This window comes from Notothenia rossii (genome assembly GCF_949606895.1).
Source record: "Notothenia rossii genome assembly, chromosome: 5".
In the NCBI taxonomy this organism is placed as follows: Eukaryota; Metazoa; Chordata; class Actinopteri; order Perciformes; family Nototheniidae; genus Notothenia; species Notothenia rossii.
In genome coordinates, this window is record NC_136903.1 from 17,469,080 (window position 1) to 17,757,437 (window position 288,358).

Sequence of the window (288,358 nt, forward strand, 5' to 3'; positions counted from 1 at the left end):
AATGCATTTATCGTGTGAGTTTGGAAATAAAAGTTTCATATTCTGAAAGCCAAGACTTTGTTTGTTTAAAATCAAACAAAACACCCGAACCACGAAAAAATTGTTTTTTACGCAAATCCACGTTTATTTTGAAATGAGCCGTTGCGACTTCCGACTGATTTCGATAGAGCGGGTCACAATTAGGAATCTCAGACCCTTGGAGATTTAAAAACCCTCAAAGTAAAGCTTTCTCTTTTTTCTCACACGTCCACCACACATTCTCGCGAATAGATTTTTTTCTGCTTGATGACAGCTTGCTACACCTTGCCAGCGCGTGTCAATACCATCCTATAGCCACCTCAGATCACGCCCCTGTATCAATTGACATCCACTTCCCTCTTAGTGTTACTCCCGCTAAGTTGTGGAGGTTCAGTTCCCACCTGCTGTCAGATGACAAGTTTAAGGACTTTGTTAACTCTCAGATTCGTTTATATATCGAAATTAATGACACTGCTGACGTAAGTTGTGGAACAGTGTGGGAGGCTCTCAAAGCCTATGTTCGTGGGCAGGTTATATCGTATGTTTCCAAACTAAGAAAGGATGAAAGGGTTCGGCTGTCGGCAATTTTGGAAGAACTTCTCCGAATTGATGAAACGTATTCCTTCTCCCCCTCACCAACCTTATATAAAGAACGCATATTATTACATTTGGAACATGACCTTTTAATGACGAGCGTAGTGGAGAGACAACTGAGGCAAACTAAGCAGCGCTTTTTTGAACAGGGGGACAAGGCTGGGAGGCTTCTGGCTCAACAGGCTCGGGCAGTTAACGCTTCCAGATTAATCCCCAAAGTAAAGTCGCCCGAAGGCAATTTAGTCTCTGACCCGATTGAAATAAACAAGTCTTTCTTTGAATTTTATAATAATTTGTACACTTCTGAATGCCCCACAATTGGCACAATAAACACAAATCCTCTTGACTCCTTAACTTTCCCCCAAATTGACGTAGTTAACGCAGGCGGAATGGGGGACCCCATTTCCACTTTAGAGATACAGGAAGCCATCAAATCTATGCAAAATGGGAAATCCCCTGGTCCGGACGGCTTCACAGTCGAATTCTACAAAGCATATTCGTCTCTTTTGGCACCAATTCTAGCAAGGATGTATAATGATTCCCTTAAAGAAGGCAGATTACCTCAAACCCTGTCCATGGCATCCATCTCTCTACTATTGAAGAAGGATAAAGATCCTACTCTCTGTGGCAGCTACAGACCAATTTCTCTCCTAAATGTTGATTGTAAAATACTGGCTAAGATTTTGTCCCTCCGCCTCCAACTCGTGATACCTTCTATAGTTCCGCTTGACCAAACAGGCTTTATGATAGGGAGACACTCTTTCTTCAACACCAGGAGGCTACTTAATGTTATTTTCTCGCCCCCGTCCAATGTCCCCGAAGTCATAGTTTCACTCGATGCGGAAAAAGCTTTTGATAGGGTGGAGTGGAGCTACTTGTTCTTCATTTTAGAAAAATTTGGCTTTGACTCAAAATTTATTTCTTGGATTAAGCTTTTATATGCCTCACCTTCTGCATCGGTAAACACAAATGGCATTCAATCGTCTGCTTTCCCTCTCCAACGTGGGACACGCCAGGGCTGCCCGCTTTCTCCCCTATTGTTTAATTTAGCCATCGAGCCTCTAGCTATATGGCTCAGAGGCCATAATGGGTTTGAGGGCATCACTCGTCATGGTATAGTTCACAAACTTTCCCTTTACGCGGATGACCTTCTCCTATACGTCTCCAATCCTGTGTCTTCTCTCCCTCCTATATTGTCAATCCTTGAGCAGTTTGGTCGTTTATCAGGCTACAAATTAAATCTCCAAAAGAGCGAACTATTTTTTGTAAACCAACTGGCGAAGACACTCCCCCCAACCGCTTTTCCCTTTAATATTGCATCAGATGGCTTCAGATACTTGGGGGTGTCCATCACCAGCTCCTTTAAAGATCTGTTTCCCAAAAATGTTCAACCACTCTTAGCTAAATGCAAATCGGATCTATCTAGGTGGTCTTCCCTTCCCTTATCCCTTGTTGGCCGTGTCAATCTTATTAAAATGGTAATTCTGCCAAAATTCTTATATCTCTTCCAGCATATCCCAATTTACATCAATAAATCTTTTTTCACCAGTCTTGACAGTCAACTAAATGCGTTCATTTGGGATGATAAACCCGCCCGTCTTAAAAAATCAATTCTTCAGCTCCCCAAGTCGGAGGGTGGCTTGGCACTCCCGAACTTCCGTCACTACTACTGGGCCTCTAATATTAACCGACTCCTTTACTGGATTGGCCCCAAGACTCCTAACTCCAGCCCACCATGGGTTCACATGGAGATCTCCTCCTCCTCTAGCTCCTTACACTCTGTGATTTGCTCCCAACTTCCCGTAATGACGCACAAAATCTCAGTCAACCCAATTGTTACCAGTACTATTAAGATTTGGCTTCAATTCAGAAGGCAACATGGCTTACACAGAGCCTCAATCCTAGCTCCAATACTAAATAATCACTCATTCTCCCCATCCTGCTCGGACCCCACCTTCCGTATGTGGGCTGGTAACGGGCTTGTCACAATCAGTAATCTTTACAAGGATGGGGTTTTCTCTGACTTTGCATCCTTGTCAGCCAAATATCACCTGCCAAATAGTCATCTTTTCCGCTTCTTCCAAATTAGACATTTTGCTCAAAAGCAATTTCCCCATTTTCCCAACCGCCCCCCTGAGTCAGGAATTGACCAGTTTCTCACCCTTGATTGTGACCAAAAAAGGCTGGTATCTACTATTTATGGAAAACTTGCCTCCTTTGACCAAGCCTCTACTACATCTGTAAAAGAGTCCTGGGAGGGTGAGTTGGGTGTAGACATATCTGACAGTAAGTGGAGGGACATTCTTCGTTTGGTGCAAACCTCATCTATCTGTGCTAGGCACGGTCTAATGCAGTGTAAGGTGCTCCACAGGGCTCACTTTACCAATGCTAAACTAGCCAAAATATTTCCTCTTAGAAGCGATGCCTGTAACAGATGCAAGCAATCTCCTGCCAATCACACGCATATGTTTTGGTCATGCCCCAGCCTGAATGCATTCTGGTCTAGTATTTTCAAAACCCTTGAACAGGCCCTTAACACACCCATACCCCTTAACCCTCTAACTGCCTTGTTCGGCATCCCCCCAACACAGAACATTCCCACCACGACCCAGCGGGTCATCGCCTTCACAACCCTGCTGGCCAGGCGTTCCATTCTTCTGAAGTGGAAGCACGTTTCCCCGCCCACACATGACAGGTGGATACAGGAACTATTACAGTGTATTAATCTCGAAAAGATACGATTTTCACTTCAAGGATCCCTGACACTCTTTCATAAGACCTGGACTCCCTTACTACTGCTAATCAATGACCTGACAATCAACCCTGATGCTGATGAGTTGTGAATGAACCCGGTGGGGGGGGGAAGAGACCTTCACTTCCCCCTTTCCTTATCTCCCTAATATCTCGACCATTGCTTTGTTTGTCTTCTCTGTTTCCTCATGTAACTTGCAGTACCATTATTTCCCTGGTATTTATTTTTACTGACTAAAAACATGAAGAAGCATCTGTATTTTTATGTAATTTTCAGTTATTGGTCTTCGTATTTCATGTCATTTTTATCCCCTTTTATTTATTTTTTATTATTTTTTTTATGTTGGTGTTTTGTAACTTTTTGATTGATGTCTTGTTTATAATGTGATCATAGCCCATAGGGGTGAGGGTGGGGGGGTAACTATTTAGTCTTCCTACAGACCATCTTCTCTACGTGTGTACCTAATGTATTGCAACTGTGATGTCTGTCAAAAAGCCAATAAAAAGATTTTGAAAAAAAAAAAAAAAAAAAAAAAAACACACTAACTGCTATAGTACACATACATGCACTGTAAAAACTGTTTCTTTGGGAACATACAAAACCAATTTTGCAACAATTTTGAAACAATTTTAAGAGTTTGGTAAACTTCAGAATCTTTTGAGTTGGTGAAACTTAGTTTTGTAGTTTGCCTCTACTCAAAAACATGTTACTTTGCTCAAATGTACAAAAACAATGAGGCAACAGTTTCTAAGCTATTTTAGGAGTTGGGTAAACTCACTAATGTGATTATTTTCTGTATGTGAAAAGATGAGTTGAGCCTACAATCAACAGTCAAGATATTAAGTATAACTAATGCAAATCTGTTAAGAACCAAATAAGACAAGAGTCAAGAATAAGTCAAATATAAACACAATTGAGTGAATGGATAACCCATGGGTCTGTACTGGATTCAGGGTTAGTATGAAAATATGGAGGTTTCCTAGTAAATCCAGTGATGAAGTTGTTATTTAAAAGGTTACACCATAATGAAGGAGCAATGTGACTTTTATTTGATAAAAGCAAATGCTAAAATATAGTGTCAAATACATTTTGCTTTCATTAGCCAGTCTAGATCATTGAGTGAATGTAATTAAGTGTGTGTTTTATTGCTTATGAGCAAACCTTTTCCACTGAAAACAAATGTCTAAAACACAGGAGTACTAATGACTTTACCTTAATCATGTTTAAAGCATCTGGTTAAGAGCTTATTGGATGCAGCTGAACAGAGCCATCCAGTCTAAACCAAATCAGCCAATAAGCCATGAGGCTGCAGGACTGCATATCTGATGTTATTACTGCGCAGCCAGTTGAGCGTAAACTTGGCTCTGCGATTCTTATTTGTATTTTCTTCTGCCTTATTGTAAACAGATGGCAGATAAAGACACAGCTACCCAGTAGTTTGCCACATTTTCACCCTACAGTACTTTTTATTTGACCGTTTTCCTCCATTAGTCGATCAGCAGTCCATCCTATGTGTATGTGTATGTGTGTGAGTATGTATGTGTGCATATATGTATATCAGTGTATGTATATGTATATATGTCAATCAACAGGTAAAGCAGATTCATTATAATAATAATAATAATGCAAAAAAAGCATAATTATTGCAGATTATAGATTATAAATAAATCATTTAGGGACAAGGGGTGAGATTAAATAAATTATGCTTCTTCTCACTCCTTTTCGAACACTAGATGTGGCACTGTTTATGTTGCTAATGCTGTTGTTGTTGTTGTAAATGTCATTTTTAGTTTTTATTTCTCTTACATGACTATGCACTGCAACATTTGTTTTGTTTTGTAATTATTTATTTTACTTGTTTGAAATAAATGTATCAATCAATCAATCAATCAATCAATCAATCCTCTTGCTTGGTTCAGCAGCATTCAGGGATGTTTTTACAAAAAACTGCAGGAATTGATAGTTTTCAGTATACAGTAAACACAGCATACCAGAATAACATCCATTTATTGTGTAAAGAAGAAAACATACACAACATCACCATAGAAATTAAAAGCAATGGACAATTGTGCGCTACACTGGGAAGAGCAGCAGCGATACAGTACATGTTGTCTGTGTTACTCAGTGTTGTTTTTCTAGACTGTTCTGTAAACAGACTCCAGTTATTGTGAAATAGGTACATCTTGAGCATGTGAAAACACTAAAGTACAGTATTATTCTGTATTCGTAGTTAATAAGAAACATGTATTCAGTAAACGTGTCCAATTCTTGAAAGCTGCTAACTAGTCCAGTTGTATGCAAGCTGCGTCTTAGAGCAGTATTGTCATAACATAAACCAGATGGGATTGTTTGGGCTGATTCTTTTTTTAAAGAATCACCTCTTTGGCACACGACTAACTCAGTCTGAAGAGGCATATATGGAGTTAAATGTCGTTAAATAACAGTATCATGACTGAAGAGAAGAGGAAACCATGGGAGAGTGTTAAATAAATCATTACACTCTGAATACAAAAATAACAGTGCTTTGAATATCACAAGGGGCTTTGCTCTGTCTGTAACCTATGCAGAGTGTGTCTGGATTGCAAGAGAATTACTTACAGCCTGTTGTGGTCCTTCCCCTGGCTGTTTGGGTTTGGATGTGTCCCAGACAAAAGCCCGTCCAAATAAGATCAATGTGTTCGTGCTCCTCTCCTCTCCCACAGTTCAGCTCAGCAGACTGAGAGCAGGAATGAAAAAAAACTGTTGGCACATTTGTGGCTTATGTTAAAGAGGAGAAACAATCTTATTTATGCAAAATCACACATTCTAGTTATCAAGGGGCATAATTCAGATGCAAATATACCAACATATTATCACTGGTGGACTGTATTTACTTTAATATATTACTCTACTGTATTTATTTGACACCTTTTAGTTTCTTTATAGATTCAGATTTCAGCAACCATTAGGACAACTTTAACTTATACTTATAGGATGGAATTTCCAGCAGTACATAAAGTATGCAACCATATAGAAAGTAATCAAATTAGCCTTAAACACATTAATTCATAATCAAGTAATATTTATGATTCTGAAATGGGCCAGTAAATGCGTATAAGTATATTTTGATGTCAATGCTTGTGTATTTTCACTTAAGTAAGACTTTGAATGCATGACTTTTACTTGGAACTTTCACTTCAGTAAAATAGTAGTATTCTTTCCACCACTGCATACTATGCCAGATTTAGAATAAGTAGATGTGTCCATTCAATGTAATGTGAAACTACAGCATGGATATGTGCATGAATAATATTATCAATCTAACATATCATATATATCAGGCCATTTTGATGGTGCCTGATACCTTTACAGCTCGGTTAAGATAGTGCGTCTAATTGTATCACAGCTAATTACAACGTGTCAAAAGCTGGGCAATAAGAAACGGGGATAATGATTCATTACAACAGAGGAAGATCATCAGGGCATCTAGCACCTAGTGGGTTTGCTCGGTGCTGTGGTTGTAAACATATAATAGCTTAATGGCAGGACAATTTGGAAGTAGCTGGAGGCAAAGCAGCCCAGGCAGCTGTTTCAGCTCCTAAGAGGGGGCGACACTACAGACCACAACACTGCATTAGCATAGAGCTCATCATCCATACACACACACTTATTTATGTAAGCAAACACCATGCTCAAAGTAGTAAAATGGTAAAAGTGCAGCTTTTAAAAAAAGAAACACTAAGCAGAAACAGTACAAAATGTCTATCTGTGTTTAATCCAGGGGGTCTAATTCATAAAAGATGAGTTTCAACAGAGAGGGCGATGTTTATCACACAAGAAAATACCAAAGCATCTCACATACCATCACATTGTTTCAATAGGTCTTTTGTCTCATGTTCTCATTGTGACCTATAACTGAACATAAAACACATGAAAGAGGAGGTAGTGCAGCAAAAAATGAATCCAAACGTTTGAATTGCTGAGCCCAGATATTACTGCGGTTTCTCATATTCAAACTGGTGACAAATAACAGTATTTATTTGCAGAACTACCAAGAACATTTCCAAACGGAGACTTTAGGAGCTACAGCGCCCTCTACCTGCAGCAGATATCCTTTAGGTCTGTGGTTCCTGAAAACATACCCAAGGTCCACAAGAAAAACCTTCACTCACATTCCCCTGCCCGCAGACTTAGAAGCTGTAATTTTGTGGTTTGGGCAAAGGGATTTACTTGGACATGATGACTGAGGTTTTATGACCCAGCTGATGTCAGTTTCTCAGAAGGAATCTGTATTGCATGTTGTCACCCTTTGAAACAATGGACATTAAAAAAAAACACACAATTTAGCACCACAAGAGTTTAACAAATCAAATCATGTCGGTGTTTTTGGTCCATTTTGGAAGGAAAGGTCGGTCTCAGTCGATCGGGATACAACTCCTAACTATAAAAGCAGTGTTCCTGCTGTCTGCCTGATACATGCTTTGTTACAGGCGCTGATGTTAAACAATAAAGCTGCTCTGGTGCCTCTCTGTTCTGAAGTGGAGAACCACTTGCATTTGCTCTCAGCACAAGCACGTATTGTGCTGAGAGCAGAAATTTTTTGGCACCTGTACAAACACACATACACTCCTCTTGCAAACACACACACACACACACACACACACACACACACACACACACACACACACACACACACACACACACACACACACACACACACACACACACACACACACACACACACACACACACACACACACACACACACACACACACACACACACACCTATTTTCAATATTGTGGCTCTGGAGAAGCTCATACAGAGAGAGCGCTGTTATTGGAAAGGACAGTTTGTGATGTGATCGTTTTCCTCCTACTATTTTAGATTTTTCCAAATCTTCTGTAACAAAGATTGATTCGAACATACCGTCATACTGCTGCCATCCCTCAATTATTTGATAAAAAAAGTAAGATTACCCCACTGTGGCTTGGTAAGGACACTGTGTGGTGTGTGTATTGCCTGTAGGCTATTGCAAAGCTTCAAATCAGCCTTCAGAAATGTTATTCCAACCCAAGATGCTCCAATACTGTTATGCTAAAACTCGAAGAAGAGACATCTTTCACACAATGGACACCTCTCGCGCTGCAACATGGCGGGAAAATCTTACAGAAAATCTTGACCAAACGCATTTACCGCCCTCAGCTCAGATAGATAAATGGCGAGTACATCCTCGCAATAACAAAGCGCAGAGGATGAAAGATAGCTGAGGTGTAGGGAGGCTAGCAGCTGCACTGCTTCACCTACTGCAGTAAGTTCAAATAAACACTCTTCCTTCTGGAGCTTTACTTCTATTTTTCGAGAGATTTTGAAGAATATGGTAACGCTTGACCCGTGAATGTGACAAATAGGAAGCAGACTCTGCATACAGCTGCGAACAATTACAAACAGTGGATGGAATGCTTCTCCGCTGCTGCTCTCAGGAATGTGCATCATTGCCCTTTGTCCTCCGAACAAATTGGGGGGAAAGACTATTCAAACCGGAATAATCTGTGAATTAGGAGTGTTTTACCACAGCGGCCATGCTTTACATTCTTTTGACTGATACCAATTTTGACACCTGTGAAAATGAGCAAACACGAATATACATTTTTACATTGTTAAATGTAGGTATGAGTGTAAAAATATGAATAGCGAAATTGTAGGCAACCTTAGGATAAGACTGACAAGTTGGTGCTGCTGAATATTCAAAGCTGAAACATAAAGCTGAAGTAGTTAAAGTACAAAACTAAAGCCCAAAGTACCAAACTCACTGTTAAACTGTCCCTATCTTTAAGCACTGGATAAACTATAATTTCAATAAAAATGGCTGAAGGGAGATTTAAAAAATGTTGATACAAATATAAGTCCTACATAAATTACTGTCAGTTCAAGTATATAAAATGTCGAATAGCAATATCAGTTAAAGTGTAAGCTGAATTTAAAGCACTGCAGCCAAGTAGAAGTTAATCGTTTATTAACAGAGACAGTTAGAGGAGCTGAGAGCCATTTCTTTATGCTTTTAAAAGATGACTTGAGACCTTAAAGGATTTGAAGTGTCAGTCAAAGTGTAAACATTGAAATGAGTTTAAATGTCAGTAGAAAAAGAAGGTTGATATGTCAATTGAATTGTCAGCGCTGTGTGTGCACTGTACGCTGGTGAAATGTCAGACTGTGTGTTATCCAAGGCAGGAAAATTGTCATGGCAAAAACATATGCATTGTATAGATAAGTAACCTTTTTCTACATTATGAGCACCTGCTGTATATAAAGTAAGAAGCATGGAGTTCATTATTTTGAAAATTCTTAAAGACAAATTTGGTTTACTCTAGTTTCAATTTGCACTGGATTCACATTCCCTTTTTGACATGTAACATAGGGGAGAAAAGCCCACACAAAAGTGTGAAAGCCCAGAAACAATATCAAAGGAAATGAGTGTTTCATTTATTGACAGATCTAAAAAGCCAAGATATCAAATCATCACGTTTCAGATCCTAAAAGAGATTCTTCTTCTAAAACACACTGCAGTTTGAGGGGATAATCTCTGTAGGTTTGCACAGCGCCTTAGCCGTTCAAATGAGGATAGATCCTTCTTTTAAAATCTCCATTCCAACCTGACAAGTTTAAACAAAGCAATTTCAGGCCCAACTGCACCTGCAGTATTGACGTGCCTCGTCAGGGGTGTCTAGCAGGAAGACAATAATTTGTCTAGTAACACGACTGAAATGAGCTCAGTCTGGACGCTGTTGGCTGGGAGCAGAGTGAAAGCCAGTAACAGGCTCCCTTTATAAAGGACATCTCACATTAGGGCCGTCATTTAGAGCGACCACACAAAATACACGTTAAATGCTTCAACCTGCTTTTATTTCTTCATAATTTACAGCTCTGGGATTAATGTGGTATGGATTTTAAGTACAATTACATACATTGATCATCAATGATATACATTTACTATTAGGATTGTTTCACACTGGGATCCGAGCTAAGTGTTTATTAAAGAATAAGGCTGACAATATTCTATATTCTTTGGTGATTATCGACAAATGAAAAAGGCTAAAATCAAGAATGCACAAGTTCCCTGCCTATATACAGTATAGCATTGAGCACAAAACTAATTTGTTTATTTTGTTAATTCCAAAGATATTCTTATTTTATATTATAGTAGTATTTCTTAACCAAAGTTAATTTGCTAGGGAAGATTTTCAGCTACATATTTGGTGTGCAAGTAAGTCATTTATCCCAGCAGGACAGTTTACCTGGCAACAATGTGGCTCATTGATATGTTGTTAACATGTTTTGAACCACAAATGAGATATATGGTACGGAGCATTAGGTTACATCAGTCTGTGGCTCCAAAGAAAATACTTGTATTAATTTGTCTTTTTCTTTCAACTCATACATCATTAGATGTGTCCTTTAAGGACATCAAAGAAAGACAAATGTTTATTTCAGGTCTGCTTGAAAATATCCATTATTATCACTAGTTTTTAAAGAGGATCACTTTTCACTCTGCACTTCCGTCAGTGGGCCTGAGGGCTGAGGTTGCTAGGCGATGGTGGTTATCTCCGTGGTGACGTGATCCCCCTTTGGGACTGAATCTCACTCATCACCTTCACACACAGATAGATGGACATGTGCATGCACAATGGCCACACACACACACACACACACACACACACACACACACACACACACACACACACACACACACACACACACACACACACACACACACACACACACACACACACACACACACACACACACACACACACACACACACACACACACACACACTGATATGCAGAGGTCTTTCTCTCGCCCTGCTCTTATCTCTGGGCGGCTGTTGTCACTAACTCAGAGCTGACTGAGAGGGGCTTCAATTCTCCGACCTGATGAGACTGAGACACCTCGGAAACCTCTCTGTAGTCAACGACAACAAACGGGAGACAATGAAGAGGCCGCTCAGCACCTCCTCTGTCAAACACTCAAACAAGCTCTGTTTATTCTCCAAGCGTAATTAACGTAGTAGCATTGTCAAATCCATTCACATCAAACTTTATTTATAAAGCATATTTTAAAAAATATATATCTAACACAAATTCACAAATCCAAAGAAAATATTAAGAATAATTTAGAGACCCCCATCCGTAGTAAAACACACCCAGTGACCCGTAACTTCATCATTAAAGCACTTAATACCAATAAAAGTAAATTGATGCAAGACTGAATAAAACAAAACTAAAAGAATAAAATAGGATTCAATAAAAAATAGTCCAATTTAGCTACTAAGACCCATACAATGTGATGTATACATTACCTTTAAAACCCTTGAGCACCTCACTTTGATGAGAAAATGAAATGCCTTTTTAAAATAAAATGTTCTGGTTCTGTGTCAATCTGTCTCAGGTTTCTAGTCTTACCAGTGAGGATTTCCAAGCACAAAACAAACCAAGCAGGAAGAAGTTAAGCTATGGTTCACTGCAAAAATGAATTTATACTGATACAAAAATGTCAGTTGCAACAAGACCGTCTGATTAATGAGATGCTGGTTTGAGATGGAACAGCCAGCCTGTCGTATTCTTGGCAAAGTTACAGCTATTCACCTTGTATTTGTTTACTGTTTATACCAGGGCAACCTCAAACTCTCTGTATTGCTACTTACTAGTCGGTTTCACTTACTGACGGACTTAAAGACTGTCTAACTGACACAGCAGTAAAAGTATTACAGGGTAGTACTTAGAGTACATGGAGCTAACAGCCAACAGCGCTCCTACCCTCTAATTTGAGTGGCACACACCATATATTCAAGTGTAGAACCAAATCTGACCTTTTGTATCAGGTTGCAGAGTATGCAAAGTCTTTATTGTCATCACACACACACACACACACACACACACACACACACACACACACACACACACACACACACACACACACACACACACACACATTGAACACTGTACCTCCAAGCGTATAAAGGAATAATGTTTTCCATTCCCCCCTCTGCCTCTGCTGCAGCTGTATCCATGGGAGCAGGAATCAGGTCAGAATAACATATCAACACGGGGAGAATCATATCAATTCCAGAGCGATGAGAACATTATTAAGTGTGACTTTATCGTGCATTCACAAAGAGATCTATCACATTACTATCAAATCAAAGAGCTGGGACTCAATCTGAAGCCATCAAATGATGACTATAAATAGACTTCAGTGCCAGAGTGTAGTGTAACTGTCGTCTATGTTCAGAGTTAAACCAGCCAATATTTATTTCTGTTTTAGTCTGTTTTCATTACACTCAATGTATTTCTCATATCCTATATCAGATATTTTTTTTTTTTCACAACAGCTCTAAATTAAAGGTCTATTTTGATCTCTGTGTTCGTAGCTGTATAGATCTATAAGCTTGTGTATTTGTGTATGTAAGTATCTTTGGTTGCTTCTGAGTGCTTTTTTAGTTGAGAAATGTGCATGAGCAGGCTTTAAAAAGAAATGTCCTGCAGGGACAATTTAGACTTTCAGTTTCAGCCATTTGGGTTAAAGAAAACACTCTACTCCCCTGAAAAATATGTTTTCAAGTTTGTTAATCTTTCCTTTGCACTTAAAAAGAAGCCTGTGCCTGCTGGAATCTGCTTGAATATTTAGCAGTATTAGGACAGACCACAGCACAAATCTGAAGCTCAGCAGTCTGTGATCTCTGCTTGTATGTTGATTACAGAGCGGCGGGGCACAGGGAGACGAGTGTGCTTACATTTCTCAAGGGGCATATTCCACTAATCCTGATTAATATCTTGGCACTTTTAAAGTGGTGCGCATCTAAACGCACAGTCGGTAAGTGTTGATTAAATCGGGTTATAGCTGAGTTTACTGATGCAGAAGTATCTCTATGATACCCTTCATCAGAGCTGATGAAAGCATCGACCATCTTGTGTCCTTGTACCAACCATTGTAAGAAAAGGACAATTATATTATCATGCCATAATGACTTGCCATATATATTTGACAGGCAGCACACATCAATGAATACCTTTCTGTATCTCACTTAGATTCTCCTGTTACATCGCTTATCTTTTTTGAATGGCCCACATGTTTAGGTTTGTGTGTGATGTATTTTAAGCTCCATGACTTACAATTGAAACAGAGACACTTTGCTTTGACTAATACCAACAGAGCACTGACAACAAGAAAGGCTGATTTAGATTTGGACAAAAAAAGAGATTAGCAAATTGGCCGGAAATCTAGATACCTGATTTTGCTGTTCTTTCACACGCAGGAGAACACACACACACCACTGAACCCATTGCCCTCACTTTGTACACCAGCTGCAAGGATCTGCTGAGAGATCTGCTAACCTTCAAGCCCAATTAATGACCAATCAACCTTACTATGTACACACACACACACACACACACACACGGATTTGTTTACATCTCAAATATTCTGGCATTAATACAGCATGTCAGTTATTTGTAAGCTTCATTTTGAATGCAAAGGTCTCACATCAGTCCAGTTTTTGTCTGTCTTTTCAAAGCCAAATAACCTTCAAGGTTCAAATTCAGTCTTGGGTCTGTCACTGAGTCTTTATCTGACCTTGGATCAGGAGCCACTCGCCAAAGGGAATCGGCTGACATGTACTCCCCCATGTATGGCAGCTTTGTGAGCACAGTGACGAGAGATGGATGCTTGTTCGCTGTGTCCCTTCTCTTTGTTGACCAAGTCCTCTATCATGTTTGGATCAACTTTGTTTGACCTCCCCATGCTCCACTTGACAGTCCCTATCCGCCACTTTGTTGTGTCAGTAAGGTGTAAAATGCAGCTGTCGGATACGATAAGAGGTATTCTTGTTAAGGACAACATTGGAGACAGACATCCAGTAAAACGAATTGGCATCATTCATTTTGGATACATGACTTTTCATAAATGTTTTTATTATCTCTCTCTTTGGAATATACTTATCCTATTCTACCCTTATTTAAAATCACAAATGTATCTTTTTATTTATACAAAATGGAAAATGGAATTTAAATTAAACTAGCTTTGCCATCCTATTTCAAATGTTATTTCAGTCTTCAATCCTTGGTGTTTTTCCTACAGGACTCCAACTTTTGCCTGGACGTGTGAGCAAAAGCAAACATTAGCACAGCATTTGGAAGCCTATAGCTTTTCCTTTGAAAGCCTCCTCTGAAAACATCTGCACGGGAACATCTGGGAATGGCAGGAAATTCAGCATCTCTCAGCGTGACGTGCAATGGATGTTTTTCAAGTACTTCAGAGGGATGAGCAGAGTATTGAGCCTTGCAACCTCTAAACCCCTGATATAATTTATGGAGTCCAGCAGCAAGTGGTTCTCATTACCCATGTCATGTCCCAAACAAAGGGCTTACTGCTGGGATGATATTTGTCTCCTGCAGTAATTACTGTTATGCTGTGTTCTCACAATATACATGTCCACAACATTGTTCCAGTTGTTGTTAATAATACACATGGTGTGAGATGACAGGAGGATTTTCTTTTCATTAACAGTCACTACATACTTGCATTATCCTCCCTTTAATTGAATCAAAACCCCTTTGTGTCGAATAAAACCACAGCACGTAAATGTATTTTAATAACAGGAACATTTATTTTTTTCTGTTTGAGGGGGCATTCCAGTTCTAGTATAAAAAAAAAGCCAGTTTTAATAGAGTTCATCTGGCAGTGCATGGGAAGCTGCAAATTATCCGCCAGGAATTATGGTATAAATTGTGTCTGAGACTGGAGCACTGAACAGACTGCACCTGGTCTGACACAGCTGTTTCACACACACTCCTGCAGCACAGATCCAGAGGCCGGACTTCGTGTCAAGGCCTTGTAAATGTCTCAAAGCCAAAATGTAGAAAGGAAAAACGGTCTATTTGGCCAGTTATTCAAAAACCAATGAGTTTAAAGTGTTTAATTTGGCATGAACAAGCTAGTGGGAGAAAATAATAGGAAAAAATCATTAATTCCCTCCATGGAGAAATAGAACATCTTAATTCACTCAGTTTCTTTTCAACCAATGTACACCTGATTACCTCTTGTAACAACCTTATGATTTATTTAAGGAGTCCTTGGTGCATTGTTAATCATAATCTCTATCTATATTTTATAAACTCGTTTTGATTTAACGGTTCCTTCCCATTTCAAAGTCTGCGTTTTCCCTCTATTGAAAATGTTTCTGCAAGTATAGCCATTGCAGGTAAGGGATAACCTGCTCAGTATGGCAGGTGTAATATAGTGTCAGAGGGCTGAGATCCATATTGAGCCTCCTGTTAGCGTCTAGTTGTGTGTCTTGAGCCAAGCAGGTGCTCAGTTGAGTTGCATCCAGTGATTTAGAGAAGCATGTCCAACCCATTATCCTCTCCTCATCCATGCCTGTCTCAGTGGATTCTCTCACCCTGCCAACAATTTACATTGTCCTTTGCAGCCAACAAGGACACAATGGAGTTTATATGAGACGGTATATGAGACAGTATATGATCTCAGTACCACCACTTCTGAAGATACAGTTTTAAACTGTAATCTAAATTAGTGACACACATGCACAGAAACCTTACTTTTTTTAATGAATTTTTGATCCTTTTCTGCAAAAATACAAGCTTTTTCAGTTGCTTCATGTATTTTCCTGGTAAAAAGTGTAAAACGCTACAACTGTATTCACAATGTATCAGTTAATGTCTTTGAAAGAGACAAATAGAATGTACACAGTATTTTGTATTCAATGTATGCTTATTTATTTAATATGTATTATAAGTAATATCAGAATCAGTTTTATTACCAAGTAGGTTTACACATTTGCTTCGGTATAAGTTTATATTGCAACATACAATAGTACTCTATATATTTATTATTGTTGCATTAAACTTGTAAGTACAATAATAGCGCTGATAAGGGAGTATGTGTGTTAAATGTATACACTGTTGTGTTTTTTTCTCAGTACAACAGTATAATCAGCACGGTCAATGCATTGCAGATGAAAAGAGAATGTGAGCACAGCAGAGAACATGATTCTCTTATAGTTTTGGACATCGGGAAAAAAATTATACTAAAATGATGAACTTATATGTTTTCTACAGCACATACTGTACACTGATGTTTTGGAAGTGTCGCAAAGATTCAAGAGACAATTATTTGATGGACTAAAGAAAAATTTGTTCCATACATATCTGTGTCGGTGTTAGTTTGACTATAGAAGTGTCCCTCGGGGTGAACAGCCCTCAAACCTCGGCTGGAATGTAAAACAGGTGCTGCACAATTGGTTCCTCAACAGCGGGGGCGAAAGAACAACAGCCGCCCCTGCAGGAACATGAGTGACAGAACATCACATTCTCCAGCCATCTGTGTCTCCAGATGATCCTCACTTACACAGTCAGATTTAAGGGATGACATACAGCATGCTTGAAATATATTATGCATTCTCATTCAAATCCAGAGTCCCTACATGTGAAAAGAAATCCAATTATGCCGGTCAAAATATTCCTTGATAGCATATTCTGAGCTTTCTCTGCAGGATTAGCTTTCATAGCACAAATTCATGTTTCTCATTGGACTGAAGATTTGCTGATAAAAACAAATGTAACAGTCTTAGCTCTTTCCTTAACACCTTGTGTGTTCCTCAAGTGGTGCTGTAACATCTGGCATGGATTACTACATTGAAATTCTGGCCGGGGATTCAAAGAGAAGAGTTTTTAATTGAATCCACTCCGAAGCATGTGAGACTGAAATGTCTTCTGGCGAGAAGCTTCGAATACACTCATGTTGCTTTGTCATGTGATATTTTTCACATATTGAATTCGTTTTTCCCCCTGTTTTGTGACTCGTGTTTCAAACTGAAATACTCTTTTCATAGAGCAGTAGAGTATAGAGAGTATAAGTATATCTTCTCTTTGCAGAACTGACTTGTCCAGACAAAGATAGTTACATTGTGTATTTACTGGAAAGGAATTCACCAATAAAAATGTATTTAATATTTCAACAATCCTTTTGTTTATCCATGAGAATGTACTGCTGCCTCCCTTCCATTGGACCATAGCACATACCAGCATAACACTAAACCTACTGCTGTGCAACAATACACACATTCACAGCCCACAGACAGCAAATTGCTTCTCTCATTCCCCACCACGCCCTGCCTTCGTTCTCAGCCACCTGCAAAACAAACTGTGCTGGAAATTTCACTACAAATTACCCTGTGTCTGCCAAATCCCCCCGGGAGCTGAGGAAATCAAAACCCTGGATCTCCCTGCCCCCATTCAAACAGACCTCAGTTTCACTCACACAGAAATCACACTGTATTTATGTTTATAACTCTAAAACACATCTTTTTATTTCAGAAATATAGAGAATATACTGTGGTATTTTAGTTGGTCTGAATTCTAAAGTTGTAATTCTTAAATACGATTTATTTTGGCATGAGTGCAAAATAACTTCTGGTAACCTTTCAGCAAAAAGCTGATTCCAACAAGCTTAACAAAAAATAAAAATTCTGCCAACCTTTCACCAAAAGCTGATTTATATAAAAGTGCCTGGTGGTGAAGAATAGAAACCATATGAAAGTTCACAGTTTACTTTTTGTCAACACCAATTGTAGGAGCAACCTATACTTCTGTGGGCTTCAGGTCAACATGACATTGTGAAACTAAGCCTCCATTCCCACTAAGATTGAAAACTGAGACCTGTTTCGCTTCAGGGGAAAATCAAAGGAAGGCACATACCTTAGCAGTGAATAATGATCAACAGCGTTCACATTGTAAGGGCCACAGCGCCTCCTGGTGACGGTAGTGCAGAATGACAACAGGCAGGAATGTCAGGGAGAGAGAGAGTGAGTCAGTGGCCGTTGCGCCAGAGAGATGAGTGTTGAAAGCTCCTTGGAAAAAGGATTAGGGCTGTTTATGTTGGCCAAGTGGCCCGCTGCCAGCTGCTCAAGTGTGCAAACTTCTTAAAGCTGCAGCGCTTCGGGTTGCTCGTGAATCTTTTCACTGTATTTACCCTCCACCCAGACCGTATGGAGAGTTGTGCTTTGTTCAGAGGGAAAGCCCCCTCCGCTTCAGCCACCACCTCCAAAAAAGCACGCTCTGCCCCAAGAAATGTGTTGGATTCAAAACCAGCTTTTCAGTGACACCAGAACACCCCCTTACAGTGTGCAAACTGTATACTTCAGGTAGAGTAACTCATTTTCAACTTAAATATACAAATAAAAGTCCCCCTCAGGTGATTCAAATGTCACTTGTATGTAATTGTAATGGACCATAAAGTGTTCTGCATCTGAATGAAATGTTCTGACTAATGTGTCAGCCAAACGCTTCCTCCCATTGACATGGTAAGAATCAGACACACCATATTAGGATTGTTGAAGGTAAGAGCTCCATTATATTTAGTAAATATGTCCTCTACAGGAGCAGACTTGATGTGGATTCCATCAAATAAAGAAAGGCAGGGAGTAGAAGTGTCCAGGTTGGAGGTAAAAGAGAAAAAGGGGGGCATGTGTCAACAGTAGGATAAGACTCAGCCTGGGAGCTGGCAGGATGCCAGCGCAGTGTGGCCTGGAGCTAGATCTGAGCAGGGTTCGTGAGCTGCAGTTATGAGAGGAGGGTCTCAGGTCGTAGAATAATAAAAGGCATAGAGCCTTCGCAGCAATAGAGCTCACTCAACTTTTGTTCCCGACTCGCAGAAAAACTCAAACGCTTGAGTCAAGTTTTCTAAATATTGTCTCTGGCTGGTCATATTACAGATCAGAGCTCTCTCATATTTTATTTGAAGAATATCAGCTTTTGCCATCACAAAGAACATTTTGAGTCCCACAGGTTGAAGAACTTTTTCTGTCAAAGCACTAAATCACAGTTTGGTTTCTAAGTAGGCCTCAGTGTACCTGACTCGAATGCTTAATGTGAAAAGGAGCTTTTGTTTTTGTTGGTAGACACATTTGAGAACATGATCTGATAAATACTAATATAGGTTGTATCCCCCCAATGTCAACACAAGTTTTTTTGGATGTGTCTAAGAATGATTTGGCTTTACATGTAGAGTACAAACAGTTTGCAGTGTTTGGGTGTATTATCTTCTAAACACAATATTCAGGGTTCAGACCCCATTATAGCGAGCATCCGCGGGGGCCAGACAGTTTCAAATGCTATGTTAGTGTTATCTGGGTTTGCAACTATTGAGCATTGTTTCTAAATATCTGTAACATTTAAGTTATTCCTCACATACTGCATTTGTATTCTTTGGATTTGACTGTATGTACAAAGACATTTTATATATATATATATTGATATGCAGTGCTACTATTGGCTAAGGATATTTTGTTCACAAGATCCATATCATGCGAGTGTTAACAGAACTTAGAATAGTCATTTTGAATGATGATAATCTACTACTGACATCACACAACCATAGTAAATGCAGTTTCATTTAGCAACTGCAAGTAGTAGGATTGTATGTGCGTGCTGCCATCTTTTGGTAACTGTGAGTACTGCAACTTCTCAAAACTAAATCTGTATTAAAGATATACTAAAATACAAACTATTCTACTACACTTAAGGCTTACTGTATTTGTTTTATTTAAGTGTTTAATTACATTGGGTGTCAGTAGTGAATAGTCTATCCTAGTATATTGCGTGTCTGTGAATAATCTCAATAAACACGTGTTATAAAATAAGGAAGAATAGAGAAGGAAAAACATCAGACAATAAACAAGACACATCAACGTGTGAGAGATTAAATTCACACTGTTAGGTTTGTATTCAGGTAGGTACATGCTGAATCTTAGTTTACAAATGTACTTTTTTAAAAACCAAATCCAGCTTTAAAAAGTGCTTTGGACATGGCACACCAATTCACCACCTGCTCACGGTGGACTTACCATACAAACCTAACTATGAAGGTTTAAGGCACTTTTTTATGTCACACTTCATTCAGGAAACATAAATGCAATTTTCTAAATGCAACACCTTGTAATGTAAAATATAAAGTATATTGTACCAAAATCTTACTGTAAACACATGTTACACTTTTGGCACTGAATTCAGACCCAGAGAGGCACGACATTCATGGCAATGAGTGGACAATAACACAGCCATTCAATCAAGGAAGGCACACCATAAATGCTCAAACCCATGTCAAATATAGTTTAACCTCATACACTTTTATCCCATTTTTCATATTATAAAGTATTGCAAATATATATATATTACTGTATTGGAACAGATGTCATGATTATGCTTGATACATGACAATGATATGATGACCCTTGATATGTTGATACTGGCAAACCGTAATGATAGGAAGGCGAGTTGTAGTGAAGCCCACACAGAAATACTTACAGCTGATGTGTTCCCTCAGAATACACACACAATACATTTAGTATCACTATTCAGCTTTGTTCATGTGAGGAGGTTCAAGACACAACAGTTACTTATCAGCCTCAAATGTTGTAAATCACCTGAGGTAACATAACCGAGAGTAATATTGTAAGAAATGTTACTACATCAACTCTTTAAAGAAAGAACCGTTAGTTTTCTAAAATATCACAAAGAATTTGAACTTTTTCATCCATTTCTCTTCAACACAGTCATTGGAGTATCTGCCTCAAGCATCGCAGATATAGTACAAAACAGAAAGACAATGTCACTGACACACGGGGTTGTTGCATGAAAATGTTGAGATGGCTTTATCTTGATTGACACCTTAAATATCATCAGTCTTAAAATGATTCCGGTGTGCTTTATCCTGGTTCTTGGAAGTGTTCGGCTCCTGTCCCTGAGGTGTTTGAATAGGGGATGGAAGAAAAAGCACCTCCACCATCTGTTGGTGAAGCTACTCCACTATCTTTTGTTTTGAAATAAATGACATAAAATAATGGCAGGACGATGCCGATCAGGAGCATGGCCACCAAAGCGTTCCACCACTGGATGCCCCAGTCTGCGCCGTGACTCTTCAGAGGCTGTCCTTTGAAACCAAACCGTTGTTGTTTTGAGTTATCTAAAAAAGTTTCATCTTGATCATTTGTGTTCTGAATCAGTTTCTCGATATCCTGGTCCACCTCCATCAGGAAGTCTGTGACCTCCTGCAGGTGTGGCTGGGCTCTGGATCGGTCCTGAGGCTTCACTGGTGTGGGGGATGAGTGTGGCATTTCTCCTTGAGGGTGACTTGTGTGCAACTCGGTTAAAAAGCTGTGTTTCTGAACAGGTATTTTGATGGTTTTCAGTGCAAATAAATCTTGTTCCTGCATGAGGTTGTTCACTCGCTTTATATCCGTCACCTGTTGACAGAAACACAGGATTTTGAAGGAATCAGGAATCTTACTTGTATTCACCAATCTAGATTGTTTTGGTGGTAGTTGCCGAGTGTTATATCATTGAGATATCGTCGTAGTATGCCTTCTCTCAAATATAATGCGACTAAATGGTACCAAAAAAAAGGTTTCGAAAAACTTAGATATGTCTTCTTCCGACAAATCATGACCTGGCGTGTAAGAGCTAGTTTCTTTTACACCAAAGTGCACTGACCAACTGTATAACCACGCCATATGGAACATACGTCTGCCGAACCATCTTACTTTACAGCTCAACCAAAGAGGGAATACATATTCCTACATGAAGCTGCTCACAACACGATCTGTGGATTATCTAGATCAGTGGTCGCCAACCAGTCGGTGGTGCGGGTAGATCGGACCGTTAAAAAAAAAAGTAACAAAAGAAAGAAAAATAAAATAAAAATAATAATGTTTGAAAAATACGTTTTTAGATATAAACCCATCATCCACCACCCCGTTAGCAGGTGCCACTTGATTGACGTATATTTGAGAAACCTCCATAATATAATACATTAACCGTGCTTTACGTGAACCTCAGGCAGGACTGTCATTTCCCGTGTTCAGTGAACGCAACAGAGTCAAGACACCAGACCAATCAGAGAGTTGCATGGAAATACACATGTGCTTGTGTCATTCAAGCTCGGCTCTGTGTGTGTGTGTGGCAATAGCGCATTTAGTGTGATAGAGAGAGGGAGAGAGAGTGGGAGAGAGGGAGAGATGGAGAGAGAGGGACCGGTGCTAAAGGGGACCGTGATGTTAGCATCTGGTTAGCTAGCTGCACTAACGGACATAAGGAGCTGTTTCCACAACAAGCTGGAGGAGAGTCCTCTCCTGTCAGACTGAGGGGCTCAGGTGAGCTAAAGGACTCTCTGAGTGTTTAGAACGCTTTTGTCACAAATTATTCAAAAGATTATTTCCGCGGCACACCTTCATATGATCATTATACAAACAATAAGAGAATAAATGAAAAACAGGTATGAAATACTATATGGCAGTAAAACAAGAATACAGTTTAAAAGGGGAGTGATTTATAAAATATCCATAAAGAAAAAGAATATCTGTTTACAGTTCTGTTTCATATGGGTGCTGAGAGAGGTATCCATAGATCTCTTCATGTTGCTCTCAAAGTGCACCAGATTGATGCTTTCAACTTCAATATTTAAAAAAATATCTTCCCGGGGGAGTATCCCCCCGGACCCCCCTAGAGGAGGTGAAGTCCGCCCCCCAATAGCACTTTACCCCTGCTTATATGCTGTGAGCTGATTATGGAGCCTTCATTGTAACAGTAATTCAGATGCAATTAGCCAATATAAAAGGCCTCAAATTGGAAGCATTGTCTGGGCCGTCTTTTTCACTCAATTCTGCAATAGGTAGATCTCGCCTTTCACCTAGGCCGAGGTCGGTGATCTTGGGCTTAAAAAGGTTGGTGACCACTGATCTAGATTAACCGGGTCGACAGAGACATTTCTGGTGAGTTTTTCAAAGTATTCATTTTGTGCGTCTTTGAGCACCAAAGCCGAGTGCTTTCTAATGTTATCATATTCAAAAGAAGGCAAAGATATATTCAATTGATATCTCTGAACTCAACCCAAAACAAACTAGATTGATAAATAGCAATAAAGTTAAAAGTAAACATTATTTTGAGATAAGGACCAGATTTGTTTTAAATAAAAATCATTGATTATTCATTATCTTTACCTTACAGCCATATTGCAGTGCAAGCTTGTTGAGGTTGTCCCCGTCCAGCACCTCCCGCTCCAGCAGCTGGATGTTCCTCAGACTGTCCGGCTCCTGCAGTGAAACTCGCGGGCTCATCTCCATGACGATGAGCTCCTCATCATCTGAGGAGGCAGTAGACTCATTGGGCCTCATGTTGAACATGTAGATCTGCCCATCTACACTGGCATGGACATCCACCGGGGCCTGGAAAGCCCGGGAAGCGCGATCCCCCCGCCGCATCGTGAAGCCTGTAAAGATGGCCCAACATTAAAGCAAGAGTACAATTAAAAACATATTACATTATAAATCCAAACCAAATAGAAATGACAGTTAAAGGTGGGGTAGGTAAGTTTGAGAAACCGGCTCGAGAAACACTTTTTGTTATATTCCATGGAATGTTCTTAACATCCCGATAGCAATGAATATCTGAAGTGCTTTGACAAAAAATCCATAAAAAAATGTCATCTGTGGAAGCCGTAGTACTGTAAAAAGCACGACCAATCATCTGAGCCGGCCCGGGTAAAATAACTGGAGGGCCTACCTGCCTGTCAGCCTTCCATCTGTGCACAAACTTATCTCGTGCCCTCATTGGTCATGTGCGCGTTCGTGTGTGTTGGAGGAGGGGCTCTGTAAGGAAGTGGCAGATTTTTTCCGGTTTTGTATTTTCAAAGTGTAGCGCACTCGAGCTGTTTTCTCCAAAATGACCTACCCCACCTTTAATTCATTCATACTAGATAGATAGCTTTGGCTCTGTTTGCTGAGCAGGGTTGTTTTTCTAAAAGAAAGCCTTAATTTCTTTATTTATTGTGTATTTTTGAAGAAACTTAAGTAGAATTAAGCATATCACCAATCAAGATGAATAAAGGAGTATTAAAACATAGTTTTAGTACAGTATAAAAACTAATAAGAATAATCTTAGACATTGGCAAACTATCATAGCCTCATATATTGGATGTGTAGTTAATGAATTCTAAAAGAGTCAAGCAACTTATAATGTGTTCAATACAAAACTACATTTATTTATATACAGTTAAATAAATGTTGTCAAATGTTGCTGGGGAGACTCCTATGGAAGCCCAGCACTGCATTGTAGGCCCTACAGGCTGTGCAGTCATGACTCTACTGAACACCATGACAAGAGAGACCATTATCAAACTCTGACCTAACCTACAGTACCTTTAATCTGCCTCTGAATCATTGACTCACACGAATTGAGAGCAGATGCTTTGCGACGTGGCCTGGCCTTGTATCTACATCTGACTTCTGTTCTAGATTAAACTACAGTGGCTTGTTTCAGCAGTGTCATCTGAATGCCATGGCCTGTTAGTCGTACAGCAGTTATCCCCGCTTATCTAGCTCCATGGGTCTTACACATACTTACCATCCGTTTAAGAAACCCTATATACTATTTTGTGACCCATTGTACCTTTAAGCTTTCCTAGAATCTAAACCTCACCTGAGCAGATATGTATCTGCATTGTATCAGTCAGTCAGTGGCAGGTCCAACTGAGTCATCCTGTCTCCTGATATAGATATCTTGTATTTAAATAATCGATTCATTTTAAAGTTGTGTTTGAGTTTAAAAGTGCCACCTTATTCTAAAGTATTTTATATCCATTTTCTATCTCATAATAGAGATGATGGTTGCTGTCAAATTTGTGTGCCTGCTTTGTTTTGCTCACTTTTCAGGGGAACACATGGAGCTATCAAATCTACACTTCTGATTGGATAGCGTTACACATAGCTAGATGACACCATTATGTGGCAGTATGAGTTTAACAACAGTTGGATTCATACTAATGCCACATATCTACATTGACTCTGGCTGCTTTTCACCATAAAAAGGCGCACCAGAGTTCACTTGCGGGCCGAAAGCTCCTTCCTCTCGGCGCCCTGGTTGAATTATAGCTTTCACACCTGCCTACACGACCACATAAAAAAGGCAAACGCACGATAGTTCCTTTAAACTAAAGAGTGACAGCACCCTAACACATATTCATTATGCTTGACATTTGAATGGACGGTGCACTTTGATTAACGTTGTTGTACACATTAAAGGTGGGGTAGGTACGTTTGAGAAACCGGCTCGAGATACACTTTAAGTTAACAAAGTTAGGCGATCATTTCTCAACCGACTTATAACACTCTAATGCCAAACTGAAGGACGTAATTTAATCTAAAAATCACTTTAAACCGTGTTACCGTTACTTCTGACTCCAATATGTGGAGTCCAGCATGTGTTCAGCTGAATTTCGGCACCATGGCACAGTAAGCGAACTGCCTAACTTCAGCTCCAGTTACAGTGAGCTAACGTTAGCTTATGTTCATGACAACACAGGAAGAAATACTGTTACTATTAAAGAAAAAAGTAAATATAGTGTCACAGACTTTTTAATCTCAGACTGAGCTTCCCCACATCTAGTTACCTTATCCAAATGGCAACAGTAGTGCAGGACAAAAAAGTAACAGTAGTGCAGGACAGCGCCTTGGCAGAGGAGTCCACCCCGGCTGGACAGACGAACATTACAGCACCAACTGATGGCGCTCGTGCTAGCTGCTGTTAGCCTGCTTCTTCTTCTACTCTTTCAAAGAAGGTGCTGCAAGAAAAGCTCTACCGCCACCCACTGCTCTGGAATGTCACAACAACAACAATTTCATCTTTAAAGAGATCCCTACACAAAGTTTAAGGATATTAATTTATGATGCTGATTATTTTTATATTTTTGTATTAATTGATTATTGAATTGTAGTGGGCTACACTTTGGACAGTACTGCTGCATAAACACAGGACATTTTACAGGCTACCTGTTCACATTTACACATTGAAGCAAAGCAAATTAAAGCTTAACAAAATATATATAACATTTCATACCAGGAGTGAGACCAATGTGCTGCAATGTGTGAGCTATGTACGATGCAGCCACAAAATGTGATATGTGTAAATATATATATTTAAACAAATCAAATTAAGACATGTATGATACCTGAAACCATTAAAAATAAATAATAGTTAAGACCAAAACTTTACCAATGAAAAAAAAGACATCTGATATAAGTCCAATAAAAGTAGTATGGACAACATCATTTCGACCTAGCTGCTGAGACAACAAATGTCTTGATAGTGCTATTTTCTTGAAATATTAGTATTTTCCTCTTGATAATCTATTGGTAGGTTTTAATTTTCCAAATATTAGATGAGCTTTACTGTCGAGTAACTTTAGATATTTAATTAATGTAATGGTTTTATTCTAAATAAAAGTAGATTAAAAGTTGAATAATACACTCATGGTTCAGTGTAATTGAACCATGTCATGTGTGTATTATATATTTTTTAAACATCATCATTATAGTCTCCACGACTTAAAACTGAGGTATATTATATAAATGGTATATTAGATTGACTTTTTCTTCTCTGTATCTGCTAATTAATAGTTGAGCAAATGTCCACTATGTCTGACATCTGTTGGTAGAAAGTCATCATTACACCTAAGCCATTAAAGTACAGGGGCTGTCAATTGACTTCCTCTCCCTTTACCCTATGTAAGTTACTATATACTACATAAGTGTTGGTGAGGAAAGCTACAGCACACTGCCTTGGGCTGAGAGGATGATCGAAAGTGAATATTGGTTCCTGGGTCCTCAGGGAAAGAATCACAAAGGTTTCAGAGGTCAGGGTAAGGGCAGCCTTCTTTGACCACTAGATGGGGCTATTGGTCTTTCATATTGCTGAAGATTTGTTAAAAGCTTCTCATCTTCTTATCAGATTAAACTAATACAGGGTGTGTTTTTTACATGGGGCAAAGCATTAGTTTTATTCCATTCCGTTATTGATATTGTGGATTACAGGTATGTAATATTCAGTTTGATAGTTTAACTGAACATTTTACATCTATTGTTAATCGCCTGATGAATACCACCATGAAAATACATCACACCCCTCTTCCATCAAACCATTTATGAGCAGTATGCAGGCGAGCTCAAAAGATTGCCTGAAATTGTTCCCAAAAGGTGAGTTGTGTAAGCCCCATAGCACAGACCCCATAAATAAATACAACATATTTAATCAGCCTAATTACACTACCAATCACCAGGACATATTTCTGAGTACACTTCAGTTTGACCAATACAATCTCTCCCCAAATTGCCTTTTTTTATTTTAATGAAAACGATTTTACACAGAATGTAAGGGATTATAATACAAGATAAAGGCAAAATAAGATCCTAAAAAAAATCTATCTTTACTGATTACCCTCTACAATGACCTACACCTCAATTTGTCTCGTGAAGACATACTTTACACTGTAAGTATAATTTACACTATCTATGAATATACATAATTGACAGTACACTTGCAAATAGATAGCTAGCAGGATATATCACAAATGCAGGTATTAAAACAACTGTTTAAAATGCCATCTCTATTATTCATAATGCTTTTAAGAATGTAGGTTTTATTCATGTATTTTTTGTATTAGTGTAAAATAATTGTCTATGCGGCGCCACTGCGTTCCATCTTTACGGTCTGGAGCAGAGCCCTAGAGAGATTCTCTCTATGACTCTGGTCTGGAGTCCCGCCTACAAGCAATCTGATTGGTCAATACCGAAGCGCGCGCATGTTCTGTTTGATTGAACGTAGTTTGGTCGTTAGCTATCGAAAGCCTAAAGTGCCACTATTCGCCCGTTTTTCGCGCGAAAAACGCGCGTTTTACGCGTGTTCTTGAAGCGTAAAAAACGCGCGTTTTTTAATATGGTAATGAGCCGAACCTTCTGTTTTGCATAGCCAGTACATTTAAAGTGTGTGCAACCAATCAGTGAAGAGTTAAGCCAGACTAAAGCAATCTGTTGATGAAAAGTTCCTGTAACCTACCCCATTGTGAGATTTAGATAGATTTAGATAGACAGATAAAAAGAATAAAGAATAATCACAATAATTAAATCTAAATTAAACATTTACAGTAAATAATATAAAGTATAAACATATCTACAGTCACAATTTCATTATTGTTATTCATACTTTCTGTTATGTAGTTTATTAATGTTCCCGTGCTTTCAGTTTCCATCCAGTAATATAATCACAAGACTATTTTGAAGGTGTGTTCAAAACAATCTATGTAATGTAACTTGCTGTACGTACTGCTACACCTACTATTGGGGAATCTGATGTATGTTGTAATTTTTGTGCCGGAGCCACTTCATCCAAAACAATACTCAGTTTAGAGAGATGACACCTGACGGGAAATACAGTCTCAATTGGTACACACTGTGAATATGAGTGGGAAAAATGAGTGTAATAAATGCTTTTTAGACAATAAGAAATATAAAGTTAACTCAACTAAAGTTGCTCAGTATTTTTGTATTGTCAATACTATTAGCCTACTGCATAACTAATATCTCACATCTGAAGATTTAAAGAAAAGGCACCTTAAAATAAAGATTGGTCTTTCAATACATTAGCTGGTTGATTTTGTCTTTTCAATTGTTTATCTAAAATCAAGTAGCTATAACTGGTACTTATCGTTTGAAGATACAGTCTGGTTATAATGATGTTTGAATGAGGCACACAGGTAAGAGCACTAACTAGCCAATGTATCTTAGCTTGAATTAAATGTATTTAACGTATAATGAAGTGACTGCAAATACATGTATCACAAACTTTATAAAAACTTTTATTTCAGTCCACAAATACACAGAATAAAGAATACATTCAGGTCAATGTAGAAAAATAAGAAATACTTTAGTCCCCTCGGTCTTCCTCTCATTAGTAGAGGAAAAGTGTGCGTGTGTACAAGATAGATATTACTTTTACTCCACAATTTCCTACCGTATTATTAAATAAGTCTGCATAGCTGAGGGGACACCTGTAACTCAATTCATGTGATTTTTGGGTGATTTATTCAATAAAAACTCTGTATTTTCAGAGTTAATCAAATGACAGCCACATTGTTACCTAAAATGTCTCAAACACGTTTAAGGAGTGCAATGCAACTGAAAGGTACACTAATAAAACTAAAACGCTGTACCAACAAAAAAAATTAGAGCAATCAATCACACGAAATATTTTACATTGACTCAATGAAAGTCAATTTCTTCAGATCAATCTGTATATTTGAACTCCAGAGCACATTTATTTGAATGAAAAACAAGTTGTTCACACAACCAGCTTTGGCTTCTGAGGCAGCCATTACCTGATCTTAGACATGTTAATAAGTACCACAGTTAAAATACAGTAATATGTGCCGCTTCCAAACATCAAACTCTTAGAAAAAAGACTTGTCCTTATTATCCACTGCACACTTTTTTTTAAAGCAACACTGACAACTTGCACCTGTGAGACATGTAATCTCTGAAAATGATTAGACATGCATAACTTCTACAGTGAAAATCGGTCATACTGTAAGTGCAACTTCTGAACACAACACTTTTTTGCAAATGTTTTACAATGCATAATTATTATGAAACCTTGGTTTTAGAAACCTTACCCTGTAACAATGGTAACTGTGAGTGAGTGCAACAAAGTGTCTACTCTGGGATGAACAGCTGGGTTCTCAGTCTATTCCCTTTTGGGCTTATCTTTTTCCCCTCAAGTTCCATCAGGACTTTTTGCACAACTTCAAAAGTGGATTGCATTTATTTCGGATATCTTAAGTTCAGTGCGTATATGAGCCTGAAGAGCATGGCAAAAGCTGTCGCAACCGAGGGCAAGCCGCTGAGGACCTCTGTTCCTTCGATGAGAACCTTGACGTCTTTAGGTCGATGAAACTGATCCTCTTTCACAATGACAAAGATTGCCATTGTTGCCTGCTCCAGTTCTCCAGCCTCAGCGTCCTGCATATCATGCAAAAAAAAGGGAAATGGATGAGGACCACAGAGTGTAGTTCAACAGGCCTGAGGCGCAAAGGTTTCCCCAAGTTTGCAGCTACCTTTTAAAAATACAAGATTATAGCGGATAGATGAAAAGGAAAGTTCTCAGTTCAGTCGGATGGTGGCCCAAGAGGAAAGCTCAGGAGTTCATCACAAATGACTAGCTTTCTAACCAAGCAGTTATTTGAATGCAGTACAAATATGTTATTTTTCTTTTATGAACAACTTGTTGTGAGTGAGTGGGAGGTCTTACCTGGATTTTTTTGATGAGATGGTCAACAGGTTCACCCAGGTAGATCATTAGAGATTTGAGGATGCATTCTCTTCTGATGGCGATGTCCACAGTCTGAGTAAGAACAGTTCTATATACAGTTGCAAGAAAAAGTATGTGAACCCTTTGGAATTACCTGGATTTCTGCATAAGTTGGTCATAAAATGGAGGAAGCCACTGCTGTCCAGAAAAGACATTGCTGCACGTTTGAAGTTTGCAAAAGAGCACCTGGATGTTCCACAGCACTACTGGCAAAATATTCTGTGGACAGATGAAACCAAAGTTGAGTTGTTTGGAAGGAACACACAACGCTATGTGTGGAGAAAAAAAGGCACAGCACACCAACATCAAAACCTCATCCCCACTGTGAAGTATGGTGGAGGGAGCATCATGGTTTGGGGCTGCTTTGCTGCCTCAGGGCCTGGACAGATTGCCATCATCGACGGAAAAATGAATTCTCAAGTTTATCAAGACATTTTGCTGGAGAACTTAAGGCCATCTGTCCACTAATTGAAGCTCAACAGAAGATGGGTGATGCAACAGGACAACGACCCAAAGCACAGAAGTAAATCAACAACAGAATGGCTTCAACAGAAGAAAATACGCCTTCTGGAGTGGCCCAGTCAGAGTCCTGACCTCAACCCAATTGAGATGCTGTGGCATGACCTCAAGAGAGCGATTCACACCAGACATCCCAAGAATATTGCTGAATTGAAACAGTTTTGTAAAGAGGAATGGTCCAAAATTCCTCCTGACCGTTGTGCAGGTCTGATATGCAACTATAGGAAACGTTTGGTTGAGGTGATTGCTGCCAAAGGAGGGTCAACCAGTTATTAAATCAAAGGGTTCACATACTTTTTCCACCCTGCACTGTGAATGTTTACATGGTGTGTTCAATAAAAACATAAAAACATATAATTGTTGTTATAATGGTTTTAGCTTAAGCAGACTGTGCTTGTCTATTGTCGTGACTTAGATGAAGATCAGAACACATTTTATGACCAATTTATGCAGAAATCCAGGTAGTTCCAAAGGGTTCACACATCTATCAATCATCAAACTGTGGGGTCTTATTTATACTTATAATGTTGTATCGTACAGGGGCGGACTGGGACTACAAATCAGCCTGGGACTCTCGACCGGCCCACTTCGGTACCGCCGGCCCACCGCGGTACCGCAAGTAAATACCGCTAGTAAATTGTCGACGGGGCACCATTGTAACCACTGGCCCGGAGCATTTGTCCAAAAAAAAAAATCGACTAATAATGAATAAAATTAACACATTTGTTGCAATAGTAATTTATGCACTAACTACATTACTACTTGTACTACAACATTTGAATCATCAGTTCTTCCTCATTTTCCTCAATTGTTCATATTTGGTTTATTAAAATAATGATATTGTGGTCATTGTTTAAAAATGTCTGCTATTATTATGAGTATTATTTGTATAATGCACTTTCTGCCTTCCTGTCATTAGGAGTTAGACATGTCATGGCTATGTAATTGATTTGATTAGAACCTTCATTATCCTAAACTGCTGGCACATTTCGCCAATACCTTTATATTGTCTACTCTTCACTTACTTGTCAGCATAGGTCGGCATTGATGTACAGAGCCGACAGAAGACCTTGTTTATTTTGGCATCATATTGAGAGGTGCAGTGACGCGTCCTAAAACCAGGAAGTAAGCTGCTGGTTCCCTCGACAAAAAGTAATGGGATTTCTCCACAGGGTTTTGGAAAATAGCTGGAAATAAGGTCTGTGGGAAACAAACCTGTTTGATAAATGCATGTTTTGTTCAGCCGGATAATCTCCACATGTCTACCATACTTTTATAATTTTCTAATCATAAATGTAATCGATAGATTATAAAAGGGCTTTAGGACGCGTCACTGCACTACTAGAAGCCAACTCCATCGATCAAGCTGACTGAAACGTTCTCCCTCTTCTTCTCATGCTCCCTGTCACTCTCCTTTAACTCCTCCGGTGACTTTGTTTTATTTGAAGATTGTTTGGCCGGTTACCGCTGGTATTAAAAAAATGTTGGCGAATGGTTAGGTGGCGCGATAGTCTGTAGTGAAGGAGCGCGCTCCCGTTCACGGGAGCCTGCTCGCGCTGCGCTCCGTAGTAAACAGCTGTTTGCTTTTCACCCAACAACGACAACCGACTCACAGGAACGCTATGTTCTAGCGTTAATAAACGAAACAATTTAACTAAATTGCTAGTCAAAATACCAATACCACAGGACCATTTTTTTTTAAAGCAATATTTTTAGTGGCCCGAGCGGGCAAGTGGAAAGTACGTCATGCTGGCCTGGGGTGTCTAAATAGTGCTTCCGGGCCAGCGGGCCATTTATAATGTCAAGCCCTTACCGGCCGGCCCACATCGTCCAACCGGCCCACTTCAGTACCAGCCCATCGGGATTCGTCCCGAATGTCCCGATGGCCAGTTTGCCCCTGTGTATCGATGTATATAGAGCGACGTGCAGTCAGGGGAGGCAGAGCCTCAACTGTCATACTCCAATGTAACGGAAAAACAACTAAAGAAAAACTAAATAATAATAAAATGTCTCCACTGATCTATGATGTAAGTGTGATTTATTTATGATTCCAATCGCTTTTTAAAGTCAAAATCAGCAAATTTGCCGAGCTCCGCTACAACTACGGGTAGCGATGAGAAGTGAGGCAGGGACGAGCTCTGCCTCTCGTAAGCCCACATTAACTCGCTGGAGCACGGGCACTAATTTAGCGCGGGCACTTATTTTGTGAGCGCGCTCAAGCCAGTTACTGTGGGGTGAGGTGAGGCACAGATGAGATCTGCCTCACCTCAGAATGTGTCACCCCACAGAAACTGGCTGGAAAGCGGGCACTAAGCTCATGCCTGTTACCATCTCACTGTATGACACCAATGTAATGTTTGTAGATCCCTTTATTAAATGTATCGTCGCCATCCATAGTCTCTAAATAACTTATTTAACGTATATATGATATTTAGGCTCGCTGGTCTCATCATATAACGGCAATGAAAAAAGCAGTAGGAGAGGCAGCCATAACCTCTGTCGCACTGAAGGGGGCGCACGTGAGTCCACAGGTTCTTGTTGCTACTGTTATTCTACGCAGAGACGAGACGCAAACAACAAACTAGACTTTTGAAATTACAGGAAGATAAGCAGGACTTTTACAACAAACTAATAGAGATTGTTGTCCAGAAGGAGAGCATGGACTTAATCTTCAAGTCAAGGTAAGACCACAATAGTAATGAAAATGGGATCTTACTTAGAAAGAACAATCCAATATTTAGATTTTGGGGATCCTTTTGTTGAACGGTCTGTTTAAAATGAATCGAAGCATCAGACTGAAAAAGCTTTTGAAAATAACCGAATATTTTGATTTAGGTCAAAATATAATATTTGTAAATCAGACTCAGTGCCTCACCAACCATGAACCTCACCGCACGTCACTGATAGAGATGCACTACAGCAAAAGTATTCTCTGTCAGGACTTCCTGCAACAACACCACGCCGTTATCTTGATTCTGATTGGCCACAAGACATTATCAAAGATGTTCTATTGAGAAGACGATCACTACATGACAAAAGTTTTCAAAACCGTTTCTAGTCTTCGGTATTTCCAGACAAGTGACGACTGAAATCAATCTTACTAACAGCTGTCTGTGCAATTTACTCGGCCCGAGTTGGCAGACTTTATTTTGCTTACTTTAACATCATTTTTCATGGTGGGGCTAAGGTGGGGCTAAGCCATTTCTTGGTATGGCTGTAGCCTACCCCAGCGTTGCCACTGCTGGGATGTACAGTATGGGGCGGGCCATTCTGCACATGCTTTAAATGCGTTAAATATTTTTAACGCAGTTAATTCAAAAAATTAATTACCGCCGTTAACGCGATAATTTTGACAGCATTAATATATATATATATATATATATATATATATATATACTCATTCTGACCTTATACATGAATGTATCTTTTAAGAGTTATTAGCCGCATTCCCCCAACTGTATAGTCAGCCAATAGGTATGGATCAGTCAGTTCATTTGAGTCAAGAAGTTCCTCCTCTTTGTAGGACACAGTTTCAGTTCATAGGCTCTGTAATGTTTCCTATTCCATGCACTCAGCTTTCTGACGATGAAAAGCAGCTTATTCTTGATAACAATCGTCTGGATTGTTTCCGTGAATTCCACGGTTTCCTATTGCAGCTTGAATGTGATTTGAAGTGCAAAGTTCAGTGGCCAACTCTTTCACAACTGATTCATCAACTTGGCAATTGCGATCTTGTAAGAAGTGGATTATAGTCTTTTGGGTAACTGGCACAGAGGCAGTACCAATTAAATATTGCAGCTCTTCTAGAAGCTCATTCACAGCTGCACTTGATACAAGAAAATCATTTTCTAATTTAAGTAGGACTGAGGCAAGTTTTAATTCAATATCTGTCGAAACTGTTGATTCTTCATCAGGAAGTTCTTCAGATGGCAAATCATCATTCAACTGATCAGTAGTACCCGTTTCAAATGATTCTAAAACATCATACCCATCAACAATTCCAGGCTTTAAATCATTAAGTGTATGTGAAGTATGCTTCCTCCATTTGTGAGTATTGAAAGCTCCGTAATGATTTGTTTTGTATGAGCAACCAGAAAACATACAATTTACAAATTCATACCCTCATGACATTTTATTTTTATTTTTTAAACTTACCACAAGCAATGCCCATTCACAGGATCATCCACATGGGTAGAACAGTAGGAATAGATGGCTGCTTCCCTGAAGTTTAAAAGAAAAAACCTTTCATTAGTCTTTAATTAGCCATCAAAGTGTCTCAGCTACAAGAAGATTATTGACATATTCAAAATATATCAAACATTAAACTTAAATTCATTACTCAAAGCCTATACTTTATTTTAGGACAGTGGTCAACATTTTGGTGATCTAAAAATATATAACACAATGTTGTAAACTAACGTTACATTTACAATATCTTTATCAATTGAACTAGAAAATTAAAATATAAGTCGCTCTTCAATATGAAAGAAGCCAACTTACTCTGTCCTTAAATTGACGTTTAACACCAGAATTTCTACTCTGGTAATAAATACAAATTCAGTCTTATCAATTTATTTACAATAGAAAACACGCAGCCCGCCTGTTCATACTGTTTACAGGCCACCAAGCCTCAGTTAAGAAAAGGTAAAGTTGATACTTAATGTTTGTCTGAGTATATCTACCTTTGAATCTGGCCATGACTCATGCTGGTAAGCCGCTAACGCTAACGCTAGCATGCTTTATTCAGACATTGACTTTAGCCTTTAGTCGAATTGGAGTCATGCGTGGGTAGTGTTTTTACAGTCCACTAGCTCAGTTAAGAACATTTAACGTTACAGTTAATGTTGTGTTGAGAAATATATGCTCTGCTGAGTGTTCTTCACTGGATAATGCGTGGTCTGAATAAAGCATGCTAGCGTTAGCTTATAAGGGCTATCAACAGCCGGTAAGAGCCACAGCCAGAGTCAACGGAAGATATACTCAGACAAGCGTTAACGTTTCGGTATGTGAAATTATATTACATATATATATATATATATATATATATATATAAAAATTAGTTTATCCTTACCACTATCACATGTGCTCGTTTTCCAAGTGTCAAAGGCTGGATAGAGGCGGATGAAGTCTATAGATTACTTGCGTAACCCCAGTTCTCAGAGTAACATGAAGTGAGATGTCTCACTATGGGATGCGCCTCATCGGCGGAGCAAACAGAAGCATCAATCTCATTATGTCAATCCTGATTGGCAGGTGATCTTGACCACAGCGTCAGGGAATCCACCCCCTATAAGTAGCTTGCGCTACGCCGCATGCGTCATTCAAAATAAGCACCTCTTCTCGCTTCACCATAGCAAGGAGGGCCGTCTGGTGAGACATCTCACTTCATGTTACTCTGAGAACTGGGGTTACGCAAGTAACATAGCAAATTCGGCTGCTGTTCCCCGGAGTGACACAGCGGCGAAGGAAATGCCTCAATGTCAATTGGGGTACCTGAACCAACCACCTTAGGATAAAGGCAGGGTTGGGCCTCAGCAACACTCTAGTCTTCCCTGGGGCGAACTAAGTGCATGAAGGATGTACAGATAGCGCATGAATGTTACTGACTCGCTTGGCGGATGTCAGGGCCAGTAACCACACTGTCTTCAGTGACAAGTGCTTCATGTCAGCGTCTTCCAGAGGTTCAAATGGGGTACGAGCGAGCCCATCTAAAACCACTGTCAAGGCCCATAAGGTCACCAGTGACCTGGAAACCCTGTCTTTTCAATTAAGTCCTGTGGAAATGATAAAATCACTCCGCCAGGGCATTGAAAAAGAGGTGTGTCCTTCCTAAGACATCATCCCTCAAACACCCTCCACTTTCAGTCATAAAGAGACCTAGTGGAGGAAGCTTTCGCACTCTGAATAGTGTTCATCACCTTCTGCGGGAGACCCACTGTATTCAGATTGTACCACTCACGGGCCAGGTCCACAGGACGTCCAGAGTTTGGGGTATCAGCGCCAGGGGTGGAAACGCGTACAGGAGGACCGGAGGCCAATCGTGCGTGAGCGCGTCCACGCCTAACGGTGCGTTTCGATCGCGCATTGAAAAGAAAATCTGACAGTGAGCATTTTCTTTTGATGCGAACAGATCCACCTGCGGCTCGGCTGTAACGCACCCAAAGCCAGCTCACAATCATTGGATGTAGAGTCCAGTCTGCATATAGTGGTACACCTCTGGACAGCAAGTCTGCCCCGAGGTTCAATACCCCTGGTACGTGCGCCACTCTCAGAGAGAGGAGACGGCCGCAGCTCCACAAGATCAGTTTGCATGCCAGCATGTATAACTGGAGAGAAACCCCCTTGTTGGATTATATACGATATCGTGGTCGTATTGTCCGTCCTCACGAGGACACCTCGTGAAGAAAGGCAGAAAGCGTTTTTAGGGTGAGAAACACCGCTAAAAGCTCCAGGTAATTTATGTGCGCCCGCTGCAAGTCTCTGCTCCAGAGACCCCTCACCGGGCGACCCTCGTAAATACCCCCCCAGCCTGTCAGACATGCGTCCGTGGTGACCACCTTCCGTGAAAGGACAGTCCCCATCGATACGCCCGTACTAGAAAAGTCGGGTGTAGCCAGTGGCGCAGTGCCATTACGCATCTCGCCGCAACCATCACTCTCCGCGCGCCCTGACGCGCAGGGTTTAGTCTTAGAGCGGCTACCCAGCGCTGAAACTCCCTCATGTGTAAGCGTCCCAGTCGTATGACCAGAATGGCTGATGCCATGAGCCCCAGTAACCGCAGGCATGATCTGAAGAGAACATGTTTGCGCAGCTGGAAATGAGCGACACAAGCTCTGAAAGCTTTCACTCTTTCCGCTGACAGGGGGCTGTAAAGGGCACCAAGTTTTAGGCGTAAACCCAGGAAGAGTACATTCTGTGCTGGGCACAGCATGCTCTTTTCTGCGTTTATTATGAAAACCCAGGTTGAGCAGGTGCTTTACGAGGAAATTTGTCTGCGTAATAGCCTCCTGCTCCGACTGTGCGAGGAGCAGCCAGTCGTCTAGGTAGGTTGCCAGGCGAATACTCTGTTGTCTCAACGGGGCTATCGCGGCTTCCGTACATCGTACAAACACTCTTGGACTGAGAGACAGCCCGAAGGGAAGTACTCTGTATTCGTAACAGACTCCCTGAAATGCGAACCTCAGATATTTCCTGTGTGGGTAATATACTGGGATATGGAAATACGCATCTTTCAGGTCGACTGATGTAAACCAGTCGTTTCGTCGCACGAGACGCAGCAGAGATGTGAGTGAGCATTCTGAATTCGTATCTATTTAGATACACGTTCAGAGCCCTCAAATCTAGTATTGGCCGAATTCCGTTCCCTCCCCGTTTGGGAACGAGGAAATACTTGGAATAAAAGCCGCTCTGACTCCGCTCTGCGGGTATTATAGATATAGCCTTCTTTTCTGGAAGCGAGAGGATCTCTCTTTCTAGAATGTGGGCTGACTCCCCTCGGGCCTGTGAATACAGAACGCCCGAGAAGCGAGGAGGGGGGGGGGGGGTGACAGTGGGTTGGAGACTGTAGCCCTGTGTTACTGTCTTGAAAACCCAAGCGGACATTGTGAGCATCTTCCACTATTTTCTCCTTAGAGTCAGCGGAGATGTCACGTCTCCGTCCCTTAGAGTCTGTATTTGTTGTGCTATGGGGCCCTCTAGTGTCTGAACACGGTGGTACCCCATTTTGACAATCCCCACCGACACTGTGCATGCGCGTGACGATGGTGGCTTCACAACCCCAGTCGTCACTGCGCATGCGCGTGGCGGAGGTGCCTTCACGTACCCGTCCAATCTCCGCCTTTTGAGAGAGGCCGTAGCTGCTCCCAAAAGGGAACAATAAGCGGACCGTTTATTGGTTTTATTGTTGTTTTATTGTTTTTTTCTTTCATTTTTTTGAGCTGCGCCCTCGGCTTGAGCCTGGATGCGTCAGCGGAAATGCTTTATACAGAAAAAAACACAACAATATGTGACAGACATGTGTTTTCGTGCACTTGAGGATGGCGTTGAGGCATCGCTCGAGGCAGCGGGACACATCTGGAGCTGGGGAATGCAGCTCTGCAACAGAAGGGAGAAGAGGAGGCTGTCAGGTTGCCCGCTTCTTTCTTCCCGTCAGGTGGCTAAGGATCTGGGTTGGCTGCGCCTGCACGGCTGCTGCCATAACCGGAGATCTGCTCGGCCAGCTCGCCCTCGTCTCCTGCCTGGGCTGGGGACTTGGGGCGGGCTGTGGCCTCTGCTGCCTTGGAATGTCGAACCGGGCAGGGTGTGAGGCATCTCGGGCGAAGGACTGCCATGAAACCGTTGCGGGTAGCGGCTGGACCCTTCGAGGGAGACAAAGGTGAAGGGCCTCGTCTTCCCTCTTTTTCGACTTGTGTCTCCGCTGCCTTGAGACTAGAGCGGAGCCGAAGGTATCCTCGGGAACGATAGGCATGTCCAATACATCCTCCTTTTCCCGGTCTGGGAGGTTGGTCAGGTCGAGCCACCTGGCTCTCTCCTGCACCACCATTATGCCCATTATTTTGCCCGTGGCCTGGACCGCGCAGCGCTGCACCCGGAGGCAAATGTCCGTGATCGCTGCAATCTCGTCCCATATGGCCGGCCCAGATTCACTCGACAGATCCCCGCAGAGCTCTGCCTGCTAGGCAGTTAGCAGTGAGGAAATGTTGAGTGCCCTGACGGACAGCGCTGCGGCCTTGTAGGCCCGATCAGCCAACGAGGACTGCAATCGGTCTGCCTTCACCGGAAGCGTGGGGTTCCTGCTTGGTGTCGGAGCTAGCCTCGGTTGGAGGTGAGCTTCCACCAGCGGTTCCATGGGCGGTATGCGGAGCAGGCCGAGCCTCTCCATATCGTCACAGTCCAGGGAGGAGGCACCCTGGATTGGGGCCTTATTGCTGAAGGGATGGTCTCTCCAGCAGACCGACACCTCGTCCAGCATCTCCGGGAAGAATGGCAGGAGTTGCCTCTTTCTCCTCGCTGCTTGGGGCACAGTTTTCCCCTCGTAGCGGGACCTAGAGGTCTCCTTGGCCATCTCAGGCCATGGAATGTCTAGCCTGGACGCGGCACGTTGACACACGGCCTGCAGGTCCATACCCAGACAGGGCGAAGCTGGTGTGCTATCGCCCGGGGGAGCAGCCATCGCTCCTGGCATTGCAGCTTGAGCTGATGGCGTGAAGATGTCCTCTTCCTGCACATCCAAGTCAGAGAGTAGGAACTCCAGGACATCATCCGCGAGCGCGGCCATGGTGAGTTCCAGCTGGGAGCCCCAGCTTGATGTAGCATGGGGCCCCAATCTCACGTCTCTAGCCGCTACCGAGTTCCAGCCTGACACAGGGCGGGACTCTGGTTTTGCAGCTGCCGCTGTAGATGAGCCCCAGACCGACACAGTGCGGGGTTCAATCTTAGCGGTGGGCGCCCTCGTGTCCTGATAGCCATCCGGCGCATCAGTGTACATGAGGAGGTCCATTCTCGACAAGCTAGCTTGGCGCGCTAGCCGTCGGCGGAGGCTCTTTCGGGTGAAGCGGGAGCAATGTCCGCACGAGCTGGGGTTGTCAATAACCTCCTGGGCGTGTTCCAGCCCGAGGCAGGACGAGCAGACCTGGTGTGTGTCTGTGCCTGAAATATTCAACCCGCAGTCGCAGAGCCGAGCAACCGAGTTCCTGACTCCTCTGGTGTGAGGGAGAGAGGCGTCCATCTTGCCCGCCGTGGTGATGGCGTGGAGAGGGCCCGCTCTCAACAGGAAAGTTGCAGAGGAAAAAATCTTCCAACCCGTCCTTAATCCGGAGAAAAGCGACGGCGTAGATTTATTTCCAAAGAGTATTAACTGGTGTGTTAATAGTTGTTTAATTCCTTTCTTCTCTGGTGTGAGAAGAGAAGAAAAAAGTCCTCGCCGTCGTGGTGTTGATAGCGAGGGAGACAAGCTAGCAACGTGGTGTGCTGCTAGCTTGAAGTCAAAACCTTACCTTTCGATTTCTGGAGAAAATAAAAAAGGTGAGGTCGAATGCGGTACTAACTGGTATGTTAGTACCGACAGTCTTCTTGCAGAAGTATATATAAAAGTAGCCGGTGAGCGCCCGTCAACCGAAGTTAGCTTGTATAGCTTGGTTCCGTCTGTGGACTGTGTGAGCTAGCCCGGCTACCAATATAGAGATGTGCTCTGAAGCGAGAAGAGGTGTTTGAATGACGCATGCGGCGTAGCGCAAGCTACTTATAGGGGGTGGATTCCCTGACGCTGACGTCAAGATCACCTGCCAATCAGGATTGGCGTAATGAGATTGATGCTTCTGTTTGCTCCGCGGATGAGGCGCATCCCATAGTGAGACATCGAACGGAGTGTTATGAATGAGAACTGCTGGTTACGACGGTTACCTCTGTCACTACCGATCTGCCCGCAAGATCTGCCCCCCTGCCCGATCTGTACTGCGCATGTGCGAGATGGTCTGCCACTACATACGGCAACCCAAATGGGACACTTGACACAGTGGCCTTTGGCAAAGCAGAAAAAGAACACCCGACAATATTAATCTGAACGAGAGAGATTAGTTAGTTAGTTAGATTAGTTATTGTTATTACAACGTGACTTCATATTACAACGTGACTTCTCTATTATTTAACAACTCTTTTTATTGCGTTCTTTTATTTTGGGTTAAGTAGACTGTCAGAATAAGTGAGAAATGGATTTAACTTCTGTTAGACAGCTATCATACTGAATACATATTTACTGTGAATGTATGCAAAAATATATGGCATTAATAATGTATAGTCTAATTACATTAACTGTGAATGTTTCATTTTATTTAAAATGAAATAAAAGTACATGAAAAAGTTGATTCAAGAACAAATCTCTATTATTAAATCAGTACTTTTCTTATATGACTATTATTGCTACTTTTGAAAGGTCATGTGGAGCCACCGAACACTGGTCCCCGGGGGAACCGGTGCCCGGAGCAAGGCCAATTGCTGAATGCCGCAGCCGACTAAGGCCGCTGTGCAACAGTGGAGGGTTCGAGAAACAACAGTGTTTGCCGGGCGCACCGTGGTGGAGGTGGGGAGGTTCCAGCCCGGAACCTCAACCCCGCTGCGGGACCCGTGGTTGGACACCTGAGTCAGACGGTTCATCATTATTTAACATTATGATAAAGGACATATTGACTAAGTTGGACGGATGCATCAAATCTGCGTTGTATGCAGATGACGGGGACATATGGATAAGGGGAAGAAATGTTCGGTATGTGTTTGAGAAGATAGGCAAAGCTATAAAGAAAGTGGAGAAGTGGTGATACAACTGGGGTTTCAAACTGTCAGCAAGCACATCTTGCTTCATGACATTTACAAATAAACGCAAGATGGAGACTGAGAAGCTTACATCATATGGAAAGCCGATGAATGAGGTCAATGAATTTAAATATCTGGGGCTATGGTTAGATCGTAAATGTACATGGAAAACACATATTAAACATTTGGAAACAAAATCCCAAAACGTTTTGAACGCATTAAGAGCGGTGGCAAGATGTGACATGGGGGGCAGACAAACAGGCACTAATTGACATCTATGGGGCAATTATGAGGACAACTCTGGATTACGGGTGTATAATATATGCAGCAGCAGCAAAAACGTCATTACTAAAAATGGATAGATTACAATATAAAGCGTTACGGTTGTGTATAGGTGCAATTAAGTCAATAATTATCACAAATACCTCAAAATATAAACAGATGGTTCTAAGAACAAGGAAGAGTGTGTTGGAGTTGGTATATATCCCAGACTTTAAAATATCGATTTCAAAAAGAGCGTCTGATCAATTATCAGTGTATACAGCAGAAATGCTGGCTGTAATATTAGGATTGCAGTGGGTTGAAGAGGTCAGACCAGATAGGGTGGTGATATGCACAGATTCATTATCCATTTTAAAAAGCATACAGTCAATAACAACTGTCAGAGAAGAATTACTCATAGAACTTAATCATAGCTTGTTAAGTCTTCACAGAGGCGGTATATGTCTTCAGTTCTGCTGGGTGCCTGCACATGAGGGGGTGAAAGGGAACGAGTGTGCTGATAAATTAGCAAAAACTGCATTACAAAAGGAAATAACATTACCAGTTCAACTTGGAAAAGGAGAAGTAAGCACTAATTAAGAAAAAAGGGATTGAGATCTGGCAGGAAAGTTGGGAGAAAGACTAGAAAGGCAAAGAGTATCATAAAGTTCAAAAGACAATCACAATTAATATTTATAAAGAAAGAAACGGAATGGAGGAAATCATGATAGCTAGACTCAGACTGGATCACACAGCATTGAATGTTACTCTATGTCATGGGTGTGACGGCCCCTAAGCCACGGTACGTCTACACTACAGGCATCAAAAAATGCTTTCAACGCTTCGCCCATTCACTTGAATGGGGTGACGTAGAAGATTTTTAATATTCGCCGAACTGCATTGTGGGGAGCATGGCATGGCTTTGCAAGCATCACGAGCATCTATCGGCATCAAAAGTTGAACAATGTTCAACTTTTGAGGCTCGATGCTTGGCATCAGCCAATCAAATCCCGTTTATGCAAATCCCGCCAGTGCAAGCGCAGCCAATCAAACCGCGTGCAAGCTGGGAGAGCCAGACCGCAGTTCATTTCCTCATATTCCAAACGAGATATTACGGTAGCGAATCACCGGGTTCTTTACGACCGGAACTATTTACCGGGATACAAACCGGAGGAACCAGGCATGGAGGGAGGTGGCAGAGACAGTGGGTGAAACTGACAGTTTTTTCGCCTGTTTGGAGAGTTTACGGTATATCCAGTTTACTTCGTTTTAACATTGCTATTGCTTCGTATGTCGGGGGCGGGAGATTCATGTGATTGGTTGCTCGCAAAAAATCGCCAAGCTTCAGACACGCCCAGCTTCAAGATTTTTTGATGCCTGTAGTGTAGACGGGCCGACTCAGGTCCCTGTTTAGCCACTCCATGGGCGAAGTTTGAACTTTAAGGTTGGGGGTGCCAAAAAATAACTACAAATGTAATGTATAGCTATAGGCTGCAACACAAGAATTCATACATGAAAATTGATCAGGATAGCCTACAGGCTACTGCAGGTGTGTTTTCATAACTAATATGCCCAATAGATGAAATTACTATGGCAGCGGAACTCGCCGCAAAATAAAACGGCTGCTGCGGCACATACTGCTGCTATGATTAGGCTATAACACAGAGGTCTGTAGGATCAATGTTCCCCAATGCTCACACACTTTTTAATGAACTGTATAGGCATACTAACTAATAACTGTAGGATATAAGCACAGCAGTTTTATCACATTTTGACCTAATTTCAGCGATGAAAACAAAGCCAACCAACAAAGTAATGACTTTTGTTCACCGTCATCTAGTGATTATGATCTCCATGCATTCAGCGTCTCTGCCCCACAACTGTCAGCAGCGGCCGCTAGCAGGACCGAAGCATGTGAGCACAACGCAAACGGGAGGATTTGGAGGATTTTGGTTTGAGCGTGGAGCGGTGTCTGCTGCTTACTGCAGCTGGCTATCCCCGGATGCAGATGCTGCGCAATTACGCATTTAAGCTCAACAAAACGAAATAATTTGAATGAATGGCTTACCTAGTGCAGCATCAGGCGCCTCTTTTTCCGGCTGGCATAGATGTCCACTATCTTCTCAACTGACAGTTTTGCAGTCAAATCTCCCTCAATGTGCAGCAGGGCCAGATCAGAAAATCTCTCCTGGATCATTGTAGTTCTCAGCCAGTTTCTGATCCTCCTCATTGCTGAGAAACTTCTCTCTGATGTCGCTGATCCAATGGGCAGTGTCAGTGCAAGCTGGAGTAATGGGAAGAAGTTTGGATAGCTCTCCTTGCTTACTTCGTTTTGCAGGTCCTTCAGGTTAATGGGAGATTGGACAGCACATTTTATCAGGTCCATTTCTGCTGTCACCAGCTGTGGATGGACGATCTTGAGGCTTGCATATTTTCTCAGAAGTGGTTCAATGCCTTTCTTCTCACACTTTATCACAGCATCACATGCCGCTGCAAGCTCCATGGCTTCACCTGAAAACCGTCTGTCCAACTCGGCCATCATATTGTCCAGCACAGGGAGATATAAATGACAGTAGATGGCGTGAGCCTCAAATTGTCCGTCTATTTCCTCATTCCTTTCATCTCGTTGGCGCTGCCCAAGTGTGGCCCCCACTACATACTGGTAAAGCGACAAAGGGGGTCTTGAACTTCTTTTTCGCTTTGCCATGGAGGGGGGGTCACTTTCTGCAGTGGCAACTGGCATGCCGACGTCCTCGCCAAACTGCTTGATCTGGCTCCATATGTCTTGCCAACCTTCCTCCTCTCCTCTGTGTTCCCTCAAGTGTGCTCTCAGACTGTTGATCGTGGAGGCAGCATCTGCAAGTGTTGTGGATTTGGACTGAAGTTTCTTGTGAACAACGTGCACAACCCGCAGTAGGTCCTCAAGGATAATGAGGCAGGCGATGAAGCCAGGTGTGGTCATGTGATTATACAACCCATTTGCTTCCACTGACCATTTCTCTCCTTCATCCACCATCTCCTTCAGACAGCGTGTGATAGGCACATCATGTGATTTAACCGCAAAGACGCATCGCCATTTGCTCGCCCAACGCGTGTCACTGGGTTGTCCAATTTCCTTTGCCTTCATCTCGAGTGTTTTCTGCATCGCCAGAAACCTGTGGTGGTTGCTTGGTTCTGAAAACACGGAGTACAGCTTATCAATAACATTTAACGTCATTTTGATGTCTCTGTTGACTGTGCATGATTCCACCAGGACCAGATTAAGTTTATGGGCCATGCAGTGTACGTAGATGGCAAAGGGGTAATCTTCCTTGATACGCTGCTGCACTCCAGTTAAATGCCCAGACATAACTGAGGCCCCATCATACGACTGTGCGACTATTGGGACGTCCTGCAGTCCACATGACTCCAACCCCTTCTTGATACCCTCAACAATCCCAGCAGCATCTCGGGAGGCAGAGCAGTCAATGAAGCAGATTAATCGCTCCTTAACCTGTAGCTTTTCTGCATATCTGATACACACAGACAGTTGTTCAGACTTTGATGATTTGGCCTCATCCGCGATAACCGTGAAAAAACCAGTCTCACGCACTGCATTTGCTATTTCCTCTCTGACTAGCTCTGCACACAAAGAGATGACCTCGTTTTGAAAATCTGGACTTGTACAATTAAAGTACTTCTCATCCTGCATTTTGCGGAAACTTGGGTCATACTTGCCGAGGAAGTCGCACAGACTCAAAAAGTTTCCCTTTGTTTCATCATCATCATCCGGCTTGCTTTTATCAGTTTCTGTATCGACTGTATTTGTGTGCTTTTTTTCATTTTTATTTTCTTGTATTTCCTTTTTTCTCCATTGTATTTCCCGATGTCCACGGAAAGGGAGGCCCAGTTGAGACAGCAGCTTAACGACATCCACGACCTTTGTCAAATACTCCCTGTTTTTATCCACTGTGTTCTGGTGACTGGTTGACAAGTGGACTCTGACAGATCCATGCTTTTCAGTTTCCTTGTAGCCCTCCCACAGTCTCATGCAGGCCTTGTGTTTTTCACAAGAGCTATGCTTTATCAGCCTCTCAGTTAGCTTACTCCAATATCGCCCGCCTTGTTTAGCTAGTGTGTCTTCCTCCTCTCCAATCTCCTTGGAAAAGTGGCGGCAACAAAAACAAAACACTGCGTCCCTTGAAACCGAGTACTCCAGCCACGGATGCTTGTTATAAAAGAATGCAGAAAAGCAACGATTTCTATCTCCAATTTTGTGTCTCGGGAAAACGGGAAGCACTGGCTGTTTGGGGCCCACACTTTTATCTCCTAGGTCACTGGGAAGTTGACCGCCATCAGAGGCTGTCTCACAGGGATTGCAAGCGGCGGGAGCTGCGGTGCCGACCGGCGCCAAGATGTGGTGGCTGGTCGACGGGCGAGGCGGGACTGGCGGGTCCGGAGCAGGTGCAGCTTGGGCGGCAGCAACGGTGGCGCTGGAACTTGAATCCGAAACTGGAGTTGTTTTGGTTGCGAAGAACCTGCGTATATCCATTTTTTTAGTCTTCTCCTGTCAGGTTTTGGCGGCTGGCAGACTCGACTTGTCTGAATTTGAGTGCTCAAAGTGCGCATGTGCGTGCAGCGTGTGAGGGCGCAGCAGCTGCACAGATCGTCTGTGTAGACTCATTTTTGAGTAATGTTCTGTCTCTGACAGCAGTACACACTGAGACAATATGTTTGTTGATTTAAATTTATTATGTTTATTGAGTTTGCATTTATTGATATAGCGTTCCAGAGTTATATTTATCTAGGCCACCTACTATCTGTACATCATAACTAAAAAAAAAAAAAAAGACTCCGGACACCAGGGGGTGCCGGGTACCCCGGGAACCCCCCCAAACTTCGTCTATGAGCCACTCCCCAAATCAGGAGAGATTGCTGACACCTGATTAGGGTTGACTGCTCAGCTACAAGTATGGGTGCCTGAGCAGTCAGTCTCGCTCTCCTCTTGGGTTGCTTGGCTCTACTGGACCTTGGTTTGTTTGTGTGTTCTTTCTTTATATACTGATGCATGTTCACACACCCACACACTACACACATTACTGATTAACTGACTTCATAGTTCATGTAGTTTCTTTAAATAAATGCACTTCAATTGGATGAATCATGTGTGGTCTCCTTCCTTTGTCCGTCCTTGAGCCAGGGCGTGACAATGGGGAAAAGTAACAGTGACAAGTGTAGGAACTGTGGAGTTAAAGAAAATGTGGAACATATCATATTACACTGCAACATGTACAAAACAGAGAGGGAAAAACTAAGAGAAAGGGTTAGAGAGGCAGGAAGGGAGTGGAGCCTGATGGGGATACTGGGAACAGAAGGTGAGGGGGCAAGAGCTATCGGGAAGGCCATTCTTAAGTATTTGAGTGAAAAAGGATTGATTGGAATAATTTAAAACACTGTAAACACAGTGGTATAATTCCACAAGTGGTGATAGGATGATATGATGATACACACTCTTGTACAGTAGGGGGCGGTATGCACCTTAAAGTTGTTTGCAATCCGCCCAAAAACCGAGAGAAGAAGGAGAAGAAGAAGAATGATTATACATCCATGGAACGACCAGACACATGGCAGCAACTTTCCCTCTGCTTCATTTATTTCTCCTGTTCAACGGGTTAGTAGTGTGTACACAGATTATGTCATATTTCGATCTAAGAAGTGTGTTTGAAACTGTTTTGTGTGTAGTTTAATGTCATTCTGTGAGCTATGCCACTAGTGTGTGGCTAATGGCGTCCGCTAGCTTCTTTAGCACAGGCTGTTGCTCCCTGAATAACGTAGGGCTCTACTTACCATGTGTATGACTCCCGTGCACTAGTTTGGCTTACATTTCAAGTTTATTCTGTTTGTATAAATATGTGAAATGCTGGTCTGAGGTCATAATTGTTCATATTATTTAAATGCTAAAGCGCTAATGCTATGCTAATATTGTGCCTGTACAACATAGCCATGTTAAAGTGAGTATAGCCAACCGGGTTGTGTGTGTTATCTGTTATCACTGTATTATATACTGTAAATTAAAAAGGCTTTAATCCTTCATGAAAGTCATATGGCATGTGGATTTATGTCCAGACCGGTTACACAAAGAATTATTAGATAAATAGAGAAAACAGATATAATTTGTAAGTGAATTTATTAATGTGTTTAATACATTCTGGCTAGAACGACCACACAAACGGCAGCAACTTTCCCTCTGCTTCATTCTTTTCTCCTGATCAACAGGCTTATTATCTGATTACCAGCTCTGCACAGCGGACTTGTAACACTAGCAGCAGTGGAGATGGAGCATCAGCACCTGGAGGCTTCTACTCTTCTGAAGAAGAAGAATACAGCAACAAGGATCCATTTGAAGATAGGTAAATGTAAATATTACAGTAATAGTGTACTTGCATTGTGTGGGTGCAAGGGTGTAACTTTGGTTTGAGAAGTGGGGGGGACACAAAACAGGGGGTCCTCCGCAATGAAACATTTTCTCAATTTAATTCCATTTCCTGCCTTTCTACAAATATATTAGGGACTATAGTGTTAAGAAATCCGAGAAAAATGTGTAGTGTGTGTATATAATGAGTGTGCACACTTATCTAGTATCCTATCCATCTGAACCTGTTTTATTTGTGAGGACCTCACATCCTCTGGGGGGGTACTAGTATATATTTCAATCATCAAAATCCATTAGAATATTTTCACAAGCAATAACACATTTGATCAACTCCTCTCTCCTATCTTTATCTTACCTTGTCTGCATTCTTTTTATTTATGCATATTTGACTAATCACTCCCCTTTCAAACTGTGTTTTTAATTTTGTTCTGACCTATTGCACACAGTGGAATGATTTATTAACTCATTTTATATACAACTAATATTACATAGATGGAAATATTTGTTTACAAAGATGACCAAACCGTTTGAGACCCACTGAGATAACCTAGACTAAAGTTTACAATCTAATAGTCCTTTACCTCCCTGAGCTGACGTTATCTCTCTCAGTCCCAGAGGAGAGAGCTCTCCCTCTCCTTATTGTTGAAACAGCTTCTAATCTCCGTTAGCTCCGAGCTAGCACCAAATACTAACAACGTCTCTCTTTCTATCTCTCACAGGCTCCTCCTCCTCCTCCTCCTCCTCCTCCTCCTCCTCGAGAAAGAGAATTTTATTTTGAATTGTGCATTGTTATTTGTGCTTGAGAAACATTCCACTTGAACTTTATTTTAACAAACTTAGTAGTTATTATTGTCCTATATATTTTTTCAGATTTCACAGCTGCCTGGGCCTAGCAGCAACAAGAACCTCCATTTGTCCCTGCCCCCAGGTCAAGACCTATCGTGGCTCAAGGGCCTTCACCAGAGCCATCCCCACCAAGGACCAGAGGACCATCATCACTACAGTGGCCTCCATCTCCATCTGCCACAAGATTAAGATACACCTCGGTACAAAGGCCTCCATCACAGCCATCACGATCAACCCAGCCAGCAAAGCTGTCTCGCCTAGCAGACGTACCTCCCACACGGCCACCAGCATCAACCTGGGACAATCACACCTACCTCCCTCCGACACAGCCACCAGCAGCCCATGCACCATCACCTACACAGCAGCCAGACCCCCTGTCCTGGAAGACAGACAAAGACCATGACACTGCTCCCCCTGTCTTTACATTTATAATGAATAGTTGGTTGAAAAAGTTCTGATATTGTAAATATTGAGATTTTACAGTTTCTTATGTTAACACAAATTGTTGGTTGAAAAAAAAAAGTTCTAATGCTCAATTTGTATTTGTACACATCACATGAACCTTGGTATGGAATATGAAGTCATGAATCAGTCCTGATGTAACTGTCTGTCGTGAAAGCAGAGGGATGGAACTATTTTACACATGAATAATATTTGATTTCATCTATATAGGCCTATAGTGTAATTCATATAATTATTTCACTACTTTTGTAAACCAAATCTAATACACCCCAAAAAATAGACGAGATGAGTAAATGTGTTTTCACAAGAGTTTTTAGGTTGTCCAAAAATCGAATTTCTCATTTTCAGCGAAGTATCTCATAAGACAGTGCTCTAAGGTGAGTGACTTGCATCTCTAGCAAGACCAGAGAGTGTCCTGAATATTTTGATAAGTAACATATGGGGTGCCATGTTATAAGAAGTACATTTAAAAGGTTATTTAAGGAGACGTCTACATATCGAGAAAATATCCTTATACTCCAGAGGGTTAAGGAAAAGCGTAAGGCAATTGTATTTTTTCTACATATATTTTATATTGTTTGATGTATTGATTATATTCAAAGGAAAATTACTACTTGGTCCCCTGAATCTGGAATAATATACAATTTACAGCAAAGCCTAAAAATTTCAGGAACTTTTCATCTACAGATTGCTTTGGTCTGGCTTTACTATTCACTGATTGGTTACAGACACTTTAAACTTAGTGGCTATGGAAATCAGAAGGAGGGGCTCTTTATCATATTAAAAAACGGGCGTTTTTCGCGCGAATATACGCGCGTTTCTAGACTCGCGTTTCTAGACGCGTCAAGAAAAACGCGCGTTGATTTATTATATCCGGTCTATCTCGTATAACGTCAAATGAGTCCGACATAACAATTGCCAGCTAGCTGAAGTGTATTATGAAAGGGGGTGGAGGGGCAGGGCCGAACGGAAACATTCTTCCAGCCGAAATGTCCATTGCAAAGCACCTGTTGGTTTATAGCGTCGCTGTGCCAGTGCGCACTGAGGACGACAATGGTAAGTGAGACACATTTAAGCCAATGTTCGTTAACATTAGCATAAAGCCTAATAAAAGTTACTGGCATAAAATGTTACCTTTTTAGCAAAAGCTTGCTAATTCCAATACGTTAAGCTAGCCCATTAGCTTACACATTTTTTGCTTAAAATTAGACACAAGCACACTTGGCAGCTAGCCTACCGTGTGTTATTGTGGGTATAACTTAATCTGTTATAAAACTCAGTAGAAAGCATAATTTGAAAATAGCCAAAACTTGTTTTTTTTGTTAACCTATTCATTAAAGTTTAGAAACACGCCTCTTAAGATTTGTGTAAATGAGTGGGTTTTTCCCGATTTCTACAGAAATGCTCAAGAAGGACTTCACCTGTCTTGTATTTGGAAGAGTTTGATATTGAGAGTAAGGATGTCCTGAATACATTTAGTTTCACCCATGTCCCTTACTGTAACATCCATTACTGTAACACTGAATATGTATTGGGCCTGGTATTACGATCATTATCATTACGTGATGGTTTACCATAGTGTGCACTAAACCTAAGCATACATTAAAACAAGTTCATTGGTGTTATGCCTGAAAGCTAAATAGCCTGCATGAGTTGGTCCTGGTAGTTTCCTGTAATATTACATATAGCGTCTGAAAGGTGGTTTATACTGGATTCAAACTCGAGACTGTGTTTTTCTTGTGTCTCAATAGAGCACAAAGTCAGGCATGTACACAGTTGATGTAAAGCAGCAAACCATGGACTGGGCTTGTGGGTGATAAGGCTAATGTGATGCACTAAAAATAGGCCTTTATTGCCAATGATCCCAATCTGGTGTAGCTGATACACAACATCTGGTGGTTTCTAACAAAGAAGTGAACTATTTGCATTTTTGTTTAGCTGTTGCCAACAGAGCATGATTTTTATATTGATAGTGTGGTCAGACCAGGTGTGGTATCAGAACGAAGGCAATGCAGGGACAGTCCAAGCTAAGCAGGTGAGGATTAAGACTGAACTGTATTGTTAGCTAATATAACTTGATGATAAAGTAAAATAAATCAAATGTATGTAAAGTGTCAAACTGATAATAATTATGACATTGTTGTGAAACAGGCATCAGAGGTCAAGACGGAGAAAGAGAACGCACTCCAACTGTAGAGCAGAAAGGCAGAAGTGATGAGGTAAGTGTTTTCTTCACACAGGCCATGCCACTGGTATTGTCAAGGTGCAAGTGTTATTGTAGAACATGTTGCATATGGCTAATTGAATTGCCATCCATCCACAAGGATTCAAGTAAAAACCTGTTCAAGTGACTGTTGTTTTTGCGGCAAAGAAAATGAAAGTGACACAGAGACTGAACGTTTCTATTTCTCCTGTCATGGATTTATTTAATCTCAGCTGAATGTAAATTGTAACTTCCCAGACGTAAAGTAATCTCAGTGAAATGTATCACTGAGGCAGAGTTAAGGACATCTTGTGGAAAAGTTATATCACAAGTTCTGGCGGAGAAACCTTTTGTGGGTGCAGTGTTGAGAGATTTCACATGGATTATTCCAGGAGCTGTGATTTGATTTGCTTTAACTGTCTGTTGCTGGTAGGGATTGTTTACAGAGTAGACATCATAAAGCAAGGCTTAGTGGTGTTATACGTATAACCCACATGCTGCTTGCTGCTCTCTATTGCTTTGATTTGTGGAAAATAACATTGGTTTCTGTTCTTGTCTATACATACTATTGATCCTTGTGTTTTTGTTACTTTATTTATAGTTGAAAGCCAGCTATCTGTCACATATAACTGTTATTGTTGTAAGTAAACTGAAAAAGTGTACCAGCTCTCCTTTGATGGAGTAGAGCTGGGCCTGATTTGCATGTGGTTAAATAGATCCGTTTATTTTGGCTGAACAAACAATCAATCGTACATAGCTGACATAACAACTCTTTAAATCTTCATATTGCATAGATTGTTATGATAAGTGTCAGGAGAACTGCTCCTGGTTACAACTACATCACATGTTACTAACTTATTATTGCAAAAATAAAACCGTACAACCCCAGTAAAACATTCACACAATTTTAGGTTAAAGGAATCAAGTGAAAGTTGATAATCAGGCTTTTGATGGGTTGGCAAGTAGGTTAGGTCATCTTTATTTATTCATTACCTGTACAGATGAAGTGCACCACAGGAGTGTAGAGATTGTTGTCATGGGGATAAATGTTGTACAAACACAGTCACATGGCTACAATTTGATTATGTGTTTTCAAATAAACCACAATCGAGATATAAATATAGTGTGCTTTTAAATTGAAAAACAACAGTGATACACATCTACAGAATAAATAAAAAGCAACATTTTCTGATCCATAAGGTTAAAATATAAAAGTAATAATTTCTGTGACAAAAGCTTAAAGGGTATATTCAAGATTTATAGTCACTGCTCCAGTGAGTGCTTTAAAAACAGACATATTAAAACACAGATTAAAAGGTCTGACAGTTACGATTGTGCAAAAAAAAAGATTAATGGTTTATCTGTGCATTTTCACAAATCTTTGTAGCTGAGTTGTCCGTTTTATACAATATTTCCTCTTCAGTACACTGGATTAATGTGGCAGTTGGTTTTTGATAAAAAAATTGATTTTTCAAGAATACAGCGCATCTCCTGTACTCAGTAGTTATAATCTTTCTGTTGTAAATGTAAGCCTGTGACATATACATTAGTTCTAGTTACATTTCACACAGGGCTAGCTACGTACAAGCAAGACTAGTTAAACATGGCATTTATAGCAGTCATGCATATTCTAGTGTTTCTTTCCACATATGCATACTCATTCAGCCGGAAACCCCAGATGACCTCCAGTTGACCCCTTAACTAGATAGCATAGTTGACTCCTAAGCTAAACTGATTTCATGTTTTAGGAAATAAACCAGTCTTTTAATTAAAAGAGTAATTCAGTTGTTATTGATCTCATACGCTATTGCCATCTTTTAAACATAACGGCTCTGAAATAGTTTTTGTTGTATGCACATCTACCAGCTCAACCACACTCTTAAGTGAACCTTGGTGTTCAGTTCATTGTCTCATGAAGTCAACCTTTGCACTTGAAAACACGGAATGATAGTCAAGTTAATGTTGCCTTAGAGGGAATCATCATATCATTTACATTGCATTCAGATTCAGGGTGTAACTCTGAATGACGATCAATAGAGCGGCATAATGCACCATATTTCCGGGCCACTGAGCAGCTTGTCCTACTGACAGAGAGATAAATATAGAGAGGGAGCGAGAGAGAGATAAAGATAGAGAGGGAGTGAGGGGAAAGATAGAGAGGGAGCGAGGGGAAAGGGAGAGAGGGAGCCAGGGGATGAAGTGGGGATAAAACCATGTACACTACATGCACATGTTGCCTGAAGAACAACAGTAAGGGCTTTGCTGTAAATGATTTAGAGCAAAGATTAAATATTTATTGAGGTGAAAGATTCATGTATGCCACTTCCATGAACTCATTGCGGTATGGCCACATTATATCAGGTTTCAGTATCTTGTGTTCAAATAAAATGACTTAACTCCAAAAAAAAAACATTTGCACAAACACTGGCTTTATTAATTTATATGCAATTTGTTCATGTACTTACTTAGTGGTAACAATTAAGGGAAATATTTAAATACTTTTACTGTTTCTCTCCAACCTTTGGTCTTAAACCAATTTGAGGTGTTAAGATTTTTAGTTTTTAAAGGATGTAAGTGTGGAATTTCAAGAAAAGTTATTTAAATCTACATGAAAAAAAGGGCCAATCTTTCATGTCGTCATTAGAATTGAACTCAATTATTTTCATTGTTATTGAATTGTTGACACAGGCCTGATTACACCGTATTGCCATACACTGTGAGAAACATTTGATTATTTGTCTTGCAGAAAATAGAGCATAAGATTTCTGTTTTCATCCGCTTGTGGGAAGTTGAAATGGACCACAGGTGACTGGTGGTTTGCCTTGGAAATCCATGGGGGTCTTGCAGTCGTTGTTGTTGGCAAAGCCAAATGAAATCCTTATAGCTCGGGGGTCAGGGCAACAGTTCAGATGTTTATTGATTAAATGTCAACTGCCCAGGTGAATGTGATTCACAATTCAGAGGGGCCTAATTCAACAATCTATCACCAGTGGAGGAACATTCAGAGCAACAAATCATCACTACATGTCTAGACCTCATGTATTTACCTTTTTAAATACATTCACAACAACTTAAAAGTGGTCACATTAATGCCAGTGTGCAAAAAAGCAGGGTAGTGTTATTTACAATATCGGACAAGTAGATCTTTCAATTGACTTGTCCGATGGACAAGTGACGTTTTTCGCCATTATTTATTGACAAATTATTGATAGATTCAGTTTACAAAAGGCAGAACTCATTTGAAAATTGTCCGTGTCCGCCATTTTTGTGGTTTTGCTTGTCGATTCCTAAGGAAATGCATCCCGCCGCTTTCTGTACTGTTAGACGGGGGCGGGGCGGGATGTGTAGCACAGTGGCAGGGTTGGGAAGCAAAACTCGGTTCCGAGTAAGAACAAATAAGAGTTGTGAGGACAGGAGGCGGAGGCCGAGCCCCGCGGACCGCAGCTCTCTCTCTATGCTCCGTATCAACTGATCTCTCTCTCTCTCTCTCTCTCTCTCTCTCTCTCTCTACACACAGCGGATCCGCTGCCCGTTTAACAGCCTCATCAGCAGGGTATAGAAAGTACATTATTGAAATGAAAATGCTATTTATTTACTTTTACAAACAGTGAGCAGCTGGGCAGCTGCAGCATGTGTATTGCAGGAAATGGGGGTTGGACACACAGACTGTGGGGTTGGACTCTAGAGGCTTCTCAATTCTTAAATTTCCCCTCCTCGACTCCCCTCCTCGACTCCTATCCTCGTGAGTTAGTCCCACCCACAGGAGATGCAAGCGGAGGAGTCGAGGAGGGGAACCGAGGAGAGAGGAGGGGAAGCAGCAGGCGGAGAACTCCTCTCCTCTGAGCGGTCATTTTAAAGAGACGTTAATGATGACAGGAGGCACAGCAGCACTCTGTCTGATGGACAGATGTGTTCATGACGACTTATATATTTACTTTTACTTCATTGACAATTTAAAGTATGAGAGCACTCTCATAACGTAACACAATCAGAGACTGGATATACAGTCACACTCCAAACTCCACTATGGCCAAGACCAAAGAGCTGTCAAAGGACACAAGAAACAAAATTGTAGACCTGCACCAGGCTGGGAAGACTGAATCTGCAATAGGTAAGCAGCTTGGTGTGAAGAAATCAACTGTGGGAGCAATTATTAGAAAATGGAAGACATACAAGACCACTGATAATCTCCCTCGATCTGGGGGTCCACGCAAGATCTCACCCCGTGGGGTCAAAATGATCACAAGAACGGTGAGCAAAAATCCCAGAACCACACGGGGGGACCTAGTCAATGACCTGCAGAGAGCTGGGACCAAAGTAACAAAGGCTACCATCAGTAACACACTACGCCGCCAGGGACTCAAATCCTGCAGTGCCAGACGTGTCCCCCTGCTTAAGCCAGTACATGTCCAGGCCCGTCTGAAGTTTGCTAGAGAGCATTTAGATGATCCAGAAGAGGATTGGGAGAATGTCATATGGTCAGATGAAACCAAAATAGAACTTTTTGGTAAAAACTCAACTAGACGTGTTTGGAGGAGAAAGAATGCTGAGTTGCATCTAAAGAACACCATACCTACTGTGAAACATGGGGGTGGAAACATCATGCTTTGGGGATGTTTTTCTGCAAAGGGACCAGGACGACTGATCCGTGTAAAGGAAAGAATGAATGGGGCCATGTATCGTGAGATTTTGAGTGACAACCTCCTTCCATCAGCAAGGGCATTGAAGATGAAACGTGGCCGGGTCTTTCAGCATGACAATGATCCCAAACACACCGCCCGGGCAACGAAGGAGTGGCTTCGTAAGAAGCATTTCAAGGTCCTGGAGTGGCCTAGCCAGTCTCCAGATCTCAACCCCATAGAAAATCTTTGGAGGGAGTTGAAAGTCCGTGTGGCCCAGCAACAGCCCCAAAACATCACTGCTCTAGAGGAGATCTGCATGGAGGAATGGGCCAAAATACCAGCAACAGTCTGTGAAAACCTTGTGAAGACTTACAGAAAACGTTTCACCTCTGTCATTGCCAACAAAGGGTATATAACAAAGTATTGAGATGAACTTTTGTTATTGACCAAATACTTATTTATTTTCCACCATAATTTACAGGCCTCTCATCTTTTTAAGTGGGAGAACTTGCACAATTGGTGGCTGACTAAATACTTTTTTGCCCCACTGTATCCCCCCGCCCCCCACCAACCAACAATTTTATTATTTTGTTATGACCCTGGGTTGTTAGGTCATTTGTGTGTGCATTTTTCCCTCCTCCTGTGAGTGTGTGTGTGTGTGAGCAAGCAGGTGGTGCCCGTTAACTGATTAGCTACCTCCTGCATGCTGATTGGTCCACCTGAGGAGACGGGAGCATATTAAGCTACAGCCGTGCAGTTCCTCGGCCGCTCTCTCTGACTTGACTTCTCCTACTCCCAACACAAATTTGCGTTACGATATCTGTCCTGTTTACCGTATACCGGTCCTTCTCTTGTGTCGTGAGACTGTTGAAAGAAAAGCTACTGAACCTGTCTTTGTAGACACGCTTTACTTTTTTCTTAGGAGTGCAAAACCCTTTTCTTTTGAATATTCGTTTTCTCCTGTTTTTACAGTAGAGTAGGTAAGAAGCCTGTATGTTTATTTTCTCTTTCGTTAGGTAAGATTTTTGTGTTTAAAGGTTTGTTTTGTTTTATGGTTTTGTTACTCCTGTTTGTAATAGTTTTTTGGTAATTAAATTTACCAAACGGCATTCTCTGACTCGGTGTCCGTGTTCTTGGGAGTGGGGAGAGTGCAATTTTTTTGGTTCCCCTAGACCTGGGCGTAACAATGTGAAGCACTAAAGGGTCTTAGAAAAATATCTACTCTTTGTTTGTAGATATCTACTAAACTACAGCATACAAATACAGAGAGTATTGTAGGCCTGTCAGGGGTAGACATTAAGGGTACAATTGTACTATCACTGGCCCCACCATTGTAACCACTGGCCCGGAGCATTCGTCCAAAAAAAATCGACTAATAATGAAGAAAATTAACACATTTGTTGCAATAGTAATTTATGCACTAACTACATTACTACTTGTACTACAACATTTGAATCATCAGTTCTTCCTCATTTTCCTCAATTGTTCATATTTGGTTTGTTAAAAAATGTCTGCTATTATTATGAGTATTATTATTAGTATAATGCGCTTTCTGCCTTCCTGTCATCAGGAGTTAGAAAAGTAATGGCTATGTAATAGATTAGATTAGAACCTTCATTATCCTAAACTGCTGGGACATTTCCCTATAGCGAATACCTTTTATATTTTCTACCCTTCACTTACTTGTCAGCATAGGTCGGCATTGATGTACAGAGCCGACAGAAGACGTTGTTTATATTGGCATCATATTGAGAGGTGCAGCCAGTGACGCGTCCTAAAACCAGGAAGTAAGCTGCTGGTTCCCTGGACAAAAAAGTAATGGAATTTCTCCACAGGGTTTTGGAAAATAGCTGGAAATAAGGTCTGTGGAAAACAAACCTGTTTGATAAATGCACGTTTTGTTCAGCCGGATAATATCCACATGTCTACCCTACTTTTATAATTTTCGAATCATAAATCTAATCGATAGATTATAAAAGGGTTTTAGGACGCGTCACTGCACCACACTGGCCAACTCCATCGATCAAGCTGGCTGAAACGTTCTCTCCCTCTTCTTCTCATACTCCCTGTCACTCTCCTTGAACTCCTCCGGTGACTTTCTTTTTATTTGAAGATTGTTTTTTGCCCGGCGCTTGGCCGGTTACCGCTGGTATTAAAAACATTTTTGGCGAATGGTTAGGTGTCTGTAGTGAATGAAGGAGGAGGAGCCTGCTCGCGCTGCGCTCCGCAGCAAACATTTGTTTGCTTTTCACCCAACAACGACAACCGACTCACGAAACGCTATGTTGTAGCGTTAATAAACGAAACAATTTAACAAAATTGCTAGTCAAAATACCAATACCAAAGGAAACATTTTTTTTTATAAAAGCAATATTTTTAGTGGCCCGAGCGGGCAAGTGGAAAGTACGTTATGCTGGCCCGGGGTGTCTAAATAGTGCTTCCGGGCCAGCGGGCCATTTATAATGTCGAGCCCTGGCTGTTATACTGAGTGATATATATTTTACACACTGCTCTGCTTTCTGCACGGACCTCACAGCTGATCTCACTGGAAACATTGTGTCGCGATGAAAGCAGTTACTAAAATAATATCCAGGGGATGCATGCAGAGCTGTCATTGGCTGAGATAAGTCCGGCCGTGCATCAAGCCTCCACCGTTCCCGGAAATGCATCCGCGGAGGAGCCGTGGAGGAACCATCAGTGTATCCTCGGTCATAGCTCTTCCAGAGAGCCTCCTCGATGCTTGATGCTCGGTCCTCGATGTGCATTTAGAGAATTTAGATGTCCTTCAACACGCTGAAATTCATTTCCGGGTCACTACCGGAGGACCGAGGAGTCGAGGAAGGGACATTTAAGAATTGAGAAGCCTCTTCTGTCTCACAGGCAGGTTGCAGTGTAACATCAGAGGAGACTGGGCCAATTGTACATTCTCAAACTGCACCACTTAGAACTAACTAAACAATTATTTTTTATATCATTGTATTCAATAACCGTAACAAAATTAAACAGTATGAAGTGATTTGTAAATAGGAATACAGATTTGACTTAAAAAATATAAATATATTTTTCTCTCAGTTAGTCATGGGAGTTATTTTTACCCTCTCAATGAACCGGAATCGAGAACCGAAAAGAACCGGAATCGAAAAGCATAACTGGAATCGTATCCAAACGATCCCCAACCCTATGTGTGATTAGGGCTGCACGATATTCCAAAAAACTGACATTGCGATAATTTTTTTCCCCTGCGATATATATTGCGTTTTTTTTTAACTATATTTAACCGTATGAAGGATTTTAGTCACGGACGTCTGGATCTTAACCGACTCATCATACCTTAAGTCATGATCTAACATGTCATGATAATGCATGTTGCTTACCCTCAAATAAGGGGGTTCATCTGTGAATGAAGAAGAGAAGAACCTTTTTGTATCCAAAATAGTTCCAGATGTCAGATGTTGCTTTTCTTTTTGGAAGTAAATCTTCATTCTCGCCGGTATTTTCCTCCTGTGCCTCGCTCATTTTTTACCGGTGTTTTGATGGTCTGCAAACTAGCGCGGCGGGGCCTGTGATCTGATCAAGAATGATTGTGATTGGTGGTTTGCTGTGCATGCAGAGCCTGCATGTCACTCACTCAAGTACCCCTGACATGAGAGCCGCGCAAGTTTTCCTTTTGTAGCAAGCAGCAAAATAATTGTAACATGACGTGTTTGAGTTAATGTACCTACTTAATATCACACGTCCTAAAAAAAAATATGAAAAAAAATAATAATGAAAAAAAATAATAATAAAATCGCACGTCCCTGCGATGTGAATATCGCGCATGCGCATATCACGGTTATCGCCATGACACGATATATTGTTCAGCCCTATGTGTGATGCAGTAAAATCGTACCGCTCACTTACGTTAGTGGTGTCGTGAAAATCGTGGGAAAATATAAAATACGTTGCTTTTCGATTTTTCTGGACAAGTGAAAAATGTATTCGGACAAGTCAATTACCAAACTCACTTGTCCATGGACAAGTACTCTCTAAAAACGTTTTCTTACACTGAATGCTGTATATTTAAGTTGTTCTCAAAGTTTTGTTGAGCCTTAATATTGAGTTAAACAGTTTTTTTACTAAACCGCAAACACGCCTGCTCCCTCCTTCTTTCTTTCTCTTTGTAATAATTCACGACTGATGGTCAAAGATTGCTGTTTAATAATATCATACAAACTTGTCGACTCGTCACACACACATTTACTCTCATTGTATATATCTCTCTCTGTTTGTGACTCTCCCTCAATCACACTTTCTAGTGTTTAATTAAGCCCCGAGCCTGTTTTTCAGGTGTCAGGCTCGAAAATGACATTCCCATCCAAACTACAATTGCAACATATAATAAGTACCCTGTATCAAGATTGATGCAAAACAAGTGAAATTTGACCTTTTTTAGAGAGATTTAGCAAAGAAACCCCACTTCTGGGGTCATTTGGGTGGATTTTCCATATCTCTGGCCCCCCTTGGTCGATTTTGATGATTGACATCTCTTTCTAACCGTCAGAGCCAATGGAATCGAGGGGAACTCCCACATGCACACACACATTACCAAATAAGGAGTGAGAGTGACGCATAGCCAAAACCGGAAGCTGCGATAACTCTGGTGGCTACCATTGGCAGCTAACTTTCACTCTCCGATTTTTACATAAAAATTGAATTATGGATTATAAATAATTTTTTCTTGTGTTATTGAAAATGTTGTATTCTCCGCCAGAGAGAGCTTCACCTCAGCCATTTCGAATGCGGCGTGCTCAGCAGCAGTTTGATGCGCTGCAGAGGTTATGATTATGCGCGGTCCCGCGGGGGAGAGGTCTGAGGATTTCAACATTAAACTAAATTATTATTATTTTAATATATTTATAATGCAACACCCGCGACCCGACCCGCATCATCTTTGTTTTACCCAGAACCGAACCCTGAAAAAAACGTTTGAAAAAATACCACCCGCGAATCACTCTTTTTGCGGGTACCCGACCCGATGCAGGACTCTGCCTGAGACACAGTGTCGTGAAAAAAAAAAAAAAAGACCCGCCGAAGGGGTCTTTGGGGCTTAACAGGTTTTAACAAACCTGCTAAAAAGTCATTACTTTAGTTTAATAAACGTAATCTTAAAAATATATTTAAAAAGATGCCTCTGGGTTTAGTGAACACTGAATGGATCTACGACTGAATGTTATATATTCGTGATTGTTCAATGGTTCATGAGGATATTGCACCCAGAACGATTTTAAATTGACCAATAGGCATTTTTCCAACTCATTTTAAGAACTCTTAACCTCAGCGGTAAATGATTAAAGTCGTTTGTTCAGTCGTAGTTAATCAATTTAAAGAAGGGACCTTGGGATCTGGGAATTTGCAATGGACATTTTTCAACTGATTTTATAGACTATATAATCCACAGATATATTATTCTCTATTTTAGATAAGAAACAATTATTCAACAAATATCGAGTCTGTGTTTTCATGATAAGTATGTCATTCAAGCAACAAAATAAATAGGTTTACTGTTTTTCTGTGAGGACAATAGTCAAGAGAAAATATGCTGGTTTAAAAAAAGCAAGCAACCTTACATATATTAATGGCAAGTTAATGAGGATGTGTTTCATGTAACTTTGGTTACAATTTTAGGAAATGAAGGCCTTCAGCCACGGGCCTGAGCAATTTGCTGGTATGTGCTGTTCAACTGTAGTGTGGTATAGTAATTTGGATCCCAAACCCTAAGGGTGGCCCCTCACATGAGACAGAGCTCTGGCAGTCGGGGTCTTGATGCAGGCCATGAGCGTACAGTGACACATAACCTTGCCCTGTCACCACCCTCACTAAAGTGTCGGCCAACATTACTGTGATTGACGTTGAGCCGACACTCCAGCCCTATGAGATCTGAGGCTCTGTATAACCTCGCCCTAGCTGCGTACCAGGGCTAGGGCATTTGGGGCACGACACTGGAACTGTGTATGCACCCTGTTCCTCTCTTAAACAAGGGCACACGCCTCTCTAACCTTATTTCAAAGTGTTATCTGAGCTCAGATCTGAATGTTTTTGTAAGGACTCCATTACAGGACAACGACTAAACAAAAATGGTGCTTTGACAGAAGAGTAACATGTTAACATAGTGCCGCCATACTTGAAAGGGGGGTATATATAAATATTCAGTGATAGAAAGGAAATAACAAATACTCTCTCCTTGAGCTATATCATCCTGTAAATTACAAAAACATGGCAAGTCAACAGCTAGAGCACAGAAATAGAATTTTGGTTTTAGTGAATTAATTGATCCGAGTTTAGTTTAGCAAAGCTAGAATAGAAGTTTATCTGGGGGCATAACAATTCATAAACTTTAGTTGTGTAATACTTTATTAATTCCTCTCATGATTGTTCCTTTACTTCATCTCCAATGCATATACCCCCAAGGAAACATTGAGTTGAAAGCGTCATGTTATGATCTATTTATGTTAGAGAGGGGTCTCTCGTAATGCTTGGTATCCTCAGTGCGGGTTCAAACTGCAGTCACAACCACCACTTGCTTTGCCATGAGGTTTTATAGAATGTGAGCTTCTTGTGACCGTGGGTTTTTAATAATGTACGCAAGTTGTGTTCGGCTTCGCAACCTGGCCTTGCCTTGCTTGAAACACTACATGACCTCAACTTTCCTGCCATTAAGTCCCCACAGACGATGGGGAAAATGAGATGCATTGAAATATTGATTATTTTATGAAAGACTTTATGCAGTAGTGTGGATACACCCTGTAAAACATCATGGATCTGATTAAGACTCTAGAGAGTAAGGCATGGTACGGAAACACCAAATAGAAAATACAAAAATGTTTGCCCTTTGCCTGCTGAAGACCTGAGTGTTTCAAAATATAACGTGTTTGTTATATTGACACTGAAGTGTACATACTCCACCTTTTCCACAAAAAGAGAAAATGCATGTTGAATGGTCAAAAAGGTATGAACTGAAATAAACTGCTCTGCAGCGAAATTACAATGTTTTATTATTATATATAATATTATTATTTTTTGTATTATTACTATTAAACTGTACCTCTTACAAAACCACTGCAATACAAAGCATAATGCTGATACTATCAAAATCATTTTCTTTTGTCATGTTAGAGCAGTTGTTTCAAAGAATGTCCGCCACAGTTGGGGCTGAGCGGTGTTGTTGTAGGAAAAAGGATCGTTAGTGACAAAACTATAACGGGTAAAACTGAAGCGTGCTAAAGTTTATGCGATTGGCAGTCAAACACTGATCTTTCCAAGTAACTCTGTTTCTCTGCTCCTGTCTATAGTGACTTGCTTTTCTCCTACAGGCTTACCATCAAATACACTTTGTACCAAACCTTGACACAAAAGGCAAAACTGTTCCATAAATGATGCTAATGGGAGACGAAGGTCATTACTATTTCAACAAGGGGACGAGTGCTAACAGTACATTGGTGTCCAGAAAGGCAGTAACTGAACCGGTCATATTGAATTGTCTTTGACTTGCATCAATTTTTTATATATAATTGTTTTAGTAGTGGATTGTTGACAATGTCTCCAGATACACATTGAGTTCCCTAGAAAGAGTCATAACCTGGCCGGTTTTGTATCCTCTTTGTTAGCACTAATGTTCTGTTTACATTAAACGATAACGTTGTAATTTTAATCTAACCCAATTAATTCCTTGCATCCTTATGCTACGTTCACACCGGACGCGATGCGATGCTTGGGGGCGGCGCAATTACATGTAAAGTCAATGCAGAGACGCGGACAGACGCGAATTCGCTCCGACGGCGAGCATGAAGCGGTGGACGCGGCGCGAATAACCCGATTGAGGCAATTGAACGGTGCCGCGTCAAACGCAAGAGTTCAATTTTTTCAACTCGAGCGTCAAATTCACGTGATGCGTTCTCGCGGAAGCCAATCAACGGTGAGGATCTCAGCCTACCGTCACTGACGTTCAACCAGAAAACATCAGTCGTTAGCTGTTAGCAGTTAGCACACAGAGATCACAGCTCCTCATATCTGTTCAGAAACTGGACAAAAGTTAAACAAGTACAAACCACAGACTGTCTGTGTCATGATGAATACAGTCGCTGGTTTATTTATGTCTGTAGGCCGTTGTTATGAGTGTGGAATGAGCATATACAACGTTAGCTTAGCCTGGTCGACCCAATCTCCATTCAGAAAACAAGCATTTAAAAAGGTTTTTTGCCTGCCGTCTTGTCTGCAGACTTGTCAAGCATTAATTCATGGTTTTTACTAACTGGTATCAGTATGTTGTTACTTCGACATCATTTAGAAACGTGTATTACAATTAAATCACTTTAAAATATGTTCATTTTGTTGTAGTTGTAGCTCCTGAGCCTGCGCGTCCTGTTTGAATGATGCGAGTAAACCCGGAGTAAACATTGCGTCCGGTGTGAACGTAGCATTAGACTTTTTCCGTGAGTGAATGAAGTCCATCTTGTTAGAATACCGTTTTGTGTGTTGTCTAGGAACCTGAGTTCCTCTTAACCAGTACATTCCTCTTTTCTTTTAGTGATCTCAAAAACGTAACACCATAGAGAATTTTAGATTAACTTAATCTCATTGTATAAGATAAAACCTACAATTCATGACTGTTTATTGACACTAAGCAAGGAGAACATTGTCAAATTGGTTCATACATCCTACAGTACATACTTTAACATAAGCATTCAATGACCTCTCAATGAACCACAGTAAAGGATGGGGGAAGGGTGCTATACAGCAGGAAACATATATGATTATAGGCGCTTAAACCCAGATCCCACAAGTGACTGACCCCAATTCTATCGCTCGAGGTTAAATAAAAGTCCTATTCATCTAGAGAAATAACACTGGACTCAAATACTTAAAGAACCAAAAAACCAAACCAAAAAACAACATTATTTTTAAGAATAGGATCAACAATATTGTGTATACTTATTGGCCTGGTTTCTTATGAAACATACTGGCACTCATCTTTATTCAAACAATATTTTATGGAGAAATGCTCAGATTTTTTTATTTATTTTCATTTCCCCCCCCAAAAAAACATGGCCACGGATTATGCTTATACCAATAGGCGCTTTCACACCGCAGTACTTTTCCCACAAAGGTTCATGAGAACTTAGTTCGTCAGAACTCTTTAGTTCTGATGAACTAAGTACAGATCGCGTTCACACAGGAATAAGTCCCTGGGTGTGGATTAGGCAAATGAAGCCGCTGACGTCACTTGTTCTTCTTCTGCTTTGGGTTTACTGGCAGGCCGCAAACAACTTCACTGCGTATACTGCCACCCGAAGTCCCCGGCTGGAAGTCCCCGGAGTTGGGGACTGGCTTCAGTAGAAACTGCTGGGACTCCCAGCAGCTTCTACTGAAGCCTTCCGAGTAAATCGCCAGAACGCCGACACCTCCTCATCTCCACCGCTCCCATGTTTTATTTTGTGTTGCCATAAGTTAGTCTCTCTGCGTTTCTGCGCTGGGCTAATGCTAATATTGCTAATGCGAGGATAATAAAATGGTGGCTTCACAACACTTGTTTTTTGATTTTCGGGGCGTGGTTTGCAATCCGCCCAGCCAATCAGAAATATAGCTCTTTTCTCACAAGAGAGCCGCATGAGAGTCCCTGCTCTCTAGCAGGGACGGAAAAGGGGGTAAAAAGGTTCTCATGAACACATTTTTGTTCCGGCTCTTTTTGGTGTGAACGCGACATTTCGGAACCATATCGGAACTAAAGTGGGAAAAGTACTCCGGTGTGAACGCGGCTAATGTTCTTTTATTTATTTATTTATTTTATTATGTCTCCTCTTTCTTACAGAGGTAAACAAAAACATGATCATGAAATTGTAATTTGCATTCCACCATCTTTAAATGGTTGCAAATGTAATCATACATATGAAATGTGTTGATGTGTAATAATCATACACATTAATGAAACAAGCTGCTTCAACTATCTTATTTGAACTGCTTTGTTAGCCTGCTGTACATCTAACTATTCAAATGCTAAGGATCATCCCTGCCTTGTTCAACTCAGTCTATTTTTTCAATTTGGTGGTCATCCTCAGGGAAAAAGCGCAATTAAGGCCGAAAAGGAAATGGGAAACAATGCTTTTGCTTCAACCGTGTTATCCCTTTGCTACTTTTTCAAGAGGACAATAAAAGAAGACAGGCAAAACTGAGTCAAATCGAAGGTTAATTGGAGCCAAGAAAATGTCAACCAATTTTACCGATCACCCACAAGGGATATGCAGCCCTTGGTGAAAAAGATGCTGGAATATCTGCACAGTATATTAGCTCCCTATCCATAATGGCCTCCTGAAGAGAGTGATGATGACATCTTCTCTTTTCCCCCAAAAGCATTTGTGTGCATACAAAGACAAAGCGAGAGTGCGTGAGTATTCAAGTGTGTGTGTGTGTATACGTAGGAATGTGTTATATGCTTCATGTCAAAGTCAGCGTTGTTATTGGAGATGCAAGCTCCCTGGGAACCGACAGGTGTTGGCACCAGATCTCTGACACGTCCGTGGTCATGACATATCCATCCCCTCCGGTTAGTTTTTCCAAAGCACATGGTGGTCTGACAACAGCAACGACTGTGTTGACGAATATAAATGGAAATTTGGGACCGATATGCCATGTATTATAAATACGACAAATGTTGTAGTTGAAATCAAATGCACTTTGTGGTGTTTTTCAAGGCCTTAACCTGTTTTCAAAAGCTTTCATCACAACCGCTTTTGGAAAATCCCAGGTGTGAATTCAGATGCTGAATGCTTTGTGTGCGCGTTTGAATGGTTGCTACAGCATCCTTCACTGAAATTGAAATACCAAGAAAAAGAAAAGGGGAAATGAAATAAAAAATAAGCTGTTTTGAGATTGATCAGCGCAGAATGTCACACCTGGGTAGCAGAGGAAATTGGCCTTGCTTTCTGTTGAAAAATATAATAATTAATTTGTTGAACACTTTGTTTATATTTATAATGGATTTCCCATTAATGTGACCTGGATCACTCTGTAGAGTTCTGTTGTAGTATCTAAAAGATTTCATGAATTTGATATATCTGGCTTCCTGATAACTCTTGTGTCCTGTTTGTGTAAATAATTAGGTTAGATAAGAGTACGTACTGGTCACTTTATCCTCTTCCATGCAGTGTTGTTATCAAATTGATTTGGTCCCACATGTTTATTGCCTTCATATTGAGCAGTGCTGTTGGAGTAAACCATGATTTCCCTAACATTAAATCACGCTGTCACACCCTATAGTCTTTCCTGTGCCTTTGACAAAGGGCAACTTGATCTTCCTTACAGGACTATAGAGACTAATGATAATAAAAAGGATTGCTCTTGGTAAAAGAAAAGGTGCTGTAGTCCACTCTTAATTGGTGAGTTCCCTTGCTAAGTTGATCTAGTCTTGAGGCTGCCAGTTAGTGAACTGGTCAATTAATCTTCCCTCTCTCATAATGAGGCAGGGAATTTCAGATGGCTGCCCCTGCACACAAAGACAGACAATGTGCCCAAAGGATCTTCTGTCCCTGCACCAAGTGACCTGACAATTAAAAAATGTACCTCCCTACTTCCCCTTCCTCACCAGGTGGCAAATTGCTCTGACCCACTCTCATATCAAAAGGACTAACCATGACTTCAAATCAACTCCACAGGCACAAAAAGAGGGGAAAGGGCAGTATCCTCCATGAAATAAGATTGTTGTATTAAGACTTTTGGCCCCATATCATTCCGCCTTCCTCATTTTGAAGTAAATGAAAAGGGACTTGTTGGATCATCCCCGCTGTGTGTCACAAAGGTTTACCCTCTCAGAGGAGTAAAAAGAGTTGTAGCCTGACATTAATTTGATGATGCAGATTTGACAGTGGACTAAGCTGTCTAGTCTAGGGTTAAATGTGTTTGACCTTGCATTGTTGCAGACTTTAAATCGGTTTAGTGAGAAGGAAGATAGAAAATAGTGGGTTACAAACAAAGGCACAAAAAAAAAAAACAGCATTCAAAAGACCTGACATTTGACCTTTTTCAACATTTCTTTTAATAAATGCTGAAAGAGTAAGCGAATTGAGCTTTATTTATCAATTCCATGATAAAAATGGTCTCTCGTTGTAAAGTGTGCCTGTGAATTTGTGTTCATAATACCATATAAGGGGTTGTGGATGTTTTAGCTCAGTAACTGCAATTCACATATACTGCGTTTTTCTTGTAACATTACCCTCATAATACACTGCAGTGTTTGTTTACAGAACTATCGATGACTTTAAATAGAACTGGGCAATGAAAAAAAACAATTCTCCATAGCACAATGAGTTACTTGAATATACTGTTGATGGGATACATTTTTAGTCAATAACATCAGTAACAACTTTGTCAATAACATGACTGAGACCAATCTGTCATTTAAAAGTAGAAAATGTGTAAAGCCCATCTACCAACATTTAAAACACAAGACTGGAAGTTGCTATCAGTTCCAAATGATGAATAGGTGATATTTTAGAACAGTTGTCGCTTTAGAAAAACTGAATCGAAGTTGTTACTGATGTTTTTGAAGTTGTTTTTTATAACGGTTCTCTTAATAAACTCAACAGGAAAACAGCCAAGTATTTAGAATATTTTCAACAAAGACAATCAGTTCTGCTCTGCTGAATTACAAAGAGATCATATGTTCGAAGGCTTGGTGAGTAACAGAGTCTTGGTTTCAGCTCAGTGGCTAACCATTAAGGTTGCTGATGACATTGTTTAGGTTCACTGTTGAGTGTCAGTTGCTACAATCCTCAGTGATCCATGACTTTATCAGACGCCGCCATGCAGAACAGTGGTACAACCCGAGAATTAGTCCACTCACTGCCTCAACCTGGTTGTTTGACCCCTGACATTTTGACTTCATCCGCTAGAATTCAAACACGACAGAATTTCACATGTTTAGATCTGTCATGTTTTTATAAGAATGAAACCACCACATATTCAACATGGGGTTGGTTTACTTGCAGTTCACATTTAAAACAGGTGTCATATTGAATATTTGAAATAAAAAAACAATAAAGAAGCACAGTTGACCTCAACAAATAATTTAAGTTAAAGCTGAGTGATGTATTGTGTAGAATAAATACAGCATTATTTGCTGCAGTCGTCACAATAGTAATACAATTATTATTACAAATTATGATTTTGTTATGCAAATATCCTAAAAGAACCATTATTAACTCAATATGGTTAAAAACAGTTGTCACAGTTTGCCATTTTTGTTCACTGTTTTTCTTTAAGCCAACCGCTTACATTTCTGTTGCCATAGTTTGATGGACATATGGCACAATACCAAGATGCATTTACACTTTCTTTGTAGTGGCTGTATTCAAACCTGACCACATTCGTTGGTTGGGGTTGATAGACACAACCTGATGTGAGTTTGTACAACATTTGTCTCGGTTACAGAGAAAACGTGTTTTATGAGGTCTGCCACTCAAAGCAACTCTATTTAAATGTTGCCTGATACCTTTCAACCTGCTCCATGTCCTTTATAGGTATAAGCCTCAAAATGTATCATTTTTGTCTTGCACTTTTGAATAGTGACATCATGCGAGATATCTGTGAGATGGATGTCAGAATGTGTTTCTTAACCAGCAGGTGGTAGTCATATTACACAAGTGATGTGTATTATTCAAAGGCTTTAAAATGCTTTTAGGAGGGAATATATCCCTTCTTATTTTGCAGCTCTTTTCTGATTAAAGTCTGTTCAGCAATTATGTTTCTGACCATGTCAAACTTAGTTTGATAACTATGTCCACATGTTGCTGTATCTTTGTTCTTGCTTTGTGTTTCTTCAATTTGCTAAATATATAAAAAACATGTCTTTTGTGTAAGTAGACATATAGCACCATTAACAATTAAACAAAATAATACTTTGAGCAATTTGGGGAAATAAAAATTGTTTATACGGGAAATAAAGGTTTTGCTCTCTGCCATGCAATAGCTTGAAGACAATAGAACATTTAACCTACTCTTTAACAACTCGGTTATTGGGATCCTGCATATCTTACCATTCACATAATAAAATATATATTGTTCTTTTTTACTTTGCATGTTGTAAAGCTCATAACGTATATTCTGACCAGAGTATGTCTAAACATGAACTTGACCTTACTCATTTTCAATTTATGGTGACTGAATGTTCAAACAGTCAAAGCCCTGTGAGGGATGATTTAATAGTGAGAGTACCCTAAGTATGGGTCAAGATCAGAGTCAAGTTTTTTTGGCTCTGTCTTGTAGAGTAGAGACTCCACCGAGAGTCATTATTTGTGGAGGGTTTCGGGCCCTGGGGGTGACGGAGTGGGCGGGAGGGGCAGAGGGTGCGCTGAAACGGAAAGCACGCCAGTCCCACTCACGGTTGATGCTCAGTGAATCTGAAAGGTCATGTCATGTTTTCTGGCAATTGACTCGATTGGTTTGGATTCTGCAACATAAGGCTGGGACAGTGGTGTGGGTTTTTGTGTGTGTGTTTATTTGTGTGAATGTGTGTTTCTGCACATTTGCTAGGAAATGTGCCCCTGGGTTATTTTTTGCACTGACCTTATTACCCTCCACAGTGACGAGCTTGCCACATAAATTGCTCCCGCTGACTCTTTAACACACAAACACATGCAAATACTTTGCTTGTTAGTTGTAAACATCCAGAAAACCCCTTTTTCGATATTCATAAAATATAGTGACTACATCACAGATAATGTGAAGCTTCTGTGAAGCCCTCAACTTGGAGAGGATTACCAAGTATATTTAATCCTCTACAAACCACAACAAGACCTTTTTTATAAATGCTCCCATAACTACTGTATATATATTGTAAATGTAAATGTAGGATATCATTGTGGAATATGTCAGTAGGAAAAGACAAAGTAGTTTGTTTTGTGTACGTGCGTTGCAGTCTGCACCTGCCGAAATGAACTGAGACAAAGACATTATTAGCACATTTAATTAAGGTTGATCACAATCATCAAACAGACGGCACACAACCAGCGGCTCGCTCTGACATATTATACATTCTGTGCTGCAGTCTTTAAGGATGTATCCACTGATATGGCTTCTGCCTTGCAGCCATTCTGCGCAAGTAATTTACCAGAACAATGTAATCTTAACCTCTCCCCTTTATCCATCTACTGGGAGGCTCAACTCTCCAGCTATGAATACAGAAACACTGTCAGATTCCGATTGGTTTATATATATATATATATGGTCTGAAATGGAACAGTTGCAGGAATGTAAATATTTGGTCTTATTAGCGTGTCCTAGTTATGGAAAACATGTAATGTAATCACCAAAAAAGGAGTGTGTCCTCTAGGCGATAGCGCACTACATGTGGTTTTACCAGCGATTCTCTTGCCAGGCTTCACTCTGCCATGCCTACGCGCTTGACTCCTGCACTCCAGCAGATCGGTGGCAGAGGTCCAGAGTCACTTAGATCATTTTACCCGGGGCACAAAGGGGGCAGAGAGGAGCCACTGACCCTGCGCTCGTCAGGCAGGGCTTTACGCCTCGCTGACTTCCCTGGTGTGACATTTCTCCTGTATTTGCCCCCTCCCACCGCCTCCCTATGTAACCACCACTGCAGTGCAGAAAAAGGATCATTGTCTGTAGAGATATCAATCAAATGAACAGCATCTGGGGTCAATCTGCTGTCAGTGCTCCCTCTTTGCTGTCCTGGCTCTCATGTAAAGTGACAGTAATGACAGATTGTCAGAAATGTTGCCAAATGCGGCCAGTTAACACTAGACGACACTTTGAATCCGAGTGTGCTTAAACACAGACGTCCTACCTGTCTCCCTCCCACCGCCCATCAGCACACCATAACACTTTTTTGCTGATGATGTGTGTGTGGATTCAAGCCGCCCACCACCCAACCCCCCAAGAACATACACGCCCCCTGCAATGGGTCATACAATGGTCATGACATTATAAAAGGATCAATTGTGCCTTAAAACACTGCCTCTCCTCTATGGGGATATATGGTAGAACAGATGGGGCTTATGCAGAGCAGCTTTAATATCTATTTAAAGTGCCTTAGAGACAATGATCTAATGAGAAATTTACATTTTGTTCAGCTGGGCTTAGACAAAAGCTAACTGTCATCTAATATTTCCAGCATAAATCTCCTTAAATGTTGCTGGCACACATGCAAGATATAAACTTAAATTTAGAATGGAATTTAATCAATGTAATTCAAAGTAAAATATCCAAATCCAAACGGAAGGATTTTGTGTCACAGAACGTCCACAAGTTGTTGTATTAAATAAATGCTGATCACTGTTCTATATTGCGGACACAGTGATCTTGCAAAAAAATTGCTTATAATAATAATGCAGAGAAAAATGAGAAAAAATTGCAATTCAGTTGTCGATTATGCTCAAGATTCCTCTTAAAAAACATAAAAACATGCATAATAAACTCCAGGATTAGTTTTTTCTTCACTTTATATTCTAGAAATCCAAAAATCCCCAAAATGATTTTTAAAATAATTTATTTTACTCATTTTTTATGCACCTCGTTTTGAATCCAGATGAACAGCAGTTAAAAAAGGGAATAAAACGTAAACTAAGAATACCTGTAATTTTAAACCATAAAAAAATCTTCCATTTGAATATTAGAACTAGATTTTTAGCATGCTGGGTCATAAAAGTCATGCATGTTTAGGGATGTATGGTGCATGTGATCATAAAAAATGCTTGCACTGAAGTTGAAAGTCCCGACACTCTTGCTATGTGCAAGCTGCCGTCAGGGGGTCTGAAGAAGGGCTGGGGAAGGTAAAAGCTAGGACACACTGTGCTGGGATCAACACGTGTCGGCAAAAGCCTGGAGGTTCCACAACAATCTGTTCCAGTTGGTTCACTCTTGTGCTGTGACCTCAATTTCTGACTGTTGTTGGAGCTTCCTTGCACTGTGGTTTGACATGAGAACCGTACAGGCAGCTCCACACCCGCCCAGCCGAGCAGAGGGGGGCAGAGTGGAAGAGCTGCTTGAAAATGAAACAATGAAGCTGAGGAGGTACGTTGAATTACCATCCGCTCATCCTTGGCTGCAACAGCATCTCTAGCTTGGCAATCCTCTGAAATGACACTTTCAATTGGGGTCAATTGGACCCCTGCCTCGGATCTCAGGCTGCTTTCCTGCCTTAGGGTTACCAAGGGCTGGAGATGTAATTAGAGTAACAGGCTTTCCTACTGTAGTTCAAACGCCGCAGCTCAACATTTGAGCAACACTAGGGGTCAGTGGCAGTCCGTGCTATCATGCTGTCAAGAGATCCTTTCCAACATTTATGGAAACGCTCCTCGGGGTGATCAGGAGACAGCATTTGTAGTTAAACTAAGGTGACGGCTAATACAATTACTTGATGTAAAGCAATAATTGGTTATTTTTTGCATTTTTATTTGTATATAACTGCTTAAAAACGTCATTATCATCACCAAAATCATTACATCAACATTTAATCAAATAGTCAACATCAATTTATCAACATTTAATTCATGCATTTAATGTTTTTAATTTTTTCTTTTTTCTGCTGTATCATTTTTTGCAGAAATTGGCTTCTTAGTGCTGTTACTTTATCCTCTCCTTAGTGGCATCTCAGCAGCGGTGACACTGTGGTCTAGTAATTATCTAATTGTTGGAGCTATGTCTCTCTTTGATTTATGGTCGTGTATCACTGGCTGACCTGATTTATAATGAGATTCCCCCACTTGTGAAAATATGAACCTGAATTATGTGGCACCAGTCCAATTATTTCTTTGTTCGGCTGAGGCTCCTGTCGACATTGACTGTGTGCATCACAAATAGCCGCCATCGAAGCTTTCACCTAATAACAATAATATGATCCATCATTTTAGATTGGCCCAATCACACCTCCCACCGTGCTACCTTCTTCATCTTTCTTTGCGAAGATGAACCTTTATCCCTTCAGATTGTAATCAGACATTTTCCTCTAATGGATTATTGGTAGTTCATCAGATTGGGGTTATAATCGCAATGTACATCCATTTGAACAGCACTGCTTGGTACAGTAATTGACATGGTGTTCCTTGTGGAGGAGCAGCAGCTGTGAAACAACCTGACTGTACCTTCCATTAATCCAGCCGGCCCCCCATTATCAAGTTCAGGCCACAAAGTCAAAAAACTGGGCACTAAGTGGAGCAAGTTGCTTGGCACAAGGACAAAGTTGACAGAAAACATAAGGGCCCCACACACCGTCTGGACAGCAGGAGGCTGTGAGCACATGGGTTGAAGAATAGACCCAACCACCAACACATCCACTATACAGATGAGCTGCCCCCCATCAAATTAGCACCGAGCACGGAGACGGCTGCTGGTGTCTGATGAAAAGATGCACGGCTGCCACTATTTGTGCCGCTAAGGCATTCATCAAATTAATTACTGGTGGATCCGAGCACCTCTCTGATACCTCTTTATTTTGAGTCCGGTAAATGGGGACTCAGACTAGTGCTGACAGAGAGGCCTAATACTCCCAGTCTTTCGCTGCACATAATTAATTGAAATCTTTGCTAGCTTGACAAATTGGAATGATGAATCTATCTCCTATGAATAGCTTAAGAAGAAAAAAATGAATAATCAGTCAAAAGCATACAGTAGAAGCAACATCTTGCTCTCTCCGTCTCACTCACTCGGTCTCTGTCTCTCTCTCTTTTGCTCTCTGCAGCACGGTATGATCCATTAAGCTGAGAAAGCATGTCTTGTTGAGAAGACTCCCCTTCCTCTCAACACCTCGATTGATAACTTTGGCTTCTTACTTTAATACAGCGGTCAAGGTGGAGAGTTCCTTTGTATAGTTCAATAGAATAGGGGAGAACATCAATCAAACACTTCTGTTCTTCACAACAGGAAGCAGATGCACTGTAAAGTAAACCCTAATCTATTGAATCATTCATTGGCATAATAGTAAATATATTTGAATCAAATTAGCAACAAAGTGTCTAGTAAATATTTTAAGAAATAATGGGTTTAGAACCTTTTTAGTTTTCTCGCTTTTCAACTCTATTGTTTAAGTTCACTCTCAACACTTCATTGCTCTACAAATCCACTGCTTGCTACTTGCATAAACCAGAAACAGTTAGCTGGTCCAATAAAGTGAAGTCTTAGTGTCTCAGCAATCAGATATTTCACCCAGAAGTTGGTGGTGACCAAAGTCAGAGCTCAAATGAGAGTGAATATATCTTACAGTCACCCGATGAATAGAAACATGTTAGTGCAATATAGATTACACATTGCTCTATAGCTGCTGGATTTGTAATTTCGGCAGCTGTTTGCAAACACAGTTGTGTCCATGTTGTGTATAAATGTTGATTTCACTGGCCATAAGTGACAGGAAAACAAACCTTCTAAATACATCTGGTCACAGACATACACATCACTAGACTCAGGCCTGTTTTTCAACAATGCTGTGCTATTCTTTTTCTGTGCTCTTGCACCTGTTGTGGGTAATTACCTGTTTTCTGTTTTCAGGTGAACTTGTTTGCACTGATGTGGGTGGGGATGTACAGCTGAGGTAATGGTTATGCAGAACAGGCAACATTGTCCTATGTTTGTATTGATTATTGCACAAAAATGACTTATCATCACACCTGCTTTAACAACCTCTTATTGCAAAATACAGGCCCAAACAGCAATTTCCCCAGCCATAGAAAACATGTGGCATTCAAACATGCCCACCAATTCACCTTGACTTTTTAAAGCTTCTAAATATAGAATGTGTTCCTGATAGTAACTCACAACATGCTTTCTGGTGTATATTCTGAGTCTCCAAGGTCAACAAATCCTAAATCAGAAACTGGTTGTACCCATTTTGCAGTTTTAGTTATCACTAGCACTGTAGAAAAAATGTAAAAGTCTGGACTTTAGCAACAGATTATTGATTTGATAGCGTGAATACAAATGAAATTGAGAAAATGTTTTGTAGTTTTTTCCGAACGTGTTGTTTATTCTGGCAAATAAAGACATTTGCGAGCATTCATTTATAATTCATGCAGAATCGACAGTTTTGTGTGTGTTCTGAGGTTGGATCCTGCTTATTTTTAAAAGTTCTAATCAAACAACCATATTTCTTAAAATAGTGAACAAAATCATTCACACTTTAAGTTGACATACTTGTCCTGGGCTACATTTTCATTGTTATCCGAAAAGTAGTGGCCCAGGACAGTACAGTATGTGATTTACAGATTCCAAGGGTATGCTAAGGGTGTTGGTAGGCAGGACAACACCATCACATGTGGCAGCAGATGAAATATATCACCAAAGAATATGCACAGCAGTCTGTGTCTGTGTGTACAGTATGTGGACATGTATGTGTGGGTGTGTGCAGATTGAGTAAACACTGGATGTGAAGGTTGCCACTGTGAAGGACATATCTTGTCTATGGTAAGTAGTCATCCTTAATAGGTTTGGTTTGGATGTGAAATATTGGTGTGCCAAGTCAGTATGTGACATTAGTGTTGTCTCTAGGGAAAACTGCAGACTGATCTCAGTTCAGCAAGTAGCGGGACAGGATAGGGGGCTAAATAAAGGCTCAGATAGATGAAAGTGTACCGAAACCTTACAACCTCAAGACGATCACTTACCTTCGATGACGTCCATGTTCATCATATGTACAATGTTGTTGCTGGAAAATGTACTATTGTATTCATGGATGATTCTATCATATTTTCAAATTCAATGTGGACTAATTTATAGCTTTATATATATTCTAGCTATTTTCAGTGAAGTTTATTAATTGTGTCAAATACTTATGCTTTCGAGACCATGGATTTGTGTAACTGTAATTAACTTGATATGAATCAGGTTAGTATTATTGACATTTATTAAAACTAAAAGAACAGATGAAAAATGTGACGTTGAAGACACACACACTCATTAGGTGCTTTCACACCGGAGTATTTTTCCCAGTATAGTTCCGTGCGTTCACACTAAAAAAATCCGGAACTATAACTTAGTTCATGAGAGTCTGGCTGTTACTCTATAAATAGTGCTTTTCACTTCTAAGAGACAGTAGAACAATGTAAAGCAAATGCAACAATGTTATTGCATTGCGTTGCAAGTATAGAGTGGTGCAGTGACGCGTCCTAAAGCCCGGAAGTAAGCTTCTTCCGGTTCCATATATCATTTTCGAATCATAAATCTATCGATCATAAATCTATCGATTATATTTATGATTAGAAAATGATAAAAGTAGGGTAGACATGTGGAGATTATCCGATTGAACAAAACATGATCCGTCTCTTAAATGTTTGTCAACCACAGACCTTATTTCGAGCTATTTTCCAAAATCCTATGGAGAAATTGCATTGCTTTTTTGTCGAGGGAACCAGAAGAAGCTTACTTCCGGGTTTTAGGAAGCGTCACTGCACCACTCTATTACCGTATAAATAAGGCTACCTCTGCAGAGAACAACATTGGAGTTAGCATAATATTTTTGCATGATTTGTAAGGGCTATTTCAAAGAAATAAGCACTTTTGCTTTCAGTGTTTTCTTTTTTTTCTTCTCAAGATATGGTTCCTCACAATAATGCAGCTAATTACAAAGAAGCCTTTTTTTTTTTTACTTTTAATTGTGACATAGTTACTTTCCAAAGAAAGCTGCTCTAAAGATGGGCTCCAGGAAGCTAAGGATTTGACTTGTTTTAAAAAGTCTTTGCTCTCTGAATGAAGTGGTTCTTTGATTGAAATCCTTGCCATGGAGCGTGACATGAGCATTTCCTTTCTGTTCTCCTATTATCAGCTGAGCCTGTGGTGCACAACCTAATCCCTCTTCATCAAAGCAGTGTGGGCAGCAGTCAGCGATATGTGACCATCAATTAATCACCCTCTACCCCCTGACCAAGCTCAGTCCCAGCCCAGATGTGAGGCCTCATTGGTTTTAAACACTCTCTCTGGGAGATCTGCTGCGGATGTAAGACTGCCACAAACTGGCTCTGTCAAAGGGCGACTGTGGACAGTGAAGCTTTCCCCAATATGTGAGTCAGGCTGCTCTGAGGGGAGGTCAGTGTGAGAGAGCTCCATCAGATTAACCTTTAAGCTGAGCCTTAACTACTTCCCCTTTATAGTCCTGCTTTAGTGTCTTAACTTCATTTTTAATTGAAAGGAATGCTCCATATTTTCTGTTTCATTGTCGGTGTGAGAGTTAAGACCTGCTAGTGAGCTCATTTACTCAGTTTCACCCTCAGGGTTTCGCTGCTCCTCAGCTAAGCTGCTTTCTGAGAAGTCCATTGTCTTATTGGAAATCTTCTGTATATTGGATAAACCAATTTCCTGCAAAGCCCCTATCCCTAACCCAGCCCCCCTGCGCCAGCCCTGCTCCCAACACAACAGAGATAAAACACCAGCTTGCTCACCTTACTTTTCATTAAAACGCAGGTAAATGTCATTTGAAAGTGCATTTCATACAACCCTATGTGCTTTCAACTCCAAATGCACTATATTTTTTGCCACCTAGCCATATGACATTCCATGTACATTTTAAGCATCTCAAGACCAGTAGCTTAGAGCACTGCAGAACAGAAGGGTTGCAGAGTTCATAAATGAGTAAGAATCTCCAAATGAGTTTGGTGACCTCTTAAACTCCATGAAATTAATATAAGCAGACATCCTGCATGCTGCAGGCTACTGCAGAGCTTGGGAAGATCACTTAAGCTCTCTGAGTTCCATAAAACTTTTATAAGTTGACTTTCAAGACACATTGTAGCTGCTTATTGCCGACGACGGGGAGCAATATGGAGGCAACCAAACCTTTACCTTCACTTAGCCCCTCATGTATGTACACGGGACATGATACCTTCAAAACATGTAACCTCACCTTTTGGGGTTCACACATCTGTGAGGAAGCTTACACATTTGATCAAATATTATTATTTTTATTTTGTACTTGGATTGTCTTTTTATAGCTCCTACAGTATGCTTTTGGGGAATGCTGTCATGTCAAATTGAATGTACTTTTGGCTCTGTAATAGAACATATGTCGTCTCTGTTTAATCCCAACAATTTAGTAGAAACATCGTGATTAGATTTATGGACTATCCTTTCCTTCAGCTTAAATGGAAATAATCTATGGACACAATTGTTAGATTCAGCAAGTGTGAATATAAAGTAAAGTACATATACCTAAAAACGGTGTACTTTTTATTTAAAGTCTTGGCAATAGTGTTGATTTGATCAAACAAAGCTTTAATGCTAAACAAAAACATTTGAGTTGAAGATATGACTTCCAATGTTACCGTCGCCCTGATTCTTCAAGATTAGCAAGGGCCTGTTGTTTGCAAACATGTCAGCCATAATCACTCTTTAAGCAATCGGTAGGGATGTGACTCCATCTGTCTGCTTGTTTTAAAGTCCCCCCCCTAGTTGTTGAATAGGAAGGATTATACTCCAACATCATTCTGCCCTTTGTGTAACCTATTTCTGAGAGCAGCACCGTTGGAAATCAAACATACCTTTTTACCTGCAGACGTGCAAAGGAAGTTCTTCTAATTACTTCTTTAGCCTGGAAGGGTATATGTTAACTAAGTGTATGTTAAACTACTGTTGCCTGCTCCACCCTCATGAATCTTAATGCTGTTCTTATAGAAGGTGCTGTATTAACTCTCTAGTGTCCCAGAGTGTGACTGTCTGAGCAAATGGTGGGATACTAATCTGAACACGCCTCTGGAAATTAAGAAAAAGAATCGGCTGTTTAAATATGATCAAGCGCAGTGATGCCATGGGTATTTGCTGGCGGTTATCTGGTGTTCAGACGCTGGTCCAGGTTAAGCAGCATGTTTTATGAGGAAAGTGGGCCAGCAAGATAAATGGGGACACTGAAATGTATTTAATGAGGATGAAATCCACTTCTCCCATAAGGATATACTCATGCTTAATGAGTTTCACCCCCTATCCCAAGAGGAGGTTTACAGGAATAATCTTGCTGAATTTGTATGAATAAAATAAGAAGTTTCTGTTTATTATGTAATGGATGTGGGAGTGTGGGAAAAGTTGAGAGTTCAGTGTTGTTGGTGCAGGAAAACGGTGTGAGAACCAAGAGATCATAATCAAGTTGTAGTTTAGCAAAGCATACCCACGTACAATAAGAAAGTATCCTTTTTTTATTCATTGTTTTTCTTATAAGAAGCTTTTTGTATTTTGAGAACATAACTATGTTCAATGCAAAAAAAAAAAAATCTACCAATGACTTTGTGCAACTGTTTACATTTAAATGACATTGGATCAAAGTTGGTTTCCATTGAATGTGCCATCCTATACATTATTAGGAATATTTAAAACAATTCCAATTTCTTGTAATATCAGGTGTTAATATTTCTTAGTAAAAATATTTTTTATTTGTAAAAATGATCATTTTCCAGTCTCTAACTTTTAAACCTCTTGTGGGTTCTCATCAAGTTTCAGGCTTGGGTCAGGTTTTGGTGTTATTTTAAAATGTAAAACATCTTCATGTCGCTCTCTGACTTTTCTAGTTGTTTTAAGGCTTAGCTAGAAAAGAAAGTGCACGTTTGGTCAGGTTAGGGTGTCAGATTCTGTAGTACCAGTTGGGTTCACTCAGGTCTTGACTCTCAGGATTTAGCACTCGTATAACATCTGACTCACAATGGACACACAAAGGGTGGGAAAAGGGAGTCAGTTAGTTGTAAAACGAGTTCCTCTTAAAAATGTCATTATGCACCGGTTTGGTCCAACTATGAAACTGTTTTTTTTAAAATAACTAACAGAAATGATTGATCTTAATTTAACCAGTATCCACCAACCATTTAGACACAAATATTTACAGCTGATGTCTATAAAAAATGGTTTCAGTATTATAATCCTTAACAACAAAACTATCTTTGTATTCTGTGTGAGTGGCAAAGAATAACAGTGTAAACTTATTCTTTGAGGTGCATTGACTGAATTTCCAGTCAGAGTTTTGTATTACCTGCAGCTACTCTCATGTCACATCGCCTCGTGTTATCAACATAGTGACATAAGAAGGAGATATGAATCTGTCATCTGTAGAAGTAATAAAGGAGGAAAATCAAATGTGCAGTGGCCCAGAAACAAGACTGTCACACTCTGATGAGCTCCATTTGACTAAAGTGTGCCAATAGTGGCATGTCTTTTTAATATATTGTGTCTAACATAGACCTGCAAATAATAGTGATTGTATTACATAAGTTGGATATTTCTATGTTTCAATGCGGAGTACAACAAAACTCAGGTTTTAACAACCTGAGCAGTAATACAAAGATGTCATGGTGCTTCACATTGACAATGAATTGATAGATAGGAGAGCTGAGACATGTCACACAGGTGGCCATATAAAGGCAGTGCAGGAACAATTGTTTTTTTATTCAACGTGATATCACATTTTACATTCTGTATGAGTCTACTCATCTATATAAATCTTGAAGACGATGAGCTTACTTTCCCATTACATCTTATGTAGCCCAGTATCATTATTAACACTGACAATGCAGTAAGCAGAAAAAAAAAAAGTAAAAAAAAGTAAATATAATCAAAACTTGTATGCCTTTTTAAATTGAAATGTGTTGTGCATTTTTTTTTTTAAGTATTCCATTCTTGCCTTACGGTACGTCCACACGGTTCCGTTGCGTTGAAGCTTGCCGGTGGGCATGTCTGGCACGCGACCAACAACCAATCACATGAATCTCCTATCCCGGACACACAAGCACATGGTTTGATTAGGCTAGCGCTTGTACTGGCATATGATTTGATTGGCTGGCGCTTCCGTCGACGCTTGAAAAGTTGAACTTTTCTCAACTGTCAGCGTGAGCAACGGAGGCAAAGCGAGGTCACGGAACCACAATGCACTTGGGCAAAGCTTGACGTCACCCCATTCAAAGTGAATGGGAAGCGTCTCCGTTGAAGCACACGACAAAACTGTGTGGATGTACCGTTGCTGCTATGAGCCAAAAACAAGTTTTAATTGTAATTCTATTTTTTATCTGCCGGGATAATTTAATTTGTGTAATTTTGGACCTCCAAAGCATTTTGACATAACAAACAATAAAAGCTTTTAGATAACTTTTTGTTTTCGGATTTTGAGAATAGGTAAAGTAGCTTATGCTTGTAATATGAAAATAAATTGTCTAAACTGATGTTTATTTTACCGTTATATTATGAAATCACAGTAGTTGTGAACACATTTCTGCATCAGTCATACGTTCTCGGATATTGAACCAACAATCACTAATTAGAAGAAAATACACAGCTGGTAATAGAACAAAAAAGGCTACACAAAGCTGTCTTCAATCGGCATACATCAAGAGTTATACAGTATGATGCGAGTACAAGGAAGACACCTTATTTAATTTTCATCAACAAAATATTTTCAAATCTGAGGTGTAGTACTCTGAGTTCCCTTTGAAATATCCTGTGCATGAACTGATTAGAAAGGTCCCTGAAAAAAGCATTTACCGGTAGTAGCATTTGTTCATGTGGATAATGTACAAGTTGGCGTTGAATAAGATGCCAACATTTTAAAACAATAGTTGTAGAGCATGTTCATGTGTTGGCTTCAGAGAGCCTGGTGTGTGGTTGTAACAGTGCAAAGTTGTTCTATATGTTTTCCAAGGATCAAATGTGCAGCTGTGTTCTGCTACATGATGACCTTTGTTTGGCCCATGGGGAGAGGAGATATGTTGGCAGCTGGGGTGGGAAGTAACACTACATTTACCGTAGTGTTAAAGGAAAGCTGCTTTCAGGATGTCAACATTTTATCAGTCTATGATGAGCACCCTATTTAGGAAGTTTCATATGAACAAAGAAAATATTTAAATAGATTTTTCTTTGACGGCTTTTTACCATGCTTTTTACTACACAACATTATTTCTGACAGATGTTGTTACTTAGCAGTTAAACAAGTGATGAGGTTAAAAATGAGGTTTAATAAACTGCTATTGAACAGTAAGAAAACCAAAGCAATGCTTTTTGCTCCCAAGTCAGTGTCCTCTTGCCTCTCCATTGACACCCTTGATGGCTTCTCTGTTGAGTTTGTCGATTCCTACAAATATCTGGGCTTTTGGTTGGACAGTAATCTGATCTTTAAACATCACATTGAAGTTCTAACAAAGAAATTTAAATTCACTCTTGGCTTCCTTTTCAGACTTAAATGTTGTTTTTCAATGTCATCCCGTAAAAGGTTGGTCTCTGGCTTATTCCTGTCCCAGCTGGACTACGGTGATACCATTTTATAGATTTGCCTGTCCCACTGTTTTGGCCAAACTTGATCCACTCTACCATGCTGCAGTGCGTTATATATCAAATGCACCCTATAGGACATATCATTGCAAACTGTATAGCCTAACTGGATGGTCCTCACTTACTATGCGTAGGATGCAGCATTGGTTTTTATTAATGTATAAAGCCATTTTAGATAAGCTTCCATTGTACATATGTGCCAGATTTGCCCCAGTTTGTGACTCTTACAACCTCAGATCCAGTGCCTGGATACGGTTCCAGGCTCCCGCTGTGCAGACTAGCATATTTTAAATTGAAGTTGTCTGAAGTCCTTACAACCTGCTGCTCTTGCAGTAATAAGTAGTGTAGCTTTCTTACTGTCCTAATGTGCACAATGTAGTGACTGCTTTTTTGTCTTTTGTTTTCTTAGTTATGTTCTCTGTGTTTCATATGTTTGTTTTGTGTGTTATGTGTAACGTTGCTGCCTTCTTGGCCAGGTCAGCATTGAAAATGAGATTGTATCTCAATGCTTTTATCTGGTTGAATAAAAAAAAAAAAAAAAAAAAAAAAATGGCTATGGATGAAAACATCCCAAAGTATTTAAAATAGCTGTAATTAGCTTCACCTCAATGAGCTTTAACACTAAAATAATTACACTTTAATGTGTCAGACCTATTATCAAAACATAATATGCCTTTTCACTGTTTACACTTTAAAATACTTACATGTTTACTGATTGAACAGTTTTGTATATGTATCATTTTAGCATTACTTTTTTAGTTTTACTTCCTTAAAGTGGATATCTCTAGAACAACCGATAAGCAGTTTAGAATGCATGTACAGCATTTCACATCCTTTTTTCATACTAACAAAAACAAAAATACTAAGTTATGAAATGATAAAGTAAAGTGTGCTCTGCCGTGTTTCTTTAGCTGCAGTCTCTCAGTTTGGTGGAGCTGTGGGGTAGAGTGATATAGTGCCTGGAATGATGAGATTATTAGGCATGAGTGAGAAGATGAGGTCAGAATGAGATCACTGTGTGCAATAATCTCAGTTACATGCACCATCAGCATGGAAAATGTGTGGGTTAGAAGCTCACCTAGTGTGTGAGAGAGAGTGAGAGAGAGGGAGAGAGAGGGATAGAAAGAGAGGCTGCAATCTCCCCTGTGGGCTAATAGATTCGAGATGACATGCTCTCCGCTTCCGTGCTGAATGTTCACTGAACTTTCTGGCAAAAGAGGCTGCCACTAAAGAGGGTTCAACCAGAGGTTAATATAAACAAACAGCAGAAAATGGAGAGCTTGGGATTATTAAATACAGGAATGACTGACAAATCCCTCATTGCTATTAGCCCCTGGCCTCCACCTATGCTCCTTGCCAAAAATACTGTGTCTTCCCATTGTTGTCCTGATGACCCTCTATTAAGATTTACATTTCTGGGTCAAATATTCATTTATTTCTTGATTGTGAAGGGGCACAAATCATACTCTTGAGAACATTGGTGTGATAGTGTCTTATACCTCTGTGTTTTCTAAATTACATCAATTGTTGTAGTGTAGTTTGGCGTCTTACCAAAGTGCATCATTAATATGTAAATGAGTGGCTAGAATGCATTTCTTTCCACTTGAAAATACCACCAACATAAACTCACCCACTCCTCTTCATTATATCATATCATTGTGTGTAATGTATATCATTTCCTATTGTTTAAATTGCACGCTGCCCTCCAGTGGTTGTTTTCCTTCATTGCTCATATTGCCACACTGCATGGCTGATTGTGATGAAAGGGATGTACTGTAGTATTAACTCTGGTGCAGTTAACCTCAATATTTGTCTTTTAAAGTTTTACAGCAGAGCAATAACATCCTGTGTGTGTACGCATGTGCCAAAATATGTTGTCATGGTTGTTGATATTTTTAATGTCCCCCTTTGTCCTCCTTTTATTATGAAGTTATAAAGCGACACTATCTTGTTAACAGCGGGTTAAGTGAAGGCTGCGAGTTGTCCCTGCTGAGATACTGGAATTTATCACTGCCAGCAGTAATGTGCAAATGTTCTGATGCTAGCCGCGCATTGTTAACAGTGATTGTCATCTAATTAAATCGTGGTTCTTCACCAGAGATGCTTTTAATGGCGAGATAAGCTCAGGGAGTCCACTGAAGCATTCCCAGGATCAATAAAGATGTTACAGTCTGGAGTACGAATTGTCTTAGGGTTACAGAGGCCAGTTGAATTAATTAGAATTGCATTTTAATATCCCCCCGCTCAAACTTTCTGACCATGCAGCATTTGGATGTGTATAGCCTGTGACTCTAATTGTATTTGCTGTTTGATAGCTTCATTAAGGAGATGAATCTGCGATGTTGTTGTTGTTCCTACAAAGACATTCACATGGATATAGCTAAAAGTCTGAGGTTTTCTTCTGTACATAATGGTTTTAAGGCCTCCCTACTGTATTCTAGATGTCATTTATATCCTCTTGTCCATTTTGGCCCAGTTTTTGTTTTCTTGAAACAGCTTTATAAATCATGTCCATCAACCAGCCCTGGAAAAAGCTTTTCTTTCACGGCAGGGGGTCCAGCGACAGACTGATGTCTGCCCTATTTGTAATACTGTGATTTCAATCAGCAGACCCTGGGCAGGTAGGACAGAATTGCTTTTTTGACTTTTCTTGGCTAAAAGACCATTTTTTGGGGCCACATAAAAGTCCTCAAAATGGTAGAAATGGTTGTCCTCAGTGCCTAACAGCAGGCCTCTTACATGGTTTGGGAAGAGTGTTCTTGGCTTTCTGCTGAGTTATAATCTGTCAGCCAAGACCAGGAAAACTAGATCTAGTTTTAGTGAATATAGATCCATACTTTTTCCTTATTTTGCTGTACTATCTTTTAGAAAAGTGAGCCTATGGAATATTATTGTGAACTCAAATTATTATTTTGCATTTAGTTGAAGTGGTTAAGCATTAAGAGAGACTTATAGAGCTAATGTAAGAAAGCCAGAGAGAGAAGCAGAGAAAGTGAGGGTTAGTGGTGGTGTCAGTCTGAGCACACTGCAGCAGTGTCCTGCAGAAGACATGTGACTGTGACTGCGGACCCCGGAGTTCATACAGGCTGTGCTTGTGTCAGTAGAGCGGGCCAGGGGCTGAACTCAGGGCTTCGGCCCAGGCCACCTAACTGGGAGTCAAATCAGAGGCGCTCAGTTGGCACCTCATGCCTGACTGGCCCATGACCCTGAGGGGCAAGACCCTTGTCTGGGTCACGTACAGTCCTGTGACCCACTTACCAGCTGACGGGAGGGTGACAGTCACATTCTTACATATGAAGCAGCCTCAACGTCACCTTCAAACAGCAGCTCTATTGTTTGCAATGTAAACATGTAGTTCCATCACATCAGATGAGTTTACGGACTTCTTTTACACAACAATGCAGCAATTCAGTGTTTGTTTTGCCAGGAAGACAATTAACAATATGGCTTCAAATTAAATTGCTAGTCTCTTGTTCTGTGGTGAATTATTTTTGTTTATTATATATGGTTGCATAATCCAGGAATTAAGTGACCTTTAAAATAATGATAATAATAATCCAATATCTATGCCTGACAGTTAAATCGTGTTGTGTTGTAATTATTTAATACATTTCTAAAAATAATAATGGACAAGCTATATTATTATTTATTATATCCCTAATTGTACATCTTAAGAAATTCTACTCCATTCAATGTATAAATAGTGTTATAATATACATTTTTTTGCTAAAAAGCCCCCGGTGTGGAAGTGAATATAGACCTGATTCTAATCTGCCATATTTATTAGATGTGACATCTGATATCTTGCGGGTTAAGAGGAGCATGCTGCAGGCTGCAGAGTGTTGGAGGGCCACTTGGAGCACATCACCTGCTTCCCTAGTTGTCACCCTCCTCCTCCTCCTCCTCCTCCTCCTCTTCCTCGCAGCACCATGGGCTCTGGTCACTGCTCCGTCAGCCAACCCTAATGCGTACCATCCCCCTCTTTGCCCTCTTAATGGCCTTTACACTTCAATGTCACTCCTCGGTTTACCAAGAACACTCGACTTCAGCGACTTGTCTCTTTGGATCACAGAATTTCCCCATGTCATGTTAATACATCCCCTTAATAAAGTACAGTTTTAATTAATTAGTAGTCTGATGGCATTTTTTACGAGATGTCAAATTGTGCCCAACTGTTATGCTTATTTAAATTAAGATACATTTTATAATGGAGACCAAGCCATAGTAGCTTTTACGAGGAACGGTGTTACTTATGGGTTAATAAAGGGTGCAGCTCTTTTGGCTTAATTTGGTAAGACAAAATGAAACTGGTCTGTCCTTGTGCGATGGGGTCTATTAGCTCACCGACAGTATGTCATTTGAGTCTGTTACAGTGGCAAACTGCCTCGTTACCCCTTTGCCTTGTTGTGCAGCCTGACCAATTACTTTTGATCTTAAGAGGACATGACATTTGTAGGTTTTGCACTCTGAAATGACTGCACATGTTAAAAGATGCATCATGCCTTTTCCCTTGCAAATAATTTATAGCCTTCGCCCCCCAGGGTTTACTCTTTGAACTTAAAGGTACAAGCTTTAAATATTTGCTACAGCAGCGCTTTTAAAAGTATCACAGTTGAATTTTTTACAACAAATTGAGAAATTTGTATATTTTGCGCTTCAGAGAGTAATCTGTCACAATTAATACATGTTTAAGAATTATAATGGACTTCCACATAGACAACTTTTCTTTTGATCAATACGGCGCCCTAGTTAAGATACAGTGCAGTAAAGGAGTATTCCCTTAATACCCCCAGCCTCAAAACATCTCCTGCCATGGGGACTGAGCAGAAAATACCACAGGGTAATGCAAATACCTTTTGTGATCCGTCAACAGCCTGCATATTTTCATCCAGTTGTATATGGTTAACCGGTAATGGGTGATATGATGTATCACATGTCATGCTTGTGTTATTAGGCATACTGAAAGCCTCAGGTTTGGACATATTTTATGCTTATTCAGCCATTTGAATTGTTTGCCTCATTTCCAAATGTGCTGTGATAGATTGGTGAAAATGCAAAGACTACAAGCTTCTCTGCATACGCGGATGAAAGATGTTTCTGTTGTGTAGTAAATGTATAGGTAAATGTAGACCAGTCGTACATTCAGTATACTGTAGTTTGTTGTTCAAAAGCATAAACATTTGATCTTATATTACATGTTGGCAAAACCCTGGATTAAACTGTCATTACAAGGCCAGTGCACTTGCAAGTCTGAATTTGCATCCTAGGTAGGACTTTATTGTTGTTTTACCAAGGTTTACTACCAATAATGTATCTGTAGATAAAATATTGTTTATTTTACGAAGCCTTTTGTTTTTTTCTTTTCTTGTACAACACCAGATCCATATTTAATTACACTTTACTCCCTCCTACTTGCCTTGCAAATAACTTGTTAATGCTGAGTTATGGACCGGGGGTAATATTGTCTAAACATGGCTTCCTCTGCAGCTGCTGGCTGTCATGATTTAGCATATTATACACATAGACAATCAGGGGTGTTTCAGTGGGTGGTTGACTGGTTGTTGTAAACCCATTCCTATTCCCTAATTCCCTTGCTGAATGCATGTGTTACCTCTATGGCAATTTGTCAAACACAACACTGCATGCTTGAGGAATCAAGTGCCCCCTGGTGGTGATGTAATGGACCAGAAAAATAGATTTTGATTGTTCAAATTGGATGTACAAGCAGCCAAGGGGCTCTCTATGTCCATTTGAGCATTAATTTGCGCAGAAAGAAACAACTTGTAAAGCCATTTATACAAGCTTCAAACAATGTCATGTGGTGAGTTGATGTTTTATGTATCTGCTAGATGGAGAGAAAGCAAACATTATATTGTGCCAAATGATTATAGATTATAGAGACAAAGCAAATATATTTCTTGTAGTCATACTTTTATTCATTTATTTTATAACTCAAAGCATAATCCCGGCCCCCTCCAATGTCTTAGATAATTACAAATTGTCTTGAAGTCTTAACATAGATGAGTAAGTCACTGCCCCTAACGCTCACAAATAAACACATACAAGATATAAATAAACAAATAAACAAAGGACACGAGGGAGTGTCCAGCCAGATGGTTTTTATCTTTTGTGTTTCAGCGGGGAGGAGGTCATAGAGTGAAAGAGAGCCAGAGCAGGGCATTTAATCCCATCAGCAGAACTGCATTCCCATAATGAGAAATTAATAACATGAGCATGCTTTCAGATTAAACAGAGCAGTTAGGACCATTAGATCGTTTTCATTGCTGGCATTAGGGCAGCAGATCCGTTTTTCCCCCCCGTATAATCCAACAAAGTAGGTCAGTGTCTATTGAGTATTAGTGCTGTGGCTGTGATCCTGTTGTTTCAGCTCCAGGACATGGACTTAACCCCAGAGACAGCTAAACTGGAGAGGGCAAAGGTTTTTGGAAGGGTAGCTGGGGGGTGGGACTCCAGGCACCTCTGGACATGGGTGTAAACTGTGAATAGTACTTCTAAACCTCCAACAGGTCCTGACACTCAGATCCTGCTTTAGTCTCAGAGCTAGAACAAGTCAGTCTGCTTCCCTCCAGCATCAACTTCCTAACTTTTCACGGTCCTCTCAACACACACTGACCCTCACGTCTTCACTTCATCTGAAATCTGCTTTATGCACTTTACTGTCACTTTTAATTCTAGATGTTCTGTTTAGCTTACGAAAAACAAAGTCAACTTTAAAACATTGACTGTTTTGGAGAACAATAAATATCCTTGCTCTCTGAACTTTGGGCTTTTACACATCTTGGGTCTCATCTGCAAGTTATCGGGAAAACAGTTTATTTAAGAAGTCTCTCATGACGGATGGAAACCACTTCAGGTTGCTAAAGTAGATCATATTTGTAGTTTGCATGCAACATTGCCTATACGGTATCTAAACTTGAACGAGGCCTGTCAGCTGAGTGATCCCTTCGGCAGCTGCCCACTGAGGAATAATCAGTGAACAAGCAGAAGGACCATAAGATCAGTGTCCTTAATAACCACACCCAAGACCTCACACCCAATGAGATGATGAGGGGGAGGCACAGATCATGCCGGATTAGTGCAGCTTGTTTTGCGCACACACACACACACACACACACACACACACACACACACACACACACACACACACACACACACACACACACACACACACACACACACACACACACACACACACACACACACACACACACACACACACACACACACACACACACACACACACACACACACACACACACACACACACACACACACACACACACACACAGCCAGCTTGTCACTGCTGCCCTCTTAATGTGGAAGCAAGTATATTTTGACAGTTAAAGAATGAGTGGCAGGACAACACATCACAAATCCCACCATATACTGTGGTGATGAGTTTAAAAGATGTGACAGTCGGACAATGGATATGAATATTTTGAAGAAGCCCTCATCTCAGTGAAGGCAAAACTGGCCAAGTCTAAGAGGAAATATTATTTTCTATATGGGACCAATATAAGGCTGCTGAGGTTCAACTCAAGCTGCAGCTTCAACTGTGCTCAGCCATGCTTAAATACATAAACATTATATAAATGTGATGTAACTGACTGGAAAGTGTCCAAATGCAAAAGATGCCTTTTGGATTTTCAGATAAGGACGTTTTTCTTTTTAAATCCGTATTTGCAAGAGTGTAGTAGCGCCATCAAGGTATGAGACATATTTTCAAAGATGTATAAAATAGCATCCTACCCCTCACAATGTACTGTATGACACCTATTATGGTGGATAATGCAACAAAGCAGATAGGCTTGCCTACTCTGTCCAGCTCTTAAAATCACACAAGAACCTAAAGCCAGCGGTGGTGCTTCTGAGAGCAATCTGTGATGCCATTAAACGTGACAGCAGCTGCTCTGTCTGTCTGTCCTTGTGCACAGTGTCAGTAATTCCCGCTGCCACTTCTTAAAGAGCCAGGTCACTTTTACCTCTTTTGACCCAAGTGCCCTTATTTTTGTAAGAGTACTCAGAGGCAACATGATCCCCTTGATTTTATGAAAGCTTCTTGGAGTCATGAAGATGGATCGCAGCGAAGAAAGTCTACTAGATAATTTTGCCTCAAGCATGAACCCATTTGTGGTGCAGTTAGCCCTCTACATCCGGTGATGAATCAACATAGAGGATGTTGTGCCCTGAACTGCCCTTTGCCGTTATGCAGTCAAAGTTTCCTGGGTTTGGTTGCAAGTGAACTGTGCTGTGTTGTTAATGTGACCTAAATAGGGCGGTTTGGCACATTTACCTCAGTTGCCCCACTCAGAGACAGAAGAGAAGGGGGAGCGTGAAAAAGGGACGAGAGGTTGAGACAGGAGGAGAGGCAGTGAGAGAAACAGTGTGGGCTCAGCAGAGTGTGAGAGCACGCACATGCATACACTGAGAGGAGTGACGTGGGGAGGTAATTTAAGGATACATTTTACAGTATTGCGTAAAAAACACATCACAAATATAAAACATCACTTGCTGGATGCTTCAGCGTCCATTTCTAAGATTACATTTGATAAGAAAGTGATGAATGTTGTGTCCAAAGTAAATGTTTGATTAACAGTTTGGAGAAATGTTAAGAGAAGATCTTGATACAGAGGTTGATGCTTTCAATTAAAGATTGAGGTAACTTAACATGTTGAATGTGTGTTTGCATGTGGGTGTGCAGAACAGGAATGTTATATTTATGTAAATGTGTTATGTAATCTGTCATTGCTCTGCATTGTACTGCATTTTGATGCAAAGCACCTCTTCAAGCAATTATTAGATTAGTGCTGATGACCACTTCCTGATGTCATGTATTTACTGTAAGTGCTGCACAATGTTGCTTTATCCCCTGATAGTTATAATACCTTATTATATGCAATGCTATCCATTATTCCAATATGGCGATTTAAATGATGTGTTGAGTAGTTAGGACTTTTTATTAGGCTTCTGGGCCAAATGGGAGAGGAGCCAACTCTTCCTTGGAGCTTTTTCAATGCAAACTTACCTTCCCATACCCGGAGGAATTGCAGAAATAAAAACTAAAACGATACAAAATAAAACATAATATACTGGTGGTCCTTCAAAGTTTTCAATTTTAGAGAACACTTGAATGTAATGGAAACTATTTCCATCATCATGATTTTATCAGAAATGTTTTAACTTTTTGATAGTTTGATTTACATTAAACCAGATTGCCCATAATTAGGCAATTTATACATTTAGCAGAAGGCTCACTCACCTTCCAATATATTGATCGTGGCTCTATGGCAACCATCTGCTTGCCACTATAATTTGAGATAGGTGTTGAAAAGTCTATATATCACCAGGCTATTTAATAACAGCAAAGACATGTCACGGTGTATCAACCAGTGTGTATTTAAATCCTTCCTGTTTTATCCTAATATGCACGTTTCAAGACAAGGCTATTATGATTGCTACAAAAAGGCAGAGAAACTAGACCCTTAAACTAAGCTGGTTTGTATCGATTTCTTGGGACAACTGACTTTTTTGGATTTGTACGACTTAATTGCTCTGTTGGTTAAGCTCTCTGCCACCTAGGTCAGCAATTTTAACTCCAGATAGTGCTCTCTGAGAAGTGCAGAAGGGGACAGAAAACTACCCTAAAACTTACCTGGTCCACTTGGAATACAAAACATATGACTTTCAAACCCATGAGAGGATCTAAGAGTAAACAAATGATTTACGATGCCACCCAGTGCAACCATGCACTTAATTTAGGGTGAAGATTTCATGTCCTACCACCTTAATGAACTCTCTTAATTAGATCATATCGGAAATAGCCTGTTCTGTGTCCATGTGTAAAAGTAGAGCAAAAGGTCTTGAGTGCTTTAAGGGGGGGTGCTTGTAAAAATGTTTGGTGGGGGGTGGGGGGGCACAAGGACATATCAAAGATCACAGGGTACTCCTCATCCTGTAGAGGGCAGTGCAGACACATGGCACAGTGTAACCTGGTCCTGTCCTCTCCGTGCTGAGCACTGTTATCCAAGCATGGCATCTCTAACAGCAACACAACACATGCATGCAGTAGTGGAATGTAATAAGGGAATCCTTTTAGAGGCACTCTTCTGCAACGCCAAACTGCCAGTGATAGCGCTGCAGTTTGGTGGAAAAAAAATCTCAGGGAAAATATTGTACATATATTGTTTCCTTTATTCGAGGCAAAACTACAAGTTCAGTACTTTTGTAGTACTGCCAACAATAAATGAATGCTTATTAAGGAAGTATTATGCACTTAAATCTGCATGTTATGGCCTTTCGAAGGTCATAGAGATTTGCCATTTCACTTCCAAAAGGGTTGAGACCGATTTTATATAAAAAAAATATTTATTTTTTATTTAGTTAAATTGTGTTGCATTGTAAGGGTCTAAACATACTATGTTTTAAACTCTTCACTAGCCATTCCTCCCTTATTCTTCTCTCTACCCTTTGGTGCTGTACTCAGCTTGTGGGTTGGCCTTTACATGGAGCGTTCAGTGAGAGCTGTTAATTAACTACACATGACTGACACACCCATACAACCAATCAGTAAGCGGCTGAAAGAGACAGACTGACAATTATCAGAGACTAGAGCAATAACATCCTGTGCTTAAACAAATAAGAAGCTTTGGGGCCTTACATTGAAGTACAACTTTTCAGAATGATTTAGAATGATAGTGGAGTAGTATATTTGATACTTATTAAACTCCTCAAAATTATAATTGAGTATTTTTCTAAACAACCACGTAGTTATAAAACCCTTTAAAAACTGGGATTTACAGTTATGCAATACACAGTGAGCAGAGCCATGTGAGCCTCCTGTTATTTCAAAACTGAATCACTGTAGTTGGACTCAACTTTTTTAAAGTGACCCTCACATCTGGCTTTTCGATAAATAACGTTTTGTAATAGTGAAAGACAGTTTGTCACAATTAGAAACGATTCAAATCTTATCTGATTATTACCTCTTGTTCGGACTAGCCCGTCTGCATAGTAGACTTTCATTTTGATCTCGGGTACTAGGGCTGTGAATCTTCACTGGTCTCACGATTCGATTACGATTATCCTGTCTTTGATTCGACATCCCGATGCATCACGATGCACAACAATGCATTGCATCCTCAATTGTCTGTATTACTGCACATGGCTTCTTTTTCATCAATGAATACATGTAGTAAGATAAATATGAACTGCCTTTTTATTATTTAGAAAGTGCGTCAGAAATCAATAACATAAATGTCTTGACATTAAATTATAAACCAAAGTAAACCAATTGTATAGGTCTAGCCTCCCTATATCTGTGTGTGAAGTTGTTCCATCCTCACAAACTGAAAACGAATACTTCTGCAGTCTAGCTTCAGCTTCTAGCAACGGTCTTCTGCTCAAAAAAGGACACTGAATGTCCTGAATGTGGCATCACAAACATGACTTGAGTCTGAAAACAGCAGAGAACAGGAATATTTACAACAGCATATACAAACAAAATACTGCATGTGGGTGCACACTTACATTCTCTGTCGTACTGTTACATAAATCCCATGAATGTATGAGATTAAGTTAGCTTTATAATCTCAATCAGTGATTAATAAAGTTTCTACCAGGTTATAGGGGTGTAACGGTATACGTACCGTAATTATTCGGCACGGGCCCTTCGGTTCGGTACACTTGTATCGAACGAATATAACGTTAAACGTAAAAGATTGAGAACGTGAACAACTTTTTGGAAATAATCTCAGGTGCTGCGTCTCAGCGTTCAGTGTAATTTGCTCTCATTGGGTTCAACGCGTCATAGAGCAAAAAAGTCATTTCATTGGACAAGAGGCATACAATAGGCGCTTTCACACTGCAGTACTTTTCCCACAAAGGTTCATGAGAACTTAGTTCATCAGAACTCTTTAGTTCTGATGAACTAAGTACAGATCGCGTTCACACCGGAATAAATCCCTGGGGGTGGATTAGGCAAATGAAGCAGCTGACGTCACTTGTTCTTCTTCTGCTTTGGGTTTACTGGCAGGCCGCAAACAACTTCACGGCGTATACTGCCACCCAAAATCCCCGGCCGGAAGTCCCCGGAGTTGGGGACTGGCTTCAGTAGAAGCTGCGGCAGCTTCTGAAGCCTTCCGAGTAGATCGCCAGAACGCCGACACCTCCTCATCTCCACCGCTCCCATGTTTTATTTTGTGTTGCCAAAAGTTAGTCTCTCTGCGTTTCTGCGCTGGGCTAATGCTAATAATGCTAATGCGAGGATAATAAAATGGTGGCTTCACAACACTTTTTTTGAGTTTTACGGGGTGTGGTTTGCAATCCGCCCAGCCAATCAGAAATATAGCTCTTTTCTCACAAGAGAGCGCATGAGAGTCCTGCTCTCTAGCAGGGACGAAAAAGGGGGTAAAAAGGTTCTCATGAACACATTTTAGTTCTGGCTCTTTTTGGTGTGAACGCGACATTTCGGAACTATATCGGAACTAAAGTGGGAAAAGTACTCCGGTGTGAACGCGGCTTATGAGAGCTGGTCACAGGGATGCGTTATAATTTAGTCAGTAATTTGAGGAACTGTCGAAATAGTGAATGCAGATAAAGTTGAGCTCGAAAATCCTCCAGCATCATTGAAGTCTCCGGTTTGGGAACAGTTTGGTTTCGCAGTTACGTACAAGGATGAAGGACAAAGACAGGTGGACCGAACCAAAGCTGTTTGTCGGCATCGTTCAACTAAAATTGGTTACGCGTCTGCTAATACATCAAACTTGCACACTCATTTGAAAAGGCATCACCCGAACGTGAATATCACCGGTACCAAAAGAAAAAGACTGAAGTGCAAACCCAACTCCCACTAGCATTTAAGCCTCCACCACTCCAATGCTATTACAAATGCCAAATATCCTTATGTTGCCATGTTAGCAAAGCGCTACCTGGCTGTATCTGCTACCTCTGTCCCTAGCGAGAGGGTGTTCTCAGCAGCAGGACACATTGTTTGTGCCAGCAGATCTGCCCTTTCAGCAAGCAATGAGGACAAGTAGATTTTTCTTTAAAAAAACATGAAAATACAATGACAAGCAACTCATAATGTCAAGCTGGCTGCTTAGTTGAATAGAGTACTAGTAAAACCCCCCAAAAAATATTTTATGTTTTGTGATCATTTTTTATGCTGTACCGAAAATGTACCGAACCGTGACCTAAAAGCCGAGGTACGTACCAAACCAAAATGTTTGTGAACCGTTACACCCCTATGCTATAATCGATTATGTTCTGTACTGGGATCGATGCAGAATTATCCACGTCCGCATCACGATGCATCGTAGAAACGATTACTGTAATTTCAACACCCCTATCAGGTACACATCTGACAAGTTTTGTGGTTACTTTGTACTTTGTACATGGTTGAATGTGGTCACACACACAAAATACTGAGACATCTAAAAATAGCAGTATATATAATCTTTCAAACCACAGCCCGCATCCTAAGCTCACACCAATTCTAATACTCCTATGTGGTAAATATCAGGTTTTAGCACACACTGTACAACATACAAAAAATACTACCAGTGTACACTCATCAGTGCACAGTGCTTGGTCACTTATGTCAGATGATTATTACATGCTACCCTCAGACAGAAGTCCCCAGGATCAAATCCTCCTTGGTGCTTTAGACGATCAGTCCAGATTCTCATCCAACATAATGTAGAGGATTAGGATTGTAATGCCATGGCACATCACGGTCCAAATTGCTTCCTGACCTGGCTTTTTTGAGGTAAGTGCAGAAGATGAACTAGATGAAAACACAAAATATATACCCAGCAGCAGCTGAATGAGAGACACCTGTTCTGCTGCTCATTAACACAAAGTATTATGAGCCAATTACGCTACGGTAACTCAAAGCCTTTAGGAAGGTAGACATGGGCAATACGATCTACTGAAGGTTAAACAAAGCTTCAGAATGGGGAACAAAGATATGTATGGGACAATAAACGTGCCAAAGTTGTTTGTATCAGACTGGCTGGTTAGAGTATTTCAAAAGTTGCTGATCTACTTGGATTTTCTTGATTTCTGCTGCCATTTTTAGATGGTAGTGTCAGAGTGTAGTGCAAACTACATGAACACATTGATTCATGCATTCAGCATCATTGGTAGAGTTATACTGTGGGGAGTATCTTTGTACCTTTTTAGGTTGTAAGAATACCACAGTCAGCCTGCCTGGGGTATTGTTCTTGACCCTTTCAATGTCTTTATGACCAAAGTGTACCCATCTTCTAATGGCTACTTCCAGCAGATTAACTTGCCATGTCATAAAGCTTGAATCATCTCAGAATGGTTGTTTGAACAAACCATGTCTTCCAGGTCACCAGATCTAAATCTGATCGTGAACCTTTGGGTATGCTTGGACGGGAGATTTGCATCAATGTTGTTATTGCAATAAGGAACTAGTGCAACATCCTTATTGCAGTAAGTGAAATATTTGGTAGGGGCAAAACGTGTGAAAATATCTGAAAGGTTCTGCAGAGAAATCCTGGCGTACAAACAGTGTTATCCAGACTATATACAAAATCATGGTGTGGTACTGACCCTGTTAAAAAAAGTGTTATATTTTCAGCGCTAATCTATATAATGTTTCTGAAATGATTATTTGCTGTAATATCACAAATCATATTGCAGTTGCAATATCAGTCAAAAATAATCTTATTTTTGTTCCAAAATGTGCAGCCCTTACGGCCCGTCCACACAGCAGTGTTAAAAAAATCTTGAAAATCTTGGATGTGGGCGTGTCTGAAAGCTTGGGGATTTTTTGCGAGCAACGCGACCAACAACCAATCACATGAATATCCCGCCCCCGACATACAAAGCAAAAAACCCAGGGGATTTTATGCGAGCAATATATATATATATATAAACTCCCCAAACAGGCGAAAACCTACCAGTTTCACCCACTGTCTCTGCCACCTCCCTCCATGCCTGGTTCCTCTGGTTTGTATCCCGGTAAATAGTTACTGGTCGTAAAAAAACGGGTGATTTGCTATCGTAATTTCTCGTTTGGAATATGAGGAAATGAACTGCGGTATGTCTCTCCCAGCTTACACGCGGTTTGATTGGCTAGCGCTTGTACTGTCAGATTTGCATAAACGAGATTTGATTGGCTGACGCTTCCACCTCAGCTTCAAAAGTTGAACATTGCTCAACTTTTGAATCCTTAAAAAAAATCTTGGGAATCCTGGAAATCTTCGCTTTGCTTTCCCACAATCCAGTTCGGCGAAAAGCGAGGCAACGTGACGTCACCCCATTCAAAGTGAATGAGCAGAAGCGTTGGAAGATTTTTTAACGCTGCTGTGTGGACGGGCCATTACTGTTGGTGTTTGGTCAACAAACAAACATCATATGTCAACTAGTCTTCATATGTAAAGAAATATGACTTTGATAATCAAATTATAATATTCCTAACACATTTATTCCCTAGCGTTTATCAGTTTTATCCTACGTTTGAATCTCTGATTGAGTTCGGATTCATTTTCTAACACAATGGGACCTTCTTCATCACTCCCTCCTCTATTAACCTGGATATCAGTGCTCTGTGAAGGGAGGCCTCGTGTCACATTAAGCAGCTGAAAGTAAAAGATAGGAGACAAGGCTGGGTCATCGTGGCAATCTTCCAAACAGCTTTTAAACTGTGTTCCACAATTGATAAACAACCGTGCCTGTAATTAATATTGTACATTCATGGTAAAAAGCATTCTGCATAATTACTCCACTGTCTCCTCCAGAAATATGCACATTCAGTGTTATTATAAAGCACACCAGTATATCATATTAAGTCATAAATAATGTGCCAGTAGAATTAATTAATTTTATACCCACCCCTCCCCCTGTGTGGTACTTTACATTTAACTATGTCAGCAGTTATTGATGCACTCTTTAAACAATGACATTTAACATGCCTTTTTTAAAGGGAGCTGTTTTGTGAGGCGCTGATGGTGTTTGGTACATTTCCTCTAGGGAAAACACAAGCATAGCAAATATATTTAAACTGTTCATATTGTTTTAGGCGTCTCTGTTACCACATCACATCTCTAGAAATGTAGTTCATTAGATGATTGTTACTCACAAAAATGTCAGATAAATATACTTGTGTTGAAAAAATGCTGCCTGGCTGTTTTAACCTGGGTTTGGCAAGCTACTCACAGCAGGGTGGGATTTGGTAGATTCACTATGTGGCTGTGTTTTGACTTTAAAGCTTCATCAGCTAACTAGCAAATTCCCCAAACAAACATGGCTATGATCTATTTTCCTGCGGGGCTTAAAGAAGACAGTTTCAGATGTTTTCAAATCCTTATTATTATATTAAACACATTCCCATAAGTACATTGAAATAGTTTGTGGTTGCTGTCATCATTTGTTCTTCTCTATAATAGCAATGAACACACCCCTTTTAAGTGTGAGTATAATGTAACATATTTACATCTACACAAGTCAGAGCCTTTTTAGCACAATGTTTCTCCAAGGTGCTTGCACATCGTGACAAACTTGTGAACTTGGGGTTATAAATAACACAATTTGCCTAAAATGTTGGATCTCCAAAATCACTGAGAACTATTAAGTCATACTTCAATTTAATAATAAAAAGGAAAAAATAGAGCACTCTGTGATTTAATTAAATCGATGTACGCCCGTACAATGTCAAATCACTCTGTGCTAGATGCATGTTCTTCACTGTCTGTTGCTGGGGAAATTACCTGCAATAAATCCACATGTGAGTAGTGGGACGAAGATATCCACTTGACAGGGCTGAGTATTTTGTCCCCAGTTTCCTCCAGTGTAGTGTGGGGATTGCTTCACTGCCAGTTTGGACAAAAGCAATACCACCAATACCTATTCATTAAGGGAAATAAAACAAGGGCAATTCAGGCAAATTAAAACAAATCAAGAACACCATTTTGGTCAAAAAGATAGAAGTGTTGAGTGTAGCATTGTTGTGGTGTTGTATTGATAATAATGGTGGAATAAATGTGCATTATACTATATTTATCATAATAACCCCCGTAGTACAGGGTCTTTTTTATTTATCTTCTGTTGTTTCTCCCCAGTTCGTGCTGGCCCTTATTGTATGTTCGTACAGATTGGAAATTATTATTTGGAACCTGCAGATTATTGCACCCTCATCCCATATCACATGTATGTATTTCAGTCCATCTATCTTTTGATCCGAAAGAGCACCATGTAGTGTATCTCTTACTAGGTTGTTAACACGCTAATGATCTGGGGTTATGGTCGAATACATTCCAATAACTGCTCCTCTGATTTCTTCTATATTCTATCAGATTAATATGTCTGAATATGAGGGCTTTGGAGAACATATGACAGCACTTTTGTACTTCCTATCCTCTTGTCAGGCTCCCTTTTTTTGATAAATACGAGATGTTGTCTTTGATGGCTGCTCAACAAAGAGAGAGCTGTCTTCAGCTGTAACCTCTCTGCACCAGAATGTGGAACATGACACATGTCAGGCTGTGATAAATGGTGCACAGTCTCACTCATTTCACCAGGAATGCCCTTGAGATGCCCAAAACCCCAATCGCAAATGCTATTGTTGAATTAAACCATAAAAAGAAATCCTTTCCCCTTGACATGATGGGAACCGTGCTGAAATGGAGGATTTTTTTTTTTGATTCTCCAGGATTTACCTGGAGTGTTCTGTATTTTGTGCAATGGAGTGTTTGCATGTATGAACGACGGCACATATGAATGTGCATTGCACTTATTTTTTATAAAGATATATAGAAAACAAGGCTTTTATGTTAACAATTTGATTGATTACATTCTCAAATAATATATCGCTTAAAATGCTGTTAGATGGTTGCTTATCTAAGGATCTGTCTTTATTTGGCACTAGTCACTTTTCTGGGGTCCCAACTGCATCAGATGCATTGTTCTGATAACATTTTATACACACAATCCCAAAACTAGACCTATCCACGGTCTATTTGGTGCATTTCTTTTTCTCATTGATAAACAAAGGTGCTGTTTAGTTGGAGTGTGACATGAACTGCAATATCCATTAATATAACCAGTATCATTGTACATCTTTAAAGTAATAGAAAGTCAGTACAATGAATATCCATGCCAGTTTTGGTGTATCATTAAACAACATACATAGGACATGAAACACAGCGTCTGCATCTATCTGGGATAAATACACGCTCAATGTTAAACACCCTTTCTTTTAAACAATGACTACAACACTGCACTCTATTAAGCATAACTAATGTAAGTGAGTTACCGGCTGTGAAAAATTGTTCCTCGATCCAATTCCCCATGGAGGCTTATCTGTAAAAATAACATTAAAAAAGACGTATCGTCACTGGTATTCTTGCTTGGGCTTAGTGAGCATTCTTGCGTGTGGTGATTTGCCCAGCAATTAATCCAAAAACTGTGGCTAAACTACCCTCTGTGATATGCTCTCCTCCTCCAGCCGATGACAAATAGAACAGAGGAATCTTAATTAGGAGGGAATGTGCTGCAGATGTATTAGAGGAGCGATGGGAGAACAGATGAGGCCATCACACCTCACAGCAGGACACTGAGGAGCCCTGTCCCCCATCGCTGTATCCTATCCATAATGCCACGAGTGTGCCACATGCCTCTGCTGTCATCTGCACAGTGCCACCGGGGCCCCCAGGGGCCCGGAGGTCCTCACTATGCAGCACTTCAGTTCAGCCTCTCACCGTTGCACTCTGGATCATTCACTCATTCAGAAAACCTTCAACACCAGTGTGACCCTAACAATCTGCTGCTTATTAAGTTATAAAGAGAAACCATTAATGCTTGAATATGGATCAAATACAGTTCTTTTTCTTTGGATTATTTTAGTAACAAATGCGCTACAGTATGATTTACTGGCAAAGCAAACATTTGTGCAGTAAAGTTAACTAGATCTGTAAAGTAAATAGATGTGAACTGGATGTAATAAATCATGCAACCATGTCTGCATAGCTGTACGGCGTGCCTTGGCCCCGGGACTGCTCTTTTTTACATTTATTTTTTAGTTTCCATGTTGGTCATTGAGGTTCTCTTTTTGAAAAATAGCCACACTTTGACTACGTCTGTTCAGCTGGCTGCCTTCAATTTTATACCTGCAAAGTTTCAATCTAGGCCCTCCCCGCGTCCTTTAACACTCGCTGCCCGCGTCGACACCCTCCCCCACACCCTCCCCCACCTCTTTCCAGGACTACGGGTAGAGACTGCACTTGTGCTGTTATTTTCAACCTTGGTGGACAGGGGCTTCGGTATGTATTCTGGAAATACTTCAAAGAAAGGCAAAAAGGCAGCAATTTTCTGCTTGAATATCCCTCTGACTAAATCCATTGATCATCCTTGGGGTTCCTGAGAGAGAGGGAGAGAGATGGAGAGGCATGTTTTATCCTCTAATAACTCCTACCTTCACCCCTTCCTGCCTCTCTGTTGTTGAGTTGTTGTTGGTGGCACTTCTGCTCTATTCCTTGGAGAGCTGCTGAGATTGAAGTTATTTTATGCTTCGGCTCCCCGGGCCCCAATTTGAGAACTCTTGTGTGTCAGTTTTCACACACTCCTGTCATAAGGCAACGAGCACTGCAGAGTTTTGCCTTTTACTCTTTACTGTGAATGTATCTTTTGGGGCATTCTGCATTAAGTGATAAATAGGTCACGGCAAGATGACTAGTTTGTCTGTTTATAAAAAATCATAAAACTTCTGTTTTGACCCGGCCGGGTATGAAACAGTTTTATTTTTCTTAGAGGCTGGTTCCCCTATATTCTTGATCTAAATAAAGAAACGTCTAGTACAACATAGTGTTACATCTTTGTGTTGATTTACCTTTAGGTTCATTTTGGAGGGTACATTGTGATGCTGTTGAATTATATTATTACTCTGACGGGTGTTTCTATTATTTTATCCAACCCATTTATATAAATCAGGTGAGCTTAAAAACAAACCACTCGCAGTTGAAATCAATACAGTGCAAAAGGATCACAAACGGCATCATCCATAAACCATACATTATGCTTAAATAAAGGTAGAGTTCTTTAGAGGTCTTTTGTATTAGACCACTCTGAGTATATTCCAGCTCTGAGACATTTTGGCTAAGCTATAGTCTTAAATGCGAATACATGTGGTGCCTGGACAGATTTTCCTGTGTTGTATTTTGTAAGCAGTCGCGTGTACATGTATGTATTTTGTCTTGCCTGTAAAGTCATTGGGTCAAGGTGGGGGAGGATGTCTGGGTCACAAGTGAGCTCTGTCTGATTTTGGTGTGTTCTGGCGCAGGCACCTTTCAGACACCTCTCCTCACCTGCCAGCGTCCTCCGTCTCTGGCAGACTCAATTAAGTGCAGCTAATTGGGAGGTGATGACAGACAAGCCGGGCCCAATTTATTGCAGTTTGAAGACAACCCGTTCACTTTCCCCTCCGCGGCCCGGGTGAGCCCCCACGTCGGAGCACTGCTTTCACCCCGCCCTGCGTGCATCAGGCGCCTGATGTCTGTTGACGGGACATTGAAACAACCCAATGGGAAAAAGGAATGAACTGAATTCCAGGCATTCTTTAAAAATCTGTTTCCTAGCCTTGCTGCTTTCCTTGCCCTCTGTCTGTGGTTTCAAAGGTATTTCCTCTTTTGAAAAGAGTTTACTGCGAGTGAATCACAGCAACCCAGTCTGTCTGTTTGTGATTTTCTGTTATGCTAAAATCAAAGAAAAAGATATTTCTCAAATTAAAAATCTCTTTCCACAGTATGTTTGTCACTAAATGAAGGAATTCACGTGCCACGGCTCGGAGCATTTCACTTGGGAAGCTACTAATCATGAAATTGTGTAATATGCATATAAAACGTAAATACACCAATTTCATGTTACAAACTTAGTTTTCTCTTGCTAGATTACTAAAGCCCAAGCTTTGACACTTGTGATGTACTCTGCCAAGAACATTAAGTATCTGAAAGTGATAAAGCTTCAATTTGCTAGACCATTAGACTAATTACTGCAATAATTAAGTAACTACTTGATTAGAACTAATGGGTACCTAATTATCCAGGAAGAAAGGATCAGGTGGTAATTAATAGAGTCAAGCTGATGTCTTCTGACTTACCAATGCCGATTACCAAACATACGGGGCTAAAACCGATGAGGACAAAAAATGGTGGGAAAGCTGTGTTTACCTAGCCCCCTGTAGCTAAGGCAAACAGTTTGTTAGTATCACATCTCATGAGTGGATTGTTAATGATTGTTAGTAAGAAGAACATTGCACATCGATACATTATACGGCATGATTAGCCTGCATCCATTTCTCATTTATCCCTGAGCAGAGGTTGATCTCTGTAGTATTGATAATGATTACAGAGATAAGGAAGTATTATTCTGTACTTGACAGAAGTTATTTTGATGGATGGATGACATTTGTTTTCAGTTCCACACAAGCTTTGATTTGATTCTGAGTGTGTTTGTGTGTGAGCGGAGGAAGTGGAGACTATATGGAAGGAACTGAAACCCAGAATACCAATGGCTTAAACTTGATTTTAATCACATTTCACAATGAGCGTCTCTCACCCAGAGAAAGATAAATGGAGACAAATCTAAAATTTATAGAATTCTTCAATTTGCATAAAGTGTATTATCTAAACATGTAAGTGAAAAGTAAGGGTGTTGGAAAGGTCATTAACATGTAAGTATATTGAATGCAGAATATGGACATTATCTATCAATCCATCAATCTGTTCCTTAATGTATAATTGTTATAAGACGGGTAACAGTCAAGCCTAGTCTACATATAATATGCATGACTGTGAATGGAAGGGAAAGTGAAAGCTGACACCTTTTTGATGTATAGTACTTTTTTATATTAATGTTTGAATAATATGTGCCTGGAGGGTGGGCCATAAATTAAAAAGCAGAATTGAGGTATACAGTCATACTCATCTATTTCCATTATGTATTTAAAAGTGAAAGAATCACTGCTGTTTGGATTACAGAGACAATCTCACACTGCATCCCTTCAAGCATTCAGAGTGAAAGTTAAAGGTGTGTTCAAGGATCTTCCATTTTCTTCAAGCAGCCTCGCAAAGAATGCAATTAATGAGACTACAATGCATCCAAATGGCACATTTATTATCAGCTCTTTCCGCGTTTTAACGCGGAAAAAATATCGATTTCTTGATTGACAGAAGACTAATTGGCAACTGTTTGGAGAATTGATTACATTTATTGAATCTTTTTTTAAGAAAAAGAGATTTTCCTGTTCGAACTTCTCAAACAAGAGACTTGGCTTCTTAGGTTTTCTTGTGGTCTGAGTCCCTGAATATATTTTATGTTGCATAAGCTATTAATCTAATAAATACAATTTATTATCACTTCGACCATATTTTTTTTATCGTATTTTTTACAATTGAATCGTTTTATTGTTGTATTTTCATGCAGGTTTAGCCTTTTGGTGCTGTCCCACAACCTATTGAGGAGAACTACTTCTTTATTTCAAAACGCTTCCCCTCTGTGAGAATCAGCTAGGCAGCGTGTCCTTACAGATAAAAGGACAGTGTTGGATTGTTTTGGGGTCTCCAGTTGAGAGCTGGTGAGAGCCCTGACGAAGAGGATAGAGTTACTGTACCTTAGCGCGCTCTCTTTTTGCATATTCCTGAGAGGATGCTTTTTTATCTAAAGGTTTGATCAAAATAACATATTTTGTGTGTGGCATTTTGAACGTAGGGGCTCATAACTGGAAACAGAGAAATGGCTCTAAAACATATCAAAGTTTACTGCTCTCTGCAGAGATGAATATTTGTAACATTGTCAGACTCGGCAGACTTGTTTATTTACACACCATCTCCTTTCTTTCTTTATTTGCACACTAAACATACCCGACAAGTTGACTGAGAAGAGTCGTCTTGGAGTGTGTGAGATGGTATCACATCAGGCTACTTGTAATGAAATAACACTTTAGAATCCGTCAGTATCCTCTCCCTGTGCTCTAACACCGCCCTGATTTGCTATGCAGTCTAATCGTCTGCGAGCAGCTGATGTGATGTAAATGAAAGTAATTAGGGAAATGTCAAACATAATTAATAAAACAGGTTTAAGTTGTGAAAACACTTGTCAGCGGAATGAATGAAGATCTCGCCTCTTGTCTTCCTGACGCTGCCCTCCCTTATTTGCCGCTGTTCAATTAGGTCACAGATTGCTCCTAAGTTACGGCTCCCCTCTCACTTTCCCTTTTACCCTCTGTCTCTTGTTCTCATAGCCCTTCCAATTCTGTGCATGGAGACCTGAGAGAAAGGAGGGGGAGCCACCATCCTGTGGAAGGGAAATAGATTTGCCTGTCCATCCACCGCCTGGATGAAATTAATTGCAGACTCCTCATGCTGTCTGGGTACAACTGGGGCATTAACATAAGCAATTTGCGTCCAACTTCTTCTGCCGGCTGTTTAATAGAGCATCGGACCTGGCCGATAAGGCTTAAGGTCCCTGACGCATTAGCATTTTCATAATATCAAAATATTATAGCGCCATGATTTGCTAAAGCCCATTCATTATTGATAAGAACAAAAGGTTTTATAAATTACAAAAGGGGAGCATGACCTATAATTACGGCAAGCAAATTAGGGTGTGCAGTAAAGTCAGTTACATTTTGAAGGAAAATAATGATGCTGGAGACCTTTCTCCTTCCCTCCGGATTGGAAAAATAATAGATTCCTTCACAGCCTCACATGGGGTTGAGGTGCGTGCTCGCAGGTTCATGAGGGACAATGTCTGCACAAGAAAGAGAGCAAGTGTCCCTGGCCCATACACCACGGCTGCATGCATAAAACGGGCCATTAGGCCGGTTGGTTTTACTTAATGAACATACTCAAACCAAGAGGGATATTTAAGCAAATAAACAAAACACAATTTAAAAGAGGACAGGACTGTCAAATAACAGGCTAACACCGAACCTTAAACTGTGAACGGATCTGGTCAGGCAGCATAGTGAGTGGTTCAGGGATAAAGCCTTCACTGTTAGTCGTGCTTTGAGACCTACGGTAATATAGATATGGCTTTGAATAGTGACTATGACCGTGTTAAATCATAGTGTCGTAATTGATGCAATGTTATTTACTGTATCTATATACATATTGGATTTCTCACAATGACTTCAATAGTTAGTATTTCACCTTAAATTGCAGTACTATGATCCGAATGGTAAATGTGTGTAAGGGCTGAACGCATTTGAAAAATCTTATTACGATTACTTTTCAACAGATTTTTCCATTGCGATATGTTTTACCATTTAGGAAAGAATGATCCATTGTGTATCATTAGTTTAATTTTCATTTAGCATTATATTGAGTGATCATACTGTAAAATATTACCCCTTAAATATTGCCCAAGTCTATTTTGCAATTCACAGTGGATCAGCGAAAAAAAACACAAGCAGCTCAGGATGGTGGTGGTCTGGTTGCCAGAGTCAATGCCAGTCAACATTAGTGTAGTCATAAAAGCACAATAATGGCTCTCTGTTACCTCCTTTCTTTTCGTGTGTGTCATATATCAGGTGGGGATCCGCAGATGTAGCTGAGGCTTTAGGGTAGATGAGATAATTGTACAAGTTCTCTAGAGACGTCCTCCATCATTATCGTCTGTTTGTTAGTGCAGAGTGCCCGGGAATGGAAGATCATCATAACACATTTACTACTCTTCTCTTCAAAGCTACATGGTTTAGTTTTCATTCTTTAGGGTGCTCTCTTGGTTATTTATTTTCCTGGTAAAGTTGCTATCTTTGCATTATGAATACTGACATCTCTTGGAGGTATTAGCAACTTGTTTGGTCACTACCAATATAGAGTTTTTAAAAGTATATCTGATCATTTTTGTCTGGGCTTTAAATTGCTGTCTCACGATTGTAGAAATGGTACTCGTATCTTCTATTTGATTCACATTTGAGTCCAATAAGTTGCATGATGTAAACAGACATTTTGAAACACTGTCCAGTAGGGGTGTAACGGTTCACAAACATTTCGGTTCGGTACGTACCTCGGTTTTTAGGTCACGGTTCGGTACGTTTTCGGTGAAAATGATCACAAAACATAAAATATCTTTGTTTTTTTTTAAATTATTATTAAACTGCGAATAATGTATTCACTCAAATAAATACAAAATATAATAAAATAAACATTAAGGTGCAGCATTTCTATGAACTGAAATAACCTGTACTTGAACTGTACTGTACTAGTTTGACATTAGGACATGCTTGCTTGTCATTGTATTTTCATGTTTTTTTTAAGAAAAATGAACTTGTCCTCATTGCTTGCCGAAAGGGCAGATCTGCTGGCACAACAATGTTTCCTGCTGTGGAGAACACCCTCTCGCTAGGGACAGAGGTAGCAGATACAGCCAGGTAGCGCTTTGCTAACATGGCACTGAACTCTTTGCGAGTGGTGGAGGCTTAAATGCTAGTGGGAGTTGGGTTTGCACTTCAGTCATTTTTCTTTTGGTACCGGTGATATTCACGTTCGGGTGATGCCTTTTCAAATGAGTGTGCAAGTTTGATGTATTGCCAGCCGCGTAACCAATTTTAGTTGAACAATGCCGACAAACAGATTTGGTTCGGTCGACCTGTCTTTGTCCGTCATCCTTGTACGTAACTGCGAAACTAAAATGTTCCCAAACCGGAGACTTCAATGATGCTGGAGGATTTTCGAGCTCAGCTTTATCTGCGTTCGCCATTTCGACAGTTCCCCAAACTACTGTCCAAATTTGAACGCATCCCTGTGACCAGCTCTCATAGTATGCCTCTCGTCCAATTAAATGACTTTGTTGCTCTATGACGCGTTGAACCCAATGGGAGCAAATTACACTGAATGCTGCGACGCAGCACCTGAGATTACTTCCAAAAAGTTTTTCACGTTCTCAATTTTTTTACGTTTAACGTTATATTCATTTGGTACCCACGTGTACCGACCCGAAGGGCCCATACCGAATATTTTCGGTACGAATACGTATACCGTTACACCCCTAATGTCCAGCAAACAAGGAGTAATATGAGCATTTATTTGAATTTGTTGTCTTTTCACCTGATTAAATATTGTATACTTACCTTCTTTTGCCAGTATTTGTTCTCCACCAACTCTTGTAAGAAATATCTGGAGCTTTGCTGTGTAATTCTCCACCATGTTAACAAGCTAACTTTCTGATGGCTGCTGAGCAGGAGTGTACAGTGGGTTTAATCTGATATTTCCAAAAAGTGCTGTTAAACCAGACATAAATGAGATTACCCATTACCATAGCAACTCACCCAGTCTCAGTTCATTCATAACACTATAATTTTCAGCTAAGTTGATAAAACAACTTTTTCTTCACTTTGTCCTTTAAGTAAATGTATCCTGGACAATGTGTATGTATTGAGTCATCTCCATATACATCTAGATCCCACTCTACTGGGGGTAGATGTGGACACTATCCCTAATTTACCCATCTTGTTGCCACAACTACTAAATCTGGAATACCGCATTTGCAGATAGAATAGTAGCCCCTGGTCTCCCACATGTATCTGTAGAAATCAGTGTGTTGCTATGTATTTAGAGTAGCTAAATAGTAATAATAACCAATGGGAATTATTCCAAGTTAAAGTGGACTCAAAGTTTGATTGGGGCCCTCTAATCACTGCCACACCGTCCCTGAGCGCTCCCGGGTCCTTATCATTCATTAACCTCCAACTGTGATGTCGCACTGCCCTCCTCCTTCAGTCATACTGCATTTCAAGACATAGATATATTTTTGCAGAAGAAACAATGAACATGTAGGGAGATGATTGTATATTCAGAGCTTTGTTAAAGGTGACTCCACTCTCTCTCCTCGTCCCTCTCTCAATTTCTCTCCATCTAATCTCCCTCTGTCTATAACAATAAGAATTAATTAGCCTGCTTATTTTTCTGTGGTTGTAGAGAGGCTCCCCATCTGGATGAAGACAGTCCTCTGTGTGCCTGATTAATGGCGCGGAGAGACAGTTGCCAGTTCTGAAGCCTTGCTGTCTGGCCCAGGTCAGAACTTCCAGAAGGCGGCCTAATGTTAGTCCAAGAGAGGGAGGGGGAAAAAGCCTTAGAGATTATTGAGCTCTTTTATAATTAGCAGGGCCTACCTAAATTAGTTTTCTCCCAACAATAGAAAGTTACCATTACAAAGTCATTAATAGATAAAGGGATATAAAAGCCCTAAAGAAAAGAAGAAAATGTGCATTGTTTTTTAAATATTGGAAATAATGGGAACCTTCTACTAGCTGTACTGTGTTGACGTGTTGGTATAGGTCAACACAACTATAGTGCCAATATTAGAGATCATATACTCTGCTCTGGAGATGTACCACTGTTGTTCAGGCTGCTTCTCTTTTAATTCAATTGTGTTTATATTGTAACTGTGAATCGCTTCCTTGCGTTTTTATTACAATTTATGTCATGATTGAGCAGATAATGATACTTTAGGTGATTTAGCAACTTCAATAAAAAAGGGGAAAAACAAAACAAATTATTTTTTTCTATATTTAAATATTATCAGATTTGACGGCCAGTGGTTAGAAATATCCCACCAGGCTTCAATTTGGAAGAATAGTCCCCTATACCTTCTGAATCTTGTCATTTCTTTATTTGTGGTATATATATATATTTATATATATACATACTTCACTTATGGTATACGTACAAAGCACTGCCTGTGATTGAGCCAGCTACTGTAGTTGCCTGGACCGGAGGAAGGAAGGGCAAAGCATCTTTCTTGCCACTGGAGCTTTGACTCATTTGTCACTAATGTGTAAAAGAGAAGATGACATTTACAGCCTGGTGAAGTGGGGGCCTCCTAGCCCATCGGGCCCCCTGAAGTAATAAAATGTTTACCTTTTTAAGAAAAAGGTCTGTGGGTTCAGGCTTTCTTCTTTAGACATGAGAAGGTTCCTTTGTACACAAGGCTCTCATTTTCTCTATCTTAGACCAACTAAATGTGTCGGAAAGGACCATTTTAAAGACAGCATTTCACTATTTCTAATACTGGAGCTTTACGCAATTTAATCCAAGTGTACATTGCAGTAACATACTGATTACATTGTTTTTTTCTTGCCTTAATATGAGTAGAGTCCATTTGTGACCGATCATTCTAGGAGGATTTTTACCTATGCAAAGTGTAAAGCTGTTAAAATCATAACACTCTTTCTCAGATATTGTATTGGAGAGTACGAGAGTAACAAGTGAGTAAGAGGAGCTTCTGATCTGATAATTACTCTTGCTAGAGTTCTAGACTTTGTATACATTGTTAAGGAACCTAATGGTATCCTGATAAATTGAGTATGTAATGGGGATAACAGGAAGACTCTGTCCACACTGAGCTACACTGATAAAAGGTGGACCTGTCCTGAATGCCTATAACCCCGACCGTCTGTTTACAGACCACAAGACACCAGCTCATACAACCCCTGCTTTAACGGTCCGTGAATTGAGCCAGAATTAAATCAATGGAAAGCTGCAAAATGTGAAAACGAGATGAAGAGAAAACCAATGTCTAGGCCTTCAGGGCCAAGATGTGCAACATCACACCCGACTCTTATCTGTGGACGTGTGTTTCCCCTGAGAAGAATCTGCACTCCGGCAAACAGCGGGATTCAAAGGTATATCAGGTGCATGACCTTAGGGTTAGTGAAATCTACAGCCAAGCAGTATCCGCTAAAAAGTCAGACACGGATGTAGGCATCATGTGGCCAGCACACAATTATACAAACACAGGCACACACACACACACACACACACACACACACACACACACACACACACACACACACACACACACACACACACACACACACACACACACACACACACACACACACACACACACACACACACACACACACACATGCGCGTGCACACACACAAACTTAACTGCTTTTTATGTTTCATGCACGTTCGTACACTCTCAAAAAACAAGATACCTTCTGTGTTTGATTAATAGTTGGTCATACATTTTAATATATATATATTTCTCCAGTACATACATACATACATACATACATACATACATACATACATACTGTACATACATACATACATACATACATACATACATACATACATACATCTGTACATACATACATACATACATACATACATACATACATACATACACACACACACACACACATACATACATACATACATGCATGCATGCATGCATGCATGCATACATACATACTGTACATACATACATACATACATACATCTGTACATACATACATACATACATACATACATACATACATACATACATACATACATACATACATACATACATACATCTGTACATACATACATACATACATACAGACAGACACACACATACATACATACATACATGCATACATGCATACATGCATACATACATACATATGGATGATTGGATATATTTATAGTGGTGTTGTCTTTGAATATCTTGTTTTTCTGTGCATTATATACATATGTTTCCTGTCTTCTGCTGCACCTCCCTAATAACATAGGGTGAGTCAATTTAAAATTAAATTGTACTTAATACGCATTGACTTTGCACTATACCAAAGCCTAATGCATAATATGCTGTATCTTTGAAAAAAGAGATCCATAATCATTTAATTTCCCCCTCATTAACCTCTAGTTCATTGCTTAATGTGTCACAGGCCAAAGGCCATTGTAATCTCTCTCAATGGACACACTGTTCTTGATCAATAAGCTTCCCGCTCAGCAACTTGCATTGTTTTATTTTCCTGCTCGAGTTCCAGACTAAGGTGTGAAAGGATCATTCCAAGTCTCAAAGGAGAGGCTTCTTTCAATATCCTCAAAGTAGCGGATCCCACCCACTCAATTGTTCTCCACATAATCATATAAAAAGATTCAGGAAGAGTTGTTTTTTATTGTTGTTTTTCCTCTGCTGAACAATGCCCTTCCGCCACAGGGTCCCATAACAGCCTACCAGTCTGTGCTCAGCGCACCTCCACCCCTCATCCCACCCTCGCTATCTCCTCTTCCTCATCTGGCCCAGGCCCACTTCCACATCTACATCCCATTGTCTGAGTGAAGGCAGCACGCGCAGGGCTGGGGCCAGTCCAAACACACTCATCTCTTTCTCTGGACCACTGCCAGTATTCTTTAAAGAACATCAACTTTTTAACTTTCAAATCAATTGAGCAGTTTTGTTTGAGTAATGTAACAAAGGCTACAGTTTCTCTTCTTTAAAAAAAGAGGTGTATGTATTTATTTACATCGCTCCGTGTATTCGTTGTGATTCATGCGTGCACGTGTGTCGGAGAAACCAAATCCCAATCCATCATGCATTCCCCAAGGTGGGCCAGCCAGTGTGTGTTTGTCACTGTCCCCTGTCAGGAAGGAGGGCTGGAGCGTGTTCTCCGGACGAACCCCCTTTGGCTGAGGAAGTGCTCCTCTATATTGGCCTCTTTGTGGCTCGCTAATCGAGCTTTCCTGTCAGCAGGCTGCACAGTCCCAGTGCACGGTGCACTACGTGATACAGACTCACTCCGGTGCTCCAAGGGAAGTTCTGGGATCAGCAGATAACAGCACAGCTCCCTCATCTAACACGCAGAATGCTGCTGCCTCTCTGCCTCCCTCTGTCCTTGCATGAATAAGGAAAACACAGATTTCAACCATTTAAAAAAAAATTCCATTATTCAGAGATCCGACTGCCAAATAGTGTCTGTTGGAAAACCCCCAGTTTCCTTTTAAAACCTTTAAAGTGCGTGTCCAACAATACAAGTTTCCACAATGTCGTATAATCCTTTACAATCTTTTTGCTAGATACAGCGTGTGGTCAGAAAATACTCCTTGCCAAACATCTACACGGTCTGTTCTGCATTGCCAGTTTTGTGATTACAACAGACCATTATCCCTCCCTCCTGCATTTTAAACTCCACAGTGGGCCATCACGCAAAGTGTATCCCTCTTTTAAAATGTATGCAGATTTTAGTGCTATCTGAGCAGAGTGGTCACAAAGGAGCCATGTGCTGGTATTCAAAACCAATTATAAAATAATAATCTGTAGGTGTCACTTGTATTTAATTTGTTCTGTTATTTAAGCATTCACAGATATGTCAGGGGGATTGTTTCAAGGACACTGATGGATGTAGCAGATATCTGTGGTGACATTACTGCATTTCTGATTTCCTCCTCTTGCAGGCAGTTTGTTTTTAGATGGTTTAATATTGGTCACATGTTTCTCCAGTTTAAGTGGACAAGGATAACATTTCAACGGATTCATATTTTTGCTTGAAACACATGATAGAAAATTAACAAGTGACTATATTAATAATAATGTGTTTGGGGCTACTCCCACAACACAAGTATATTTAGTTTTCTAAACACATATTTAGTTCTCTCCTCTTTTTTGGGATTGTTTTTTTCCTGATCCTTTTATTGCGTGTATAATATTTGTAAAATACAACATACCAAATGTGGGTTCAACGCACCTTCCAATAAGACTGTTCCAATGATTCAGGTCTATTTGATAATTGGTTCAAATGAATCAAGCAACTATGATTTGATATGGGTCAGATTTAACCATTTAATAATGTTGACGATTAAACCTAAATCAACCTTCTGTGAAAAGATACGTGCAGGGTGTTGTGCATGTTCAACAGCCTTTCTTAAAAAGTAAAAGTGAGTCTCTACAGTAAAGTAACATAGACATACAGATAATGTGTCTACCTTTAAGGTTTAAAGGCCAATGATTACAATTGTCTTCTGGGAACACCACTGTGCACTGCTGGGCAGCTTATATCTCCAAAGAACGAGATGCGGGTCCCGATATTTGAAAAACAGGAATATCAAATGCGGATCTGAAGCCAGTGAATTATTATGACTTTTACTGGTGACATTTTCCAGCGGCATATGGCAGCAAGCTCATGGGAGAGCACAGCGTTTTGATGAATTCTTTGAGTCACAGGGACCAAAGGACAGTGCTGGGCGTATGTTGCCTTCTGTCTTTGCTGTGTGAAATGATAATGTGGCCTCACTTCCACAAGATGTTAGAGCTACACTGAGCTGCCATTTTTAGCTACAAGAAATATCATAGAACAAACATGGAGCAGCCATACGAAGACTAGGGTTTCTATGTGTGTTCTATTCTCATTACTGTTGAACAAAGTGAGAGTACCGAGTTACATTTGTTCATGTAACAGTTTCACCCAGATTTATATTTAGTTTGACATATTTGAAGATGTTTTAAAAATATCATTTGATTAGATTTAGAATGCCAACACTTTAACGATGATTCAATGTTGATATTGTGAGGAAATCTACTGTATACTATGATCTGATTTATGTTGGACATGCTAACCCTTTAATGATCTGTTGTGCATATAAATATATATATATACATTCATTTAATTCATTAACTGTCATCAGCAGTCTGTGTATACAGCAATGGTTAGTTTAATATAAACTCCATTTGTAGCGCTGTTTAGTCTCCACCAACTCTGAGGGGGAAGTATCTAGCCCATTAGCTTCTAAATGATCCTTTCACATTACACCTAGGCTCTATTGTATTATTTTTGTATATCTTGTTATGTTGTCATTATATTAAGGACCCACAGTGGTCAGTAGCTGTGTGGAAGCACAAATCCATCATTTTATCTTCTTTATCACTGTAATGCGCATCTGTTTGGCCCGGACCTTCTCGATTCTCTCAAATTCTTTGTCAAATTGATATATTTGATCATTATCAATTCTTTGCATGACTAAAAGCTTAACTTGTGTGTATAATCACACATACACAAACATTTGCATTCTGCAGTTTCAACAAACAAAATCCAATTGAAAAGGGTAAAGCCGGAAATTAATTATCCATCTAAAGCAAATGTACTGGAAAATATAATTTATGGAACAATTATGAAAATGGTGCGCTTAAGTGAAATCCCCACAATAATTTCATTAATATTTCATTTGATAACCCTTTCAATCCTTTGCCATGATGAGTGTGATGGAATGTACAAGGCTGTTGGCTTGCTTTGCGTTCAATGGGATTGGAGATGTAAAAGCTGACTGTTATGATAATAGTAAATGTGAATGATAGCTGTAAATGTTCTGCAGGTGATTGAATGTTTACAAGATAAGGCCTTGACTTTTAGCACTGATATACGTTGTATAATAAAGCAAATTATTATATGGACATTTTGCATTAGCGTGAACACAGGTTTCAGTTGTTTACATTTTCAATATCTGTGTATTAGAATACTGTTTGGGGAATTGGGGGCATGCGTATCACCTCAGATGGTTGCTTTCCACTACACAAGGCCCTTTTATGCCGAGGAAGGACTTGTCCTCCTTCCTGTCACCGGTCCACTGGGAACACTGCTCTCTGTGCAGTCTCATTGGCATGCTAAAGAGCCCTGATATTTTTGTCTTACATTTAAAGAGGGAATTACGCTGAGCTATTGAGGGCTTATATCCAGGGCATTTTAACTTTTTTTCATGGTTCTTGGAAGTCGTCCAAGTAGATTGAAAAGATGGGAAGGTTAGAGAATGGATAGAGGTTATTGACAGCGCTGAGGTTTGTGCTTTGAGGGACAAGTGAAAACAATGTGCTGACTGTTAGCCAAGGACCAGCTCTGCTGCAGTGCATGAGCCACATGAGTGTCCTGAGTGTCCTGAGTGGCCTTTTTGTCCCTAACATGCTTGTGCCCTCCTTCCTAGAAAGCTGCTACAATGAAACCAAGTCTAAAGTAGCAATTTGTAAGTCAAGAGCCTTTCAAATGGGTAGTGTGGGGGAAAAGGGAGCCCAGGGTCTGTTTAGGGCAAGTAGAGCTCTGGTCAGCTTAGCATGGCACTTAAGTGGCTCCCTGCAGCTTGCTGTATTGACACCACCAACACTGTTAACCCTTATTTATCCATGTATTAGTTACTGTTGTTACCCTCTTAAGTTAAATCTATAACATACAGGTTACAACTGATTTCTTTAATAGGTTTTTTAGGTTGGACTCAATTTAACATGTTGTTATCTCCATAGAGATTTCAAATGTTGTAATGTGGAATTCTCAGAAAAACAAGACTCCTAGCATTTAAAAATGTTCTAATAAATATAAATAGGAATATTTAATAAGTATTTATATTTGAAAAAAAGGAACTCCAAAATAAGAAACATTTTTCATATTGCAGTCTCTCTGTCCAAATTTGTATTGACTAAAGTTTTCAATTTTTAGCTTTGTGTGTAAGTTAAAGGGCCCATGTCATGCTTTTCCAGTTATTACCCGTCCCCTTGTGTGTTATGTAGCTTTTTCTGCATGTAAACGGTCTGCAAAGTCACAAACCCTCAAAGTACACCCTGCAGCGAGTAAAACTCTTAACACAGAAAAGACCTGTCTATGCCGAACCAGAACGCCTCGTTGGAGATTTTTACTTTTTCCATTGTTTTCTTCCTGGGTATGGTGACGTGCCCATACCCAAATTAACCCATTGGTCCAAATGGACCAATCCGTGGAGCTCCACACACACACACACACACACACACACACACACACACACACACACACACACACACACACACACACACACACACACACACACACACACACACACACACACACACACACACACACACACACACACTCCTTTAGCGGCAACAATTTGACACACTGGGGGGGGGGCGGGGTTTGCTAGTGGAACCTCGCAGCGCGGCAAAACAGTGGCGTGCTTACACTGTAGGTGCGCGGCGGGGATGCAGGTGAAAGTGGAGCCTTACAGATGGGGCTGCTTCAGCCCCCTCAGCTACCCCCCGCACCCCCATCCCACGTCCATTCGCAATGTCTCGCTGTCTCGCAGCAAGCAGGAAATCACACCAGTAAGCCAGCTCACACTGTCAGCTCCTCGCAGCAGCGAGCCAGTGGGCGAGCTTACCAATCACAGGACACTGGGCTCACAGGGAGGGGGGGGGGGGGGGGGAGCTCCAACAAGGCGTTTAGGACAGAGTGAAATTCAGTGAATACACATACTATACAGAGATGCTGTATGAGAAAACCAATGTGAGTTTGGAAAATTGCACAATTTAAATCTATTCTAGTAGACCTCAACAATGGAATTATGATCAGTAGAAATGGCCATGTCATGGGACCTTTAAAGACTTGTATAATAACTTAATAAATTGCATACATCATACAGTGGAAGACGTTAAACAGCCTTTCAAAGAGCAAAGTACCAAATACAGTCAAATTCACTGTGTGCAGAGAAATGTGGCAACACACTTTTAGAATAAACCATATCCCCTTGATGTCCTCTATTACACAGTCAGTCTGCTGAAAGGCTATGCGTTGACATGGTCTAATTGGCAGATGGAGGACGTTGTCATCCTTGGCACTAAAGTCCTGGTTCGCCAATGGCACACCCTACTGCAGCTCTCATTGGCGCAGGGCGAGTCACCAAAATGCCAATTGGGCGCAGGTGATGAATACTCCTCTCTACATCTCTGGAAATGTCATCTCATCAGCCGATACTACCAAAAATACACCCATGAAAATTAGTCAGAGCCCTAGCCTGACACTTTTACATGTTACAACAATCCACCATGTATATTATGATTTATACCACTCGATGTGTCCATATTATAACAATTGGTAGACTTGAGGGATGGCTCCTAAAATGTGTATCTTGCGCACCTTTGTGAAGGGTAGCCACTTTTCTGCATGTATTTTTATCTGTCCGATATATGATTGTAAATGTAGTGTTTATTTGCCAAACCCCTGATAGGGCCGAAATATACTGTTGAACAGTTTCATGTAAATATTATATAGTATTTATTCGATATAGGGTTTTAAGCTGATAAATCATGGTTTCGGCATTGTTGATAGAAAATGCTGTTCAATACACGTAACGTATGCTACCTCATTTAAATATTCAGAAATATTCCGTCACAGTTACTTGGACAGTACTTAAAATCTTGTAATTACTGACATATCATGAGTAAATGTAGAGAAGGAAACCTGAAGGTCTACTCTAGCTTCGTGGTGATATGTTAACTGTAGCCTCTGAGGCAAGCATTCTTGATAGAGTCCCTGAAGTATCAAAATGATTATGAGAGCCATGGGCTGCCACTGGAAACAAACCCACTGACACGCTGATAAAATCCCTGCCCCGTGTTTATATGCCATTTTGCAAAGAAATCAGAAAAGGTAATCATGTATGGAAGCCGGGGTTAAGAAGCAATGTAACAGTCTATTAAGTTTAATATAGATATGTAGAATAAGCATATGCAGTGGGACATTAGCATAAATCTTGGTTACACACCAATGGTGCAGTGCACTCTATTCTCTCGCTGCAGCCGGGTCTAATGACAAACACTGAATGAGCCATGCCAGCCTGCCGACTGCTCACTTGAGCTCTCAATTAGCCCGCCTACAGTACCATAAAGTCCCCCCTCCATTCAGAGCTCTGGTATTACTCAATATGAAGTGAAACAAAAATGTGTCAGACAATAGTGTAGTAAGTAGTAAGTAAAGTATGATACTTTTAAAAACACATCTTCATTTTTTTCTTTGAACTGTAAAGAGTCTCCTAAGACACCAAATAAATCTAAACATGAACACCATGAAGTGTCATTGTCACTTGAGCAGCAAATATAACTCCTCTCTCCTATCAGACGTCACAGTTTTAATTTAATTTGCTTACCAAAACAATCCTAAATAAATTACTTTTCTTTTTCTTATCTTGGATGCAGTTTATTTTATAGGGCAAATCAGAATTAGCAAAGTGTTGTTTGTTGATACAATTCAACACATTTTTGGAAGAGTTTTAGAGAGTTCCTGTCACTCCTAATATCTCCAACAACATGAACTCTGCAGTTGAATGTCTTATTAATTTACTGTTCTGAATGGCTAATATCTTCTTAAAACATGAATTATATACAAAAACAGCTTTATGGATGCATAATATGTTAGCAAAGCTGAGGCGTTTGATTCACGGGATATATTTAATTTTCTTTGAAAAAGAGTTGCTCAGTCATTTATTTTTGGTATCCATATGTGAATGGAGAGTTTATAGTCTCTTGGGGCGCTATAGAGGACTGTTTTTAATATTGTCTCCCTGTTTTGTTCATATATTCTGCTCTGTGCCAAAACATGTGGGCAACGAGACACATTCCAGCTGACTGCATAGGCGGTAATGCATATGTGGAAGCTATATTACACCTGCTATTCCACCGATTAGCTGTAGCGGTGATGTTACAAGAAAACATCTTTCCAGAAATGATCAGGAAAGATGAAAACGGCTAGCCAATTTCACACGATCGGGTTTACAGATGTCTTTGAGTAAGGAAACACATTGACCATGTTGGTTTGTGCTTAAAAACACACTCTTGTTTTGGTTAAAAGAGGTTAGCATGAGTGTTTGTTTCTAAGACATCTGCACGGGTTACTTTGAATAATTGTCATCTAAGGCTACTCTGCCCCTATATCCCTGTGGAAGAGAAGGATCCCCGTTTCCTTGAATCCGTCTTTATCTTTTCCGAGTGTCAACACTGACAATCAACAGCAATAAACAGTATTATAAAATTGATACATCACATTATAGAAAAACAATTCTCAATTGAGTTGGTGCTCAGTGTAGCGCCTTCAGGGGCTAATTGGATTGGTGTTTAGCAAGACCTGCAGATGAGGCAAGGATTACCTTCATGCATAAAATTGTCTTTGTTTTTCTCTCTTGTCTCGTCTCTCCCTCTTCTTCCTTGGTTGCGTTTCCCACTGCCTCCCCCATCTGCAGGCCATCGGCGGAGTCATGTAAGCATACCTTTGTCCCTGCATGGGAGGAAGAAGAAATGATCTGGTATTAAATTTCAATAACACGTTTTCCCAGGTCCTCCAGAGTACAAGCAATCAAGGGTTAAATTGGATCTGTAACGTATGCTCGGTGACCCACAAATCGCTTACCCATCAAACAGACTCATTACGAGCCGGCAAGCAGATGAGTGTTTGTGAGCCTTGCCTCTGAGCGGTGGGGATTGTGTGTATTACCGCTAACACGGCTGAGGTATTTAAATTTTGATTTTTTCGTAATGGGTTTTGACATGTTTCATTTCCTCTGGGGGAAGCGCTCGAGACCTCAGAAAGTAAATGTTGCTAAAAAGTCATCAAGGCAGAATATTAAAATGCCATCAAATAAGAATTTCACTAATGCGATGGGGCTTGGGCTTCAGGTACGCAGGGCCGGGGTCAGGAGGGCTTGGTTCTGGGAGAAACACTATTTGTTCCCCTCGGCTGCCTTCTTTCCCTCTTAAATAAATTATTAAACTACTTCACCCCCTCCTCCTCCCCCTCCTTCTCCTCCTCCTCCTTCCTCTCTGCCCGCCAACCTCTTGTGCCTCTCATAGTTTAGCCCTTGCTTTTGAAATTGAAAGGCCAGCTATAAGAGGAACTGGCGGAACACCAAAATAGCACAGCTATACTGTAGGTAAAATGAGATTAGATGAATGTGTCCATATTGGAACAAGGCTCAACATTTGAGGCCGCATCCTATATCGTTGTTTCTGTAAATAAAATACAAAATATCTCAGATTGACATGGTATTATGCATGTAGAAATAGAGATGAATGGAAATGAACTTCCTCAATACAAGCTATCTGTTTTGACTTTTATCGCCAAGGTTTAAGCCGTTGCATCCCTGGTAGTTTTTGTATTCCGTGGGTACTCCTTTTGAGGCCATTACCAGGCTGACAACCCACCAGCTGTCACTAATTGCCCACTAATGGGGTTTGGTGGTCTGATGGTTTGTCTGTGAGGGGCGTTCCAATTCTGCACTGGAGGTCCTTCTGGCCTGCCAAATCAAAGGGGACACATTTAAAAAAGCATGTCATGTTATTCTGTTGTATTACCTCTAACTGCACCTCTACAATAACGACTAATTTACAGGACAATATATTTTTAGACAAAGATTTCATGCGTGTATAATAAATCAAACATTATTTAATATTCACCTGACATTACCTTGTATTGTTTAAAAAAAGGCAAAGATTGCTTTGTTGGTGGCAACAGCCATTATCATGCATGATATTTTCCATTCCTTGTCATTGAAATCTTTGCCGGAGACAAGAGGTGCTCGTGTGTGCCCTCTGCGTCAGCCAGCCCGCTAATAGATGTGAGAAGGTCATCTGGCATTAGTGGCAGAAGTACGTTAGCATTTGTGCAGAGCGTCTCTTGCCAGACTGTGTGCATGTTTGAAGGCGCTTGGACAAGCAGGCCCTTTCATGGTGATGAATGGCTTTTTTCAAGCGTTCTGCTCCCTAGTTATGAGAAGGGTGACCTGGTCATTGGACGACTTTATGAAGCTATAAAAAATGTATGTCAGTCTGCAGTCTCTAATGCCATCCCTAAACGGGGGAAGGGGGGCAGGGGTAGCTGAAATGGTAAAAAGGCCATTTACCGTCACTCTAAATAGCTCTCTGACTGCCCTTCTCCACTTATCTGACAATGTCCTTGTCGTCAAGACACTTTTTATTCTCTTTTTTATTTTCCCCCTTTGAATCAAGAGTAGGCAAGCCTGTGCTTCCACAGCCTATTTTACAGTTGAATAAAGTGTACTAACTTGTAATTAGTGTGTTGCTAATACAGCCATCTCAGGTAATATAATGTCAGTGTGTTGCTCAAATTACAAGATTAGGGCTTGATTAAACTGCAACATATTTATATATTAATCAATGTGCCATAACATAATTGTTTAATGCTCCATAATTATTTCTAACTGTGTATAATACTGCATAACCAGCTATTCATCTATTGGTAGAGAACAGTGTTGAAAGACAAGCATGCTGATCAGGGCTGTTTGATCAAGGATCCATGAGCTTTCTCCTCATCCTCATGTGACAGGGCAGAATGCCATTAATCAAACATGTCTACTTTTTTAATAAATATGCAAATTTATATTAGCCAAATGGTGTTACAGCTTTTGTGTCATTAATAAATAATGTACTTCTTTGTTGGATAGCTTAGGTATTTAGATACAAACTGCTCATACTGTCAGACATGATGCGCAGATAGTGAGTGTGTTTGACTCAGTTTTACCGTTATGATATATTGGGAAGGCTGTATACATGCTTGGGCATCAGAAGGTGTATGAAAACCATGCATTGAGCTCTATTTTTTATAGGTGCATTTTTAAATATATATTTTTGTATTTCTGACAATGTAGCTTAAGTTTACAATAAAATCCAAATGAAATTGTAACGTCATCATGTTAACTACAGTAAAGATTACATCAAATCTTGATTGTCCCAGAAAAGCTTGGCAATGCTGACCATGACGGACCCTTTCAGTAGGATATTTCCCATATGTAGACTCAAATAAACAACAAATTAATAAAAAATACATTCATAGTATGTAAAGCTAATACATGAGAAGAATTGCTCTTCGAAGTACGAAAACTGTTATTATAAATACAGTTGCAAGAAAAAGTATTTGAACCCTTTGGAATTACCTGGATTTCTGCATAAGTTGGTCATAAAATGGAGGAAGCCACTGCTGTCCAGAAAAAACATTGCTGCACGTTTGAAGTTTGCAAAAGAGCACCTGGATGTTCCACAGCACTACTGGCAAAATATTCTGTGGACAGATGAAACCAAAGTTGAGTTGTTTGGAAGAAACACACAACGCTATGTGTGGAGAAAAAAAGGCACAGCACACCAACATCAAAACCTCATCCCAACTGTGAAGTATGGTGGAGGGAGCATCATGGTTTGGGGCTGCTTTGCTGCCTCAGGGCCTGGACAGATTGCCATCATCGACGGAAAAATGAATTCTCAAGTTTATCAAGACATTTTGCTGGAGAACTTAAGGCCATCTGTCCACCAATTGAAGCTCAACAGAAGATGGGTGATGCAACAGGACAACGACCCAAAGCACAGAAGTAAATCAACAACAGAATGGCTTCAACAGAAGAAAATAGGCCTTCTGGAGTGGCCCAGTCAGAGTCCTGACCTCAACCCAATTGAGATGCTGTGGCATGACCTCAAGAGAGCGATTCACACCAGACATCCCAAGAATATTGCTGAACTGAAACACTTTTGTAAAGAGGAATGGTCCAAAATTCCTCCTGACCATTGTGTAGGTCTGATATGCAACTATAGGAAACTTTTGGTTGAGGTTATTGCTGCCAAAGGAGGGTCAACCAGTTATTAAATCCAAGGGTTCACATACTTTTTCCACCCTGCACTGCGAATGTTTACATGGTGTGTTCAATAAAAACATAAAAACATATACGGTAATTGTATGGTTGTATGAACAATTTATGCAGAAATCCAGGTAGTTCCAAAGGGTTCACATACTTGTTCTTGCAACTGTATATCTTTCATCTGTTTAAACGGCAATGACATGCAACATCCCTTTCCAACATTTTGCTAAAGAAAGAAAGAAATGGGGACAGAAATATGTAAAAATCAGAAATGCTCAATATGCATTTTGTATTCCTCATGCAGCACAATCCTGCCGTTGACATGCTACCACTGTTGGAACTGTTTCCTGAGGTAAGCTAGCTTGTCATATTAGTGTCGAATGGCAGGATTAGCTCTTTGATGATAGTGTTTACAAGTGATTTATAAAGAAACAGAAATATGTGTATGCTTATAAACAAAGACATCTAAATGAATGGGCTGAGCTGAATGGGCTAGTTGTTTCAGTATATACAGAAACTATAAATCTATTGCCAAAAATGTAAATGAATAACAAGCTACACGGCCCGGATGAGAGTAATTCAGAAAGAAGCATGATGTGTTGTTTCTTGTGAGGTATTCAACACATTATAAGCCTTTAACTTAAAGGACAAAAACAGCATCTTGCAAGATAACAATTGATGATTTCAATGTTAACAATAATCTTTTTCTGACATAAGATAAAAACTTGCACTTGTTGAGTATAAATATTTTAAAGTATACAAGAGGGCCATTGTATATCTCAAATGTAGCAGAATTCCCAGGAAGATTACAAATAGAGGAATTGTTCCATTATCACCGTACAGAGGCAGAAGTGAGATGTGGGGGTCTGAAGTGCCTGACTCTGTCTCTTGGTGAGCAATCAATCATGGGCCTCTCCGCAGTCTCTCTGATCTGAAAACAGCTGTAATCTGTGGTCATTGTTGCTAGAGTAGATTGTTTGCCAAACTATTACCATAACCGTCAGCCCAAATCACAGAAATAATCTCATGGCTCTGGACAGATGCGGTTCCTCTGCATTATTGATATGGTCATCTGAGAGAGAGGGGGAATTATAAAACATAGTTCTATTTACAAAGGGAGATTGGCTTGGTCCTTGAGAGTGAGTGAGTGGGACAGGCACCTCTAGAAAGTGAGATATAGCCAAGTTCAGGAGGAAAAAACACATTTCCTGGCTCTTTTAGGGTCACCTCACCCCACGGGTCCACTTCCTCTGTGAAAATGAGCCACCAGAATACACAATGGACTGGTTTCTGAGAAGTGGCTCCACATGCACCTGTATAGGGCCATTTCAAATATGTATATATTTTCCTCTCTTTATTTTTTTATAGGGCTGCATGACCCTTGTGACAATGCAAGGCATGTATTTACTCAAGTATTCATAGTTTACCATGAATGTTTACATACATTTGGCTCCCGTATGCAGCCATTTTTGTCGTACTTAAATGAAATTCAGGAATGGGACAAAGGAGGAAAAAAAAACGCCTTTAGCGCAACATTGAATGTTTCCATTAGAGCACATGGTGGTGCTTTGAGGAAAGGTTGTGAACCTGAGCGAGCAATGCATGTTTATTTAGCAGCCCGGCCGACTCGGTGAGACTGGTTAAGTTTCACTCAGTTAGTGAGGCCAATGAAAAAATCCCATATGTTGAAATTACAATGCCTCAACAGTGTAGGTAGAAGGACGTGAGAGGTTATTGGTGTCAGCAGTCAGACTCAACATGCCCTCAGGTGGGCATCTACTGCGGAAAGAAAGAAAGTATAAGAAATGTTTGACTCTTTTGTATCGTAAACACTTTTTCCAATTGTTTAGGTAGAGGCTCTGAACACTTAATCATTCTCTTTAGGAGTTTACCTTCTCTAATTATAAAAAACAATCCTATGCTTTTACTGACTTGACTATTATCAGGATTTGTCCTACTGAAGCCCGAAAAATACAAAATCATCCGCAGACCATTTGCCAGACTTTCCTTTGTGGAAACATGTGGCCCTTGTTGGCAAAGGGCAACATTTGGCATGATCCTGAGAAAGCGATTACAAGTACTGGCATATGGAAGAACAAATAGTTCCTCATTCAGTGCATCAGGTCTGTGCCATCTTCATGGAGTAGAAAAGAGACATGATGGATGTGTGGAAGTGCTCTCTGGGCGGCGGCCAGGCCCTGCTGATGTGCAGCAGCATGACCCTTCTGTCTGCCCTCAATGTCCTTTTCACTAAATCCTTATCAGTTTATGTGTTTGCTTACTTTGAATATTCAGGAAACATCTCATTTTCACAGTTAAAGTTAAGTGATGGGTGGTATTTGCCTTTTTACTAGTTGTTACATATATTACATTAAATAGCCCCTTTCCATGATGTTGTGCCCGTCATTTAAGAGTACATGCACGTCAATGTAAAAGGACATTGTTTAACATTGAACAGTAGAGTTTGCACCCACAGGTCAACTACTAGTTGCCACTGTACATACTGGTCAGCAAGTCTTGAATAATATATTTACATTAATTATTATTCATATTATCAGAGGGTTTGGCTCTATATGAAAATAATATCATTTTTTATGGCTTAAAAAAAAACGATATTTAATGAAAATACTTTAATCCATAACATGAATTCAGGCATGGTGCTACAGATCTTTGTATTCTCTCTTTATCAGTATTATCACAGCGGGGGGCCATGTTGTTTAATCTTATTCTCCTCAGTAATTCTGGAAATCAATTATTGTTGTGAAAAATGATGATGCTAACTCGTCACTTCCTGTTTTGGGTTCACATAAGAACACATTTGAATGGTATGGCAATGATGGACCTTTATTTTAAATCAACCAAGGGAAGCATTGACAAGTTAATCCAAATAGATTGTTTTAACCTTTTTGAGTGGGCCATTTTGCCAAATATAAAACATGTTAAAACACATACTCGTTATGTAATACACATAATAATACTTCCAGAATTAGTAAAGTATGTGGCACGGCTCGCTTTGTGTTTTAAAAGGAAGCTCAATTCTCAAAGCATAGTCAAATTGTCTTTATTATATATGTTTAAAAGAATGTCATGACTGTAACTATAAAGGCACCAGTCATTGACGGAGGGAGTGTGAACTCCTTCGATCTATAATTTAAACGTGTTAGGTGACTCCCCTGTAATTTGTGAGTATACTCGGGCTTAAAGGTTAACAAAAGAGAAACAGGGCAAGCTCTGCTGCCGCTACAACAGATCAATGTCAAGTAAATAACCTTTTCTACCTTATTTCCTGACATGTATAGATCTGTCTCTGCTCTCCCCGTCTGCCTCCTGCACTCTGTTCCCTCACATTCTTCCTCACCCTCATGCTGCACCCTGTATTTCAAGACGATTAAATATGATGTTAAATTTGAAAAGCAGCAATTTTGTGTATTCTTTCTCAAAGATTCCTGTGCTTTTTAAACACATAGCACAAGGCGTTCCGATGGCTTTTGAATTTGCCTTGCTTTGAGTTTTTTTAAAGAGTCTTGAGAGGTTGAAAGACTTTGTTGTTTTTATTTTAAATAATGAAACATATTAAGTAGCCTTTATATATATATATAAATTAATGAGGTTTGAACAAAATAGATAATTGTTTTTCTCATTATCAATAATCCCTTGAGCTGGGATGTTAGTTTGCTTCTGTGTCTGTCATTTTGAGTGTTTAAATATGTGTTTATGGTTAAAGTATAATACCAGATTGAATACCTTTTGGATTTCTGACGTATTTAGGGACAAAACAAGACATTTAAAGATGTTTCCTACTGTTGGATTCTCATAACTTGTAATAAGATGTTGTTGTTTTGAAATCTCATTGAATACACAACATATTTCCCAGTCTAAAAACCCCAGAATTGGGAAATATATAATAATTTGCACATTTGTTAGGACCCATGCAGATGTCTCCCCTCTCTGCCTGCAAAGCCAATGCCAGTGGGAGTCTTTGTAATGGAGCACCAAGGCTCCACTGGCAGCATTACTGCCATTATTAGGGCTCCATTCTTATTTGGGCGAGCAGCAGCTGAGGCAGGGGCAGTGTGTGGTTTAGGGATTAACGCGACTAAAAGAATAAAACCTCTCCAGCAGCCTGCCATGTTCATTACACCTTGCAACACAAAAGCGTTCCACTAAACAAACAGCGTTCCTAAAGCTCTACCATTGTAGGATTGTCCTGATGGTGGCAAAATAGAAAAGGCGATGGGGTCATTAAAATGAAATGGGTCTATCCTCTTGGGAGCATGTTGGTGCTCTGAATGATTTCCCCCCCCTTACCCGGTTGTTTTCATCCCAGAGTGAACCAGAACACTTTATTCACATGTTAGAAATGTATCTGCGCTGTATGGACATTTCTGACCTCATGGCGATCTAATGGGGAAGTCTGAATTAACAAATACATTTATCAATCATCTTCTTGGAACCTTAAAAAAATCCTTTTCAAAGCCTTTTTCAAAATGCTGTTCGAGAGAAATATAAGTGCTTTATTTTCCAATTTCCTTGACTTTTTTCAATGAAATGATGGCTACATATAGGAATAATTATCTCTACTGCCGCTGGTAAATGAACGTTCTTCTAGCTTTACAATGTATTTGCTTTGCCTGATAATGATGGCATGTATGTAACAGTTGTCGGCTAAATACTAGAACATTAAATAATATCATAAAGACCAGACATGACATGTACAGTAGGAACAGTTTATTACCATTTACAGTGAAGTAGGGAAATGAATTGTTTTGCGTGTTTAGAGGCATACTTTCTCTTGATCTGTTTTGCAGCTTGAAATCCTAACTACCGCCTGTCTGTGGGTTAATCCTCTGTGGCCTTACGTCCTGAGATGAACTTGTAAACACAGTTGTGTACATCTGTGCCCCATTGATTTTTTCATTTTGAGCAAAACAGGGGACAGAAAGAGCAGTTAGAGGTTGAGCAGCGGCATGTACGTTGATGCTCTTGTGCTACAACATATCTGTTTCCCTTTGGGAGCTAACACCCATAACCTCTATGAGCAGTCCAGGTGATCATTGTGGAATCAATCAGTCCAGGAATGGCTCTGCAGGAAATCAAACTGTCCATCATGTACAGTTTATTGTTTTAGGAATGAGAGCAACATATGGATTCACTCGTTGGAATTAGGAAAGGTCCCAGCAATACAGAGCACCTGCTTGTGTCACACAGGATAGAGGTATTACCGTTGTTGAATCGTATGAGTTGCCTCAGTGATGCTTTATGATCCACATAACACATCTCAAAGAACCCCAATGTTGCCATTCTTTACAGTTCATTGTGTTTACTGTACAAGCTAGTGATGGCATACTGTTACCCTGAAAACTTGTTGTGTAATGCTAGGGATCTGATCAAGACACGTTGAATGTGTTTCAAGATGATTTTTGTTTACTTGTGGTATTATTTCAACTTTAAAAACTTGCCCCTAGAAAGAGTTGATTTTATGAATCCTTATAAAAAAGAATCTGGAGTATCCCTAAACCATTCCCCCTCGATGCCAATAGTATTTATAATGACCTCATAACAAAAATACACAGAGGCTTAAATGCGACAGTTATGAGCTTCCAAAGTCCTTTTTTGGTACTACTGTATGTAAGAAGTAAAAAGCAACTTTCCTCGCAGTAGTTATTTTAGCTTAGAAACAAGTTGTCTCTTTTATGTAGTCAGAATGACCACTAAAGTAAAAATCAATAAGCACTTAATTGATATAGATTATCTGAATCAGCAAATGAAGCGATGGAAGCACTACATCTGCATGTAAACCACACAGTATTGGTAACTCTGAACATCTGTACACTTTGTGCTGTGGTTACAAAACTAAGTAAACATCTGATTGGACACAGATTTCTCACTGTCATATCTACAGCAGTACTGCATGTCTAATGCTTAAGGAGGAGGAGGGGGGAAAAGAAAGAAAGTTATACAGTGTAGTTTGCAAAATGGCTGTTGGACTGCTCATTATTTAATAATGTTCTCAAATGTTATGTTAAAATGCCCTATACTTCCCTCAAAAGAACAAAAGCACTTCTGATGATGGCCTTTTCAATCAAATGTAACATAAGTGCTCAACAAAGGTTCTTAAAAAAGGGGCCTGATTGTGTTTTAGGAATGGGTGCTCCATTTTGCAGTAGTGAAGTAGTGCTGTTGTTCAGCTGAAGAACCTTTCCGCTAAGTGAAACCAGGCCCTCGGGTTTAGAAAAAAAAAAAGGATAGAAAAAGCAAAAGAAGTTCTCTGTGGTCCAAGGTCAGTGACCTGCTCTGTAGCTGTCTCTATTCCACCTCGGGGCACCTGCTAATGTCAAGCCTCTTTTAGATTCCCCAAATCGTGGCTTGCCACTGGTTATTTTCAGCTGCTATAAGTGATCCCAGTGACCCCAGAGGTCTGACACTCTGCTTTTTTTTTTGCTAGAAGTCAAATGCCATAGCATTGCCTCCGGATCAAAGCCTTCAAAGTCAAACTCTACTTAGGCATCCATTGAAATAAGAGCTCCAAGCCCAGTTAAGTGAGCAGAGCCAGACCAAGCTCATGGCTTGACTTTCACTCAGTACAGCCAAGTGATGGACCAATATTCGCACAAACACACACCGAGAAACCCATTTTTTTATTTTAATTTGTTGTAACCCCTCAGCCTATTGCACTTAAGAGGCTAGCTATGCCAGACTGTAGCAGCCGACTGGCATGAATGCCAATGAATGCAGGAACTCTTCGCCGTGGGGTCAGGCAGTTTGGTTCCCGCTGCATGCCTTTAAACCGTGCTGACATAGTACAAAACCTGTTTTGTACAGTTTCGAAAATATGACAGGGTTGTTTATAAATTATTGAAGGGAGACGGGGGATAGATATTGTACTCTGTTCCTTCCATTCTCTCACCTAATCCTGGTTGTGTCCACTTCCTTTTCCTGTTCCCGACATTGCTGTACGACCCCTCCCCCACCTGACAGGATGCAAAGTCTGGCCTCTCAGCAGATAATGTGACGCACACGTGTGCTAGCGGAAAAGGAGGCCATGAGCCACAAAGGTCCACTCTGGGTCCTGGATTATGATAACATCAGGAAGCGCAGAAAGGAAGAGGTGTCTGCAGGAAGCCGGCAGGGCTGTGAAGGCCTCCGAGAGAATCACACTTATCTCTCCGAGAGGCCTGGGTGTCACGGCGACTAACATGATGTTCATGGAGACCGGGTGACACAGGCTTTTTTTTTTTTTATCTGTCGTTATTTTAGCATGCTTGGCGACTGTTTGCTTTAAAGCTGTACATCAGTGCTGCTGTACCGCCTATTGTCCATGCCGTTCAATTGTTGTACCAAGAGAAGACAACATATAGCGAGCCTCCTTAAGTGTAGCGAAACTGAATAAAACTCTGTCCTTAAAAGCATATTCCCAACGGAGACAGCTCCAAATAAATGTTGAGGTTAGAAAGTCCAGATGGTGTTTAAGAGTGTATTCCCCCGCCATAAGCACTCTTGATTTATGAGATTCTCTAATGGTATCTCTGTTCTGATCTGGCTTTCTTTCACCCTGCTCTCCTCTGAAGCTTTACACTCATCAGGTCCTCTCAGCCCTGTCGTTAATCCTGAAGTACAAAGGAAGGTATGGCTGTAGAAAATTAGGGATTTTTTCCTCTTCCCTTTTTCTTCTGTACTCTAACCCCCGCTGTCTGATGAATGATAAACTGAGGAGCAGACTTAATCCAGGAGAACTGCCCCCTGCCGCTTCGCTTTACATTCCCCAAACAGATGTAGTCCGGGGTGGAAATTTGCCATGAAATTGGGAGCTGGTTGGTGAAAAATTCCTCACATGACGCTGCAGTGACTGAGCTTGTATAATTGACCCCCGTGCCCGCAAGTGACATTCCTAGTTGTTGTTAGAGTGAGAGTGGGTGGGCCATGAGGGCTCATGTGTCGGCCTCACTAGATCCATGTTAATGTTGTGTGTATTATTTCAAAGCGTCCATGTGTTATGTCTGTGATACTACAGAGCTCATCAGCACACTGTAGGGCGGCAGTGACTGAAAGGTCAACCCCCAGAGGAGTGAGCAACTCTGTGTGACCCCCAGAGGATGGTTACAAAGCAGGAGCTAAATGCATTGCTATATTTATAGTATATGGTGTAAGCTCAGCTGCAAATGTATCAGGTACATCTAACAATACGGTTTATTACAACTGCCTTGTGATAAAACGTACCTACATAAATGTTAGAATGTTCAGCTTTTGTTTGTGTTTTACAGAAGCACTTTCATATTTGTATTATGCTAATTGTATGCTTTAAATTAATGTAATGCTGCCTAGGTTACGATTTTGAATAGACATATTAAGTGTACATTATTTAATGAATATACTAGGTCGCATTACTTACATGTTGTTTCGGCAACATGGTCACTGGTCATTTATTTGTTTTCCTATCATATCGGCTCTTGCAACCTAATACATGCTAATGGCAACTAGAGCATTATATTTCAACTTACTTGAAGGGTGTGTTTAGTCGCTCACTACACTCTGATTAAAGGGTTAATGACTGAGAAAGTTGACACTGCCTTAAAACACCAGATACAACATGTTTACATTGAACTGAAATCACTAGCTTCACCAAGCTTTGTTGGCTAAACCTAACCTCACAAGGGACTCATGATACAAACCCCGGTCTCCAGTGTCATAGTACTGCACCTTCTACGCCCACTATCCACCCCGACCCCCTACGCCCACTATCCACCCCGACCCCCTCTCACCACCAGCATTCACTGTGAGAACACAGCACGAGGTCATCGCCTCACATCCTCAACACAACTGCATTTGTAAGGAATAAATACTGATACACATATCCAGCTTTTTATTATCTGGTTTAAACAGGGTTAGATGTTTCCAATGGCCAGTGATATTTATTAGAAAGAGAGGAAATCACTAAAAGAGAGAGTGTCTGATCCCGTGCCATTGTTATTTTTGAGGCAAAGCTTGTTCACACCTATCTTGAGGCGTGTGTGTTCACCGTACAGAAACCTTCTGAGGCTCGGCATCAGTTAGTGCTGAGTCTTCCTCTGGTCTCAGCACCAGCATGGAACTTTAGCCCCTGGCTGTACAGATGACACTTTATTATGATCTCTCTGACAGGGTGTGCACCCCGGGGGACTGGGAGCTCAAACTCTCATGAACACACACACGCACACACACACAGACTATGCCATCCCCGCATAAGCCGCCACTCATGCATGATTTTCTCTCTCAAATCTCCTTTTGGTCCTCTGTCTCCCCCTTGAAGCAATCTTTAAAGACAAACAAAAGCTCCAGAGAGAAATAAGTCCTGAATGAATTGGGTGAGCTACATTCTTGATGTGAAGTCTCTTTTTCTAATCTGAATGCTCAAAAGGCAGCAGTATATTTACATACATTATTTTGCATTGAATAACAACAACATGTGCAAACTAGGTCTGCGCTAAATATCAATATTTTGATATGAAAATGTAAAAGCTCTAATAGTCAAGTCCACAAAATCTAGGCAAATATTGAAACAATTATTGTGATATTAGATTTTCTCCATAACCAATAATAATCTTTTTTAAAAGGTGTCCGTATTTAGCATTACAGCCTTTTTTTGTAGTATGTCACACACATATGTATTGTGTATACTGTGTTGTCCACAAACAACTCATATGCCTGACCTATCAATGGGCTGTGTGTGTGAGCTGAAAGAATATTACTGATCTTCAACAGCCTTACTGTGCCGATTATTCAGATCCTTCTACTGTTTAACCTTTACTGTTAGATACATTTTTAAACCATTGGATGCAGCCGTGAGTTAAAACAGTCTGATATCATAATTATTTTAGAGTGAGAAAGCAAACACCATTCAACAACAACTTGATTGACTTGAATTGTATTCCATAGCATTAGATGTGTATTTTAAATGCAAATATATCTGGCATATTCTGTATTATGAATTTAGACCCAATCATGTTTTTTCCCATACGATATTTAATATTCAGTTCTCTTTGCCTTATCTGCCTCACAGGTGGTTAGTAAAATACCACTCATTTAGGTACCACCATGAATTATTAACTCTAAATAATAAGCGGTAAACATGGCCGACAGCAATACCCTCTGCCCCTCTTTGGTAACTAACCACACCACAGTTCTTATTGAAAAGCTCGATTGCGTCTTTAAACACAAAAGGCTTTTAGCACAAATCTGTTGTTTCCAAAACAGCTTCCTGAACTCACACATTCGTCCCAGAAGATCTGAACTGTTGGGATGTCACAATACCAGAAATTAATAAAGCCATAACAATACGGTAAATTCCACGAAAAACAAAACTCCCATGTACTACAATGTACAATCCTTTATTACCAGTTGAATAAACGTTTTTACTAGGAAGTTTAACGGGTCATTGTTGCCACTCTAATATTTATTTTATATTGCCCGGAAATTTCCTTTAGAAAACTGTTAACTTGAATTAGTTCCTTGCCAAAACCTACATTTAACAACCAACCTTTGCCTTCTACACATTTTAACTGAATGGTTCTCATGACATTACTTCGTTAACTGTGTGAGCTTTGTAAATACATCTTGGAAGCATCGTGCCTTGCAAAACCTTGCATGGTTGTTCCTTGTACTGTTGACATGCTGCTCTGCACGTCAGCTTTAGTATTTCTGGCATGCTGAGAATACCCATGTTACCCGTAATATCTTAAAGCATGATTATTGCATTATATGAGATCATTTTACAGGACTGTATCTGTAGCACAGTTTGTGCCGTCCTGCATGACTGAAGTTCACATCAGCCTTTACTGACCATGCTGTCACATTGTGTTACTCTGAGACAGATTGGAGACTACAGTACATGTCAACACTGGACGTCTCTTTGTAGTACTGGGGTTTTGTTCTTGCAGTAAACAATAGAAAGAACAGGTCTTGTGTGTTATCTGGTTGTTATCACTACATTGACAAAAAGTAGTAGTATTACAAAGAACTGAAGCATCTATTTCAATAAGTGATGACAAATTAAGTGTGAGTATTTTCAGTTTTAGAGAATATAATAATAAAGTATAATATAATCTACTTTGTAAGTTTGCTGGTAAAATCTTTGAAATGCAGTATAATTCTAAATACTTGTTGCATGATTGGCCGCTAATTGTTATTACCAAATGTTGTTACGTAAGATTTAAAACTACTTCCACTTTTATCTCAAAACGATCAGAAAATTAGAGCAGGGTTATGTGTCACCTCTTCAGGGGCCTCGTTTATAACGCCGTGCGTAGGATTCATGTGGGAAGGTTGCTTACGTAGTAGAAATAAAAAAAATAGGTACAGAAATTTTCCGATTCACAAAACATTGCGTACCGGCGAGGAAAGTGCGTACGGCACTTCCTACGCCGGTTTCCCTTTTATAAATCCCAATCAACTCGAAATGCGGTGCAGCTTTTGCGGGCTTCACGTAACGCCCATATTTGCACATAAATAGTCAAAGAAACGCCCATTCATTCATTCATTTTGACCATGATTTTAAGTTACTGCATGAAGAAGATCGCAGGAAATGACGACAGAACAGCTAAAAAAGACATCTCACACCGTATCAGGTTTTGGTTATTTTGGGGAGGTCGAGATAAATCATATTGTTTGATGGATGCAGTTGTAACCAGAGTAGCAGCATGGAGGTTGGATCGTCACTAAAATAAATAAGTGGTCCGAAAAAGGTTAATGACAAAAGAAATACACATAGCCTAGCCTTCCTCAGGCAGTGTGCTTGTACCGGGGACAGGAGACAAACCCCCCCTTGATGAGAAATTGTAAGAAATGATCGGGGAATCCCTCCGGAGTGGAGTCATGACAACTGGATCTGAATTATTTTTTTGTATTCGGTGGTTTGTGTCCCAGCTGTCGATCAGCAACTATATATCCATAATCCACCAGTTAGAGGAAATACAACTAATGTGTTGTGTTATATTAGCTGTACAATTTACCACATATGGTGCTCTTAGTTTCCATACCTCCTGTGTTTTACGAGCGACTTATCAAGTAGGCTATTGGCGAACGGCATAAAACACGATTAAACGTGATAGTATATAAAACCATGCTCGTATCTACAAACTATAGAAATGGAAAACGGCGTCAGTTTAGACGTAATTCTGTCCTCCTGTTTACCGCCTCATTTATGAGAATACATTTCTTAACATTAACACAACATATTCGAGGTGGTTTTAAATAACATATCCGTATTTATTTATTTCTCCAAGTTATGTTTTTGTGTGCACTGAGGAGTCTCAAACAGGCGTTTGTTTAATCATTTTAAGATTGGCTTTGATCAATGTTTGAAAAATGAATTCTTCATATATGATAAATGAGAGGTAACATTTTATTTATGGTATTATTTCCACATATTTCTCTCTATGCTCCCTTCTGCCAATGGTGTCGCAGTTTCTCGTCTCTCCCGTTTTTGTGCTTAGTGCGTACGCATGGGTTAGAGTTTGCGTGGAGGACCGCACGTTTTCCCGTCAAGTTAGTATTTTATAAATCTCAAACATGGCGTAGAAACTGGCGTACGCCATTTTTTGAGCATATATCCCTTTTTATAAATGAGGCCCCAGAAGAGTATAAACTGCTCCCATACATTTAAGACCAACAATGTCGTATACCTTGTTTTATTTGTATTATATTCCACATCTTGAAAATGGCAGCTTTTAGCTCTGCCGCACAGGTGCACTGTCCGAGACAAAGGAGCCGTATCGGTGCTAAATTGCACTTTTTTTAGCGTGTGGATCCTAGTGCTCTGTCACCTTTTGCTCCCCTGTCTCTCTAACATCCTTTGGGGTTTTGTTCACCTCTCATACTTTGCTGTCATTGTCTTGATGCTTTTGTCAGCTGGAGCCTGGAGGGCATCAGAACAGCAGGTTGGTCCTGAGCCTCTCTGTACTGCGCTTTCATTACAGACACTATCCCACTCACTATTTCAGGCTGGGCGACACAGAGAATCGTGTGGAGGCAGAACCGGCTGTAAAAGTCATGACTGGTAACCTTGTCCGCCCATGGTCATGGGTCACTTGGCAAGTGCACGCTGGAATTCGCCTCACTAGGAAACCCCTTTCCAAGACTAGCAGAGTGAGTGAGAGGAGCTGAGCAGGGAGAGGCGAGGAGGTGAGGAGAGAAACAAAGCAGACGGTGAACACTGTGTTACAAAGGAAACGCTCTGGAAGCTTGTATGATTTCAAGGTGTTGATGCACTTGGGATGTATGTTGACAGGATTACACCATTCACAAAATAATCATACTTTATACTCATATATTTTTGTATTTGTGTCCCACTGTTGGCTTGTATCAGTAAATATACAGTAACTTGAACCTGAGGTTGCACCGTATACGCGCCAAAACCATTAGTCAATTAGTTTTTTTTTTAGGCATTCAACAGAACGATGATTGATTCATTTGATGATTCATTTTCACAACTTAAAAGCTGAACCATTTTTCCCGGTCCCTAAATGTTAGCAATGTTAGAAATGGCTAAGTTTTCTTTTCTTTATGTGATGGTAACATTCTTATTAGGACCCTTGTTAAAAAATCAAACAAGCAATTTGAAGATACCACTATGGGCTTAGTTAGTTTTGATAAACACGTTTCACCATTTTGTGAAATCTTAATTAAAATAGATAATGAAAATAATTGTTAGTTGCAGCTATTTACTTTATGATGCAGATGCAGTTTCACTTAATGTTGATTTGCCCTTCAAGGCACTTTTTAATGATTCTTGGAATCTACACTATAAAAGATCTGCATCTAAGACAACACGGGCTGTATCAACAGCGCTGCCTGGTTACCTCTTGTATAACCAGCACGGCCCCTTCACCCTGACCTTCTCCCTTTCTCCAGCTATACATCTTAATACATATAACATACAAGATACTGTAAAGTTATGCAACATCTTCAACTCAAGCTGTGTCCTGAAGAAAGACAATGGCTTTTTGTATTTACTCTCATTTCCTTCCCTAATTGAGTCACAGAGTAAAGTGAAGCAATACAAAGGCTTTTTTGTTAGCAACAAGAAACACCTATCCAAACACATTGTGCAAGGGCATGCTGGAGCAATTAATAACCCTCTGAGGTCGGCCGGTCGCAGGCTCGTTCAAGTGCAGTCAATTTCAGCCGCTAGGTCAACCCAGCCTGGAATGCCTAATAAATATTGAAATAATCAGGACGATAATTACGCAGTTATTTTTGTTATTTTAGACCTCTGAACATGGAGAAACGTAATCATGTGCCGGTCTGGGAAGTGGTTCAGTATGGAAGTGTGTGTGTGTGTGTACATGTGTATATTATTATTTCATCTTTAAATTCTCCATTTCAACAATTAGTCCCGGGATGGCCAACAATGAGCACAGAATATTAGAGGCCTACATTACATTACATTAACCTTGTCACAGCAGAAAAATATAATGTTCCCAATTCCCTGGTGTCAACATCTAATGTAAGTGAAAGAAGAATCCCACTCAGTTATACAGTCCCACATGAGCGTACTTAAAGACTTCTCCTCTGACATGCTCTTGAGATATGGCGCTCCCCTTGGCAGGTAGCTTGATTAACCGCTGCGGTCCTGAATGTGTTATGAAATGATACAGCTTTCCTTTCTGCACAGATGATCTGTTGGTTCTGTAGGTGTTAGTTATTTCCCTATGTTTTCCACAGCTTCCACCCATTAACACGTAACACTTAGGAGATCGCTGGGTAAATGATCGACTCACATGACAGTTATGGGTCTCTGGCTGCAGATGACGGGGTGCTTTAAAGGCGCAGTAAATTATTTTGAAAGTAAAAGCAAAGCCGGGCGGGTGCAGGGAGTAAGCATGCCATTAACATTCTCTCTATTAGGATACACACACACTACACATTTCATTTAGTTGACATTTGTGTGGGCTTCTACAATTAAGGGAATATGAGGCTTTTCACCGCACATTGCAAAGGTGTGCTTGTACACCGCATGAGTCTGAAAACAAGGTTTAAAACGGTTAATTGGAACGGTGAGGGTTTTATTGAGGAGCTGTCTTTTGTTGCATGCTTTCCCAACCCTTTGACCCACAGGCATACACCTGGTCCTGGGTCAGGTTACAGCCAGGCTCCGAGGCTTGCAGGTCAAGACCTAGTGCTTCACAGACCTCTAATCCCTTGCATGGCAACATATTTGACTGAAGGGCGAGATCTACACACTCCCAGACTTCATACTTTGAAAAGTACAGCACTATCTATTTTGCTCGCCCGTCCCCTTTTCCTGTCTGTGCTCCCACTCCCTCCACAAAGTGATGATTTAACACTTAGAGGATGTTGAAGGGGTTTTGTGGAGCATTAACCTGCTGTGATTTATGAGCTTACTGAATTATGAGGAGTACATTTTGTCTTTAAAGGAGTCTGTGTATGTGTGAGCGTGAAAAGTATGTCTGTGTGTGGGAAGGCGAGGGAAAGAAAGTGAGTCGCTCCGTGTATCTCTTTTTTCTCCATTTAGGAACCCCGACAGAGATATACATCTTAATTCTTCAACATCAAGGTTTAACACCCAAGACTCAAAAATCAGCTAAAGAGACAATACCCTGACATTGTGACTGTGGTATGAAATGTTTTTAATTGAGCAATTATGTTCGGGTTGATTTCTGTATTTTTTTCATTTCTTTTCTCATTTCTATTCAGTGAAGTGCTGGAATACGGTCCAGTCTTTTTGCTGCCAGGAGAGGTGAGTGAAAGGCTACCGAGCTGGAGCATTATGTGAAAACGCACTCCTACCAAGTCGGTACTTTGACCTGAGGGTGCATACTAATTACACCGCAAATTATTCTCCCAGGCAATGCAGGGAGAAGCACACCAGGGGGAGCAGTTATACTGTTATTTTCATCCTGAATCACAGAGAACAGGAGCTCGGGGTTCCCATCTTAAATGCTTTCATAAGCAAGAGAATAGATATTTCTTGCATGATTACATAAATAAGCACATTTCTATTGGAGACCTGCTTCACAGTCTGCCCAATTGCCCTGCCTCAAGTGGCCCCCGCTGCTCCCGTTTCAGACGTAATCCTGCCCGACTCCTGAACAACATGCCCGCTCACACACTCTCCCAGCTTCTACTGTTATGAGATTGTACTCTGTGTCTATGACTACAAGCATAAATGATGGAAACAAAACAGCTGTTGTATATACTGTAGGGAAGTTTATTTGTCTCCCTGGTACACAATAATAACCATGCTGCCATAGGCTTTTTCCACAACAGATTTACCGGTAGCGGTAGCGGTGGTTCTTTTGGTAATTTTTGCTCCACTTTCCAGCAATATACGTGAGATGGTGTACACACTTGTAGTTTACTGCAGTCACATTACTCGGCACGTCCATGCTGACTGTCAAAGAAAGAAGCACAGCGAGCTGAGTTACTCTGTGCTCGCCGCCCTGCATCAGCAATCTTTAACAATTTCAATAACACAAGTCAATGTGCTGAGCTGATGTGCATTAACGTGTGACAAGAACAGCCAGCGCGATGACAACAAAAATAACAAGACAAACCACAACACCCGCAAGAAAACATTTAATACATCGTGACAAGCTGTTATATCAATGGCTGCAGATTCAACATCTTGTTACATGTACTTTACTCTACAAATACCATATGATGGCTTTTTCATTTCTCATGTATTGAAACAAGCCGACTATACAGTTTTTTTTTATTAATAAAAATGTTAGTAATTAGTAATGAATTGTTTCAATTATTCTTTACATCCTTATTTCACTAGCTTCATGATAAGTCATTTCAACTTGTTAAATGAATGTTATATGAACATTCTTTATTATTAAAGGTTTTATTTTCATCCCTTTTTATTGACTAAAATACTGATGCACCCTCAGTAAACGGGTGCACTGGAGAAAATAAATAGTTCAAAATAATGTTTAATTTGTAGCACACGCTCAGCACTAACTTTATTAAAAGTGCAAGTGTCGGTAATAGATCTTCATCAGACGTAAAAATATGAAACAACATCTTTATAGCCATACGCTGCAACATCCAATCAAACAGGAGTACAAGAGACATCTGAGGCAACTACACAGTTGATAATTAAAAATACATAAAAGGTATACTCACTCATTTTCCGTTGCCCTTCCATTGCTTTTTATTCCACATTTTTGATGTGCGTTATACATATCTTAAAATACAAGGTTTATCTAATATTAATAATAAATAATTAGGAATATTTTGAAACCTAAAAAGAACATTTAAAAATAATAAAGATCACAAACTGCACCTCTGGAGGTATTTCTGTGTGCGTGGGTCAGAGGGGGGTTCGGGGGGGGGGTCTCCTCATTTTTCAGGAATGAGTAAATGGCTCTATTACCGCAGTTCTTTAAGTTGGTTATTGCTCCATATAACTGACATACGGCACAGCCTCCATTTTTGTCCCAGACAGTTATGGGGCTGCGGTGATCATGTGAGGAATTTCTCTGGTGCCCTTGGTTTTATAGGATGTGTGTCTTACATCTCTGATAAATACACCCATTTGAGCAAAGTAGCTGAGGATGCTAGCTGCCTACGCTGCTTTATCCTGTTCCTTTTAGCAAGCAATATAACAGCCTCTTAGAGATCTCAATACAAGTGTTTTAGGACATGACAACAAAAGCACCAATCCCGCCTCTGACAGATGCTTTATCTGATTCAGTTATCAGGGGGAAATATATCTGCAACATCACTTTCAAGGGCAGAAGTGGTGAAGGGCTGTTAGAAGCCAGAGACACTCTGCCCTCTTTTTAATAATGATTGGTGAACTCTGACTCTCAGATTCCCTCTCCTCACCCCTGACTTCCTGTCTCCACGCAGCAGAGTCCTCCGCTGCGACTCTCATTGCCATTCCTCTGCTGTTGGCCTTTCTCTTCCTGCGGGAATTACCCTAAGTTGTGCTGCAGTGAAACAACTGTTTATTAAGTTTCCACGCTGTTAATTTTCCACTTTGTTGTGCTTCTCTAAACCACAGACGCTCGGGCTTACCACGTCAGTTTCCTTCCCCCTCGGACTCAATGACATGAAACACGTTATGGGTATTAAGAGGGTTTATAGTTGAAAGCTGTCTGCTGTAGTCCTGCATATTTTAATGTGATTATTAAGACGTATTTTTAGAATAACCTTGTAACTGACCTGCTGGTTTTTGAAATATAAATCAATTTTGTGCCTTGCTCTTTAGTTTGTTTGCTAGTTTTTACCCTTTCTTTTGCAGGACATGGTTTATGGTTGCTAGAACAGTGTTGACTGCAACTGTAATGAATAGATGGGAACATTTTGAATATTTTTCTCCACCCATAAACAGCATATTTTATAGAATATATGTGAAACCAGTTTTTTACACATTGCATATACTGTAGCCTAAAATCAATCCATTACATGTCATTTGCATAAACATTACAAATGTAACATTTACCAAAGACCAACATAGATCACTGTCTACTGAAACATCCTGCAGAGAGAGTTTTGATATATTACTCCACAAGTTCCAGCAGGACACATTTAGGTACATTTTACATAAATCAACTTGATACTGGTTGCAATATAGATTCCTTATATTTCAACATTATTCAAAAAAGTCTAGTTTTGATCAAAAGCATAAAGTTGTTGACATGATTAATCCTCAACTTAAAAACAATAAAGTGAGAAGTGTAATATGAATCACATTTTAAATTTTTTGAAGGCTTTATTTGTGTTTAGGTTGATTAAATGAAATTATTTATTTAAGTGTATTGTTACCACACATACAAACATCCCAAAAAGGTCTAATTTGAGAAAAAGCCTGTAAACACTTCTAAGGAAGGAGGTGGGGCACAGAGCCATTTACACTTCTAATTTAAGGCTTCTTTATTCCCAAATGTTAAATACTAATGATTGGCCCCCATTTTGAGCTCAACCCCCACTGGAGGCCTGTTCAGGATCTCCACTGAGGCATTTATGTGTGTCTACCCTGCTCCTTTCTTCTACTTTTAGCCACACAGGCTCAACTTCACAGGACAGTCGACAGCCCGTGGACAGCAGATGAAAAACTAAGGCAGCATATCCTGCGCCTGTTAAGTCCTCAACTAATTAGCAAAAATGGTGTCCTTTCTTTTCTTTTTTAAGCATTTAGTCTCGGGGGGTGGCAGAGAGAGAATAAGACGGCGAGGAGGAGACGGTGAAAAAGGGGGGAGATGTGGGTGAGGGAGAAAGGAGAGCCGGGGTGATGCTGGATGGAGCGAGGGAGTGACGGAGAGGGAGGAGAGCTCTCAGCTGGGCTGTTTTGAAAACACACTGTTGAAAGCCCTCAGTTAATTCATTGCTTTTGTTTTTAGACCTTTTGTGTTTGCCAGTTCTACCATATAACATCATGCATCTGGTCTATAGATTTTTTGGGGCTCTCTCGCTCAGGGACCCAAAGAGTCCCCCTGGGCTCAAATTCGAGTGGTCGTGTAACATAAAAGCACCTCAAGTGTGGGCTGAGGGAGCGATGCACAGAGCCAGACAAGGGGATAAAGGGCTGGCTGCGTTTGAAACCTGAAATGATACATGCATAAAAATCATTTTTTATCTATTATTCTGCACTCCCTTGTGTTGTTTCATCAGGTTGAGATATGGTCTGTGACTGTTTACCAAAGCAAATAGCTTCATTTGAACCAAAAGGAGAGTTTTACGTTTTAACTTCAAACTTAAACAGTTTTAGACGATTATAAAAATGTTTATTCCCTTTAAAAGCTAGTGAATGAATGTATCTCCAGCAGGTTCCTATTCAATTTCAACATTTAAATGACGAATGTTGACAAAAAAGCCAGAGTTGTATTTACAGAAAGCAAACATTTCCAACTTATATTTTCATTTAGCATTTCCCTATGGTGTCCTATAATATAAAGTATATTCTTTACTTTCTATTAGTCAAGTTTTAGTTACCATAAAATATTTACGATGCATGCACTCCTCTCCTGCCAGGTAAAGGGACTTTTTGTGGCCTTTGTTCACCGTGAGGTTGCCGGTTGTAGAGACTGCTGAAACTTTAGGAAGTTACAGCCCTCGGCCAAAAGGATGTCCACCATGAAACTACAACCTGACTTTTTACAGTCAACTAACAGCATATCATTTGATAGTAGACACATTTTGGCAGTGAGCCAAGCTAGCTTTTTTTCTTTTCTAACCCTATTGGCTAAGCTTAACTAACCAGCTTCTCGCTGTATCTTCATATGTAATGACAGCTATAGATATATATATATATATCTATGTATTGGGTGATGATGGTATACCTCTCCTTGTCTGGATTAAAACCTGAGAGTTTATGAGGTCAAGCTGAAAGTGTTTAATTATTTCTTTAACGAAAAAGTCAAGCTTCTCTGGCTGCAAAAGCTAATGTTAGCTCCACATATGAACAGGTAGTATATACTACCAGCTACAGACTGACCCGTCTGAAAATAAAGAGAGATCATTAGTTAGATGATATCTGTTACAAAGTCCCACTATTATGTTGCTTATTGTGTCAATCAGAATGATACTAGCTTTTCCTTTTTTAAATGAAAGGGTAGTTTTCCTCTTTGGTGACAATTGTTAGTCTAAAAGGAATAGGCCTAAATTAGTACGTGTTTAAACATGCCAAAATTCCAACTAGCTATTAAGATCGGAGGGTTGTTTACATTTGCTAATGAAATGACCTGATGCAGTGCTATCATGCAGGAACAAAGTTAGGGGTGACACAATTAGAGCAGGATGTCAGCGGGCCCTCCCAAAAACTGTTAGCAGTCTTTCTTCAGACTAAAAATACAACTGCGATTAAAGGGAAGCCGAGGGAAGCAGCGGCGTGGGTGCGTTGCTACAGAGGAAATACGATCTAGAAAATCCAGTTTGAATAATACACCCATGACTTTGAAGACTAAGCTCTCTCAATTACACTGCACAGTCGTTTATAACACTACAGGACAGTATCTTGAAACTGTTCTTGATGATTGCAAGGTAGTCAGTAGTATTTCACAGCTTTTGTTACATTATCTTCATATTATATTATTAAATATTTCATCTTAGAAGTTGATTTTAAGGAATTTTGTGGTTTATGAATTAGGGAGCATTGTTTGACATCTGAAGGGATAGAAGAAAAGTTTTCAGTTATAAAATGTTAAACATAGTCAGTACACTTATCAACATTTAATGTAATTAAACAACAGACTTTAGCAGCTTTTTGAGCAACTTCCTCATGATTTAGTGCCACGTCTGATATATATCAGAGCTTCCACAATCATAAATATGACTTGGATGTTGATATGAACAGTATTTACAAATAGGAAACTGGTTATTACAGCAACTCCACTTGAGAGTAATTTGCTATTTAGAACAATGTAAAACATGTTGGAGAGGAGGCAGAAAATCATAACCAATAAAGTCCATACTTGTTCTGAACTTGAATAACTTGCTCTTCTGATCCACATACATTATGTAACAGTACTTTAGCAGTATGACGCTGAACCCTAGAGCTAACTTTCTATACTGTATACAGTAGTCGTATATTGATTCCAGTATGTTTTTTAAAATGATGAAACAGTTATAACAGTGTTCATGGACAGCATGTGGGTGGGGCTCTAATAGCTTTTCTGAAAGGCTGGTTAGTCAAAAGGGCTGTTAATCCTTTTTTTTTTTTTAGGGCTAGGTTAGTACTTTTTGCAAATCGATTTTATCAAAGTCTTTTGTAATATTGCTATGCTTTCCTCAGTAGTCGTGTTTCTGGTATTTGTTGGTGTCCATTACATTACCTGACCTCCCCTCACTGTCTGTTTGAGTGCTTTTAGCTAACAACTTAAAGGGGACCTATCATGCAAAATGCACCTTTGTACGTATTTTATACATGAACATGTGTCCGTGGTGTTCCAGGGAACTCACCAAGTGTCAGAAAACACAACCCTCTCTATTTTCCTCCTTAGCCAAATCTCTAAAAAAGGGGCTGCAACGGATCTGAAAAAAAAGGATCCAGATTTCAACACTTTTCTACGTCACAAAGAGGTGCTCCGCTTATTGGTCAACTCTCCACCTATCAGGGGAATGAGCCACGGCCACGTGCGTTGCCAAACCTCTCATACGCACATACTGTAGGACGGATTTCCGTCCATTTGGCTATTCAAATGTTAACGAAACGGACAGACTTCCGTGCGCATCAGCGGCTGTCGGATTAAAACAGTTTAATGCACTTTTAACACTCACGTACCCAGGATTCCTGCTCCTTTCCTGGATTACAAAGTGAGGTGACGCAGCCTGTCCTCTGGGTGCGCTCTGTGGGGGGGGGGGGGGGCAGCCTGCTCCTCTCTGCCTGCCTGCCGCTGCGCTCTGCCTCTATCCACACAACTTTGCCCCGCCTTTCAGAGACTTATTGCTGGGTCAAACTCTAAGTTACAAACTGTACACATTGCATTCTTGCTAATTAGCCAAAAATATGAACGGAATAAGTAGCAAGCATCGTAACAAACAGAGTAAAATAAATAGGGACAACAGCTTGTCAACTAACCATTCAGAAACGCCCTGCTGCAACCGAGATGTTTGCACCTCCACCAAAACCTCACACAAAATATGCTTGAACACATGCATTGCTCTGAGATGACATGTTTATTCCACACTCGTAATCACAGCAAACATGGTAACGTGGCTCTCGCCGGCTCATGCCCCCCTCTTCTGCAGGGGGGCGTGGTCAGCTGCTGCTCAGAATTGTCAAAGACAGGCTTGGAATAGAGCGAAAATGAGCGAAACGAGACATGGCTAAAAAATGATCTGTTTGGTATTTTGAAAAATAAAATGTATAAATATACCTTATATAGGTATGGTCATACACTATATCATTTAAATATAGCATGATAGGTCTCCTTTAAATTCAATATCCAGATAAAAAGAAAATATTTGTTGTAAAATACTAAGCGTCTTGTCAATGCTTATTCACGTATCATGTGACAAGATAAAGCAGACATATACTGACAAGGACAGATGATTTGATTTCAAGGCAAAAGTGCTTATTTGGTTATTTAACTGGCCACAACCAACAGACGTGAAAGATCTAAGAGATGTAAGCGCTCTATCTAGATAAAGAGCATTGTTGACGTTTGTCTTTTTTGTTGACATGTGTGGTCATGAGTTCATTCACTGTCCGAACAATGTCCTCACCATGGCCTCCCTAAATATGACTCCACTTCACCACAGGATGTCTGCTCATTGTGCTGGTAAAGGTGCATGCTCTTATGCTGTATATAAGTATTATTCTTTACATTATTTCTGCCTGGTTTATCCATCCTCCTCTTCTTCATAAAATAGACTTTCACATGGTCTGAATATTGTATGCCTACATAACATAGGTCTCAATAAGTCGCTAAAACCGTACAATGTATTCTGCGGATTCTTGCTAGTGATAAACAACAACTGTAGTGAAATATGTTTAAAATAAAACCTGGTATCGGACTATCATAACTCATTGTTGATGCGCCCTTATGCTTTTCATATAAACCACTTGATTCCCAAATGAGATGACTAATAATCAGCCATGTGAATGTGTATGGATGCTATTTCAGAATGCATAGCCTTTTAAAATCTGTTTACATGAACGGGTGTAGGAACTGTACAGCGGTAAGCTGAAACCTTGCATGATACGGTTTACTCTTCATTTTGCCCGGAGCACAGTATATAAGGGTCATGAGACTACACCCAATAAATCAATATGAGATATAATAAGAGAACAAAAAGGCGTTTGAAAAATGATTTGCATGATACATGTACTGTATAGATGTGCACCCATGAGTCATAAAAGCAAATGCACATGAAGATGTATACACATTTGAAGATACAAAAGGATCACTACCCCCACCCCAATAATGAGAGGCAAGCAAAGAAGAAACCCCAAACATGCACTTGGGTTATAAATTAGGAGCTGTCAGTATTACAATGTATATTAATAGTCACACCTCTTTTTAATGAGTTTGGCATTGGCAGCTGAGAGGAAATACAAGTCATCATAGCGCAGCTCATGCACACCCCGATGAAAGAAGCTATAATAAATCTTGTGAGAGCAGGGCTCACCATAAATATGTATCGCATAAGGCATCTGTTTTACATTCTGCATATAAATCAGCCTGAGTGCTGAATAGCAATGAATCAGATGCTCGACGCTTGATTTGATAACAAATCGACTCTGAACTTGGGAGGGGACAATTTAAAGCCTTCAACAATAGTGGGGAGTGGTGGGGTCAGTGAAGACCTGTGCGGCTCTGACATGCTTCTCTTCCAGAAGATAATGCTACATTTTTCTTCCCGGGTCAGGTGTGGGACTAATCTCTTTTGAGTTATCTTTCCGTAGACTGCCTACTCTTTCACATGTCACAGATGATGACATTACCTGAGCTGGGCCCAGTGGGAGGAGAGGGTGCGGCCACTGTGCCACGGACATGGTCCTACATGTAGAGATTCAGTGGTCTTTATGCTGTAGTGTTGAAATTGAAATAGGCTTCTAATTACAGCGAATATGTAGTTATGAATTCTGCTAGCTTGGATCTGAATCTTTTCCAATACATCACATTTATGGTGAATCCAAACATATGTTAGCCTCTCAAATGTTGCCGATTGTAGTTTTAGATTATTTTATCCCGCAGTATAAGAACATCTATAAATTGAGGCTATTGTTCTGTAGGTAGTGTGTACAGTCTCATTTCACTGTAAAATTGAATCATGTTTGATCTCTGTCTTTAACAACAGCGCTGTTTATCTGCTGTTTTACCTACTGTACAGTTCATGCCTGTGGATAATGTTACAGGTAGAGTAGCCTCGCAGAGGATGACATAAAAAGATCAATGAGATCTTGTTGATTTTGGTTTCTCTGGGAGTATCTTTCTGACTCCAGTGTTGTCATCATGACTGGGTCTCAGAATACCTTTATTCGTCCCACAGAGGGGAAATTAGCAAAGACTCCGGGTCACTGAATGAACAAAAGATAAAGAAAAGTAAATAAATTGTTACTTTTTTGTGACCTAGCTCATTGTTAATTACATACAGGTGTATTTAAATTAAGTCATGGATTTATTTAAAAAAAAAAAAAACGTACCTTATCTTATTGTTGAGGCGGACTGGAGATTCAATGATATTAGAATCAATACTTAAGGTAACTGACAATGTTAACAGCAAACAACAATTGACACGTTTTCTTAATGTATTTTTTTGTAACTAAGAGCGGATTTATAAACTGATACGATATATCTGCAATAATATTGGCTAACATCGGCCAAGCACATGGACATGTGTTCCAGCTTATCTTGTATCATGCTGTAATGTAATATACAGTATGCACATAAACCCACACACAAACAGTGTAAACAGCATACAGGAGGAAGATATTCAGCTAACCTTTAGTCTGACACAATATTTAAAAAATGTTAAGGTGGATGAATGCAGTTAGGGGCATAGAGGGCATTGGGGTGGGAGAGACTGTAAAACATACTTAATAATACTGCTGGCTGATTCACAAAAGCAAGACATAACCATCAACAGAACAGCCAAATGGGAGCTCTCTCCACAAACATACAAATTATCTTGTGATAGCAGCTGGGGTCTAACATCTGCCTGGGAAATCAAATGCCCAGGGAGCAGATGTTCATACAACCAATGGTGTTATTTTCTCTTCTTCAAATTGCCCTTGGCTGTAGGGGCAATGTATTTGATAATAAGGTGTCATTTTTCCAACCTGCTCTTGGCCCTACCTTTTATTAAGACCAATTCATATTCATCTCATTACAAGTAATTGTGGTTATCGCAGAAGAGCAACTGCAAACGGTGGAAAATACAATTGTAAGACACCGTGGTTCACTTAGAGGCTACCCTTACATTCAAAGTAAAGACAGCTGATATCTCAACTCTTGAACAAGTCCAACCTCCCAAAGGCTTGTGGATTTGGTATTTCCAAAGACGAGATGCCAGAAGGAACGTTAAAGGCAAACGATTCAGAAGCCAATGCAAGCTATCTGGAGAGCTTACTCTTCAACATGTTCTTATCCCCTGTTGTTCACAACAAGCAGATGTTTTTCAGAGAAATTCAACAATCTTCCCTTGCTCCAGGGGTTTGAAAACGATTGGGAGGCAATGTCTCTTGATATGATATAAGACAACCTAGTATCTGATTTGTTAGCATGGACAATTGTAGCTGCACACACATTTAAGTTTTGTATTTTCAATTTTCCTTTGTGATTTACAGCCCAACAAACAGATGTAGTAGTACAGATATTGTATGCAGTGAATGCAGATGAGGTAGTAAATTGTTTTCCAAACACAAAATGAAAAGTGTAATATTTAAGATGGATTCATTACCAATATTAGAAAACATGCCATATTTAGACCAGTTTAACTAAAGATAATACCCCTATTAGGCTAGCTTTAGCTCGTTGTTGTTGTTGTTGTTGTTGTGGCGGCTTGGACTCAGAAATGATATATTGTTGAGTCTCTGAGCTCTCAAACCCCTCTTCATCAAGACGCTATTTTCTTGGGGAAAACAATTAATCAAGCTTTACACATCCGGTTCAGACTGGATCAGACTGGATCATTACAGCTTTCCACAGTATATTTATGGTAATATGTCAGGGTTGGATGTCCATTAGCTTGTTTCAGGCTTATTCTCCCCCCCCCAGTGACCAAGAATAACTCAATGTGGTTTTTGTGGGGGAAACTTCTGAAGCAATGGAGTCAGGACTCAGAGAGACACGAGGAGAGCTGGAGCTTTGATGGCAAACACTGACGCTTTATTTGGAGCTTCGGCCGGAGAATTCACAAGACATGTCACGGGCCACGGTTTGACCACACGATTGAGATGCCACTATCAATTCTGAAGAAACCCTCCTGTAGCTCGAGGTTTTAACTAGTTCAGAGTGTAATAGTCGAAACTCTTCAATATATAGACTAAACAGCTGAGGACACTGAATCACATTTGTTGTCGCTTATAGCTCGGGGTCATCTACACCCCGAGAAGGATGTGTTCCAGGTGTCCCACAACAATAACTATCTCTCACCGAGAGTTGCCCGGTCATAAACTGGCAACATCAACAAAATGCTAGGGCAGCCCCTCCTTAAGGGAGATTGCGGCTGCCCAAGAATGGGCATCTGCGTCAGAGGGCAAAAGGTAAACATGTATACAGAATTATTCCCTGACCGTTTTAAATATATAATTCACTTACAATTAAAACATGTATTTATTAATTGGCTGCCTTTTGAAATCTTCTTTAATATTTAATTTCTTTCTTTTAAAAAAAAATGTTGGTGTGTCTTTTTTTTATATTACAGACGGAGAACATAAAGACTGGGGAGAGAGTCGGGACGACCTGCCCTAAGGGGCCGCGAGTCGCTGCTTAGAACTCAACCTTTATATAGGTACGTTTCCTTATGTCTTTAAAACAAAGAAAAGTTACCTTTCTAATAGAGTGAAATTAAGGCAACTTAAAATTCATTATTTTGTTCCTTTTGTGTAAACAATCTTTATTTATTCACATTTTACTGAGAGCTGTTCACTCCATCTGAATGGACACCTTGTGTCTAATAAATTAAGGATTCAACATTTAGACAACCGCTATACTAAAACAGCAAAAGAAAAGATAAAATGGTAACTACGGCATCAAATGAGCATTCAATAAAATATAAACCCAAAAATATCATATTTGACCTGTACTTAAACAGCCTTACCACACGTGTAACAAAGATGATAGTGTTCTACATTATTTTCAGTAAGTTGTTAAATAATTTAAATTAATTTAGCACTAGAACATATTCTTTAAAAAGGGGGCAGGAGCAAAAATGAGATGTATGATTTCTGTTGACTACAGAGATAGTTGTGACAAACAGGGAAGATTGAGGAAGAGGCTGCCTCTGAAAATGTTTCTTGCAGCTTGACTCACACCTGCACACCGTCTGTGGCAGCATGTTCTGCGAGGGTCGTCTGTTGCACGGCGGGAGGATTTGGGGATGATTAATTGCTCTGTCTTGTCAATGGTGTGCTCAAAACAGCAGGACCCTCTGCATATGTAAATACAAGCAGTCTCAGCACAGCAATCTAGAGCAGGATTAACACAGGTATGCTTCAAAAATGCAGAGCCATTCACCAATCTTTTCTATTATCTCTGACATCCTACCTATGTTGGAGAGACGAAACATCGCTTCCCTTTCTCCTGATCCAGATACATACATCTTGTCATAACACACTTCTCACAAACACCAACAAGAGGGGAAACAGAGTTATCTCACATTTCTCACTGTGAGAATATTGTATTGGGAACTATTGACACAATAAATATCACATCTTTCGCCCAATAAGATACATAGTTCAAGGTAATCATTTCATAACATATTTCCATTCACATGCAAAGGGAATATATCAGTAAGGTAGATCTAATACAGTAACTGTTTTGGCTTGATATACTGTACCCCCACAGGCACCTTACACGAGGAAAAGTGTCCCTGAACTAAAGATCTTACAATGAAAGACCACACAAATCCTATATTTAAGCAATATTGTAATATTCAAAATAGCTGTTTTATCTGTACTCACCAGTCTATGGTATTCACACATCAACACTAACCCTTCCGCCACCTGATTGGATGAAGACGCCACTTGCTGGGCTACACTTGGTCCTTGCTGTTTCAGCTCTCCTGGATTTATATTTGCAAAGACAAAAATCTGTTTTCGATGCAGTTGCATTATATTACACCTGTAATTCATAATGAATAATTCATGGTTTTGAGATGCATGTGAACGCTATCAAACTGTGTTCATCAACTGTTTAAACTCGCTAGTGAATTCCAGGGCAGGACAATGACACTTTGCTCCAATCTTAAAGCTACTGTATAGCAATGTGTGTACTTCTGGTAAATGTCAAAGGACTATTTTGTTGTTTCACACCTACAGGATGTCTAGTGTAGTGATGCAGACCATATTTCTAACAGGAGTGTAAAAATAGGACTCCTCAAGCCAAAACAAGCCAGTGATGAACGGTTTCAGGGCTTCTTTGGAAATTAAGACCTAAACAAGGTCCTGTGCGCCTTGCAAGACAAGCAGTCTCCTTGATATGTTTCATCCCTTAATGCTATTGGCTATTACGCGTGAACTCGCTGCCTTGTGGCAGCTTAGGAATTTATTGGTGCTCCATTATTAGGGGATGGCAGAGAAAGAAGTGCAAATCGCTATGGTTTTCTGAGGATGTTACGACCTCCTCCTAGATTATGCCTTCTGACAGGTTTGTCATCCCTGCGCACTGATGTGCTCTATAGAGTGCTCTGATATCATTAGCTTCATTGCTCCTAATGTGTCTGCTCCCCTCAGCAGGAGGACAGGTCATATATTGTGCACATCAGTGGACAAAAGCCAAAAATGAAAATACAGAATAAACCCTTTCTCAAAAGGAAGAGAGAAAAAATGTGCTTCATGGGAATTAAACATAATTCAAACCCAAAACAGTTGATCTGGACTGTAAGCTATCCGTTGGTAAGCTAAGATGACATTTTAGAATATAAAATCTTACACACAGTGCTGCAAAAAGAAGCCTACTGTTTTTATTACCTGTTATTCAGGAGCAGATGGGGAAGCTCATAGCTCTTTCCAAGGATTAACAGCAGTCCTGCAAAGCAAAGTGTGTCTTTTGGAGAGGCCATGCAGGTCAGGCAGCAACAATAACAAGAGTGGTGGGATGTGAAGGACGCCCGTGACTTTTAGATTATGAATCTTTGGAGCATGGACAACTAGTTCTATATCAAATAGGATCATGGCGGCAGTACAATTATTAGCGCAAGTCTGCCTTGAAGGGAAGGTGTAGTATACAGAGTGTTCCTGGCCTTTCTGATGTCATTGATTTCTGCAATTATTGCTTTAAATCCTGACGGCTTTTATTGCTAATCCAGCACTTAAAAGGCCAATTCACCATTTTCTTACCTGAACCCTTTCATCATAAAGTTGGGCTGCAAGTCGTATAGAATGACTGTGGTTCAAACCACAGCTGGCCAGCACGTGGCTGCTGGGTGAGACATTTGACATCAGCTGGCCTGGCATAAATAGTGGCCTATCTTTGTATCAGGTTGGCCTCATACGAAAAGGCTGTTGGTTGCTGGCTGGTGGAAGCACATACTGATTTCATGCAGGATTTTGGTGTTTTTACACACTACAATGAAATCAAGAAACTCAGATATATTTCACATTCCTACATGGCCCATTTTTCAACTTCCAATAACCCTTTAAAATGCATCTTAGTTGTCCACCCAATCTTCCACAACAACTCCGCCATCTTTGCTTTAGACCAATTACTGAACATTGGATACCAATAAAATGTGAAATGAATATTACACAGATATATACAAATATCCAAATAAACATGTTTGTTCAACTCACATATGGGCATCATTTGCCCTATAATGGCATGCATTTCCACATATGTATAGTACATGGGCAATGGTACTCAGTACTTTCTTGACAAGGACAGTTTTTTTCAAGTGGACTGGACTTCCCCCCCAGATTGCAACAAATTGCATAAAGTTGTGTTTAAGCATATGGTTACTAAAACTATAAAGTGGCCCTTCCGCACTTGTGTTTGCTCTTTGGCTAATTTTTCTTGAACATGAAGCCAGGAAGCCAAACCGGCCAAACATTCAGACATATTGCTGTCAATAGGAAACATGTATTAATGTTGGAGATCAGGATGCACCATATTTTAAAAAGGCGACATGTTTTTTTATAACATTCCATTGGACATTTTAGATATTGTGTTGACATCTCTATCATCAATCTATTAGCTATCTGTCTGTACGGCTGATGGAAAGGCAGGAATTTGCTGAAGCTAGGACCAATTGAGGAAATTCCTATTTTTCAGCAACCAACAAGAGTTACTGGCCAAAGAAAGGCTGTATATTTTGGTTAGGATCGAGAGGGGAGTTGAAATGAGCGAATATTGCTGATAGAGCGTCGCTCGCATTCAAACGGAGACAAAGGGTGGAAATGAAATAACTTCCTTTTTCTCGGGAAAACACGGCAGCTCTTGACAGAATAATAGCAGCTGAGTAGATGGAGAAGGTCTGCTACCACATGCTCTAAAACACAGGAAACTGTTGTTCCACGGCTGCCGCCTGCTCGACTTATTAAGAGTGAGCTGACACACTCCCCTGAACAAATACAGGATCCTGTGCAACAGATGTTTATAGTCGTGAGGATTTAACAGTATGTTAAACAGTTGTTTTTATTGAATATTATTTTGTTGACTTTTGTTCAGGACATACATATATATTTATTTCTTTACCACTGACTGGTGTTGTTTAAAACTTTAAGAATAGGATATAGCCAGGGCTTGAAATTACATTTTTGTATTGCTAAAATGTTGGATAGTTTAGTGAAAGTCTGACATTTTTTACTTTTAGAAGGACTTTTCAGCTGAACAAAAGCTTGATTTTTGAGATGCACAAACTTAATTGGCCTTAGGTTACATTTTTGGAAACAAACTCTATGAGAAATTGAACATTTAAATTAAGGAAATAAGAAAGTGCTTTCACCTTAAATCTAACTGAATTTAGTTTTAGAGAGCTAAACTCTTCACTTTCTGTCACTCTTGCTTCAGTCTCACTGCTTTCATTTGCATCATTTGTGGTCACTCAGCACCAAATGACAATTGGTAAATTAGTCCGTGATAAAGGAGAATTTAGCAGCTCAAGAGCCAGATATCTCCCTAATTGTTGGTGGAAATCCAAAACATATACAGTATATACATAATATATTTATACAATGTGTATACAATGTGTACAATACTGGGAAAGGTTCAAAAGTTGTGCTTTTGTATTGTGAAGGTTTCTGGATAACATTGGTTGAGGTGAAAGGAATAATGTTTCACTGACATTTAGTTGGAATCATTTAAATCTTAGTGTGTACATCGTCAGATTTATAGTTTGCTTGCTATTGTGTACTTAAACTTGACTCTTCTGTTGCTCCGGTAAAAGACATGTTGTGAATCTTTCATAGATACTAATTTGTAGATTGATCGTGATGGAGGAAATTAAAAGACCTCTACTGGGTTCCTGCACCTCTGCAGTATATTAAAGCTACGTCCAATCAAGCAAATTATTCTTCTCATACAATGTGTGTGTGTGTGTGTGTGTGTGTGTGTGTGTGTGTGTGTGTGTGTGTGTGTGTGTGTGTGTGTGTGTGTGTGTGTGTGTGTGTGTGTGTGTGTGTGTGTGTGTGTGTGTGTGTGTGTGTGTGTGTGTGTGTGTGTGTGTGTGTGTGTGTGTGTGTGTGTGTGTGTGTGTGTGTGTGTGTGTGTGTGTGTGTGTGTGTGTGTGTGGTGATGTGTGTTTTCAGGATATGGGTGGATATATTATATCAGTGAACTAAAATTAAATTACCATATGTTTTCGAGTCCTGTAAACCGGCGCTCTTGATGTTTATAACTAGGATAATTTAAATGTTGCTACTTAATTACTTGAGACTTTCTGGGCAGATAAAGACTCAACCTGTTTTTACTCTTGTCTACCAACAAACCCTAACAGCCTCTTATAAACAAAAGTGAAATACAAAGTTACACAGATTAAACTCAAATAGGTTGTAAGCAGTAATTACATTTTGGAGCACAGCAAGGAAATACTACAGTCTTTTAGAGCTCCAGTTTCTTCCCCCCCTTCCCACAAAAACATGCAGTTCCGATTAAATGAAACCTCTAAATTATTTATATCGGTGATATATTTTCCTGTCTAAATGTGTAATGTATACGATGAGTAAACTGTTCAGGCTCTACTGTACTCTGCCTCTCACCCAGTGCATACCATACTCTACCACTCACCCAGTGCATGCTGGGAGAGCAACTTTAAATAACTTTTTATTTTGCTTGCAATAACTTCAGTCATTTGCTTCAGTGCCTTAACCTGTTAAGCCCCATGCCCCCGCCCCGGGGGGCTAAACACAACAATATTCACAAAACTGTGTCTCAGGGCTTCTTAACATTTAACAACCTATTAATGTGTCATACCCACTTAAACTATATGAACCATTTACCGAAACAAAACACAACTCTAACGCCAAGCGTCTGAATTAGCATTAAGCGAAAGAGTGCTGACGGACTTAGCACATAACTCACGGTAAATATGTTATACTTCATTGGATCTGCACAAACAAGATAGCATATGAAAGCTGAGATTCCACGGATTCCAATGGTATAAGTATCATCACTCTGCGACCAGAACTCAGCGCAGCGAAGGCAAAACCAGACAACAAACAACTTCACTTTACGTAGCCAAAACGGCAAATACGTCTTACCTTTGCTGTTTTCTGATCATGTTGTGTTCAATGGTATTAAAACGCATAAAAACGCTGCTGAAAGTTAATCCAATGTCTCTGTGTCACTTTAGGCGCGTTCACACCAAGTACTTTTCCCACACGATTTAGTTGCGTTCACACCAAAAAGTCCCAGTAACTAAATTAGTTCTAGAGAACATTTTTTACCCCCTTTTCAGTCCCTGCTAGAGAGCAGGGACTTTCGTGGGAGAAAAAGGTTCCTGTGTCTGATTGGCTGGGCGGAATGCAAACCACCCCCCGTCAAACTCCCAAAAACTTTTGTGAAGCCGCCATTTTATTATCCTCGCATTGAATTATTAGCATTAGCATTAGCCCAGCGCAGAAACGCAGAGAGACTAACTTATGACAACACAAAATAAAACATGGGAGCGGTGGAGATGAGGAGGTGTCGGCGTTCTGGCCGTTTACTCGGAAGGCTTCAGCAGGGGGAGTCCCAGCAGCTTCTACTGAAGCCAGTCCCTAACTCCACCAAAATGACCCCAGAAGTGGTTTTTTTTTCTAAATCTCTCTAAAAAGGTCAAATGTTACTTTTTTTTGCATCAATCTTGATACAGGGTACTTATTATATGTTATAGTTTGGATTCCTAAAGCTTTGAGTCTACTATCCCATCATTCAAGGGTGATTTTCACTATAAGTAATGTTTTATTTTTCGACGGACATTATAATTTAATTATTTGTTTTACTATGTTCAATCTGAATTTACTTTAAAATAAAAAACATCTGTATTGATTCTGACTTTTCTACATCCAACTCACAGGTTTATCATTGCTTTGAGAAAAAAGATTATTAATTGACCCCTTTTTAGAAGTGAAGATATAGTCATTTGTTCTGGGAATGTCATTTTCGAGCCTGAGACCTGAAAAACAGGCTCAGGGCTTAACAGTTAACCCAGGAGGTTGAGAACCACTGATGTAGACAATGTTATCACTCTTCGTGAAAAGTATTTGGATAACAAGTCAAAGGGTACGGGGTATTTTAGCATTTGTGTTGCTTTGTAATTGTTTTAGTCCAAACGATTTTGTCTAAACAGTACTTACTCATTTTTTTTCTCTTGGCACTGAATTATAATTGTAGATAATAGAAATCGTCACTGCTGTTGATACTTGACCTGTACAGGTTATCATGTCTGTATACCTGGTTTCCCTCTTCCCCTGAATCAATTGTCTGTTAATCTCTTGCTCTAGCTTTCAATTGTGAGAAAATGTGGCCACTCTGAGGGTAGTCCTTTAATGGCTTGACCCTGAGTGGCTTTTCTCATGCAGACAAAAGGGCGGTAAGGAAATCAAAGAGAGACACAGTCAGTGTTGAGAACTTTTTGCCGCGGGGGTTTGGAAAAAGCAATATTACTGCAATGTTTTGACTAGAAGTGAAACATTTTTAAAGACAGACAATCCGGGGATGCTTTAGTAATGGCTGATTATCAAAGCTTTCCTATGATAAGTCAGACAAAAAGAATGCTGCTTTTTTATTTATTCAGTCCACCTGATAAAACACTAAAACACATTGGTAAGTGTGCATTTCAGTTGGTGTCAATTCTCATATAACCTATTGGCCTATTTTCAGATTTTTCGAAGTCAAGGTGGGTTAAATGAACTGTTTTGTCATGTATAACTCAACTCAAAAGTCAAGAGCTAAACTTTGAGTTCTACATGAGTCATTCATCTCATTATTTGTATTCCTTATCATAGTAATAGTAGTCATTTAATGCAAAAATAAGTTGTATAGATTGACAGATTTAGAGACATTCATGGTGCCCAGAGGATGATTCCTTAAGACTCCTGTGATCCTCTAGCTTTTTGTCTAGCACCCCAGACATGTCAAAGTTTTCCCTTTTCAACCAACATTTTTAAAACACTATTCTCTGCATCTGTTTGTGTGTCCCCCTATGTTTAGTAGAATGAAAGCTAGAGACTATTACCGCTACAGTGGGTTGCTGGCCATCCATCAATTGCAGAAAGCAGTGAGACATTGCTGTTTGTTCATTGATTTAGCAAGACAACATTAAGGGGTACAAAACCAGGGATGAGAATAGAACATCACCACAATGACACTGCAGGGCTCATTGATTTAGTGTTAGCAAAACTACTTAGCTCTTTGGTAGCTAGGAGCAAAACTTCACTATGTAGGTTTCCTAAAGTGTCAAAGATGGAAGGAAGGAGAAACAAGGGCATATGTTTGAGAGCTTAGAATTATGTACTGTACATAACTATTTAGCAAGAGTGGATGTTGTGTTACGAAAACATCCTGATATTACAATTATACCCATTATATTGATGTTTGGGTGTTTAGTGGAATAGGTTTGTTTTCTTCAAGTCGAAATAATGAGCCGGTCAAATTGCAAGACTGTGACACCAATGTTATCAAGGAACATAATAACATTACTTGAGACAATTGAGTCATATAACAGAGGCCCTGCATTGAAAACCGCATAGGTGGAGTTTGAGTATATGCTACTTGTATGAATATGAAATATACTTTTTGCTTTAAAATATGCTCATGACTTACTGTAAAGGTGACCTATCATGCAAAATGCACTTTTGTACGTCTTTTATACATGAATATGTGTCCCCGGTGTTCCAGAGAACTCACCAAGTGTCAGAAAACACAACCCTCTCTATTTTCCTCCATACCCAAATCTCTTAAAAAGGGGCTGCAACGGATCTGATACAGACTGATCCAGATTTGAACACTTTTATGACGTCACAGAAGTGGCGCAACGGCTATTGGGCCAACTCCACCAATCAGGAGGAGACAGCCACGGACATTTCCGTTCGAAAGCGCTGGAGACGCTGTAGTACATATGCCAGGCCTGTAGATGGTGCTGTTCTCACAGAATCAGCCCATGAAAAGACAGTGTTAAATTGAGCGAAATGAGGAATGGCTAAAATGCATGATCTGTTTGGTATTTTGAAAAAAAAAAAGTATAAATATGCCTTATATAGGTATGGTCCTACACTATATTATTCAAATATAGCATGATAGGTCCACTTTAAATGGCTGAACCATACCAAATAGTATAAAGAGGTAGCATTAGCACTGTCACAGGTGTATGTATTGTTATACTGTTTTTCAATTTGGCTAAACGATTATGTGATTTGTGAAGGCACTGTTCATGATGCAATAAAGCATTGTGTGCTGGCCTAATGGAGTAGTAAAAAACCTTAAAATGAAGTCTGCACATGTAGGATAAGTCCTGTAATAGCTCCTTTTAAATGTTGATGTGATGGTGTCCGAGGTAGGGTTGTCTTTATCAGGGAGATTTTTGTGCTGATTGTTTTAAGAGCCTTATTTGGTTGTTAGTTTATTTTCTCTCTGTCCTCAACTAAGATGGAGAAAAAGTCATGCTGGAAAAATATTATCTTCATTATTTAAATACCACGGAAATCTGTGTTTTAGATTAGATAATGAGATTGTACACAAGAGCGGTTATTGCATTCTTAACTGTAATAGGGAGACATTAAATGGTCAAGAAGTCATTGACATTGACATAAGCACTAGTAATGAACCTGAATGTGAAACTGCAACATTTTGTCAACCTCGGCTTCACATGTTATTTTTGTTCTGTGGTATGCGTTGAAAGCTTAATGTGCTGTGCTCTAAATGATCCCTCAAAGGCACATAATTAGACCTCACAGAGACCTTTGGCTCAGTGCAGCCCTGCCTTAACCGATTGACATCATGGCTACAGCTGATGTTGTACCTTCATGTGACCCATCTGGGCTGTCTCTTTCTTTTCACCTGAGGGGGAAAAAAGAGATTGTGGTATAGTACTCCTACCTTGATTTAAATGAAATAGACATTTTCTCTTTAATTTCTTTTTTAAACGTACGGATATCTGAGTTAATGAAATGTTTTGATGTTTATGCAGGACAAATTAACCATTGGTTGACATGTTTCACCCTGGGGACAGATGCTTTTCCCCACTTAGTTACTATTTGCAGTCATGTCATTAGCTGTTTATTGTTAATAACGCGTTTGTTATCACTCAGGCCTCCAGGAATTTGAGGAGGGATGGAATATATTTTTGACAATCAGGCCAGAGCTTTTAAACTTACCATGAACTACCTTTACAGTGTCATCACTATATTAACTTGCCTGATCTTGATACAAAAAAAATAAATAATAATAATAATAAACGTATTATTTTCTTAAATGTAAAAGGCTAACAGTCATAAGTGGACGGATAAATTACCATGGTTATCAGACTTGAATGAGTGTTTAGTATGTGGGTTTACCCTTCCCCACTCCTCCCTATTTTTTGTCTGCCCTCACTGAGACAAATCCCCATGCCTAGCCCACTGCTTTTATTAAATTCGCCTCAATAAAAAAGCTCAGACAGGATTTATTAGGTACTCAGCGCGGACGTTTAGTATTTCCCTCCGTTATTAACTGAAAATCAATAGATAGCAAAGAAAATGGAAGTCATACAAGTGTTGTCGCCTTTATATTATGTCGGCTGTCGGGTTAGATTCATGACGGGGCTCCGGCGTCTGCAAGGTGGATTTTCTGCTTACATTGCAAGACCTAAAGTGGAAGTTATTCATTAGAGTAAGCCAGCGGTCAGATACATTTCCAGGCCCTTTCACACATCTGTCTTGGTAAGACTCGAATAGAGTGAGAAAGGATGCTGATATACCCTGATAGAGATGTCAGACGCAACACACAGCTTGCTGGATTTATGATTATTTTGTTCTGAAGACCTTTTTTAACACCATCATGGAGCCTGTACCCTTGGAGTGTAAACTGGAATAGCATCACGCTTAACCTTGTTCCCGCTCTAATACGTATCATTCATTATTTCATCATACCATTTATTTTCTTAACTTCTGCAGTTGTCAGCAGCAACTTGCTTCTTAGCACGGTGACAGCCGTTTTATATTACGGCTCCAGTTTAGAGGTTTAACAGATGAGCTCTATGTGCTAATTTGACAGACAAACTCAAGATAACATCAATGTAAATGCCGCATGAAAAAGCACCACCCCAGAGTGATATGTTCAGGCAAGCCTTTACTGAAGCTTATTGTGCACTGTAGGTTTGGATTGCGGGACACACTCAAGTTCAAAGGGGTAAAGGTGGTATTCACTTAATATGCTATAAAATAACAGTCATTCAGTAAGCCTGCATGCCGTGGCTCGACTGCAAAGCAATTCCATCATGAGGAAAAGTGGCTTTGTCCACATATTAGTCTTTTCTTTCACAAAAAGGCTAGAAAATGTGAGAATAAAGAGCTTACCCACCTCACTAATTTAATTACTCTTAGGACCTCCATGACAGTAATGTAAATATTCCATCATGAGGACCCAAGATACACAGAGTAATTACTTAAGGCTTTCCCTCACATCTCGCAAGACTTTTTTTATCACCCAAAAGCTTTTTAACATTAGCACTCTCTTCCTGACAAATTAAATGAAATGTCATTACTCTAGCCATCCTAATGGCATGAAACTATCAGCTGTTGTATGCCTGGTCTCTCTTCCCCGGCCGCCCCGGCAGATTAATCAAATAGTCAGCTTCAGAGTCAAACTGAGGGGAGCATCGATCCACCGTGTGTGTTTGTCTGCGCTTCGTCCGTGCTGCTGATCTGAACCTTGAGTGAAAGTCTTATATATTGATCTCCATATGTTAAACATGTACAGTCCATCACAAAACAATTATTCAGAGCATAGCCACATGTCTACCTGCTGCTACCTGTTCTCTCTCTCTAGTTAGTAGAGAATACGTTCAGGCAGCTTGTATAAGATTTTTCGAAATATCTTCATTAAATTCACTTATATCAACCTAATTAAACTCCTATATTCCGGTTTAAAAAATAAAGCATTCCCCATAGATTTCAGTGGGCCCTACATATGTTGTATGTGCCACTTAATGAGAAAAGATACATAACATCATTCGAAATATGCTTGATAATGTGAAGGAGCCATACAGAATGAAATGGTTTCATAGATTTGTTATAAGCAGCCATTACCTAGGATATTTAACACCTTCGGTTTGGTAAGGGTTAAGCTGCTTGGCCTTTGATTTCTCGGGGGTAAGGTCTTGGCAAAGTGTCCCCCCACCACCCGAGGCCCTTAAGGGACTTTCAATCCAATTGCTTGCTAAGAGTGGATGCAGATCTCAAGGTTACACCTGAGTGTTCAAGGGCAGGGCCAAGTGTAATCGGCACTTAGATCATAGATTAATCTTATTTGCTATCTATTAGGCTTGATTCTTGCTGCCTTCTCTCCCCTCCCAAAGCCAGGATTACTGTGATAGTTTAAGATAATGGATTCTTATGGAAGAGGGGGTCAAGAACCATTCTTGTTTCAGAACCTGCAGATAATATGATTAATCTAAAAGCCTCTTTCAAAAGAGGTCCCACCTTCAAAGGCCTAATTGACAAAAAGGTATAGAATAAATCTGAGATGTTGGCTCTTGGGTGTTTTATTAATTACAATGTTATTCTCTCACCAAGTGTAGGTGGTAGAAAATAGAATTTGTTTCTACTTCATTCACTTATTTGTCCACGGATTGAGTGTGTGTTTTCCATCAAGCAAATCACCAGGGACACACTTTTATACAGGCTTGGATTAAATGTGATTGGTTATCTCATATTCTTTATCTTTTAACCTTTAGATCCTTATATGTATTTAACTGATATATAATACAACATGAGGTTTATGTTGATGACACTATTTGGTATGGCATAGTTGACATTTCAAAACAAAAAAGCTAGACGTTTTAGTAAGATAAACATTAGTTAGTGCTTTAAAGCCATTTACAAAATGCTCTATTAACATTTAAAAGCAGAAGGAAATGTAGCATCATTGTCCATGCATTTCACAAAAGGTTATGTAGAGAGAGATATATTGATTTCACTAAGTACAATCTCATTTTGATTCAAAATCTCCTCTGTTGTCATTTTTGCCGTAGCCACTAGCTAAACAGATAACAGATAAACTCTGATAAAATATATCCAAATGTGGCAGCCTCCGCGATAACCTCTGAAGACACATCTGTTATCTTGTCCAGTCATCAGCAGCTGAATATTTATCGCAAAGAACAGACCTGTGTTCCTGCCTGCATGTTTACCAATGTATACACAAGTTAGAGGTCTTTTTTCTCCAGAAACATCAGCTGGTATTTGAACCACAAGCATGTAAACATTTCACCTACCCACATAAAAAGAAACCTTATAGAGGGGAAACAGTTTGATCAATTGAACACTATCAGTTTGAAAATGTTATTCAGTATATTGATGGAGATGCTATATGGTAGGGTGTATGTGTTCTTCCACCTTGTTTTTAAACTGTTTCTTGATATGATACACAACCCAACATGTGATAAGGTTCTTATTAGTATGAATACTTTACTATGATATTAGTTTATTCATTTATTTAATTGCCAAATCAACACAATTCTTTATAGCACACAGCTTGTATGTGAGCTCAGTATAAATATAGGGTACAATATCAGAAGAATAAACGCAGAGCAACTCAATCTTTTTGTAATAGTAATTATATGGCTCTTTAATTTAGTCACCACTATTGTAAGTATCCCAGCTCCAAATGTAATACTTAAACTAATTGAAAAACTGGTTATCGGTTCTTGATTAGGTCTGAGATATTTTCTGAAATGACGTATCATTAACATATAACATATGACGCCCATTGTAATTTCCTGAAGTTTAAAGTTATCTCACCAAATAGCTTGGCTTTTTTACATTGGATTAACACTCCAGAATGTAAAGATACTCAATGTCAAATCCAAATAGAGATGAGCAGCACATTTTCATACTTCTGAAGCTAAAATGAGGGGAATGGGGAACATTAAATGAAATATAGATATTGTTGCCAATTATTTTTCTCATAAGAAAATAGCTACAGCCCTGTTCTTGATTAACTGGCACTTACTATCTGTGTTAATAATATCACTAATTGTACTTGTCATGATAGACTTACACATATTTAACTGTTTATCTCTCAGTACATTCCACAAGTCGCACCTTGCACATAGCTCAATGTGGGTTTTATGGGTTTTCAATAGGTTACATTGTGCATTGCCTTATCAATAGTATTTCACTTAACAATGAATGACCTAGGAATTATGAGTCGTAAATGTAACATGTGTGCATTGATTTCCACGGCCTGAAGCACATATTCGATGTCACACTGTTCAGTGTCGTGTCGAGTAGAAATGCACTCTGGGTGAAATAGTTAAATATGTATTTAGTTGTTGTTTTTTAATACAGTGTGTGTATGTTTTACTTTGAACCTTGAGTTTATACATTTTGGGGTAAGGGGTAAAATTTAACAACAATAATGATTGAATAATAATGAAGACGCAACGTCATTTAAATTGAAAGGAAAACACAAAAGCCTTAATTTGTGCGGAAGAGGCTGACTTTCCATATCACAGTGTCCATTCAGTGGCACAAAAATAGGAAATCAATTACATTGCTAAAGACTGTCTGGTTGTATGTTCTTATGAAATTGGGACATAACCTTTGCAGAGATAGATTGAGGCCTCATTTCCATTCTCATCTGATACTGTCACACCGCTGTGCTCATTAAAACCTGTCTGTCACCCTTCTCTCTCACAAACAGCGCTGCTTTGTATCCACCATCTATCATTGTCAGAGTTGTCATGAGAATCCAGATTGCTCACAGCTTTACATTGCTCCGTTCTTGTGGCTGGTCTATTTAATATTCGGAATATATCTCTGTAATTGTTCATGATTCGTGAGGTTAAATCAATATGATATTGATAAATGACTCAATTCAAGCAATATTAAAAAAAATGCTTTAAACTGATTTGTACTATTTTCATTATTAGTCAAAATGAATTATTTTCTCCCCAGTGGTTGAACTGAATATTGTATTTCCTCTAATGTTATGAACAGTAAATCATTTAAGTGAGGAGAGTAATCCTACCTTCCTTTTGGAGTTTATCCATTTGTGGGCCAATACATTTGATGGCATCTTTTATTTGATCTTCCTGCAAAGTAATGGTAGCACAGTTAACTGTTTTTTGCAGCAACTTCAATCTTAGTGCTCATAGAGACCAACTAAGACAATGAGGTCTGAGGAGAAGAGTGGTGTTTTCATTATTCTTTGGTTAGGTTTTCTTTGAAGATTCACAAGATTGCATCACTCCTAGTGCGCCTTCAAAAACATAGTTTAACGAATGTCATTTAAACAACACGTCTTTCACATTAGTGCTATTCAAATATAATAATGTTGGTTTTCAGCCTTAGCTTTCCTCACAGTGTTAAATAAAGTAACTGTTGCACGATATTCCCCATTTCCTTAACAAACCTGGTTATTTTTATTTTGTAGACGTTTCTGTTGACTGTAATTTTCCTCCACATAAGGTGTATATTTTGTGCAGCATAATCATTGCATCAAAATGAAGTTGAATATGCTAATGACTCTAATTGGACTACTAATAGAGACTGTTTCCCCAGCTTTAAGCTTTCGGGGGGTCTGTGTAATCAGTGTAGACAGTCGTTAAGGGAATGGAGAGGCAACTAGCAATGTCAGGAGAGGGCCCAGGCGGTTCCGGCTGACACTACCCCAATCTTCCAGGACCCATTAAATGGCAGTTTCAACACATTACCAACCATAACATCCTTGAATATCACTGATTTTATTTGCAGTATCAAACATTTCATTTCACGCACCATTAATGGAAAAGTGCTGAGGTTCTAATGCTGGCAAACATTTAGTAACTACCTGGACTCAGAGAACCAATTAACTCCAGCGACAACATGGCCAATTAAACACACAAATAGGTGAGTCCAGCATTGGTTACTGCCCTAGTAATTTACTTTTGAATAAACCCAAGCAAAAATAGAAAGGCAGTCATGGAATGACCAGTGGAAGTGGAAGGAATAAAGACTAGTGTTTTAGAAACCGGAATTTAAGATAATGTACTGCACCGGCAATTCAGTAGATATTCGAGGCAGTTTATTCGAAAATGAAAAGCAGAATGAATGATAATAGCGTAGGAATGAGTGCTTCATTGCCTATAATTCAATTTGATATGAATAAATTAGCTTGTGTTCAAGTGAATCCTGTTAGATAAGAACTGTAACAGTAAGCGAAGGCAATGCTAGAATTCGAGAGATGATTTGGTGTTGTGTAATACCATGAACAACCTCTTTTTGCTACATGTAGGCATGTTTGCATTGCTTTGTAACATTCATCATCCATTATACACTCTATTTCAGGAACCTCTTGTGCATGATGTCCTGTAATTCTCTTTTCCTCATTCAGTTCTTTAACCCGCCCCCTATAGATGATATGAATGAAAGTATTGGTTTGTTGCTTTGTGATCACAGCGCAGTAACCTCACAACCTCATCTAAACTAGGTCATATTTTTATATTGATTTTCCACCGTGCTTTCACTAACACTTTCATTGGAAGCCCAAACATGTCAATACACTGCAGATGAATTCCTATGGCATAGGGAAAAAAACCGACATTGTGGTTGTTATTTATGTGAGTCATGTCATATCATGGCGTGATAATAGGCTACCAGAGCCATTTCCTCTCTATGGGTTAGAGGAGTGTGAAGAGACGCTCCACATTTAATTACCTCTGGGGTTCGGCTAACTGGCCGACAGCATTACCAATTTATTATTACACCTGTGTCTGTCAAATTAACCCTTTTAAAAGAATGGAGTTTGGAAAAAACCCTTGGTTGAAAACAAGTTTTGTTTAACCTAATTGGACATTTGTCTTTATTTAATCTTATATTAGTCAATTGGAGGCAGTGTAACAAGCTGTAAACACAACATTGACAAAATAACACCTAGATATTCATAGCCATAATGCTAGCAATGGCCTATTTACACATCCAGCTGACATTTAGCAATATTAATTTTTTTATTTAGAGTTGTGTTTCTGTCATACCTGGTTAATGTAAATCCAACATTCACTCTTTTTTGGCCCTCTTTTGCTTTAACCTTTTTTATCTAAATGCTTCACTTTGTTCAACAGCTGGTGCTAACTTGTCTGCTGTTTGATGCTGGACAAGTAGCGTTGAGTGGCTTTATTAGTTTTACTTTGAAAACAGCTGTTGTTATGGGCCGGAAAACCAAAACAATGAGCCGAAAGACACTAAATACCGTCTCTCAACATTATATATGACCACTCTCCCATTACACATAGTCATTAGACCCATTGTATTAGTGCCACCTTAATATACTGTAGATTCTACTAACCAATCTTAAAATGAAAAACATGCAGATAACACACTAGTCTTTACATCATTGTTCTCCTTTGTTCAGTTTTTCTTAAATAATTTCAGCACCTAAAACCCTTTTAAATCTGCTAGAAGTTATAGGAATTCCCAAAAGGCTCTTGGGTCACTAAGACCTAATCATTATCAGTTGGCTGCTTCTTGTAACACACCTCATCAGTGCTTTGTCAAAATACACAAGGGTATCAATCAATCAAATCAATCACTAGGGATGTTTACGGTGGTGGAGGCTAATAAAGGATGCAATCACCTCACCAATAAATCGAAACAATCCAATAACCCTGGAGATCAGGGTTTGCACAACTCTCCCATTGTTGGCCACTACAAAACACAGTCATGCAGTGATGATGAACTTGAAATATCCCAGCCGTCTGTCAGCAGGATTACCAATAAAACCTTAAATGCACACTTTAGAATACACATTGTTCACTAAGGTTCCATCAGGTTATTGACTTTGACGATGGTACAGAAAAGATAGTTTTGAGTTAAATGACTGTTCCTTTGCTCCTATATTTAAGCAGACGTATTGCATTGAAGCATCATTTATTATCAAAAAAACATAAAGGCTGATGTAGAATTGATTTCATGTTTAGGAAAATAACCAATTCACTTAATTTAAACATACAATTATGACTGCCATTCATATGTTTATTAATGTTGCTTTAACCTCATTGATGGTTTTTGAATTTTTCAAAAATGTGATTCCTCTTGAATATTTCAATTGATCCCATGTTGGTTGACTGGTGTGCAAGAAATAATAAATGCTGTGTCAAGAGGAATGTTGTTAGGTGATGGTCAGTTTCTACTCACCATAATGATGATGATGATGATGATGATGAAACAGAGGGATGACCTGGATGCATATTTCACAGAATATGTTACCAGGAGCTTATGGGCCAAATCACTTCCCCCTGCCTGGCCTAGATATGATTTCCGTGTGTTAAGACAAATTGCTATCTTAGACCTCATTGTTTTTTTGTTTTTTTTGTCTATTGCGCATGGATTATAATGAAAAAAAGGATATACGGTACAATGTGGGTTTTCTTAGGTCATGCATGCTTGGAATAATAACAACAAGGGATTCACATATTTGACTCTGACTCTTTGCCTATTCTGGGAGTATAATGCCTTAAAGATCCAAACGACAGTGAGTTTGATGCAGTAAAATCACTAAAATGGTAGTATAATGTTTGTTTGAATTCTGTGAAACAATCACAGTGTGACGTGGTCAGAATACAATAACAGTTCAGGGATAACAATGCTGATGAGTAAATGCCTTATGATGATGGCAGCCTGACAATTTAACATTAAAACCTTCTTCACAGAGCACATTAACATGGCATTAAGTAAGCTAACATGCTATTTTTATTCACATTTTGTAATATGGCATCAACAAAATATATGTAAATCAAAGATGTGAAAGATGATAATATTTCAAAATCAATGCAGATTCCCTGCGTCTCTATTGTGTAAACATGTCCAGTCTTGTGTCAATGTTGACGCCCATCTGTACTTAGCCTTAAAGTGGACCTATAATGCTATATTGGACACATATATTGTGGGGCCATACCTATACAAAACATATCTGTAAAGTTTTTTGCTTAAAATACCAAACAGTTCACCCATTGTAGCCATGGCTCATACTGCTCATACCCCTTTTTTGCAGTCCTGTTAGAGAAACGCAGATTTTGGGTCCTTAGCTTGAAAAAACAAAAAAGGAGGCGGAGCTAATGCCTGATCAGAATTCTACCGGAGATAAAGTTAAATTCTGCTGTGATAAAAAGCCATCCTGTTCTAAACCACATCAAGGATTATTTCTGAAATAGTATGGAGCTCAAATGCTTTTTCTCTTGCGGGTTTATCACAAGGTGAGTTCCTTTTTTTATTTACTGCTTTTTAAACACGTGCTCTTCAGTAGAGGTTAGCTCTGAGTGTTAGCGAGGCTGGCTAATGTAAACAAAGACGAGATTACGTCCAAAACACGTCAGGCATTGTTTCTGATGGCAAATTTATGTGGGTCCGCCGCCGATTTGACGTCATATCTGCAGCAAATCTGCATCCGTTCATTGTACCCCTGTATTTAAAAGATTTGGGTACGGAGAAAAAGAGAAAGGGTTTTATTTTCTGATGCTGCGTGAGTTCCCCGACACACCGGGGACACATATGTATGTATGAAATACATCAAAAAGTGCATTTTGCATTATAGGTCCCCTTTCACTTAAGTCCTCTCAGTTAAATATAACCATAACAATCTTATCTAGACTGCATACCATTTCTTCTTTTAAACATCATAACGTTTCTCTTGGTAGGTGTAATATATAGGATCTAGGATTCATCCTCAGAGCTTTTGCTGTTGTCCTTTTGACTTTTTGTAACTTGTTTAGGATTTTTTTCTTAATGGTGCCCCAGCAGCTCACCTGGTGGAGCCAACCTTTGAAATATAAAAGTCTGATTTAAAATGGTCCCTCGTAGCTTTGCAATTATTTGTGATCATACCTTTTTATAACCCCTAACTCTGCCCCCCCCCCCTCCCCTCTCTGTCCATTACACACACAATTGTATTCCCTTCCTCTTTTCTGCACCTCTGGGGTAGACATCTTGTAGTATTCCAGCTTATTGTTTAGGAGCAAAGGGGTAGCCAAAGGCCAGGTAACTTGGATTTGACTGGTGTACTCTCTGGTCCCACAGGACACAAGATACAAATCAAGTTGCTTTGACCCCATTGTCCTCCCCACACTCCGAGTCCCCTAAAGGCAATACTGGAGTATGGGATCCTTTCTTCCCTATTTATTTTTTCCCCTTTGTATGCTAAAGCCATAAGGTACATACATTTCCTTGGGTAAACCATCCGACATACCGGCCCCGCCAGCTAACATTTTGATTTTAAATGGTGTTTACCCATCGTGATAGCTTAATAATCTGCTGGACAGGTTCTTTGGTTGAGTTAATGCAGGCATATTTTTCATTCACAATCCGACAAGTTTTATTCTGAGACTTTTCCATTTTAAGATAGAAAACTGCATTCTAACTGTGTTTGTATATTTAAAAGCAGATGTGGTGAGGAATGTATGGCCTTGTTTTAACCAGTAGACCCATGTTCCAACAATAGCAGCATCCTCAGGCTCCCAGTCGCTCGCTCAGTGATGTGTGTTTGGATCCCACTGCAGGAGCCAAATCTCTTCTTCATGTCATGCTGACCTTTTCCCACTCTTAACCAAATCAGTCGTGACTTAAAAAAACAAATAAGCACATTTGACCCCCTGTTAGCCTGCATATCATGCTGGTGACCTATGAACTTAATTTTCTATCCAAACATATATCTATAGTTGGCACCCTCTCTTTTCATGATGGAAAGTGTCACAGGTGTTGAAGTCTGATTAAAAATATGATAATGTCAGTAACCTGGTTCAGAAGTCTTTGACAATGGGATGATTTGAAAACAGTAATCCAAACAGAATCCAACTTATTTTATTGGCATATTTATGAACATATTCCAGTCCAGTATAAACATGTTTTTTGAGTGTTGTTACATATGTGCATTTTTTATAGTTTTCTCAACGTTCACATGCATTACTGATTGCACTGTAATACACTTTTCCAAGAGGCTCCATCACAGTCATTTAGTTGAAATACTTTTTATCAAGATTGGCTGCAACCCCAAATACAACAAATATTGGCTTGAAAAAGGTGCAGTTTTCATCTTGTTGCTCAATACTTGTATGCTGAATGTTGTATATGCTTCACAAACTTGCTGGTTCCTGATGGCAGCAAAGAGCAAATTAAGTTCTGAGTCTTAACACTGCCATAGTAGAGATGGTCAATAAAAAGCATTGTCTTTGGAAGTAAACACGCTAGACTAAAGTAGCTAACATTAAAGCAGCTGAACACCAACATGCTAGTAAACTTGTAAACTCTTGTCTTGTTTTCTCACATTTGACACAGACCATTTTTAAATGAAAGCATGAACAAAGAAAGAATATCCCAATAGAAATATCTCTTGAGGTTAATTGGGGGGTCCATCCAAAGTCTTTGTGTTTAGGAAGTAAGATTCAGGCGTGGCACCTGTTTCTTGTCAGACGAGTCAAATAATTCAGCCCTTTAACCCACCTTCCACCACAATCCTTATCAGCACGTTTCCTACAAAGGGTTAATTCAATCATGTCAAGGTTCTCTGCTCTGTTGCTTGCCTCTACCATCATACTTTAGGTGCAGTGGAGCGCCTCCTCATTGATGGCACCTTTGGCTTCACAATAGAAGCTAATTTGTTAGAATCTTTCACAGGTCAGGGGCTGCTTAAAGGCGAGGAGGGCGCCCTGGCCACCGGAAAAATAAAGCCGTCCACTGAGTTGGAGGCAGCAAATTAAATGCCCAGTCATTTTACGACCATGGACATACAAAACATAAATATCCATTTTCCCTCCTGCCATACAGTTCATGAGATCTTGCCAGCCATTCCAGTTAACACAGGTTAATAGATTGATTCCAGTGACATGGCTCATAATGAACAGCAAATTGTTTTATCTCTTAAGTCTTATTTGGTCAGCCAGGAAAACATATGAGGTAATATGGCTGAGGCTAAATGGAGCGTGTAATAGATCCCTCACTAAGGCATAAGGATAGGTTGATGGCAGGGCTATGATTAATGAAAATAATAATACTCTTGAAATTGAAATTCTTCTCTCTTTTTTTGGCCCCTTTCAACCCTTTCCTGCTATGGCCCTTCTGACTGTTCATGCACAATATGATTGATGTGTGATTGCTCAAATCTTTATTTATGTCTATTGGGTCATTTTCAAAGAAAGATCTACTATACCCACGATCAAGACTCCACCTTACAGTGAACTCTTACTTTATAGAAAGAAGAGTGTATCAGAAACGTAAAATAAAAAGGAACCTTGCTTTTTATATTTTCTTATATTATATAGCCCTGCTGAACTGACTTTTTTTTACTGTTATTGTTTTACATTAAAGTATTAGCAGAAAGTTCACATTAAAGCTACAATATTTAATCTGTGTTACCATGCTTAAAACGTTCATAAAGCTGACTCTGCTCTTGTTTCCAACGGTGTGTTACAAAGAGCAACATAACGGGCTCCTCCCATTCAATTTTCAATCTCTATAGCTTTTACTAATTTAAAAACATCAGTTCAGTGAAGCAGCTCTTTCTACCTTCTTTTGACTAAAAGGAGAAAAAAAAAGAAACTTGCGAAAAATCAATGCCTTTTAATTCCGCACTATTGATATGCTTAGATAATGCAGCAATTGAACTGTGCTTCTGTCAGTGGTGATGAGGAGCAGTAGATGAAGAGTAATTGGGCCCTGACCCTTGTGTGGCTCGTCCACCATGTCGCCCAAGCTTCCCCCAACACATTCTCCTCTACAAGCAGGAGGGCTCATTCTGCGAACCCTCGGTTGTGGCAAGGTGATAAATTACAGTTCTTAACTATCATTGATTGTTCAGTGTTTCTCCACTTTCTGTGACAACTGTTCAGTCACTCTGAATGGCTCTTAATGGCACATTAGAGAGAAGAAAGCATACAGTTTCCCTATCATTGATTAAACTCGCTTGTTGCTTAATAAAGACAAACTGACATGCTTTACACTTTGGTAGCCTGTGACCAAGTAGAGACATAAGACCCATAACATGTAAAACAATGAGTTACTGCTGATTCTCAGATGGTTTGGATGTAACTGATTACAATGCAGCTTACAATGCATTGCACAGTCATTTATCTTTTCTAAAAACCCTCAATACTCAATATATCTTTTAAAAATATAACACTATCCATTTCAAAGTGTACTGGGCATACATTGAGAATTTGAGACTTTACATTGATATCAAAGGGTAAGTCCTGGAATTAAGTCATACACTGGGATCTTTAGTATTGTCAGGGCTTTCCAGGCTTTGGCTGTCAGCCTGTTCTCTAATGTCTTGAGCCATTCCATTGACAACAGCAATGCAATGATGGGGATCTATTGCTTTGTAATGAGGCTCAGCGTGAAGTGTAGCTCATCAAACATCCACATTTTGAAGTGCAGCTGTTGTACAGGGACTTGTTCAGTGTAATATTTAGCTGGTGTAATGGCAGTTAAAAAAAAACATTGTGTTAATTATTTCTAGTAAGCTGAATACCTTATGTACATGAAATTAAATATTTCTAAATGGTATGAGACTGTTTAACCAGTTAAACCCCACGAACCTAAACTATGAATGTGTCATACTCACTTAACGGGAAGAAACTCAGCTTTCAGACAATATTAACAATTTTAAGCTAAACAAAACATAAGGGTAATAACAAAGGCTCTGAATTAGCCCCGAGCGAGAAAATGCCGACGCAATTAGCACAGAACTCAAGGAAAATACCTTTATTACTTATCATATCTGCAAACAAGATATCGATTAGCAAGCTGAGATTCCACAGATTCCAGACATACAAGTATCATCACTGAGCGATCAGAACTCGCGACAGGGGAAGCAAACATAGACATCACAACACGTAACATTACGGAGCAAACACGGGAGAAATTCTTAGCTATGCTGTTGTTCTGATCAAAAGTTCTGTTCAATGGCATCAAAATGATAAAAACGCTGCTGAAGGTTAATCCAATGCGTCTGTGTCACTTTGAAATGATTACTGATAATCCATCTTCATATTTATGTCAATAACGGAGATTTCATATTAGCTGTTACGAGAGTGTATGACAGTTTCCTTTTTTTGGCATTCTGGCTACGCATCACTCTATTCACCAATGGGTAATGTTTAGATGGATTTTAGGGACTTCCCTTCGATTCTATTGGCTCTAACGGTTAAAAAGAGGTGTCAATCATCAACATCGACCAGGGGGGGCCATAGATATGGAAAGTGCCACCAAGTGACCCCAGAAGTGTTTTTTTTTTCTAAATCTCTCTAAAAAGGTCAAATGTCAATTGTTTTGCATCAATCTTGATACAGGGTACTTATTATATGTTATAGTTTGGATTCATAAAGCTTTTAGTCTACTATCCCGTCATTCAAGGGCGGTTTTCACTATAAGTAATGTTTCTTTTTTGGACGGACACTATAATTTACTTTTTTTTTACTCTGTTCAATCTGAATTTACTTTAAAATAAAAATAATCTATATTGATTCTGACTCTTCTGCATCCAACTCACAGGTTTATCATTGCTTTGAGAAAAAAGATTATTAATTTACCCATTTTAAAGTGAAGAAATAGTCCATTGTTCTGGAACTGTCATTTTCGAGCCTGAGGCCTGAAAAACAGGCTCGGGGGTTAACTGTTTAATAGTTCTCGCCTTTGGTTTGCAGATAGCTTTGGCTCCAGGTTATTTTTTAATCAACACAAGTATTGAGCCCAGTGTGCTTCTTAATTGAGGTTACATTTTTAGGAATCTTAGGTGATCACGTTTGAATCTATAATACTCAAGGTTTGTATGACGATAGATGATGTATAACCCTTACCAAGAGGTGTGATGCTAGCATCTCAATGGTGAGACACTCAAACACAACAATCTTAAAAGAAAGATAAACAAATCCTTCCCTTCAACAAAGTCCCACTGAATGCTCTCACACAGCATTACAGCTAGCACATACAACTCGTATCAAAGCATTACATAAGATAAAGTGCACATAAAGTAAGAGGAATGGCCATGTTTGCATAATATAAATATGTCTGAGAGTAGGGCCTCTTCTGATGCACAAAATGCTTATTGACCTAACGGGCGTGACGGTAGTGACTTCCTGTTGGGCTTGGAGCTTGGAGATCCCCTGAGATGAACATGTCCTGCAGAGTGAAAGAAAACAAGATAGTTATCCTTGACTGAGATTATAAATCATAAGAAACAGACTAAATGAGTGCTGAAAAGCTGGTGTTTTTGTTATTAAGCCACTGCATATGTGTTTTTTATTACAGCACAGCACACGTTTCAATTGTCATTCAGTATTTATTGCGTAAGATAGAGTCATTTAGTTGTTTCAAATGTTAAATGTAACCTAGAAATTAAAACATATGAAGCCTTTTTTTTTTTTAGGTCTCTTAGATTTCAGTCACTCGTCTGTCTCATTGTTGCCTCATTTCAAGAGATAAAGCAAACAGGCATGGTGTTTGTGTTGTGTTAGAAAAGCCAAAGGAGACCAGTTTTGACATTTTTGTCAGCTTGTGACCCACTACTCATAGCACTGACCCAGTCCATCAACAAAATGTCAGTGAGGACAAATCAAAAAACAAAAGGAATGAACCCTCATTTGAATAAGGATAATATCATAATAGTGGCAGGTTGAGGAGTCTATAAGATGCTGTTGGAGAGATTTCCATTGTCTCTGAACCTGATGTCAAAATGCCATGAGAGGTGTGCCCCTGCCAGGTCAGCATGCCTCTGAGGTCGGGGCTTTTGCCCTGGCCAGGGCTCAGGGCCACACTGACTCTGGAGTGGGACTGGCACTTGTCAGCCACACATCATGTGAAACTACAGAGCTGAATTAGTATAACAGGGTTAAACTGATTAGTAATGCACTTGTGTTCCGTGGGTCACAGTTTGAAGAACAAAAGTGATATTAAAGGATCTATATTTCTCCCTTGGCTCCTTAATGCCATCACTTCTTTTATCATACAAAAGTCAACGAGAGATCCTTGACAGATAGGTGCCATTTTTTCTATTCAGTTAGGCCTTTTCTTTCCTTTCTCTGTGGATATCACAAATCCCCCGCAGCCTGAGCCCAGTCCTCAAATTCTTAACCCCATGTCTCCCCCTGTCAATACATGAACTCTTCTTTTCACTTTTAATTCTCGCTTTTTGGCTTGTACTCAAACTTCTGCTCTGTCTCGCAGTTTCCTTCTCACTTTCACCCACACTCATCCCTGGGAAATGTGGATCTTTTCCTGACAAGTTCCTCAAGAAGCAAAGCCTCTGGAGATCATCAGCAGAGCTCTGCCAAGAAATGCGTGGGAATAGTCTGGATGGGAAGGGGAAGGGACTTTTAATTGTTTTTCTTTTTTTCTTCTTCTGGAATTAGTCAGTGGAAAAAAAACTCAGTGATTGTTCCTTTATTTACCTTACAGTGGATAAGGTTTTAAACTGTGGGTGGCAGTGACTGCCTATGGCATACTATTCTCATGTGACTCATGCAGTCATGTTTGGTAATGTTCTCCATGTGATACAAATTATGCATATTAATTCTGTTCAGTATGATATAAATCAAGCTACTTTGAAGAGTTAAAATTATGCACTCGGTGTGTTTATACACTCAGTCAACAGCTGGAATAACAAGTGGTGTATTTTGGTGTTCATTAAGAGCTCACTCTGATGGTTTCCCCACTGGAGGCATTTCAGAGTTCAGCTCTGAGGTTGAGGGTCGGAAAGTGTTGGAAAAGAAGCGAGTTCATTTATAAACTGGTCGGCGGTCTTCATCCGGATAGAATGACATTTCCTGATTTGGCAACATTACAACCCTAAAACTAAACAAAAGTTTTAATGGACAGAGCAAAGTCTTATTATGAGATGAGATGATGGTCTTTATTATACCGTCATATATTTTTATATATGTCTACTTTGTTTAAATTTCATTTATGTTATCATATATCTGATACTGTTTATATGGATTCAGAGCTGATCCGTAAATAAGTTATTGTGCCATGAGGAATGGTCATCTGTCATCAAACATTTTATAATAGTTACATATGTCCAAGATTTCACTTTTATTATAACCATCCGGTGAATTGTACAAACTCATTATTAATACAGTCAGTTAATGTTTTAACATCATTTCTATTATCTCTGTAACAGAATACCTACTGAAGAAAAATGCACTCTAGACATAGTTAGTGCCAGATGTCATTCCAGCACTCGAGGATAAATGGTACTGCACACATGTGAAATGAAGACCAAATAAGGTTTGTTCTTACTTCAGAGAACAAGGACACATTTCCTTTATCTTCCAGCTAATCAGTATATTAAGTGTAAAAATGTGCATTCATAAAAAAATGTACATACATACATACATTATTGATATAGTGTATACATATAGACACCAGTGTTAAATGTAAAAAAAGAAATGCTAGTCTTTTTTGTTTGTGGCTATGAGATATTTTGTTTAACAAATACCAATTATGCACTCATGAATCATTTTAATATGTCAATGTTCTATATTTAAGTTTAGAAATACTGTTTAACTCTAAAGGCAAATGAGGTCGGCAAACAGTTTGAAATAGTTAGTTCACTTTGTTGCACAATGTCGGTTGCCATCTTTGTTCAGTGATGGACATAAAAGGGCTCCCATTGTTCGGACACAACAAGGCTCCTTTCTTAAAGCAGATAAGCATAACAAAGTAAAAGTAGGGGGCCGTCAAACTTCCAAAACTAGAAGTTACATTATTTACATATTAGCCATTCTAATGGAGGGAAAAGCTGAATAAGTATTATTGATTTAAAATATTCTTCTGACAGTCACTCACATTTACCCTTTTGTTACTTAATATTATTCCAAGATATAAAAATAAAACAATAAGAAAGAATGAAACTGCCTTATAATGGAAGGCATAATTTAAAGTGTGAAGAAAAGTGTTTTGTGTATATAAAAATATTACCAAATTATCCTTATGGGCTTTGCTTCGTGTAATTGCGCTTTTTGTTGTTCTATCAGGACTATTTAAACGTCAATAAATTACGAACAAATCAGGGAGAACACATTTGCCTCATTAGTAACTCACTTTATTGTCTTTACATTGCAAGAGGACTTGATTTGTGATTCTATTACTGCGGCGCTACAGGGGGCTGATTACTTAACAGTACTCTTAAGCTAACAAGTGGCTAATGTAAAGCAAAGTTAACCAAGTTAGGATTTGAAAATTAGGACAACTCTGCTAAACAGACAAATGTGGTATTAGTTTGAAGGTTCGGGAGTAAGCAGCAGGGTGCGCGGTCCACATGTGGATGGTGGCAGGCAGCAGAGGGCTGAACTGTGCCTGGGATCTGGATCGCTGCTCCACAGGAAGCAGGCCTGCTGGTTTGTTTAGCTGGATGTGATTTCGAGTGGCAGGAGGGGGTGTTGCCTGGTCATATGAAACACAATGGGGCATACTTTCTGAACATGACTATTAGGCAATAATGACGTGGCTCTAGTCCAAACCATTCACTGTCCTTGTCTGCAGATTAAGATATGACCCTTCTTGTATTAATCAAATAGTGGCCTCTGTGTGGGGTCAGTGTGTGAGTATCCAGGTGCGTAAATGTAGTTAATTTCCTTCGTTTTCAGCAGTAAATAAAAGAGAAACTGCTTCTTTTTTTTTTAAAAGACAGAAGCTCCAGTTTATGTAAATTGCACGATCACAGTGCTTTGGGGATTTCTGTCACAAAGTCCTGATTCTCTTTTCCACAATTGACCATTGCCCCCAACCTAACTTGCACCATAATAATGTCCCTTGTGTACAGTTCTATAAACATTTGCCTAAATGCACTTTTAATGTATTGAACAAACAAAACAAAGAAACCCAGGAGTATCCCATTGCAGGAAATAACTAGTCTCATTTTCTCTGTAACTGATTCCAGGAAAGGAGCTACATGAGAGAAAGAAGTCAAGCAGTGGGATTTAGAACACTGAACAAGATAGATTCTTCCAAATTCTAATTGGAGAACAGTTGATTTAATTGGTATCCATTTGGCTGACAAAAGAAAGCAAGAGTAGTGGGCAGGCAGGAATGCCTCTGGGGCCGATGTGAACATGAAGTGGCTCTGCTCAACGCTCAGGGACGGATCACTTCCAAAGACAAACCGTGGGAGCTGGCAGGACAGATTGCAGTGGGAGGGAAGGAGGGAGGAGAGGGGGGGGGCAAATTCATGGTGGAGTGAGGAGCCTTCAATAGAGAGGCATCTTTATTTGGAGAGGGAGGCCATTTTAGACGCAAAACTGAACTCCCACTCTGGGTAGTAATGTGTAATGTGACTCTGACCCTGAGATGAGAGAAGTGGATACGGTTCAGCGGGCCTTGTAAACGCAAGCTTTAGTGACAGACATATCTAAATTATCACAACCAAAACAAACTGTTGGGTTCACAAGCTTCAGAGAGCGCACGTTCATATTTGTCACACTAATTAATTTGAAATGGAGGAAAACATGCAGATGATTTCTAAAGTTTAGCTTAAACCCTGTAGCTGTTTTTGTCTGCAAATAAAAAAAACATCAATGACTTCTTGTTTTAGGAATGTTTGAAGGTCAGTCGATAATAATGTCTTAACAGATGTTGTAATTGCAGTCATTATTACCTGGCCTTCACAATAACCTATCAGAGAGGAGATTGTTTTGTTTTGTTATGACAAGATCTAATCACAAAGCGCTCCGTCTTTTCTCTGTGTTTGAGCTTGTGTTGTCTGCAGATGAAAAATGTAGTCGGCAGTGTGTAGTATTGTAGCTGGCGCTCAGCAGAGGGGGAACCCAGGTGTTGGATTGTTTTCACTGCCTCTGTACAGAGGAAGGGTGGGAGAGCAAGGGCAGATGACCTGGAGGGGGTTCAGAATCAGGGGCCGTGCTTGGGAGACCTTCACAGCCGGCCTCAGGGGGATACAGCCACTGCTTATCTCTTCCTACACTTTTACTTCTTTTTTATCCTCTTCCACAGCACTGCTTTCATTTCCCTTTCCTCTCAGTCTAGGAGGACGAGTACTCCGGCATTATTTCCTACCAAGCCACCAGCCATTGTATTATCTGCTGACACGCATGTTCTAAGGGTGGAAATGCTCCCTTTTTTTTCTCTCTTTTACAGCAAATATTTGAACCTGGCTGGATTATAAATCTTAGTGAAGCACTGTGGGATTAGTGTGTCTTTAATCATTTAATGAGTAAGGGCCACTTTGGAGCACAACATACACACACAAGACACCCCTACAAAGACATTGTATTATCATGATGACATAAATGGTTCTTTTCTTTTATTCACTTTGAAAGCCTGCGGTTACAGTGGCTCTTTTCCAGTTGTGACTACAGTAGGCTTTAATCCTCCTACAGTATATGACAGGCTTGCCCTCACCTTGCCCGGCACTTAAAGAAGCAATCTTTCAAAAAGTCCCCTTTAAAGCCTATGTGAATGTACGTCCGAGCAGAGGAGAGTGCAGTGTGCTGATGGAGAATGGGCCCATTCCTGATGTAAATGAAGAGATGCATATCAGTGTTAATCCATTGCTTTGTAGTCACGGCCATACCCAAAGTCTGTCTAATTTCCCTCACACTCCCTTTTGCAGCCAGAAGTGTATCGATCGGCAGTAATTGAAGTGTACTTGATAATCCGTAAGGCAACAGGGGAGAGGGAGACCCTCAACTCTCACATCGATGCACAGAGAATGGGGCTGTGGGGTTGTGTGTGTTTGAGTGTGAGTGTGTGGTGCAGGGGGGGGTTGGGGGGGATCTCTAATGTATGGGCGGGTAAGGCAACACCCCCCTCACGGCTTCTTCTCAGCTGATTAAACTCATTGAGAGCCAGACAAGTGGAACAAATAGATATAAAGGTTTGCCTGGCAGCTTACAGCCATTCAGATTTCTTCATTGAAACCGCAAGCAGCACATCTACATGGCCTGCTTTATGCTAACATTAAGCAACTGGAGTGCCTGTTTTGGAAATGAACCATACATTATGCGCCACACTCGCTCAGATATCTCAGGTGGAAACTTTAAGAACATGAATAGATACATTTTCATTTGGGCCAATTAAATATGCAGCACACAATCAACTGGAATGTCGGTGATTTCTTTTAAGACACAACAACAGCCTGAATGTGTTGTTTGCAGTGTTGGCCGCTAATGTGTTGTTCATCACAGTGTTACTTTGTTACTCTTTTAATTTGGATAAACGCATCATCACCAATTTGAAAGTGTTTACTTTTGCAATCAATCAGCCAAATGATTAGAATAACGATTGAGGAATTAGCATTTTCTCTCACAAGTTATCATCATCGTAACAGGTTGGCCTGATTTTCATAACCCCACTTGTTTCCAACCTGTTGTATGATAATCCTTTTGGAATCCGTACATCCTGTAAACTTTCCCCCTGTCCCTGTCCTTTGAAGTAAGTGTTTTCTGAAAGGGCCAGGAGCATGTGATAGATTGTTTGTTATTTGTTATTATGCAATAACTGATCAGGAACAAGATGCAACACACATCTGATTAATACCCGGATAGTTTGGTAGATTACAATAGGTTGTGTTTATAGTTTTGCAAGTTGTTTGGCTGAATACTTAAGTTATAATTTATGGAAATAAATTATCCTATTTGATAGGGATCAATCAAACTTTTGAATCCACATGGAAGAATACATCCAATGTTTTTGGTTTGGGGATGTGTTGCAATTGTAATATAACATATTATTAGTCATCAAGCAGAACTTGATGACAAGAAAAACAGCGCTGGCGTCTTCTTCGCCTCAGGCAGTGATAATGGTCCCTCTGCGGATGTAGGAACAGTTACTAGACGGTGGCGTAATAAAGGGCACACAGATTAAAGATGATTAACAAAATGTCTCAACTGTAAATGTTATGAGATGAAATTGAAATAGTGAAAGCCATTGTATTCTCACAATGATGATTATGACTGCTGTGCTGTTATATAATGACGGCTTTGATCTGCTAATAATGTTGATGACTATCAACAAAAGTGATGTTGTCTATCTTTCCACTTACTATATATACACGGCCCATATTTTCCGTTCCATCTGTCTGTGACATCATTTAGGCTACAAGAGGATGTAAATAGAAAATCATAAGTTTAGCTTCAAACAGTGCATTGATTTCATTTGACTAAGGAAAAAGTACTGTGCAATGGTTTTGTCATATAGAGGCCCCAATGATTTCCTTGGTTCAGGCGTGGTTGTGGACTCAGGTGAAAGGTCGAGCAGGAGCTTCCTTTTACAGCTTCATCATCACTGCAATGTGGCACATATCACCTCCCAATGAGAAGCTTATCATTCATTCTCAACTTTTAATCAACAATTTTCACACAAATGGCCTTATTATTATTATTTTTTGCACACTTACGAATAGAAAAATAACCCATTGAATATAATTATATAGACATAAACAAAATCAAACTAAAGTAGTGGTTTGGATCAAACATGATGTTCAATATTCAGAGAGATGAGCCAAGTTGCATACCTAATAGTCAAAGGCTCTCAATAAGCAAATACATCTCATTGAAAACTGTAAAATAAAACCGTTACCTTTATTTTAATGTTTTTCTTAGTTATACTATAGTTAAAATAATCTCTTTTAATCACAACTTCTCCTTGTCTTTATATCTAAACATCAAGTATAGACACCTGCTAACACACACACACACACACACACACACACACACACACACACACACACACACACACACACACACACACACACACACACACACACACACACACACACATGTATAAGCAGAGGGAGAGAGAGATGTTTCACAGTGTCTTACCCTGGAGAGAAAATAAGAAATAACCATAACTCCTTCCACTGCCATCCTGCCCTGCATGACCCCTGTTTTAAGTGGGTAGCAGGTAATTGCTGAGGCAGTGTTACCCATCAGCCTACAAGTCCATGTGTGCCTTATGTGTCATCTCTATTTATTATATTCTGCACGCTCCCTAGGCCTTGGTAATCAATTTCACAAGGATACAGGGCTGATATCAGCTGCCGTGCACATTATGAGGCGAGCCCTCCTCTTATCAAGTGCAGAATTGCCGGCTAGAGGTCATGAACAGATAAACAGGGATGTAACACAACTCCCCCCACTCACCTGCCCCCCAGTGAACACAAAGGTGGGAAGGTGATGTTGTGAGGGGGGTACAAAAAACAAAACACCCAGCAAGGAAAAGGTTGTGACCCTTGTAAGGTGCCTCTTGTTACGCCCAACCTTCAGAATTTCATCATCAGTGCCTCTGTCTGCTTAATAATTCGGAGGCTCCCGTCTCTTCTCGTCTCTTGAGTCAGTGTATTTGTGTGCGATCGGGGGGGGGGGGTTATGAGGCCTGCAGAAACCCTCTCTCTGATTATCTCCAAGCACTCTTTGCAGACCTTTATAGACCTACCACAACTCCATCAATCATTTGCCCTGCCTTCTCCCTCCTCAGGCTGCCCCATGTCCCAACTCACCACTGCTAAAGCTCTGTCTGTAGTGGTAAGCACCGACTAAAAAACAAGTGATTTCTTCCTCTGAAACTTAGGGGTTACAAATATACATATTCATTATGTTTAGAGGGCAGAGAATCAGATGTCGTCAAATCAACCTCTGTATTGTATTGCAAATTATTATTATTTTCTTCTACTTCAGATCGATTCACCAGCTGAAACGAGGTAATATAAGCATGCACAGTTGGCCAGAGAATTACAATTCTGTGTCTAAAAATGTGTGCGGCTCTGAAAGAAAGATGTCAGACTAAGAAAGTGTTTATAGGGATCATTTGTGGTCAGTGGACAAGTCGTGCAGCGGTGGAAATGTCATGCAGTTGCATCAGCCTTAGTAAACATTAATTATGAGTCCATCTTTATTTACTCATCCCTACACCCCACACTGGCAGCTGTGCATATTTGCCAAGAGGATTGGATCTCCATGCCACTATATTTTGGTGTTGTGCCTTTACTATCGACCTTGTGTATTTGAGGAAAGATGTTGTTATTAATCGCTAATCAGGTCAGCCCCTGATTGACCTTTTTAAATAATGAAATACCACGTGAAAAATAGCTTTTTTAAACATACAAGATTGGAAATGTTTAATTGTGCACTTTAGTGTTTTCCATATACAAAGTTTAGCTTCAGTCACCTGCCTTTTGTTGTAGACATGTGTCTGGCTCCCTCACCCTGCCCCCGCCGCACAGCTGACCTTGCACAGCCTTTCCAGGCCAAAGACTTGATGAGTGTTTTTTTTAGCCCATCCCCCAACATCCCTCGGCATGTGCGCTGCACATCCGCTCTGTCATTAAACCCTCCACCCATGGCTTTAGGACCCAACCATATGGTGCAGCTAGTGGAGTGTTGCAAGAAAGGCTCGGCTTTGGTCATAATCTGATGAATCTTTCTCAGAAAAGAGGTTTTCTATGATGACATCACAGCCAATCGCCTGCACAACAATCTGCACTGTGTCTGTGGTGTGCATGCATATTGTGTGTGCTCTGGATGTATGCAGCTCTCTGCAAACATTAAAAAGTGAACTATTTAGAAAAAGAACACAAGTACTCAAGGGACACATGTGATTAACTGCAGGACCACATGTGTGCTGATTTTCTAATACATACATAGTGTGATGGTGATGCACCTTACCCATAATTAAAAATAACTTCATGTGACACTTTTTAAAATAATGTTTGTTTATGGTTCAATTATTATCTAGCTTATCCAACCACATTGGCTCCTGTTGTAATGTTAAATGCCTTAAATAACTACACAGTTTAAGAGCTCTGGTACCTTGTGCGAGATGAAAGGTTGCCCCTGGAGTCGTTTGAGGCATGTTCAATAGCAGCACGAACAATAGTTGCCAGTTTCACAGTTAAGACATGACCAGTTGTCTGGCAACATGTTTAGTATGCAGCGAGCAGAGCGTATCACACACACAAAGATGGAGGAGATTTTCTTTGGCTCACACAATCCAAAAGAAGCTATCAATTCCCTGACATAAGAGTGAATGGATATGGTTGATGTCCAGGCGATGTTATCGGTATCCACATACTAAATCCATGAGGGAAGCAAGCAAGACAGTGAGGCCCATGCTTGTATTGCCTGAGAGGAAACAGTGTAAATGAAAAGCATGCTCTTTGTTAAGTTATCATGGGTCACCAACGTGTGTGTGTGTGTGTGTGTGTGTGTGTGTGTGTGTGTGTGTGTGTGTGTGTGTGTGTGTGTGTGTGTGTGTGTGTGTGTGTGTGTGTGTGTGTGTGTGTGTGTGTGTGTGTGTGTGTGTGTGTGTGTGTGTGTGTGTGTGTGTGTGTGTGTGTGTGTGTGTGTGTGTGTGTGTGTGTGTGTGTGTGTGTGTGTGTGTGTGTGTGTGTGTGTGTGTGTGTGTGTGTGTGTGTGTGTGTGTAGGAGGATAGAGAGCAGGAGGTGCTTGAGTTTTGTTATATAATGCTGCTGAACCAGTTTCTACAGAATTGGTTAGGTCACATTGTGACATCCCTGGACTGACAGATGTGCTTATTGAAAGAAAAAACTGACCCCGTTCAAATTTGGTAAATCTGGTATTTCATAGGCCTTAGTGCTGCATTATCCAGTTCATGTCAGGTCGTGTGTGTTATGATCAGAGCAGTTTTTTCTCAATATTATTACTTCATTTATTGCGCCCTACTGACCCTAAAAAGCAGGAAACCAAATGTGGTCACAAAACATAAGCTTATTTCTCTGAAATATGAATGAGTGTGATATCAGAGGCAGCTAAAATCTGTACAATTCATCTAGATTACATCATGCTGGATCGCAAACTTAAACAATTAAACTATAAAAGTATATTTGGTTTCCCTTTTCCAAAACACTACTAATGAATTTGTGGGCTGTAAGTTTAAAAGCTGCCTTTCACAAAGTTCACAGAGTCCATCTACACATAAAAAAACATATTAGTGTTTAGTCTAATAGGCCTGGAGGCCTCTTGACTTTCTCATTTAGCTCTTTTGTGTATGTCAGAGTGAGGGGCAAAGGGGGAACACAGGGTTTTAAGCAGTAATTTCACCAGAGTGAAGTGTATTGCAGATGGGAATTATTAATTTGTATCTGCTTTGCCTCAGTTCTCCCACTTACCAAAGAGGGGAAAAGTGTCATTCTATTCAATTTTTGTGTTTTCTGAAGTCTCTGGTCTTGAGCACAGCCTGGTGCAGGGTCGTGAGTGTTAAATGTCAAGCCTTGTAGTGAGCTGTCAAAGAACAGAATAGGCCCGGCATGATTGATGACTGGAGAGCCTGAAACCAAAACCTCCCAATTGCAAATGCTACCTTGCGTCAGTCTTCTTACCCCCCGCTTTCTCCCTCCTGATAGTTGCTCACTATAGGGCCAGGGCAGCTCCCACATGCACACACAGCTACACAAAGCTACACACACTGAAACAGTTGTACTTTAACATACATCTAAAAATGTCTTGCACACAGCCAGGATTTCTTTTTCTTTTTTGTATGCGTGAGGGCAAATACCTCGCAAAGTCACCAAACATTTAATCCCGCTAAACAAAGTGAACCACTGCTTTCATTTTGGAAGGTATTGCTTTTTGACTCCCGTCTGTGTAGTCATTTGGGAGTTGTCAGAGGATTGTGAAAAAGTTAGACAATCAGTGAATAACTTCTGAGCTATGATGACAAGATTATTAATGGCTCAGGGTAGACCGTGCTTAGCCCCATGCATATTCAGTGGAACCATACAGATGGGCTTCTGGCTGTGAGAAGTTTCTGCTGTCTGCTGCAGGTCAATTGGTCCACTGCTGAACATCTTAATGTTTGTCAGTTAGCCTGAAATAATCTACATACTAGAGTACGTAACACCCATAAATCACATTATTGGCAGACAGAGAAAATATGAATATAAGATGCATTTATTTGTAACATTTCTTTAGATACTGTGCCATTAAGATTGAAAATAACATTTGCACGCACTTCCCTCAGATCTTAAAGAGCTCAATAATACTTGGATTTAAATGAGTAAAAAGACAAATCATTTGCTTTAATGTTCAAAATTGCCCGAGGGCGCTCATCTGTTCAATGTAATTATTGTATGTAATATAATACAGTGCAAATATGTATGCCTGCTAGGCTAGCGTGTGACAGCCTTAACAAGGAGCACTTCTGATGAAGATATCTCCCTGAAAACAGAAATGATCAAAGACTGTCATAGCACTACAATAGTTCCATTTGTCTGCTCTGGCAGGGACACACATCCTGCTTACCGGATGGTTAATCAGAGCCTCACTCTATCATCTTCATCAGGACTGCCTGTGCTTTCAGAATGTGTAAAAACGTGCTCACATTTCTTTATCTGCTTTCCCCCCCCTGCCACTCACTTGTCCCCCAGATGCTATCTCAAAGCACTGCCTATTTAGCCGATCAACCAATTGTCTTTTTTCAACCCCTAACGCACTTATTACAATTCGTTGCAGCTTTATTTATTCTTTGAGGAAGAAAAGCTCAAAGCAAAAAGCAGTGTGACTATTGTTGTTGTTGAGCCGTGTGAAACTCCTACAGATGTCAGTCTCCTATTAAAGCGAGCATCATTTCACTCACCTGCAGCAGAGAGCAAAGAGGCTTTGAAATCACAGCGTCAGAGCAGATCAACACCTGCCAATCTGACCCGCAGCGACAGGCCGCGCTCCTCTCGCCCACATTAATAAGACAGATAAACATAAAGCTAAATACCAGGCCATGCTCTGTTAACTTTTATGTGGTTAAGAATGATTGGCTTTTTGCTTCACTACACCAGAGGGATCAAAGTACTGTGAAAGGATATCAGAGCGTTGGTATCCCAAAAGAAATGCGGCTCTCTTCCTTTTACTTTCTACGCATGTATTATAGTCAGTGTTTCCCCTCAGGGCTACAAGCAACCTCTGTGGACATACCACACACAATACTGTGTGATTTGCACCTAAGGGCCTTGGCAACGGGCTGCAGTGGGACTGTTTCACCATGTATGCAGAACGTGTATAAATTAGGTGAGGACATACTAGCTTTGTAATATGTAATTAACTGCTGACCTTTTTTAAATGACACAAGAAGACAAATACGCCGCTAACTGTTGCTGGCATGTAAGGTAGATTTATTGTAGTGTTGCTTGTGAAGCCATTTATATAGTAAGCAATTATTAATAAGGTTTTTTATTTTATGTCAAGAAATTCACACTTTGGTTTTTGATATTCATTGAATGTGAATATATCTTGAAAATGTTGGCATTTTGTTTTTGAATGCTCAGATGTTCGACAGTTCTGTTAATGCAGCGTGATGTGTTTAACTAACAGCTCTACCAAGGAACCATATTTCACAGCTTGACATTTAAAAGGGTGGAATTGAGGGTCGTTAAGGGGCAGGGGATGCAAGCAGACGTCTGCATCTGTTTGTTTACCATACTGCTCATTGGTGTCACACTTCCTGACATTCTTGTACCTTATCTTCTCTACTCTGAAGTCTGCAAACTGGTGCCAGGGAGCGAGGGGATGTGTGGGGTCTGCTTCCACGGCACTGCATTGCGCTCACACCGGGACCGAGTCCAAAAGAGCCAGCCTTGTGCTTTTGAGGAGTCGGGGTCAGGAGAGATTAACCCGTGTGATCTAGCAGCACTGGGAGAAATTTGCCTGAGTGTGGAGCAGAGGTGCTGCAGAGGGCAGTGCAGGCCGGAACAGGTTCAGCCCCCGCTTGCTTATTCCCGGGCCCCTCTGTCGACAAAACTGCCTTGGTCAAAGAGTGCTGAGAGTGGTGTAAAAAACGTGTTTACAATTCGAAAAGGTCAAGGACTCGAGGACAGATAACTATTAACAGAATAATGCGGCAGTCATTCAGCAGAGAAGACGGCGTGGATGCGGGTTTAGAGTGAAGGTGCAATACATTTTACCACTTAATCAGATTATTATAACATTTCAAAACATTTTAGATTGACAAGTTAAAAGTGGAACTGAAATGTTTCAAATAATGACACAAATATGTATTCATTTTCAGACTAGAAAAACATGAATAAATCATGACAGGAGAGACAATACACTGTTCCACACATAATGTATTGAAGTGACACCCTCAGAGCAGTGTGTTTAAGCTGCTGCTTGCCAATGTGTAATGGTTTCCTTGTCCACTCATTCTTCATAATTGTACAGTATTTAAATATAGACTCAAAGGCACATGGGAGCCAGCTGGCGAGGGTGGTAATCTCCAGACCTTGAAGTTATTCTTTATTCTTTTTTCCAAACACACGTAGGATCGATTACACATGCCTGAGTAAATAGGTGACAAAAACGCAGTGGAGTTCTTCAGCCTATAGATCGACGGGGCAGCTGCGAAGTTGTCAGTCACGACGATGAATAGTGTCACACTTCTTTGCCTTCTTTTAGGCCTGTGATCAGACCCTCTCGGACCCCTCTGTATCCATGCAGAATAACATCAGGGACAGGTGTTCTTTTTACTTTTGTGAGAATGGCATCCACGTAACAAGCTCACTGCGGAAAAAAACAGAAGCTAGCTAAGAAGAAAATATATATGTTGTTGTCATACTCGTCCTACAGTATATTACCCTGCAGGATTAGAGCCCAGTGAAAGTGCCAGTAAGGACTAATGTAATTTCACTGTGTGTTTCCACTGACAGCTCCGACTGACATCTCCCCTAAAGGTCTGCTGACCTCCATTCTTGCCCAAACCTGTCCAAACATACTATCTTCACATTGTTCCAGGGGTTAGTAAAGTGAAGCAGCTGTTTCCCTCTATATGAGTTCCCCCTGTGCTTCACCCTTCAACACCCTCCCTCCCCCCTTACTCAATCTCTCTCACACACAGACACAAACACATGAAAACACTGTTTCTGTCACCCTTACACACTCCTCTCTATTAAGATGCTTTGTCCTCTAATGTACTGCGGCCATGGCCCTTGAGAGCAATTATTACCTCAAGTCAAATATCATTATGACTTGATCAATAAAGACAATATAGATAAATGTAAATTACACATATGACTGATAATGTACGTTGAAATAGCCGGCAATCATACGAGATGTCATTTATGCGTTCATCTTTAATATAAAAAGTAAGCAGTTTATTTATAATTCTTAAGTGCGTCATAAAACAGATTATTATACCTTAATCGAAATTTATTTCGAAATGTAATGTCTTAAATTCTAATGTTTTTTTAATTTCCTGCAAAACTATTATAGAAGCAATTTTCCTACGAATGTTTTTCCCCGGCTAAAGATGTTGATATAATTCCTCCATGCTGTTTAGGTTTCATGCAGTGCAGCCTTTACTTTTGGTCGCAATTCATATGAAATGTGACTGCATCCATCAGCACTACCCTTGCAGCACAGTTGTCTGGCTTTCAGTGTTTAATCTATTAAAGTGCACCCTTGCCTCTTTCCATGACATTGAGAATCTGAAACTGGCTTTGAGCTGACATCATGTGTGAGGATCAGACTCCCATTGACACGGGAACACTCATATCTCCTCGTCTTATTGATGCCACGACTTAAGGGTATTGAGCTGGGTTTGTTTTCTCTGTTGCATAATCCTCTGTTGTGGAAAATACTGGAACTCGTATATGTTGTCAATTCAAATAATAATTAATTGTTCATCTGTTAATAATTGTTTTTGATCAGCAACACATTTGAGTTAATTGCTGTCAGAAATATTTTATCGACTGTCATCAGATTCATGCATAATGTATCAACATACAGTATGTCCTCAAGATAATTGACGTGATGCTTAAACTAATTATATTTTTCGTATACATTTTTGCCATAAACTGCTACATTTAATACATTTAATGCCTATTATACAATAGCATTGAACTTGTACACAACTCCTAAAGATTATACAGTATTATTTACAATGCTTCATGTAAGGGCATCTATTTTCTTAAAAATAAAACATGTAGTGTACATCAGAAGTGACACGCTTGCAGATGAAACGTTTTAAATACAAACTTGGAAATACATTATGAAAACAACACATTGTAACATGAAGGATTTGTTTAATTGTATGTGCCAGCTCGTGCACAAAACCATAGCAATGACTGCTCATCGCCAAAAGTGTCCCCAAAATCAGAATGAACTGGATTAGTGCAAATAACGGAAAGTAAAATGCTCACAAGCGATTCCTCTTGACATTATTTTACATTAAGAGTCTTTGTATCGGCATCTGCAGAACAAAAGGAACAACTGCCAGTGACGTGATTAGCCTAAGCAATTCTGTAACCCGGAGAGAAAAGAAAGCGGCAGTAGCTGGTACTTTAAAGTGTCAGAGTCTTTGTAGCAATGACTAGTTTATGATGCTGATGTCAAGCATCACACTCAATGAGGCCTTTGTCCCAGGCTGAGACCAGGGCAGTGGGAAAACTGCCCACTCTTAGTCGGCAGGCCCATCCATCTTTCCATGAGGCCTCACAGTCCCCTTTGCACCAAAACTCTTGTGTATTAAAGATCTCCTGGGTTAATGCGCTGGAAAATTGGCTTGCATTTTTATTGGTGGAGGCCAGCTAAATGAAAGAAAAACAACTCATGGAGGGTAGAAAAGGACGAGAAAAATATCTGGAGAAGTGATTGTGGAGGGCAGGCCCTCGAGCCTTGTTTCCTGTGACTTGGATAAAAGAGGACCTTGTGTGTGACATGCCAGGGATGATATTGTGCCCGAGCAGAGTGTAGCTCCGTCCATTTATCATTACCGTCATAACCAGCGATTGTTACGGCTTGAGTATTGACCCGGTCATGATGTCTGTAATAGGACATTAGAGATAAATCTGAGGAGAACACCGGCAACGATGGAAACGGTACAAGAAATATTCTATTTCCATCCTGTTTCACCTCTACCATCCAGGATCACATGTTACATTATTCAACACCATTTTCTATTTTTGGATACTGTAAATCAATAAAAATCAGTTCCAGCTATTTAATCTGTTTTCAGCCATTGCGATGTTTACCTCCGAGGGTCTTCTTGACACATGCAGGCTGCTTGTGTCACCTACTGCCTCTCATTGTTTTGATGGAGGAGCTTAAGTCAACCCTCAGCACGGAGCACATCAGTGCGATCAATGAGCGTGGAGTGACTGACCTACTGGACACATTTATGGGTGTGGGAGGCTAATTAGGAACCACTTCCCAGGCTTGGAGAGACAAGCCCACAGAACAGCTGCTGGTCAGCACTGGACTCCTCTGCATGGGTCAAATAGGTGGCAGCTCGTCACGGACAGTGACACAGCTATAGGTCTAGAGAGGCCAATTTACTTAATGGCTAGCCCTGGGGCTGGGGACTCCCAGTATTTCTTTACTTGGACACTTGTAGATGACAGTGCAGGAGCCAAAACGATCCACTTTATCACAGCCAGTCTCATAGGAGAGCCATGACCGGAGAGTCTTTTGTCTTTAAAAGTCGATTTAATGGAGTGTGATGTTGAAAGTGGTGATGGTAGGTTATTCAAACATTTAAAACAAGTTTACTTTTATCCAATGCTACAATTAGCATTAAAATGTTCATAGCAATAGACATTTTATTTTACAATGCTGTGATTATTTTTTCTGCTCGAAGGTAACTCCAGACGGCCTGATGTCAAAAGTGGTCCATGACATCAGCATCTTTGTCGCGTTTACTATTTTTTTTCTTTTTCTTCGATCATGTCCCTGAGGGTCAAAATGCTTTAGTCCCAGACGTCTCTTAACACACAGATGTTACAGTAACACAGGCAGGAAATCATGCCCAAACATCACCTTTGACCCCGCATGTCAGCTGATCCACCATCACCTCTTTTGAAATAGACTCTCAACTTCTATAAATTACCAGATTTTCCCACCATGTCCCTCCATTCATTTTGTCTGGCTCCAGCCATTTTCCACTACAGACCCTGCGGTCCACTAATAGTGATTGCACAGTTGCTGAAATTCTGTCCCCTTGGGTTCACAAAGGTCAAAGGTCTCACACCAGGGTCAGGGCCTGTCTTTATGTCTCTTCCCACCAAAGGCTTTGTGATGAATAGAGAGCCCCAGGAAACAAAAGCTTTCAGCAAAGACAAGCAACTTTGCTCAATACATCAGCACCTCCACTCACTGCCGCCCTCCCTGGTAAAAACACACTTTCTAACGGAGATAATGTGGGACTGAGGGGGAGCAAAATCCACAAAGGCATTTAAAGCAAGCAAAGACTAGAAGTGAAAACAGTAGAAATTGATCATTTGACTTTCAGTCCACATGTAGCTACTGGAAAGGGTAAACAAAAAAAACACAGGCGTGCAACAGCATTTGTTGGAACTTAAAGATAATGTTCTGCTAGCATAAAAAAACATATGGTTTGCAGATGTACACATATACAGTTTTTTTTTTTTTTAAACAACTTCATTTGAATGTCATATTTAAATATATTCTATTATATAGTTCTCAGCAATGTGTTATTTTCTTTTGAAAATAGCATTAACAAGACATTGCTTTTAACTTCATTAGCAGCCTTTAGTGTGAGCCTCTGTAACACCTTTTCTTCCTCGACTTGTTTTCCCTATCATTGCATTTGACCCTTGTAAAACTGTATCAGCAAACTAATAACCAGGCTGGCCGCTAATCTACTGCCTTTGTTCCCTTCTCTTATAATGTGTTGCAGATTCCAGAGGTTGAAACTGGCAGGGAGATTTTAAGCAAATGGCATCTGGTTAAAGGTCAGATTCGGGAGGCCCAGTGGGTGAAAGGTTGAATAACTCCAAGGAAGGTAGTGACCACGTCTTTGGGGAGAAGTTTAAGACCTGTTTTTTATGCAACAAAATATTCTATTTTATGCTATGAAACCTTAAATGAAGAAATTTGGAATTATTGAACGTTTCCATGTTTAGAGAAAGCTCTTGCAGTTAAGTCATTGATGCGGTAACCTTTAGAACAAATGAGTTAAAGATGCTGTTACACTCAAGATTTTACGACATCATCAGTTATTTACAACTGTTGGGTCGGTTCAGATGTATTTGGAGATATATGGGATTTCTAGACTTTGATTTATTGTTTTTACCCAGCTTTTAAAAATGAGTAAAGAAAAAGGTTTGCCGAAGGGATCACTGCCTTGAGTTCAAACTGCAGGTGTGTAAAATGGAACATGCACGTTTCTTCTAAATTAGCCATTGAGTGAAATAACCGGTTGATTCTAACCAGATGATTGCTTCAGTTGGACACCAGAGAGTTTTCATTAGGTCTCTAATTTACAAGCCTCCCTCTGCATTCCAGCCCGCGCACACACTGCCCCGGGTCTTAAAGACCTCCTTTAGCCTTTGCCCTTTGCCAAAGTTGTTGCCAAAGCCATGCACTCCAAAATGTAGCAATTACATTGAACTACTTCAAGGCATTACATTTTAAACATTATGGCCATGCAACTGTATTTTTCATCAAATATGTAATAATACTTATATATGATAATACTATAATAATTAGGTCTTAGTAAGAGTAACAACTCATTGTGGCTTCATTCTCAACAGGTGACCATACAGTCGTCAAAGCATGTTTTAGGATTTCTGATTTAAAGGAGTACACAATGATTTAACACTAGTTGTAACAAACTATTTCATAAATTTAATCCAAAATAGGTAAAGAAATTGTAGCCACAAAAAGAAAAAATGCCATCTATAATTGTAATAATTAAATGTATTAAAAAAACATTTGTGCAAAATTGGCCAATAATTAATTGATTACACTCACTGATTGAAACTGCTTTAAATAAACAATATGGATGTCTTTCATTGATTACACATTGATATATTTATATAATATACATTAAATGATATAAATCTATCTATAATATACATTAAATGATATAAATATATCTATAATATACATTAAATGAGATAAGTCTATCTATAGTATACATTAAATGACACAAGATGATTCCATTCATTGCTCATTTTCATGCTCCTTGAAAGCAAATTGAATCATTTAGCATTTTACATTTTAAATAACTGTTCTGTTATGCACCCATGACCAGCTCAACTTTTGCATCTAAACTGGACCTTATTAACCGTGTAAAGTTTCCATATCTATTGGCCACCTCACAAAAACCTTAATTTACTTTAAAGTCACAGTCAAGCTAAATAATTGACAACTAATTGATTATGTTAGAGATTAAGAGTATGCCTCCTACACAGGTTGTGATCAGACCCAGCTCATGTCACGATACATTCACACAGCAATGCTAAGCCGATGTTTGCTGCAGATGAACGTACTAACAGTCTCCTATATTTATAGACTCTTCTACGGAAATATTGTAGACCTTCTTCTGCTGTTTCCAAGGGCACACAGACCATTCCTCTAACTCAACAACACCCTGGGCCGCTCTAATGACTGATGACATATAAACCTTCAACCGCAGTTCAGGATGTTTTCCCCTTCAAAGTTCACTTTGATAAATGAACTTGTGCGTGTGCAGCACTTAAACTATGCTGAAGAAAAGATCTATACCACACAATGCTGTACAAACGCCCTATTTGTCAGCTGTAAATGCCTCACATTATGTGTTTGTAATGATTTTTATTTGCTGCTGAGAAACAATAATGCATTTTGTCAAGTCTGACTCATACTGGCATGGTGCAGCGGCAGTCTGACACATTTGGCACAACAGATTACAAATGTTTACACCAAAGTCTTGGCTTAATATGGAATTTACTTGATTCCCGTAGTTTAGTATGGATTGTGGGGCTTTCCGACTCATCGTTAGCAAGTTTTCTAAAATAAGCCACAGCTTCCCTGGCATGTTGCTGCCGGTGGTGTTTGTAAACAGTGGGATGGATACAGGCGGGCCATGTGCCTGGGCTAATGATGTGGTAGGAAGGGAGGGAACACTATGGGAGGCCCCATGCTGCTGCTTAACTCTCTCTTAGCTGCCAGGTCATGTGTGATTAAGAGGTTTGTGTTACCTGGAGCCCTGCTGAGGAACTTTCCCCTGGAGGGGAGTTTGTCCCATCCACCTAATCTGAAGAGGCCACGAATGGATACAGCACCATTTACCGGTAGTTTTATCACTTGTTTCTCCCAGGGGAACTCTCGCGGGCTTCAAATTTAATTTAGCAACCAGGCAGGAGCTTACTCACCACTGTAGATTAAATGTTGGACTCAATTTTACATTACAGATAAATGATCTGTGTGAGGTACATTTCTGTAGGTTATATATTAAAAGGAAGGCAAATATATATTAAACTGTATGGGACGAAATGTCAACAAAGTAGTTAGAATTCAAATAGAAATGGGGTTAAAAATCAGGAGAATGTGAAGAAATTGAAATGTGTTCATTCTGAATGAATCAAATTATTTTTAATTAAAAAAAAACACATAAAAGCTACACATGTTCAGTAATTACCATCTCAGTTATCCACTTAAAAACCTGTCAATAGGTTTCAAATGAACATCCAGAAAATGCTTGTCTCTGGTTTTTTATTGACCAAGGATAATAAATAGTCTTCAAATTGTCCCTGAAATTGTGTCCAACAGTGATTACAACTGGCATCAAGCTGTGTTTGTGTGCAATGGGTGGAGATGAGCGGGGGGGTGAAGAGGGACAGCGCTGAGACAGTAGTGTGTTAGGAGGTGGCATGCAGGACAAAGAAGAAGTATCAGAGGGGGAGAAGTGTAAGCATGACCATGCTCCTCTCCTTGTTTGAGAAGTGATGAATGAGGACTGTGCGGCGCTGGAGACTTTAAAGGGTCGAGCCGAGATACATCGAGCTACAATAGTTCTCTCAATCTGTAAAATGCTTGTATTCATTAGTACATTTTGTAAAAGGGGCAGTAAGAAACATATTTTCACTTATGATCCTTTTAGGTAAACACAAAATACAGATTTCCTACCAAGCTCGTCCATAATGTAAAATGTGCCTGAATTTAAATAAAATATTTGCAGATTGGCTTGTTAAATGCCAATACTATCTTTTTCTCACTTAAGATTATCAAAAAAAAGTACAAATGACATGTTTTGAAATCCTAAGCAGACACCGATCTCAAGGTTTGTTTACATTAGTCATTTTTGTTAACGCAGCAGTTAAAAGCCATGTGTTTCCAATTATCTTCATTAGAGAAATACAAAGTGATAATTTCCTTCCAAAAACACCAGCTCTTACCTGTCATTTATATGTTCAAATAACCTTGCAGGTTGCACTTTTTAAACTCCAGTGGCATCTCATGTTTGACTCATCTTAATCAAATAAAAGAGTGAGTAAAAAAAAAATCCCTAATGACATGTTTTCACATTCTAAGCAGATACCGGACAAAGTGATAACAACCTGTCATTTTTAGTTTTTTCATTTTCTAAAGGCTGCACATTCTTACCTATTTCTTGTTTTTAGGTTTAATGTGGAACAATCAATGTGTTTCGCTGTAACAATGTCAAAGAAATAAAATGTTATTATTACTCCCCTCAGCCAGACCACCGCTGCTTGTGCCAAAGTGGTTGTGGTTCAAATAGAGAGCACAGAGGAGACACTGATGTTGTCAGCATGTTGAGTTGTTGCAGTGTTTTGAGTGGGAGAGGCAGAACCAGGGGAGCCCCAAACAGGACAGGGCCACGAGTTCCGCCAGCTGCACCCTGTCTTTGAGGAGGGGATGGAGAGCTTCTCATTGAGGTTGGCAAACGCTGGCTCATAAACTTTCCCCTGTCTCTCCCTTTGATTTTCTTTGGACATCTGCCTGGCCCTCCCATCAGGAATGTGCAGCAGCTGTTTGCTGCAAGTGTCTTCGCCGTGTGAACTCGGGCTTGTGCACGGGTCCTGGCTTAATGAATTGAGCCAATTCAAACTGGGTCGCCTGGGACACTGGGCCCTGGTGCATAACTCTTCTCCGGGGATGACAAGCAAGCTCACAGAAAGAGGCTGGGAAATGTATATTATAGAGGTTAACCATTTGCCCTCATACTGTAATTGGCTTAGATTGTCTGGCAACCGGATTTGCAGGGGCAGAACCTGCGCCATGCTGCAGTGCAAAAGTTCAGCTGCAGCCGACACGATTGTGTGATCTTATGTGTGAGAGAGAGGGAGACGGGGAGTGAGGGAGAGAACTTGTAGACGTTAGTCAAACACATGGGCAGACTGCAGATACACAGTTAGAACACAACGAGGTGTGGGAGGCAGATACAGTTTGTTTTACATTGCAGCTTGTTGTAGAACTGGGTAGACAGGTTGTACAGCTGTGCCAATAAAAGTAAAAAAAACATGATGATCCAATTATGGCTCCAGCTTTGTACTTACAGTATGCATAATTATACGTTTGAGACAAGAAACATGTGTACAATTGGTTTATGAGTCCATTCTTGTGGATAGATTTCACTCTGACATTTCTTCTCTCTTCTGCAAACCGATTATTTTATGCAGTTTAGGCTGGCATTGGAATTCTGTGAAACAAAATTCCCAAGTTGTTTTCAAACCCTAAGAAAGGTCCAGACTTTACTCACAGTACTCATCCAGACTTTACACTTAGACAGACAAGAGGATTACTGATACTGTGGACAGTCTTTATTGAAGAAGAGCTGGCAAACACAACAGAGTTGACCGACGAGGAGAAGAATCTGATTCTGCTTGTTTTGTTTGAAGGAGGAGATTATGGAGAGTGAGAACACAGAATTCAGGGAATTAAATACCACTGAGAGATTGCCATGTTTGTCAAGTCAGTTAGGCCGTGTCTTTTGAGCGGTTGGACCAATTGTTTTGTTTTGACTAGAAAAGGCTTTCTTTTAAACTGGTTGAAATCTCAAAAAACATGTAAGCATATGTTTTTTTTTACGTCTGAATACTGATGTTCATTTGTTTTTAGTCTTGGGATTTCTTTGTATCTTGTGTATTCCTGTACGACTGGCCACGCAGCGCAGTGAGGGGAACTCCATGAGCCATGATGAGTTGTTTAAAATCTAATCAGAAACTAACAAGTCCCTGGTTATTTGTTTCTGCCTCAATACTTGAGAGTTCCCAGATGTTGTGGAAGGTAGGGAGTCGATTGTTTATACAGCGGAGAATCTCACCCAAACACACACATTCTATCAGCCTTCATGGCTATCTATCAAGGGAGGCACAAGTTACAGTTTTTCTGAAGTCAGGCAGGCACAAAAGCCCTTCAGCAGCAAATTACAACTCCCACCCCACCTGCTGAAGCCAGCGTGCTGGCGGCGCAGTGTTCAGACGGTAACCTGCCTCCGATCGATCGGTTGTTGTTGCAGCTGTGCTCTGGTTGATGGTTTATTTAAGCGGCTCCACATGCTTGTTGAGGGGAAGGCAGCTGAATACATAAAACAGGCTCTCAGAACCACTTTGTGGTCCGGCTAAGAGTAAATGGAATAATAAAAACCAAATGGTTTCATCCCATGTTGTAGGCTCATAAATCCAGGAAGTTGCTTCTTACCTTTATGATCCAACACATGTAGCATGTTAGGTTTTGTGGGATGAGCGCTGACTTTAGGACAGTATGTCTATTCGACTGGATAAGCACCTAATGTGGATATTGATAACAGCCACTGTCTGTAATAACCTACTAATACTGGGAATCCGTATAACATGGAATGAAGTTACACCATTGGTCGTGCTTCAGTTCAGATTATGGTCTGTAGCTGTATCAGCAACATTAGTTCTGTGACTAATTAGAAACTATATATAATCGATCTGAACTTAAACTATGTATTTCTATGAAGGAATCCTTTTTATGCACACAGGATCAGATCATTAGGGAGCTGTGCTGGTGATATCCATGTTCAGCCCTGAGTGATTTAAGTCCTCTGTTTAGTCAGCGAGGCTTCAAGGTCAAGCCTTGACTCTCTTCAGAGAGGTCAGTGACATCCCCTCTCCATTCACACTGTTTCCTTCCCTTCAGCCAGAGGGGAGGATGTATCTCTCACTTCCTGCTGCCGTACACACAGACAGGAAATTAGTAATTTGCTGTGCAATGCCTGACATTTCGAGTGTTACAAGTTACATGCTGCAGAACTGTAGGGGGGGGTTTTCTGAACACGGTTAAATTAGATTTGTATTTTAGTAACACAAATATCAACTATGAGTTGATGACTCATGACTGATCATTTACCATTTTGTGACATCTGGTTATTTTTACATGACGTGTGATATCGTTACAGACTTTATTTAACTCACATTAAATCCATTAGATGTACAGTGTACTGTGGATTGTTTTGTATGATTTTCCTATGAACTACCTATAAATATATATTGTTAAAAGAACAAAAGTGCTGCCAACTAAAAAAAACCAGCAAAAGGGAGGGTTTTCATGACCTTTTGTTGTCAGATGTCGAGCTGCTCTAGTTGACTTTTGTGGCCCTCTGAATCAACAAAGGTGAGCCGCAGAAGAAATAAAAAGGCGCTCTGATATTGTGGGTATTTCTGTAAACTCCCGGGAGTCCCAGTTTGGCCTAGAAATGGCTGAGGACTGAACAATGTTGTGGGAGCAGTGCTGGTTATGCAGAGCATGGCTCATTGTTTGGGGACAGGGAATATTCAGAAAACAGTTTGGCCCTCTTTTACTTGAAGATATGTTCGCCCATGTCTCCCTTAAAGAATGACCTGAAAAACTGTAACCTAGATTCTAATATCCAATTAAATACATTCAAGAAAAAAAGCCTTGCAATAATAACAGCTGCTGTCATATTTAAACGATGAATCATGCAGCACCACGTACAAGTTTATTTATTTTATGCAACGTTAAAACTGCACTTTATCGTGGGCAGAGAGGACTTTAAGTATTTTTTTTCTATTTATGCATTTTTGTTAAGTTTAAAGTGCATTACCCTGACATAAATCACAGACCGGCCCATTTTAAAATATCCACAAACTTGAGTTATAAGGTCATTAGCTGAAATAAAACATATGGAATATATCTCTTAGAAACCATGTCACTGTTTTCTCAGGTTCACAGAGGAAGTGCACCATCGATGCTTGAATTTATAAACAAAACATTAATATATTCTCTGTCTTCTGGAACAAATGTTAACCATGAATACAGCATGAACATTTATATTGCTGCTCTCAGCATTTCTTCTTCAAAGTACTCCTCTCCCTTTAACTGCAGAAAACATTTTATTTAATCTTCTAGCTCTTAACTGTACGATAACACTCACACATCTGCACTGGGTCCAATAACACATCTGGCACTGGGAAACATCCTGAAAACACTAACCAACCAGTAATTACACTCTTAAAGATGATCTAATCATCTGTTCTGCTCTTTAAGGGATTCTCCGAGCACCCTTGAGAAAACTTGGGCCATCAGTTATAGAATCGGTTGCATTTTTTTTGTTACCTGAACCAACAGCACTTTTCTATTTTGACAGGCCCTCTAATTACCTCTGCTATTTATGGGGCACTAACCATCTGCTACTGATTCCTTCATTATCTTGAACACGACAAAATGATTAGGGCATCTTTGCATAGAGTCATACCTGTTTCAAGGTTGGGCACTTTTCATCACAAATAGTTTATTAAAGGTAAAAAATAATTAGAATAACTAATCGTTTCATTGCTGAACTTTATAGTGAGCGACGCTCAATTTGAGCTCTGGTTTTGGTTACTAAGTGACCCAGATGCTTTGAGATTTATAGGATCCTACACAAGGCTCATTCCCTACCTGGCTTCGCTAAACAGTCTTGAAAAACGGTACATACTTTTGAACCCTATTTTTTTAAATATTGTTTTACCTCTAATGATTGACTAATTATTTTTCAGCTCACTTTTACTTGGAAAGTGGTTTGTTTTCCGGTTGCCGGATGTATATAACTACACTGTGTCTAGTTAAGTTCCCTGAACTCTTGAAACCACATGCTTCAAAAACTCATTAGGAGAAGTTAGAATAGTAAAAAATGTGCAGTGAAAATGTGTGAATGTGCCATTTGCACATTATCGACCAGTTTTGGGGAGCAGTATATATATCTCAAAGGAAACCAGCAACAGAAGTAGGTTTTTTTGACATTTCTTTTGACCCTGCTTGATCATCAATGGGGCAATGGGTTTAACAAGTAAATGCGCTACACTTATATATCGTTGTTTTTACATTGTCCGTTGCTAATAGAAAGCCGTTTTAGCCTCAGCCCTCATCAGGTAGAATTGCTATAAGCTGTGTATGTCCCTTTTCAGTTTGTTCTTATGTGAGCATGAACTATCCTGACCTCTGCTTATATGCTGTACAGTAACAACAGATTTTGCCTGTGCTACCAATAATTGGTTTGCATGTCGGCTACGGAATTAACAGCCTGGACTGCATCCAAATATATTTTGCTCAATTATCTTGACGTGCTTTGCTAAAGGGTAAGACAACATGTAAGACAAATATTCAAGTCTTACTGGACACACACAGCACGTTTGGTCTTTTTACCAGAGAGCCATAATGCCACTGTCCTCTCTGGGTGTTATGGTAGTATTCACGTTTGATTAAAGCCCTGTAGCATTAGTGACCAACAACATTGATTTGCTATCCTCCTTGTTGCATTGACTCGCCAAGCCACAAGAGGCTTTTTGAAGGCTGCTGATCCCCAATATATATTTGTAACACATTTGTTTTAATTAAGTGTTCACACAGCATAGAAATTGGATACTTGACTAAATGACTGGAACCAACAGTAATACAACTAATTGCGGTTACTGTTGCAGCCATTGTGCCTCACAGATCAATATTTAGAGTAGCTGGCTATTGATTTCTAAAAAGTAAAAGAAGTGATCAAATAACCCGCTCAAATGCGATAGGAAATTGTTTTCTACAGTAATCTATAAGGACACCTTAAGGAATATAATTTTTTACTTTTGGAACATTTGGAAAATAATAAAAGATTAAATACATTTATCAAACGGCAATTGTGCTTTTTGATCTACAAAAATTATATTTGGTCTAAAAAAGGCTACCGCTTTAGATGTTTTGTAGCTGAGCCTAAGCATAGGAACAATCCAAGGCAGCGTTTTTAAACTACAAAACCGAATGAAATAAAACACTCAAAGGATTAGAACAATTTAGAAAGCAGACCCCCTTCTTTTCCATTGTGCCTCTACCATGCTGCGGCTATTTCTCTATGCCCAGCATGGGCTCCACTTTGTGGCTTTTAATAACCTACCCCTTCAAGCTTCCACCCCCTGAGACACATTTTCCCTTACTTTTATTTGTGCCGCTCTGTTTCTACCTACCAGCAGCTGCAGCGAGGAGCCAGCAGCGGAGGCAGCAGCAGATTTCTTCCAGTTGCTCAACACGCTAATACTCCCCTTTTCTTTGCAGCTCAAGCATTATATTGCAGTTTCATTGACTGGGAGGTGTTGTGTTGCAATGGAATCAATAGCTGAGGGGATCCCAGCACAACGATTAGCTTGTCAGTCAGGCCTCTGTGGTTGAAAGGAGGGGAGGCAGCGTAAATCCCAGAATACCAGGGGCCACCAGCATGGAAAAGCTGGAATGCTGGGAGCCGCCGATCGTGCTGCACCACCTGTTGTAAGAGGCAACATGTGCTGAGTGTATTAACCTTTCTGCTACTGTGGTTTAACCGCTGACTGCTACCACTGGGCCCCCGTACAGTGCGCAGCACTTTTACTACGCCACAGAGATGTTGCTGTTATCTAATCAAATTAAACATTTCACTGTTTGCATTCAAACTGTGTGATCTTGTTTAGGTTTAGGTTAAATGGGAAACATTTAAATTAGATTTGTCTTTTTGTTATACACATACTGAAATGGCTCTCTGCTTACTTGCTGACCTCTGTCAGTGTATTTAGCACCTGGTACTAGAGAACAGTTTGGGTTTTAGATTAGATGCAGCAAAAAACTAAAGTGTTTTAATCAAAGAGAGGTCGATTAAAAGAGAATTTCAGATTGACATAATAGCTGAAGTACTTCCTTTTGCCTTGTCGACATTTAGAGTCCCCACATCCCCTTTGAAAATCACTTGCTTGCACAATGTGAGCATCCATTGAAATAAATCCAGGTTAACATTAGTACATGACGCAACAACAATGTAACACCACCACAAATTGTCACTTTTTTAAGCATTTCATTTCTCTTATCTCCGAGTTCTGGCTTTAAATGGATTTCCAGATCGCACCTTAGCGAATTCTGTAGTTAAATTAATGTAACATTATTTATTTGAAACCTTTATCTATTCCCCAGGGTAACTTCACAATGACAGTAGACAGAGTTTCATTTCCTCAAACGTTGAGACAGTGCAATTTTAAAATGTTTATTTTGGTTGGAGTCACATTTAGAGAAACATTTAGACAAAGTAAATCTTTGACCTTTTTAGAATGCTTTGGCTCTCATCCCATAGTCGCCACACAGGTCACCACCGATAGATGCCGATGTGATATTAACAGAAGGCAACATACTGCTTGTGATGTTCCTTCAGCTATTATTACCCATATGTTTCATTGTGACCTTTTCCTGTAGCTCAGTTAGAAAATGCAAGCTATTAAATCCTTACCCATTATTTCATCTGAAACCTGGTCTTGATGGTGAGCACAGCTGCATCGGCACAATTAGAGTTGTGTTAGCAACTGTGGACCATCAATATTGGAAATTCTCTTAGAGCTATGTAGTTGTATGCATATTGATCTTTAAACGGTCGGTGTGTAACTGTAGAAGTGTGATTTCTTGATAGGATTATCTCTACCATCTGTACAAAAGGGTTATGGACGATTACATGTTGTTTTCAGTGGTCGAGTGACACTAACCCCGAATAATACCTTATCCAGAATGAATGAAATACTTCTGATAGCCGTTCCGTGATTGATTTAAATGAAGGGAAGGGATGCCTGTGGGGAGAACACACTACATTTATATCGTTAAAATGGGTTGATCTGGGGAATTTGACACCATAGTTTTGATTTGTGAACTGATAAAACTGTGTAGTTTAATTTCTTACCTGCACTCGCTGAGAGTACAGTTTCTAGACAGTGGAAACGGAAGGGCATCTCCTCTTGTGAGCAATGGAGGATCACTAACAAGCCTCCCACTGGGGGGCGTGCTCTCAAACCGAGACCGGTGATCACTTGATGCCCCTGTCGTCAGACCGGGCTTAGAAAGAGGCAGCTTAAGTTCAGGGCTTGGAGAGAACTGTCAACCAAGGGTCACACTTAGAGAGAGCTGATGCCCATCAAGCTGCAGCACCAGAGGAGGAGTCAAGGGCAGTCATGGACTGTTTGTCTTGAAATAGGATGGGAGAGGGTAAGGGTCACTGCAGAAGGATTGAGTCCCCATTAGCAGTGTTACACTTACTTTCACTAGCTTAGCTTCTGACTTAAAGAGTATTTTCTGGGAGAAAATCTCACTGCGTTGAGGTACTTGGGGGAGGAAAATCATTTGAAAAGAAAATATTTGTGTACATATATTTAATAGGTATGGAGACACACTTTTTTTAAAAGCTGCTTGCATACCCAGGCCTGTTATGTAAAGAGGAAGTGGGATACCTTGACCCTGCAACAATGCGCTGTACGTAGAAGGTGATAGTGAGACTGGTCAGTGCTGATTCCAGCGCTTTTCACACATTGTGTTTTTGCAGATATAGAGACAGGACACTGAGCTCACAGTTTTACCAACAGGAAAAGGAAGAACACTAGATATGGTTATTGTGTTGTGCTGTGATGACAGGAATGTACCTTCACATTATGGAGGAAAGACACAGTCAGGTTTAGCCCTCATTTTAAGTAGTTTAGAAGTTGAGTAAAATAGTTGAATAAAAGCAAAGTGTTTCACTTACCATGTGTATAGTACACGTCATTGAACTGTATTGGTTTGCTTGATATTTGTTCCTTGTTGTTTTTGTTGACAAGCATTTATAGACATTTTTAATTACTATAGCGAAGTGAAAATAAAGAGAAGGGTGTGTCGGGATTATCCTGTGAATGTTAACGTTTTCAGTCTCTATCTGATCTGTTCATATTTAGACAGGTCAGTTATGATCCTCTCTTCAGCCAAAAATAAAAGCAAATGTTTATGCAATTATTAAATCAGTTATTAAATATTTTCTTAATTAGAGAAGCATGCATTTTATTCACTGAACCAAAAGAAGTTGCGACTTTAGCTCAAAAAAAGTTTATTTTGCCAGTAATAACAGGTGTGTGTGTGTGTGTGTGTGTGTGTGTGTGTGTGTGTGTGTGTGTGTGTGTGTGTGTGTGTGTGTGTGTGTGTGTGTGTGTGTGTGTGTGTGTGTGTGTGTGTGTGTGTGTGTGTGTGTGTGTGTGTGTGTGTGTGTGTGTGTGTGTGTGTGTGTGTGTGTGTGTGTGTGTGTGTGTGTGTGTGTGTGTGTGTGTGTGTGTTGAGCACTGAGTGTTGAGCGGTGAGCGTATGTTCATGCGTGTGTGAGCGAAAGCGAGGCAGAGGCAGATAAAGAGAGGGAGAGTCTTTGTAAAGAATTTGGCAAGCTCAACAAAGTCCCTCAAGAGTCCTTACCAAAGGATCTGGGAGAATGTTCTAGGTTCCAAGGAGAAAGACCCCTCAAGAGTGAAAACACACTAGCGTTAAGTTATTAGCTCCACTTTGAGCTGTGTATGTGAAACAAGCTCTCACAAGAGCTGGTGAGAATCCCTTAACTCACATTACTCCACCCCCTGGCTTTGTCTCTTTTTCAGAATCAGACTAGGAGGGTTATTCTCTCCATGTGGATAGGTCCTCGGGCCCAATTATCTGGCTACAATGCTCAATTAGCCATAATCCCTCTTTTGAGGTGATAAAGGGCTTTTAAGTTTTTATTTATTGAATAAGAACCACCTTAAGTGAGATGGGATAAGAAATGCGTAATTCTTAGCAAGTTCACTTCATTTTGTGAATAATAACAGAAGACTGTGCTAGAGAAATATGCGCCGAATAATTAAAGTTAGTTGCAAACTTTCACACGCAGGAGTGAGAATATAAGCACCATTAACTGGAGAGCACGATGTAGAGATTTCAAACACTTGTGTATTTTAATTTGCAGGCTCTAAAAAGCTTGACCTGTGGTTGGATGAAGTCTTCAGGTAAATGTCACCATAAGCAAAGTCATATTCTGTCACCAGGTGCTCAATTAAAAGGAGCATTAACCTTGTTTACAAAATACAAGAGCAGTATGGAGTGGGGCAGTAAATGTATTGTCATTAAACAGTAGGAGGCCGCTTTCTCTTGGCTGCTTGCCTACGAGCCACATAAACTCACGCTCTCACACACACTCTGCTTTTAAGCCAGCGAGAGGGCTACATCTGGGGCACCCCTCCGCCACAGCCAACTAATGACAAATGTTTTTACTTTACTTTGGCTCACATCTCAACAAACGAGTTCACGCATTCTTAAAAAGTAGATTTAGGAGCAGTAGGTGCCGGGAGAAGGGGAAAATATCTGCCTCAGCTTTATGATGTGGTAACTAAAGGCTCTGAATAAGGTGACTGCAAAGTAAGCCTGGACATAAAAAAAAGTACAACTCTGGCACCCAGCTTGTCATTGTGCTGCTTCTTATGAGGCTACCGCTCACCCCTGCTCTGTTTATTTACGTGCCAAAAAGTACACATGATAAAACCTTCCTTGTGAGGTGAAATAAAACAGTCTTCTCTCTTTATTTTTATGGGTTTCTGTAGTAGGAATTTGGCAGCTGGAGATGTAACCTGCGTAGGGCTTTAGTGTTCCAAAAAGTCAAAAAGAATTTGGATTACACATGCTATGGAAATAGACCAGACTATCAGCCAGTCGAGGTGTTTGGGCCAAGACCCCCAGCTCTCCCCTCTTCTGACAAATCCTACATAATTATATACTCGCTATCCAAAGAAAGAGTGTCCCTAGTAACCTGCCTTACTTTAACAATACACGGTTCTATGCCAAATGTGATACCAAGTGTTACTCCTAAGCTCTGTCACAGGTTTCTGCCAATCTAGGTATTACAACTGTCTCTGTTATTCTTAGAGGAGTGGCTCTCAGTTAACCTCAAATCAAGGGCTGTAATTTGTGGTTGATGGCACACTTTGAGATCTGTCTGATCTCTGTGCCTCAGGCGGCGTGGCACGGGACTTGATTAGAGACAGTTACATGTGGGAACTACTGCGCTAACCACAGCTTGGAGCGAATGTCAGCCGCATGCATGTCATGTGTCTTTTGCAAAGATTTATTAGGGGAGAGATCTGCAGTAGGAGACTGCAGTATCTTTGTAGTTTGAACTACAAAGGTAAGCGGGGCAGTCGCTTCACAAGGATTTCTGACTTTCTCTTTCAATGTTTTAGATCCTAGAATACATTTTCTGACACAAAGGAGTTGATCCTAACTTACAAAAGATTCATTGCCTTGAAAGGTTCTCATCCTTTTGTATTTACACACCAGGTAGTTTCAGAGAAATTACTTTAGGAAAGTTTTATAAAATATTTAGCTAAATCTTTCTTTTCGATGTGACAATGTTACATTTTATTTTGTGAAAAGGGCATATCAAAGCACAGATTAAATAGTTTTATTTTCCGAAGAAAAATACACTTGATAAAATATAAAAACCAACATCAAGCTGTCCTTATTAATCACATTTTTTAAACCCTCCATGCCAATGTTTTTTATTAACACCTTCTCTCTTCTCTATCTTCAGATTTGAACAGCTTCATCTTAGGGGTTATGGCCACTCCTGCTGGCCCACCTACCCCCCACTTCACAGGGATAGAAAGGAAGAAAAGAAAGGAGAATAAAACACAGGCACACCTTTCAGCGCCTGTGCTCTTGAGGAATTTGATGAGTGACAAAAGCAGAGCATTTTGAAGCCCCATTTTGCCTAAGTAGCAGTGCATATAGTGAACAACTATTTACGCAGTAGCAGAGCGGTGGAGCTGCCTATGGATTCATTAGCCTCTTTGGGGCCTCCCCACTCTTAAGACCCCACCGACTCTCTCTTTCTCTCTCCCTCTAACGCCCTCAAACGCCTCACTCTCGCTGTTTCTTTCTTTCTTTCTTTGCTGTCTATAAGAGGTTTTTAAGCCTAGCCAGTGTTTGTAATTAGCTCCCAATGCTGGAATGGAACATGTTGAGGTGGGTGTTAATGGGCTGGCCAGGCCCTTACTCGCACAGCAGGCTGAGAGCAGAAACAGAAACCAGTCTTTGTTCCTTGGATAGAGAGAAGACAAAAAGTGGGCATTAAAAGTGTGTAGAAGGACCTCTGGAAAATATGAACTGGCATTCATATTTTAAAAGAGCACTTGGACTGAAGCGAGAGGCATTATAATGACTGTCACTTCTCTATATGTGCTCTGCTGGATACTCTAAATTGTTGTGCACAATTTTAGGAAAGTTATGATCCTTTATTTATTTTCCATGGATTTTCTTTGACACGTTTCTTTTTGTTCAATACCTGCAAGCGTGTTTTCTTTATTCTTGCTTTTTCTTAATGTTTATCTATTACCAACTTAAATACAGAGCAGATATCCCCATCGGAACAATAGGACATCACTGTTAACGCAGATGGGACGGCGGCACAGAGCTTTACAGTCACTTTCAAAGGAAAAGGAGGAAAAACTTCTTTGAATGTTCAGTCTTTCAGGTCAGAGTTCAAACGCACTGGGAAAGCTGTGGGCGTTATTCTGAAACCTTTCAAGATCTTCACTTCTCCCTCTTTTTTTTTTTCTGGCATCTTCACATTAAGCTGTGCGGCTGCTGGAGCAATCCATTACTGTGTCAAAGTTCTTGTTCTGCGTTGGCCTGGAAGCATAGTGAAACAGCTTGTTTTCATTTCAGTAGGGGAAAGGCAGGACTCTGTTTCAAGTCCCGTTCCCCTCCAGATGTGCCTTGATCAAGCAACGTTGACTATAGGCTTTGTGTTCTTTAGGACACTAATGTGATTATGTCACATATTTTCAGCTGATTCCCATTGCTATTAGTCTTGGTGTGGGGTCTGCAATTCAATAGACTCTATCAGGATGGGAGTTGGAGGGATTTTTCTTTCAGCAAATGTCTGATTCCTAGCCAACCAGAGAACACTGAGGTGTGTGTGTGTGTGTGTGTGTGTGTGTGTGTGTGTGTGTGTGTGTGTGTGTGTGTGTGTGTGTGTGTGTGTGTGTGTGTGTGTGTGTGTGTGTGTGTGTGTGTGTGTGTGTGTGTGTGTGTGTGTGTGTGTGTGTGTGTGTGTGTGTGTGTGTGTGTGTGTGTGTGTGTGTGTGTGTGTGTGTGTGTGTGTGTGTGTGTGTGTGTGTGATTTTAAGCTCTTTATATCCAGTTGAAATTATTCACTTGTGCTTTTGTACTTTTGTGTTTCCCTTTGCCTAAACTCACAAACGGTCAATTAGAATTTCATTGCTTTTCCTCTCTTGTGGATCTTTAAAACATTTTGATATATTGGCCTCCAGTGCATACTGTGACCCACGTGGTCTGCCATTCCTGCTTTTTACCTTTAGCCTACATAAAGCCTAAGCTATATCTCCTCTCTTTCACATTAAATGTAAAAGCAAGACAGATTTCTGATCTGTGTAAAGACAGACAAGCTCCTGTTACAACTTCATTTATTACATTTAAAATATGGAATTCAATCACTTCATTTAAATTGAATTGCCACAACGTGTTCCTCTGTTGGCATTTTGTTTCCAGCAAAGTTGTTGGAGAAAAAGAAACATACTGACATTGTTTAGGTAATGTTCTCAATGCATAAACAGAGCCATTTGTATTTGTTATGAAGATGTTAAATGCATGAATTAATAAAACAAACCAAACTTTAAAGGATCAGGTCTGTCAGATTGATAGTAGTTGCTAAAACTACAAATAAATGCTTCAGAAATAATGTGTCTGCTAACTTGGGTTGCTGTGTCTGAATGAAAACCCCTGAATTTCTGCTGAGCTAGCAATCTGAGAACATGTGAGGATGTAACTTGGGTGAGCCTGGGTCAGGGGCAACGCCACTCTGCACATTATGGCTCATCAATCCACGAGAGACAAAGGGCCACCTCTGTGCTCTCCTGCCAATCTGTCCAGCAATTACAGACTGTAAAGAGCCCAAATCAAAAAGAGCTTGTCACAAACGGCAACTAGACTGAATAAAGGGAGTTGGTCTTGCCCTGTCTTCTTGTGGATTGTCCTCTAATAAGTCCGGATGCTGCAAAGGAAAAGGCATGATGACAATAGAAAGTGGCAGATTTAACATTCAGTTTTACAGGCTGCTCTCAAATGTGTCTGCTAGGCAGGATGACTGTATATTATGGAGAGTGGTGGCATAGCTACATGGCGTACTCTCACCCGCCGTTAGATTAGAGGCCAGCTGGGAAGACAGCTCCATCATCTGTGAATCCAAATGGTGGACCCCACTTTCCCTTAAGCTGCCAGGCTGGTTAAAAACAGGATTATGCCTCCTGCTCACTGAATGGGTCTAGCTTTGGTCCCTGATGGCTACCGAACTGTTTTTGCGACAGGCAACTGTCATCAACAACTCCACTGTCCAATCCCGAAATCAGGAAGTGGGACTCTAACTGTGAGTTTTAATCGGTTTGATCATGGGAACTATAGGATAAAACAGAACCTCAAATTCCCAGCCAATCACTCCTCCCTCTCTGGAAAAGGAAATTGCTCATGCGTGAGACAACATGGAATTGCTGCATCCTCAAGATGAGCAGATTCAGATCTAAAGCAGAGTGCAATGCAAAGAAAGGTGTGGCTTTGGAAAGCTACAACCACACTTGGCCATGTTTCTATTACAGTAAGGCTCCATGGACTGCATCGTGCGCACCAACCAGGCACTGCCATAGAGTCAACTGTCGCAACCAAGACGCCACAGGAACAGGAACATTATGAGCAGCCACCTTATTGAGCAATCATTGTGCCGTTGGCACAGATCCTGGCAGGGTTGAGTGGGCTAATTAGCTGAGCACATTTTATTAGTGTCCAGATACATAAAAATGAGAGGACAAAATCATAGATCTCTGCTAGAGTATATGCTCAGTCTGAAATAAAAGGTCAATGTATTGAAAGAAAAATAATTTTTGACTAACCAATCACTGCTCTAGTAAAGTTTTATTTGTGAAAAGCCTGGCAGTAGGCTATGCCTTGTTTTGACTTAAACATGTAATTGATTGTAGTCCAACATTGTAAAACCTCCTAATATCTCCTTATTACTCTGTTATGCTATATAAGCTTTCTGTTTGTAGGTTCGGGGCTTAGACAGCGATAAGCAACACATTTTGTGAGATCTCAAAAGACATGTGTCAAAGCAAGATAAAAAAAAAAAGAAAAAAAAGATCCTCCTTCGACCCCAGCATTTTAATCTTTCTTGGTGATTAAACAAATGTAAACTGATCATACTATTTGATATGCTTAAAACAGCTAATGAATTACAAAGTAAAACTACAAATCTTATTATTATAGCAATTCTGGCTAACATTTTGTTCCTGTGAGGGACGTTGATTACAAAAAGAAAGACAGATATCTTCTAGAATACACAGAAAAGACCAAGGTCAAGACAAGGACCAAGTGCCAGCTAAACTTTTGCTCCTTCCATGACCTGGTAGATCAGAAATACACTTAATATGTAAGTTAACTACAGCTTTAAAGACCTTAGATAATTAATACCAATTACTTATAAAATAATAACAATTTATATCTATTCTACGATAATGAATGTTGTAAGAGTGTTTTATCCTGAAAATATATTTGTCATGTTTATATACAAAGGAGTATGTGTTTGTAAGTGTTTTTCCAGAAGAAAGTTAATGTTATACTTTTTTTTTATCATTTGGCGCGTTCACACTGGAGTACTTGTACCTCGTACTTTTCCCGTTTAGTTCCGTTAGTACCCCTTATGTCGTGTTCACATCAAAAAGAGTACTTAGTGCCGGGAACTTTTACCCCCATTTTTAGTGCCTGCTAGAGAGGTGGTACGAAAAAAGTACCAAAAAAGTACCAATTTCTATTGGCTGGGCGTATTTGCAAACCACGGCCCTTAAAAATCTGAAATGTTTTTTGAAGATGCCATTGTATTTGCTGGCATTAGCATTAGCCCCGCACACCAACGGAGAGAGAATAATTTATGGTAACACAAAAAAAAACATGGAAGCGTTGGAGATGAAGAGGTGTCGGGCGGTCTGGCGATTTACTCAGAAGGCTTCAGTAGAAGCTGCTGGGAGTCCCAGCTGCTTCTACTGAAGCCAGTCCCCAACTCCGGGGACTTCCGGCCGGGGACTTCGGGTGGCAGTATATGCCGTGAAGTTGTTTGCGGCCTGCCAGTAAACCCAAAGCAGAAGAAGAAGAAGTGACGTCAGCGGCTCATTTGCGTAATCTTCCCTCAGGGAAAAGTACTCTGGTGTGAACGCGATTGGTACTTAGTGCCATGGGGTTATAAGTTCCGGGGCACTAAGTAAGGCAAAGTACTTGGTGTGAAAGCGGCTATAAGCATAAACACAACTTTTTATTTTTTATTTTCAGATTATAGATACAGTAGACAGTAGTGCTGTTAATCTGTCTGTATCTATCCCACAGAGGTCAAGTGATCAAGCTGTATCATCATGTATATCATTACAAGTATATCAGTCAGGTTATGTTGTGAAATGAAACAAACAAGAAACATGCACTTATGAGGGATTTCTGACGTTTGCATTGCCACAAACTGGATAATCCTGCTGTCAACAGTTTGTTAAACGCAAGAGCCACTTTCTGAGTTCATCACTGTTTGGAGCAGATTAGTAGAGGGTAGTGGATCTCATATGGCCTGGTCAGAGGCCATCATTGAAGGGCTTAAGGGATTAATGTTGTCTCGCGCTCTCTTCTCTCCAATATTCAATCAAACTCTGTGCTGTGAGAGCGCATACAGAACAATTTGTACAAACATGTCTTATCACTGTAGTTTAACAATACCATCTATTTGCTCAAGTCTGTACAAGAACATATTATGTACTTGTACCAGATGGTTTGCTTAAGGATTTCCCTGACTGCTGTTTAGCACTAGTTTTACAACACAGTGTGATGCTGTGCAGTGTAAAGCTATGGCAATTGAGTGGTGATGTAGTAGTGTCCATGGGCTTGAGGAGGATGGGTCAAAGGCTAAATCCCTGCTTAAAGACACCGCAGTGAGCCTTTTCTATCAACAGACAGGCCATTTCAGTATGTGTTGGATAAGATGTAATTTCCCATCTGCTTTATGGCTATTTCTGATCCCTGGGCTCTTGTCAGCAAACTCCTCAGGACAGATATCATCAGTAATATAAGGAGGACTCTGGCAATACTTAGGGCCTTAAAAGGCCCTTCACTTCCCTCAGTCATGTGGATGGTTTAAGGAGTTTGAGAGCGCAGGTCACAAGTAAACGTTTCACAAACACTATCAAATAGCACAGATTTAAGTGGCTTAGGACAGCTTCCTCCCAGAGTGTGTGTGTGTGTGTGTGTGTGTGTGTGTGTGTGTGTGTGTGTGTGTGTGTGTGTGTGTGTGTGTGTGTGTGTGTGTGTGTGTGTGTGTGTGTGTGTGTGTGTGTGTGTGTGTGTGTGTGTGTGTGTGTGTGTGTGGGGGTGTGTGTGTGTGTGTGTGTGTGTGTGTGGGGACTTTTACAGCTCAAATTGAATTTGTACTGTTTTTGTACACGTTTCTAATTCATACCTATTAGCCTTGTCTCATGTTAATACCCTAATAATTTGTTCTGCCAAATACAACATGGAGTTACAATACATGCTGCCTGGATCCTGTTGATTGGAAACCTTTTGTTGTAAAACGTTTCATTCTAGTCACACAACCTCCAGCAAAGTGACCAGGTTGAACCTAAACTATTGTCTTGCAAAAATGACATTTATATACTTGTTTTCGCCAAGTATGCTTTGTTAGGTTACGTAATTGTGCAATGAAAGAGATCGTCGGACGTACAAAGAACAGGAATCGTTTTACACTTTGGACCAAGGTTTTCATCTGGATCCTCCTTAATGAGGTTTAGGCAACAATAGCAGGGCTGTTTTTTTAGTCAAATGTTCATTCAGTAAACTGAAGCTCAAGTCAAGCGTTCCTATTTTTGCACAGCACTGCCTTGTGCTAAATGCTAATATGATAATGCTAACATCCTTGGGTCATTCCTAGCATTCGGTGCCATTTCAGCTATGGGGTATTCAAAAATAAAAAACATAATTTTCCATGTTTATTTTTTTTATTTAATCTGAATGATGGCTTGTTAAAGCATAAGAAAAATATTTTGGTCAAGCTCAGGATATTATGCTTAACATTTTTTTTTTTTACCATCCCCAGTTACTGTGAAAAATAGTAACAGGGTGGACGGTAACAGGGTGGACATTTTATGCTAAACTTGGCTATTGCTACATGTGTGATGATAATCAAGCTAGCACTTGGTGACAACAGAAACATATTTGACAGATATATTCACCATATTTTCTAAATGTAAAACAAATGATCAGTTCCACTAAAAATGAGCATAACAGGGTGGACATTTTATGCTTTACCGCAATAGTTAAGTTCTTTAAAACATTAGAAAAACGTTGAAGGAAGAACGCATTCACTCTGCTTCTTGAAGATTATTTCCCACTCAAAATGTATCCTTCTTCTTCTTGAGTCATACAAATAGTAGAATAGTAAAGGGGCGTGTCCAGAGGGATTCAAATCAGAGTAACAGGGGGGACATTTAAACAGGGGACACACACTTTATTTTCAATACAAATGAATTAATAACAACAATTTCAATTTGGTGAGGAATATTAACAAAACAAAAAATCCCATTGTCTGATTTTTAAAGACTTTATTTGCAAATTATGGTGGAAAATAAGTATTTGGTCAATAACAAAAGTTCATCTCAATACTTTGTGATATTTGTTGGCAATGACAGAGGCCAAATGTTTTCTGTAAGTCTTCACAAGGTTTTCACACACTGTTGCTGGTATTTTGGCCCATTCCTCCATGCAGATCTCCTCTAGAGCAGTGATGTTTTGGGGCTGTTGCTGGACAACACAGACTTTCAACTCCCTCCAAAGATTTTCTATGGGGTTGAGATCTGGAGACTGGCTAGGCCACTCCAGGACCTTGAAATGATTCTTACGAAGCCACTCCTTTGTTGCCCGGGCGGTGTGTTTGGGATCATTGTCATGCTGAAAGACCCAGCCACGTTTCATCTTCAATGCCCTTGCTGATGGAAGGAGGTTGTCACTCAAAATCTCACGATACATGGCCCCATTCATTCTTTCCTTTACATGCATCAGTCGTCCTGGTCCCTTTGCAGAAAAACAGCCCCAAAGCATGATGTTTCCACCCCCATGTTTCACAGTAGGTATGGTGAAACTCAGCATTCTTTCTCCTCCAAACACGTCTTTTTTACCAAAAAGTTATATTTTGGTTTCATCTGACCATATGACATTGACATGTCATATGACGTCTGGCACTGCAGGATTTGAGTCCCTGGCGGCGTAGTGTGTTACTGATGGTAGCCTTTGTTACTTTGGTCCCAGCTCTCTGCAGGTCATTGACTAGGTCCCCCCGTGTGGTTCTGGGATTTTTGCTCACCGTTCTTGTGATCATTTTGACCCCACGGGGTGAGATCTTGCGTGGAGCCCCAGGTCGAGGGAGATTATCAGTGGTCTTGTATGTCTTCCATTTTCTAATAATTGCTCTCACAGTTGATTTCTTCACACCAAGCTGCTTACCTATTGCAGATTCAGTCTTCCCAGCCTGGTGCAGGTCTACAATTTTGTTTCTGGCGTCCTTTGACAGCTCTTTGGTCTTGACCATAGTGGAGTTTGGAGTGTGACTGTTTGAGGTTGTGGACAGGTGTCTTTTATACTGATAACGAGTTCAAACAGGTGCCATTAATACAGTTAACAAGTGGAGGACAGAGGAGGCTCTTAAAGAAGAAGTTACAGGTCTGTGAGAGCCAGAAATCTTGTTTGTTTGTAGGTGACCAAATACTTAATTTCCACCATGATTTGCAAATAAAGTCTTTAAAAATCAGACAATGTAATTTTCTGCATTTTCTTTTTCTCATTTTGTCTCTCATATTTGAAGTGTACCTAGGAGGAAAATGACAGGCCTCTCTCATCTTTTTAAGTGGGAGAACTTGTACAATTGGTGGCTGACTAAATACTTTTTTCCCCACTGTATATGATATAATGTGGTGGGGACCTAAATGGCACCGAATGCTAGGAATGACCCCCTTATAATTAAAAAGCTGTTGTTTAGCATGTTCACCATTTTAGTTTTGTACGTCAGTAAATGTTCTTTGTTATAGATATTTCAAACTATATATTTTTTCCTGACATTGCATTGGAGCCACGCTGTTAAAAAAGGTGGCGTTATATTCCTTACAAACAAATCTACTTTTAAGTTATAAGGATATTTATTAAATTAGTTTCGAGGAGAGTGGGTTGAAAAAGTGGCGTATATTCCCACAAATAACTTTCTGATTTGCTGAATTGGCATATACTGTACTATGCTGTACGGTAATAAGGTAATGGAGAGGCCATAAAGATGGAAAACAAATTTAGATCATAGGGTCAATATATGACAAAGCCTGGTCATAAATGATTGTGAGTAAAATATATGCTCATTAGAAGGACATTTTAGGGAAACACTAGTTCACCATTCAACCAAAGCGATGCTGTAAAATAAAATTCCCTCTTTCTGCCTCATTATAAGCAAACAGAATCTTGGCATGTGAGATGAGTTATGAACACACTCTTGAGAGAAATACAAAACAGCATGAGCCTTAGTCTGGCCAGGAGTGCTGTAGTTATAATATAAAACATTAACTTGGCTCCACTGCATCATCCCAACACATGTTAGTGTAGCTGCCAGGTGCCACATTTGAGTTAGAATAATTGTCAGACAAGTTCATAACATATGCTTAAATCCCATGTAATATTGTGGTCTTTTGTGGTAGACAGAGGTGATTTAATTTTCTCCAGTCTAATGTATGTTATTCATAGTGTTCCCACAACACATCTGAACTCAGTTTGACCTATTATTAAAGATGACATCTTTCTTCTAAATGAGCTGCTGTCGTCAAAGTCGATACAGAGTAGGATTTACAGAGGAAACCGTTTCTCTCCTCCTTTTTGTACATCCTTGAGAGAAATTGCATTCCTTTTCCTTGCACTCAGATTCTAATCCTTCTACCCCTCATTTACGAGTCTTGGACTACCGTTTTATCCTCCACTCCCACCACAGTACCACAGAGATATGCCTCTGCGACCCAACCGCCAACCATCCTGCTTAAAAAATCCAGCTGTTTCCCTTTGCCTTTTTAAGTCCCTCTTCGCTCCATTCATGAATAGGCATCCTCCTCGCTTTGAGAAACTGTCTGTGGGTGGATAGCATTTAAGACAATGAATTGTTTTCTCCAAGTCACTCAATGCACAGGACCCATATCCAGCTGTGTTTCCTCAAGCATGATACACTTCACTTGTTAAACACGGTCATTAGTTAGTCAACACTTCTTGGGCTGCCTGGCGAGGAATTAGTGATGACAGTCTCTCCTTCATGCTCCCTCCCACAAACCCAGAGCCTCCCACCATGAGTGTTTGCAGCTCTCTGCCTGCTCTGTTCATGGGAAAGTCCCAGTGCTGGTGAAGTTATGACCAGGGTGAAGGATTATGCTGGAATGGCTAAATATCATTAATACTTGCATAACTCTCAAAGAGCACTATAACTGCTTTCTGAAGTGAAATCAGTGTATTTCTAAATGTCTTTATTGTGCGTTAAATACGTTGTAAAGCCTGCAATATTTTTTATTGTGTTCTTAAAACATTATAAAGGAGTCTTATAATAGTCTTTCCTGGAAAACACGAGGGCTATTCCAAAGCCATTTTCTCTCTGTTGATACTTAAACACAGCTCATAATACAAGGGAAAATATGATCAGGGTTTGGAAATGAATTGAAATGCGTCTGAGGTGTTCTGTGGACATGAAATCACATGCTGCACTCCCAGAAGGGGAGTGTCTGTCTTTGTGACATTGAGACAACCCAGGACCTCTATAGATCAAACACAGTCTGCTCAAAATAAGCAATGTGGAGGTGACCCCTTCCACCATTTATGTAAGCAAAGCTGAGGAATGCTTGTTATCAAAATTACCTCCAATTTGCTCGAGTTCATTATTTCATTTAAAAACAAAGTGTGATAAAAGCTTAAACCAGCCAGGAGTTGTTGCAGTTGCTTGACTTCATAAGGGTTGCATGCAGGATAATAGTTCATGTCGTAATGTGATACTTTTTTCTGTGAAGCTGCTGGGTTAAAATATCTTGTCTCTGCCCCACACACATTTCATGTACATACAGCACACCATACACGCTGTATGTATTTAAAGTCACTGAAGCTCCGTACACACCAGTGTTTCTCCTTGGAGTTTCATTTCAGGAATGCAAATGCCTTGGGCCCAGACACTCAGTGATTTATCTCCTTATTTATCTTTGCACACATCTGCCTGTGCCCTTGTGTCTGCCTGTTGCTCATTCCTCCCTTCTTTCAGCCAGCATGTCTCCCATGGGACCCGGGAGTCCCCCACTTGCCCCTCTCTGCCCCTTACACACACGCCTTGCATGCATGCATATAGACAGGACATGCACGTGCAGACGGAGGGTGAGAACATTCAGCTGCGCTCACTTTTGTGCTGCTTTACCCTCACCTTGCTACTGTCAGTAATAATCCAGTCTGTCCACAGCCATGCCCAGAGGTCTCTGCACTTAGATCATTAACAATCTGCACGCTGTCTCTGCTGGGTTCACAACACTGTGCTGGTGCATTACTGGAAGCCATAGAAAGTGACCTGATACCCACACTTGCTTTCTGTCAACAAAGATTACACTCAGAAGAGCGCAATGGGAGTTCCGGGCAGACCAACCTGCTGCTTTATGTCTCATGCGGACAAATAGAGTATGAGCAGGACGGGGCTTTGTTTTTCTTGTCAGAAGCAGGTATGAATAACAGCAGGGCCTGCCACAACACCCCCCGAGTGAAGTTTCATATCTTCACAGCATTGCCATAAAGTAAACACCAGTATGTTTCCTGACATGTCTTGCTGCTCATTCAGACGTCCCCTGTCCTCTCGTGCAATGCCCTACACCTTTCTCTGAAAGTGCCCCACATTCTGCCTTGATTTCACATTTCCACGTGCAGGCTTGTCTCGGGCCCTGCAGAGAAACCACCGCCTGGTGTGAGGTCAGGTGTTATTTATCACAGCCGTCTGCGCGGGGAGTTGACATTCGTACAGGCATTCTGCTCTGCTATCGTAATTGACTCTCCTTGTCTTTTCGAGGACACCAACAGCTATAACTATGTCAGTGCGCCTCTCAGCTATATATTACCCATCTCACAGAGGAAGACAACTGGTGAGTTATCATTCTGCATCAGCTAAACACAAGATGGGCGACACGGCTGGCCACTGGGAAATGGCAGGATTTCTCAAAGCCAATAGAAATCTCAGCCAGATTCAATTTTAGCCTCTCTAGTAATCCTTGTTTTGTTCTTTCTTTTTTCTTTCCTTCTTTTCCCCCTTTTTTTCCCCTTCTTTTGTGCTTTGTCCAAAATGGTCAAGTAATATAAGTAATAACATAATAGAAAACCCAGTACTTGGGATGAACTATGAGTGGGCTGTTTTCAAAAGAAATTGAAAAGAAGTTGTGGAGAATCAAATATATGAATTGGGTGCTTATCAGGCTAGCCCAGTTGAATTATTATAGTCCCAGGTGCAGCCACTTTAAAAGAAAAAATAACCAACTTTTCTGATAGGAATGACATTTGTGGGGCAAAGGCGGCATGCCCATTTTCAGAGGTCATCGGGAGGCAAACACTTATTAATGGTTACCTGCATGACAATCAGATAAACAGGTCATGGTAATGATTCATTCAAGGTTGGCAAGGTTATAGGCCATGTGTGCTCAAAAGCCTGTTGGGTCAAAGCAGGTTGAAGCTGGTGCTAAAAGAGTGAGTGTAATTGTTCTAGGACAGCAATCTTTGACCTGTGATGTGTGAATTTAGTAGACTGAAAGCTCTGGATCCTATTGGTAAAACAGCAGAGGCACACACACACACACACACACACACACACACACACACACACACACACACACACACACACACACACACACACACACACGATGGCAGCTACACCTATACCACCTTGAATATTTGAAAAGGGAACAAAAGGAAATGAAGGTATTGTATGTAGAGATGGCTGTTGACTGATTGAAATGAGAAATAGGAAAGAAGAAGCAGAGGGGAAAAAAACATTCAAACCAACTTAAGTTCACAAGGTCATTTCCAGCTCAGGGATTAAGTAAACTAAACAAAACTACACAAGCTGCGACTTATCAGACTGCTTGCATGCCAGGACTTTTTTATCTCCACCTCATGTTTGTGAGTGTGACAGAGAGGGCTAGCAGTCCTCAGCTGCGTCAGACATTGAAAAGATGTTCATTATGTTGAGAATTCATGTTTCCCTTGATAAAAACCATGAAAAGAAGCTTGCATTTTACAGTTTGTGGGGAAACATAATAGAGTGAGACAGTGTTTGTGCATCGTTTTTTTAATCAGTAATTGGGCACCCTGCTGATTTATCATTTTTCTACTCAAAGGGAAGTTTGCTAGTTATTCAGTGTCAGAATGAGTAACAGTGAGCGTCTCCAATCCCAGCTTTGACTAAGCAGGAAATAGCACTTTAAACCTCAACAGACCCTCATTGAAGGATTTCTGTGAAGATCTTTTTGTTAATTTAGATACAATTAAGAGAAATATTTGTATTGCTTTCTCACATTCTACTCGTAACTAAACAGTGAGCTAGGGTGGAACTTATTTCTCAGTAAATTGCTTCAACATGTGATCACTCAAAACCACCAGGGTGCCACGAACATGAATCTTGAATATTTTGCAGCTTTTTAAAATACAGAAAGCCAGTGTGGTTGTTTGACCTTTGGACTTCTTGACATGTTTATTCATGCAATCTTTGGACTACTTTTGCAGTAGGCACTGTTTGCTTCAGCTTTCAAACTTTATAATAGTGTTTGCTGCATAACATTTTCATAATAGTTGTCTAAATTATCTATCATAAATAAATTATCCAGCATACTTTTTTCATAGATGATGTGCCACAGAATAATTGATGAAAGTCAGTTGTCTATGATTTGTGTTGCTAAAGATATATTTAGCAATACATAATTTTTTTCCACATGCACACAACTCTAAGAAAACTGAACTTTGACCACCATGAAAAGTGTATTCCTTATAAGATGTATGCTTACTTTTGCTCATATCATCAAGGGGACAGCATCAATTCTGAAAAGCATGTTTGTTACCTGCTCTACTTTTAAACATTATTTGGGGTAAGCAAATCGTTTTAATGTAAATAAAGATTTAGGAATTAATTATTAAAACCCTGTCAAGTCCCCTAATCACACTCTCTTCTGATAAGAGCTATATTTTGCAGAGACGTTCATTAATAATGTTTGCAAATATTAATCAAGTTTATTTAATTATACAAAAAATGCCTTTCCTATGTAGTTTAGGAGAGATTGAACTTAAACTCAAAACTAAAATGTAGCTTCATTTGTTTCAGTAAATCCTGTTTATGAGGAACTTTTGGGGTAGTTGATTCGTCATAGATCTTGCTGATGTGTACGCTATGCTCCAGGTCTATGAGAGTGTGAAAACCATTGGCCAAAGCCAATGTTGATAAGGGGAAATAAAGCTGCCAAAATCTCTGGCTTAGATTACCTAAGTGAGAGAGTGCTCTGAGTTGGTATCGCCTCAAGAAAAACTTCAACATTAAAAAACAGAGGGAAAAAAAGAAAAGAGAGGTCATCTGGTTTCCATTAAGAAGATAAAATGGTTCACTCGGAGCCTTTTACTGGCCGCTTTGTTACTGGGAGGCGTCCATGCTGCTCTCTCCATCATCATCCAGTTGACACAACATTAAAGGCTTCAAATAGCCAGGCAGGATTCCTTAATCAAAATCTAATTGTAATAGATATTGAGGAGTGCTAACACTCTGACCGCTCAGCTGGTATCAGTGGTCCAAGGCTGGAGATACCATTAAACACAACAAAGCCATGATAGCTGAGACAGGGCAATGCAAGTGTGAAATACAACATGTGGCTGAAAAGACACAGATACCCTGATACTATAAAGCAGTCGTCCATGGCAAGCCTGTCAAGCGTGGTTATTTAGAAACAAAACAATGGATCTGGAAAATTCCTGAAAGTGGATACAGCAAGGAGATTTAAAATCACTAAAAGCTAAAGCCAGGATACTGTGGCAGAGGGCCAGACTTCTAGGAACATGTCAGACCTGATAACAGTGTGTTGAGTTTTGTGTGAGTCTCTGCTAGTGCGTCTTTATGTCCCGCTGTGGGCCTGTCACACAAGATCTAATTCAGCAAATGAATTCTCTTTAATTTGATTACTTATTATCATTAACAATTACTCATGTCCAATCAAAGGTTGTCTCCTATATATTAACCTTTCAGACACACTCCCACTTAACATATTAGAATTTGAGTCCAAAATTAGGAACAAGTTGAGTGGACCTTCTCTATCAGAATGATACATGGAGTCATTCTCATCCTCTTGGATGACTAAGTGAGGAATTAGGGCGACACATAGACCTGTCTTCTTCACCGTGTCACTTGCTGTGACAAGGCTCATTCTTTTCCTGTTAGAGAATAAACTGTTTGATAAACCTGTCCTCAAATGAATCTTAACAGACTCATAGAGGTCAGGACTGGAACAGTGGGCAGACTGTTAATAGGATCCACTGTTTTAAAGGTTTCTAATCAGCTCTTTGAGCTAAGGAAAGTGGTGATAATTCAGCCAGGTGTCTTTAAAGAGTCACATTCATTTTGGACGATAGGGCACATCTTTATTAGCATACAGAGCAAATGCAGGAAGTATTGTTGGATGTGGTCTGATGTGCATGTAACTCGCCTGACCTTAACACAGCACACCATACGTTTTTGCCCAACTAATAGTCAAATAAATGTTCATCTTTTTATTAAAGGTAACCACAATCTTTGCCTACCTAAACAAGTGTTTGATGTTTCCTTACGATACCTTAATCGCAGAAAGTATGCTATTACACCAAGCTTTTACTTAGCTTTTACATTGTTGCAGTACATATATTGTAGAAAGCAAGAGTTTAAAAATGGTTAAAATAAAGAAAAACGTGTTTATTTGTCTTTGAGGATTTTGTTGATTTGTCCAATACTGATCTTCTTTTCCAGCAATAGTTGGATATTTCAATGTTACAGGTTTTAGTTTTTAAATTAATAACACAGTTGCACTATGACTATTTGTACATGTGCACAAACAGTAGATAACACATGTGAGTAAGCCTGTATGCACACATGCAGAGACACACAGAGTTCATACACAGGTGTGTGTTTGTTTGTTTGTTTGTGTTTGTTTTACTCTGTTGGTCTGAGAGGGAAAGATATTCAAAGTCTATATTGTATGTCACTTTGGCTTTGGCATAGGCAGTTTTCTCAGACCATAATTGTATGCACGGGAACTGTGTGGGAAATGTATGCAGCCTCCACCTAGCATAACCACCCCTGCTGCACTCCCCCGTGGGTAACAAATGGGCCTTTTCTCTGGGAATTGAGGCTAAACGATGGTTTCACTTAGAGAGCAAAGTGACTGTCCATCTTCATAACAGTGCTCTCCATCAAAGAGCAATGAATCCCATCCCTTCCCACCGGCTCTGATTAAACGCAGGCAATGGATATCCCCTTTATGAAGGCCTGCAAAGCTGGCCCTCATGTCAGCCTTGCACCTGCAACTATCAGCTTCTCCTTCTCTTGTAATAAAAACAGCCCCACACATCTGGTCAGGGGAGCAGCATGCTGCTCTGGCACGGCTATTCAGCTGAGTCTGTTTGAAAGTGACACACCTCCACTTGATTTAAATTACCAAAGGCATTTCTTATTGGTGGGGTCACATGGAAAACCCACAGGTCACAAAGTTCACTGGCTGAGGGACTTTCACCCTTGGTTGTGCTTTGAACCTTCCCACTGGTCTTTCTTACTAATTGTTGTGTGATAACATCAACTTAAATAAATCATTGGTGGATACATGTGCGCATTTGATATGTGGCAAATTCTCAACGCAATTTGAGGCTCTTATCCAGCTGAACAAATCAGATGTCTGTTAAAAACAACTTGAACTGAATCAAGTCCTCATGTGCCCAAAAGGGCTGCACGATATGCGATAACCTGAATATCGAAATAAAAATATTACTTGCGATTTATAAGTTGCGTTCAGTTCCTCTTTTGCGCTGCTTTTTGTAAACTGCCAAGATACTGTACAAGTTGCTTGTTGGATAAAAAGAAAGGAAAATAATCTTTTTTAATCACAAAAGAAACACTTGAGTGCAATAGCAAGCGCAACAATCATCAAGCAATCTCAAATAAACTGGATTTTGCTTCCTAATACTGTGAAAATGAAAGTTAAGTCTTAGCATTGAAAATAAATGCAGTTTACATTCCGTTTAGCAACTTGAGATGCAGATAAAGCTGGAGTTGAGAGACTAATGTCTACAACTGGATTATTTTCCAAGTAGCCAAGTAGCCAGTTAACAAGCTAATGTTTAGCTAATAAAAAGTTAAATCATCTTCAGACAATAGCTGATGGTTTCTGAATGCATTTCGGCCATGCATTCTGCCTCATTTTGTTTCTCCACGTGGTTACTTCAGCTCCATTAAAAATAAAATAAAAAGAAGCCTGATCAGGTTGGTTTGTCAATATTACTGAGACTACATTTAGACTCTAAACAGGAACCAGTGCGCTTCAAAAACTTAAATCCTGTCCGGTTGCACAGATTCTGCATTCAAACGTGTTCATGGAGATTACACACAATGTAATATGAACCATCACTGGCTTATATGAACTACACAGGGGGGAAGATTGTCGCATCATATCTCATCTTTAACAGCTATGTCTTTTATGGGTCATCCTCATGTAGAAAAAACAAATACAGCCTCCGCTTAGGAACAAGAACAAACTAAAGGTGAAGGAGCTACTACCATTTTATTAGTCCTGCTATTGTCAGGTTAACATGTATTTACAGGGTACAGTGTTAAACCACTTGTGCATCAAGTGTGACCCACTAATAGCACATACTGTACGTGATGAGAATCACTTGCTGCGGTGAGCACTTTTAAGAAATTCACACAAGAAAATAGACTGCTGTGTCTCTAGTACAGTCCAGAGGACAAACAAGCCTTTGTTTTTAATTTGCTCTGAAGATTACATATAAGGTAGAAACGGCAATGAACCCCTTCAAGTGATTCGGTGGTGACGGTGAATTCAAAGCAAACTAGATGAATCCAGAACAAAGTGCTGTCTCTCTCAGCGAGGTATCAGAATGCACACAGAGGTATTCTATTGTTCATACATTAGCTAACGTCATTATCTTGTCTGTGAAGTCAAAATGGCTAATCTCATGTTATAGGATTTGCAGCCACCTAGACTGATCTCATTGGGTAAACGTTTGGCATAGTGACAAGAGAACTGGATGAACATCCCAGTTCTGTAAGAAGTATCGATGTACCAACAGAAACCAGACCCCATGTGAGCTGTTGGAATAGAACAAATGCTGATGTGGTCATTTTTACATTTCATTTTGCACTGGATTTATTGTTGTAGTTTTTTCTTGGGCTTCGTGACAGGTCCAGTGAGACTCTAACTGTTTGAAAGACGTGACACTTTTTATTTTGAAGGGAATCAATGAAGAGGGAGAAAAAAGGTTTGACCTCAAAATAACTGCCACATTTGTCTTGACTCTGGCAGGCTCCTACAGTAAATTAGCAGATATTAGATCGATTGTACAATTTGGAAACCACATAAAATGCTCCCCGACTCTTAAGCACAGTGTTAAACTTGAGTTTGGTAAGGTTTTATCATTGCTTAAGTTCATAGTGATGACTTCTATCTTGGCCTGATGTTATTTAAAGCAGTGACCGAGAATGACAACTGTACCACAGCCTGTCTTTGAGCGGTGATAGTACATCTGTTATTATTGCACATCTGTTCCAGAGGTTGTGATCTGAGGTTTTGTTTGGTCTATTGTGTCAATATGTACACTGAACTGTTTAGGAGTAAACAAATGTGTTCACAGTAAACCCAAATAGAGTCAGAAAACACTATAAATGCAATGTATGAATTACCTGCTAGCTTGATAATCAAACAGGAAGACAGGATACCTGAGACAAGGACAGCACTAAAGCTAAGCATCTTATAAAGCATGTTTAACACTTCATTTGTAATATTTCAGATTGTCCCTTCTCATCTTTCATCTGTGGGAAAGCTTAGTCACAATAGATGAGAATAGTTCCTTAAACCAGCCTTAAGATGCGTATCTTGGTAATCCTTAGACGGGCCGATCTATTATGTTGATCTATCCCCAGAGCTTCTTTTGAATTCATTGGTCCCATAATGCCCATTTGCCATTTTTGTTAATATGTTGGGTCACCTGTCTCACAGCTGTCCATGTTGACTAGATCTGCCTTTTCATCGTTGAGAGCTACCTGCCATAATGACCCCGTAATAAAGTGTCATTATCCATCCACCCAGTCTAGTGTACCATGCACAAAGCCACTGCAGGAATCCATGCCCCGTCAAGTCATGTCTGTTGGGTATAAATGTCAGCGTCCTTTTGTTAGTATTACAGACATTCCCACATTATGGCTGGACTGATTGTTCTATATTGGAACGATGGGAGTGGAATAGAGCGTTTGATTTCAGATAATGTAAAACAAGACAAACGCCAACGGACCGGATGGGCCTTTTTGTCTAAACTTGGCTGCAGACTTGAACCTGAGACTATAACTGTGTCAGTGGGAGCTTGAAGACATGAGGATGACAGTGGTGTGGATTACACAGTCCGCTATTACAATTTGTCAGGTTTTATGATGTCAGTGACGGCTGGAATTTATCCCTTTAACCTTTTATACTCCAACTCCTTGTGCTATCTGAAACCATATATGGTCCTGATTTGTCACTTTGTACATCAGTCCTTGGGGGGTTATGTTAAAATGTGTGAATAGATTAAGATTGCATCACAAACTCAGTCACAGTACAAATTGTTGTCTTTGTTTTTGACTGCAGGGACTCTTTTCTTCAGCCTCTAGAATCCAATTTATGATTTCAAACATTAGGTTGTTTTACAAACAGATAAGTTGTGGTTATCTTTTGTAATATGTCATTTAGTGTATAAACTTGTCTTTATAAACATCTGTATGGAAGGTTGTAAATCAAAAATGCACCTGCCAGTGACGTTGCTCACAAACATCACAAACCCTTGTAACGTACTGTATGTAGTTTGTAAAGATCGTTGCTTTTCAGAACATGTTTAATAACTTGTTCAGTAATAGGTATATTGATTGCTAATGTCATCATGATTTAGTAGAGAAGCAGTCATGTGGCAGCTTCAACAATTCAAGGGCCCCTTTGTCCATTCATCAGCACCCCTGATTGGGCCCATGTCATGGTTAGCTGCAGGCCCGGCAGATAAAGATCAGTGGATGATTGGGCACACACATTCTTAACATGGCTGACCCGTGACATCTCAGGGGCATGCAGGGAGCCTGTCATTATATGTACAATGCACCGCTTTCTCCCCTCTTATCTTTGAGATGACATTGAGAGTTTTTGCATTAACTCATTAACGAAAAGACTCATCATTAAAGTCCTCACGGAGGCATGGTGCAGCGGTGGTGACACTGCACCGCCGCTGCATGCAGGAATGTGTCCGAGGCTCCCCAGTAACACGCTGACAGCAGGAGACCTTGGCAGGGCTTTGTGGAAGACGTGAACCTGTGGAGACATGTTCCCGTTTTGTATACTGGCTTCACATGAAAGTATGTAACATGATAAATTAGTTCTCGGGACCGCTCACTTATGGCTTATATATGGCAACCTTGATGATGATTTTAGAAATGTAACAGATGTATCGATGTTTTATACATCATTCATCAATGCTTAGAACAAGGCATTAATGAGAGCATGTTTAGTTTGACAGATTGTGAGAAATCTCTCTGGTTGAGGAGGATAAACACCTCCTCCAGCATGACACTTTGCCCTTTTAGTGAGCTTTTAATTTATCAGGGAGACCCCTCCAATGGACTGTCAGACCCCTCACCTTCTGGTAAAGAAAGAACATCTATTTATTATCAACTTAGTTACTACAGATTGGATGTCAGAAACTACCGCCCCTTATGCTGACTTAGTATTTTTTGTATAACTACAAAATGTACAGTATGGCCTTAATTCCTGTAAATCCTTGTAAATGGATTACCAACCGTCATAATATTATGATCATAAAACAAAGGGTTAACACAACAACTTCCTTTTACAAATGGCCAATAACTGATTAAAAAGAAACACTAGAAAGTGCTGTATAATAACCTCAAATAATGCCATAAATTACTACTTACGAACCTTTTATTATAAGAAGTGGCACTTAGATTTAAGTCTACATTTTTCTCACAAACTTTTGTGTTTTGCGATATTTTGCTTCAGACTCGTGAAGGGTATTACGCCTAATCCGCATGTGTCAGGAAGAACTCCTAATAACACTACTTAAATCAAGCCTGTGTCACTGCGTGTATGCCCTTAATATTCATTCCACCTTGATGTGTGTGTGCACACACTCACGTGCCCAGCGGATGGGAGTGCTTATGTGCAGCTCATGTGTTAATGCTGTCATTTCCACGGATCAGTCACAGCAGCCTTTTCTCTGTTGTTTATGGTTATGTCACCACAATTACAAGAGAGAAGGGGGGCAGAAATAAAGTGTCTGTGAAAGATTGATAGCTTTGGTCTTTAGTTCAATTGTAAATTAGAATATCAAGTCCCTCTGGGATACAAGGGCTCTATTTATGATTAAGAAAGAGCCTCCATAATAGAGTGGTGGTAGGAAAGTTTGCTCCCTCTCACAAACAGGCAATTAGCTTGATGAAATGTGCCTTACTTTTTTTTGCAGCGCGGTTGTGTGAACCCATATTATTATGGGCTCCCTTATAGTTTATGGTATTATTTTCACCTTGAGCTGCAAACAATATGCTGTTTGAAGAAACTGTAGCTTTTATTTCATGTATTATATTTCCCGACAACTTTTTATCACTACAGTTTCATTTGGGCACGAGCAAGTTTAGAAGTAGAGAGGAGGTTTTATATCCTGTGATAATGGAGGCAAATATCACACCATTGCTAGTTTTTAGTCTGGCTCATAAATAACACGTGCACTGGCTTAGAACATGTGTTTTATCAATGCTTATTGATTTCAATTCATCTATGCAATCATTCCATATGTTGTATTATAACCTGCTGCTAGTAATGATTCCCCATGTCCCCATACTGAGTATACTCATTTTCTTGTTCACAACCATTTTTTATAGATTTTCTTTAAATCTATTTATATAGTTGTTCATTACCTTTTATGTTCCCATAGTCACAGGGTCAATAAGCTTTACTTCTGTTTAATTCATAGAGAAAAATATGGATCAAAAAATTAACCAGTAGGTATTTTTAGTTTATACTCTAAAGCAGTCTAATGATCTGAGAAGTTATAAATCCTCCTCTGAAATAAGCTGTGTAAAAGATTACTATCATACTTAATGATTTTATGGCTGAAGGATTATCACACTCCAGATTATTGAAGCAATATAATATCTCTGGTTGTATTGGAGTGAATAAGAAAGTCAGTTTGTGAGCCAATGGGTGGGTGTAACTACTGTACATACAGCATGTGCCAAAGTGCACGTCAGGAATATTACACACAGAGTTGTTTGTGTTGATTTGTAAATTAATACAAACTACACTCACACACGTGTCCTAGCATGTATGAGTTAGGATTATTGAATTGATGTGGTAGTTAAAAAGATATTTGGTTCAAACTGAAGAATTGTATGTTTACAGTTTACCATGAAATGACCTGTTGTCCTTGGGAAATATTGTAGTGTGATGCTCACAGTATCAACACAACTACCACCAAAAAATATACAAACCATTACAGTGACTATTCATGACGTTTTTAATGAGGTAAACCCTGAAAGAATATTCTTATTATTCTAATTTAAACACCAAAGACGGCACTTTGAGATGAGGCGAGGCGTAGGAGTGAGAGGAATTTTAAAGCTTTGAGAGGACTGAACTGTGGACCTACCTCCTCAGTACCAGCACACCACTGCCCCAAGCCTTTCTTTACTAAATATAATAATTTAATGGGCCCCGACTGAAGATCTGTGTTTTTTTTTTTCCCTTCTGATATTCCTTCTTTGCAAGCCAGATGAGGCTTCTCAACTTCAGACAGCACAAGCGATGTGTGGCCACCCTCTTTTTGACAATTTCTGCCCGAGGGCACATGCTCCTGTGCCAGCTGTTGTCATGGAAATTACACCAGTTTATAACATTTGTTTTTCAGTACAAAGACAGTGGTGATGTACTATTATCTCTTATCTTGCTAGTGTTAACACTTGGCTAATAAGTTCATTTTTGTTCTTTGCATGCTTTGATGCCCTACAGTTTATTCCGAAGGCTCTGGCTGCTCTTACCCAGACAGACTCTGCCACCGCTGCTGTTAACAGCTCCGTTACGCCTGGTGATTGATCCACAAAAGTGACACACCAAGTTGATTCATCCACAAGTGTTTGCTGTGAGTTCATATTTTTTATTATCTTGGATGTCAACACTCCGTCTTCTACGTTTGACTGTCTTTTTTTTTGTTTTCTTTTTTGCAGAACCTGTTCTGATTCTGATCATATAGACATGAAGACCCCTCCTCTGGGATGACAACATATCAGGTAATGAATATATTAATTTGTCCTCACTTACAAGGATTGCATATTCAAATACTGACAATTGTTTATAGTCTGGTATAATCACTGTTAAGTGCATTGAGTGTATTATAAAAAATGTACTATAGTGTTTAAGAACTGTAGATGCATAATGAAATGGTGTGTTTAGAAAGGTGAAGGCACAGGTTTCAAGTCAGTAATGTCTATAATAAATTCAGAAAACAGACAGAAAATATTACACTCACACAGACAAAAGTTGTTAATAAGTTTATAATAACTTCTTCACTCACCATGGTTAATGGCAAATAACTCCTAAACTAGAACCTTATAAACAAATACTGTTTACTGAACACATTAAGTCATGGCTCTGTCTAAGCTCTGGGCGCTATCACATGTCCACAAATCTCCTCTCAGTTTATTGTCAGTGGAGCAGGTCTAACATTTGACTGTGATGACATCATCCTGGGAGTATTGGCTCTCATGGTGTGAGCCCTAGAAGCAGCTCCTGCATGTCCTCATATGACGATAAAGTAACCAAGATCCTGTAAATAAGTGATTCCTGTTATTTTAATGGCTTTTCCCCTTGAGGTCATCCTCCCTCCAAGAACATCTTGTGTTTTTCATTCGCAGTCATCGCTGTTGTCAAGGTCTTCTCCTTTTATTCCCTCCATCAGTTCTTAAGGACCATTGATCACATGTTGATTTGTGTAAGTGAAAAACCTAAAATGGCAGTATTTGTTATTATACAATATGTTCCATTCACAAATGTTAAATACCTGTGGAAGTAAAGATTTAGTTAAGATTGTCAATATTCACAGGCTGCTGAGTTTGTTCATAGTTATACAATTTATCTCAGCAGCACTTTGACAGAACTATGAGTTCTTATGTTGAAACATTTCAGCTTGATTAATTTCTCAGCCTGCAGTCTTTAGGCCTGGAACTAGCAGAAGTGCCTCATATAATATGTTTCTGCTGTAAAGTTTAATAATGATAACTATGTTTCAATTTCAGGAGAAAACTCTACTCCTCACAAATGTTCAGATCGTGAACATTTGCCTAGCAGAGAGAAAAAACGGCACATTTGCACATTCTTGTATTCATTTAACTGCAGTACACAAATGATTTTGCTCTATAAGTGAAGTTAAACGCAGACTCTAAATAGAAAATAATTTCACAAATAGTCAGATGTACTCTCACATGTAATTCAGCATGTCACAAATACAGTTATAACAATAGTTCCAGTTAGGAAAGAAAGCTTTATTTACACACTTACATTAATCTGTCATGGTAAAACTGGAAACATTCATTCTGGAAATGTAAGTGCACAACATTAAAGACAAACACAGCTCATATGGTGTCATAAAACTTTATTGGTTATAGATGTGGCTGGTGTGACACTGCAAATTGCAATTATACACCACATAAGACACACGGCTATGGTTTGAAGTTTACCAACACGCATTTATGTGTTGATCCAGCGTAGTTTGACGGGTTATCTCCTACAAACCACGTAATTGTTTAGTGTAAATTAACACCTAAAATAAAAACTGGAGATGCAACGTTAACAGGACAGTAGCAGTTTGATATAATTGATTAATCTAATAATGAGACTTTTTTGATCACTATGGCTGCCTTTTTAATTAATTATTGGTAATAGGCGAAATTTCAGAACATTAAGCATACAATTCAACACTTTATAGCCGAATTAGAAACCTGAAGCTGAAGTACGCCTCCTCTACATCCGCTTGTGTAATTCTTACATATCCCTCCCTGCTACCACATTACACCTTGAGTTACAGTAATTCAATACACTGTCTGCTGCCTTTGGGGCCACATGTGAACCGTGTCTGGCTCAGGACTGAATGCTGCCACAGCTTTCTCTCTTAGGTCCTCTCCAAAACTTTTTTCACTGTCTGAGTACATGAAAAAAAAAAAGAGTGAGGTGAGTGGACTGCCCACTCTCCCTCTTTTAAAAAGAAGAGGGAGGGTAGGTCACACTCGAAGAGACACATCTTACAAGTGCCCGGGAACAACCGCGGTGTTGTGCTGCCGGTCGCTGTGTGGCTCCACTGGGACAGATGGGCCTTAAGCTGCTTTGCCGAAGGGTACTTCAGCAGTGGTTCCTACGGGTTAGAGAGCACTTATCACACAATTCCCCTACCTAGACTTTCCCAGCTAGTCCTTAGAGTTAAACCATTGACCTTCTGGTCATCTGCCTCAAGTAATCACCACGTATGCTCCATCAATGCAGTCTTTAGCAGACAAAACAACACATAATTTCTCATTTCTCATATCATCTCTACATTCCACAGTTTTGATCACTTAAACAGCCGCGACTCACACAACCAGCATTTACAAATACATTAAGAGCATGCTGGCAGTCAGCCTAAAGAGTGATCATTGAGACAAATTGATCCCTATCTGTTTAAATTGGCACTATAATCTATCATTGGCAAATTGAACAGTGAGCTATCTGGGATCTATTGCCTTTTAAGATAGCAGCCCTTAGGGCATGCAGACAGAGTGAAAGTGATCTACGCCACTGAATGAACTCTTTATGTCTCTGCTAAGACATGTATGTATGTCTGCTAACACTGAAGCATAAAAAGGTGAATGTTATACATGTTATTATTTCTCACACTGTATGCCTCTATAGCTTACATGTGTGTATACAATCAAATGCTCATACACACACGCACCATGTTTACAATAAGTGGTTATTAATTGGTATAATGAATGCAATTTTCTGTAATAACATATTATTAAAATGCCAAAAAGAGAGAAACACAATTTAAAGTCATACTTTTTTCCATTAAAGTCTGTAAAAGCCGTGCTTTAGTGTAACCTATTCAACCACAAAGAAAAAAAGGCAAATCAAAAGAAACTACTTTCTATAAGAGTATGCACACGGGATAATTTATTGAGTTAAAACCTGTATCGCAAAAAAATATCTAAGCAATAATACTTTAATGACATTTGTTAAAATGTTAAACTATCCTTATATGAGGAGAATTTGCTCATGTTACGTTAAATTTATATTTATTCTATGATTATTGTGATATATGAGTCTGATGTAACTTTTTGAAACTGTCTGTCAGAAAATATTCTTTGCCTAAATAAAGCCACATGTACAAGCACACATTTGACTAATTGGTCCTTTTTTTTTCCATCTTTGCATTCAAGCAACACTACTACAGCAATGCTATAAAGAGAGTATGGATAAGCCTTTACCAGAGGATGCCTATATAATGCAATACAGCAGATAAAACTGCTGTGACTTTGTGGCACAACCACCATCAATCAAGTGATCTTTTGTCAAGCAGGAAAAAACTATTTGAGGCTGTTTAAGAGCGTTTTGAATATTAAAATATTGCTTTTTAATTGTATACACAAAAGCTCAAACCTGTTGCCTCCAACAGTTAATCAACCTGTGTGTTAACTGAAATTAATTATTCTATATTTTTGATATTTTATGATAAGTTGAATCTCAACCAATTGTCAAAAACATGTTATATTCCTGGTGTTATTTTTTAAATTGGACGATTTAATTTGTTCTGATTCCACAGTGGTCTAATTCAATGAGACTCTTGAAGTTGATTAGCCTGGTTAACATTTGCTCCTGCGCGGGTCTGCAGGGGTTAATCAGGCCGGGAACTTGGAGACCCCTGGGTCAGCCCTCCCCCCCCCCCCCCCCCTATCTGCATGAAGCACTGGTTGAAGGCGCAGATGAGATTAAAGTGCACTTTCATCACAGTTTTTGACTTTTTACACAAGTGTGAGACGTTTTCTCGGCGTCAGCATGACTTTGCTTGTTATATTAGTTAGGCTATATCTTAAAAGAAAAAATCTGATGTATATGCGATCATTTTTAACCCAATTCACGCTGGTAGTCATTTGGTTTTAATCTAGAATCTGTTGCATTTACACTGTTTTGACTAAAGTGCGCGTTGGCATATACAAATAATGACCAGTCCCAGTGCACGTGTCAGTTTAACTTGATACATGAGTGAAAGCGTTTTCTTTACACGGCCGTAAATCTCAACTATTATCTACTCACTATCGATTAATTTAGCTGCACTTATCTCAATCAGCACATCTCCACTCCTGTGTTCCAGAGCGTGTGCTTTGTTTTACTAAAAATAATAAAGTGATGTAGTCCTTACTCCCAGCCCGAGCATGGGAAATCGTTAAAGATCCAGCTATTTGTGTGTGATCAGTAAATATTTAGTGCAGGCGACATCCTCTGTCTCGTCTTAATCGATACTGGTCCCGTTGGGCAGTGCTATTGTTGTGTGCAAGCTCGCTGAGCATATAGTGCTTTTATCCTCTGACTGAAGGCAGAACAACTGCTAATCACACAGAGGAAACTTTTAAACCCGGGAAATAAAAACTGCAGCACAAGACTTTTAGAGGGTTTAATATCAAATCAATTGTGTCAATTGTGTAAGTGTGAAACTGTTTATGCGTGGAAAAGGTGTTCAATTTTCGACCCAGTATAGATTCACGCGAGGTTAATTGAGGCTATTATCATTTCATTATATAGGCTTTCTTATTCTCTGCATAATGTATAATTGTAAGAGATGTAGCTCTAAGAAAGAAATAGGGATATTGTTTATGTAGTTGCTTCTTAATTTTATATAATGAATACATTGTCATTTTAAATTATAATTAATTTGAATTAGAGCTAATTAATAATAATGATAATATAATAACACAATAGTCATTGCTGTTTTGCTGTATTTAAGGACACTGGATGTTTATTTTTGCAATAAAATTAAATATGTTGGCAGGTTTTAATTACAGCTCTAATCACAGGTCTTATTGCATCTTCTAATCTCCTTATAATTTCTAATAAGCAGAATCTCACAATGCATGCTCGCACACTTAAAGACAGGTGTCTGTTCTGACTTCCCCCCCCCCCCCCCCCCCCCCCCCCTCTTAGCCCACACAAAGCAGCGGCGTACACGCGCGTTTTGGCCATATTACTGTGGGAGAGAAAAGGCGCATAGGATCTCTGCTTTGCTGTAGCCTAAAGACGTATTATTTCCAGAAGCAGTCAAAAGATATTCTGCTCCGAATATATTATTATATTACCAATTCCTCGCTCATCAACACATGACGTGAATCAGTTGTTCTTACCGGCTCTCCAAAGTTTTTGCATGATCAGACATTTGCCAACATTTTCTTAATAAACAGCGTGCTTTTTGTGTTTGATTCTGTCTATTGGAGACGAAGATTTTGCCAGTTTCATTCTGGGCAGTGTGTCTAAAAAGAGAAGACAAAATATATACTGAATAAGACAGAAGATGCACCCTGCTACGGAAGAAGCCACACACATTTGTCTGTTTAAGAATACAGCCTTCTGCCTCTCTATCACTATCAAATAACTTTATGAATGGGTATTTGCAACCTAGTTGGGCTTAATGTGATCATCATATAAATATAAACAGCTGGAGAAAAAAGCAATATGAGTGACTGATACGCCCGTGTTAAATGCGCACTAGAAACATCGTGTATTTACGCGTTGTTTGCAGCCATACATTTATTTTATTTCAACATAATGCTGTCCGCTTATTTAGACAATATTTAATTTAGAACTGAGAAATACAACACAGGTACTTTTACGATTTATCCTATTAAAGTGCGCAAATATAGGCTACTTACCGTTCGAAGTCGGATCCTGGAGAAACGGATACATTTCGGGGTGTTTTCACGGCTTCTGTAAATGAAATCGACAAAGTAATCATGCAGACAAAATAAAACCGGCTCATTTGTTTTAGAATAAAGACATAATTGCTCGAAATACCACCGCTGGGATTGCCTGAAGTGGCAAAAAGTAAATCCAACTCTGGCAACTCTGAAAGCTTTGCCGTCCAAGTCCTGTAAAACAGAATTTAAACAAACAGTCATCAGTTTAAAATGGTGCTCGTTAGTTTGGTCGATGCGGGAGAAGAGACTGAAGCAGTTTCCGTGTCGGATGGCTCCTCTAAATTGAATCTTATTTGAAGCAAAACTTCATACGCTAGGGGGCACCCATATACTGTAATAGATCCTGGGACAATGCATGCTGCTGCTGCTGCTGCTGCTGCTGCTGCTGCTGCTCTCTGTAGACTGACACAGCCAGGCTATAGGTTCATCTGCAGGGCTGCAAGTGAAGTTTTACCTGCAGTTCAACTTTGATCTCTGGGCTTAAAGTAAACCAATCTTTACCGCTGTTTAAATACAAGTCTAAAAACATATTAACCATGAGAGCAGCCACTCTGAGCAGACACTGACCCCGTTCTACATGCTCGGCATCCCTCACTGTGTTTGCAATCATCCCAAAAGCAGTAGATTGTCTTTATTATAAGGCGATATCCGAGGTGTAATTTAAAGCATGACCCAAAAAAAAAACTTTTATATGGTTGTTTATCAGGAAGTGGCTTTGCTTTCCTTTTCACATTAATGTGCAAGGCCTTTGACCTCAAGGGACATTTTAAAAAGTAGAACATATTTAAAGATGTGGTTATTACATGTTTTGACCACATGAAGAAAGAGCTCTGACTTTGGAGACCCAGGTCTGGCCCCTCTGACCTGGTGCGTTGGGGATATTTGCGGCAGTCAGGGATTAGCAGGCTACAGCGGGTGGCTCGATAATGTCAGCAGCCTATCATAACATTTTTATAAGAGGTGTGGATTGTGATGAAAGGTACCTGCAGTGTGATTAGAAGCGCTAATAAGTATATTGGCCTGTCCAAATAAAGGAACACATTTGGAGAAAAGGGGAGAAATTCTGCGTCTGCCTTAAATGTGCATAGACCGAATAAGTCTTCACTGTTTTACACAATTATCCTAAATAACATACACACTTCCAATGATCATGTATCATACAGTCAGAGTGTCTCTTTGTGTTCTCAAATATGTATAATGCCTTTTATATTCACATATAAAGGATAAACATTAGGGCAACAATTATAGTTTTTATTATAATGAGCAAATATGTGCAGAAGGTGCACCTGTGTCAATCTCTTTAGATTTTTCAGTATTTTATAAATGTACAGATATAGTGTTACTTGATACGAGGCAATGAATGGACTAAGGTAGGGTGTTATTTCTTCATGCAATTGTTAGTGCTTTACCGGGAATTGAGTATTTTCTAAGTATGGACGATTTGAGTGACTAAAAAATGATTCCCGAAACTCATCTCGTTTTAGGACCAAGCGGCCCTCTCGACCTCCATGCTGGCTCTGGCAAGGTACCAAGTAGCACAAGTGCCGACTAGCCAATGGGGTTGAGGGGGAGGTCCCTAAACTCTGACCAGTCAAACACACTCTCCTTCCTTATATGGCAGCAGATCTCCATGGTAACGTGTGCTAAGTTGCAGCAGTCGTGTCAAAGTTCACTATATAGAGAGCTCAGTGAGCTGATCAGAGAGAAAGCATTCTGCCAGCCCGGCTCCTACCAATCGCAAATCACTTCCTAACCTCCGCCTTTTTAACATATTTGATCACTTTGATTCTCTACTCCTTTTTCCTATTATTTTTCACTGCACGAAGGAGGTTTGTAGGTTGTGATCTTTGTTTTTGTGGTTTTTGTTTTTTAGTGCTTTCAGCATTTTTTGGGAAGAGTTGTCTTCACCGTCCAGACTCTCCAAAAACATTGGCTTCTGCTGCGCGCATTCTGGCGCTACCTCTCAACAAGAAAAGGAAGAAGACGCATTTTTTTTTACCCAGTTGGTGATTTCCTTCAAGACTTGTGCTGGAACTTGATAGTAGCTGCTTCAGTGTGCTCACTATTGTTTTTGCTGCTGCAGACACGGTCCTACCCACCAGCTGCTCCATCATTCTCTGAATAGTCCATGCTATCGGTTGATCATTTTAATATTTAGCCTACATTTCCCATTGATGGGTGTACTGGATGGCTGACTGTAAGCGCCCCTGGACTTGGCCTTTAAGCGCAAGGCAGCGACTCAGCTCGCCATCGCATCAGTTTTGAAAACGTGCTCCGCGACGTCTCCAACAGCAATAAATCGACAGTTTTCGGGAGATTTTGACTGGATTCAACGTAGGTTAGATTTGACATTGTGTGTCCTGTTAGTCACAGTTTATCGCGTTTCCTTGAGACATTATTCACCGCGACACCAAAACGGCAGACAAAAAGTTTCTTTACGTTGACTGATAGATATGGCAATGGTAGTGTGGAGAGGCTCCCAGGACGATGTGGCTGACACCCAAGGCACCCTTTCCTCGCAAACCCAAGGAGGACTATCCCTTCCCACCCCTCAACCAGGCCAGTTAAATCTGTCCTCTCAGGTCGCCCCTCCGACCACTCAGATTCCGGTCCAAGGACCCCCGAACAACACACAGTCCACGCCGACGAACCAGACGACGGAGAAGCAGCAGCCACAGCACATCGAGTGTGTGGTGTGTGGGGATAAATCCAGTGGCAAACACTATGGCCAGTTTACTTGCGAGGGGTGCAAAAGCTTCTTCAAACGGAGCGTAAGACGGAACCTCACTTACACATGCCGTGCCAACAGGAATTGTCCAATCGACCAACACCACCGCAATCAGTGCCAGTACTGCCGCCTCAAAAAATGCCTGAAAGTCGGCATGAGACGGGAAGGTATTGGGACTTTATGTTTCTGATTTATATGCGTGCGTGTGTGTAAGTGTGCTTGTGCTTTTCTAGACATGAAACCATGTAATGTTGCCCCCGTAGCATGTTCTGTCCCCCGACTCTTCCCTCCCAGGCTGTGCGGCAGCAGCTCGCCATGGAGCGGCTCTCTGCTGTGCTGGAGCCGGGGCTCGCCGGGTCTTCGTTTAGCCGCTCTATTATTGTATCCAGCTCCAGCGCATCATAGCCTTGCATTTCACAAATACGATCCGACCCCTGGCCGGGTTAGGGCTATCGAATATATATTTAGACAAAGCGTAGACATACATCTCTACTGAATAGATGAAACAATATCCTTCTGCGCTATTATGGCGAGTACCGAATTAAGAGATAGCGTGTTCCGGCTACATCTCTCCCGCATGTCTTGAATCGTGCACACAAAGCCTCCGTTTAACCTTAAGAATTTATTTGAATATATGTCGAATATAGGCCTGCATTTTATGGCAAAACAAGATGAATTGCTAAGTAGGTTAAGGGTTAAACATGCAAGGTCTCCCTTGCCCTCTTTGTGTTCCTTCACAGCCAGCTCATGTTGCTGTTGCCGAATAACATAATTTTAAAGATAGACATATCCATATGTGTAAAACGTGTTCTAAAGCGTGTGTTTCACAATGATATGTCTCACTACAGCTTCATTATCTATGCGACCTTTTAAAACTCCTATGCAATAACACAATGTGTGTATGACTGTTGTGATATTGTAGGCTACATCAAACATGCTGTGTGAAATGTATTTTGTTGATGCTTATTCTTGATTCAGCCATAAATGTATAATATTTGAAAGGTATGCCTATGATGATATAGTGTGATGATTTGTAGAATTCAGGCTTCAATATCTGTAGTTTCTCTTTTTACTGCAGCGGTGCAAAGGGGACGGGTGCCACCCACACAGCCTCACCACGGTCAGTTCGCCTTGACAAATGGAGACCCACTGCACTGCCATTCCTACTTATCCGGATATATCTCTCTTCTGTTGAGAGCGGAGCCCTACCCGACGTCCCGGTATGGCAGTCAGTGCATGCAGCCCAACAACATCATGGGCATCGAGAACATTTGTGAACTAGCAGCCAGGATGCTCTTCAGCGCCGTGGAGTGGGCCAGGAATATTCCCTTCTTTCCAGACCTTCAGATCACAGACCAGGTGGCTCTGCTGAGGCTGACGTGGAGTGAGTTATTTGTGCTGAACGCCGCGCAGTGCTCCATGCCCCTGCATGTGGCTCCTCTCCTGGCGGCGGCTGGCCTTCACGCCTCCCCCATGTCTGCGGACAGAGTGGTGGCCTTTATGGACCACATTAGGATCTTCCAGGAACAAGTGGAGAAGCTCAAAGCTTTGCACGTTGACTCTGCTGAATATAGTTGCTTAAAGGCAATTGTGCTCTTCACCACAGGTAAGACAATAGACTGGCACACTCCAATTTAAGTCTGTGTGAATGTCACTAACATGCTCACTGACATCAGCTAAATCAACGCTGACCTAAATATACCCACACTGACTATAGAGGTGGTTGTTTGTCTTAGATAAACATCCTGCTTAAATGTACACATGTGCTGCCTTCATGGTCAAAGACTTTTGAATATAGAATTGAGGCTCCTAAATTATAATAATTAACTGATTAATAAACTGATGTATTAGACACAAACACAGAAATATAGGCTACTGGAAATTGTACAAGCATTTTTGTTAAATTAAATTAACAACAAAACATGACTGAAATATTAGAGGATAATCTTGAGTTAAATAACACCGGTAACTTCACCATAATTACTTTAAGCATCATAAAATCTAGCTATTAACACTTTTTGCAAAACCAATAGCTTGCAGATGAATTGCTACACTTTGACTTTATTTTTATTTTTCCGCCATTTATCAATGTGTGTATACCCCACGTCTTGTTTGTAGGGAATGACAGATATAAATGATGTCAGGCTCCGAGGGGGAGGGGAATAGAAAAAGAAAGACAAGCCTAATGTCCCATTTGCACACAGTAAAAGCAAAGCGCAGGTTACAACGCTCTCGTGTCATTTAGGGGACATGCATGTCCGAGGAAAAACATGTAGAAGCCATGCAAACCCTGTAATTGCAAATATGTCAGATTGTAACAATATTGTGTGATATTAAGCAGTGACAGGAGGGGCGGCTTTCATTTTTATTTTGCAGAACATTTGTTCTTCCTCGATTCAAGGCGTCTTTGGACTTGCTCCAGAACTAGGTCATGGACCCAAACTTCCCAGCTATTTTGTTACATTACCTCCACCATTAAAGAGGGAAATAAAAAAATCCGTGTGAAAGAGATTTACAGGGTTTCAACATAGAGTGAGTGCACGTCTTTGAAATGATATCATACCTGCAAGGCATCAGCCTCTGTATTTCATTTAGCCCACCATTGTTCTCGTGATGGTTTGTAAACCTATTCCAAAAAATCACATCTCATGTCATTTCATTTTTATTATTAAGCCCTGATGGCTTAATTGGTCTGATCCATGCCTGAGACCGGAGGCTTGTGTTGTAGCTTGAATGACACGCATTTGCTACTTTGGTGGTTGTTGTCATGCATAAAGTTTACAAAGTTAACCAATGCGCGTACAAGCCTTTTTTGGCACATAATCATCAGCCGCCCACATGCAGCAGCAAAGATAGTGATTATGCGTCTCTGGTGGTATAGTATGACGGCAACTCCGTAGGCTATGGGCCCCTTTTTCCAAGCTAAATCTCTGCTCACTAAAGGTCAGTAGGTCTCCCTGTCTTTCCCTCTCTCCCCCCTCCTCCTCTCCTCCTCGCTCTGCCTCTGACAGCGAAACACAGGCTCATCTAAAACGCAGTCTTTAGCTATGAATATGCTTAATTATTTAGCTCACTTTTAAGTGGCTTTATCGAGGGAAATGACCGAGGTATGGTAGCGATAAAAGGAGGAGCAGAGAAATAAGATAGTGGCGGAGCAAAATTCGACATTACCTGCTTTTAAAACATAGCACATAGTTTAAGTTCAGTTAACAAAAAAAATCTATATATGCAGGCCTATCTATTTAAAAAAATAAATATTATAAAATAGTGTAATGTAATCAATAAAACTCTGTTCGCAGTGCGTAATTATTTGTGCCTTGATACAAATTCGCCAAGCGTAATGTTTTAACTATAACAATTATTAGATTAAAAACCTATTGTAGTAACGAGAACAGTCCTCGAAACAAATACCCTGAACTTTTACATATAGAGGGATAAAATAATTTCCTAAAAATGTTTTTTTCTTCTAAATGTGACAGGCTATCAATTTCCGCCTGTATATCCCCATAGTGAGGGAAAGCTCCTCGTGAGAGAAACACTTTAGGTCACACTTTATTAATGTTTATTTGCTTTCCCCCTCCCAGATGCTTGTGGCCTCTCAGATGTGGCCCATGTGGAAAGTTTGCAGGAGAAGTCCCAGTGCGCCCTGGAGGAATATGTCCGGAGCCAGTACCCCAACCAGCCCACACGGTTTGGGAAGTTGTTACTCCGCTTGCCTTCCCTCCGCACAGTCTCTTCCTCGGTCATAGAACAATTATTTTTCGTCCGATTGGTAGGTAAAACCCCAATTGAAACTCTCATCAGGGATATGTTGCTTTCGGGGAGCAGTTTTAACTGGCCTTACATGTCAATTCAGTAAACCAAGAAGGAGACGAACAAACAAAAGGTGGGGTTGGGGGGGCTGCGAGACTACAATGATTATAGCTGCTTTTGTGGAAGGAATAAAAAACCAACCGGCTGTTACACGGGGCTGGCTTTCATGAAGAAAGACATTGACGTAAATGACTGTGAATTCCCCCCTACTCCAAAAAAATTGAGACATCCACTGAACTTTCAAAATGGCAGATACAAGCTCCCAGTGTTCATGCAGAACAACCTGCTTCGATTCATTTTTTCAATGAAAGAAGAAAATGAGAAAAAAAGGGAAAGGGATTTTGTTTATCCTTATAAGGAAAATTAAGTATTAAGTGCATTTAAAAATGATAATTTGGGTAAAAAGAAGAAAAAAAACAGGAGAAAGGGAAAATACGAAAACGTGAATTTCCTTTTCTCAAATGACTTGTCCTGTGTCCATGTATAGCTGTGTTTTGTACTTTCTTTGTTCCTCCTTTCTGGTTTCAAACCGGCCTATGTGATTTCTGTAGTACAGGTGGTGTTATTTTCTAAGACAATGATTTATTTTGAAAAGGTGTACAAAAAAAAGTTCTAAAAAGAATTAAAACCACAGCAATAGGATTTTAGGCTTATAATCTAGGCGTAATGCTGCAAGCGCACTTATATTCTAAGGATGACCAATACCATCTGGGAAAAGGGAGTTTCTTTGGACTTTATGTTCAACTTTATGACCCAGCGAAAACATTTTGCCCTTTATTAATATGAAGTTACAGGATCCACTTTGTTTTCCAAATTATTTGCTGAAAAGTCTTCCCCAATTCATCCAACTTTGAATATTTGGCATCAGTTCCCCAATTGGATTCAATAAAAAAAGATCCTACAAGTTGCCTATCCTGCTGTTAAAGAGGTATTAAGACAGTTGGCTCTAAATGCGTTATATTTGCATTTAAGGCTGTTTGCAGTGGTTTCAAACTGCACTGAAAGCATACCTGACTTGTTTAAAAAAATTGGAGAGGTCAAGGGGTCATAAAAGTTTGAAGCCTAGCCAGAGTAGTGTTTAATAGCAGTATTATTAAAGCGTCCCTGAAATGTCACCCTTTATTCACTTCAAGCATTAAGTGCCTGACAAGCATGATGTGATTTCTTATCAAAATGTTGTTAGAGTAAGCCTACAGCATTTTTGGGGGAACTCAATTAGATTTGAAACTTCAGTCGTGTATTTCACTTGAAAAACACTGATTAGAGGCAGTATTCTTGTAAATATAGGTCAATTCATTTCAGCAACTTTTTCCTTTATACAAAGTATATGTGATTAAGAAAAATCTGTGGTTGCCATTTTTTTTTCTCGGTAATACAACGTTTTCAAAATTGAGTGGCAGACTTAGCTAGTAGCACTGAAAGTTATGTTTTTAATGTATATACATATTACTACAAATGTTTTCTTTTTCATGTATATTTAGACTGTGAATGCATGGCCACAGGTCGCTAACCTATTTTACCTTTGATATATAAATGTAAATGTTTTCTCTCTCTTTTTTGACTGTATAGATATAATCTGTGCATTCAGTACACTAGCCCTTGTATTTAAAGAAACAAAAAAGAAAAGAAACGACGTTCATTATTAGGCTACAGACTTAAACAGGGTGAGCAGGTTTGAGAAAAAGGAGTCAATATTTTAACTTTAGTGTTATTGCTCCTTTGGTCTTTGACAGGTGCCGTGGTGTGCGTGAGCGTGTGTGCGCGAGAGCGTGTGCGTGCGTGTGTGTATTTGGAAGCTAGCAATTTTGTCCTTGTTTTGATGGCTTTTCTTCAACACACACAAAAAACACCATGTTGTGGTTGAATTAAAAAGGATCACTGATTGAACACTGATCTTTGGCTGTTCGTGGCCACATATGGACCAGAGAATGATACATGATTGTAATTATGAACAGTTTAAACTGACCCACGTTTTTATATAAATATATAAAAATATATGACTGCAGGGTATTGATAACGTATAGATACTTTTTTTATGATTATTATTATTATTAATTGCAAGTGATATATGTGAGTGTGTGTGAAAGTTTATAGTTGAACACAATTCTTGTTTGTTTGTGTTAGCTTATTGTAAACAAGCATTCTGCTGTAAATTTGTTCTTGGTATTAAATTATAATTTATGAATTTGAAAACTCAAGTATTTCCATGTTTTTTTACTTCCCCAACGCAAGTGTGAACTTGTCCTTGTGTGTGCGTGTGTGCGTGTGTGCGTGTGTTTATGTGCGTGTGGTGTGTGGTCGGCTGGAGGGGGGTGTGTGTGGAGTCAATTTGCTGTGGCAGGATGTTCCCCTTTTGCCCTATGAAAGTGATTAATGAATTACAAAATAATTAATCAATCAGCCAACAGGCTCGCTCAACGCCTTCACTTTTTGCTACAAGTTTCCGAATATTTTCTATAAAAATACCGATCAGTAATTTGGCAAAGATGCTTTGGAAATAATGAATTTAAGGCGGATGTCAGTCAAACTTGAAATGGTATACAACAGTTGTAATAAGGCTCCCTGCCTCAACAGATAATAACATTTCATAACAGTATGCCCCCCCCCCCCCCCCCCCGCCCCCCCTCAGTGGGAAATACCCAACTCGCCTTATTTGCGTTTCACCTTTGGACGCTCACATCAATATTAATGGCATGCATTTATACAGTATACATATTAGCATCCAAATAATATAAGTTAGGCTATATCGATAGAGAAAAAAAAACTGAAAATCCAAATGTTCTCATGACAAAAACGACTCTTATTATTGTCTACATTATTCATTTCCAACTGCACTGAGCTTCATTAACATCCACACTATACGAAAAAAAACAATAGAAAAAAATTCATGGGAAAAAAATATGAATCAACCAAAAGTGAAATGATGGTTAAAATGTCAATCATAGGCTTAGCTGTTTTGATGTTGTAGGCTAGACCTTTGGCCTATCATTAATTACCAGTAGTATTGGTTTATTTGAGAGTTAGGCCTGAAATAGAATTATCCTTGTTGCATGAAGGCTTAATCAGGATGGGTGCACGCCAACTTCACCACGGTTTCTGCTGCTGCTGTGTGTGTGTGTGTGTGTGTGTGTGTGTGTGTGTGTGTGTGTGTGTGTGTGTGTGTGTGTGTGTGTGTGTGTGTGTGTGTGTGTGTGTGTGTGTGTGTGTGTGTGTGTGTGTGTGTGTGTGTGTGGTGTGTGTGGGTGGGTGTGGGTGTGGGTGTGTGTGTGTGAGTGTGTGGTTTGTTGCTGTTGATAATGATGAAAATGATGATTATGATGTGATGCTGATGGTCTTTTATCCTCGGCTTCTTGCTGAAAGCGCTATTTATCCACACTGTGCTGCTCTCACTGCGTGTCCAGCCAAACTGTCTCTGAGGTATATTACACTGAGTCCCACTCTGATAATCAAACACACATCCCACACCAGTGAGCCAATATCCTATTATTGGACCAAGTATTTACAGTACAACCATAAAGGAAAGAAAAAAACTCTCCACCAACCTTTACCATTTATTGGAATCAGTAAAACACACATTCTAGAGGTTGGGATGGATCTGCACTGACCGGGCTGATTTCAGTTGACAGAGCGTGATGTATAGGCTGGACTCTATCATTTGTACTTCTGCTCGTTTATTAGCAATGCACAAAAAAACTAATGAGGTGTAACAAGCTGTGACGTCACTTTTATTTACGTCTGTTTGACGTGGGAACTTTTTGACACACGAGCTGGTAGCCCAATATCACCCCCCCCCCCCCCCCCCTCTCTCTTTCCAATATAAACACCACAGGCTGCGGTGCATGTGTGTGCAGGAGAGTCGGTGCTGATGGCCGGCGTTGGTTGGGCTTTACGCTCTGAAGCTGAGAACTTATTCAGGGCTCCCGGGCTATTAGTGGGGCTATTTGTTTAATAAGATAAGAATATGGTTTGCAGTCTCGCTTCTCCTCTGTCCATTTCACACACACATACATACGTGACCAGTTAGGCGACAAATATGCACATTATTTGCACATTGGCACTATTACTTTGACAAATAGCCCATGCAGCATGCGTTTTATTGTAGGCTAAGAAAACGCAGCTCATTTACAATGTATTCTATAGGTCAAACGGATGGATGGGCCACATGTTCCCTTTGTTAGTGCACTTACGTTAATTAAAAAAATATTCATAATCATTATTATTATTTTTGATATTATTAATATTATAATTTATATTTTTGCCGTTTTTATTTTCTAACAAATTGGCGATAGCACCAGATAAAGCCTGAATCAACAGCAACATTTGTTTTGTTCATGTTTATTTGAAAAATAATTTCTTCTTCTTATTATTCAATTTATATATGAATAATTGTATTTGTCTAAACATTATTTCACTTTATCTTTGGCCATTAAAATAAACCCTTGCCCTTCACCTCTACTTAGTGCACCAGGCTCCCTGCATTCTGCCCATAAATGTAAGAAAAGTGTGCCATCTACCCGCTAACCCCGGAACTGTAGCTGGAGACCTCGGAGACCTCGGCTCACTTTAACACAAAGGGAAAAGCGTCTCCTCGCACAACCACGACAGCAGCTGCCGACTGTTATTAAGCTGTAACTTTTCAAGTAATGTGTGTTTTAAGCACCTGTCATCCACTCTGTATCCCACTGCGTCTGTGTGTGAGCGCAGGAGATGGCGAAGACACCTCTGCCAAGAGGAGAGTCCCCATGTGATGTTATCGTTTTTAACATGATCAGAAGGATCAAAGGTTACATAGAAAGTCAGGAATCAATTTTGGAGGCTTGTATTAAAATAAAATAACATTAAGGGATAACTCTGAATTTTCTCTAAATTGTTGCACATCCAATATGACCCCCGACAATAATTTGAGCAAAATAAATATGATCATGTTGTTGACAACATCAGCTCTCTTTATGTCCCTTGGTATTGGCTATAAGCGGGTTTGAAAGTTGTAGAAAAAATATTCCAGGCACTCCTGAGAGCGTGAAGTGAAAACAAGAAACCAGTCACATATTAAAACTAGGGATCATTATAGCCCCTCTTAACAAGAATATTATACAACAGGATTTTCCTTGACCAAAATGTTCCTCTTCGTTGGCTTTTCATTTTCGAGAAAAGAAAAATTGAGAAAAAATAAATCTGAAAGACGGACCAATCAACTGCAACATGGCAAAGTTCAATGGATTAAAAAAAAGCAGAAAAAACACGGCGAGACTTTCAAAAGGGGCGCAGCTCTTTGTGGTGATATAAATACGGGCGATAAAGACAATTGCAGCGTCTCTAGTGCAAGAGAGGGAATATACCCCATGATGAATTTCCTCAATTTTTTAAGGAGGCTATTTCGGTTTCCTTTAAACCCAAGCGCGCTCACGGTGAGCCTACCTCAACGGCAGTGGAGCAGCCAACTTTACCTATGATAGCTTGAATATTGCACATCAAATACATTCAGAAGCAAGCTACTATTTGGCCCCCTGAGTAAACATAACGTGTGCTTAAATTTTATTATATAAACGTGAATTTATGGCTGAAAGATTACCACATCTCCCGGAGAAGCTGGACAGAAAGGGTGGGAATTCAATAATGAGTTATATCAGGGAGCAGCTTTTTTAAGCATGCAGTTTGATTTCTTTTTATATCCACGATCACACACGGGGAAAGCGGTCAGCAGAGGGATGATGGGAAGAGACCGCAAACACTCTCCTGGATATTAGACAGGCGCCTCAGCCTCCCCAAACCCTAACGCATTATTTCATCAGGACTACTTCATAGGTATCGATCCATAGGCCTACATCTTGTATCGATTTGTTTCTCGGGGTACATAGATACTTTATTAAGATCCCCATTAGGCGCACCGCAGTGTTGTCAGTCTTCCAGGGGTCGCAGTATTAATGTTACAGCCTCGTCACTCTCAAGCAGTTTGGAGAAAGAACCTGAATGTATGTGACCACAGTGAAGCTTTTACGCACGCATTAAGTTAGTTAGAGATCACGTGCGTGGTTTGGAGGCCCCTCTGCGTGGGTGTGGGTCAAGCAGAAAGGCCTGATTAAGACATCTTAATTGACAATGTCCACTGTGCAGGTCTGTTTACTCATCTCTCCCCTCTGTGGTCACAAGTGAGGTGCTTTCCTCTGTGATGGTGCTGTTATTGAAGACATTGGACATTAGTTTATGCGGGTGTAAAATGCCGCATAAATTGCACAAATAAGTACTAAATGTTTAATCAATGTTGCATTAATGAGGCGGGCAGACCTGCCATGCTTCGCTCGTGTCACTTCACACCGCTTTGCTGTTTCTCCTTGTAAATGCACGTTCTCATGTGCGTGGGGGCGTGCGTGCGTGTGGTTTACCAAAACTTGAATCACGAACTTGGCAAAGCCTCCGCAAACTGTGAAATTAATTTTGGCGTAATTCATGATCGAAGCTGGTGGTAGACTGAATGTGCCTAAAATAAAACGTACTCACACCCGGAGCGTTTTTGTTTTCTCTCGTTCACTCTTCATCATCACTCTCATTGTTTATCATCACCATCATTTCCACACAATGAACTTCATGTTCACATTCTCTACAGGTGAAGAAAGGACCTACAATATGCTTCTAACTTTTCCTATAAATTCATAGAAAGCATCTCATGGGAGAAAATTCATTCCGAATATTTTCAGTATACTAAAAATATCTTATCATTAGATTGCTTGTTCCACCACCGCCCCGAGACGTTTTATTTAGGCTGCATGTTTCCTTGCAGTTGCACATGTTGTTCCGCTCCTCAGTTAAATGGCTCAGAGGGAGCGGCTGACAGCTTATTGGGATCCTCCTGAAGATGATTAAACACGGAAAAAACAAAGACCTGCATAAAGTTTTAACTTTTACACTCTTTTTTAAGTCTTTGGCTGCATTTTTTGGCATTATTTATTTGCGAGTATTTGGCCTAAATTGTTATTGAAGTTGGATAGTTATTTTTTTATTCTGGTTTTGTTAGAAATACATATTCTTATTGTTGCATCTTATAGAACATAAACATTGTTTTTATAAATAAATAAATGTAATGATCTTACATCCAACCGCCACACAGTCATGTCGCAGGAAATCCACACAGCTCGCGTATTGCAGGATTGTCTTATCTATTTCCCCCAAACAAATGACTGCTTAGTCTGCATAATATCAAACGTTTATTTTTGAATTTTCAAACCAACCTAACCTAACAGAGCATTGTGAAGATAATAAGTGTGAGACCACCTCTCCTCCTGCCCTCATGTCCGGGCTCTCCCACACCTTCTCATGTCAGCAGCCTCTGAAGCGCCTGGTAATAATAATGTGTTCACAAGGACACACATCTGACATTTCCCGTGGCTGGATGTGATTTAGTAGGCTACACACTGTCCATAAACAGACGGCAGAAATCCAGACTCACCACATTTAAACATCCTGTAAATGCGCAATTGCAAACCAATCATGACCCACAAGAGAAATGAAATGATTCCTAGGATTTCCGGAGGATTCTGTGTATCTCCCTCTGTGACACAGGAGCGTCCCGGGACCTCAGATTTGGGAACTAGTTTATGTGTGATCATTTTTTGTTGAATTAGATTCAGTAGAATGACAGTAGGCCTACTTCTCAAGTTGCTGGGGACGCGCTGTGCACCCCCCCCCCCCCCCCCTCACTGACCCCCGCAGGTCCCGGGCCCCGCTCCGGGACCCCCTGCACTAATGAACAGCGATAACACATATAACTGGTGGCCGCCAAAAGACAGCAGCATGCAGGCTGTTGTCATAGCTGGCTATGCACACAGAAATCGGTCAACCTTATGAAAGGACAAATCTTCACGGAGGGTCTCGACAGCAGAGGAAGAGACAGAGTGCATGAGAGTCTGCCCGCAGCAGCGAGATGGCGCTGTTCTGCACATTTAACCTCAGCTGTGCTCGGGTGCCCCGGCTGGCTCTCTGTGGCTCACCGGTACTGTCTGACTTTCTCCTGCGAAATGGCTCGATCAAATTAAAATGTATATATGTTTAGAGAAACACAAAGTCAGTGTGGAACTGCTGTGAGATCATTTGAGCTGGGAACTTCACAAAGGACACGTTATAAACAATTTTAATTGACATTGTACAATGACATTATGGAAGAAGATAACTCATTCTGTCATGTATATAACAATCAATTAAAAATAAAGGGTTGTAGTAATAAAAATAAAATAAGGATGAAACACAAAAGTGACACAGGATAGTGAAATTAAGACATTTTATTTGGGCATTACATTTATATGGTGCACATTAAATTCAAACCACCTCATGACTGCAGTCTCTAGAGCCGTCCTCTTTGGAGACATTTCGATTTAGTTTATTTTTATTTCATGTTGACAAATATTTAGTGATAACCGTTTGATCTGTCACTTTAGGATATGTCTCATCTATCGAATATTTGACACGTGAAGTAGATCCTGTTCAAATATCATCGCTTTTTTAAACAGTATTTCCCAAAAAACATCGACATATCTGACCTTTCCCTCTATCTGAATTATCGTATTTGTATTACCATGCTCTGTTGGCACCAGTCTCTTAAACTGTTTAAATGTAGTTAGGTTATTTATAATGTATCTTGTTTGTGTTTTTCTCTGTGACCCTGTTCTCTCTGTTGGGGGTGAACATAACAACGGCTTGTTCACGGCGGATATTAGCTCAATCAAATCAGTAGGATGTTTTCAGTAATTATTACACTGATATTTTTACAATAATATTTACAATACTACTTTTTCTCTTTCTAAAAAATAAAACTTTGTCATTCCGATTTTTTTTTCGTTTTTAATTATCTTTCTGATGCATGTTTACTCTTCTGCTGTCTATAAAAGTGGTAATGCAATTAATATAATCGGATTTCTTTTTTTAAATTTCAGTTCATTATTATTATTTTTAATTTATACTCAAGCAACATGATTTGTAAATTAAACCTTCAAGCTCAGATCAATTGACTAATTAGAAATTGTGATAAGACTTAAAATCTGCCGCAGTCTCGATTTGTTGAGTAAAACCTATTTAATAATAATACAACATATTGATTATAATTACAATAACAATAGTAAGTCCTACTACAGCTATTGCTTTACATATACACACTCCCTACAATAATTGAAGTATTTTAATACGATCGTATCTTTACCATTCATAAAGTACTTTATTGAATTAAATAAAATGAACAAAATCAAGCGAATAACTTCTTAATTCCCATCTAAAAGTTTCCTTTTCTCTAAATCAAACTTCTTCACAGACAGTTGGGAGCTGAAGGACCTGCAGTCACTTCATGGAGCTCTCATGTTGTAGACTCGGGGATCAAACTCCCTGCAGCCTTGGCCAGTCCTCTGAACTTTACAACTATATGTAAACAAGTTGGGAATAATCTTCTTTACTTTTTATTAGAAAGAAAATGCAATCTCCCAAGCTTAGATTAAGCAGACAAGCTCTTTCTCTCTCTTCTACTTCTCTTTTCCGTTGCTTGTCATTGGTGGGGCTGGACTTTGGTGGACAATAATGCAGCAATTGTTGATGCTTTGTGACCCATAAAATGTGAGGGTGGCTATTCTGGCTTTGGTATGTAATTATGCAAAACACTTTGCATAAAGACTTGCCATCCGATCTAATGATAGAGCCTGCAGTCTCATTTCCAGAGAGGGAGGCACCAGCAGAGCCTGCACTCCCAGGGACGGAGGAGAAGCTGCCATCATGAAAAAAAGACAAACTGCACATAACACACACACATGCTATTGTTCAGGTAATTCTGTTGTGATGTGGATATTTATAATCCAACACAATAACATAGTGAATTTAAATCTAACTGCTACTTACAGTATGTACTTCTTTGTACCATGTTATCTCACAATGTTGCACATTAAGATAATTTAAACTAATTTCTCCCCCCAGCAGTTGTAGTGAGTTTAAAGTGTGGAATCAAGTTATTTTAATTGTGAATACAAAAGAAGAAACATGGAAACATGAGGAGGAAGTCAAACCAATTTCACTTGATGTGTCTGCACAGAGGAGCAGATCATCCAGAGGACACAGGGGCAGCGTTTGTATTAAAGCATCTCCACTGTTTCTGTCTCCATGGCTCTGCAAAGAAAACACACACACATCACGTTTCCATATTTAATCACTTTTAGTTTAGCAAAGAAATAAGATGGTCGAGCAATAAATATGAGGACGAAACATGAATTACTGTAACATATATGTTTTTTTTCAGAATGTTCAGGATGTTTGTCAAAAGACTGCATGCCTTTGAGGTGTGCACTGTATGGGATATTCTGTGTGTATGCACATAATAAACACTTGTGCTGCCTGACAGAGGTGTGAATCTGAGAGCTTTTCTACCAAATGAAGTGCCAGCAGAGAGAAATAAAGAGATCTGCAGCTGTCAGGGGTCAGTCAGGCAGAGATTGCTTCTAGAGATCTTTTGAAAAAATCACACGTTTGAAGGCTTAGTGCTTTGCTGCCTTCGCATTTCAAGCTCAGATCAGTAGAATCAGAAAAAAAGGGAGAACATGGGTTGGAGAATTGTGATGTTGGGATGGACATGGGACGCGTTTTGGAAGGCAGGAGACGAGCCTTTTTACCTGATCCTTTAGAGGAAGGAGGAGAGCCCAAGTTTTTGTTCCTACATTAAAACATGTATCACACAATTAAAGCAAGTGTCTCTAATGTCTCCCTGTGTGTATGTGAGGAAATGTAATGTACAAAAACCGCTACACACTTTCTAATTTGCTGCGTGTGTGTCGACAGAAAGGAGGAGTGAAGGAAAACAACTCTGAAGTGTTTCATGACTCTCCAAAGGATTCAGTTAGTTGCTGTTGGACAAGCTTTACAGTTAAAATATGGAAGTGGGTTTTCTACATTCAACAATTTTGGCAGTATTTAAGCAGAAGGGAAAATACACAAGGGTTTATATTAAGACTGTTTTTACTTTGTTATACATTTTAGGATATAACTCCCCACTTTGGCTTCACTTTGATAAGGTTTTGACCAACTTTTGATCCTTTTTCTGAATCCGGAGCCAAACACAATGTTTCGATGTAGCTACTTTTTGTGGTGATCACTTGCTAAGTCTTATTTAAATATCAAACTATTTTATTTTAAACGAATGACTCCATCATTTGGAAAGTTGCCTTATTACAAAACAAACATGTTTCAAGTGTTCAAGTTAAGCAGTAGTGGATGAACGTGAGTTAGGCAACTTATCACTGGGAGTATTTTATATTTATTTGTTGACTTCATGTAGAAAATAAAATCTCATACGAAAGGTTATTTATTTAGACTTAAAACAGCAGCCAAACACTGGTACACAAAGCTGCCTCTCTTTCTCATATCATATCTCACACACACACACACACACACACACACACACACACACACACACACACACACACACACACACACACACACACACACACACACACACACACACACACACACACACACACACACACACACACACACACACACACACACACACACACACAGTCTTTTAACTCCTACTTCTTCTCACTTTCTGTACGTGATATCACAAACTTATAAAACTAATTACCAGCTGGATTCACATGAATACATTGAAAATGTTTATTGATAAATCTGACAGCTTTTTCTTGAAACACAACATAATGTTCAACTTTGATGAGACAACATTTGACACTGATATCTAACTTGTGTGTCAGTGTTCGGACTGAACTAACAATATTTGACAGCCTAGGCTTGACTGTATTAGATGCTCTTAAAGCATCTGTTTGAACTGAGTAATAAAGTAAATCTGTTGAAGTTGAAATAAGAGAGGAATAAAGAGAAACTTACGCTCAAACAGAAGAGTGACAAAGGTCAAATGAGCACATTATGACTGATTACTTGATTGATCATTTTCTTGACTTTGAGTCCTTCAGATGCAAAAATAAATAAATAATATTCTTCAAGAAGCTTTTACCTTGAAATCCTCACATTTTCAATCACAAGTGAGTTCTGGAGAAACATGTCCTTCTTAATGTGAACCCTAACTTCTGAGTGTTTTGTAAGCGCTTCTTTTTTTCAGATGCCATGTGATTTCGTTTGCTTGCTTCTTGCTGGGGAGGCAAAATATGCAAATCCCATCAGATTTATAACACTCGGCGCCTTTCAGTTGTTCATGTGCTTCTGCTGTGGTGTATTATTATTTTCAAGGGTTCTCAGCAGGACATAAAAGGATCATAAGTTATTCTTCCACCTGACAAAAATATTTCATTCTCCCTCTCTTTCAAAGATGGACCCAAGTAAAAGTGATAATGACGTGATTTATTATCATCTGAATGGATGACGGAAAGCTGATTGCTTTCGACTGAGCTTCATGCAATGCTGCATATGAAATAAAATGTAAATTGACAGGGAATGCTTTCGATGAAGTAAAAAATCTTTCATGTGACAGCATCACCCGCTCATTAAATCATCCACAAAACAGGTGATACAAACATTTTCATTCAAACGACCACAAAGGAAAACCACTGGACTTCATTCATGTGAATCTGGAAATGAGAGCTGAAAAACTTCCACTGAACCCTGAGGCTTTGTTTTTGCTATTAAAAATATTCTTCAAAGTCTTTTAGACAACTTATTAAAACTTTGTTTCTTTCTTGCTAATTACATGTGTTGATCATTTGGAACCCATTGTATCAATCACTTCAAAATCTAGCATGTATGTGGCTGTTAGCACTGTTTCCTGGTTTAGAGATATTCTCTTATCCCGGTCAGGATTTCAGTTTCTTATAAAGTGGCCTGTATAGGGATCCATTGGCTCCAACAGAAGGACCTCTGATAGGCCTGGTGTTAAAGAGCTCTGATCTGGGCCGTGACAGCTCAGCCCAATCAGCCTGTTCAACATGCTGCTTTGACTGTCACTTTCAATTTTCACATGACCCCTTGGTCCTAGAATGGGGGATAAGTGGCAGAAAGTAGGACTGAAAGCTCATATTATTGGTCTGACAGCTTCACTCATCTGAAAGTAATGCAAAATGCAGTTCATATTTATACCCTGACCTTATGCTCAAACAGGGAATCTACTTTATCTGCATGTTAGGCCACACTGGTGGATTCCTGCAGCAATTTGTCCAAATGCATATTATTTTCTTTCTAATTATTTAGCAGATGCAACTGAAAGAACAAGAGAGACTGTCCTTTGAATATCTGCTTTACAACAAAGAGATGGAACAACTTTTGTTTAGACAAAAACAACATATGGAGCGTTATAGGCACAGGGGGAAAACGTTTTGCTTCGTGGATCAAGTGACCAGCAGGTATATACTGCAACATGTGGCCTTTTATTTTATACTTACTGGAACACAGTTGATCATATTCTCAATATCCCTGCTGAAATGTTTTGATCTGAGCTCTATTTATGCCCATGTGGGTGATAAAAGGAGAGCGCTATCAGTGGAGGAGGATGTGGTCATTATCAGACGGTGCGAGACAGGAGGGAGGGGTTCATTGTTCGCTGCCTGCCTGCCCAGCGACTGAATAAGGTGTGTTCATTGTTCCTTCTCTCTGTGTGAAAGCCACGGGATCCCGTTTTTATGCCACTGTTGTTGCTGTGCTAATACAACACTGATATATATAATGTAGCGACTACAAAAAAAGGGTTGTAAATGAGAGAAACAGAAATTGTTGGATCATCTTCCAGCATGAAAACACCCATATTATTACAGTCACAGAACGACTGTAAATAAATGGTGTTTTTAAAAAAACGTTCTCCAATCACACCCCGGGTAATAAACATGTTAAATAACCCCCAAAAGAGCATTTCACTTTGAAATGACAAGCAGAAACGACTTTTAAAGGTGTATTTCAACCTTATTTTTGGCAATGCTGTCTGCCTCTTGTCATAATTATGTGACATCATGTGTGTGTGTCATAACTCCAGCAGTAACATGGTTGGTGACGGCGCAGTAAAGGTTGTAGTGCGTGTTTTCCCTCCCTGTATAATCCACACTTCTTGTCCCCTGCCTGCCCTCCTAATCCCTTTGGCATGTGTTGGTGACATCACATGGCTACTGGCTCCAAGTTCTCGTCGCCCTGCAACTGTCATTAACTCTGTGAACAAATGAATAATGACTGGGAGACTCGCTGGCTCCCACCACTGACCTTGGTTATTATTAGAGTGACCTCTCTTTGGCTTGACCAAAAAACCTTTTTGATATCATTGCTGGAAGTACACTAGGAATGATGGCCTGTCTGCCGGCGGGGGGAAAGCCGAGCATTACACATGGGAGGGGGGGGGGGGGGGGGGGGGTATGGGGGTGAAGCCCTCGGAAACCACCAGTGTGGTGTAAACCTATACTTTGCTCCCACTGCTGCTTCATGAATACTTAATTAGAGAACACAGCCTGAAATACACGACTCACAAGTCTCCTGACCTCTCTTCAACAACAATGCACAATATTTGGGTTATGCCGGGCGAAATGGTCAGATGACATGTTTTCACTGTAAAGGAGAGCCGTTTGGGAATCTTGTCGCAGTGAGCTGTGTGATATCATCTGTGCAGAGAGAGGAGAGGATCAGTCAGGTGTGGCTGTGGGAGGAAGCATCTCCATATGTCACAGAGGAGGCTCTCATAAGAACATGCTGGAAGGCACATGCTGATAGTGATCACAGCCTGCAGACACATGAGTGTGATTTATTGTCAGCAGCAGTGGTGGGGAGTATCTATATACATCGACTCAGTCAATGTAATTAAATGCTATTTGGAGCTACTTGTATACCATCATATGCTCTTTTTACTTGTATTTGAAAGCTATAAAGTTTCTTGCAGATTTTAGATTTGAATTTATATAATATGCTGCATTGTTATAGAAAACAAACGACCCAACAGTGTGTCAGCTTTGCAATAATCAACAAAAAAATAGAAATGCTGCAGTTTGAATGAATTAGTAATAACAATCCAATTATAAATAATATACTCTGATATACTATACAGTAATGCAACACTCCCCAAGGGGCTATTGTGAATATTTTATGTTTTTACTTTATTGATATTTTATGTTTTGACTGATACTTTTACTTAAGTTCAGGACTTTAACTTGCAGTGGAGTATCTTTGCATTGATGTCTTGCTTTTTCTAAAGGATGATCTGAATACCTTATCCACCTCTGGTAGTGCTCTGAAGTCGTGGATTCCTTGCTTATATCTAAAATAAATAAACAAACGCAAATAAGCAATAAATACAAAGATGGAAAAATGAATACAATTTCATAAACAGTGTACATGCACACAGTGGTGTAAACATTATGACGAAAAATGACATGGCCTGTACTTCATAGGGCAGGGGTGGAAATGAACTAAGAACATGTACTCACATAATGTGTTTGGATGCAATTATACTTATTGTACTTATATTAACCATGACAGCTGTCACTACACCTGACATAAAGAATTTACAAATACAAAATAAATATGTTGCAGTGTCATAAACTTTCCAACAAGTCTTTAAAATAATTTAAATGAACTACTCCATCTCGCCTAACTACAACAGTAAACAGCACAAATACATTGTTGCATCATCATCATAATTGTAATAATAATGATTATGAATATATACAGTATAATACAATAATTCAAAGCTGTTTTTGTAAATCATTAATTAATTAGCTTTTAATAAGTGCATTCCAATAACAGTATTTAATTTTAATGCAGGACTACTTATAGTAATTCTTATAACGCAGTATTCAACTTTTTGTGAATATTAGGATCTGAATACTGAGGAAGAGCCTGCTGCTTTTCAGAAAAAAGTTAATGGTATATTTCTAATTATAAAGCGTCACACAGCAGCCAATAGGAAACGATACATTTACTTTAACTCACTCTATAATAATTTCCGTATTTATAAAGCTACTTTTATAATGAACTACTACGATGAATTAATACATGGGCGTAATGAAAAATAGCGTAAGGAAAACTGGTGTTAATGTGGCCGTGTGTGAGGGAGAGTCCGTGCCATATGAACGGACACACATACGTATAGTAGCTGTGGCAGTTGGTGCCGTGCGCACAGAATGACTACCTGCGATGAAAGGTAGAGACTGGCTGATGTAATCAGTGCTGCCACATCGAGGGCTCTCCATCATTACAATCTACGGATTGCAATAACAGTTCCCAGGATTGCACTGAGCAACCCAATCCAAACCAATAGACAATCACAGCCCTGATCTCAGTCCCAATTGAGACACATCCCAGCTGAATGTCTCAGAAATTAGACATACTTGGTGTGTCCATGATCCCGAGATGGACAGATAGAGGCAGGTGCTCTCACCTATAGCATCAATCGATACGCCTCACTAAAGATTTGTTATTTGCAACAATTTAGGTTAGGACAATTTTACACAGCTTTGCACGATGGATCAAATTAAGTCGAAATTAAAGGGTGACAATTAGTCGTTTGGTTTTGCTGAAGTCACTAAAGCCGTGCGACAGAAGTGTCCGACCTCTGGCAGAACACACAGAGGAGAGAGCTGCGCGTTCACTGATGTCGTGCACACAGCCGCACAGTGCGAGGATACACATGGGCTTTCCCTGTCGACATGGCGAAACACGTGTATAAAATATAGACCAACGAATAGTATGAACCCGTGTTGAAAGGACAGTTCGTCGATCTATCCCTGTGGATGAGGACATCCTTTAAATATACAAAATAAATTATTACAATATTCATAATAATTTGAGCCATATGGAAATAAATAAATGTCTCCTCATTTAGTTTATAGGCTACATTTTCTTATAATCAAAATCACGAGGTGTCACAGAGAATGAGATTGGCTTGCACACATGGATAGTCAATACATTGTCCAGGTGTAACAGCTTAACAATTTCAATTAAATAAAATGTTGTTTATAAAATCTGCAATCGTAATATAATAGAACTAAGCCTGGAAAGAAAAAAAGTAGACTATAACTGTAGTAATAGGCTAATAATAATAATAATAATAATAAATAATAACTATAATAGTATTAATAATACAAATAATAGTAATGTATTATTGTCAGTGGTGTAATTCATTTATTATTATTATCATTATTATTATCTGTCCTTTTTCAGCACTGCAGGGACAGAGCCAGTTTGCGGCGCATGTGGGTGCAGCAGCAGGGAGAGCTGAAATAATTCCCAGTGCACAGACAGAGACATTTCCTCAGGCAGAGTTCCTCACAGCCAGACTCTGCCTGGAAATGAGTCGTGAAACGTGGCGCACATGGAAACAGAAAACAGCAGGTCTAATATCCGCCAAGCACCTGTCAGGACTTGGATGTGGTCGACTAGCGCGACGTGGAAAACGAAGAAATGCGCGACGACAAAAGAGGAGCAGGATGTAAAGGAGTGGGCGATAAACGTGTATGGGTTTGACCTGCCACAGAAAGTTTAAATGTGCTGGGCCAAGACCACATGTGACCAAGGTGACCAAGATGATAGAAATCACGAGTAGGATAATTACAGGATAGTTTATGGCTGGCTGCCTTTGCCAAAAACAGTAATTGGAGCACATCTCTTCTTTTAACCAGAGAAAGCGTACAGCGTGGAGGACGGAGGCAGCGGTGAAAGCAGTGATGGATACTATTGTCCAAAAATTGACCCTCTATTAACATCTCTTGGCAGCATCTGGATGCTGTCACCATGGAAGAGGACACAAGTCATTTTCTCAACATACCAAATCCCCTCCTTTTAAATACCTCCCCCACCAATAAATGGGTGGAGGCCAGACCAGAAGCCCAATCTCTCCCTTTATCGCTTTCCACACTACCACCTCTCCTTCCTCCCCTTTGTTTTGCAGGTGTCTCCAATTACCTGCTAATTTGCCTCTAATCTTGGCACAATTCTTAATAAACATGTTTATCCCCCCTAAAACCAAAGTCGCTGCATATCTGAGCGGGAGTGAACACACAGCGGTGACATTCTCCTCCGCTGTGCCATTAAACACTGTGCTGATTTTAATTCCAGGGAAAAAGCATTGCAACCCAAGAGGGAAGTGAGGAGTGTCTCTCAGTGAGAGATGCAGGTTGTCGGGTGGCATTTATTATGCATTTTCTTGGTGAAAGATGAGGCCAAGGACCACAAAATTCAACACAGACACCAAGAGAGAAAGAGTGTTGCTAAGAGACAGGGATGCTGCACAACTTCCATCAGGAGCTTGACTCCGACCTTATGCAAATTAGCTTCTGCCAAATCTTTTGTGTGAAAGCAACCACGATGTGACTAATACCTGAACAAAAAAAATGCTTCAATATCCAGATTCCTCTTAGAATAGAAAAAAAAAAGCACTTTGGAAAGTGTAACAGTGCAACAAATCCAGACCCCAGCACACTTGTTCTGTTTTTAATTGAAATAAAGGAATGACTGAATGTCTAAATTAAGTGAACATGAATGAAGACTGGGGGTTGCAACGATAAACCTTTAATTGAATTTGTGTGCAACTAGTTTTTTTCCTAGAAAGAATGCTTTATAAGCTGTGCCAACATTTAGGAGTTGACACTTTTTCAAAAACAGCCCTTTTTAAAATTAAATTAAAATACACTTACGGTATATTAAATGTAATCAAAAGAAAGTGCTGCTTCTTAGACTTTCTTTATTATACTGTCCTTAGCCTTCGGTTCAAATATAACTGATAAACCAGAAGCATGACATTTTGCAGAGGATGCATGGATTATTCACATGTGAGACATCAACATGGTGCAGTTTTCTTGACCTGCATGTCATTTAACACAAGAATGATAATGATGGTTGGGGGGGGGGGAGATGGCTGGAGAGGGCAGGGAGGTTGCGACCTGTGAGAGGGGCTGTATCAGGTTGTGGCAGGTTATCTGAAGTGGATGCTGATAATGGCCTTTTAGACATGCCAGGTTTGATCCTTTCACCAGGAGGAGGGAGAGCTAATCAATAGAGGGAGTAGATCAGTGATATGAGGTTACTGTATGAGCAACTAGTACGCAGAAGAACAAATACATCGCCACATCGGTTAATTGGGAGGACATTTCACGGGGTCAACATGAGACAGAGAAGAGAGTTATCAATAGGAAAATGTAAAAAAATCAGATCAATCATATATTGATTTAACATTATGTTATTGGATCTTTATGCAAAGAAGCATCTGGAAATGTTGAAATTATGATCACAGCATGCCCTGCAAAGATTAACTAGTGGGTGCAACACACAGAACTTCAAGGCATGGGCATAAAATAGCCAGTTTAATCAAAGCTAAGTGAAATATAGATCCCTTTCCTCCCGCGGTTCTTCATATTATGCAGAGAGAAAAAGAGAGAGAGAGAGAGATGGAGAGAAATTCACTACCGTGTTCAAAGCCAACCTTGTCAATAGTACTCACAGTGGGCTAGGGGAGTGTAATAGCACTTCCCTGATTCTACATTGATATCATATAATCCAGTGTGCCCTGTTTCAGTATCATATTTATCTAACCTGCTGGGGGACAGGGTAAGGGGGACAGTGTCCCTGCTGCTAGGAGCAGACACATTACACTCTGCCTCGTGTATTCTTATTGATTACTCCCACCCCACAGCCCAGGGACCATAATTTAACTCAGCAGGCACTACAGTTAATACTGGAATTCAAACATTCCATCTACACTTCAAGAGACAAAAACAATTGACACTTTAAAAATGTGCAGGGCCTCTCTAAATGGGATCTGAAGGGAGTGGATCTCCATTTTCTGCTCTGCTTTTTTTCCCCGTTACTCCTTCAGTCTCCTCCTGCCTGTGGTGTTAGCGTACTGTTTTCAGAGGAGAGCTGCGGATAAAGTGCTTTCAAAGAACTACAAGATGTCAAGGAATTTGTTCATTCTAAGGACACAACACAATTTATTTTACAACACATGTTTTACTTGCTCAAATATGTGGATATAATGAAATATTTCAAAACATAATTTGACAATATAAAGCAAATCTTAATTGTTACTTTCATTTATTTTATCATCAGGATTTTTTAATGCAATTATGGAACATGATAGTGAAGGATGATAACATAAGAAGAGCTTGATTGGAGCTGTGTAGGCAGTAGGAGTTACCTTGGTCTGAAGCACATATGTATAGTAGCAGGAAAGAAAGGGCTACTTCTCCTGCAGTAGAGCGCTTGAAATGTAATGAACAATTAATAGGTTGAAACACACAGTGAGAAATTAAAGTTTGCTTTATTTAACTTTGTTCAAAAAATGTAATCAGAAATATCCCAAAAGCTCCTGTAGTGTCTGTCTCTATTAGCTGGTTTGTTCTGAGAAAATAAATGAATACATGTTGCCAGAGGAGCTTCAAATCAACTCATTTTTATAACTTATAACTTGTCTGTTCCTTATTATTTGGTCGGTTAAAGTGGCATCCACTAACATCCACAAAGCCACATTAAGTTATCTCAAAGCAGGAAAGAATCAATATCAGTGGGACAGTCGCTGGAGGGGGAAATATGGACAAAACTAAAACTGTGTTTATTAGCTTAATCTTGATTTAGGTGTATAACATTTTATGGTTTAACTTTTGTTCTTTTCATTATGGCATTTTCCAAATCACCTTAGATAGTCAATTTTAATTACCATTTATTAGGAAACGAGAACTGAAAACTACAATATCTCTGAGATTTATATTATCTATATGATTACCTTATCTTGTATGATGAAAGACTGTATGATTGAATTATTTTCTGGCCCTAATTTAAACCAACTTATTTCAATAAATAAACAGAAAAGTAATCATCATCTCTACAGGTAATTCCACAATCCAGTTAGTGAATCTAAAGATTGTGATACATGAAATTAAAATGTGGATATGTTGATTCAGAGAGTGATCAAAACTGATTTTTCTTTTTTTAATGGATTGATATGAAGCCATACTTTTTTTAAAGCTAAAATGAGCCTCAGTGGGGATTAATATGCATTAATTAAATAGACTCTGTTTCCTTTAATGAGAGGGAAAGGATTTGATGTTAAGGCTGTTGATCTCACGGAGGCTTCAATCCTCCTAATTAACCGGTATTTCCGCAACACATAAAAATAATCAATAAAAAAGATATTTCATCACTGCTATGGATTGTAAGATATTCAGATAATTAAAACACATCACATGCTAGCTCACCTTAGCATTATCAGAAAAGGGCTTTTCGGTTTGGGGCCGTGTTTTCCTTTTTTTGTGGAATAATTAAAACATGCCTGTTTTATCTGAGCTTTTAGTCATAGTGTGGCAGCACTCACTGTTGCATCTGTGTGCAGAGATAGAGCGTCTGCAGGGCCAGGGAGCAGACTCCAGAGATCCATCCATCTCAATCTGAGACTACAGCTGACACCTTACAAAGAGGTACAATTAATAAGGGCATTATCCAGCAGTAGGCAACAATAGAGTCCTAAAGCAGAGACACCAACCTCGGGAGGCCCAGGGAGGAGAGAAAGGGAGCGTGTGTGTTTATAGGTGGGGGAAGGGCCAGCCAAAGTGCTTCAAAATGGGATGCATTACAGCCAATGTATCCAGAACATGAATTACAATCTATTATAACTGGGCTTTATGATGGATGGTTCCAGCTGCTTTGTGTGCTAAATGGGTCACTTTTAGCAGCTCATTCTGCACACTTTAGGCATTTGAAAACAATGCACCGAGAATCTTAAAGATCGTTCACATTTTCACATCAGGTGAAGTGTCTTAAACTACCACATTTTATGTTTTAAATAGCTTAATGAATGAAAAAGGGAAAGACAGACCCTCACTGCTGTTTGTTTGATGACAGTGGTTCAGTTTATAGAGGCATCACGAGGAGGAAATCTGAGATATCAAATACAGCGTGGTGTTAATGGAGCGCTCATGAAAGTGTCCTATAACTGCAGGTTGAGTGCAGCTCTATGGTTCACAGGGGAGAGGGCGGAGACACCGCTGCACTGACATTTACAGCAATCCAGGAGTTGTTTGTGGTCACTGGACTGAAGACAAACGCTGAACCCAAAGGTCAGAGGTCGGGGCTAAATTTCATCCACTGTGGAGGTCCCTCTGTTGGAAAAGACAAACAGAGAAAGCAGCTGAGGTGTGAAGTGTTCCTGCTGTCGGGGAAATCAATCAATCGCCATGTATAAACACAACCCAGACCAAGGGAATACAGAGCAGGAGAAATGCTGGTAGAAAGTTGTAAAAAAAGAACAATAAACACATACAGATCAATAGAAAATGAACTTCCACGTTAAACAACAGTCTGGGAACGTATTCTTAAATAATGAAGTCTAATCACCTTTAAGTCTGTTCCAGTTTTTATACACGCAGTCAAGAGTCCTCCACAGTGATCGCTTTATATGTCCCTGCTCGTTCCGTGGGGAAAGGATGAGTTTGGTTATGGATTAACGCTGTGATCAATAGCAAGATAGGACCCGGCGCTCTAAGCTGAGGAAAATTAATTCGAAATGCAGTCAAACTCTTATCGACCCAGAGCCAGGGGTTGCTTTCATTGCAGGTACTTGATAATCCACCAATATTGTGATGAGCGGCTAATCTCTCATTTTAAATATGACCTCAACTGCTCATAACAAAAGTAAAGACTGGCCATCCATTTGTTGTCCATACAGCCTAGGGTCTCTGGTGGTCTACTCCTCTGCTTTGAGTGCTTATCTTCACTTCTGGGTTTCAGTCAATTAAACATCTTAGATATCTTGAGCAGTGGTTATTATGAACATGGCCAAACCCTGGCTGAACCCTCTGCGCTCAATTAGGAAAAATATAATTTTCCAACATTTGCTCTGCTTTACATACTGTACTTTAACGCAGAAAGATCATCGTCCAATCATAGGGTTTAGAAATCATGAATGGCCATGCCTTTAATACAAACATATAGAAACAGAAAACGCTAGAGCAACTGTTATAAGAACAATCCCAATAATGACATTAAACAACCTAAAGGTTTGCTAAACATTCAGGGTCATGAGTTTGAAATAATTTCCACCCTTTAAATCAAATCAGAGACACTTTTAATCAGCTTTAACATAAATGTAACATCTACATATTTGCATTTTTTTCCAATATGACATGCGAAGGTGAGCAATTGTTGTAAGATCTTAATTTGCCTCAAACATCCTTTGCTCTTATTTTCATATAATTGGAGTAGAGATCAGACTTGATTTGCTCATATTTACACATGTTTTAAATGATCCTCAAATCATGATGTAAAGACTTAAAGCAGTTAATGGTCTTGATGGATCAACCTAAAGATGTTTTTATGCAAAACTTCACAATGATTTGTCCTTTCAAATCAACCAATCAAAGGTTGTTTCTTCATGCCAGAAGGCACCGTTATGATGTGCCTTGGTCACCTGAAGCCAAATATTATGCACAAACCTTAAAGTGGTATGATGCCATTTTAAAATCAGACGCAACACAAAGCAGGTTAATTGCTGATCAACACAGTCTGACTCTAATGAGGCCCGGCTGCCCACGGCCAGGCCCGGTTCAGTATATTCGGGACTTTCTCATGACTGCTCTGCTTTCTTTGATCATCTTTGCTTTTTCCACTAGTGGGACTGTTATTGTTGGTTTTAATTACTTTACTACTAAATGGTACAGATGAAAGATAGGTGTCTTTAATTAATACAATTTCCATAAATTTGAATCACTAACCAGTCTCATTAGCTTGTGCCTTTTGTTTTGACTGAAGTTCTCATGTCATCTTTTTCCAACTCTACGGAATAATATTACTTACCAGGAAATCACTGGATATGCACCATATTTTCTGATAATCAAATATCCCTGTAGGTAATTAAATTCAGCATATTCTGTAGTCCTACTCCAGTGATTGAGGTCAACCTGAAAAAGAAAATGGCAATTGTTGTATTAACCCGTTATAAAACTCATAAGTCTATTCAATTAGTCGTTTCAGAGGAACACAGGCATGTCGATTTTATTCAAATATGTAATCAAACTGTTGAAGAAGCCATCTTTGATCATGTGTAACCATGGATCAGGGCTGTGTGCTACATCTCTGGGCCACAAACTAAATGAGTTGCGATGCTGCTGGCACTATCTGGGTTGGATGGTAGTCAGTTTGGCAGAAAGAGAGCTGTGGTGCATTCACAGGACAAAAAAAGGACAGTTACACAGAGGGGTATTTCGAGGAGAAAACACCTGTTGTTTTGATGACTTCAAATATGTTTGCATTGGAAAGCGTGGACTCTGACTCCAATTCCTATCAGAGATAGGCTTTGAATATGATCTTAAGCAAATATAACAATCTCCCTGAGAAATATTTCCAATGTATATTCAAAAAAACTCTTAAAGGGAAAATTGAGAATACAACACACATGATTTTTGCACAAATATAACCACATTTTTTCTGCTATTCAATCATCTTAATTATTCAATCACATTACAGCGTAAAAAAACACTACTTTAAATATATAAAAAAGACGTCCTTCCATCAACATCGTATTTTTTGTTTACCTACATAGTGAAAATGAAGCTATTCTCAATTATAGCAGCCCAGGTCAAACACAGTGAAGCCAGTCTTTGTTGCTTTGTGGCAGAGCTCTATAATCTTGTGAAGAACAGCCTATCATTACCAGGCTGTGTGGTAATAGACTGACATGGATGCTATGGGGAGCAATTGATTCCACACATCAATCAGTAGGGAAACTCATCTTAACGATTGCAGAGAAGTGGCTTGTTTGTCCTCAACATCACGATAAATGCTAACATGGAAGCAGAGCACCATACCTGCGGCTGAATAAAGAGCTAGTTACTCATCATGAGAAACTCATTGGTCTACTCCTACTTTGTCTTCCTTCTCAAATCTTGAAGCATGCTTAATACCTGCTGATGTATACTGATGTTCTCCTACTCACATGAAATGGTGAAAGGTAATTGCATCTGAACAAACAGAGTGAACTCTGTTTTAAATTCAGACCATATATCCTGCATACTAACAACATCTTTCAAATGAGTTGTTTAGTTATCCTTGTTAATAAATGATGTAACAAACATGTTCTACGAATTGGAACATATCAAAGGAGCATGCATTCTTGTGTTTCTAGATATTAAATATGTTTTATTGTTGTGTTTAAAATGTTAAATAATCAAGTTTTCTGTATGGATTTCTGAAGATTTATTTTAAAAATCACAAAGCAGCAATGCTCTCTTCCATCACAATTAGTCTTCTATGTCTTCATCTGTGGACATCTGTGCCAGTTACTATAAAAGACGCAGCTGGATGCTGAGAATATAACATCTTCCACTCTAAAAGGGAAGGGTCCCACCTGATTAAGAAGGGCAGGGGAAAGACTTTGGCAGGCCAATGGGAGAGGTCAAGGATAGAGCAGCCAGTCTCACTCCCCCACCACATCATTTTTGTATGACAGCACCACCCTAAGGTTGAAGTTCATCCAGACTTTTCATGAACAGAGCGCTTAACGTCAAACACAAGATTAAAGCGGGGGTGTCGCATCTTGGCAGGACCAAATGAAAATATCAACTGCTAAGCCCCCCTCTGAAAAGCCAGGGGACAGGTATCTAATATTAGAGAGTAAGCCTAGTTAGCAAAGGAGGCCTGCTGCTTTCCACGCTCTCAGTGCTGGTCAAAAGGCCAGGCTGCCTTTGGAATTGCTTTATTGGGAAATATATTACAGTAGAGGCCTGTAGAAATACCTTATTAAGGAGCCAGGGAAGAGATGCCCTCGTGACACTCGCCACCAACTGAAGACATCTCCATATCACTGAATAAAATACAATCTTAGATTCTGTTTTATGTGCTTTGCAAAAGTCAAGCCAATACAGATTTTGCATGAACAAACATTTACTGTGATGCTCATAATTTAGACATATTAAGAACATGTTTTGTTATGATGAAACACATTTGAAACAGCTACATTAGAGTTAAAATAAATAATTATAAAATCAAACCTAGTAGCCAGTGTAGATTCATTTAGGATAGAATGATACTGTCATTTTACAAAAATGTAAAAACTAATAGTTAGTGAAAGTGACCCTGCTTTTCTAAATTACTTTTCAACAAATTACCTATCAAAGCTCTGTGCGTCAGAGCGTATAGTGCATTTAGGATTTGAGGGAACACATTTGAGAGAGAAGCCATTTTGTAGTACACAAATGACTTGTTTTCTTCTCCGCAGTGTAGCAACAGAAGCTGGTGCTTCAGCTCTTTAAGTGGCTTGGAAGAATAAAAGAGGCTTATCTGCCCCTCTCATTTCTTCAGCCCCATAATCAGATGACCTGGGGAGAGCTATAGAAACAAAGACGTCAACACTTACTGCACTTTCTATTCATCTATCCATCCATATATCCATCCATCTATCTATCCATCTATCTATCTATCTATCTATCACATGTAGTAATATTACATAGTAAACCTGGAAAACTTCATCAAGTTTCACTTTGAATTTGTATTTGAATTCGAAGACACAAATTGTTTTAAAGAAATAGGACTGAAGGAAACTGAAAACCCTCCTCACATTTAAAATAATAGGAGGCAAAGTTCATGACCTGAGTTCAGCCAACTGGGAGTGTCGACATAAATTAATACAGAAGAGATTGGACTACACAGTGACTATTTGAGCATCATGGCAGTAATATCAAACGTATATCTTTTCGAACCTTTTTTGCAGTTTCACATTGTATTTTCCTTTTCTTTTTTATTTACCTGCTTTATAAATGTATTTAAATGATTACAAACGTATTCTAAACAATACAAAGTAGAGGAATTTTGAATGAAAGAGAACAAAATCCTATTTTAAGGATATTTAGAAAAATGTCCCTGAAACCTCTCCTTCTTTTTAGTTTGACATTGTAGGTAAATAAATGGCTTAAAGATATTTTTCCATATGATCCTTGGTTATGGCTATTTTTTCCTTTAGCATAGCACTATTTATAATCGGAAACTCTAGTAAGACATGAAGCTGATCTCGAAGGCTTTTCTATAATCCCCCCCCCTGGAAGTGGTCTTTACTGGAAGGCTAGTTTGTGATGGGCTCACCACGTAGCACAATGTTGCGTTGGGATACAGCATTCAGCTTAAGCCAACTTATCAACTACATTCAAAGCACATCCATTGAGCTATGTGGGGAGACTATTTTGCAGATCTATTAAAAATACTCTTATCTGTATTTAGCATATGCTGTGTATGTCAGTGCTGGCAGCTTTGGACGGATTTACACTCAAAACACCTCAAGCTATTCTTGAGCTGAAACTGCTGATAACATTCTGAAACTTCTGCAGACACGCAGCTTTTACAAATAGAGAAATTCATTCAACACACTGTTAAATCGTTTGCTTCACTTATTGTCATTTTTGTGTGCACTGCAGCTGTTTAAAAAATTGTGTTTGCCCTTTTATATGCAGTGTTTCTTTTAAAAAATAATTTCCACCTGCATAAAATAAAAGGCTGATTTGAATATTTAGCAGGAGTTAGATTAGTGCTCGACTGCATGAAAAGATTTGCCCTCAATAGATAACATCTCACAATGTTGCCAAAACAAGGACAAATGTTTTAAGGTTTTAACTGCATTTATTTAATTATTTATGACATATTTTTAATTGTTTTTTAACATGTTGAAATAGCCATGAGAAAACAGTCTCCTTGGTATGAAACCAACGAAAGGATCAGTACAAAAGATTTGTTGTTGCTAGTTAACAGGAACTTTTGGAATCCAGCAGCAAATAATGTGGAAATAATCCACGCGTGAGGCTTTCACTGCGTTTCAGTGGGAAGTCCTTCAGAGAAACGCTGGGGCTGCAGAAAGCCTCACAGTCTTTCTTTCAGTTTCTCTTTCTTTCAGTTTTTTCTTTCTTTGCGACAGACAAGCCCTATTTATACCACGGAGAAATTACTATTAGACTGAGGCGAGCTTGTGTTTACTTTCACTAAAATCTAATTAAAACAAAATTAGTTAAAATCTAATAAACACACACATGGATTTTGGGGCTTTCTTGTGTTGTATGAGGCATTTTAAAGAAGATTACTTTTTTTATCGAAAGAGAATTCATTAAGTCAAAAATATTAGCATGATTTCTTTTTTGTCCTTCCTTTACAGAATATTTGTTGATTTCCTGAAATGTGTTATGCTTCAAATATTTGTCCATCTATTTTTTTTCTGAAATAGCAAGCAAAGCTTTATTTAACTCTGCTCTCTGGGCTGTGGAGGTTTGGCCTTTGAAGCGTTAGAGAAAGAAAACCGTTATTCATGCTGCATTCAATGCTGAGAACTGAGACTCCAAAAACAGCAGTATCCTCTCATACCTGTTGAGAACACTTTCATCCTTAATGGGCTCATTAGCCACATTGTTAATTGAGTGCTATTCAGGCCAACATCAAAGCTAATAATAATTGTTTACTTACTTCCTTACTTCGCCAAAATAGACCCAACTGTGGCATAATGCTGCTCTCTAAGAAGGTATATGTTTATAAAGAGACCTGTGTTCCTGAAAGGACTGAAATACAAACCAAAAAACACTCTAACCCTGAGAAGTCTCACTTCACACTTTAAACACTCACAGCTCTGCTTCAATTACAGACTGCTCTGTAATTTGGATGGAAAAAAGAAATTCACTCTTCCTAAAATAAAAGTCACTAAAAATAATACACAAATTAAGAAATTAGATTTTTTTTTAACCAATTGAAATGTTCTTCAATCAAAAATCTAAAAGGTTGTTACCCAATGATTTAAAGAAAAATAAATCTGAATGGATTGTCTTAATGTTCTTAATGAATGACAAATAAATGTTAAAACATAATGATTATTTTTTAAGTAATAATAACAATAACAATAATATAATTCAAATCTAAAAACATGTATTTTTACATGTAAAGACATACATTTTATTTCCTGAGTTCTTGTCCTGTACGTTTCCTCCTCCCACACGCTGCTGCCACATTAGTGGATAATGGGATCCGAAAATGGAAGCTAACTCATTGGAATTAAATTTATCAGCACATGCTCGGAGGTAATAAGCTGTCAGTTATAAAATGAAGATTTGTATTTAGATATATGATAGGAAGAAAAATGAATAGGCAAAATAAATGAAGCTGCTTTACAACTAAATTACTTATTTGGAGCCAACAGACCACGAAGAGAATCATGATGATGACAATGATTATTGCAGATAATATTTTCCCCATGGAGGTGAAGATAGCAAATATGAAATAATTACGTAAGGCGGGCCCACAAAGAGTTAACAGGAAGGAGCATTTGCAGAAATGTTTTGATGGAAGGGAGTAAACCTTGAGACATTATCAAACATTATAATGTAGGAAATGTAATTAGGACAGATGCACTGATCAAACCCGGACTTTGTAAACTGCAATCTGACACATGGAGCATTATATGCAGAAATATTATAAACCACAAACATTTCCTCTCATTTTAAACATCAAGTCCTCACAGCGCTAATTACGTAAATCCTATAAATAAATAAATGTATATAAAGTTTTGTTTGCAGCACTTTGCAGTCACAACACAGTGGAGGAGCTGAAGATCCGTTTCAAACTGAACAAACCTTCATAGCAGGATTTCTATTTTTAAAAGGGCTGAGCTGATGAAAGCTGGTCTAAGTTACACCAGAGCTTGGGGGTAAGGCAGCTGAATTTCAATTGATTAGGTACCCATGCATGAAGAAAGTTTTTTAAAATGACACCATAGTCAAAACATTTCAAAGGAAACAATCCCTGCTGTATGCAAGAATACTGCAAATGTGCCAGAAACCACATGAGAGAATTAGATGAGAGGAAAATAAGCACAACTGGGTAAAACAGAACAAATTCAAACACATACAACCTAACAATATGTGACAGCAACTGTCTTAGTATTGCTTATTTCCTTCTGGTTCATCAATAACTAATTTGTAGTTTGTGTAATATGTCATTTTGTTATTTACAAGTGACTTGACGGCTGTAAATTATAACAATTATTATTTATCAGTATTAATGAAACCATTTCTGCAGGAACAAAGACTTTTGGAGCACTCTGGATGAGATGTATGTGTGTTGATGAAATTAAAGGAACGAGATTTTAAAAATGTATTTAAAAAAATTAAAATACCTGAAGCTATAAAATCAAAGTGTTTACTATTTTGACAACTGCAAATCCTTTTTGTGTGTAACAATGGTCTACAATTGATACAATCGGAAAGCTGTTGTAGGTGTTTCATATATATCACCTATTGAAAGAGAAAGAGATGATAGATATGTTCTTTCATCTGAGGAGGTTGGTGTAAACAAGCAAAGAAAAGTGTATTAAAAAATGCTGTGTCCATAGGGCTCATGTCAGACGCCTGTCAAATCATTTAAAAGGAGAGGTACTGTTATCAAATGCTCGGGATCAGCAATAGTGGTGGCTCATCGCAGAGATGAGGTATGTCTTCCATGGGGGCAACTTGAGGGCCTTTTGTGAATTTATAGAGTGCGATAAAATCTGCTTCATATTTCTCCACGAAATCGGCTGATGAAAGTAGCCTGAGAGAGAATTACATGGCAAGAGTTTTGTCACCAGACCCATAGGCTGGGAATTGAAAAGGTAATGAGAAAAGCCATGCTGCCGGTTGGCTGTGTTTAATAAGTCATCATGCCTCTATCTATTGTTAGTCGCACAGACCCCACCAAGATTGTGTTTTCCCCATACTTAATACTCTGCAGCCAGCAGGCATTTCAATGGATATAATATATCCAGCACAGTGCAGCAGGCTAGCAGCTTATAGCACAGACACCATTACACAGAGTCGTGTGATAACAGTGAACAAAGAACAAAGTGGAAAAAATGAGACTGTTCTCCAGTTGCCTCTCTTCTTGAAGTATATGTGATTGCAATTAAGATAGGAGGCTTTACCAAAAAAAAAAGAAGCCAATCCTGGGACATGTTAATTATGTGCAGAACTTAAAGTAAAATTGTCCCTCCCTGCACGTTGCACACTACAAGTGCTGTGTCCGTGCATGCGTGCAAACACCCAGCATTCAGCAGTCGACAGCCAGATAAAGGGTGACGTAAAGCTGCGGTGCTCGGGACACAGAGGATAATACTTGGCAGATGTATTTTTCTACTTAAAAAAGAAATTGGTTCATCTCATAACTCATCAAACAAATTCCCGCCATCCCAATGATCTCTTTATTCTCCTCACAGATTTTCCGTCTCTGAGTAAACTCGGCACATACGAATATATAAAAAAAAAAAAGAAAAAAAAAAAACAGCCTGAAGGAAAATTTAAATGTGAGTTGATGATGAATGGTTGAACTGATTTTCTGGCAAGAATTAAAGCTTTGTAATGACACTTGACATGCATTTGATGAAAGGGAGAATAAAACATGACAAAAAATGGAAAGGACTACTTTCTACAGTTTGTGTAATTACTGTATGACACATATAATGGGCCATATTTTCCATTTTGACAGCACAGTCCAGAGCTATCTTTTGTCTTTATGTCATTGCCTCTGGCTATGCATGAAAACAACACTATTACTTCACTCAAACGCGGACAGACTGTTTGTTGTACATTTGAGCACTTCCATCTACTTACATGAGCAGACCTGTTTTAAAAGACAGGCTTGTCACATACTCTGATCAACAAGAGTCAGTCAGAGGGATTTCTGAGCCGTGTGGAGTTTTTAACATGGAAATTGGCTTTGAACCCCATCTGCACAGGTCGGCACATCCCTGGGCAAAGCTCTGCTACTGCTGACAGGGAAAATGAACCATCAATTCCTTATAATGTGGCCTGATTATTATCCTACTTACCCCCCACAAATTCAAACGTAGGCAATTTCTGCACCCTTTGAAAAGAGGGAATGTCTAATATATTGTATATATATTTCCAAATGATAGTCAAATAGTAGCATCAACACAGCAATTTCAAAGTAAGCGTAACCATCAACAAGCACTTTAAGAGGAGTGGTTTTACCAACGCACACATAACACAAAGTCTAATACAGGAACAACTATCATATCCATCTGATAATAATAGTGTGGATCTGAGATCAAATCAAGTGTTGAACAAATAATTTAGATACCGAAAGTGACTAATAAACAATACGTTATATATAGAGAGGGATTTGACAATTAGTTGTTATTTTTAAGTTTCCTTATATGATAACAAATATCACTTTTAAGTTTAACAATAAATCCTGTGTCCATAAAATGATTAAGAAATATCCTACCTGTGTTGAAATGTTGATTTCAGACCCCCAAAACAAAATTAAGCAAAATAAAAAAATAGAGATTATATTTTAGAGTTTTAACAAGTGAAAGTGGACTCTGACTGTGACACATGATACAAACCAAAGCAAAGTTTGAATGTGTGAAGTGTGTTCAGCAACTTGGGGAAGGGATCTGTCAACGTCCAATCTGGGATGTCTTTATTAGAGACGATTGGTTTTGTTCGGTTTCTTGAGTCAGTCCAGCCCGCTGGTGTCCCTTTCACCCCTAAAAGCAGCTGGGCCCTGACCCCTGCAGCACTGGCCCTCAAAGCTGAGCTCCTTTCAGCCCAGGCGTATAGGGACCCTCCCTGTTCCCTCCCACCAGCAACATCCCATTCAGCTGCAGAGATAACTTTATTCATCTTGTGCATCATTGTATCCAGTTGAATGCAGAAACTATGCAGACACTCGAGTGAATTGAACTAGCGTGCGTGCATGTGTTAAGGACAGGAAAGAAGGGGAGGTGTTATGTCTTAATTTCATAGTTTTGACAGAAAAAGCATGCGTGGCTTCACACCGAAAACCACCTTTAGCATTTTTCATTTCGGAATGACTACTTGAAGTTTACATAAAGTATTGAATTTGAGGAAGATGGTGTTATGATTACATGTTGGAGCTTAAAATATTGTAATCATGCCAGAGAAGTCAATACATTTTGACAGTTACACCAATGTCTGCAGATCATTTTGGTGTAGTTCTAGTGTTCATTTACATAAAAGTGCTTAACAGCCCTCTTTTTTAATTTGGTAAACTCTCTGCTCTATTTCTGGAATGGCGATGTGCAGCTGGCGGGGACAGTTGAGCTTATTTTCACCTGCCTTACACCAAAACAGCACTAGGACCACCCTGCTCTTCTCTCATCATTCATATTCAAGCCAGGGCCTCTTGACAAGTCTGCTGATCTCACTCAATGTTTTGTGATTTGGACAATACGTTTTCACTGTGTGGGCAAAAACGCTGAGGCCATCACACTTCTTGAAGCTAGTCTTGTGAGACTCAACTGAGGCAGAAGCTCTGAATTATTCCTCCTCGGTGAGAGGTACGCTCCTCAGTGGATCCGCATGATCCCAGATAAGTCTGCAGACTAACAGAGTAATATGAGCAAAACACTATTTAAGATGTTTGCATATTTATCAGCACAAACTGAGTCAGGAAAGGCAGGCTGCATGTACATTAATGTTGGTCTGTCATACAACCCACACTTCAATTTATACATTGCATGTTGCCATGTTCACTTCTGCCTATTGCAATTAAATAGAAATTTCATCTTGTTCTAAAGCATTTTTTACAACAGAAAGCAATCAATAATGTATACAATTATTCATTACAGTGCTTCTTTTATTGCGTTTTGCTATACATTCTTTCAATACAAGGTCAGTAGAGTGGGACATTTGTTAAGAATTGGAATAAATAGCGCAATTTTTCTATTAATGTGTAACTTTTGGTTTATCATTAGATTTTGTGGATACACAATGTATTATATTCATCTTTAACCCATATATATGGTTTACCTACATTTTAAGTCAACAAACACATTTCGAAGCTTGCGTAACTCAAATAAATCTGCCCCAGACTTCAACTAATCCTCACAACCTCTAAAATGCAATGTGGTTTTCGGCTACACAAAGTGCAATAATTCTTCAAAATATTATATTCTTCATAAAGAGGGTGAATATTTGTGATGTGGCCAATGGTAAAAAATCCTTTTGGGGATTTTGATTGCTAAAAGAGAGAAGTTTATACATTAGCGTTGTAGTTGCAAAACACTGTTGATATTCAAATGATTATTGTGCAAAATCTGGGATAAGCTTCTGTGTGAGAGCTCTTCTAAGTGCCTACAACTATTGCTAATTCCCCTCACCATTGTGGGCCGAACAAAGGCCTTAATCCCATTTCACTTTTGCAGAAGGCTGGGGCTATTTTCCCTCTCATAAACCAACAACACTCCCCCTAGCCAGAGCTGAGAGGTTCTGAGAAAGGGGCCAGTGTGTGTATACTTCAAGGCTTTTTTGTCCAACTTGGCTAGTGCTCTGCATAAACTTTTAAGTGGTCCCAGTAGGCCTCAAACACCTTTTGGCAGAAAAAATAAGCTACCGCAAACTGTAAAAAGGAAACCAAACACTCTCTTAACCTGGACAATACAAAAGAAAATATATGAAGTCTTTTATAACCCAGATTGGGTCTGGGCTGCAAAGAGTTAACATGTTTTTTTTCACGCATTGGTAAAGGAACTTTCATTCCTCTGAAAGCAGCTCTCTTTCTCTGCATTGTAAATCCTTTAATACATTATTTATAACATGGTGGTCCACTATCAAAGCAAGTGAAGTAGGACAGAATTCAGTGCTTGTACTTTGTAGTTTAGCTTTAGCTTGCAGCAGAAAATAAAACCACTTCTCTGACTTTGACATCATATTTTCCTTTGTTATTAAACCCACTTCATTTCTACCTTTTACATTTATGGTTTAATTAAAACAAGTAAGAGTTTCAGGGATTTTTTCCATTCAATTATAATAACATCAAAGAGTCCTAGCTTATGGTTAACAATTTCAGGAAATACAATAATTAGACTTTTTAACGATGACATATTAAACAGGTATTTTTGCGGCACAATTTAAAGATGATCCAACTCAGTTTTTATTTGGATTTTCTCATCATTTAATGCAAAAGATATATGATCAGCTTACTTATATTATGGAAAATAACAGCATTGGCAGAATATGTTGCATAGGAGTTCTTGACTTCATACATAAATGGTGGGATTGCTGCAACAGACAGCCACTCGCCCAGTTGTTCAGAGAGTAAGTGATGGCTTTATTCAGCTGCTGTGTCATGCAGTGCATGTGAACCAGCAGGCAGACCAGCATGTGGCCTGTGTTGGCTCATGTTAGGTGTGTCGTAATAGGGTCTACTTGCACTTAAAAAAGGAGGGGCACAGCAAACACAAATCAGCCAGGAATTTCCTTCAGCAGCCAGACAAACCGTCCTCCTTTAATCTTAATCAATTAGACACCCATGAAGTGCAAACAAATCTCAAACCTGTCAGCGTACACAATACAATTTAAAGAATCTGCAAATGACATGCAGTGTAGACAAGCTGCACCCCTTCCAACAATGCTGCTGGGTTGATTCCTCTAAGAAGCTTCCCTTCACCCAGATCATATTTGTGCCATTGACTTACAGTGTAATAAAGAGGATTTCTTTGCTAAGATGCCCACTGGAATCCAGAACTGTTAGCTTAATATCCACTGGGATCCACTGAGGTGAGTGTAGCCTTTCACATACAATGCTCAGTCCTGGAAAAGTGATACGTCTTTGCTTGATGTTAATGGTTTGTAACATCCCAAGGCAGCAAAATGTATCCCAGGCAAACCTGTCCTAATGATATTTCCCTCGCTCACGTTGACAGAGAGAAAGGCCATGGGTAAAAGTATTATTGAATCTTAACACACGCATACAGGGAGTCATAAATCAAATTCTACCAACTCTTATCTGCAAGGAGGACCACCTGAGGCTTTTTAAAGGGATTGGTTCGGGGGTGGGGGAATACTTGGTGTATATACTTTCCATGCTTTAAAGTTAAAAAATGTATTGTCAACTGTCAAAAGCAAGAGGAAGAATCCCATTTTAACAAGAAAAGTTGATCTTAATTTATGAAAGAACTGTATAACATTTGCAAACAAATGATTGTCCTTTCGCACCAAAGTTATAAATTGTAATCATTTTTAAGCCGGTCATATAAGCTATAGAAACCTTTGCTTAGGTTTAATCCATGTAGGACAAACTGCAGTACTTATACAGTAACAGTTTACAAGCACCAAGTGTTTAATTGATATTTACTAACATGGCCAAATATGTTGAAATATAGTATTCATAAATGAATGATGATGAAAACCGGCAATATGGACAGCCGTAAATCTTGTTTGATGCTGACCATACAAATGTTACTGAATCATAACCATAGAGGTTAATTTGCAAAGACTTCTGTGTCTCTATAATTTTAACCATGAAGCTTTAGTTGGCCAAAGTTAACTAAACCTTAACCATGTGAAGATATTACAGAAATAATATTTTGAATAACTTTGGCGTTGAACAAATCTTGTCACAAAAATGTAATCTTGGCTTTTAAGAAATCGTTAAAAATCAGCGGTAGTCTGGTGAGTGGGTTGTGTAAAAATGATCTTTGCAACCGACATGTTTCCCAACAGAAAACTTCCTGGCGGTAGTTTCTGGCAGCAGAATCTTCTGCAGGGTGTTTCTATTCACTTTATTAAAACCATTCAGGCTAATTCTGTTGCAAAATAATCTTTACTCCATAAACACATTGATCTGGTTTAGTATGTAACGACCACAGAACTCACTAAGTTATTGAGAAACGTCGTAAGCTTTTGATAAAATTGTATTGGATACTTGCTTTGGTGGTTTGGTTTCTGCTTTGAAGCTACTGATCTTATGACAACAGAATAAAAGTTTTTACATCGAAAATCTGCTTTTCGGGTTTCAAAGTTCATTTTAGCAACTGCTCCCAAAATGTAAAACATATTATTGTATTTATATTGCTTGTGATACATGTGACCAGCACTGCGTCCGGAATTTCCAGCATCAAGTGAATTGATGTAACATACAGTGGATATACAGTATATCAACTATAAAATGTGTAATTGCACACTAACACAATGATATTTTCTTGGTGTTGTTTTTTTTATCTGATAATATAAAATTGACTATTAAAAAGCTAACATTATTTTTTGTGCAAGACCATTTTCATATAAGAAATCTTAAAATTGATTCAAAAAACTGAAGGTGAGATTGTTACATAACAAAGATTGTGAAATTGTTTCCATTTTGTTAGACAACAATTTGATAAAGTATTGGATTCTTTTCTTTGTTTTGTTAAAAGAAATGGCTAGGGTCATAATTATTAGTGTGAGTTAAATAAAACATTTGATACATTTTGACCTCATATTGGCACTGAGGTCACCAAAGACAGTAGGATTCACCCTCTGGGGACAACGATTGTCTGTACAAGATCTCATGACATCCATCTATATTTTAGTCTAGACAGAGAGGTGAACAGACCAAACGGCCTAATGACATAAATGACATAAAACAGATACAGGGAACATCCACATGGTCACATTTGGGCATATTTGAAAGAACAAGGGTGGTGAAAAAGTAAATTACCAGTTCTCTCTTACAACGTAATAAAATTGTCAATGTACAACATTCTACACACAGTTATTAGTTCTGTGTTTGATAAAAGAAATGGCATATTAATTATGGAAGGTAATATTATCAATCTGTTTACAAAAACCCATATGAAGAAGTTGCCCTATTTTGCTTCAATTCAATTGAAAACCTTTATTTATCCAGGTGAAATCCCATTGAGATCAATGATCTCTTTTCAAGGGAGACCTGCTTAATGTTAACAACACGGTATGGTCCAGGATACAGAAAAATGGCCCTCTGAAACTTTTTGCTATCCTCCTTAATAGCCCACACATCATTGGGTAAGATATTCACTTGTGATCCGTGGATAATACCACTCCACTAGTTATAGATCTAATAGAATACTTTTAACTAGTGAAAGCTACAAACATCCACCCATGGTAAAGTATATAATATTGGCATGGAAATGTGGCAACTATAGACAACCAGAATCCTCTATCTATTGGATGAAGTGATCAACCTCTAAATAATCCAGAGTAAGCTTTGGTTGTTTATTCAATTGTAGATTTATAATAAATAAAACAAAAACTATTTTAGTAATTAGTTGAGAAATGTAAAAATGTTCTTTCTTAAATGTCTAAGAAACAAGTTATCCCTCCCTAGTTCTGTTCATTGGACAGGTGTTTCTACACCTTTCGCTGAAACAAGAACTCAGCCCAATAACACAAAGAAAAACAACAAGTACATAAACAAGAAATGCTATTCTGATCCTCAGAATGCAAATACTGCACATCTAACAGATGTTATTATACCGACAACATCAACAGCTGCAAATATGAAGCCGCACCACCACCCAAGAAATATTAGCATTTCTAACTTGCTACACTACGTTTAACTCACCCTCCTGATCTCTTAGAAAGCGTGAGTATTTATGCAAACACTAACATATTTAAAGATATAAAACATTTACAAAACTGATGTGTTGTCAGGATCTCTGACAGTTATTACAGAATATATTATGGAGTTGATCCTGTATTTCATTTGTATTTTGTAAGGATTAGGGCAGAAGCACAACAAATAAAATCCTCTTTTTGGTATTGTATAAAAGCACACATCTAAGAAATTGCACAATACCAAATACCACTTAGCCCCAGCAGCTAATTTGTCTTATTAAGGTCTTAACTGGTGTGATAAACTGTAACATCGAGGTGGTCATTAAAAAAAAGCTCTTATCAGGTGTACACTTGCAGAGGAATTAATCGGTAGTTTGGTAAAGAACAATTCCACCTCAAAGTTTAATTAATATTAAAGGAGTGGCAAAACAATAGCCCCACTGCATTTGAAATCTTAACCCCAGGTGCCCTCATTTGGAGTGCCTGGCATATCTCCATGCTGCACCAGTCTAATCTATGGCATGTCAGCGTGACCAGGTGAAAAGTGGTGTTAATTCTATATTGGAGCCGGGCATGTGTTGCGAGCAGCAGAGACAGGTAGAGCATGCCATGGGAGTAAGCGTGTGACCTGACAGGGATTGGCAGGCAGGGTGTTAATTGGATAGGTGCGGCAGCCTATTTGTGTTGGCCATCCCATCGCAGAAGACATTGTACCTAGTTCTTGACTCCCAAGACAAGCTGCTGTGCTCTTCATAGCCATGCTCTGAATATAGCCAATGAAACTATTTGTTTCTCAACAGCCATGTGACTTTCCCCAGACACAAAGACAGGGGGATGGGGAAGACAATGCATCGCAAGGTAGAGCCTCTCTAGGCCAACATTGAAATGATTTGGAGTGGTAATATTCCTGGATGTGTGTAAAGAAACAATATATATTTAGTGTGTTGTAGCATTTTGAAAAACTTTGATCATAAGTTGGGACATAAAATGATGAATTGAAAGACGTTGGAGAGGTACTGAATTGTGATAAGTTGGATCTAAAGTTAATCAGCTATAATAAAAAGAGATATGATTTAATGATTTTCATTTAATTAATTAAAAGCAGAAACGGATAACTTTATTGTTTCTAGGTAGTAGTAATATTGCTGCTGTTGTCAAAGGTATGTCAGTTTTGATTCAGGTTGTGATGTACTTATCGTTGGCAACATGTCTACAGCTAACAGCCTAGCTAATGCTACTGTCAAAAGCAACTGGAAGAATCCCAATTTCAAAAAGTATTTTTTTGCTGTGACTTTTGAATGTATTTAAAGACGTTTGTATATTCTACTATTTGTATGTTTGCTGGTGATTTTTTGGGCAGAAGATTTAAAAGACTATGGTTGTAATAATTGGTTTAGGCCACTCAAGATGTTCCTTTGTATCCACTCTGCTGTCATAATTCAGTTTATATGAGAATGTGAGGATCTCTTTTACCATCTGGCAGAATATCTGAACTGAGTAACTAGAAGCGGAGAGGAGCTGTGTGTCAACGTCACAAACTGTTTTATTGTTTTGAGTGATGGGCTGAATATTGGTGATGGCACTTGTGATAGTAATTTTAGCTGAAAGGTAACTTACTGCTTATCTGATTTACTAGTTATCTGATCAGGCTGTTTACAATACAACTACAAGGGTTGAATAAAGAATGTCAGGGACGGTACCAAGCAACTTAAAATACCCGGTCTGTCAACATCATTTTTATTTCACATTGACAGCCAGATGTGGAAATGATCTTTGTACAAACCGTAAACTCTTCTGCACCATTCTGTCAGTATTTCTCTTAACTTTGAAGTTCTTTTTCTGTCCAACTAAGAAAACGATGGAAAATGTTGGATCCTCAAATTATTTTTTTCCACACTGGGTACAAACACTTTTCTCTCTGCTGTCTGATGAGCAAACATGATTACAATTATAAACACTTCAGAGTTATTACTCTCAATAGTCACGGTTTGCATTTGTTAAACATGATTAATATTGACTGATATTTTCTACCTTATTGGTATACAAGTATTTGCTGGAATTACTACAATTAAATAAAAAAATCTAGAGTTTGTTTATTGTGCAATGCTAAAGCTAGCAAGTGTCCTGTAAATATAATAAATTAACAACTCACTAAGTCATATCCAAATGTTTAAGATTTATTGGCCGTAAAAATAAGGCTACTACAGCAGTTTCAGACATTTTGCCACAAATTGACGTGATCTCAATGATCCTGTGCTCAACCTTGACCCCATTAACAAATGAACATCCCAATTATTAATAAGACTAAGACTGTGTCACTTCTATGCATCAATTTGAGAGTGGACAGGATATTGCTTTACTGTAGTTATTTGGTTATGTACTCAGTTAGCAGTCAGATAAGAGATCAGTCAGAAATTGAGGGAAGAATTATGTCTAACACAATTCGTTCCCCCACTATAGATATCTTTTCTGCATGTAAGTACAGTATATTTAAGTATTTTGACTTGTACAGTATGTATGTATTAAGTACTTGGATAGGAGTAAATAACTTCCCACATAATGTTTAAGCAACTGCACAATCACAAACGGGTAAAGAGTGTTGTTATTTTTAATATCAGAAAACTGTAACTGCATTGCAGTTTTGCTTTGTGCGTCCAAATGCACAATTGCTATGCAAAATGAACCAGGGTTTCTTGATTTTATTTGAATATGAATGTTCTTCTAATACAGCAAAGGGTGCGCACAACCTTCAATTTAACCTTAACTATTGTGTTCGATGCAGACTAGCCTTTCTATTGTTAAAGATGCTGCATCTTATTTTTTTAATAAGCAAAAGGATTAAATTAAACCCCAAGCAATCCAAATGAAATGGGGATTTTTGGATGCATTCATACAAAATGTGTCTGGGAAAGATAATTCCACTTAATGGAGGCATTTAAAGAAGTTGGCTGATGCCTCCGCTGCAACTTGGATTATATCATGTTGTCTTTTTCTCTTTCTGCCGTCACAATTTATCTTAAAAACCTGGCAAATCTCAACATTAACATGACTAAACACAGATTCTATATTAAGGATTCTATCATTTTGATGGACAAAGCAAATAATGGTGTTTTATTAATTCTGAGTGAATAGGGCATATTTTCGCCAACTAATAATAAAACAACCTTTTATTCTTTGTCTTTTAATCTTATTTCGCACTCTTTCCGTTCTATATCCTGTCACTATATATGTCCCTCCGTGTGAGTTAGGGGCTGGTGT

General features: G+C 39.7%; 3 protein-coding genes and 2 long non-coding RNA genes across 10 annotated transcripts; 3 read left to right on the plus strand and 2 right to left on the minus strand.

Annotated features, from left to right (window-relative positions):
- Positions 1–20,105: 20,105 nt before the first annotated feature.
- lysmd4 (LysM, putative peptidoglycan-binding, domain containing 4) lies at positions 20,106–26,018 on the minus strand. Its single transcript, XM_079685368.1, has 3 exons — positions 25,861–26,018; positions 23,414–23,682; positions 20,106–21,661 (listed from the first exon to the last, which is right to left on the minus strand). Exons 2-3 carry the CDS (start codon positions 23,672–23,674, stop codon positions 21,125–21,127), a joined length of 798 nt encoding a protein of 265 aa, XP_079541494.1. The 5' UTR covers positions 23,675–23,682; positions 25,861–26,018; the 3' UTR covers positions 20,106–21,124.
- A 22,223-nt stretch (positions 26,019–48,241) lies between these two features.
- On the plus strand, positions 48,242–50,808 carry LOC307039905 (uncharacterized protein). Its single transcript, XM_079682350.1, has 3 exons — positions 48,242–48,345; positions 48,951–49,084; positions 49,978–50,808. The coding sequence occupies exons 1-3, from the start codon at positions 48,268–48,270 to the stop codon at positions 50,354–50,356; spliced, it is 591 nt and encodes a 196-aa protein (XP_079538476.1). The 5' UTR covers positions 48,242–48,267; the 3' UTR covers positions 50,357–50,808.
- Positions 50,809–51,281: 473 nt separating this feature from the next.
- On the plus strand, positions 51,282–235,786 carry LOC307039907. Of its 5 annotated transcripts, none has more exons than XR_013808354.1 (9): positions 51,282–51,471; positions 52,389–52,450; positions 52,567–52,634; positions 122,283–122,299; positions 152,997–153,083; positions 234,297–234,426; positions 234,512–234,574; positions 235,199–235,275; positions 235,580–235,786. It is a non-coding gene; the product is annotated as an uncharacterized lncRNA (long non-coding RNA). The 5 variants fall into 5 exon arrangements; XR_013808355.1 differs by lacking the exon at positions 122,283–122,299 and adding an exon at positions 141,372–141,414; XR_013808356.1 differs by lacking the exons at positions 122,283–122,299; positions 152,997–153,083 and adding an exon at positions 141,372–141,414.
- A 134-nt stretch (positions 235,787–235,920) lies between these two features.
- LOC307039909 lies at positions 235,921–240,590 on the minus strand. The gene is made up of 2 exons (XR_013808360.1): positions 240,233–240,590; positions 235,921–236,691 (listed from the first exon to the last, which is right to left on the minus strand). It is a non-coding gene; the product is annotated as an uncharacterized lncRNA (long non-coding RNA).
- A 1,359-nt stretch (positions 240,591–241,949) lies between these two features.
- nr2f2 (nuclear receptor subfamily 2, group F, member 2) lies at positions 241,950–249,011 on the plus strand. 2 transcript variants are annotated; one of them, XM_079682798.1, is made up of 3 exons: positions 241,950–243,172; positions 244,066–244,611; positions 246,590–249,011. In XM_079682798.1, exons 1-3 carry the CDS (start codon positions 242,731–242,733, stop codon positions 246,862–246,864), a joined length of 1,263 nt encoding a protein of 420 aa, XP_079538924.1. In that variant the 5' UTR covers positions 241,950–242,730; the 3' UTR covers positions 246,865–249,011. The 2 variants fall into 2 exon arrangements, with proteins under 2 accessions (XP_079538924.1, XP_079538925.1); XM_079682799.1 differs by having other exon boundaries at positions 244,084–244,611.
- The last annotated feature ends 39,347 nt before the right edge of the window (positions 249,012–288,358 follow it).

Excerpts from the sequence above, each read along its gene's own strand:
- nr2f2 (XM_079682798.1), top strand. The coding sequence starts at position 242,731 with ATGGCAATGGTAGTGTGGAGAGGCTCCCAGGACGATGTGGCTGACACC. Across the intron at positions 243,173-244,065 it reads AGTCGGCATGAGACGGGAAG|TTTCTCTTTTTACTGCAGCG; the intron begins GTATTGGGACTT and ends CAATATCTGTAG. Across the intron at positions 244,612-246,589 it reads AATTGTGCTCTTCACCACAG|ATGCTTGTGGCCTCTCAGAT; the intron begins GTAAGACAATAG and ends TCCCCCTCCCAG.
- LOC307039905 (XM_079682350.1), top strand. The coding sequence starts at position 48,268 with ATGATTATACATCCATGGAACGACCAGACACATGGCAGCAACTTTCCC. Across the intron at positions 48,346-48,950 it reads TTATTTCTCCTGTTCAACGG|GCTTATTATCTGATTACCAG; the intron begins GTTAGTAGTGTG and ends CCTGATCAACAG. Across the intron at positions 49,085-49,977 it reads AAGGATCCATTTGAAGATAG|ATTTCACAGCTGCCTGGGCC; the intron begins GTAAATGTAAAT and ends ATATTTTTTCAG.
- lysmd4 (XM_079685368.1), bottom strand. The coding sequence starts at position 23,674 with ATGCGGCGGGGGGATCGCGCTTCCCGGGCTTTCCAGGCCCCGGTGGAT. Across the intron at positions 21,662-23,413 it reads CACTGCAATATGGCTGTAAG|GTGACGGATATAAAGCGAGT; the intron begins GTAAAGATAATG and ends TTCTGTCAACAG.